This window comes from Lepisosteus platostomus, chromosome 1 (genome assembly GCF_059453375.1).
Source record: "Lepisosteus platostomus isolate fLepPlt1 chromosome 1, fLepPlt1.hap1, whole genome shotgun sequence".
Classification (NCBI taxonomy): Eukaryota; Metazoa; Chordata; class Actinopteri; order Semionotiformes; family Lepisosteidae; genus Lepisosteus; species Lepisosteus platostomus.
The window spans coordinates 23,830,365-24,118,722 of NC_142611.1; the positions used below are offsets into that span (position 1 = coordinate 23,830,365).

Consider the following 288,358-nt stretch of genomic DNA (forward strand, 5'->3'; position numbering starts at 1 on the left):
GTTTTATGAAACGGTACCCAAATATGCGATTGCTGTATAGAATGAATTTTAATTAAAAAAAAATATTTAACACGAACATTAAGCTGTTTACATCTTCCGCCTGAGAACAGTCACCCGTTGCTACCCAACGCAGAATGGTGATTGGCTGACACCATCTGACACCCCTCTGATTGGAGAAAAAAGACGTGCTGGTTTGCTATACCAGGAAGAGGATTTCTTTCAATTCTAAACGTGTATTTTAAAAGTTTAAGAAATAAAAACCTTACAGCGTACACAGATTTCTAAACTGATCAGGATCGTTATCTTTGTCTTATGCATAATAATGTTCACCGCTCTGTCCAGCAAATTAATAATAAACTTTATTTTATATAGCTTTTTAAACGAATAAGTAATTAGATTGCTCATAAACCTAATCACTTGCTTTTTCTTTTTATTTAGGCTCAGATTTCAACTATAGATCGTATTATTAATAACCATAATAACAACCAACCAACAAAAACAACCATATAAACATAATACCAACCAAAAACATAGATAACAACCACAATACAAAATCAAATAATCAAACCATTTTACACTCGCAAGTCCTCCAATTATCATAATCCCGCCCCTTATGCAAAACCAAACCTTCCTCCCATCCCAGTTTATCCTGTTTATCATAAACAAAATCCACCTCAATTTTCAACATAAAGCATTACACAAAATCAATACCTCAACACTCCATACTCAACAACGATAATTCACAAACAGCCAGAACATGTAACTACACATTCCCAAACATACCTACTTTCCATAGCCCCGCCCCTTATGCAAAACCAACATCCCTCCCCTGTTCTCTCTCTCCCCTGGCGGTTGTAATTGTTTTTATTTTCAAATAAATTTTAGCAAAGTCATGTATTTTAAAAATCTTAAGATTTTTCTATATATGTCTTTATTTAGTGGTTTCATTAGTGACAAAGGCTAAACTTTCTTGGAAAAATGTCTTTTATGTAAACTATGTTTGCTATTAATTCATTCAGGGCTAAAATATGTTCATTGTCTTCTAATGAAAGAAGGGTTCCTTTCGCCGTAGTCGGGAGCCTAGCCTTTAACTAGTAAGTACTGTATTTACTGGGTTTTTGAGGGGGGGTGTCTTTCGCTGGAAATCTCGCCTCCTACTTTGAAAATACCCGTGAAACCGGTTCAATTCGTCACAGCCAGCACTCCTGCAGAGAGTTGGGTTGTACTTGCAGTGTATACAGTACACGCGTTATGCTCTTCGTTAATGTCTGTGAAGTTTTATTTAATCTCTGAGCCATACTGATTTTTCTGGAAGCCAGTTTCCGCCAGGGAGTAAAAAAAAAAACACACTATGGTATTCTCTTCAATGCAGTGCAGTTAAAAACATACCTCTGATGCTGCTCCTAAATGAATATCGTTTAGGACCATCAGAAGCTTTATGCTCCTTTTCTTTTTTCCAGTGGATTGAACAGGGAGAGGCATTTCATGATGTACTTTTCACTGATGAAACAACAGTGGCTCTGGAACAGTTTTCAACCATGTCGTTTTATAAAAAGGGGAGATATGTACACGTTACTGAAGCTAAAAGTTTAGCCTTTGTCACTGATGTAACCACTAAATAAAGACATATAGATATCCCTACGTTACAGACTGTATATGGCTGGTATTGGTAGTTTAAAGAAAAAATACACACCAGTATTCCACTTTCTCCCTAAACATTTTAAGCATCAGAGTCTTACATGTGGTTATTTCGGAAACGTTTGTACGTGCTCCTTCTGACCATGTTACTGTTTACTGTTACTGACCATATTAAGTTTAAGTGCCTGTGGGCACTTTTCCTGTCCGTGGGGGGTGGACCGTCTTTCATTAGAAGGTTAGTCTGTTCTACTCTGAGAATGTAGAGGGGGTGGAAAGTGCCCGCTGTCATTTAATTAGTATTAAAATTCGCACTGATTAAGTTTAAGTACGCTGGGCAAACGTTCCGAGGTCAAATTCTTCCAGCACGGTTGTACCTTTAAAGCGGAGACGACGGCACCGAAATTTTTTGGCGCGCCTTCTCTTTAAAGCCCTGGCCAATTTTGAAGACAGTACGTACAGTTATAATTCAAACGGAATTAAAAACTACACATCCCAGTTACCATGGTGGTGCTTGTGATCATTGCGTTTAACCAACGAAACAGGGCGAAAAATCAGTCACATGACTTTGGGGCAGAGTTTCGAAAGCTTAACCTATCAGCAACAAAGCGAAATTTACACGATAGGCTACCTCAAACTGTCAGTTACACGACTGTGTATGTCGCTTAAGCCACTCCTATTTGGCATTTTAGTTATGGAGGCGAGAAGACGCCCCCCCCCCCCTCTGGGTGCCTGATTTGCCGCCATCTTTAACCGCTTCGTGTCCAAATCGCAGTAGCTACGCGTACGAAATAAAGTTCATCCCAGCTACAAAACATATATATTTTTGTGGTAAGAGGGAGCAAAACATCAGTATTTACTGCTATTAATTAGTGTATGATTTATAGTTGAAATCTGAGCCTAAAAATAAAGTTAAAATCTCGACAAAGCAATGTAGGAAATACAGAGAAAATAAATCCTTTCTGACATCTAAAATCAGTTTCGATCAAGGTCTCTAAAACGAACAAGAAAAAGAGGATTTTCGGAGGGCAATTACGCTGTATTTATATAGAATAAGTGATTTATGAGCAATCTAATTTCTTGTTCGTTTAAAACAGTGAAATGTCAGCTGCAAAAGATCGCACCAGAAACAGCACTCTCTCTGCCTGTCATAGACGTTCAGGAAAGGCTGAATGAAGTCATGGTGATCAATAATAACAGTTGTAGGACAAGAAACAAAAGATAGTGAAAACTTAAGATTTTTAAGGCTAAAACTCAAATTCATTCTACAAATTAAGGCAAATGAAAATTCAGGACGTTAAAGTGCTAGAGGTGTAAAAAAATACAAAAATGCACATGAGCAAAACGTTTTAGAAATGGAGCAAACAGAATAAAAGCCATGCCTATAGTGCAGAAGAGGGATGCAGGAACACTTGCTTAGATATACAAAAAAATCACAAAAAGGTCTATGTTACAAAAGAACATGTAAACATGTACATCAATTTCCCTTCGCGATCAATAGTCTTATCTATAAACATGAAACAGAGTGAGGAATCAGAAATTAGCATGCATAAAAAACAGCAATTCTGTCAGTGAGCCCTAAATGAATTAATAGCAACTATGGTTTCATGGAGGGCTTCTCAGATAGTTGGGCATTTAGGTAAACTGCCAGGTGAAAGGACTTGTAAACATATTTTGTTAAAGCAAGTCAGTTTTTTCCGCAACACATAAAAGACATTTTTCCAAGAAAGTTTAGCGTTTGTCACTAATGAAACCACTAAATAAAGACATAAATATAGAAATCTTAAGATTTGTTTTATTTAATGTTGGTAGCAGGATGAACTGTCAGGTTGAGCTAAGTGTATATTTTGTCACAGGGTTGCTGCAAGATGTTAACAGTGAAAAGGGTATTTAGAAATGAGTTATTTCAAGATGAAAATTTTCAGAATAATTGCAAATCTAGCAGGATAGAGAAAGCACAGAAAACTGGCAGTTAGATTGATCAGATTAGTATGAAAAGTCATTTAGCAAAGGGAATGAGAAGAGTGACAAACTAGTATACTTTAGATCTTTTTTTCTGAACCAGGGAAAATCTGATCATGTTTCCCTATAACAATAATAAAAAACTTTATTTTATATATTACCATTAAAGGTGGCATCTTAAAGCAATATGGTAGATGTAAAAACAGATAAAAGGACCATAGATTACAAAGTAAATACATATAAGAAAGACAAGCAGTTAGAGGTGCGACCAAAATTAGAAAATGAAGCAGATACAGACACTAAGTCTTCTGAAAAGAAAGGTTCTGAGGTTAGATTTAAATGCACTCAGGGTACGTGACTGATATCACTGGGAATACAAATTGAGAGCTCTGGGGTGCAGCTGGAGAAGACCCTGTCACCCACAGAATGTAGATGTTCTTGAGGACAGCTAGAAGACCAGAGTCAGACAGACAAAGGTGGGGGAGTAGACGGATAATAAGCCATATACTGTAGGTACAGAATGAGGATGAGGAATTTGAAGTTGACTCGAAACCTGATAGGTAACCAGTGCAAGGACTTGAAAACAGGTGTAATGCATCCCTGATAGGATTCTCGCTGTCATATTCTGAACATATTGAAGATTGCTCAGTGTGGATTTAATTTCCCCAGTGAACAGGATGTGCATTTATTAATTCTAGGAAAAAAAAGCCTTTCTTAATTTCTCTAGTTCTTAGTTTCTCTAGTTCCCTTTAAAATAAACTATTATCCCACAATGCAGAGTATTAAATGGCCAGTATTTACACATGATATTTGTGATTTAAAGAAATGAACACAAGCAGCTTTTGGGGATTTAAGTGTTGGCTGAGTTATTGCAGGATAAAAGACTAGAGATGTTGGTAAGAAAAAGATAATTTTGGGAAAGCTAAGGAATACACTGATAACAAGAACACTTCCTAATGGGGTTAGGCATACTTTTGATGAAGATGATGAAGTTAACAGACTATATGTTTACATAGATACTGAAATGAGGATTGTATTTTAGATTTTGTGCAGTTACTAGTATTTAACTTTGTGTTGGATGCACATGAATTGAAGGAATGGGCAAACATAGCTGATGCGGATCCACAGAGCCAGCATATTAAGATGTTTATAATTAGAGGTAATTTGTTTAAATAACTAGGTATGGATACTGATGTGCAAGAGAGGTGGAAAGGCCAGCACTATAAAATATTTTATTCTCAGTGAGATGCTGCCATTTCATAGTGGGTTTCTAACACTGTGTATAGTCCATCTATTTCTAATCTATTTATCCAGTACTGAGGATTTGGAGCCTATCCCAGTAAGCAACGGACACAAGGCAGAATACACCCTGGACATAGCGCCAGTCCATCACAGGACAGACAGACACAAACACACACACACCAGGGCCAGTTTTCCCATAAACCAATTAACTTACCAGTATGTTTTGGAGTGCGAGAGGGAGTCATATCACACATACGGAGAAAAACCATGTAACCCAGAGAGAACATGCAAACCCCACATACACAGGATGGCAGGAATTGAATCTAGGACCCCAGTGCTCCAAGATAGCAATGCTAACCACTTTGCCACCATTATAAATGGATGGATATCTTAGTTATCTTTCTAGTTCACAGGTTTGCATGCATAATTTAATTTTGAAAGGCGCTGAGACATCAGGTACTACTGTTGTATTTATGAAAAAGAAACAAAACAAAAAACATGCTAACAACTGTGCCATCCTACTCCTTAGTTAATACATTTTATTATTCATAAACAGTTAACATTGTTAGCAAAATATTTTGAATTATATTTAACCCTATTTTTTCTTTAGTTTTGTATTTAACTTATTATATGATAGTCAGACTTAATGTATATTTGAACAATGAAAATATATTTTTACAAGATTTTACATTAAGCACTTAAAATTAATATGGTTAATAATAGTAAACTGTAACATGCTGTAACAAGATCGGTTAAACTGCTAAGAAAATCCTTTCAGAGAAAATGTTTCAGGTGTGAAGAACAAACCTGTTCCCACACACCCTGCCCCCACTACCATTAGAATATACACAAACATTTTAGCGTTTCATTCTGAGCAGAAGACCCTCACACCTGAAGAGTGCTGGCTGTGACGAATTAAACCGGTTTTACAGGTTTCAATCACAGATTGGGAATCAGTAAAGTAACACACAGCGCCACTGGATTTGATAATACTGTACCTAACCAAAATCCGCAATATGGAAACAGAACCTGTGTAATTGTTGATAGATGATGTACTCGTAACATTTTTTCAAGACGAACTACAACATTTAAAAAATGACTTGTATGTACTTGATATCTCTAATCAATCCACGGGTTCCAGCACAAAACGAAACTAAAACGCATACCGTTTCGCGCTTCTTATTAGTTGCTCAAAAGTAATTTGACCGTATGAAATGCATAATATAAACCTAGAAACATATACGTGAGCAGTACTTAAGCACTGTAGTATCGGTGTTAAGACATACCTCTCAAATACTGTAAATCAAGTTAAAAATATCTCAAGACCGATTCTGGTCGTAATGAAACCATGTTTCGTGTATGTTTTCTTTTTCATCTTGAAATAACTCATTTCTAAATACCTTTTTCACTGTTAACATCTTGTTAACGATTCCATATTATATTCCCTTTAAATCAAATTCTAAAAGTATGCTTGTTGACTCCTGTATCACGTTAGTTAAAGACTTCGAAGCTTACAATGTTTAGGGAGAAATGGAATACTGGTGTGTATTTTTTTCTTTTCATGATAGGTGTCGCATTTTAAATCATTTTCGTAGTTAGAAATTATGAAACGCCCTGTTAAAAGCAAGGAAGTTTTTATGCCCGTTGAAGTAAAACGAAATGCCTGACAAAGTATGGCTTGGACAGATTCCAAGTGCTTGTACAAATGTGCTAAAGAAATTATACTTTGAGTATACAGCTTGTCCAAAGTCATCCATTATTAATACAATTAGTAATATCTTCAGTAAAGGCTTTGATGCATAAATATTTCTGATAAAGTTAGGTTGTGTACTTTTGTCCAACTGAGCAATCTTGCTTTCATAAAATATACCAACATTTTAATGACTGATGATTAACATGCTGTAATACACAGTTCAAAATTAAAGGCTCAAATGCTGTACATGAGAGGTTAAGCTCCCCCTGGCGGTTTTACAAGGCGACGCCGGATAGTTAGTCACGTGACACACGTGAACCGCGTGATACCCCGGTGGGCGTGTCGCGGTATGCCGCGAAATACCTCACCCATTTTGAATGGCTGCATCTGTAAGTGTGTTTTCTTCTAAGCACAGTGCTCAACAGAGGCCACTGACACAGTCTAATGGGATAGGGTCGGACACATCAGGCACATCAATTCATTTAGGCCTTCAAACTCTTCTACCCCCCACCGCAGCTCAGAACCCAACTGAGCCCCAGACAACCACCAAACAAGAGCCAGAGCAGGAGAGACCAGGGCCTTCAGGAAAACCTAGAAGTACAGGAAAAAGCCCCAGAAAATGCAAAAGAAGTGTAAGGGAATGGGAGAGTTCTTTATAGAGTATTGCAAGTGGCAAGAGAAGGGACAGGAAAAGGCAGAGAACAGAGATGTAGCCCGACTCCAAAAATCAGAGGAACAAATGGACAGAATGCTGGATCTCTTCGGAAAAAATGGTTGATTAATAACCTACACTTAGCATGGTCATTTTGTAGTCAGGTTTTTGCTTTCAGCGATTGTGTACATAGTTATATCAAGATGTTAATGTGAATTTTTGGTTTCTCAGTGAGTTTTCCAGAATGGCAATGTAAAAGCAAATTTAATTTAATTATTTTGTATCCATTACTTTTTTTACTATATTCAGAAGTTACAATCAGTTTTGATGGCTTGTCATTCTTGCTGGACCAGGATGAAAATAGAAGAAAACATTTATTTCCATCATGTCATGTTGGCTTCTGTGGACTGTCATTGTATGCTCAACTATCGTGTGCTTAAATACACACACATACAAAATTATCGATATAAACATGGGGATTACTGTTCAATGTTTTATAATTTCAAAGTAATACTTGACTTCATCTGATTCTTTTTTGCAGGAACACAGAACACAACTTCACAGAAATCAGTTTTTTTTTTGGTTAAGGGCAGTACAAAGGTGACAAGGGAACAAAGAGAGGTGAAGCCATTATCAAAACTCATCTGTAGTGTAGAACCTAACAGAAAAAATGAACACTAAAAGGATGATAGAGAGTTTTTGATACCTAAAATGTATATACAGATGCAACCATTCAAAGTGCGCGGCACAAACACGTACCGCGTGCATTTGGCTACGTCATCTCGCGTCATACCGCGGTACATGATTGGTTGACCGACAGGGGCACTCGTGGTGCGTTGGTCTGTCGTAGAAAGATTTAAATGTCTTTACTGTGCCCGTTTTAGTATTGAATATTTATATTTAGGAATTTTACCACTGAAGGGAAATCTTAGTAGCTGAGCATGAAAAGAATAGGAGCATAACGCTTGTGAAGGCCATAAACAGTATATGGCCATATTACAGTATATGGCTGGTCTCGGTACTTTAAAGAAAAAATCACACCAGTATTCCATTTCTCCCTAAACATTTTAAGCATCGAAGTCTTTAACTAACATGTGAAATAACGTGTATAAAAAGTGGCAGTTTTAAGCTTTTCTGCGAATATATTATGGAATCGCGTATCTAAAGAAATTAATAACGATATAATTATTTTCATATACTGCAACACAATAGTACACGCTGTACAATGTCTGTTGATACTGTTTGTGTAGGGCTGTTTCACCACTCCTCATGTGACCTTGCGGGTGGTACTGTGGTCTATGTGCCTGACTTCTGAACCAGAGGTTGGGTGTTCAAATCCAGCCAGCACCAAGACTTTTCTTTTAACAAACATTTATTTTTAAAAATAAAATAGCAATATTATGGACAATTAACTGACCTTTTATATTTCTAAATATCACAACATGTTCGAAAGTCATTTTTAATAACAATGAATAGTTACCTTCTTTCTTTCTGACAGTCCCTGCTTCTGCTTCCTGCTTCTATCGTGTGGGGGCGGGGGTGGGATCCCTTTAGATCTCCCTTCAGATTTAAAAGGTTATTAATCATAATTGCATCTTCCCAGTGTAGCTGACCTTTTGCTCCCTTGGTAAACTATCACAAAACTTTAGAGATTTTAACATTTCTATTATCAACAAATTGTAAATACAGTGTTAACATTGGCATTATTAATTTTTCACTTGAGTGTATGGTGGATTGTCAGCTGTCACTGAGAGCAGACCCCCGCTCTTAGGCTGCGCAAACGATCTTTTTTTTATAGAGAAATGGAGGCTGTACAGTATGCGTTACAATATAAACATTTATATTGATTTAAATCGCGTTTTGATTTAAATCGCAAAAGCGTGTTTAATTAAATGTATTTTTTTATTCCCAATCAGACAAATGCAACTTAAATTGTTATATTTGTCTTCTTAGTATCTTAATAAACTTTCAGCATAGCTTTCTCCCCATTTAGATTTATTTTTCTTGGGATTTTGGGATCAAACGTGGAAATGTATTTTTTAAATACATTCTAGAAAAGTGTCATCGATAGTAAAAAGCTGTATTTATTTAATACCACTCGATACTTATATTAATGGAGTTTAGTTAATACTGTTTAAACTTTTAATTATTTTAAATTGTATTACAGCATTGTACACATGCTTAAAAGAGGAGAGAAAACGCAAGCCTTCTTCAGGTGTGAGGGTCTTCTGCTCAGAATGAAACGCTAAAATGGAATGTAGGCTCTGAATGGGTTCAGTTATGATTTGGGCTTGATTAAGGTCGCTGCCTTTCATCTAAAATCCTGCTTGAATCCTTCTAAATTAAAAATTAGACACAAGAAGAGAAGAGGATCTGGTGAAATTTCTCTTTTTTTAATTTCTCTTTTTTTCTTGGAAAAACATCTTACCCACTGCAATCCGGGCACAGAAGGATTAAAAGAAGCCAGACAGGCAGGGGGGAGAGTGAGTTCTAAATAAAGAGGTATCCAGGTAACAGTGAAACGGGCGGACAGACTGGGGAGATCGCCCGTTTTCCATGTAAATAGTTCCCTGGTTCTGCACCCCTTGGTGTTTCTCTCGCTCTCCCTCGGGTCACCTGATCATTAGCTCGAAAGATTTCAGTGCTTTGTGTATATTCTAGTGGCAGTGGGGGCAGGGTGTGTGGGAACAGGTTTGGTTGAAATTGCATTGGAGATCTATGATCTTCACACCTGAAACATTTTCTCTGGAAGCATTTTCTTCCCAGTTTAGTCGATCTTGTTACAGCATGTTACAGTTCACTATTATTAACCATATTAATTTTAAGTGCTTAATGCCATTTTTTGACCACGCACGAATATTCTTATGTCCATATCTTCGCAAGGGAATCAGTGCGAATTGTAATACTAATTAAATGACCGCGGGCACTTTCCACCCCCTCTGACAGCAGGAACATTCCTATTCTTAGCTCAGCAGCTTATTACAATCTAGGGTGTTCAAACCGTTTTTTTACACAGTGACACAGCATTGCGTTGTGAATCTGTTTTTCCATGTTTACAAAGAAAGTGGAATACAGTGATACTACCTGCTATATAGATACATATGTTTAGATATTTAGACCCTTAAATTAATATCATTATTAATAATGTGAAAAGCTCTGATGTCCTTCACATGAATGCCTGAAACATTTTACCGAACCCAGGATTTTACACTATTGTAACGCAACGGGGGCTCAGGCGGGCGCCCTTGCCGCATAAGGTCGGCCCCCCACTGTCGGGGGCTCGAACCCAGGACTCCCGCGTCACTCAGCGGGGACCCAGCCCGGTGAGCTAAAGAGAGATCTCTCTACAGCCCAGTAGCTGTAGTCCTGCTATCACAGGGAAGGGCGGTGATGTCACCTGCTCTGGTACGCCGGCTCTTACACAGTGCCTGTTGGCCGTAAGCGTTACACTATATTCTCCATTATAAAATGGATAATTCTGGTCCTGAAGTCTGATTGCCTGACATACATTCGAAGAAGTCCTATATTTTCTAATATAGGCACATCCCGGAATTTTGACTTCTCTCTAATGAAGAAATTTTAAAGACTGCTTCTTAGCGTAGATAAAAAAGCTTGGATTCCCATGGACAGTATCTTATACACATATCTTTTTCTGTTGTCTTTGTTGATCTCTTGAGGATCTTTGTGATATTTTGAGCTCTCGTTGACTGATAAAAGGGTCGCAGTTTAAATCATTTTCGTTGTTAGAAATTATGAAACGCTCTGTTAAAAGCAAGGGAGTTTTTAAGTCTGTTATAGTAAAAGAAAATGCCTGACGAACTAGGGATTGGACAGTTTTTCAGTGCTTGTACAATCGATGGAAATGTTCAAATAAATGTGCTAAAGAAATAAACAAAAAAAGTAATTTATTCCTTTATCATATTGGCTAGCTAATGTCCTGTCCTTGTTAGTAAGTTAGATCAACGAAATGCTGTGGTGTTAATTTTTGTCAATGAAAAAATAAAGTATTTTCGTTTAAAATTACGGTTACAAAGAATGTGGATCAGCATAATACTTTGAGTTTACAGCTTGTCCAATTCATTATTAATACTATTACTAATATCTTCGGTACCGTTGTACCGTGGCGTACCCCGCACGTTTTGAATGGCTGCATCTGTAAATTAAAATACATACTATATAAAACCTTCATATTAGTATCCAGATATGAGGGTCTGAGATCTGGATTTAACTTTAATTTAACCATTCAACTAATTAAACCAACAATCTACCTCCCTGTGCCTCCTTCTGCTGATGGATTGCATTGTCACCCAAGCATAGTTCATGCTGAAGTTAGACAGAGCATTTTTAATGGACAATTAGAATCAAAAGTTTAAATATTAATGTCAAATGAATTAAGACTTATGTCATTTCAGGATACAGGAAATTACTGAACCACTCAAATGGATTAATTCAGAAGTTTCCATAAAAAGAATACTGCATATACAGTACAATGCTGAAATCACACTTCCCCTTGTTACAATTTTGCATACAGTTATATGTTTCACATTAATGTCAAGTGTGAAGCAATTCATTTGAAATATATTGAAAGCTATCAGTATTAAAAAAATAATAAAATAAATTTAAATATAAAAACTTAAAAAAAGATTAAAAAGAGAGGAAGTGCCATCTTGATTGATTGTTTTCTGGTAGCCAATTTGTTTTAGGTTTTTATCCCACCACCTCCTGAAAGAAGCTAAGCTGTGTTTTTTGACAACATAGCTCTCCAGCTTGTCCATGCACCCTTAGATTAAAACATAGCCTGCTATTCTCAGTTTTAAAGGAAATTTCCAAAAATTTTAGGATGTGAACTTTGGTTCATTTTTCATTGTTGATACTACGAAGTTAATTGGGTTGACGATGCCAGATTTCTTGAGGAATTATGGTATTGTAGTTTTCTCTGTTTGAGATCAAAATCCAGTTCTTTTAGTCTGCCATCCTAAGACATGAACTCTAAGGACTGAAACCAGAATACACATACATTTTGGGTAAATTGGTGACCAAAATCTAAAAATGAAGTCTTATTAATCCATTATAATTTTTAAATAGCATTCTTTAATTTAAATTATACCCTTCTAACTATATAACCTATTGTAGTGGTCCACATTTCCACACACAATATTTGGCAGGGAGACACACTGGGGATAGGACTGTTATATCTTCATGAGGGACAGAGGGAAGCATCAGGTGTCCACAGTGATAGAGGGACACTAAAGGAAGGTAGTGAAAATACCTCCCTATCCCTAAGTTACCAGTTTGGGAGTAGCTTTTTCTGTACATTAAAAGGGCAGTTAAATTTCTATCTTTGTCCATTACAGTATTTGCATTAATCACTCATGCTATGCTGTATTGCCTTTTTAAGCTTTTCTCCTCACATTCTAGAAAACAAAAATCTTATGTCAACACAGAAATCCAAGTTGATATTATAGGAAGGTTCTGCAGGCTTTTGTGTTGCCATTTACAGTATACTTATAGTTCATGATTTTATTACCCACGTGTAACATTGTGCACTTGTCTTTACACACATGTAACTGTCAAAAATTGCATTTAGATCAATTTGAGAATGCAGATGGAATAGTTATTTCAGGTGTACCACATAAGGAGGCAGGGGCAAGCTATATTACAAGCATGGAGAAGGAAAGAAGAATGTCTAATTTTAGATTCAGCTGTGCTTGTTCCACTATATCAAATAATTCTGGAAAATAAAGGAACCAGTGAGGGAAAGATACAAAAAAATAAAATAATTTTAAGTCATGTTGCCTAAGAGGACCTAGCTGTCTGTAGGTATCCACTTTCCTAAACTGTGAAGTCTTCTTTAGGTGTGAGGGTAGGAGTGGATCGCAGCAGGCATAATCAGCAAACCAGGAAAACAAAGAACAGGACAGGTGAGATGTGTATCCAGAAAGCGAGTGATCAGAAAAAGGAAATGCTGTTACGCCCAGGTTTTCGACGCAATTGTTTTAACTTGCTAATGCATCAGACACATTTCCTGGCGTATTGTGTTTTAAATAAAATAGGAGTGTCTTTCCCTGGTATTAGCTCATCGGTATGGTGTAAGTTTTATCTGTACCATACCCTACAGTATATAGGTACAGAATTCAAGCTGCACCACTGTATCGCTTTGGTAAGGGGGACGGACAATGGCCAAAATCACGAAGACTCTCTCACACCAAATAATGAAGATGAAAAGAAACGGGAAGTCAACACGGGACATTGTACAGCATTTGGCTTCAATGAACATCTTTGTTTCTGAAAGCACAGTGAGACGACATTATAAAGGGGAGAGGAGGCAATGAGAATCTAAATCGAGGACGATTCAAAGGTAAATAAATTTCTAAAAATACCTTTCTTGCATGTAAATACAACTACGCACATTATTTTTAAAACTAACTGTTGATCTCTTTTTTTTCAAGTCCTATTGTGTGAGCTATCGACAAACTGACTGATGAAAATGATGAGCTACCGGCGATGCAAGTACAAAGACGGCTATGGGCTGACCTCGGTGCAACCATTAGCCCGACATCAATAAGAAGAGTACGCAGGAGGCATGGATGGAGATACAGAAAACCCAACACACGCCCCATGATAAGGCTAAAAAACAAAGAGGAAAGACTCAAAGAAGCGCTCCAATGGATTGAACAGGGGGAGGCATTTCAGGATGTACTTTTCACCGACAAAACAACAGTGGCTTTGGAACAGTTTTCAACAGTGTCATTTTGCAAAAAGGGGAGATATGTGGACAAGCCAAAGCCGAAACATCCACTGAAGGTTCACGTCCGGGGGGGTATATCTAGAAGAGGCCCGGGACCACTTTCTTATTTTCGAGGAAGTCGTTGTCACACAGCATGCCGCCCCATATATCAGGGAGCAGTTTGGATCAAGGCACCGTCTCTTTCAAGACAACGATCCGAAACACACAGCAGCAAGGGCGAGGCTTGTAGCAGAAGGAGTGAACTGGGTGAAAACTCCAGCCGAATCCCCAGATCTAAATCCGATAGAGATGGTTTGGCATTCGTTGAAAGACTACGTTCGGAAAACTGCTAAGCCCGTCACAAAGCAGGAACTGATCGATGCGAACTATAAATTCTGGGAGCAAGAACTGACCAATTTTATTAACAGGCTGTTTCGTGTTCTTCCTAGGATTGTTGACTGGGGCGGGGGACATTCGGGAATGTGAGTCTGAGAAAGACAGTCTCACGTTTGTGGACAGTCTGTCCACAAACAAAACATTCCTGTTAGACAAAAGGAATGTAAAAAAAACAATTACTTTTTGTCAATGAAAACCTGTGTGTCTCTCTCTCTGCTGGATGTCTCTCTCTCTCTCTGCTGAATGAATAAAAGCATTTTATTAAAAACGCGTTTGCGTTTGTCTGGTATTTACTTTGGTCCCTTTAGCTGTTTTTCCATCTACTGTATTGCTTTGAGATGCCACTTTTAAAGGTGATATGTAAAATAAAGTTTTTTATTATTGTTATAGAGAAACATGATCAGATTTTCCCTGGTTCAGAAAAAAAAATCTAAAGTGCTACACCTAACTTTCTTAATTCGATGTATTTAAAGCAGTGAACTACTGTAGGTGTAACATAACATTCAGAAATACAATCGAGAATAGTTTTGTGGTGTTTGTATAGATGAAACGTTCCTAAAACGTATAACGTAACAAAATTAAAGACGATTAAAATCTGTAATCTTTCCACTTGTACTTTATGTCATCGGAAAATACAAGAAGTTTCTGCTTTGTGTAAGGATGGTATCAAAAAGCAATCTTAAGTGGTGAGAAAGCTGTGCTCAATGTATTTAAGGGACTTAAAAGTAAAAGGAGATGCTTCATATTGCTTGACTAATTTTAAAAACTAAGTTATAAATGCAGACGCTCCCTTGGTGCCGTGCTGGGTGTAAATATCTAAATATACATTCGTCCCGGGCAGAGGCCGAAGAGCGCCCGGCTGGGGTGCGCAGGGAAGAGCAGGACAGAAGTGAAAGTGGTCAGGGCGGGGTTTAGGAAGGCGTACAGTCTGGGCAGGTATAGATTACACTTTTCTAAAATGTATTTGAAAAATAAAAATGATTACAATCTAATCCTTCCACGTTTGATCCCAAAATCCCAAGAAAAATAAATCTAAACGGGAAGAAAGCTATGCTGAAAGTTTATTAAGATACTTAGAAGACAAAGATACTGTATAAATTTATGTTGCATTTGTCTGATTATGATTAAAAAAACACATATAATTAAACACGCGTTTGCGATTTAAATCAAAACACGATTTAAATCAATATAAATGTTTATATTGTAACGCATACTGTCCAGCTTCCATTTCTCTATAAAAAATTACTCTATTACAAATTTACAATTTGTTGATAATAGAAATGTTAGGTTCTCTAAAGCTTTATGATAGTTGACCCACCCAGGCAACAAAAGATCAGCTGCACTGGTAAGATGCGACACCGAAGATATGATTAATAACCTTTATATCTGAAGGGAGATCTGAAGGGATTCCCCCCCACACACACACACACAATAGAAGCAGGAAGCAGAAGCAGGGACCGTTGTCAAAAGGGAAGAAGGTGACTATTCATTGTTATCAAAAATGACTTAGATTCGATCATGTTGTGATATTTTGAAATATAAAAGTCAATTGATTGTCCATAATATTGCTATTCTATTTTTTCGAAAAAAATGTTTGTTAAAAGAAAAGTCACAGCGCCAGCTGGATTTGAACACACAACCCATGAGCTGGTAATCAGGCACATAGACCAGGGGGATACAAGGGAAGTCACATGAAGAGAGAGGTGAAACAGCCCTACACAGCCCTGTCGCAGTACACGAATATAATCATATCGTTATTAATTTCTTTAGATACGCGATTCCATATTATATTAGCAGAAAAGCTTAAAACTACCACTTTTTCACACGCTATTTCACATGTTAGTTAAATACTTCGATGCTTAAAATGTTTAGGGAGACACGGTGTGTATTTTTGCTTTAAAGTACCAATTCCTGGAATCTGACTGGCTGACACCCTTCTGAAGTGGTTCCATAATATCTAGTATACAGAAAAGAAAGTGTTGATAAAAAAACCTGGATACTCATGTATCCGATACAAGTATCTTTTAATACAGTCTTTGCTCTGCTCTTGAGGATCCTTGTGATATTTTGAGCTCTAGTTGAATGATAAGTGTCGCATTTTAAATCATTTTCATAGTTAGAAATTATGAAACGCCCTGGTAAAAGCAAGGGAGTTTTTATGTCCGTTGAAGTAAAAGAAAATGCCTGACAAAGTAGGGCTTGGACAGATTCCAAGTGCTTGTACAAATGTGCTAAAGAAATTATACTTTGAGTATACAGCTTGTCCAAAGTCATTCATTATTAATACTATTAGTAATATCTTTGGTAAAGGCTTTGATGCATAAATATTTCTGATAAAGGTAGGTTGTGTTCTTTTGTCCAACTGAGCAATCTTGCTTTCATAAAATATACCAACATTTTAATGACTGATGATTAACATGCTGTAATACACAGTTCAAATTTAAAAGCTCAAATGCTGTACATGAGAGGTTAAGCTTTATTGGCTCCCCCTGGCGGTTTTACAAGGTGATGCCGGATACTTTCCGTCATGACGTCAAATGACGCGATTAACCCCGTGATACTGCGTGATACTGCGACACGCCCACCGGGGTATACCGCGAAATACCCCACCCATTTTGAATGGCTGCATCTGTAGACCTGGGCAATGTTTGTAATTCTTGCAAGTACATTTTGTATTCAGTTTGCTTTTGCATATGTTGGCATATGGGCATATGTTCGAGGTAAAAATTCATCCACAAGGAGTGTACCTTTAAAGCTGAGAAGACAACACCATATGTTTTCGACTCTGTATGTCGCTCAAGCCATTTCTCTTTGGCACTTTAGTCTTAGAGGTGGGTAAAGCTCCCTCTCTTCTCCCTGCACCGGTGGTACCTTTTCTGATTTTGACTCTAGATCATAGTCAGGAAACTCAGGGGAGGTTCTGTTGAATCACTATAAGCTCCAGGACCAGAGCTAGCCACAACACTCTGGGGTGATACCCACTTCTTTTTAAATTTTCTGCAAATGAGTGAAAAACCCAGTTGGAAATATATATAATCTATATAAATACATTTTTGAAGAAGCCCTTCATCAATCCACTGGTGAAGTACAAAAGAAAATGCATTTAACAGGTGCTAGCTCATTCACTCCCATTCACTTCTTACATGTTCAATTACCGCTCAACAAAAGAAATATGCACTAACATTGAACTTGATTTCACACAATAGTCCACTCTCTTACATATACTGTACAAACCCTCATCTTCAACACCAGAACACTTACTACACAGAACACATACAGGGTAGCTGCTTATTCAGACCACAGACTAACAGAGCCAAGTTCTGTATTTTCAATGAAACTTTTAACTCATTAAAGATGTCTGGGCAGCGGATCTTTGAGAATAAAATTTAAAATGTATGATTTCTAATATTCTTTAATATTTTATACTGTAGTTGATATATTTTAATTCATCTCCTTGTGATCCATGAGTGAACAATCAGACATTTGTATCACCACAGATCACTTCACAAATATATTATCTTATGTTTGTTATGCATATATTGATGTTACAGTATATCAATAAATTGTATATTCAATATTTAGCATCCGTGTGTGTGTACAATATTATCTGTACAGAACACATTTGGTATGCCTGAGGTATATGTTCATCTCAAGAGGCTATCTTCAGTCTTAGTGGTGTGGAGTGTTGTGTGGGTGACTGAACTGGTGCAACATTGGCCTTAATCATGTGTTCGGTGTACAGGACAATTTTACAGCAAATAATAACCCAAATACAAAAAGAGGAAAATCACAATACTCCCGGTTTGGCATGTCTGGACTTGAAAGTACTGTAGTTGGCTCTGTATGAGATATTCTGCAATTCAGTCTCTGCAAACATGTCTCAGATAACCCACTTCCACGGAATGTCTTATAGAGAAACGAATTGTCTTGGAAAAGACAATGTCTCAAATAATGCTTAAGTGCTGTTCATACTTCTAGAATAAAAAGTGTTTTCTCAAGAAATCAAACTGCGTTTACCTTACAATGTTCTCATAATCTAAAATAACAGAGAAATTAATGGACTAACATATTTATTTCAGCATTATAGGTTGTTGATTTAAAAGAATATAATAATAAAAATAAAAAAAGAACATCATTCTTTTATGGTTAACAATAGTATGATATTCTACATAATGGCATGTACGTCTACTGTATATAAAACAAACAGTAGATGCCTGTATATTGGATGGGAGAGGATGCTGCAGCGGTGAACTGCAAACAGCCTGTTATGGACTGTAATGCAAATTGACCGAATCACCATGACAACATCTCAACGCACGTATTTGCATAATGTCTTCTGTAACTCATTACTATGAGCTTTTATTATCATTCCACTGTCTTACATTTTCCCCAGGGAAGAAAATAATGCAGAAGCAGATCGAGATTTACAATTGCAATAATAAAGGGAACCATATTTTCGTCCAATAGAGGAGTTTTTTTTTCATATTTACATTCGTAAGGAAGCCAATATGACTTTTAAACGTTTATTTTATAAAGCGTGATCTGATTAAAAATGCAAGATGTTATGTCGTTTAAATAAATGTTGTAAAATAACCATGGTGTTCCTATTGCTATCGAATATAATTTAATTCTGTATTTTGGTCATTAAGACAGACGCGAAATGCCAAGTAATTCAGTTGCACCTGAAACATGCAATTCAGCTGCGGCTGCGGAATATTGCCACGAGAACCTATGGCACAGCATTGTCCTGATCTTTACCTGCTGAAGCAGCTCAAACAGATGCTGCAAGCTGCCTCTTCTGAAGTGGTAAAGGAAATTTTGACACTCGTCTTACCTTATTGGAGCATAATACTATAATAATAATTCATGCAATAATCTAATAAACTGATTGGTAGACTGAGCCATCAATCTAAGCATCTGTCCGGACCTTTCCTGCTCCCAGCAGAATTGCACTGTAACAGTTGGCGAAGTGGATAAAGGGATATATATATATATTAGTTTAAAAATAAACTTAAAATGAGCTTTTGGAGATTCGGTCTGGAAACCCCACCTTGGTTGCTTCGTCATAGAAGGAAAGTGCCTGTCCTTTGGCTATTAGCTTGGCTTGGAGTCTGGTAAGTTTGCTTAGAAAAAAAAGACAAACGGGATGGGTTTCGACTCTGCGCTGTACGTGGTGTTGGATATGTTCGCTGTATTACTGAGGTTGAGAATAGTTGAGTTTTAAAATATAAAGTAAATGTCAAATACTCGATCCTTAAAGCAGATTGCAGATAACCTAAACGGTGTGTAGATAGAAGCTGTTTTATTATTATTAACACTCTCAACAATGGCATGCATTTTTTATGAAAATAAATAATATTACATTTACAGTTCCAAAACATTTCTCAATCCGTTTTACTTAATATCGCAATACACTAGCTGTCTATTTACAGTCCAATTTCAGGCAGTTGGACAATGTGAACGGGATTATAACATATTGATTTTTAAAATGGTTACTTTCACTGCCGGAACTGAAACCCAATGGCAGTGGGTCAGTTTAATTTTATTTTACTTATATACTTAAAATACTGCCGGGGGAAAAAAAACTGTTTCAAATAAATGATTATCTGTCAATCTAAATAAAACATTACAAATCGTCCACTCGAGTAAAATCCCGTTTTATATTTTATAATGTATTTAGTTTAATCAATTTTATGTAATACGAGTTTGTGTTTTTTGCTTCCCTCAAAAGATCATAGATAATTTAAAAGATAAAACATGGATAGACATGGATAAAAAAATAACGTGACATTGCTGCTAAAAATGGACGAATGCAGAATACTTCAAGCATCTTAACATGCCTTGCGGTAAATTGAGTCATTCTGGGTAGTTTCTTTGGAAATGCGGCAAAAGGGCTCTTCGGTTGAATCCGTCTCCTTGGTAACGACGTGCTAAAAAAGAATGGGAAAGAGGTAGATAATGAAAAATAGTAATTATAGATAAGCTGTTAAATAATTTAAGGAAAAGTATTGTGCTTTTCCTTTCCTCTGGTTTGTGTATAGACAGGACATTTACATTTTTAATATGTAAGGTTACATGATTTAAACTTATTAACAACTATGCAGTATCCGAAATTACTATAATTCAGGCCGCAATGGAAACAAGTCAGAACAGACAATATACACCGATACATTGGTATACTTCAAACGAGAAAGTTTACAGTTTGGATGCAGTATTAAACCATGAACACCACAATAATACAATATAATACCTTACAACAATATATACAGTGTCTTGCAGAATTATTAACTTCCTTCATATGTCTTCTTATGTCCCATTTTGCTGAATTACAAATGATTTATACACATTCTTTAGAGTGAATGTATTAATTCAAACTGTAAATACTGAAACTATATTTTCTTATGTGTGAAAGAGTTTGCATGTCAGTAAAAGATACAAAGATAAATAAAATAATGGAATATTTTAATTACATAGGTGTTCACCCCCTGTGTCAATACTTACAAGTCTTTTCATAGGTTTTGCTACACTGAGATGGTGCACTTTTTGCAAAAGCTCTGTTAGGATGTTGATTATAACTAGTAGATGTTTCATAGACAATTTTCAATTCTTGATAGAGATTTTTTTTTCCAGATTCAAATAAGGACATTAATCTGGCTACTCAAGGGTATTTACTTTCTTCTTGTTATCCCAATCCAGTGTAGTTTTGACCTTGTGCTTTGGGGGTCATTGCCCCGCTGAAAGATGTGGTTTTGACCTAGTTTTTAGTCTTTAGTAATTGAACAGGTTTTCCAAATGGAACCAAACTCAACAAGCTTTCCAGTCCCTGCTGAGTAGAAGTATCTCCATAACTTATTGCTAGCAACAGTAGGGATGGTGTTGTCTGAGTGATGCACTATGGTGGGTGGTGTAATAATGTAATGCTTTGCGTTAAGAACAAAACAAAAATCAATTTTGTCTTGTCTTACCACAAAAGCATTTGCCTTATGTTTGCATTATCACTTAAATGTTTTGCTGCCAACTCCATTCAGGGTTTTAAATGGGGTTTTGACTCTGCTGTACAGGCTAACTTTGTGGAGTGACAAATCTTTTTGACTTATACACACACTCTCAAACCATTGAACTATGTAGTTCATTCAAGGGCATTATATTTGAATCTTGAATTAGTTTTCTCCTTGCTCAGCTGCTCGGTTTGGAGGAGGTGCTTCCCACTTCTTAACTGAACTGAAAATCAAAGAGATTTTACATGTTTTTAATGATCTTGATCTGTGTCTTTATACAACTTTATCCTTGAGCTGTTTTAAAATCTCTTTGATTGAATCTTTCCTTGAAAGACCTTACAATATTAGTCAATATTAGTTCTGTGATTTATATAAAAAAAATGTTTTTAAAGCCAATGGATTGAATATTTATACAGTTATGACTTTCCATTTTTTTCATATTATCTATTTATTTCTGTTTCTGCTTAGATAATGTAGATAATGTATATTGATTATACATTGATTTTTTACTTCATAGTGTCATGACAAACAACAAAATGGGAAAATTGTGCAAGGGTCTAAATAAATTTGCAAAGTCTAAATAAATTTAAAAGACAATCTATGCATCAGTAAAATTGAAAAGAAATTGAGCACTAGAGAGGGCTGAAAATGTTTTCGAGGCACTGTATGTACACTCTGTATTATGAGAAACCTATATAAACATTAGAGACATCCAAGCAAGAAATAAAAACTTGACTTTAAACTTCTAGTTTACTTTTAAAGGCAATATAAAATTGTATATGTTTACTGTTATTTTCATAATTGATTCCTGTGATTTTTTTTTGCCTTTTTAAAAAGAGTGTAAATCTTTGAAAACCTGTGAATGGAATGAGACAGGCAAGCAATGTGAAATTTAGTGACAGACCTGTTACGTTACCCTGTGAGCTTGAAACAGGGCAGAGATCAATAGAATTACTTTTACTGCATGGATATAGATAAAAAGATTGTGCATCCATAACTACAGTTCAGAAGGAAAAATTTTGTCATGTGTATTACAAATATATAATATTTTGCATGATGGCATACTGAACAGGGGCAGTATGGTGGTGTGGCATTTAGTACTAATGCATCATAGGTCTTTGTTTTGGTTTTAATTTACAACTGTGGCACCTTCTTTGTAGTTTTGTATATTCTGTGTTTGCACAGGATCTGGATTCTCTGGTTTCATTCCCCCTTTTAAATACATACAGTAGCTAAGTTAATTGCTGTCTCTAAATTGTCCATTCATGCTTGGGGGTGGGTGTATTCCATCTGGGGTGTATACTGCTCTGCACTCTGTGTTTCTGGGATTAATTCCTGATTGCCATGACCCTTACCTGGAATCGGCCGCTTTCTGTTAAGGGATGGTTGAAGCCTTAACCACAATTAAATGATACAGGACTGTGGTTGCTGTGCAAACAAGCTTGTGAAATGGAAAGAACACCTTATGTAACAGGGAAAACAGACTGTTTAATAATCTAAGATTGCTTCTTTACCAACATGCAGCTCGCTGCTGATATCAATTTCACAAATCTTCCCATTTCAAAGGAAACAGCCATTAGTTCTTGTTGAGAAGCTGAGATGATGGGGAATGTTCCATCACAAAATCTTTCTTCTGAGAAAATATTGTTAATTATTTGTATATTTTCATTTAAATTAGACTTAATACATACTTAAATTTCCAGGTAGAATAACATAATTGGTTAATTATGAACTAAACATTGCAGTTTCTGTCAGAGTCAAAACACAAACAGCCATCTGTTTACCTGCCTCTCACAGAATCCATCACAACTCTCTTTTCTTATAATAGCCAAGCAATGAACAGAACATGGAGAAAAAACTGCAATTAAATTTTAAAATAACACAGACGTAATAATACAAAACATATATTGGAAACTTACAATCACAGCATCACAAATCAGAAGAGTGTATGTGGCCCATCTAACTATATTTTTGGTAACAGCTAGTTCTGAATAAAATGCTCCTTCATAGCAACCAGTCTGTTAGCTTCAATAAAGTGGCATGGCAAGTTTAATGAAAAGTCATTTTTTTATATTGTCATAATGCCTTTAAGGACTTTGAAGACTTAAATCAACTCCCTACATCTGTTTAGGTTTTTAGCCTGTCAGTTTCAGTAACCTTTAAACCCAAGAATCTGTTTGCTCGTTTCTGGGATACCAGAACAGCAATATAGTTTTTGTAACACGGTCATCACAATTATATACAATATACTAAATGATGTCTTACATGTGCAAAATTATCTTAACATCCCTAGATTTATTTATTATTTTAACTATACGTTTTCACATTTTGCTTATCATTTTATTGCTTCTCTGTATTTTGCAGTAGATGAAAATTATGTATCAACAAAAACACCAACAAATATTTTTTCCATACGTTTTTTTCAAGGTCATTGTTTCTCGTTTTATAAAAACAGTTTTGTTTTGATTCCAAAAGTAAAATTCTACACTTATCTATCCATATTCCAGGTATTTGCCTAGTCCTAAATTCAATTTAAATCATTTTTCAATATCATTGAACAGTTTGCTAATCTTCCAATTTTGGTTTGCAGAAACAACTGAAGAAGCCAACACTGAAGTTTACTGCATACAGTGGGGTGGTTGTCAAATCTTAAAAAGTGCAGTGTCAGTTTTATGCAGATCACAAAGATCTGTTAGACAATTCAACTTCGTGGCCCTCTGTCACTTGATGCAAGATGTACTAGTGCATGTAGTCCTTCTCTCAAAGCATTTTCGAAGGGAAGACAGACTTCTCCACAGTCCAGCCTATGGTTCAGTATACTAAAGAGGCACTGAGAGAGGTATTAGTCCATTCTGGTCCCTCAGAGCAAGACTTTTTCAGCTCCTTTGTAGGTGACAACTTTAAAGAAGACATACTGTTTGATTGTCATACACAAAAGCCTACCTTTGACAACATGAAAAACAGATACAGATTCAGCCATTCGAAATGCACAGTACAACTCCATACCGTGCGAAATTACCAACAGTTCACTGCGGTGTACCGCGGTACGTGATTTGGCTGGCATTGGTTGTTAGTGGAATGATTTAATCATTTAATCTCTTTACTGTGCATGATTTAATCTGCTTAGTATTGAATATTTATATGGAATTTTACAACTAAAGGGACATTTTAGTAGTTGAGAATAAAAAGAAGGGGAGCATAAAGCATCTGAAGGTCATAAACAATATTATTTTAGGAACATAAACATATTATATAAACTGTAAATAGCTGGTATTGGTAGTTTAAATAAAAAATACACACCAGTATTCTACCCACTTCCTAAACATTTTAAGCATCAAAGTCCTTCATTCAGTTACATACTTTGGTTATTTTGGAAAAGTCTTATGTGCTCCTTCTGACTACATTAAGTTTATATAAAAGTTATAATGTTTTAAGCATTTCTGTGAACACTTACACTCATTATCACTGTAAAAAAGGGCTTTGGAACAACAGTGAAAGAAACTGGAAAAGGAAGCCCAAAGACTATCAAAAAAGGAACAAAAAATTGGCGTTAAGCTTTCATTACATTCTTTTATTTGTTAAAAAAAAACACTTATAGAGACAGCTGGATTTGAATCCCCGACCTCCAGCACACAAGGCACACGCCTCACCCATTACCCATTTTCCTTGATACGTGATTCCATATTATATTCTGTATTAATCAAATTCTAAAAGTATGATTTTGTTTACTCTGATAGCGAGCATATGCACAGAAAAGGTTAAAATTTCACTTTTCTCACAAAGTATATAAACAATATGGTCAGAAGGAGGATGTAAAAATGTTTCCAAAATAATAATTAAATTCTGAAAAGTATGAGTTTCTTTTACTGTGATAACGAGCGCAAGTATTCCTGGAAAATGGTAATCACTTAACTTTGAGTGTTTTGTGATATTTAGAAAGACCAACAAATTCAATATAGTGTCGATAATATTTATTGTCAGTAATAATATCAGTAGCAGTTTGAAATTATTAGTTGTTATTAATAAATGACTTAGCTTCGAACATGTTGTGATATTTAGAAATATAAAAAATGTCAATATAATGCCAATAATATTTGCTATTTTAGATTTCAAAGAAATGTTTATTTGTTAAAAGAAATCTCATGGCAATAGCTGGATTTAAACACCCAACTTCAGGGTTAGAAGTCAGTCATTTAAGCCATCACACCACTGATGCAGTCATGTAACCACTACTGAAACAGCCATACAGAAACCAATAGAAAGTCTAATACTACTGTTTGTGCTACAGTACATGAATATATGATTATTAATGTCTTTAGATACGCAATTCCATATTATATTTCCTATTAATCAAATTCTAAAAGTATGCTTTTGTTTACTCCGATAACTAACATATTAGCAGACAAGGTTAAAATGATCAATTTTCACAAAGCATATAAACATACAGTAATATGGTCAGAAGGAGCACGTAAAAACATTTCCGAAATAACCACATGTAAGACTTTGATGCTTAAAATATTTAGGGAGAAATGGAATACTGGTGTGTATTATTTCACCCATATACAGTACAGCTTGCATACAGTAATATGTTTATGTTCCTAATTTAATATATTTTATGAGCATGTGAAAGGCATACTTTTTATGATTGAAAACGAATGTGTGATCAACGAAGTGTTGTTACTTTTTGTGAATGAAAAAAATAAAGTATTTTTGTTTACAAAGATGGTTACAAAGAATGTGGACCAGGGTAATACTTTGAATTTACAGCTTGTCCAAGGTCATTCATTATTAATACTATTAGTAATATCTTCGGTAAAGACTTTGATGCATAAGATATTTCTGCATTATTAAAATATTTATGATAAAGGTGGTAGGTTGTGTACTTTTGTCCAACTGAGCAATCTTGCTTTCATAAAACATACCAACTTTTTAATGTATAATGATAACATGCTGAAATACACAATTAACTTTAAAAGTCTAAGGAGCATACAACTTAAATTCTTAATGAATAAAGTTTGCCCCTCAGCAGTATCGGGATTCAAAACCAGGTGTTTTCCGGTGACAGTTCAAATGCTGTACAGGAAAGGTTAAGCTTTATAAGCTCCACCTGGCGGTTTTACAAAGTGATTCCGGATACTATTATCATAATCTATTTTGCATACGGTATATCGTGGTATATTGCGACACTCCCACTGCGTTGTACCACAGTTTTGAATGGCTGCATCTGTAGTACATGTTTATCTGTACCATTTTTCGGGACAGGCAGCTTACTGCACTATAGCTTTGGTAAGGAGACGGACTATGGCCAAAATCAAGAAGACTCACTCACACTAAATAATGAAGATGAAAAGAAATGGGAAGTCAACAAGAGACAGCTTTTTACTTTACAAGTTTTTTACTGTGAAATAAACGTGGGTAATGTCATCCCTATTAAACAATGTGCTTATCGCGCAAATCCTGCTAAACTCAAAATTAGACACAAGAAGAGTATTATTGGACAATGTTGTGAGGCTGTGGTGGAATTTCTCTGTAAACTGAAGAGTAATAGAGGAGACACATTGTGAAAACTGGGTGAAAAATCCAGCTGAATCCCCAGATTTCAATCCAATAGAGTGTTACAGTGATATAGACGTAGGTAATGTCATCCCCATTAACAATGTGCTTATCCTCCAAATCCTGCTAAACTAAAAAATAGACACAAGAAGAGTATTATTATTATTAATGGTGGAATCTCTGTAAACTGAAGAGTTATAGAGGAGACACGTGTATCGCCTCTTTTTACACTTGTAAAAAAGAACATTCCAATGTTAATGGGCCCTTTAACACTGGGGGATCAAACCCAGGCCTTTGGGATCACTCAACAAGGAATCATCCAGTTGAGCTAAATGGAGATCTCCTCGCATCCTGGCGGCTCAGGTCCCTGCTATTCACAGGGAATGGCAGTGACGTCAACACACTGGCAGGCAGGCAAGCCGGCTCGAACAAACCTGTAATTACAATAACCTTTTAAATCTCAAGCTGTTAACTCTACTTCACACTTGCATGTCAAGATCACGGTTTCAAAATTAAAAAAAGCCATCAAACCTTTGATTGGATTAAAACGTCATGATTTTTTCACAAGGATGTGAAACGTGCCAATTTGTTACAGTTACCATCAGGATCACTATTATAGCTTATTGTGAACCTCTTCCTATATTTGTAAAAACATTCCAGTTTAAATGCAATACGGAATATATTATTAATAATATTGAAATGAATTCAGAGCTAGAGAAGGCACAGTGAGTCTTGTCTTTTCAGCTTTGAATTTAACCTTTACAGTGATCCTTTTGGCTATATATTTTTTCATAGCCAGATGATTAAAAATAGTTTGGATTAATAACTGGAGTAGGAAAAGATATTTCACAAATACTTTGAAACATTACACCTCTGGAACAGTGGGTGGCGATATACAGCTGAGGGAGGGTGATATTTTGATTTTCCTGCATGAATTGCATTCACTACAATACCATAATGAGTCCCTGAGGCATACCGTTCAAATTTCCAAATTATAAAAAATAAACCTTTGTTGAGTTTGCATGACAGACAAAGGGTACCTTTTGAGAAGTCATGTACTGCTTGCAAAGTAGAAGATTTTGACAAACAGCTAATTTTGCTTGAAGAATTTAAAATCTGTCTGTACTGTAGCTTTATTTAATTGAGCAGAAAGTCACCTTGCTCTTACAAGCAGCTCTGTTAAGTAGAGTTAACACACCACATCCTTTGAATGAGTTTTAATAAACTTTGTCGATGGGAAAAAAATGACCATGGGTTCTTTTCATCCCCCCCGGTGCGAGGTGACAATGCAAAAAAAATGTTTTTTTATTTTACTGGGAGTGTGAACATGGAGTGAGCACTGGGGTGTTCAGTGAGACTAATACGGTGAGATTAATTAGATGGATTGTTTTAGTAAATATGTTGATAAGATAAAATTGTATCCAGCTGTGAATCAGCTACGTGACCTTGCCCCTGTGAAATTGTGGGAAAGAGGTTTAGTGGGCAGCATTACATACAGTGTAGTGACCATAGAGTTTTTTAATACACTGCACAGTATAAAGCAAGTATGTTTTTGTAATGTATGTAATAAGGAATACAACAATTAAAAAGAGATTTGATTGATCGATAAACACTTCTGTGTTTCCTTTATGTATTTCTGTTGGATTCCTTTTCCCTAGTTTATGGAACCAATACTGTCTGCAGATAAACTTATAGTCCTTCCACTGAATTTTGCTGTATATCATCCTTGGTTTCTTTCAAATCTATCACTACATTTCCTGCTTGCAAAACCTACCACTGTGACATTGTGCATACCATATTATCATCAGACCAGGGTTTGCAAAATGTACATATCCAGTTATCTGAAAAAATAGCCAGGTATCTGAAAGAAAGGCTTCACATATCAAAGCAAGGTTGTTGGTAGGTCAAACGGCGTATCTAGTGTGTAAAACACTTGGTTACAGCATAATGAGTATGGTTGCACAAAAGCTATTGACTTGTGAAGAGCACCCCCCTATCCCCATGTACTACCTTTCAACGGTGCCGTATTAAAAAAATAATTAAAAAAATGTAAAAAGGTTTCACAACCCAAAGCAAGGCTTAGAAAGATCAGAGGACCTGCATAGTTTGTAAAGCTCTTAGTTGCAGCATTGTGGGTGTTTAAATGCTATTGGTTTGTGAACAGCATCTTACTATTCCAGTGCATGGTGCCACATTAAATAAAACCACAAGAAAAAGAGATGTACAATGCAAAGCTGTGTCAGTCTTCTGTGTAAAAAATCGGTTCGAACATCATGGGTGCTGTTTTTAAGACGCTGTTGAGTAAAGAATATGAATTTTCCTGCTGTCAGCAGTATTATGTATATAGTTTACCCTTACCTGAATGAAAACTGGACATAAAGAAAGGGTTTCAGAAATCAAACAAAGCTTTATTCCCATGCTTACACTCTGCGTAATTAGAGACTGTATTGTTCTGCTTCCTATGGCCAAATACGGGTTTTTCGCATGAAACTCTATTGAGCAGTATTTTTCACATTGTGAACGTATGTATTCACTGGTCCCCCAGTGTTCCAGATGGTGCGTAATTCCGCATCAATAAAAACCCTGAGTGTCAGAAAAAACGTCTTACTTCACTGATATGTTTATGTAGAGGTTGTGAAACTTTTCACAAGTCTTGGTCTTTAAATTGCATTTGGTTTCAAGGCTCTGTTTCCCTTGCAAAGATATGGACATAAGAATATGTGGTAAAAAAATGGCATAGAAACGACAAACTGAAGGCTGTGAGAACATTCACACTGTACTTTAAAAATAAAGCACGTGTTCTCTTAACTCTAGGAGGTCTCTTAAAAACGCTACATGCGTGCCAAAATTGTTTACAAACTTCAAGCTAAATTTACCGTGGTTGAAAACCGAAGAAAAAAGTGACTCCGAAAAAGTTACAAGAAGCTTGAAATTATTATTATTAAATCAATACTGTTTATTATGACCAGACACATTATTATTGTTTCAGTGGTATTTTTAATACTGCTTTGTTATTCTTGATTCTAGTTACAATATATATGATTTTATTTTAAGGCTTGAGGCGTCTGTTAAATTGCCCCACTAAATAAAGTGTTTTGAACAGCTGTTAAACATACTGTAGTTTTTCTTAACACAACACGACTTTGTCAGTGAAAAAAACAGCCAGTCCCCCTTCCCCCCATGGACAGACTGACAAAGCACTTGAGAAATGTTAACTATCCAGCCACAAATGAATAATAAAATAAAACTTTTCTTTCTCCTAATGGTAACTGTAACAAATTGTCACGCTTCACACCCTTGCGAACATTGATGAACATGATGTTCTCATCCAAGATTTGATGTTTTTTTTATTTTGAAACCATGATCTTGACATGCAGGTGTGAACTAGAGTTAACAGCTTGAGATTTAAAAGGTTATTGTAATTTCAGGTGGTGCGAGCCAGTTTGCCGGCTTGCCAGCATGGTGACGTCACTGCCATTCCCTGTGAATAGCAGGGACCTGAGCCGCCAGGTTGAGAGGAGATCTCTATTTAGCTCAACTGGCTGATTCCCTGTTGAGTGATCGCAGCAGTGTAAGGCCCATACCCACGTGAGCCCGAAAGCGCTACATTATTAATCATATCTTCTGTGTCGCATTAACATTGGAATGTTCTTTTTTATAAGTGTAAAAAGAGGCGATACACGTGTTTCCTCTATAACTCTTCAGTTTACAGAGATTCCACCATTAATAATAATAATACTCTTCTTGTGTCTATTTTTTAGTTTAGCGGGATTTGCGCAATAAGCACATTGTTAATGGGGATGACATTACCTACGTTTATATCACTGTAACACTCTATTGGATTTAAATCTGGGGATTCAGCCAGTTTTCACAATGTGTCTCCTCTATTACTCTTCAGTTTACAGAGAAATTCCACCAGAGCCTCACAACATTGTCCAATAATACTCTTCTTGTGTCTAATTTTTAGTTTAGCAGGATCTGCGCGATAAGCACATTGTTTAATGGGGATGACATTACCCATGTCTATATCACAGTAAAAAAACTTGTAAAGTAAAAAGCTGTCTCTTGTTGACTTCCCATTTCTTTTCATCTTCATTATTTAGTGTGAGTGAGTCTACTTGATTTTGGCCATAGTCCGTCTCCTTACCAAAGCTGTAGTGCAGTGAGTTGTCTATCCCAACAAATGGTACAGATAAATTTGTATTATACTGAAGAGCTAATATCTGAAGAGGGCTTCACAGCCGAAACTTTGTGTTTTATCTCTTCTTTTTTCAGCATTGAATTAACCTATTACTTGTTCCCTTACTGTAACTACTGGATGATTTCTTTATCCATTTAAGCTAAATGAGGGGAATTAAATCAGTCAGAATCTCTGAGTGCCAATTGTAAAAATAACCCTTCTTCCTTCATTTGTTTAACTTAAAGAATTTCAAGAAGAAAGTTTGTAATGTAGGGCGCTGTGAACGAGTTAGTCAAGATCACAGTTTCAAAATAAATAAAAAAATCAAACCTTAGATTGGATGACAACGTCATGATTGTTTTGCAAGGAGGTGAACTCACAAATTCAATATAGTGTCAATAATATTTATTATCAGTAGTAACGGCAATTGTGGCAGTAATAATAATAATAATAATAATAATAATAATTAATAATAATTGCTTATACGTATATAGCGCTTTTAGGGACACTCCACTCAAAGCAGTTTACAGGTAATGGGGACTCCCCTCCACCACTGTGCAGCATCCACCTGGATGATGCGAAGACAAATATAGTGCCAGAACGCTCACCACACATCAATAGGGAGGAGAACAGCGTAATGAAGCCAATTCATAGATGGGGATTATAAAGAGGCCATGATTGGTAAGAGCCAATGGGAAATTTGGACAGGACGCCGGGGTTACACCAGTACTCTTTTCGAGAAACGCCCTGGGATTTTTAATGACCACAGAGAGTCAGGACCTCGGCTTTACGTCTCATCCGAAGGACGGCGCCTGTTTACAGTATAGTGTCCCCGTCACTATACTGGGGTGTTATACAGCGCCCCCTGCTGGCCCCACTAGCACCTCTTCCAGCAGCAGTACAGTAGCAGTTTGAAATTATTCGTTGTTGTTAATAAATCACTTAGCTTCAAACATGTTGTGATATTTAGAAATATAAAAAATGTCAATACAGTGTTCATAATATTTGCTATTTTAATTTTTCAAAGACATTTTTATTTGTTAAAATATACCTCATGGCAACAGCTGGGTTTGAACCCCCAACCTCCAGCATGCAAGGCACATGCCTAACCCATTACACCTAAACCTTAGTCACGGGGGAATGAGTTAAACTGATGCAGACATTTCCAAAGAAAGTGCACTACTGTGATAATTTGAGCTACAGTATTTGAATATAATTATATTATTATTAATTTCTTTAGATACGTGATTCCATATTATATTCCGTATTAATCAAATTCTAAAAAGTATGTGTTTTTTTACTGTGATAACGACCATTAAGTATTCACAGAAATAGTTAAAACATGGTTAAAACATAACTTTTTACAAATATATAAACTTAATAAAGTCAGAAGGAGCATGTTAAAACATTTCTAAAATAACCACAGTATGTAATCGAATGAAAGACTTTGATGCTTAAAATATTTAGGAAAAAAGTGGAATACTGGTGTGTATTTTTTATTTAAATTACCAATACCAGCCATATGCAGTTTACATAATATGTTTAAAGTATGTTCCTAAATTAATATCTTTATGAGCAATCTCTGGGAAACCATTATAGTCATGGTGATCAGAGATTCTCTAAACTTACTTTGTATGATTGGAAACTAATACCTGATCGGATCAACGAAATGCTGTGGTGTTACTTTTTGTCAATTAAAGGAAAATAACGTATTTTCGTGTCGCAACAGTTAAACTGAAGTAGACGGTTACAAAGAAAGTGGACCACAGTAATACTTTGAGCTTACAGCCTCTCTAAGGTCATTCATTAGTTATACTATTAGTAATATCTTCCGTAAAGACTTTGATGCATTCAATATTTCTGCATAATTGAAATATTTATGATGAATGTGGAAGGTTGTGTACTGCTGTCCAACTGAGCAATCTTGCTTTTATAAAATATACTGAGTTTTTAATGTTTAATGATTAACCTGCTGTAATAGACAGTTTAAAATTATTAAAATTCTAAATAGTAAACAACTTTAATTCTTAATTGGAAAACATTAAGCTTTATAAGCTCCACCTGGCAGTTTTACAAGGTCTTACAAGGTGCTTCCGGATACTATTATCATAATCTAATTTGCATGCGGTATAATGCGGTATGATGCTCTATGCCTACCGTGTTTTATCGCAGCATACTTTGCTCATTTTGAATGGCTAGATCTGTATGTGGTTGCTTGATGAGGAAGAGATAGAAACTATAATTCCTTCTCCTAAGTTATCTTCTTGTACCTTCAATGGAGAGGAGGCTGGCAATAAAAGACAGATTGACAACAAGATAGGACAGTATTTACAATGAATGTTTGAAGTTCATGTGTTGTATTAATTATTTCGATACACTCAATTAATTTGTCTACTATTATTCCCCCCAAGATGCTGAAATTCTCCCATAAGCTTCTTGTAAAAGGCGGATTTCCCCTCATTTCAAAACTGAAATTATATTACATTTATATTATATTACATTTAAATAAATATTTAAAATAAAAATAGCAATAATATGAATGAGCCTGCGTATTGTAGAACAAAGTGACACCCTAAGGGAAGCTTAGTCAGTCAGATGTATTCAAAATAGTTTTTTTATTTTTGTATTGTGAACACAGTGTGATCTTTTCAGGTATCTTTCTAGCTCTCTATTCAGTTAAATTCAACAAGCTTTAATGGCATGATGGATGAATTGCAGTGTTGCTAAAGCACAAGACGGTTTTAGTATTGGAGAGTCTTTATTATCCCAAAGGGACAGGAAGGTGAGAAGATGCTGTATTTATTATGCAGTGTAGTATTCATATTATTTATTATATATATTATTAACATCACACTCCCCAATTTAATTAAATTGTTTTATTGTTTTACAATCTGACTATTTGAAACACAACAAATAATCTTTGGAAGAACACAATAAAGTCTGTTAATAAAATTATTACAAATTTGTTTGGTAAAACTAAACTATAGTCTTTGAGGTGCTAAACCATCTATACTGAATTGAAATTGAGGGCTTCTGCTGGTGTTTTCACTCAGTTTATTCCCTCTGCTTTAAACCTAGACATTGCTGCTGTTTTTTGGATCACTTTCCTGAATAAAAAAGGGTCCAAGATCCAAAATGCTCACTGATGACTATGACTTTTCAAAGACTTCATGATCCACAATTTCTTTGAAAAAAAAAAGTGGCCCTGGGCCACTGGGATGTTTGGGCTTTGGTTTGTTGACATATCTATCCTTTTTATGAAACAACATGGCTGCAAACTGTTCCAAAGCCACTGCTATTTCATTTGTAAAAAGCATGTTATTGAATGCCCTCCCCCTCTTCCAACCATTTACAGTAAGTGCTTGCTGGAACATTGTTTTTCTTTATTTCTTACCCTTATCATGGGGCATGTGTTTGTTTTTTATATCTCTATCCAAGACTTCTGCACACTTTTCTTCCCAATGTTGGACTCAGATTCACACCAAGGTCAGCCCACAGTCATCTTTGGACCTGAGAAGCTGGTCCAAAAATAGAAACTTTCCTTTGTGAGTTTGTCAATGGCTAGCACAGCAGGACTTAAGAAGAAGAAAGATTTACAGTTCATTTATTATAAAAATAATTTGTGTAGTTGTGTTCTCATGTGAAAAATATTTTAAATAATGTTATTTACCTATACAACTTCCATAGTTTTGATTCTCTTTGCATCCTCTCTTTATAATGCCTTCTCACTGTGCTTTCAGAAACAAAGATTTCCACGGAATCCAAATGCTCTACAATGTCTCTTGTTGACTTCCTGTTTGCTTTCATCTTCTATTAAAGGCTATTAAATATATAAATCTTCTATTAGGCTATTAAAAGATTGATCAATCAACAGTCTTGGCCGCCTATCTGTTGCCTAGTTTGGAAGTAGCATGAGGCCGGCAACAGAAACTGGCTTTTATTTTTTTATTATTACCTCTATTGAAATTAAACATTCTACAGCTGCTTTAAGTATCTGGATTATTATTCTTTGTATATATTAAAAATGTGCTGCATGACACAGGGTGGAGGAAAATCCTCATTTAACTGTGAGGAAACCTGGAGTCCACAACTGGCAGCTGCCCACTCCTCCACATACACAAATATGTATCTTCTACAATAGATCTACATATATGCAAATTCCTTAGAAAGTTGAAGATTTTTCAGCTAAGACAATTTTCATTAAATGGATTTTGACTAAATTAAAGACCTGACATACAAGAGGTTATCATCAGTCATTCCATTTTTGATTATTACTGTTGCTTGTAACTGGTTTCCTAATCCCCTTGTATTTTTAGAGATTGGCTAAATATATTTACACAAAACAACATTGCTCAAATTAGCCAGCTACTTTTGTCCAATAGAAATAACTCAGGTCCACATCTTTACAGTGTAATCATCTAATCTGTGATCTTCTATTGTTTAAATGCTTAGTTTAAAATAGCACTTGATTAGGTGGCCTGTTTGACTCTGAGTACGTTTGATTTTAGTTCTACTATGTATAGGTTCTAGGTCTGTTTGTATGTTCACATGGATATTGTCATTGATGCTCTGCAAGCAATGAAATGTCAAATTAAAAAAAAAAACACAGTTGTGACCATTTACTGTTCTTAAGTGCAAAGTATGTCTGTATTAGCCACCTAAACACGAACTACAAAACACTAGAATTGTTGCACCACATGAGAATGTTTCCTCTAACATTCTAATCACATATTTATGATTGTGCGCTGCCAGGACCTGTCAGTTATGATCCCATATGTGTGATCTTATGTGTCAAAGGTTTAATTAATATTTTAAATATCAAATATGGTTTGAGATTGGGGGTTTTTAATTTGCTGTAACAATCAGAAATTGTAACAGTAAATCTTGACAGTACGTGACGACTTTTAGGAACCAATCAACCATAATAATTTACGGTCTCACACAGACTCTAAATATACAATATGCAGTTTATTGACATAATCTAACCAAAACATGCATAACTTAAAAAAACAAAATAGAATATATGATTAAAATGATGTGCTGTGAACATGGAATGCTCTTTCTCTCAGGGATTACGAAGGTCAGAGTTAATAACTTCAGAGTTAAACTATGCATCAACTATAATGTGTTGCAGTATAGCTCATACTGTAGGTTCATTCTTTTACTATTCTAAACTAAATATTAAAATGTCTTTGCAATAACAGTTCATGAAAATTATGTGATTAATGAAGTTATACTTATCAAACCACTGGCCAAATGACCTTGATTACTTTAAACTTTACAGTTGTAAACAGCTGGCTGGGTCTCCGTAGCAGCTTCTTGGTACAGGGAGGGTCCGAGTGCAGAGGAGAGAGAGAAAGAGATTTTGTCTTGCTTTGCTTAGCAGCTTGCATTGGCCTCAGGCAGCTCTGCCAAAGCAATGTTTTTGCTGGCTTTGGGTTTGCATGATGACAGAAAAAAAGTCCAACTGTCTACTTTTATTGATCAGCGGAAAATAACAGCAAGTTCACAAGATTTCTTCCCTTTCTTAGCCTGGTGTATTGGAGAAATGTTTAAGCCCTTATTTGGACTGCTTGCAGTCACGTAGTTGTAAAAGTCAGTTTGCAAGTTTAGACGGAGAGATTAAGAAATCCAGTGATAAACTGGTAAGAAAGAACTAGGTTCCGGTTTTTATGAGGCAACATCACAAGTTGGTGATTAGCTGAGATACCGTAACTTTTGGTTCTGATATCCACCCAACAGATCTCCAATAAGTGGATCTTCTTTTGGACGAAGGATAGTGACCTTTGACCTGTGGTTTTGGGAAGAAACCAGCCTGGAGACTCACTGGAGCCCTTCTGTCCTACAGTATACATAATTAATTATACAGCATCGATACAACTTTATGTTGTCTCTTATCAGGGGGGCCTCTTTAGACACATTCTTCTGCATTTAGAGAGAGGCACCAGCTGCTTTGTCAAAAACATAAAGATTATTAGAAATCTTCAACAACACTCAATTCTAAGTGAAATAATAGGCCTTGTTGCTAATATAATGAAATTAAATATACATTTCAATTTAACTCTCATTCCTTATGAAATGTTATATTTACACAGATATTAGTTTGATTGGCTGAGCTAGTTTCCAACACCCAGCCAATTGCTGTCTAAGATGAACATGAATAACAGTTTGCTATAAATAATATTTATTATTAATAAAGGGTTTTTCTTTAATCAAAGACTGAATCCAGTATTCTTACAAGATTCATAATTACAACCTACAGTATTATGAATTCTGATTTTTACTGTATATGGTCTTATGCAGGAATGTTGCTTAAATACGGTACCTGAGAACAGTAATTTTGTGTGCCACAGTAACTGTAATGCAGTTAAAAATGCAGTTAAGTAAAACTCTAACAGAGCCGCTTGTGAGAGCAAGGTGACTTTCTGCTCAATTACATGAGAGCTACAGTACAGTTGGATAGATTTTAAGTTCTTTAAGCAACACTATCCATTTGTCAAATTCACCTGCTTTGCATAGTCATAATGTTTAAACCATTTCCGCGAATACGATTGTTATCAGAGTAAACAAAAGCATACTTTTAGAATTTGATTAATAGGGAATTTAATGTGGAGTCGCGTATCTAAAGAAATGAATAACCATATAATTATAATCATGTACTGATACACACACTCACACTGGAGTTAATTTTGCCAGAAACAGCCTCCCAGTAAGTCCTTGAACTGTGCAGTACTGTACAGTACAATATATGGTTTAACGATTTAAAGTTAAAGTTAAATTGTTGGCTGATTACTGGCTGCTGAAATTCGGATTAAGGCAAAATATTGATTTTCTCATTTCATATGTAAACCTGAAAGAGGCACATCGCGTTCACAAAACTTATGTGAACTATTTTTATATATTCGGCTATGGAAGAAACAAACCAAAAATAGTACTCTGATCGGGCTTTGAACCTCCTGGGTGCAGCACATTACATTACAGTCCATTGCCCATTCCCACTATAAGGACAATAAAGTTTTTTTTTATATAATTGAATGTGATATTTTAACTGCTTAGTTACATGATTCCATATTAATATTACTTTCAAGTGGTATTAAATCAGTACAATTTTTTTTACAATAACAGCAAGTGGTGTTCTTACTATGTATTCTTAGAAAAGGATAAAACATTATAACTATGCAGTACAGTATAAAAACTTTATAATGTTAGAACAAGCACATTAGAACCATTACCCACTGTAAGTCACCAAGTTAAAGACTTTGGTGCATGAAGTATTTTTGAAGAGGTTGGAATACTGTTGTGTACTTTTTTATATTTAGCTACCACTGCTATCTACTGTGTGTAGATTAGGTATGTATAACATTATACTACTTTTTTTTATTTTTGGCTACCAAAATTTACCTTTAAACTTTCTCTATGTGGATGTAAACCTGAAAGAGGCACATCACATTCACAAGCTACATAATAATGATAAACTCTTTTTTATATATTCAACTGAGCAATCTTGCTTTATAAAATAGACCTATTTTTTAATTAGTTCAATATTTAACCTGCTGTAATAGATGGTTTAAAATTAATAAATGTCTAAACAGTATACAACTTAAATTCTATATCTGGAAAAAGATTTTCCCTCTGCTCTGACCAGGATTTGAAAGCAGGCGTTTTCTGGCGACAGCCCAAATGCTTCACACATGATGTTAAACTTTCACTGCTTCACCTGGTGGTTTTACAAAACAGTGCAACTCCACAACTGTGTATTTTAAAAAAGCTGAGGTCTCCCGCAGAACATGAACTAAAAAGTACTGCTGTATCCCTCGCTCATTCTGAATGGCTGGATCTGTAAAAATCTACCAATCCATCTGTTTTTTAACTGTTTTATCCAGGACAGGTAGGGCTGAGACCTACAGTATTATGTTAAATGTTTTACATTTTTGAGAGACTTCAGATCTTCGACTGATGAGTAAAAAATGTAACAATTTGTGCTGTGGTGAAAAATGAGTTTGTGTTATTCTGCTTTATATGGTCAGCTTTATGCTTTATGTGGTAGCATACATACAAATAGTAATTCTTGCATTATGAATTTGCTTACACCTAGGATCTGCTTTATTCAAAATAAAGTTTCTAAAAATGGAACCAGGAAGATGTTGTTTATATAAATAATGTGAGTCTTTAAATGCCTTAGGTTTGAAGGTTCTGTGTTATTTGTTTGCGAAGTTATTGAGATCTGAAGCATCAAAAAAACAGGCGTGTTATTAAGAAAGTGAGGTTGTGAAAAAAGTGACAAATGTCCATGAAATAAACACAAGCTGTTTGAAATTGTTATTATTAATAAATTAATATTGTTAATAATGATAATATATGTACATTTAACATTGGACCCATTTTAGTAATAATATAATAAAATAGTAATAATATAATCAAAATAATAAAATGTCAATATAATGTACATGGTATTTACTATTTTATTGTTTGTTAAAAGAAAAACTTGTGCCCCGACAAAAGAATCAAACACCGACTTCCGGTTTGATAGATATGCACCAAATCCACTGTAGCAAAGTGCTGCTCAGAAATGGACAGGTCAGTATATTTCCAAAGTAACCACGAGTGAATAAGTCAAAGAAATTAATGCAGATGTTTAAGAAAGTGGATTATGATAGTACTATGAGCTATATAAATATATTATATTTAGATCCCTAAATTAATCTTATTAATTCCTTTAGTTAGACAATTCAAAGCAATTGTCACAAGTAACATCACCACAAGTGCCACCTATCGATCGTCTTTGGCCAGTGAATTACATACTGCTGCACACAGCGTGACTTTTACCGTATTTAGAGGAAATACCGTGTGTTCTGAGTGGCTACATCTGTAAGAAACAGTGCACATCGTATGAGAATATACATAGGCAATAGAGACTATAACAGATTCAACTGCCATCCTAACTACAGCTGGCCTGCTACACACAGGGAACACTATTGTGACAGTGGAACACACCTCCCACTGCACTTCCTCCCCAGTGGCGTGTGGGAATGTGCAGCTTCTACACCTGACGCTAATCAGCGCTGCGATTTAAGATCCCCCACGTGCCCGCAGATGGCGTTCACAGTAGAACCGAATGTGTTCCCCTCACCGGCGACACAAACTAATTTCTCTGATTAGAGAAAGATTTCTGTCCTGTACCAGAGAAGCGATACCTCTGCAGACGACTACACACCAGCACACTGCATGGAAGACAACAAGCGGTCTGCCTGTGCTCAGGCAGCCTCCTAACTCTACTGACACTATCACACTTGACTCCCAACGTGGGGCTGCCTGCTTTTGTAGTCATCATGGCTGATCACCTGACCCTGATGGAAGAGGCAATCCGAGCCCTCACTGCCTCTGTAACGGTACAGCGGGAAACCAATGAGTTACAGCGACAAGCCCAGGGCACTCTCCAGACTCAGATCTCCACCATCCAGGAGTCAGCTTCTGCTTATACCAGATATTTACAGGACCAAGTAACTGCTTTACAGGACCTGTGCCGACAGATGGTAGAGAGAATTCAGATTTCACCCACCTCACCCAAACCCGCATCATCGGCACCGGCTCAGGTCCAGCCCAGTCATGTCCTGCAGAAGATGATGCCTGAAGACGATGTGGAGGCTTACTTGAGAGCCTTCGAGCAGACGGCGGAGCACCTGCAATGGGACCGCAACCTATGGGCCAGCATCGTGACTCCCTTTCTTTGTGGCGGGGCCCAGAAGGCATATTACGATCTGGACAGTGTGTCTGCCTCGGACAATACTGACTATGTGGGTCTCCGCCCGCTCTCAGATGTACAACTTGATATATCTGGCCAAAAAATGGCTCGAGCCAGACACCCTGTTTCTGGGTCAAATAGTCGAGCGGGTTGTCCTTGACGTGTACCTGCAGCCGTTACCCCCCGGGCTGTGACGTTCAGTGGCCCATCACTATGATTGTATTCGCTATTCTTGCAAGTACATTTTGTATTCAGTTTGCTTCCGTGTTTTACCTGTTAGGCAAACGTTCGATGTGAAAATTATTCCACAAGGAGTGTACCTTTAAAGCAGAAACGACCGCACCAAACGTTTTCAGCTCTGTATGTTGCTCAAGCCATTTCTCTTTGACACTTTCTTTAGTCACAGAGGTGGGAAAAAGCCTCCCCTGTTCTCCTTCCCTCTTCCTGCCTCACCTGTTCCCATTCTGTGTCCAAATCACAGTGGGTGAGAGAGATTAGGGAGAGACATATGTTGACATGGGTGAATAGTGTAGATCAAGAAATTCTGCTAATGAAAAACACAAATGTGATCCAATGCCCAGATTTATTAATCTGAATCTGTGCAAGTTAAATAAGAGGAGTCAGGAATTAAATATAAAGTTCATATTATGCACAATCTAAAATAATTGTAAAAAAAAAAAATGCATATTGAGAATTATGAAACAGAATAAAAAAATGTGGTATTATCAATCAATCAAGGTTTATTTATCAATGCACGAACAGTACAGCATATACAGCTGTTGTCCGCAATGAAATGCGTTGTCCGCAAGCTCGTTTAGAGGGATAGAAGGACAGGAATTTATAGGGATTTTCATTAACAAAAAAAAATTGGATACAATAAATTACACAATTGCAATTTACAATACAATTTACAGATTGTGCGAAAATAACAGTAGGATAGGAGGTATTTAGCACTCTTCGTATGTGTCCTGAGAGTGCAAGTGACAGGAGGGTGCCGGTGCCAGTTCAAGGAGGTAATTGCAGGCATCTGCTGTGGTTACTGCCTGGGTGAAGAAGCTGTTACGAAACCTTTTGGTCTTGGTCTGTATCCTTTGGTATCGTTTTCCAGATGGTAGTAGAGAGAGCAAGGTGTGGTTAGGGTGACTGGGGTCCCTCAGGATAGACCTGGCCTTCTTGAGGCATCTAACAGAGAAGATATACTCGATGTTCGGTAGCGCGGAGGCGACAGTGTTTTTTGCTAGTTTCACCACCCTCTGGAGTACCTTGCGCTATCGGGCGGAACAGTTACCATACCAGGAAGTTAGGATCCTTTCAGTAGTGCACCTGTGAAAAATTGTTAGGATGTTTGATGGCATGCCGAACTTCTTTAATCTGCGGAGAAAGCATAGGCGCTGCCTGCTGTCTTGGCTACGAGGTTGGTGTGGTGGGTCCAGGTTAGATCTGTTGAAACTGTTGACTCTCTGCACTGCAGACCCGCTGAGTCAGCTTGTACTTCGCCATTTACCCACGGTTTTTGATTTGGGTATGTGCAGACAGTAATCGTGGGGACATCTTCTATGCATTTGCTGATATAGCAAGTAGCATAGCCCGCGTACAGATTAAGCTTCTCAAAAAATCCACTGGTCAGTGGTGGCAAAGCAGTAACTTAGAATAGAGTTCGATTCCTCTGACCAGCGCTGGGTGGTCCTTCTCCTGCTTGCATTTCTGTCTATAGGCTGTAGATAAAAGGATAGAGGTGTGATCAGATTTGTTAAGTGGAGGTTTGGGGAGGGCTTTGTGGCCATCCCGCAAGGGAGTGTAAACATTGTCCAACGTGTTTGTTCCGCGTGTCAGGCAATTTATATTCTGATATAGGTTTGGCATGATTTTCTTCAGGTTCGTGCCATTGAAGTCCCCCACTGTGATGAATGCGCCCTCAGGATATGAATTTTTGTGTCTCCTAAGGTGTTCGTGTAGTTCGGCGGAATATACACCGCTGTGAGGACCACCAATGCAAATTCCCTCTGTAAATAGAACGGGCGACATTTTATTGTCAGGTGTTCAAGGTGTGGAGAACATGATGATGAAATACTCTCCACAGCTATACACCAGGAGTTATTAACCATGATGCACATCCTTCCGCCCCTGATCTTCCCCGAGTCCATTGTCCTGTTCTAACACCGGACAGAAAAACCTCACGGGAGGATAGCGGTGTTCGGAATAGATACGGATGCAGCCATTCAAAACGTGTTTGGTATGCCACAGCATGTTAATTATCAGTCATTAAAAAGTTGGTATATTTTATGAAAGCAAGATTGCTCAGTTGGGCAAAAGTACACAACCTATCTTTATCATAAACATTTTAATTATGCAGAAATATTTTATGCATCAAAGCCTTTACCAAAGATATTACTAATAGTATTAATAATGAATGACCTTGGACAAGCTCATACAATACACGTAAACTCAAAGTATCACGCTGGTCCACATTCTTTGTAACCGTCATTTTAAACTAAAAGACTTTATTTTTTCATTGACAAAAAGTAACACCACAACAAGGACAGGACATTAGCTAGCCAATATGATAAAGGAATAAATGACTTTTTTTGTTTATTTCTTTAGCACTTGGAAACTGTCCAATCCCTGGGTCGTCAGGCATTTTCTTTTACTATAACAGACGTAAAAGCTCCCTTGCTTTTAACAGAGCGTTTCATAATTATTAACAACGAAAATGATTTCAACTGGGACACTTATCATTCAACCAGAGCTAAAAAAATCACAAGGATCCTCAAGAGCACAACAAAGACAACAGAAAAAGATATGTGTATCAGATACAAGAGAATTCAAGCTTTTTTATATACGCTTTCTTATCTATGCTAAGAAGTAGTCTTTAAAATTTATCGCACAGTAAAAAGTCAAATTTATACCAGAGATTATGGCACCACTTCAGAAGGGTGTCAGCCAGTCAGATTCCAGGACCGGAATTATCTGTTTTATAATCGAGAATATAATATGGAATCACGTATCTAAAGAAATTAATAATGATATTAATTTAAGGATCTAAATATCTAAATCTATGTATCTATATAGCTGGTAGTATTTCACTTTCTTTGTAAACACGTTTTTTAACACCCGAATCGCAGGTGGATTCTGTTTTTTGTTATAGTCTGTAGCTTAAATCCTGCTTAACTAAAAATTAGACACAAGAAGAGTATTATTGGACAATGTTGTGAGGCTCTGGCGGAATTCCTCTGTGAACTGAAGAGTTATAGAGGAGACACGTTGTGTATCGCTTCTTTTTACACTTGTTAAAACAAACAGTCCAATGTTAATGCGACACGGAAGATATTGTGCTGTATTGGTCATTAGTGAAAAGATTTAATCATTTAATCTCTTTACCGTGCACATTGTAATCCGCTTAGTATTGAATATATATATGGAATTTTACCACTAAAGGGAAATTTTAGTAGCTAAGCATAAAAGGCAGAGGAGCATAACAAAGGTCATAAAGGTCATAAACGATATTAATTTAGGAACATAAACATATTATGAAAACTGTATGTTGCTGGTATTGGTATTTTAAAGAAAAAATACACACCAATATTCCATTTCTCCCTAAACATTTTAAGCATCAAAGTCTTACATGTGGTTGATCTTCTGATCATATTACTCTGTATCTGTATTGCTGTTTCAGTGTGTGTCACACGACTTGCCTCGGTGGCGTGACCGCTTAAGTGACCAATTTATAGTATAAATGAGATCGGGTGTTCAAATCCAGCAATCGCTATGAGTTTTCTTTTAACAAAAACATGTCTTTGAAAAACTAAAATTGCAAATATTATGGAAACTACAGTATATTGACATTTTTTATATTTCAAAATAACACAAGTTCCTACTGTATGTACAGTACACAGTGGTACCGCAGGTTGAACTGTAGGGCCCAAATCCACCTGAGCCAAAAAGCCTTACTTAGTACTTAGAGTACTTACTTACAGTAGTACTTCTCACGTTAAGAAAGTTAGGTGTTAGCATAAACTATTAGTAATCAATAATATTAAATTTAGCACTGTAATAAATTGTGCTAATAATAAATTCTATTCTACTCTATTCTATTCTGCCCTCCAGCGGCGAGGTCACTGCTTGGCAGCCTCCGGCTGGCCGTGCACTGCTTGGAGAACTGCCCCGCGGAGCGACCGCGACACCACAAACTGCGACCTGACCTCGCCCCTGGAGGGCACCTGCCACCCCCAGCACAGCACCCCGTACCTCTGCGTACTGCCCCGTCACCATCCTCAGGTGCAGGCTGGTGGTTTCCCATCCTGGGGGTCCGGCAGGACACCATGCCGCAGCAGGGTGATGGTTGAACCGGTGTCGAATCGGTGTCGACGAGAGCCTGGCAGGGTCTGCCCTCAATGAGGCAGGGAAAAAATAAGCCCCGGCTGTGGCCAACCCTTCCCGCGGCAGCAGATGGGGTGAAGCGCTCCTTCTGGCTTTCCGGAGCAGGGGTAGCGTCACTCAAGGGCAGCCTTCCCCCCTTTAGTTTCCCGACGGCCTCCGGAGTCCCCGGGGTTCCAGCGCCCAGGACTCCCGGACGATGTTCCCCCTCTCCCAACTGCGGTAGCAGATGACCCGCCGTTGTCTCTCCCCGGGCGTCGCCGAGCTGGCCGTGTCCTCCTCCCCATCTGATTCCCCGTGTGCCCCTCCGTTGGTGCCCACCGGTCTCCTCGAATCAGCCTGCTCAGCCAGAGCCAGAGCCTGCTCCAAGGGGACCGGCGCGGCCAGCATCACATGGCGATGCACCTCAGTCGGCGCCAGGGCCCGGAGAAACTCCAGGAGAGTAGGGTAACCCTGGCAGGCTAAGTAGACCACGACTGCGGCGACCGGACCCAGTGGCTCTCCCGCTAGAAGACGTCATTGGGCCAACCTGGCCCCCAGCAGTCCCGGCGCCTCCCCTCTCCCGCTGAAATGCCTCCGGTGGGCCGACGCCAACACCGCGTAGTTGTACCACTGGTCCCCGGGTCCATTCAGCAACGCCTGGCAGGCCTTCCCCTCCAGAACCGTGGCTAGGTGGCCCACCATCTCCACCTTAGACCAGCCGTTTGCCTAGGCCGCCATCTGGAACCGGGCCTCAAACATTTGCCAGGGGATCTCTCCATTATAACGGCTCGGCCTCACCGGCGTAGGCTGGTGCAGGGGTGGCGGACTGGACCCTGCTGGTGTGGTGTCTCCTTCCCGCCACACGGCCTGAGGCGACCCGGGAAAGGCCCCCCCCTTCCTGTGAGTAGGTCGCCGTTGGGTAGTCCTGATAAGGGCTGTGGCCACTGGCAGTGCTGAGGGGTCATCCCGGCCCCTGGTGGCTGCTGCTCACCCCCAAAAGGCGCTTTAGGGGGTCACTCGGCTGCTGGGGGAACTGGCGCTTCTATGACTCCGATCCAGTTCACTGTCCATCCTCCCACTGCGCTTTATTTCTTCTCTGTCACCACCCGCCAGCACTCCCACACCCAGACGAGAGAGAGACACAAGACAAGCCTGCCAAGAGAGAGAGAGAGAGAAACACCAAGGGGTGCGGAACCAGGGAACTATTTACATGGAAAACAGGTGATCTCCCCAGACTGTACGCCCGTTTCACGGTTACCTGGATACCTCTTGTCCTCTTGGGGGAAATATCCTCTAAGGGGATAAACAACAAGTGATTATAAGACTGTAGCAGCAATGCTTGTTAATAAGACAGAATTAAGTGTTGCTGTGCTTTCCCAAATGAGGCCCCATCTCTCTGTTCATCTCTGAGGTGCAGCCACAGAGAAACTATTCATGCAGGCTGATTTAAAGATGTTTTCTTTTGATAAGGGACAGCTCCCAAAGCGGGATGCACTTAGCTAAGCCTGGCTATCATGATCAATGGTCATCCATTGGCACCTATCTGTCTAGGGAGTGCCAGATGGTCATCTGGACTGCATTCCTAAGTGTCAGGAGTAAGTGACTCATATCTCACCTTGATCAACCAATCAGGGACTGGTAGGGCCGAGTAACCCACGTGGGACTCTGATGCCCATGGAACTTTCAGCCAATGAACGAGCTGAAGTTCCTCCAGGTAAAAACAGGCAACACAGAGAGCCTGTAGTGGACTTTTCTGAAGGGGAGAATCTCAAAGGAGAATTCCAGGGCAGGACGGCCCAGGAGCAGAAAGGCTCCCAAGGGCAGGACATTCTTGCAGCGCGCCTCCTGACCATCCTGAGACTCAGCCCGGACAACCACGGAACGGCCAGTGTGTCCGAGTGCCAGAACTTTCCTCTGTTCTAAGAGTCTAGAGCGGAGGTTGCCAGAGAGTAACCAGAGGATCCACCCGAGGTTAGCACCAGCAGGAAGCCTCGTGAACAGGTCGGAACTGTGGACAGCTGAATCACTATTCAGAACTAGCGCTTCATCAGGAACGAACTGGTCTTCTTCCTGACCTGCTGGGATCCACAGTCATCTTTTCTCCTGTGCACAAACTTTGCTAGTTAAAGCCAACACTAACTAGCCGGTCAGTGAGCATCAGCAGCGCACCGTCGCAAGCCGCAGAGCACAGCCTGGCACGGAGCCAGAGAGCCCGCAGGAGATCTGAATCCCCAGAGATTGGATGAGTATTCAACTTCAATGCATTACAGCTCGAGAATTCAATTGTTATCCCAACCATTTGATATCAATTTAATTCCTTAGAGTTATGTACTTGTTTTCAGTATCTAATGTAGAAGTTGTAACCAAGTTCATTTACGAAACGGTCTTAATGAATGATATACTGAACGTGTGTCCTCTTGATATATGTAACTCTTTGTAACTGAATGAATATATACCTTTTGTATTCTGATAACCCTCTCGATAAGATCTGTTAGGTTTACATGCATATTCTATGTATTAATAAATGTATCCTCGTGTATTAGTACCTGTGTGTGTGCGTTGTTTGAGTTAAATCGCATGGTTGGATTCTAAAGCCATTAAAAGAATCATTTTGTGATTTACTGCTACAATTAATAATTGTCCCAGTAAATGCCCAAACCCTACAGAACTGGTGCCCTCAGAGAGCACACTACACGACGATCTTTCAAAGTGCAATGAAATACGATATGCTGGACAGTACGCTTCTCAAAGCGCTTTACAGGATAACAACAACAATTTAAAAGTTCTGGGAGGAAGAATCTTATCAATATTAATAATAATAAACTTTATTTTATATAGTGCCTTTAAAGGTGGATTCTCAAAGCGTTTTACCGGATAACAATTGATGAAACAACAGTGGCTGGGGGTTGAAAATACCTGTGAAACCGGTTTGTTTGCAAACAGTGTAGACACAGAGACTCAGATAGTAGCAATAAGTAATAGCAAAATAGCAATATTATGGACACTCAATTGACTTTTTTTTTAAAACTTTTTTTTTGACAGCTGGTTTTTGTTGACAGCTGGTACAACACCCCACCGTGCCCGCGCACCAGCATTATATTCTCATGCATGGGTAGAATGTGTTCATTGTTTTCCAATGAAAGACAGGTTCCTTTCGCCGAAGTCGGGAGACATTAGAAGCTTGCCACACCCGGACTGTTACACCACACATTAGCAAGTTAAAGCAATTCCATTTAGGAGCCGGGGGTGATAATTGTTTCGTTCCATGATTTTCTGATCTGCAAGGCCATTTGGCTGCAGCAAATGTGAATTCTGTCCGGCACTGCCAGATTGTGAAAAAAATAAAAGTATTTTAATCAAGATGGGGGTAAGGGAGTCTTCTTTATGACACTCTCCCTTATAAAATTATCATGAAACAAAACAAAAACTAAAAATAAGATACAATCTACAGACATTCACAACATAGACATATCTTAAAACATTTACATATATTGTTAAATTATTACTTTAAATATATACTTTAAGTTACTGAAACAGCCAGTTAATAAAATTGTTGCAATTTTGTTCTTGTTTGGAGGTCTGTCAAAGTGCAATGAAATACAATATTGTTGTTATTGTTGTTTTTATCCTGTAAAGCGCTTTGAGAAGCCATCTTTAAAGGCGCTATATAAAATAAAGTTTATTATTATTTCTATTATTTGCTGGACAGAGAGGTGAACATTATGCAGATATTATATTTATAATATATTTGATATTATATTATGCAGAAGACAAAGATAAAGATTTACGTTGCATTGTCAGATTGTGAATCAATAAAGACATCTAATTAAACACGGATTTGCGATTTAAATGAAAATGGGGGTGACGGGAACTCTTAATCTAAATAAAAATCAAATTTATAAAAACAGGTTTCAATAGTTTCAAAACATGGGTGATTTTTCTTCCTCCTGATCAGCTTAGAAATCTGTGTACACTGTAAGGTTTTTACTTCTTAATTAAACATTTAAAATACACGTTTTGAATAGAAACAACATATTCTGTTGTCTTCCTGGTATGTAGAACAGATCAACAGGTCTTTTTTCCCCAATCAGAGGGGTGTCAGATGGTGTCAGCCAATCACCATTCTGAAGCTGTGCCATAATCTCTGGTATATGCACACCGCAGAAATTTGACTTTTTACTGTGTGATAAATTTTAAAGACTACTTCATAGATAGGAAAGCGTAAATAAAAAAGCTTGGATTCTCATGTATCTGATTCACGTATCTTTTTCTGCAGTCTTTGCTGTGCTTATGAGGATCCTTGTGATATTTTGAGATCTGGTTGAATGATAAGTGTCGCAGTTTAAATCATTTTAGTTGTTAGTAATTATGAAATGCTCTGTTAATAGCAAGGTAGTTTTTATGTCTGTTATAGTAAAAGATAATGCCTGACGAACTAGGGATTGGACAGTTTCCAAGTGCTTGTACAATCGATGGAAATTTTCAAATAAATGTGCTAAAGAAATAAACAACAATAGTCATTTATTCCTTTGTCATATTGGCTAGCTAATGTCCTCTCTTTGCTAGTTACTTGTGGCTGTGTTTCTGCTTTGCGTAGCAACGAGGGACTATATTCTCAGGTGGAGGAATGTAAACAGCTTAATTTTCATGTTAAATACATTTTTTAAATTAAAATTCATTCTATACAGCAATCGCATATTTGGGGACCGTTTCATAAAACTTTGATGCTTAAAATGTTTAGGGAGAAATGGAAGACTAGTGTGTATTTTTTCTTTAAACTACCAAGACCAGCTATATACAGGAACAACTAATAGGTTTATTCCATTGTAGCGGCAATGCTTGTTAATAAGACAGAATTAAGTGTTGGTATGCTGTCCTAAAGGAGGCCCCATCTCACCCTCCATCTCTGTGGTGCAGCCACAGAGAAAGTATTCATGCAGGCTGATTTAAGATGTTTTCTTTTGATAAGGAACAAGCTCCCAGACGGGGATGCACTTAGCTAAGCCTGGCTATCATTATCAATGGTCATCCATTGGCGCCTATCAGTGTAGGGAGTGCCGAATGGACATCTGGACTGCATTCCTAAGTGTCAAGAGTAAGTGACTTATATCTCACCTTGACCAACCAATCAGGGACTGGCAGGGCGTGGTAATACCACGTGGGTCTCCAATGCCCGCCAAACTCTCAACCAATCGGCACACATCTGGGTCTTGGTCAAAAAGGGAGCGCAAGCTCAGATCGGGGCTCTCCTTGGCCATTTTCGCGCATCCTTAGTGACAATCACTTGACAACTGCTGTTGTCTGCAAAGGGACTTGGACTTTGTTCTAAGCGCGAGGCCGAGGATCCCGTACGTACTCAGAATTCTACCAACTTGAATGCTCCGCTTGATCAACGGCAGCCTACAGTTGGACCCTCGTCGACAACCTGAATAGCTTATTCAGAAGCAGCGCTGGACCGGGAACGAACCAGCTTCTTCCCAGGCAAAAGAGTGACTTGTGAGGACTCGCGGTCACACTCTGTGCATAGAGACTTTCTACTAGCCAGCCGGACTGCTGGTAGATCCCCTCAGAGCAACGACTGCCCTGCGCGCCGCAGTCAGATTCCTCCGCCCGTCCTACGCCGAGCTGCACCTCGACTGGTTGGCTGGTAGCCAGAGGATGCCAGGACAATGCCCATTGGACAACCGCTGGAACAGAGGCTGCAACAGAGCCTGTCAGCTGGTTTAGTGTTCGTGCCGGGAAATTTCAAATCCATACACAGTGGATAAGTAAACCCCATGTTCTACATTGCGTCTCGAATATTCAATTGTACCTCAACACAAGTTGTTATCAATTTAATTTATGAGTAATGTAGTTACTTCTGAGTTTAGAGTAACAGTGGGTAATAACACTGATTAGCGATTTGGTAACCGAACAATATATATTGACATATATTCTCTGTTGTGTATCTCTTTGTGTTTGCATCTCTTCGAGATTATATAACTTGTATATTGATAACCCTCACAGTAAGGTCTGCCGCTCGTATCCAGGCAGACTAGTATATGTTTGGTGCACACTTTATATTAATAAATGTATCTCGTGTATTGAACCCGTGTGTGTGCGTTGTTAGTTGTTCTGACGATTGATTTTCTAAAAGCCCCAACGAACAACCTTGTGATTACTGCTACAATTAATAATTGTCTCAGTAAACCCATCAAACCACTACACCATGCTGAAAAAAAGAAGAAAAAGAACACAACATTGTGTTCTCTTTCTTCTTTTTTTCAGCATGGAATAAACCTATTACTTGTTCCTTTGCAGCCTACGCATGCTGACGCAGCTACCCACCTGAACAGCTATATACAGTACAGTTTACATACAGTAATATGTTTATGTTCCCAAATTAATATCGTTTATGACCTTCAGATGCGTTATGCTCCTATTCTTTTTATGCTCAGCTACTAAAATTTCCCTTTAGTTGTAAAATTCAATATAAATATTCAATACTAAGCGGCTTAAAACGTGCACAGTAAAGACATGAAATGATTAAATCTTTCCATGACTGACCAACGCACCACGAGTGCCCCTGTCAGTCATTTTGGCCAGCCAATCACGTACCTCGCTATGATGCGTTATGACGCGCTATGACATAGGGAAATGCCTGCGGTACGTGTTTGTACCGCGAACTTTGAATGGCTGCATCTGTAAGTCAAGCCAGGTTTTGGTACACGCTACCACATTGCAGTTTATAATGTTCCTTTAGAAAGTAAGCCTTACTCTCAGCTCGATGGGTAATCCATCATTATTTTTGGTGCAAGCCTGATCATGTGCAGGTGCAATACTAATCATTATTCCACTTATGGAGTAAAAGTATTTAATAACTAAAGCTATTACCGGCATGTGGAAAGATTTCTGTTTCAAATAAAAAGACATTTTGGAAACAGTTACTTTATTTGATGATTTGCTGTCTCTTTGATATCCTTTCAGATGAGCTTCATGTTTCGCGATAAACTCATCGTTCATCTTCACATGGTAGTGTGCAAAATATATTAAAAAGATAATGTTTCGGTTATCAGTTAATATTTTATTTGGCTTATCTTGAAAATTCAGTAAGATGTTTGAGAAACTTTCAGTCTTTAATTAAATTGGTAGATAGACTTAAATCACAACAACATAAAAAAGCCAGAGTAATAAATATATATTATGTTTCTAGTAAAACCTTAGGCAGAATATTTCTCAGATTATTGGAAGGACTTTTTATTGGAACAGGTAAAGGTTTATTCCATGCTGAAAGGAAAAGAAAAAGACAAAATTTTGGTTGTGGTGCCTTCTTCAGGTGTGAAGTAGTACTTTTCATTGTCATTTGTTCCTTTGGTTGGTAAGATTATATACAGGAAGTGGCCAATTTGAGTTAAACATATGTACATTTTTTGTCATAAAACTCGAAATTTCTAAATATTGGGCTTAACCTGTGAAAACTTTATTTCAGGTCTTCAGTAGCTAATGAATAAAAGATTAAATTAAATTGAAGATTAAAGAAACTACATTATGGTTTATACAATACATTATTAAGTAATGCAAATTGTACAAATACTGGTCAGTGGCATGGTGGAAATTTACTACCAAGATCTTAACAATTAAGAAGAATGTTTGCAAATTAGAAAGTCAATGTTTTTCACAAAATAATTCTTTTTTTTTTAATATCTGAAGTGCTGCATTTGGACCAAACAAAATGGAAGAAGAAGATTATGAAGATGTACCTATAAACAAGACATGGGTTTTATCACCAAAGGTCTACGAAAGTGATGTCACCTTGATCCTGAATAAGTTGCTACAGGGATATGACAACAAACTCAGACCAGATATTGGAGGCAAGTCTATTTATTTACATGTATAGTGTTTTTAGATTTCAACTGCAGTACACATATACAGTAAAACATAGGAAAGTTTATGTTTTTTTCTCCAATCTTTGACAAGAGCACTTTTTGATAGCAGAGCTCATAGAATTTTGAATCAGATAATCATATGAATGAAAACTTTTATGTGTACAATGTAACACATTTAATGTGTTATTTAATTTCTAGATTATTTTTAGCATTAGAGATTACATTTTTGTTATTTTAAATAACTTTTCCCTAATTACAGTTGGGGAAAGTAGTATTAAAATACCTTGTCAAAACTATTCTTAGCAAACTGGAAATATTTTACAGTGAGGCCGACAGTAATTGAGACTGCCGTGTATGTAAACAGCATTGGACCAGTAGACCCCATCAATATGGTAAGTGCATTTTAATTGTCTTTTGTTAATATCAGTAACAAGATTGTTGTAACTGGTAGTTCATTGTTTAAGCATCTTTGAAGAAGATGCTGTGAAAATTGTGGAAATAGGTGCACAGGTGATCAGGCTGTCTGTCTGATTATGTGTTCGTTGAAACGGGCGTTGACAGCACAATGGAAGAGTGACCAGTTACCATGGTAATGTTAGCGCGTCACACTGAGCTGGAGCAGACATAATAGATTAAGCAAAAAAAAATGAAATAGTCTTTGACTGTTAACATCTTTTATAATGTGCTGCATGGAACTTGATGTGCAAGACCTGTGCAGGATTGAGAGTGTAGACAGACAAGTAGTAAAATTAGACTAAGCCATCAAGATATTAGATGTTCTTGTATTTCATATATAGGTTAACATTGTTGTCACTAAACCTCTTGCTGATTTCAGAAAAGCAGGTTTTCATTATAATAATAAATGTACCTCTTGGTCACAACTGATTATTTTACACATCTAGAATACATACAGTACAAACCTTGTTTTGAAAAATAAACTGTGATTCAAAAACCCGATTCAAAAGTTAATGTACATGTTTTGATCTTATTTTAGGAGTATACCATTGATATATTCTTTGCTCAGACCTGGTATGATAGCAGACTGAAGTTCAATAGCTCTATGAAGCTACTCATGCTTAATAGCAATATGGTGGGCAAGATCTGGATTCCAGACACCTTTTTCAGAAACTCAAGGAAATCTGATGCCCATTGGATCACAACACCAAACCGCCTTCTGAGGCTGTGGAATAATGGAAGGGTCATGTATACATTAAGGTAGGTTTATCTTGTGTTTTGGTGTTGGTGTTAATTTGCCTTTCATTGTTAATGTGTACATTTGTGTTCTGGGTGTTGTGATCCTTTTTACAAAAAGTCCACTGTAATGTACACAACTCTATATGTTAACGAATTAGTTTTGTACATTTTTAACTTTAAACGCTGTCCTTTATTTGTATGTTTAACATAACTTTGCTATTCACTTAAGTTTCTATGCATATGGTTTAATTTATAAATTAAAAAATGTATAATGTTAACATCTGTGATTTTATAGATGTTTATAGCCCATAAGAAAAAAAGTGATGGTGTCACAGAATTTGTGGAACAAGCTTCATGAATATAGGCAATGTTGTCTGTAAGAAAATATTTGCTTTTTTTAGTGTCAAAATGTTTGTATTTATAAAAAGTGTATGAAGCATATAAAACATGCTGTCAGAATATAATGTTTACCTTTCTCCTCTTGCTAATTTACCTAAATAATTTTTGCAGGAACATCCAGCACAAGTGTTGCCTTATATTTTCTTTAACATGATTGTTGATGGTTGTTTCTATATACTGTATATGTTCTATAACACAATAATCAAACCTGCAAATTTGTAAGTATAGGTTTTGGATACAATATTGTGTAAGGATTCTGCACATTGTGAATATTTAATGTGAAACACAAAAACTATGCTATGTTAACTACTTGCATTAGCACTACTTCTTGTTGAAATGCATACTTGAATATAGTGTATCAATGCTGACCATTTTACTGATATCATGTGTGTCATCATGATAAGGTGTGATGGAACATATCATTTTGCTTAGAGCATTTGCTGTTTGATACTTTGTTTAACTGATGGCGTTGACTGCTCATTTTACAAATAGTAAGCAAAGTTCTTGGAAAAAAAGGAATGCAGAGATCTTTAAACTCTAGTCATCTCTAGGTAGATAAGAACTGAACTTCTATTTTTGATTCCAAAGTTGTAAATTTGAATCTGTATTTATAAGCTGATTTTTGTAATATCTGTTCTGTAAAATCTCCTAAAGCAACAGGGAATGCTCTCTGCAAACATTAGGAAGGTTTGATCACAGAAAATTATAAGTAGTGCTGTCCAGGAGATCTGTCTTTTCCTATTTACTGAAGTTTAAGATGAAGACCATGAATTTTAATTGTTTAGCCAGTTGAGGATCCTTGAACTTTTTGCTTTCCTCCAGCATGTGAGCCAGCCAGTACTTCTGATGGAGACAAAAGTGGCAACACTGTTATTGAGATCAGCCCTTTTCATGAAGTTCAATCTTAATCTTATGGTATTACTGAATTCTTTATATTAAGATGGTTTCTACCTGTTAGCACAGATAAGTTAATTGTATTAACATTGTATTTATTCTGGTTGTTTTAACTACTAAAGCCTACATGTATTTTTTGTCTGTTTCTTACATTTATAGCTGAATATACAACATAAAAATCACTTTTTTACTATATTTGAATTTGATAAAATTATTTCACAATTTGCATGTATAACATGTATGCATATCTACTTACAATTATGACTTACAAAGTTTTGAAACTTATACTTTATAATCTAATCCTTAGATTTATCATGTACACCTTGATTACCTGCTAGGTATGTGCAATTTCTATTTTTAACTTCCTGGGTGGGTACCTCTTCTAAGATAAAAAAACTGTATGTTATTAACAGCTAAACCTTGTATTCATTAGTCTCATAATGCAGTTGTTCTGCACCAGAAACAAGCAATGGCCAATAAAGGCCAGTTTCAGAGCTCTGATCAAATCAGCATGAAGTCACTCTGATATTTTAATCTCTTAATAGGTATACTATTACATGTTTAAGACTAAACTTTTAACATTTCTGTTTTTATTAGGTTGACAATTAATGCGGAATGCTACCTTAAACTACATAACTTTCCAATGGATGAGCATTCCTGTCCACTGGAGTTTTCAAGCTGTAGGTGCTAATTCTTATGTAATCCATTGACACACTATTACGCTTGTTCAGTAAAATCAAAATGATTTTCAAGCACAAAAAGTATACGTACAGTTCTGGAATCCAGTCTCAATTTGAAATGACTATCTTAAATAGTTGTTAATTTAAGCTTGAAAACTGTATCTAGAAATCTAGAAAATTAAAAATAATTAAGTATGTATTTTAATAGTTAATAGTCTGTTTGTTCCACATTTGAATAATGTGCAAATATTTTATATTTGTGGTATTTTTCTAAGTGTTAAGACAAAGATGCCTGGGGAATGTCATCGTTAAACTACTCATTTTAGTGTAATATCATCTTTCTTTTTTTTTCTTTTGTGTGTAAGTGACTCAAAGTCATACATTCTTGTGTAGAAATTTGGATAAATTGCACTTAGTATAATACTGCAAATTCGAGAATTTTTTTTTCTCGTAGATGGCTATCCTAAAAATGAAATACTATACAGATGGCAAAGAAGGTCTGTGGAAGTTGCAGATCAAAGATATTGGAGATTATATCAGTTTGCATTCGTTGGGCTGCGGAATACATCTGATGTGGCTCACACTCAATCAGGTAAGACAATTAAAACATTAATGCAACATTTTGCTGCTTTTTTGGATTTCAGGACAAATACAGTTTAATTTGAGATGTGTTGGGTGTTCTGGATACATTGACATACTGTTAAGTTCACAGAATGAGGTAGGGACTGGAATGACAGGACATTTATGTGTATGTATTGTAAAGTTCATGGTTTTGTTTTGTTTAAAGACCCAGTATAGTGTTTTTTCTTTCATTATATATAATATTTTCTGGTAACCTTGGAATACATCAGGAGGTTGTTATGCCCAAATGAGCCAGAGCTTGTAGCCCTTGGTCTCCACAGAAAATGGCCACATTTGCATGAGGAATCAAACACCTTCTGGGGCCGTGATGACTTGCTCGAGTTGCTTGTCCCAATCACCTTCCCCCACTTAACATAATTATTTAATTCCATTTAGTCCAGGGTATTTAAACCCTGATCTGCCTATGGTCCAGTGCTCTTCCATTGAGCCTCCTTCAGATAAAGGAAGAGCTCACAGCACAACAAACCTGATTCAGAGAAGGATAACCTGTTCGAACTCAGCCTCGGTATCTGTTCGGTTCTCGAACCATGTTACCAGTCAGTACCCTGTGTATCATCCATTGCCATTATGCCCTGCTTAACACAGACTAATAGCATTGTGCTGCACCTCTTGCCTACCAAACTTGCTTGGCAACACAGCTTCCCTGCTTTGTTCTGCCCTGTAAGCTCCACCCATCAGATCAGTCAGTCTACTACCGCCTATCCTAGCACCTATCCTATCCTAGGCAGTCTCCATCAGTCCTCGCAGCACAATCCTGCCTGGAAATCTATGCCAGCCTTCGCAGCTCCTATCCTGTTCGGTTATCTCCACCAGCTCTTATAACTCCTCATGTCTTCACTGGGATCAAGCACTTGGATTTATCAGCCAGTCCAGCAGAAGCAGATCTTTCATCTACCCATCGCGTCATAGCAGACTTATTTTGATATATGGCCGAATATGTGGCTATGTCTCTAGTAGAGTGCACTACCAACCACTGTGGGGTGTAACAACGCACAAAAGCAGTGGAAAACCTCAACAATCCAGTGGGAAAAGTCCTGTTTTGACAGATTCTGTTCTAGTTCCATAGCGACAAAAAGCTGGTAAGTATTATATTGCCCATATGAAACTCATATAGGGAATAGCATCTTCTGGCACCAGTACATTTCTGAGACGAAGGAAAAACATAAACTCAAAAACACTGTTTAACATGAAATTCTAATTAGTATAAGAACATAAAAATGGTTACGAATGAGAGGAGTCTATTTGGGCTATCTAGCTAGTTTGGAAGTTGATGTTTCAGCTGTTTCTTCAAAGAAGAAGGGTATCAGCCTCAACAACATGGTTGCATAACTTGTTCCATACTCCCACAATCATTTGGTTATAAAAATGAGTGCTGTTTCCCACAGGTTTTTTACTTGTACCCTCTGGTTCTTGGTTCACCATTTAAACTGAAGAGATCTGCGGGGCTAACCTCCTGTAATAGTCTCTTTTAGCTCAGTGTTTCATATTTTGCATTTAATATCATAATATCATGATAGTTGGTTTTCACTGTCTGCATGCAAAATCCTGTAACTGTTTCCATTTAATATCATGGTCCGGGTGTTTAAACAGTCTTGAATTTGATCTTTTTTAATATAATTTGCTGCTTCATGAGTGTTAGCTAATTCTACTAATTTGGTATGATTTGCAATCTTGAAAGATCTTGCCATCTTAACTAATATACGAATTATACCTGAATCTAGATCTCTGATGTAAATTATGAACAGTGGAGCTAGTAAAGGGATGGCATTGTGGCACAGCAGTTAGTATTGCTGCCTCGCAGTGCTGGGGCCCTAGGTCCAATTCCAGACCTGCGGCACTAATCTAGGTGTACTTTGTATGTTTTCCTGTGTTTGTGTGGGTTTCCTCTATGTGCTGTTTTCTCCCACAGTCCAAAAACATACTTGTAGGTTAATTGGCTTATAGGAAAATTGGCCGTGGTCTGAGTGTGCGTGTGTTTCTACCAGTTTGTGCCCTGTGGTGAACTGGTGTCCCATCCATGGTGTATCCAGCTTTTCGCCTGTTCCTAGCTGGAATAGGCTCCAGCTCCCTCAAAACCCTACACTGGATAAAAGAGGTTAGAAATGGATGGTTAGGCACTAGTAAAGATCCCTTTGGAATTCCTCTGATTACAGTATATCGCCCTAGTTTGAGTATTCACCCCTTACTGATACACTCTGTTATATTTAATAACCAGTTCTCAATCCAAATAGTTGGAAGGGTCATGTGTACATTAAGGTACTGCTTGCAATTTGAGAATTGATCATTCATGAGTAACTTTATCAAAAGTCTTTTGAAAATCCAAATACTTTATATTACATGCCAAGTGTGTATCCATTACTTTTTCTGCTTGTTTAAAAAACCCTGACGTGTTGGTAAGGTAAGACCATCTTTTACAGGTGGATTCTGAATACATCTTTTGGTTCCTATAGTACAATTCATAGGGTACCATCAGCCCTTGGGGATTTATTATTCTTGAGTGTATCGAGTACCCAAAACACTTCTGCCATGCAAATTATATTTAGTACAGAACTGTCCTTTCATGTCCTGAGGATGTACTAGTTTAGTACATCAGACTTCTCCCTTTCATTGTTTCCCATTTTTGTCCTTGGTATATTTTACCTCACGCTTGACAGACATTTTACTGTTGTACTAAGGGAAGAGCTTTTCATTATTTGTTTTAGCCTCCATTACAATATCCCTTTCAATTTTTCTCTGGACTATTTATTTTGATCTGTTATTGTAAATTACAGTATTATGCTATTTGTCTTAAGCATTTAAGTCAAAATGTGTTTTTATGTCCACTTTGGTCCTCCCTTAGTCTTATCCAAGTCCACTACCTTTTGAATTTTTTATGCCTCCTTCCCCACCATCTTTCATTCTAGTTTAAATGTTTCTGTGTTTCCTTTGTGGATTCTTGTTCAAAGGCAACATGTTCCCTTCTCACTTAGATAGTACTAGATGTGATCTGTAGCATCTGTTCAGATGCCCTGTGCCATGGAAAGGTATCCATAGCCCAGAAAGCTGGAGCCTTTTTCTGCACATTATGTCCACATCCATGTATTATTTTAAATGATTTACATTTGTGATTTTTAATGGTTGCCCGATTCTTGGAGGATTCCTGAGACCTCTGATTTGGCCCTGTTCTTCAGTTTCTTGCCAAGTTGTTTAAGTTTGTTTCCTTCTGGAAAGTGGGATGATTGTAATAGAATGACATTATTAATATTGAAATAACCTTAGGAAGGAATACCAGATTGTGGAATAACAATACTCAAAATCTCTCACCAGTCAAATATAGTCATTCCAAAAGGACAAGGAAGACAACAACAAATTTAATGGAGTCAAATGCCAAAGGAACATGATCTACAAGTAATGAATGGGGATCCAGGTTTGACAGTTGATCAACTCCCAATTTAGATGTGAGCTTTTCCATCAGTGACCAGATATCTTTGGGTTGTAAGTGTTCCATCAACCATTTATGGGCAGAATATATCATAGATTAAACTGAGTTGTCAAGTGCTGCAGATGTTTATCCCACATAAAAAAAATCACTCCAAAAACATCCAAAGAGAGGGCATGAGTAAAATCAAGACTTTCCTCCAATGTAAGTGGCAAATACACCTCTAGTACAGTTCATATAATGGGGGAACACGTGTCAGCGCCCCAAGAACAGCTGGATATGGCCTAGTACTCCCTCACAAAATTAAACCAAGTCATGTTGAATGTTTACTTTCCAGATTGGCAATTTGCTTTGCAGGCAGATAAAAGATGCTCTATATGCACCTTGGCAGATATGCAAGAAGCATGAGTGCATTATAAAAATAAAATGTACATGCATGATATAAAAAAAATTAGAAGCTTTAAACAATAGACCACAATTAATAAATAAAACTGTGTTGTTAGCGAGCGAAATAGATGCCTAAGATACCTGATGAAAATAAATTATAACAATACATTTTTGTGCAAACTGAGCAGGTTAATAGTGGTGGGAATAAAACATAATATCTAAATTGATGCCCTGGTGGATTGAGCTAAAAAATATGTCTGCCAGCTGTAGCTGTGTAGCAATATGAACATTGATACCATGCCCATGAGTTGGGCTAAACACTTTCCACAGTGCTTTGCATAGCCAATTAGTGAGCAGCAACAGGAGCATTATTTTAGGAAAGATAGATAGATACTTTATTGATCCCGTGAGGGAAATTGCAGTGCAACAGCAGCTTAACTCAGACAACACAGCCACAGTGTAACGAATGATACAATAATAATAATAGTACAATACATACAATACAATCAGTACAATGAGGGGTGCACTAAAAGAGTTACTCACAGTCCGGACACACAAAGAACAAACTAGAACAGAACAGTACGCAGACAAATCATATCACACATATGAATATAAATATAGATGTAAATATAGATATAGATATAAATATAAATATAAATGTATTGCACAGGTCCCTGGCATATATTGCACAAAAAACAGTTGTAAACGGAAAAAGAAAAGAAAAAGAGAACAGATGTAGCAGTAGATGTGTAGATGCATTCACAATTAAAGGATGGCGTTGTAATGGTGGTGTTGACCCCTCAACCCAATGACATGGGTTGACATAAGTATTTGGCCTAGTACTCCCTGAGAGTCTAGTGTTGCATAAGCGGGCCACAGAGCCTAACCTTCAGGAACTGACTTACCAGTTGCATGTGAATTCAGTGCTGGATGGTGACACAGATGCCACAAGTAGTGTTGTTTTCCTGTTCACAAGTATCATGGTTAGGATCAAGGCATACAGTGCAAGAGTTATGGTCATCTTCTAGGGCAACATCTTGTCATAAATTCCTCTGTGATAGTTAGGCATGATGAACATATTCCACTAGTATTAAGTATCCTCCTCCAGTCCTGTGAGAGGAATTGAGTTTCGTCCTCTAGTCCTAGGTCTTTATAGACCCTGAAGCAATCCTAAATCATTCTTGGTTAAGCAGCCTTCTCTCATCCCGCACCTCTTCCCAAGATAGACACTCGCTTCCAGCTCAGTAGTCAATTCATGTAAGCTGGAACAGGACGTGAACCTATGCCCTGTTCCAGAAATCACTGGTTAAAGCCATTTTGCTTGCTGGCATACTCTCGTGCCCATATTAGTATGGGCAAATCAGTGAGTAAACTGGTTGATGCTTCAAGGAAAGAAATGTTTTCCAAAGTTTACGCCTCTTACAACATTACATTCTCCTTCCCTCTGATTAAACCTATCAGTCAAAGCAACATCAGCAAGTAGGAAGAACATTTGAGACAAACCATTGGCATTACCCTTGTGTTTTCTTGTGTGATTGCCCACTGTGAACTTATAGGGCTGCTGACTTAGGTTCCTGTGTTATGACTGTGTAACTTCAGTCTTTATTCTTCTTCATGCACATCAGGGGAGCATGGTCTGTCAATAGACTGAATTGCCTCCCCAAAAAATAACACTTGATCACTATAGTGCCTACTTGATTGCCAGAGATTCCTTTTCAAAAGTGGGGTAACCTTTTTCTTTGCAGGTTCGATCTTACAGCTAATGTACAGAACGGGATGCTCCTCTTCATCTGCTTCCTAAGATACGATGGCCCCGAATTCAGTTACTTTAGCATCCGTCTGTATAATCACGGGCTTTGGAGTTCAGATATTTCAACAATGGTTTTGAGCATAGGGTGTCTTTGAAAATAAAAAAAACCTCTTCTGCTTCCAGTATCCACTTGATGCAAACAAGGAGAGAAACCCTAGTCAGGTCATGTAGTGGCTCTGCAGTCAAGGGATATTTTGGAATGGATCTTTTATACAGATGCATCCATTCAAAGTACGCGGCACAGACACGTACCACGGGTAATTGGCTACGGCCTCACGCATCGTGACGCAAAATACTGCGGTACGTGATTGGTTGACCGACAGGGGCTCTCGTGGTGCGTTGGTTGGTCGTAGAAAGATTTAAATGTCTTTACTGTGCCCGTTTTAGTATTGAATATTTATATGGAATTTAACCACTGAAGGGAAATCTTAGTAGCTGAGCATAAAAAGAATAGGAGCATACTGTAACCCGTGTGAAGGCCATAAACTATATTAATTTTGGAAAATAAACATACAGTATATGACTGGTCTCGGTACTTTAAAGAAAAAATACACACGAGTATTCCATTTCTCCCTAAACATTTTAAGCATTGAAGTCTTTAACTAACGTGATACCGGAGTCAACAAGCATACTTTTAGAATTTGATTAAAAGGGAATATAATATGGAATCGCGTATCTAAAGAAATTAATAACGATATAATTATATTCATGTACCGCAACACAAGAATAGTACACACTGTACATTGTCTGTTGATAATGTTTCTGTAGGGCTTTTTCAACACTCCTCATGTGACCTTGCCAGTGGCGCTGTGGGTTAGGTTCCCAACTCACACATCATACGTTGGGTGTTTGAATCCAGCTGGACCCATGACTTTTTTTTTAACAAACATTTCTTTGAAGAAATAAAATTTTTCCCTGGGTCAGAGATTAAATAAAACTTCACTCGCACCAAACAAATTTATATTTCTAAATATCACAACATGATCAAATTTAAGTCATTTTAATAACAATGAATAGTCACTTATGCGTTACAATATAAACATTTATATTGATTTAAATCACGTTTTGATTTAAATCGCAAACGTGGGTTTAAATATATGTGTTTTTTGATTCACAATCAGACAAATGCAACATAAATTGATATCTTTGTCTTCTAAGTATCTTAATAAACTTTCAGCATAGCTTTCTCCCCGTTTAGATTTATTTTTCTTGTAATCTTGGGATCAAACGTGGAAAGATTAGATTTATTTTTTAAAAACATTTAAGAAAAGTGTAATCTATACTAAAAAGCTGTACACCACCTGCTATAAAGATACATATTGTAATACTTTCGGGTTCGGATAGGACAGACACAAGAACTCAGACTTGCGGAGTTAAAGCAAGTTAAAGCCTTGATTTTATATGTCACCTTTAAAAGTGGCATCTCAAAGCAATACAGTAGATGTAAAAACAGTTAAAAGGACCACAGATTACAAAGTAAATACCCAACACTGATTGTACCCATCTCTCATGCTAATAAAGCACCTTGAATTGAATTGAATAGAGAGAGAGAGGGGGGAGGGCGAACGAGAGAGCACAGCCAGGACAGGCAAATAAGATACACTCCAAAGACATTCACAACAGCGACATATCATAAAACTTTTGCACATATTGTTAAATTATTACTTGTTTTTCAGGAAGTTGAAGTGAAAACACTTGAATTACTTATCCAGTCTCTAGAAATAAAATTATTTTTCAAGCAATGCAACTAACGTTGGGCAACGTGTTTTTTTTAATTCAACATTGACAGCCACATCTTAAATCTTGTCAGTCAGCTCTTTTTTCTCTATTTGAATTGTGGCGATTCAAACAACTTGGGATAACAAGTGGTCTCAAAGTCAGCGAGCTCACAGAGCTTCAACAACAGATGACAATTTCCTTAGTCCTTCCTTAGTCTTCCTGAAATTGTCAGATTATGAGTGAATAAAAGCATTTTATTAAAAACATGTTTGCATTTGTTTGGGAGCTATATTATGTATTTTTCATATGTAAGATATAATGATGTGTTCCTGCTTACACATCGCACGACTTTAAAAGCTAGAAAAACAGGTTTCGATTCACATTATCTGGCGAGCCTTGTTTTGTCAAAGGACAGCACATACTTTGAAAAGACCGCAAATGTATTAGCAAGGGTTAATTGCACTATGGACCGCACAAAGAAATTTAAAATAGTCTTCTTTAGGTGTGAGGGCAGGAGTGGATCGCAGCAGGTGATCAGAAAAAGGAAACAATTGTTACGCCCGGGTAATAAAAGCATTTTATTAAAAACGTGTTTGCGTTTGTCTGGGTATTTACTTTGTAATCTGTGGTCCTTTTAACTGTTTTTACATCTACTGTATTGCTTTGAGATGCCACTTTTAAAGGTGATATGTAAAATAATGTTTTTTTTTTATTATTGTTATAGAGAAACATGATCAGATTTTCCCTGGTTCAGAAAAAAAGATCTAAAGTATACTAGTTTGTCACTCTTCTCATTCCCTCTTTGCTAAATGGCTTTTGAAGAGAGTCACATGAAGAGAGAGGTGAAACAGCCCTACACAGCCCTGTTGCAGTACACAAATATAATTATATCTTATTAATTTCTTTAGATACGTGATTCTTTTAATACAGTCTTGGCTGTGCTCTTGAGGATCCTTGTGATATTTTGAGCTCTGGTTGAATGATAAGTGTCGCAGTTTAAATAATTTTCGTAGTTAGAAATTATGAAACGCTCTGTTAAAAGCAAGGGAGTTTTTATGTCCGTTGCAGTAAAAGAAAATGCCTGACAAAGTAGGGCTTGGACAGATTCCAAGTGCATTTTTGCAATTTACGTTGCATTTTGCATAGTGCTGCTGTTATACAGTTTAAAATAATTAAACGTCTAAACAATATCAGCTTTATTTATGGATTGCAATTTTAAAAAAAGTCAAAAACTGCACTCAAAATGCAATTTAGAGCTTTCTGGCAAGAGGAGACACCCAAATTAATAATGTTACATGCCACTGTTTGTGCATGAATAAGGTTATACTGCTATTTCCTTAGATACGCGATTAAAAAAAATAATATTTTTTTGAATCCCCGGCAGAACGGGGCATCCATTAGAATCAAGTAATAGGTTTATTCCATGCTGAAAAAAAGAAGAAAGAAAACACATTCTATAAGAATCAGCGCTTTTGAGGTGGCTTCTCAAAACGCTTTACAGGATAAAAACACTTGCCCTCCACCCTGTGTATTGTCTGTTTAGGGCAAGCGAGGGAGAGAGAGAGAGAGAGAGAGAGAGAGAGAGAGAGAGAGAGAGAGAGAGAGAGAGAGAGAGAGAGAGAGAGAGAGCGGGGGGTAGGGCGAGCAAGAGAGAGAGTTTTTTGCCCTTTGTCAAATAACCCCAAATCACTCAGGGCAGAGACTAAATATCGCCGGGTCTAAATATTAAATGCAGATAATTTGCAGAGGCCGATGAGCGCCCGGCTGGGGTGCGCGGGGAAGAGCAGGGAAGAGCAGTGAAAGTGGTCAGGGCGGGGTTTAGGAAGGCCACTGACCAGTGGGGCTGTCCCACAGTGAAGCGGGCGTACAGTCTGGGGAGGTATCCGTTTTCCTTGTAAATAGTTCCCTGCTTCTGCACCCCTGGGTCTTACTCTCTCTCTCTTTTCTCTCTCTCGGGCGCGCGGGTGGTGTGTTGGCTCGCGCTGTTGGAGGGCGGGGGCGTGGGAGAGACGGGCTAGCAGGTAGTGACGGAGAAGAAAAATAAAGGCTTTCACTTCCTTTAACTCCGCAAGTCTGAGTTCTTGTGTCCGTCCTATCCAAACCCGAATTAGTATTACAATATGTATCTATATAGCAGGTGGTGTACAGCTTTTTAGTATAGATTACACTTTTCTAAAACGTATTTAAAAAATAAAAACAATTACAATCTAATCTTTCCACGTTTGATCCCAAAATCCTAAGAAAAATAAATCTAAACGGGGAGAAAGCTATGCTGAAAGTTTATAAAGATACTTAGAAGACAAAGATACTGTAGCAATTTATCAAACACATATAATTAAACACACGTTTGCGATTTAAATCAAAACGCGATTTAAATCAATATAAATGTTTAAATTGTAACGCATACTGTACAGCCTCCTTATCTCTATAAAAATTTAAAAGATCGTGTGCGCAGCCTAAGAGAGGGGTCTACTGTCAGTGACAGCTGACAATCCTCCATACACCCATGTGAAAAATTAAAAATGCCAATGTAAATGTCTTATTTACAATTTGTTGAAGTTCTCTTAAGCTTTGTGATAGTTGACCGAGGCAGCAAAAGATCAGTTGCACTGGTAAGATGCAACACCGAAGATATGATTAATAACCTTTTAAATCTGAAGGGAGATCTAAAGGGATCCCCCCCCCCCCACACACATGCAATAGAAGCAGGAAGCAGAAGCAGGGACCGTTGTCAGAAGGGAAGAAGGTGACTATTCATTGTTATCAAAAATGACTTAAATTCGATCATGTTGTGATATTTAGAAATATAAAAGTCAATTAATTGTCCATAATATTGCTATTCTATTTTTTCAAAGAAATGTTTGTTAAAAGAAAAGTTGCGGCGCTGGCTGGATTTGAACACACAACCTGTAATCAGGCACGTAGACCAGTGGGCTACTGGGGAAGTCACATGAAGAGAGAGGCGAAACAGCCCTACACAGCCCTGTCGCAGTACACGAATATAATCATATCGTTATTAATTTCTTTAGATTGCTTTTCCATATTGTATTTGCAGAAAAGCTTAAAACTACCACTTTTTTACACGCTATTTCACGTTAGTTAAAGACTTCGATGCTTGTATCAGATGCTGATACAAGTATGTTTTAATACAGTCTTTGATGTGCTCTTGAGGATCCTTGTGATATTTTGATATTTTGAGCTCTGGTTGAATGATAAGTGTCATTTAAATAATTTTCGTAGTTTGAAATTATGAAACGCTCTGTTAAAAGCGAGGGAGTTTTTATGTCCGTTGCAGTAAAAGAAAATGCCTGACAAAGTAGGGCTTGGACAGATTCCAAGTGCTTGTACAAATGTCCTAAAGAAATTAGCAAAAAAAGTCATTCCTTTATCCTATTGGCTAGCTAATGTCCTGTCCTCGTTAGTTAGATCAACGAAATGCTGTGGTGTTTGTCACAGAAAAAACTAAAAGTATTTTCGTTTAAAATGACGGTTAGAAAGAATGTGGACCAGCGTAATACTTTGAGTTTACAGCTTGTCCAAAGTAATTCATTATTAATACTATTAGAAATCTATTTGAAATCTTCTTAATTATTGTTGTAGTCTTCTTATATATTATTATTGTCATCCTGTAAAGCGCTTTGAGAAGCCTTTAAAGGCGCTATATAAAATAAAGTTTATTATTATTATTATTATTATTAGTAGTAGTAGTAGTAATATCTTCGGTAAAGGCTTTGATGCATAAAATATTTCTGCATAATTAAAATATTTCTGATAAAGGTAGGTTGTGTACTTTTGAGCAATGTTGCTTTCATAAAATATACCAACTTTTTAATGACTGATGATTAACATGCTGTAATACACAGTTTAAATTTAAAAGCTCAAATGCTGTACATGAGAAGTTAAGCTTTATTGGCTCCTCCTGGCGGTTTTACAAGGTGATTCCGGATACTTTCCGGCATGATGTCAAATGACGCGATATACTGCGTGATACTGCGTTTCCATGCGACACGCCCACCGCGGTATACTGCCAAATACCCCACGCGTTTTGAATGGCTGCATCTGTAATAACCTGCAAGACCTGGAAAAACTCTCAATGTGTTTCTTATTAACTGGCCTTTAAAAAGTTAGCTTTTTATGGTTTCTAGTTTTCTTTTTCTCTTGAGGCATGATCACTCCCCTTCCAACAATATAATCCAAGTCATTAGCTTCACTTAGCCATTTTTTTTATTCACCATAAGACCAGCTTCTCTTAGACTTTTTGTAATTGCTTTAAAATCCTGAAGATGTTCTTGCCAGGAATGGCTATGAATAACCACATTGTCCAAATAGGCAGCCACCAAATTTTGATGAGATCTAAGTACCGTCTCCATGTGGTCTAAATGGTAAAATACAATATTGATACAGCCTGTCAAGTGCAGTGAAAGCAGTCTTCTCTTAAGAGTTGGTTGCCAATGGTACTTGTCAGTATCCCTTCATCAAATCAATTTTGCTAATGACCTGATCTGTGTGATCAGTTTGTCTACCTGTGTCGGGGCCTGTGTCAGGGGGTAAGCATCAATATCCGAGATCTTGTTGTTGATCCATTGGGCTTGGGCACTAATATCATGGAACTGGGCCATTGGAGAATCTTCTATAATGCCCATGTTCAACATATCCTGGATTTCCTCTCAGATGGCCTCTTGATGACCTTTAGGCAATAAGACCTAAAGCAATATTTTTTTAGGATCTCTGACAGGGTTGTGTTGTATAAGGTAGGTTCTTTGCCCTGACTATGGAGAACACATTTTCTTTTAAATTTTTTATAACCAGGAGGGACTTAAGTCTCCTAAGTGTACTTCTTTGCTAATATCTTCCACAATGTGATCCTGAGTAAGGTGGGCCATCAGCACTTTGTGCCATTTCTTTACTAAATTTACATGGTATATTTGTTCTGGATTGCGCCTGCCCCACTGCCTCATTCTAGAATTTACTGGGCTTGTTACACTACTTTATTCAACTCTTTCCACATGGTTCTGTCATTGAACTTGTGGTAGGAACTAAAACCAAGACCGTCTCACCTGGCTGAAGATTCTGTAAAACAACGTCGATATATAACTTACTTTGTTGTTCGTTTGCCTTTCCCTTATATTCTCTCACAGTGGGCTTTACATCTTCCATTCACTCACTGTCCTGTTCCCCGTGTTCAGTCACCATTCAATAAGGACACAATTATTCTTATGATTATTTGGTGATGTCCAGTAGCCCACATGGTTTTCTACAGTAAAATAACTCAAATGGAAAAAAAACAGTGGAAAATTGAAACAGCTGGATAAACGGTTGAGGTCCTAATTTGGTGGACCCTGAATAATTTACATAACTCCCTCTTAGCCTATGATATCAACACTGTCCTTTGGTTAGTGAGAATCTCTTTCAGGATGCCAGTCCTTGTAAAAAGTAAGACAAACTCCCATGCAATAACTTTAGAAATGGCAGTTATTAAAGTTATAGCTTTTGGATATCAGTTAGTGTACTCCATGATCACCAGAATGTACTTATACTGATATCCCTTAGCAGAATCCACAATTCAACTCTCCTGATCCATTCTGACTCATTTAAATGTGGTACTTATTATGGGTAGTGGAACCCCACACCTATGATAATAGGGTTGAGGAGCAGTCTTCTAATGTTCTCCATACCTCATGCAGTATTCCTCAACTCTCTTAATAATTCCAAAACAATAGAACAATTTCAAAATCTTCTCATTTTGAAGCCCTAAAAGAGTGAGGGCAAGATTGAGAACAGTCTCTTGATACGGTTTGGAACTGTTCCATTACGTCCGATTCTATGTAACAGGCTATTTTTACTGATAACTGCAAAATGGAGATATGAGATATTGCTTTCAGTATCACATGATTTACCTTTGATCACCTAATAAGTGCTCCCATGCATGCTTTTGGTTAGGGTCCTCCAACTGGGCTGTTCCCTACTCCTCTCGATGTTCTTTTCTCTGCAAGTCAGGCACCTCTGGTTGGAGTAATGTCTCCTTAGCTTCATGCTCTGGAATTTTTTTTCTAGGCTGCCTCAGCTTCGCCTAAACATGCTATCATGTCTGTCTTAGACTCCACCATGTATTTCCATAGGGCTTGGAAATATGGGCAGTCTTATGTAGGTCCCTTCTGAACCTAGGAATCCTTCTAAAATTCCTTTGGCTGGGAATTACCTATTGGGAAAATACAAACTTCCACTTTTATAGTGATAGGTCTGGCTAACTTTGGCCCTTTGTTCTGTTGTGCCAAACAAAGGGCTTCAGCCAAGAGTTTGTGTGTTGAAAGTCGTCTTTTTGCATATTTCATATGCATATGGAACTCTTGCTTTTGGACACTAGACTTAAAAGACAACGCTTACAGTGCTCTATTATATAGTGAAACAAACAATACAAAATACACTCCCACATGACTTTCTGCTTGCATTGTGGCTATAAATGGTCATTCTAGAAAGCTGACCAGTACATATAGTTTCTTTACTCCCAGCTTGCGTGACAAGCAGCCCCTTCTGCTAAATAGACTATTTGTTCCAGGAAGGTCACTCGGTCATTACCCTGAGAACTATGCCTGCAATGCGTAAAGACACAATGTGGCTATGTTATCTGTTGAGACCAGACAACCAGAGACGGATTTAGTAAAATATAAGTTAAAAGATATGTAGTCAACAAGATATAATACAAACTTTTAGTAAAATCTTTTAATTACCTCAGTTCCAAGAATGAAGGTAGGGTTTTGGTGTCTACTCTGTCACTGCTCCAGTGTTGTGGAATGACCTTCTTCAGAGTTTACCAGAGACATCGTCTTTAACTCCCTTCAAATCTAAACTTAAAACTGACCTTTTTACCAAGTTCTACGTCTGATAGCCTACAGCCAATCTGTAAAAACCTGTAAGATCTTGTTTTTTTTTCTTCATTTATTTTTATAGATTTTTTTTGTCTTTTTCTTTTTTCTTTATTCATGATGTACAGCATCCTTGGGTTTGGGATTTCACTTTATAAAGAAAAGTTTTTTTTTTCTCACAAATAAAAATTATTAAGAAAAAATTAATTGGATAAACAGGAAAATAAAGTATATTTTAACTCCGTGGCACTGTATTTTACTGACCAGTGACAGTATAGATATTAATGGATAATCCAAAAGATAGTACTTTAATTCTACAACTACAGATGAAGCAACTCGGAAAGCTTGGATTTTTTTGCAGCATGCTGCAGAGAGCATGACACCTTACACTGTGTGGTAATGCCCAACATCTTTTTATTTCTTCAAATAATCTGATGCAGTGCTGCACTACTTTGTTAAACCATGAGATGGCACAGTGAATGCTTAATGTGCCATGTGTCAAGCATACTGAAAATATTGTAGGTTTATTAACCAGTTTTACCGATCTAGTCATACAGTACAGTAAAACTAACATTTTTTAAAATTAAATACAGTAAAATATACTATATATAGTGTATTATAAAACATTGTATTTAAACATTGAATGTAAATGTTTGTAATTTGTATACTTTATGACTGTTTTACAAAGCAAGATTACACAACCTAGATGTATAAAAAATAGTTTACTGTTGTAGATCTTTTTAGAACTGTTTGCCTGGCTAGACTGTTGACTTGTAAGGCTCTTAAGATCCCCAACCTTTGGCTACTGCATCCAACTGTCTGGAGTAATATCCTACCAGCCGGAACCTACCTCCATGGTCCTGGGTCAGCACAGCAGTCCAAAACCCGTTGCGTTCACTTACATATAAGTAGAATGGCCTTTCCTGTCAAGGGAAACCCAAAGACTGAGTCTGTAAGAGAGCTTGTTTCAAATCATTAAAGGCCTCTTGTGCTTTGGTAGTTAAAAAGTAGGCTGGGCAAACGATTTTTAATTTTTTTTTAAAATAAATAAAAAATGAGATATAATGATGTGTTCCTGCTTAACTTAGACATTGCATGACTTTAAAACATATAAAAACAGGTTTCGAGAGTTAAAAACCACTTTTTATGCGCGAAAAATGGGTGATTTTTCTTCCTCGTGATCAGCTCAGAATCTTTGTGTACGCTGTAAGGTTTTTACTTCTTAATTAAACGTTTAAAATACAAGAATTTCATAAACACAACACACGTTTCGAAGAGAAAAAATCCCATTCTTTTCTCTTCCTGTTGTGTGAAACTCATCAGCAGGTCTTTTTTTCCCAATCAGAGGCTCTGAAAATAGCGTACCGTCCACTGCGCTCCGTCAGAGAGGGGCGCGGCACCGAGAGAGGGAGGAGGCGCGGAGCTCAGCAGTACAGACCGAACGTTCTTCTGCCTGGAGCGCTTATGGCAGCGATCGCGTCTGCATTTATAACTTAGTTTTTAAAATTAATCAAGCAATATGAAGCATCTCTTTTTACTTTTAAGTCACTTAATTATCATTAAGCACAGCTTTCTCACCACCTAGACTACTTTTTGATACCATCCTTAGACAAAGCAGAAACGTGTTGTTCTGTCTAATGACATTACAAGTGGAAAGATTACAGATTTTAATCGTCTTTAATTTTGTTACGTTATACATTTTAGAAACGTTTCATCCATACAAACACCACAAAACTATTCTCGATTGTATTTCTGAATGGTATGTTACACTTAGTTCACTGTTTTAAATACATCTAATTAAGAAAGTTAGGTGTTAGCATAAACTATTAGCAATAATATTAAATTTAGCACTGTAATAAGTTGTTGCACTTTCCCCCGCATCTTGTAAAAATATATTTTCATTGTTCAAATATACATTAAACTGACTATTATATAATAAGTTAAATTCAAAACTAAAGAAAAAATAGGGTTAAATATAATTCAAAATATTTTGCTAACAATGTTAACTGTTTATAAATAATAAATTGTATTAACTAAAGAGTAGGATGGCACAGTTGTTAGTATGCTTTTTGTTTTGTTTCTTTTTCATAAATACAACAGTAGTACCTGATGTCTCAGTGGCTTTCAAAATTAAATTATGCATGCAAACCTGTGAACTAGAAAGATAACTAAGATATCCATCCATTTATAATGGTGGCAAAGTGGTTAGCATTGCTATCTTGGAGCACTGGGGTCCTAGGTTCAATTCCTGCCATCCTGTGTGTGTGGGGTTTGCATGTTCTCTCTGGGTTACATGGTTTTTCTCCATATGTGTGATATGACTCTCTCACTCCAAAACATACTGGTGTAATCATAGCCGGCCTAGGGTCGCCAAATAGGTAATGTAGATTGCAAAAGATCACAAAACAATCAAGCACTGCTTAAAGAGCAAGGGGAACTTTTTTCCTTTCGGCTTTCAGCACACTGTATTGTTGTGTATGAAACCCGCGGCGTTTTATATTGAATTATTCCGCTTGGTTGACTCATTTCAGTCTTGCCACGCCCACCCAGGGACGCCAAATATGTAATCATAGCCGGCCCAGGGACGCCAAATATGTAATGTTGCCATAGCCAAAATGTAAATGAAGTGGCTCTCTGAAGGCACCAGTTCTGTAGGGTTTGGGCATTTACTGAGACAATTATTAATTGTAGCAGTAAATCACAAAGTTGATTCTTTTGATGGCTTTAGAATCCAACCATGTGACATAACTCAAACAACGCACACACACAGGTACTAATACACGAGGATACATTTATTAATACATAGAATATGCATGTAAACCTAACAGATCTTATCGAGAGGGTTATCAGAATACAAAAGGTATATATTCAGTCAGTTACAAAGAGTTACATATATCAAGAGGACATACGTTCAGTATATCATTCATTAAGACCGTTTCGTAAATGAACTTGGTTACAACTTCTACATTAGATACTCAAAACAAGTACATAACTCTTAGGAATTAAGTTGATATCAACTGGTTGGGATAACAATTGAATTCTCGAGCAGTAATGCAGTGAAGTTGAATACTCATCCAATCTCTGGGGATTCAGATCTCCTGCGGGCACAAAGAAACAGTTGCAGGCTTGTTGCTGTCCAATCCGCGCTCTCTGGCTCGGTGCCAGGCTGTGCTGTGCGGCTTGCAACGGTGCGCTGCTGATGCTCACTGGCCTGCTAGTTAGTGTTGGCTTTAACTAGCAAAGTTTGCACACAGGAGAAAAGATGACTGTGAGTCCCAGCAAGTCAGGAAGAGGACCGGTTCGTTCCTGATGAAGAGCTAGTTCTGAATAGTGATTCAGCTGTCCACAGTTCCGACCTGTTCACGAGGCTTCCTGCTGGTGCTAACCTCGGGTGGATCCTCTGGTTACTCTCTGGCAACCTCCGCTCTAGACTCTTAGAACAAAGGAAAGTTCTGGTACTCGGACACACTGGCCGTTCCGTGGTTGTCCGGGCTGAGTCTCAGGATGGTCAGGAGGCGCGCTGCGAGAATGTCCTGCCCTTGGGAGCCTTCTGCTCCTGGGCCGTCCTGCCCTGGAATTCTCCTTTGAATTCCCTTTAGAAAAGTCCACAGAATTCTCCTGAATCTTACCGAATCTCCCAGGCTCTCTGTGTTGCCTGTTTTTACCTGGAGGAACTTCAGCTCATTCATTGGCTGAAAGTTCCATGGGCATCAGAGTCCCACGTGCGTTACTCGGCCCTACCAGTCCCTGATTGGTTGATCAAGGTGAGATATGAGTCACTTACTCCTGACACTTAGGAATGCAGTCCAGATGTCCATCTGGCACTCCCTAGACAGAGAGGCGCCAATGGAGGACCATTGATCATGATAGCCAGGCTTAGCTAAGTGCATCCCCCTTTGGGAGCTGTCCTTTATCAAAGGAACCTTAAATCAGCCTGCATGAATAGTTTCTCTGTGGCTGCACCACAGAGATGAACAGAGAAATGGGGCCTCATTTGGGAAGGCTCAGAACACTTAATTCTTTCTTATTAATAAGCCTCGCCGCTACACTGGTAAGTTAATTGGTTTATGGGAAAAATGGCCCTGGTGTGTGTGTGTTTGTGTCTGTCTGTCCTGTGATGGACTGGCGCTATGTCCAGGGTGTATTCTGCCTTGTGTCTGTTGCTTACTGGGATAGGCTCCAAATCCTCTGTACTGGATAAAGAGATTAGAAATGGATGGAAGTAAAGGCACTGTGTGGATGGAACTATACACAGTGTTAGAAACCCACTATGAAATGGCAGCATCTCACTGAGAATAAAATATTTGATAGTGCTGGCTTAAGGAAACAGCCTTTCCACCTCTCTTGCACATCAGTATCCATACCTAGTTATTTAAACAAATTGCCTCTAATTATAAACATCTTAATATGCTGGCTCTGTGGATCCGCATCAGCTATGTTTGCCCATTCCTTCAATTCATGTGCATCCAACACACAGTTCAATGCCCAATGCCAGCAACTACACATAATCTAAAATACAATCCTTATTTCAGTATCTATGTAAACATATAGTCTGTTAACTTCATCATCTTCATCAAAAGTATGCCTAACCCCATTAGGAAGTGTTCTTGTTATAAGTGTATTCCTCAGCTTTACCCAAATTATCTTCTTCTTACTGTTGTAACAGAAGAAATAAGGTTCTTGATCCCGAGATGAAGTAAAACACATGAGTTTATTGCATGCAAGGAACAATAAAGCCGAAGTCTTGTTTCCCGCAAGAAACAACAAAAGGAAGTGTTCTTGTTATCAGTGTATTCCTCAGCTATCCCAAAATTATCTTCTTCTTACCAACATCTCTAGTCTTTTATCCTGCAATAATTTAGCCAACACTTAAATCTCCAAAAGCTGCTTGTGTTAATTTCTTGAAATCACAAATATCATGTGTAAATACTGGCCATGTAATACTCTGCATTGTGGAATAATAGTTTATTTTAAAGGGAACTAGAGAAACTAAGAACTAGAGAAATCAAGAAAGGCGTTTTTTTCTAGAATTAATAAATGCACATCCTGTTCACTGGGGAAATTAAATCCACACTGAGCAATCTTCAATATGTTCAGAATATGACAGCGAGAATCCTATCAGGGATGCATTACACCTGTTTTCAAGTCCTTGCATTGGTTATCTATCAGGTTTCGAGTCAACTTCAAAATCCTCATCCTCATTCAGTACCTACAGTATATGGCTTATTATCTGTCTACTCCCCACCTTTGTCCGTCTGACTCTGGTCTTCTAGCTGTCCTCAAGAACATCTACATTCTGTGGGTGACAGGGTCTTCTCTAGCTGCACCCCAGAGCTCTCAATTTGTATTCCCAGTGATATCAGTCACGTACCCTGAGTGCATTTAAATCTAACCTCAGAACCTTTCTTTTCAGAAGACTTAGTGTCTGTATCTGCTTCATTTTCTAATTTTGGTAGCACCTCTAACTGCTTGTCTTTCTTATATGTATTTACTTTGTAATCTGTGGTCCTTTTATCTGTTTTTATATCTACTGTATTGCTTTGAGATGCCACTTTTAAAGGTGATATATAAAATAAAGTTTTTTATTATTGTTATAGAGAAACATGATCAGTTTTCCCTGGTTCAGATAAAAAGATCTAAAGCATACTAGTTTGTCACTCTTCTCATTCCCTTTGCTAAATAACTTTTCATACTAATCTGATCAATCTAACTGCTTGTTTTCTGTGCTTTCTCTATCCTGCTAGATTTGCAATTATTCTGAAAATTTTCTTCTTGAAATAAATCATTTCTAAATACCTTTTTTCACTGTTAACATCTTGCAGCAACTCGGCGACAAAATATACACTTAGCACAGTTCATCCTGCTACCAACATTGAATTAAAAAAATCTTATGATTTCTATATTTATGTCTTTATTTAGTGGTTTCATTAGTGACAAAGGCTAAACTTTCTTGGAAAAATGTATTTTATGTGTTGCGGAAAAAATTGACTTGCTTTAACAAAGTATGTTTACAAATCCTTTCACCTGGCAATCTACCTGAATGCCCAACTATCTGAGAAGCCCTCCATGAAACCATGGTTGCTATTAATTCATATAGGGCTCATTGACAGAATTGCTGTTTTTTATGCATGCTAATTTTCTGATTCCTCACTCTGTTTCATGTTTATAGATAAGACTTTATTGATCGCGAAGGGAAATTGATGTACATGTTCATGTACATGATGAACATGTTTGCATGTTCTTTTGTAACATACACCTTTTTGTGATTTTTTTGTATATCTAAGCAAGTGTTCCTGCATCCCTCTTCTGCACTATAGTCATGGCTTTTTTTCTGTTTGTTTATTTCAAAGCAACACCTGCTCCATTTCTAAAACTTTTTGCCCATGTGCATTTTTGTGCACTTTAACGTCCTGAATTTTCATTTGCATTAATTTGTAGAATGAATTTGAGTTTTAGCCTTAAGTTTTCACTATCTTTTGTTTCTTGTCCTACAACTGTTATTATTGATCACCGAATTATTGTACTTGTCATGACTTCATTCAGCCTTTCCTGAACGTCTATGACAGGCAGAGAGAGTGCTGTTTCTGGTGCGATCTTTTGCAGCTGACATTTCACTGTTTTAAACGAACAAGAAATTAGATTATAAATCAGTTATTCTATATAAACACAGCGTAATTGCCCTCCGAAAATCCTCTTTTTCTTGTTCGTTTTAGAGACCTTGATCGAAACTGATTTTAGATGTCAGAAAGGATTTATTTTCTCTGTATTTCCTACATTGCTTTGTCGATATTTTAACTTTATATCTAACTTTATATCTAGGCTCAGATTTCAACCATAAATCGTACAGTAATTAATAGCAGTAAATACTGATGTTTTGCACCCTCTTACCACAAAAATATGTTTTGTAGTTGGGATGAACTTTATTTCGTACGCGTATCTACTCCGATTCGGACACCGAACAGTTAAAGATGGTGGCAAATCAGACACCCAGAGAGGGGGGGGGCGCGTCTTCTCGCCTCCGTAACTAAAATGCCAAATAGGAGTGGCTTAAGCGACATACACAGTCGTGTAACTGACAGTTTGAGGTAGCCTATCGTGTAAATTTCGCTTTGTTGCTGATAGGTTAAGCTTTCGAAACTCTGCCCCAAAGTCATGTGACTGATTTTTCGCCCTGTTTCGTTGGTTAAACGCAATGATCACAAGCACCACCATGGTAACTGGGATGTGTAGTTTTTAATTCCGTTTGAATTATAACTGTACGTACTGTCTTCATATTTGGCCAGGGCTTTAAAGAGAAGGCGCGCCAAAAAATTTCGGTGCCGTCGTCTCCGCTTTTAAAGGTACCCCCGTGCTGGAAGAATTTGACCTCGGAACGTTTGCCCAGCGTATAAAAAGATGGGGTCATCAGACCATCCCCCACCTTTCAACAGGTCTGTTAGAGCCTGGCAAGTTGCATAGTCCTAGGAAGGGAGCTTGTGTCCCCTGCTGGCCAGATGATCTAGTATGAGTAATAACTCTCGCTTGTGGGTTTTCCTTGTCAAGAGCGGCTACCAAAACATCACCAAAATATTGTATGACTACCGATGAGAGTGGGGGTAGTTCCCTCAAATGCTACCCCAAGGCCATATGGTACTGTTGCTCTGTTATGAAACCCCTGCGGCAGCCGTGTCCAGGTATATTGATCCCCGTCAACCACAAATGTAAACCACTCCTGTACATCTGGGTGCAATGGCACCGACAAAAAGCCATTAGCCATATCTATAACTGAGAACACATTGTGGTCAGGCTGCAGTAACTGGAAAATAGTAGCGGGATCTGCCACCAAGGGTGTCAATTTGTCAATATGTTGGTTTGCCACCTGGAAGTTGACAGTGAATCTCCAAGCCCCGCTTGCCTTTCGAACTGGCCAAATTTGGCTATTACTTTTTACTTTGATAAAAAGTTATTTTACTTTTACTTTTACTGAGTTTTCTTGATGATTCCTTATTCCAGCAAGTTCTGTACCACAGGTCATATGCCCTCCTCCGCCTCAGGACTAATCCTATGTGGTTTCTTATAAGGAGGCTAACTCCCTGTAAACATAATAGGTGGCATAACCAAACGCCCACACTCATCCTTGTCTTTTGACCATATAGCATGCCCTTTATTTCATCTTTTTGCAGAGACCAAATGTTTACCTGTACAGTACTTCCTTGTACAAACAACAAAACTCACTGTTAATATTGAAGGGCGTCCCATCCCAGTAAATCTGGTGTGTCACCCACCCACATGGGCAATTGAAACTGTACATTGTCCCCCATACGAATGGTAACAGGTTGTGTTTCTTTCAGACACACCTTCTGCTTCCCTACCCCAGTAGCCTCCAAACTTTTCACAGAACATTGTATTTGACATTGTTTTGCAATTTTAGTAGATAAGCAGGATATTTGAGCTCCGGTGTCCCATAACACCAATACTGGGACATCATTAACAGTACATTCTAACATTTGTTCCCTTTTCCCTAGGCTCTGTGTCAAACTTAGGGAGGCCACAAGGGGGCTGTCTAGTTTAAATTAAGCACGTCTCTCTTAAAGCCCTTTTTCTGCTTCTGTCATATTTTTCAACTGAGACACCAGCCCCTTCTTTCCTTCCCTATCTGTTGGATTAAAAGCTAGGCCTCTATCTTCTCTCCTGCCGTTTTTATTGGCTTCTGCCCTCATTTTGAGGCAATATCTTGCAATGTAACCCGGTTTATTGCAATAAAAGCATACCATTCCTGTGCCCTCAGGGCCTCCTTTGCCCTTACTTTCAGAAGCTGCACTACTATCTCCCATTTGTATAGCCCTCACTTTGGCAAACATGCTCTACTCTGCAGTCTTCCTTGATAACAATTTTGAATTGTTCATCTCTTTCTTTTATATCGGGTAGCGCAAAATAATGGTTTTAGCTATATCTGGCTTCACACCGCTCAGATAAATCCGTTTTATCACTGATAAGATATCGTTATTCACCTCCCCTTCATCTGCTATCCCTGAATATTCTATCTATAATGTAACGAACCTTTCAGTAAAATCCTTCTGTTGACACCCTAAAACCTTTTTTCCAATCTGTCTGGGGTGAGTAATGTTCCTTCAAGAACACCCGCACGATTTCCCACCCCCTTTTATCACTATGATCCTTGCATGACATTCTTAGCTGTCTTGTCTTTTTCTCTCCTACTTGTCTCAATATCATTGCAGCTTCTATTGCTTTGATACCATATGTGTCTTTCAATTCTTGAAGAGAACTCCATGTCTGCTGCATAGCAGATTTAGGGTGTAGAACCTCTTTAGCCCAACACTCTATCTTCATGCTTAGGTTGATATTCTTTAATGTAAGATCCACCCCGGGGATCTTCCGCCTTAGGCATTTCTGCCTCTCCGTCTGATTTCGGGCCCCCCTTCTTGTTGTCGGGAACAATTTTACACAGGGTGACCACGACCCATCCTGGTCCCTGGTGTACGAGGTATCATCCCAATCTGAACCCCCCTTAAGGATAGGGCCAGTCGGCGTATAATTTAGGTGTTATATTTATGTTGCGGCTTTTTTATACTTCCTTATTGAGCTCATCAACTTCTCCCTAAGCCTTTTCCTTTTATGCAAACAGAATCTCATTTCGTTCCGCCATTGTTTTTAACTTTTCTCTCAGGGACTTCTGTTTTATCCCATTCGGTCTTTTACATAATATTCAGTCTACATCTCAGGTGTTTCCTAATATGAGCCCTGACTTAGTTTGCTTATTCTTATTCCAGTTTTCAAACACTTTTCTACACATTCTCTGTGTACACCGTTGGACAAGCCATATTTCTTTTTCAGTTTTTCTTTACATTCTCCTAGTTTCCTTTTCTCTGACACCCAGTCAAAAACCTCCATTAACTTGTTCTTGCACCAACTCATTTTCTCTCTTTTTTCCTTTTCAACAACCATCAGATTCTACTTAATCTGACAACCACCCCTCCCCTGTCCCGCAATCGCAGGCTAACAGGCGGAGGTCCTCTGTCATGCAATCGCAGGCTAACAGAGCTCTGGCAGACACACCAGTACACTTGAGAAAATCTTCTCCGCCCCCCACTGTCCCGCAATCGCAGGCTAACAGAGGTACCGGTGAGGTAACAGAGGTACAGGCTAACCCAAGTTACGACCCTGGGTTTACCGCACGTCCTGAACGGACCCTACGAAACAGCTCTTCTCGCACAGACACACAGGCTCTTTGTTCTTTACTGTAATCGCTACAGTATTGGGAGAGTACCATTCAGCGCCATGGAGTGGAGAAGGGACTTTTTACAAAGAGGAGTCCTTACCTCATCACAAGTGCGACACCTAACTTTTTCCTCAACCGTCAAACAGAGTCACCTCAGCCAGGAGTACCCTGCTCGCAGTGCCAAAATTGATGTGTCATATAAATGACAGAGTCCTGCTGTCTGTGAAAGAAGAGTTGTTTATTCCATATGCATACGGGAGAGCAGCCTGCATCGGCCAGTCTCTCTGAACATTTATAAAGTTAGTTCTTTTTTATAGTGTAACAGACAAAGTTTGGCGTAGACAACACACAACACAATATCCTTAACAAATGTTAACACACAATGTTCTTGAGCTGTGTTAATGGACAAACACAGCTTCAGGAAAAAGGATATGTGGCCAAAGTTTCATAAGGCGTTGTGCTCATGTGATTCTTAGTCGTGAGCCCAAAGGTGAAAAGTTGAATTCTTTGCGGAGAAGCAAGAAAGATTAAAGAAGAGTGGTTTAACATTTCTTAATTCCTCAAAACTCATCTATCAGTAATTAGCAATCACTCCCCATGTCATTTACTCTCCTAAAACACTATAAATACCTACAGTACATGATCCCTTCTTTCCCTAGTGCACGTCTTTTGCATGAACCTCCTTGCTTCGCTGCCTTGCTGCCTAAACTTTGCAATGGATGACCCCCTTGCAAGCTTCTTTTGCATGGGCCTTAGTACGATACTGTCTTGCAGTCTCGCTCTCCACTTTGCAATCGATATTCTTGTGTGCTGCTCCGATGCATGGTTTAATAATAACAATAATAATAATAATAATAATTGCTTACACTTATATAGCACTTTTCTGGACACTCCACTCAAAGTGCTTTACAGGTAATGGGGACTCCCCTCCACCACCACCAATGTGCAACATCCACCTGAATTATGCGACAGCAGCCATAGTGCGCCAGAACGCTCACCAAACGTCAACGATTAGTGGGGAGGAGAACAGAGCGATGTAGCCAACTTATAGATGGAGATTATTAGGATGCCATGATTGGTAAGGGCCAATGGGAAATTTGGCCAGGACGCCGGGGTTACACCCCTACTCTTTTTCGAGAGTCGCCCTGGGCTTTTTAATGACCACAGAGAGTCGGGACCTCGGTTTTACATCTCATCCAAAGGACGGCTGAGTTTGATCTCAGCCAGGAACCTTGTCATTTAGATCTTGTGTTTCCCTGAAACTGCCTTTCTGTCAATACCTCCAACTGATTTTAAATACTTTTCTATCTGGAGTTGCACCTCACACCCTCAGTTGCTACTGGGCTGCCTTGAAAGGTTTTCAATCCTTACACCTTTCCTCCAAGGTACATTAAGTGTAACTAACTGAATAAGTAAGTAAGTTTAAGTCTTACTCCATCAGCTCGTAAGAACGTCTACTCCATGATTAGCAGAATACAAAAGGTATATATTCAATCACGAAAAGTTACAAATACCAAGAGATACATGCATTCAGTGTACCATTCATTTATACTGTTTTGTTAATGAGCTTTTTGATTACAACTTCTACAGTAGATACTCAAAAGCAAGTATACACTCATATGAATTAAATTGACATCAACTGGGATTGAGGTAACAATTGAATTCTGGAGCTGCAATATAGAATGTTGAATACTCATCAAATTTATGTGGATTCAGATCTCCCGCAGACACAAAGGACCAGTGACAGGCATCCTCTGGCTCAGTGCCAGTCAATTCTGGTGCAGCTGGAGGTGGGAGAAGGAGGGAGAGATTCCCGCTGCAGCGCACTGGCAGTGCCTCTCTGAGGACCTGGCTAGTTAGTCTAGGCTGAACTAGCAGAATTTGTGCACATCAAAAGTGACTGCGGGTCCGAGCAAGTTACACTCTTTAGACGGGAAGAAGACCGGTTCATTCCCGATGTAGCGCTAGTCCCGAATACTGAGATTCAGCTGTCGACAGTTCCGATCGTAGTTCACTCGTTTATCAAGCGAGCACTCACGGGGTGTTACCTTCGGTTCACAAGGCTTGCTGCTGGGCTAACCTTGGGCGGATACTTTGGTTATGCACAGGCGACCTCCAGTCTTGACTCTTAGAAGGTAAAGTCTTGTCACTCAGACACACTGGCCGTCAGATGATTGTCCGAGATGAGTCTGAGAATGTCCTGGAAGGGTATCTTCTGGGTCCTGTCCTGCCTCTTTTATCTGGAGGAACTATGGTCGTTCATTGGTTGAAAGTTTCATGGGCATTCGAGACCCACGTGGGGTTACACCACTCTACCAGTTCCTGATTGGCTGATCAAGGTGGAGGATGAGTAACAATGCTCTCTGACCTTAGGGTTGTAAACAACTTGGGATGAGACTATCCCTGGGAATCTCCCAGACAGAAAGGTGCCAGAGATGACCATTCATTAAGGTGGCTGGAGAATCTCAGCCCTGGGACCTGTTCCTTATCAGAAAACTGTATCAGACAGAAAAATACCTTAAATCTGAACCACATGGAATGGCCTCTCTGTGTCCAGCACCACAGAGATCAGGGAGAGAGAGACTGGCAAAGGGGACAGCAAACTTAATTCCTGTATTATTAATAAGCATTGCCGCTACACTTTAGTGCATTGGTCAACAAAAAAATAGTATTTAAAGAGGAGTGGGACAATGGTGGTTTATTTTGCACTCAAAAATAGAGAGCATGTAAGCTTTCAGGTTATTTTCTTTTCAGAGTGTATGAAATGTGTGAAAAATGCCACAGGTGAATTAAAGAAAACTAGTTATGCTGGTTATACTGACCACCAGAGAGTAAGCCAGCAGCTATAACACTCTTTCTTTTTTTCAGAGTTAAATAAAGACTAACTATTCATTTTCTTTGTTTTAATTGTTTTAATTTGAAGCAGAAAAAAATGCAGGGTAAAAGCCAACAAAAAATTAATTAAGGGAGCAGCCAAAAAATGATGAAACAGATAACTCAATAACTTTACTCAATTTGAAATTACTTTGCTTGAGTAATAATTAATTTAGTAACAGACCTCACTGTTTTTATTTGTTAAATACAGAAACAGAAGTTTTTATTTGTTAAATACTTTTTTGCCACTCTTCAAGTTTAAACTGTGTAAATTTGCAAACGTATACTCATGCTCAAGAATATGATTATCAGGAAAAATCTATCGCAACTCTTGCAGATTAAAATGTGCTATTTTCAAAGACTACATACTGAAAATATAATTGCCAAAACAAAACCTTGATAATATGTTTCGAAACATATGTCAGAACAGAGGTATGCCAAAAAAACTCATTTTGATAATGCATTTTTATTTCATTTGGTTTTGAGACTGCCAGACACATGTAACTAGCGAATTATAGACTATCCACATTTTCAAGCCAGACACGTAGACTGCTTGAGGTGTTTTACTAAGATTCATGTTTCCCACAATTGTGCACATGCCATGTGGGTTGCCTAGCTAACAATATTTAGCAACAATAGCTAAAAATCAGCACTGCCCAGCCAAACAGAAGCATGAAAGTGAATGTACAGTACAAAAGAGTGTTCAGGGATTGGTTTCCTTCTAGTTTCTCCTATATTTAGTTAAATGTGGGTTTTGTAAACTCAACCTATGGCTCTTAGGATTGCTGTCACTCTTCCAGTTACAGCAACAGGAGCTCAGAGGAATTTATTAAAACATACTTGAGGTCAACCATGGCACAAGAGCACTGGTGACCTTTCCATCATGAGCATCAGTCATGCAGTAAGTCTACTACTATCATATGAAGATGTAACTGATGATCCTGCCTTCCGAACATCTAGGTAAATTTTTTAATAGAACTGTTTTATAAAAATTTCCCATCTGCTCAGCTTTACTGATCATCCCTTGTTATTGCATGCACTAATTTCTTACTTACATAATTCTTTCTATGATCCCTTTCTACAAAGGATTCAATGCAGTAATTTGTAAGCTATGATTTGCTATATGTCACGCCCTCCACATCTAGAGGACGCTCCAGCTCTGTCCTGTTCCTAGTTTCCCTGTGCTTTACTTTGTTCTTCCGGTGTGTCTTGTTGTCTGGGTTGTCTTATATTTCCAGGTCTCCCTTTCCTCCTCGCTCAGCAATGGGATAGGTTGTCGAGAGGCTTGCCTCACCAGGTCACCCCACGTCTGCTACCTGAGGGCTTATGTCTTGCTCCACCCGATACCTTGAACCCAGACCTAACCTTCGTGTTTGCTCTGTTCCTGCAGCTTCGCATAGGGTCCTCCCGTCTCGCCGGTCTCTCTCCACAGCAAGCCTCCGGCTTCCGTGACACTAAACAGAGATTTTGTTATGAATGATCCTATTTGTTATTTATAGACACTGCCTACATCCGGCTTTCTCTCCAAATTGAACAGCTGGGCAAGGGCGAAATGGTTTATGTATGCCACACTGAAGCTAACAGGAATTTTGAAATACTTACAGTACTTAACAGCAGATATGGGAAAAAATGTCCACGCATCAGCAATGTGCGACATACAACACAATGGGGGTGTATAGAATGGAAATAAAGCATTTCAACTCCAAATAAGCTAAGTGATACTGAAAACGTGTCAAATGTTTTTGTGGCTAGCCAAGACAAAATTTGAATTTTTTGGTCTTAAACCATTACATCTGACAAAAATCCAACACTGTGGGTCACTCAGACAACTGCATTCCTACCGTCACATATGGTGGAAGCATTACATTATAGTTGTGCTACAGATGCAGCCATTCAAAATGCACGGTACAAACCCGTACCACACGCAACTACGCGTGAGCCACTGCGCCGTACCGCGGTATGTGATTTGCTGGCCAAAATGACTGACAGGGGCACTCGTGGTGCATTGGTCGGTAATGAAAAGATTTAATCATTTTATCTCTTTACTGTGCACATTTTAATCTGCTTAGTATTGAATATTTATATGGAATTTTACCACTTAAGGGAATGTTAAGTAGCTGTGCATAAAAAGAAGAGGAGCATAATGCATCTGAAGGTCACAAACAATATTAATTAAGAAACATAAACATATTATGTAAACTGTATATTGCTGGTATTGGTATTTTAAAGAAAAAATACACACCAGTATTCCATTTCTCCCTAAACATTTTAAGCATCAAAGTCTTACATGTGGTTATTTCGGAAACGTATTTACGTGCTCCTTCTGACCATGTTACTGTACCTTTATATACAGTACTTTGTGAGAAAAGTGATAGTATTAAGCTTTTCTGCAAATACGCTCGATACCGGAGTAAACAAAAGAATACTATAATATACATAATATAATATGGAATCACGTATCTAAAGAAATTAATAATAATTAATAATGATGTTCATGCTGTCAGCATGTGTATACAGTTTTATGTACAGGCTGCAAAAACTTTCACAAGTAGAGGTCTTTAAAATTAGGTTGGGCAAACGATTTTTTTAATTCTTAAAAACGAGATAATGATGTGTTCCTGCTTAGACATTGCATGACTTTAAAAGTTATAAAAACAGGTTTCAATAGTAAAAAACCACTTTTAATGATTTTTCTTTCTCCTGATCATCTTAGAATCTGTGTATATTGTAAGGTTTTTACTTAATTACATGTTTTGAATACACAAATTTAATAAAAACAACGCACGTTTCAAATAGAAAAAATATTCTGTTGTCTTCCTGATATGTAGAACAGATCAGCAGGTCTTTTTTCCCCAATCAGAGGCTCTGAAAACAGCATGCCGCCCATTGTGATGTGTCAGAGGGGGAGGTAGCACCGGGAAGGAGGAATCGCAAAGCTCAGTATTCCACAATGGCTTTAAAGCACCAATTGCATCTGCGTTCATAACTTAAGTGTTTAAAATTAAACAACGTAAATCATTTTCTTTGACTTCTAAGTCCCTTAATTATCATTAAGCACAGGTTTGTTTTTTGATACCATCGTTAGACAAAGCAGGAAATTATTTTACTTTCTAATGACATGACACGTGGAAAGATGACAGATTACAGATTTTAATCGTCTTTAATTTTGTTATACATTTTAGAAAAGTTTCATCTATGCATACACCACAAAACTATTCTTGATTGTATTTCTGAATGCTATGTATAAAACAAAACTTGCAGTTTACTCAACGATTCTAAGATGATCACGAGGAAGTGTATTGCATGTCTAATGGTCTAACCCCATTTTCCCCGTTTTGATTAAAATCGCAAACGCGTGTTTAATTAAATGCCTTTATTGATTCACAATCGTATAAGTAAATCGTTATCTTTGCATTCTAAGTCCCTTAATTCACTTTAAGCATAGCTTTCTCACTATTAAAGTTGATTTTTCATACCATCGTTTTTGCCTAAAAAAATCACGCCCGAGAAAGTGAAGTAGCATTAACTAGCAAAGGTGTTTCGCAGATGTAGGCATAGTACGTAATTCTGGCTTTATGAACTCTAATAATTAATAACCCTAATTAATCGAATCCCAGGTGTTCCCAGAGTTCATAAAGCCCTAATTACGTACTATGCCTACGACTGCGAAACACCTGATCATCTCCTCTAAAGATTTCAATGCTTTGTGTATATTCTAATCGCAGTGGGGGCAGGGTGTGTGGGGACAGGTTTGGTTGAAATTGCATTGGGGATCTGTGTTCATTACACCTGAAAACATTTTCTCTGAAAGCATTTTCTTCCCAGTTTAGCTGATCTTTTGCTGCCTACACATGCTTACACAGCTCCCTAGGTAAATTATCATACTTGACTGAGAAAGCTTTAGAGAACTTAACATTTTTATTATCAACAAATTGTAAATATGACGTTTACATTGGCGTTATTAATTTTTCTCTTGAGTGTATGGAGGAGTGTCAGCTGTCAATGAGAGCAGACCCCCCCTCTTAGGCTGGGCAAACGGTCTTTTTAATTTTTAAAAAAGAAATAAAAAATTAGATATAATGATGTAAACATTTACTGCAATACATTTACTTTGATGGGTAGCCGTGTCAGCCTGCAACGTTTCGGCTGTGAATCCTTCTTCAGGTGTGAGGGTTTTCAGCTCAAAATGAAACGCTTGGAGTATGTAATGTAGGGCGCTCTGAACGAGTTAAACTTTAATGCAGGAAAAATGTATTTCCCAAAAGCTATACTGATTCTTACGGAAGCCCGTTTCCGCCAGAGAGTTAAAAAAAAACATGCTATGGTATTCTCTCCGATGCAGTGCAGTTAAAAAAATATCTCTGATGCTGTTCCTAAATTAATATCGTTTATGACCATCAGATGCTTTATGCTACTTTTCTTTTTTCCAATGGATTGAACAGGGAGAGGTATTTCATGATGTTCTTTTCACTGATGAAACAACAGTGGCTCTGGAACAGTTTTCAACCATGTCGTTTTATAAAAAGGGGAGGTATGTGAACAAGCAAAACCCAAAACATCCACTGAAGGTTCACATCTGCGGGGTATATCTAGAAGAGGTCCGGGACCACTTCTTATTTTCGGAGGAATAATAGATCGTGAATTCTTTTAGGAAGTTGTGGTCAAACAGAATGCCACCCCATACATCAGGGAGCATTTTGGATCAAGGCACCGTTACTTTCAGGACAACGATCCAAAACACACAGAAGCAAAGGCAATGCTTAAAGCAGAGGGAGTGAACTGGGTGAAAACTCCAGCTGAATCCCCAGATTTAAATCCAATAGAGATGGTATGACATTCCCTGAAAGACTATATTCGGAAACCCGAATAGACCCCCTGTGTGTTGCTCTCACTCTCACTCTCTCAATTCAATTCAAGGTACTTTATTAGCATGACCGATGGGTACAATCAGCTTAACTTAGACATTGCATGATTTTAAAAGCTATAAAAGCAGCTTTTGATAGTTAATAACCACTTTAATGCACTAAAAATTGGTGATTTTTCTTCCGTGTCATCAGATCTTTCTTGGAAAAATGTATTTTATGTGTTGCAAAAAACTGACTTGCTTTAACAAAATATATTTACAACTCCTTTTGCCTGGCAATCTACCTGAGTGCCCAACTTTCTGAGAAGCCCTCCATGAAACCATGTTCATTGATATTATTACTGACAATAAATATTAGCAACACTATATTGCCATTACAAACATGTATGCCATACGGCGTATGCGTTACTGAAGCTAAAAGTTTAGCCTTTTTCACTAATGTAACCACTAAATAAAGACATAAATATAGAAATCCCTACGTTACAAACTTTATATGTCTGGTATTGGTATTTTAAAGAAAAAATACACGCCACTTTCTCCCTAAACATTTTAAGCATCAAAGTCTTACATGTGGTTAGTTCTGAAATGTTTTTACGTGCTCCTTCTGACCATATTAAGTTTAAGTGCCTGCGGACACTTTTCCTGTCCATGGGGGTTAGGGTGTCTTTCATTAGAAGGTTAGCCTATTCTACTCTGAGAATGTAGAGGGTGTGGAAAGTGCCCACGGTCATTTAATTAGTATTAAAATTCGCACCCTTGCAAAGATATGGACATACAGATGCAGCCATTCAAAGTGCGCGGCACAGACACGTACCGCGGGTAATTGGCTACGTCCTCACGCATCACCGCGGTACGTGATTGGTTGACCAACAGGGGCACTCGTGGTAAGTTGGTCGATCATAGAAAGATTTAAATGTCTTTACTGTGCCCGTTTTAGTATTGAATATTTATATGGAATTTTACTACTGAAGGGAAATCTTAGTAGCTGAGCATAAAAAGAATAGGAGCATAACGCCTGTGAAGGCCATAAATGATATTAGTTTTGGAACATAAACATACAGTATTACAGTATATGGCTGGTCTCGGTACTTTACAGAAAAAATACACACCAGTATTCCGTTTCTCCCTAAACATTTTAAGCATCGAAGTCTTTAACTAACATGTGAAATAACGTGTATAAAAAGTGGTAGTTTTAAGCCTTTCTGCTAATATAATATGGAATTGCGTATCTAAAGAAATTAATAACGATATAATTATATTCATATGCTGTACAGTAGTACCCGCTGTACAATGTCTGTTGATTCTGTATGTGTAGGGCTGTTTCACCTCTCCTCATGCGACCTTGCGGGTGGTACTGTGGTCTACGTTCACGACTTGTAAACCAGAGATTGTGTGTTCAAGTCCAACCAGTACCACAACTTTTCTTTTAACAAACTTTTCTTTGAAAAAATAGAATAGCAATATTATGGACAATTAATTGACAATAAATATAGAAAAGCACATATTAAATTTGGGAAATAGTTTTAATATGTAAATAGTTCCCTGGTTCTGCACCCCTGGGTGTTTCTCTCTCTCTCTCTCTCGCCCTCCCCCCCCCTCTCTCAATTCAATTCAATTCAAGGTGCTTCATTAGCAGGGCTCGTCGTGTGTCTCTCTCTGGTCGGGGCGCGGGAGAGCTCGCTGGCAGGTGGTGACGGAGAAGAAAATAAAGGCAGCTTTTAACTCTGCAAGTCAAACAACAATACTCCATTTCTCCCTTAACATTTTAAGCACCAAAGTCTTACATGTGGTTTTCATCACTCTCTGTGGGAGTGCTGGCTGTGACGAATTAAACCGGTTTCACAGGTATTTTCAAAATAGAAGGGGTCGAGTCTTCAGCGGGAGGGGAGAACAAGCTGCCCAGCGGTGTGGAATGCTACAGAACCCTAAACAGACAATACACATTAGCCGAATATTTGACCAAGATATCCAGACACAGCTGTATGAGCTCCACCAGTAAAACTCAAAGTATTAAGCTGGTCCACACTATTTGCAACCGTCATTTTAAATGAAAAGACTTTATTTTTTCATCGACAAAAAGTAACACCCACCACAGCATTTCGTTGATCTAACTAACAAGGATGGGACATTAGCTAGCCAATATGATAAAGGAATAAGTTACTTTTTTGTTTATTTCTTTAGCACATTTATTTGAACATTTCCATCGATTGTACAAGCACTGAAAAACTGTTCAATCCCTAGTTCATTGGGCATTTTCTTTTACTATAACAGATATAAAAACTCCCTTGCTTTTAACAGAGCGTTTCCTAATTTCTAAACGAAAATTATTTAAACTGTGACACTTTTATCATTCAACGAGAGCTCAAAATATCACAAGGATCCTCAAGAGATCAACAAAGACAACAGAAAAAGATATGTGTATAAGATACTGTCCATGGGAATCCAAGCTTTTTTATCTATGCTAAGAAGTAGTCTTTAAAATTTCTTCATTACACAGTGAAGTCGAAATTCCGGAATGTGCCTATATTAGTACGCTGGGCAAACGTTCCGAGGTCAAATTCTTCCAGCATGGGGGTACCTTTAAAGTGGAGACGATGGCACAGAAATGTTTTGGCATGCATAAAAAGCAGCAATTCTGTCAGTGAGCCCTAAATGAATTAATAGCAAACATGGTTTACATAAAATACATTTTTCCAAGAAAGTTTAGCCTTTGTCACTAATGAAACCACTAAATAAAGACATAAATATAGAAATCTTAAGATTTTCTTTTTCAATGTTGGTAGCAGGATGAACTGTCAGGTTGAGCTAAGTGTATATTTTGTCGCAGAGTTCCTGCAAGATGTTAACAGTGAAAAAAGGTATTTAGAAATTAGTTATTTAAAGAAGAAAACGTTCAGAATAATTGCAAATCTAGCAGGATAGAGAAAACACAGAAAATAGGCAGTTAGAATGATCAGATTAGTATGAAAAGCCATTTAGCAAAGAGAGAATGAGAAGAGTGACAAACTAGTATACTTTAGATCTTTTTTTTCTGAACCAGGGATAATCTGATAATGTTTCTCTATAACAATAATAAAAAACTTTATTTTATATATCACCTTTAAAAGTGGCATCTCAAAGCAATACAGTAGATGTAAAAACAGTTAAAAGGACCACAGATTACAAAGTTAATACCCAGACAAACCCAAAACGCATTTTTAATAAAATGCTTTTATTCATTCTTAACAGACTCACATTCCCGAATGTCCCCCGCCCCAGTCAACAATCCTAGGAAGAACACGAAACAGCCTGTTAATAAAATGGTTGCAATTTTGTTCGGTCAGTTCTTCCTCCCAGAATTTGTAGATCGCATTGATCAGTTCTTGCTTTGTGCTGGGTTTAGCTCGGTGACATTGGAACACAGCGACTCAGACACCCGTTGAATGGAAAGGGACACTTTAATGTTCTGTACGGCTGGCACAGCATCCCACCGAGCCTACGCGCCAGCAGAGAGAGAGAGACAGACAGGTTTTCATTGTCAAAAAGTAATTGTTTTTTTACATTCCTCTTTTTTAACAGGAATGTTTTGTTTCTGGACAGACTGTTAGACTAGAGGAAAAGAGCGCCTCCTTCTTCGGAGCATTTCGTTGATCCGATCACAAATTATTTTCCAGTCGCACGAAGTAAGTGTTGAGAATCTCCGATTCACCATGCTACTAATGGTTTCTCGGAGATTGCAAGGCAAGGCACTTTTGCCTCTGGACCCATCGAAATTTACAGATGTGGTCCACCCCCAGTAAATTTAAAAAGATTTCAGAACACGAGGGCATCGTAGAGGTTGGCTCTCGCTTTCCCATCTATACCGATGCACTGCAAGTACAACCCCCCCTCCTTCTCTTGAGTGATGGGCAACAGTTGGATATCTGGGAGAATTGTTCGTCCCACTGGCGTCTGTGAATTCCACTCTGTAAATGGTGCTTCCTGTGGGGAGATAGACGGCGGGGACAGCATCAGCCAATTCCTGCGCGATGGTGAGCAGAGAGGCTGGGATGGAGTGTCCTGAGCGGTGTGTGCTCTGTGGGGGGCAGAGCTTCCCCCAGGCATTGCAACCTGCGCGCTGGGGAGAGGCACTTATCGGGAGACAGGTGCTCTACCGTTTGACTGCCGGAACATACTGTCTCCTTCTTCTGCATCTTCAGAAGTGTCTATAACCTCCCAATCCTCCCCAGTAATGTGTCGTACTGCTCCCGCCGCTGCCATAAAGTCTCCATACAGGTGCTGCTTCTACAGGTTGGCACCCTGGCCAGTGGACAATAAAGTCACACAGTAGTATTCATCAGTTGCGGAACAGACGTCAAAATAAACTTTTCTTTTTATCCGTCTTACCGCTTTTTTTTTTACTGTCCTTGTGGTAGATTTCGAAGATCGTTTCGCCCGTGTGGTGTTTTCCTGAAGAACAGGCTGCGAAGAAATATTTATAATTGACTGTATAATTCAAAACAGCAATAATACCTTGTAATATGCGCTATAATCGCGTATTTCAGATGAAGCCTGCTGCCTTTGCTTACCCTTCGCTCTTTGCAAGCTGGGGCGGCAGAAGCACCTCGTCTCTTCCCGTAAAAGGTCTTGGTCTCCATACTGTACTATGGTTGCTGTAGTGCAGGCTCAGTTTTTTTTTGTGATGGGAACTCACCCAATCCCTTGGTGTATTTATGCTGTATTCTCATGTACGGCTAGAATGTGTTCATTGTCTTCCAATGAAAGACAGGTTCCTTTTGCCGAAGTCGGGAGACATTAGAAGCTTGCCACACCCGGACTGTTAAACCAATGCATTAGCACGTCAAAGCCCATTGAGGAGCCGGGCGCAATAAGTTTTGTTCCTTGATTTTCTGATCTACAAGGCCATTTGGCTGCAGTGAATGTGAATTCTGTCTGGCATTGCCAGATTGTGAAAAAATAAAAGTATTTAAATTAAGATGGGGGTTAAGGGAGTCGTATCTATGACACTCTCCCTTATAAAATTAATGTGAAACAAAACAAAAAATAAAAATAAGATACAATCTACAGACACTCACAACATTCACAACATACCTGACTGAGAAACACAGTTTAATATCTATATCAACGAATAAGCAGGAATGTTGGAACAGTCTGCGGCTCCTGGTCTCACACTACACGACACAGAAATCAAGTTCCTGTTCTATGCAGATGACCTGGTCCTGCTGTCGCCCACAGAACAGGGGCTGCAGCAGAACCTGGCACTGCTTGAGCAGCACTGTCAGACCTGGACGCTGACAGTCAATCTGGACAAGACCACAGTTATGGTTTTCCAGAAAAAAGCCAGACCTCAGGGAAACAGATACAAATTCACACTTAACAACAACACATTAACACCTAACAACGGGTGCAGGGCCGAATTAGGCCAGTACCCACTATTGTTAAACATACAGAAAAGAATATTGGGTTTAATATTAGCCATACAGAACATTAAAGTGCCCCTTTCCATTCAACGGGTGTCTGAGTCGCTGTTTCCTATCTTCTGACAGTCGCTGTTGTGAATGTCTGTAGAGTGTATCTTATTTTTAGTACTATATTTTTATATTATATTCCCTATTAATCAAACTCTAAGAGTATGTATCGGCTTGTCCCCCCCTCCCGCCCCTCTCTGTGGACATTAGAGCCTCCTGTCCTGGATGGTGGAGCCCATACAGCTGTGTCTGGTGAGAATCCAGAGTGTCAGCTTCAACCACACGGCTGGGCAGCTTGTTCCCCCCTCCCGCCCCACTCTGTGTACTGTAGAGCCTCCTGTACTGGCTGGACAGGGGAGGGGCGGGAACTGTGTGTGTGTCTCTCTCTCTGCTGGCGTTTGTAATCGTTTTTATTTTTATATACATTTTAGCAAAGTAATGTACCATAAAAGTATTGTGAGACATATTTGGGTTAACATGTTCAGTGTTCAGTGTGTGGTAATTTGTTTGGTGCAAGTGAAGTTTTATTTAATCTCTGACCCAGGGAAAAGTGTGGTGTGGACGGCTGAGGAGAGAATGCAGGCTTGCGCTGTGTCAGTTATTCTTTTTGTCTTCTTCTGGCTTGGTCGGATAGTTTTTGTTTTTGTTTTATTAATAAAGTTTGATAATCGGCCATTTAAAGCTCTGTTGTCCTTCACATGAATGCCTGAAACATTGTACCGGACCCAGGATTTTACAGTATTTTTTCTTTAAAATACCAATAACAGCAATATACAGTTTACATAATATGTTGATGTTCCAAAATTAATATCGTTTATGACCTTTATGACCTTCGTTATGCTCTTCGTTAATGTCTAAGCCGGAACACATCATTATATCTCATTTTGTATTTCTTTTTAAAAAAAAATAAAAATCGTTTGCCTTGCCTAACAGTATAGTTGTTATTGTTTTTATCCTGTAAAGCGCTTTGAGGAGCCACCTTTAAAGGTGCCATATACAATAAAGTTCATTATTATTACTATTGTTAATTTGCTGGACAGAGAGGTGAACATTATTACGCAGAAGACAAAGATAGCGATTTACGTTGCATTGTGCATTGTGCTGCTGTAATACAGTTTTAAATAATTAAAAGTCTAAACAGTATCAGCTTTATTTATGGGTTGTAATTTAAAAAAAGTCAAAAACCACACTCAAAATGCAATTTAGAGCTTTCTGGCAAGAGGAGACACCCAAATTAATAATGTAACATGCCACTGTTTGTGCATGAATAAAGTTATACTGCTATTTCCTTAGATACGTTCCATAAGAATCAGCGCTTTTATATAGCACGTTTAAAGGTGGCTTCTCACAACGCTTTACATGATAAAAACAACAATAACAACAACAACAATATTGTATTTCATTGCACTTTGACAGATCGTCCTTAAATCAATTGTTGATTTAGTTTGACACTAACCCTAACACTAACCCTATTTTATTTTTTCAAAGAAATGTTTGTTAAAAAAAAAGTAATGGCTCCAGCTGAATTCGAACACCCAACGTGTGATGTGTGAGTCAGGAAGCTAACCCACAGCGCCACTGGCAAGGTCGCGTGATGAGTGTTGAAAAAGCCCTACAGAAACATTATCAACAGACAATGTACAGCGTGTAATATTCTTGTGTTGCGGTACATGAATATAATTATATCGTTATTAATTTCTTTAGATACGCGATTCCATATTATATTCCCTTTTAATCAAATTCTAAAAGTATGCTTGTTGACTCTGGTATCACGTTAGTTAAAGACTTCGATGCTTAAAATGTTTAGGGAGAAATGTGTGTACTGGTGTGTATTTTTTCTTTAAAGTACCGAGACCAGCCATATACTGTATGTTTATGTTCCAAAATTAATATCGTTTATGGCCTTCACACGCGTTATAGTATGCTCCTATTCTTTTTATGCTCAGCTACTAAGATTTCCCTTCAGTGGTAAAATTCCATATAAATATTCAATACTTAAACGGGCGCAGTAAAGACATTAAATATACATATACATACTGTATACAGTACAGTTTGCATACAGTAATATGTTTATGTTCCTAAATTAATATCGTTTATGACCTTTATGACCTTCGTTATGCTCCTCTGCGTTTTATGCTTTGCTACTAAAATTTCCCTTTAGTAGTAAAATTCCATATAAATATTCAATACTAAGCGGATTAAAATGTGCACAGAAAAGAGATTAAATGATTACATCTTTTCACTACCGACCAATGCACCACGAGTGCCCCTGTCAGTCATTTTGGCTAGCCAATCACATTTTGTACGTGTTCGTGCATTTTGAATGGCTGCATCTGTATGTCTGTTTAAGGGCAGCTATTGCGTGACATTAAAGGGTGTGTCTGCTCGCCTGCTCACGGTGATGTCACCGTCTTTCTCTCTGAATTTCTAGCAGGGACCTGTACCGTGTGGATCCCTTTAGATCTCCCTTCAGATTTAGAAGGTTATTAATAATATCTTCAGTGTCGCATTAACATTGGAATGTTAGAGAATAGTGATTACAAACATTAAAATCATACTTGCTTTATACTGTCCAACTGAACAATCTTGCTTTTATAAAATATACCGCCTTGTTTAATGTGTACAATGCTACAGCAATAATAATAATTAAAATAATTAAAAGTCTAAACAGTATCAACTTGAATTCTTATCTCTATTAAATAACTATCAAGTGGTATTAAATAAATACAGCTTTTTAGTCTAGATTACACTTTTCTAAAATGTATAAAAAAACGATTACAATCGAATCTTTCCACGTTTGATCCCAAAAGGAAGTACAATACGCTCCTGCTTTGTTTCACAATGGTATGAAAAATAAATCTAGATGGTGAGAAAGCTATGCTGAAAGTTAATAGCTTAACATTGGAATGTTCTTCCAAGTGTAAAAAGAGGCGATACGCAATGTGTCTCCTTCATGCATTTTCAGTTTACAGACCGCAGAAGAAATGTTTTTATGAATAATGTCTTCCGTATCACATTAAAATTGGAACGCTTTTTACAGGTGTAAATCCACCTATTTTCTAACCGGTTCATCCAAGTAATAGTTTCACAAGTCCCCCTCCCCCAGCCTGTCTGACTTTTTAACCCTTCTGTGCCTGAATTGTTTTTCGTGCACAAAAAGTGGTCATTAGCTATCGAAACCTGTTTTTATCGCTTTTAAAGTCATGCAATTTCTAAGCTAAGCAGGAACACATCATTACATCTAATTTTTTATTTTTTTTTAATTAAAAAATTCGATTGCCCAGCCAAAGGAGCGTTTATAATATTGTGGCATTATTATATAGGACGGACACAGGACTTCCGCCAGAAATTCTATATTCTATATTGATATGTGTGTTGCATGTTCAGTGTGCATCACATGACTTGCCTTGGTGGCGTGACAGTTTAAGTCACTGATTTATAACCCTGAGGTCGGGTGTTCAAAGCCAGCTGATTTAATAAATTTCATAAAAACAACATGCATTTCGAATAGAAAAAATCATATTCTCTTGTCTTCCTGGTATGTAGAACAGATCAACAGGTCTTTTTTCCCCAATCAGAGGCTCTGAAAACAGCGTGCTGCCCACTGCGCTGTCAGAGGGGGAGGCCGCACCGAGAGAGGGAGGGAGCTCGGAGCTCAGTAATGCACAATGGCTGTAAAGCACCAATTGCGTTCACAATTTAGTGTTTAAAATTAAACAACGTAAATCATTTTCTTTGAGTTCTGAGTCCCTTAATTATCATTAAGCACAGGTTTGTTTTTTGATACCATCGTTAGACAAAGCAGGAACTTATTGTACATTCTAATGACATGACATGTGGAAAGATTACAGATAACAGATTTTAATCGTCTTTAATTTTGTTATACATTTTAGAAAAGTTTCATCTATGCATACACCACAAAACTATTTTCGATTGTATTTCTGAATGCTATGTATAAAAAAAACTTGCAGCTTACTCAACGATTCTAAGATGATCACGAGGAAGTGTATTGCATGTCTAATGGTCTAACCCCATTTTCCCCATTTTGATTAAAATCGCAAACGCGTTTAATTAAATGCCTTTATTGATTCACAATCTGACAGCGCAATGTAAATCATTATCTTTGCATTCTAAGTCCCTTAATTCACTTTAAGCATAGCTTTCTCACTATTTAGATTTATTTTTCATACCATCATTAAACAAAAGCAGGAGTGTATACTACTTCCTCATGGGATCAAACGTGGAAAGATTGGAGTAATCGTTTTTATTTTTAAAATTAATATTAGAAAAGTGTCATTTATACAAAAACGTTGCATTTAATACCACTCAATAGTTATATTAATAGAGATAAGCTCTCTATGAAAGCTCAGATCAAGGATCACACAGCAATATCTCACATACTGGGACTGATCTGTGATCTGTGATGTGGTTGAGTGTGAATTGTAGACACAGACTCAGACAGTGGAGTGAAATTCGGCATAGCCAACACACCAGGTGGGGGGGTTAGGGAGAGAGAGAGATGCTAAAAATGCGCCGTGCCATGTGAATACACAATATTAATGTACAGATGCAGCCATTCAAAACAAGCAGGCGATACCGCATTATTTTGCGGTGCGCTTGACGCAGCCTACCGTGAGTTACCGTATATTCTCGCATAGTACCTCATAATACCACGTGGTACCGCAAGTAAAATAATAGTATCCGGAATTTCCGCAAGGTGGAGCTAATAAACCTCAACCTCACATGTTTGAGCTATCGCCATCAAAGTCTTTAACGACGATATTACTAATAGTATTAATAATGAATGACCTTAGACAAGCTGTGAACTCAAAGTATTGCCCTAGTCCACATTCTTTTTTTCATTGACCGTCTATGTAAAAGTAACACCACAGCATTTCGCAATCACGCATTTGTTTCCAATCATGCAAAGTACAGTAATTTTTGAGAATCTCCGATTCACCATGCCTTTCACATGCTCATAAAAGAGATTGATTTAGGAACATAAACATATTACTGTATGCAAACTGTAGTGTATACTTTTAGAATTTGATTAAAAGGGAATATAATATGGAATCGCGTATCTAAAAATATAATTATATTCATGTACCGCAACACAAGAATAGTACACACTGTACAATGTCTGTTGATACTGTTTCTGTAGGGCTTTTTCAACACTCATCATGCGACCTTGTCAGTGGTGCTGTGGTCTAGGTTCCCGACTTATACATCACACGTTGGGTGTTCAAATGACTTTTTTTTTACAAACATTTCTTTGAAAAAATAAAATAAGGTTAATGTTAGGGTTACTGTCAAACTTTAAATCAACAATTGATTTAAGGACGATCTGTCAAAGTGCAATGCCCGGACTGTTACACCAACGCATTAGCATGTTAAAGCGATTCCATTGAGGAGCTGGGCACGATAATTGATAAAAGCTCTTTGGCTGCAGCGAATGTGAATTCTGTCTGGCATTGCCAGATTGTGAAAAAATAAAAGTATTTAAATCAGGATGGGGGGTAAGGGAGTCGTCTCTATGACACTCTCCCAAAACAAAAACTATAAGATACAATCTACAGACATTCACAACATAGACATATCTTAAAACATTTACATATATTGTTAAATTAATGGAGTTTTTAATGAAAGTTCTGGAGGAATGAAGGCAGCCGCGCTCATTAGACACAGCTGCTGCAATTCTCACTAATCCTGATGTAAGCAACCGGTCTCCATATATATTTAACGTCACCCTCTCCTCTTCCTCATTCGTTTTCTGCATGGTTCATTTTCGCCTAGCTCGAATCCGTGCTCCCTTCTCATGGATCTACAAATCCGCCGCTCCGATAAAGACCTTTTCTGCAGCGCAGGAGACTCTCCTACCCCTCTCGTCCAGTCCTCCCCCCACTGCTCCCCCCACCTCCGTCTCATCGCCTCCTTCAGCCGCCGTGCCACATCAGCACCACTAATCTCCCAGCCAGTCCTCACAAGATCCAACTCCTCGCCAAAGACTGCGTTCTGCCGTCGTAGTCCCTCTCTCATTACAAACCCAGCCTTCCCGTTCCTCCATGACAAAGTCTCCAAATAACCCCCGCTTCTCTCGAGGATGTCCCTGCTGCCTCGCTTCATGCACATCGGCTCCCCCTTCTCCTGGATCATCTCTCGCAATTTCCAACCGGACCGTAGCAAGCCTCCAGAGGATACTTCGAAAACTTGGCGTCCATTTTAAAAGAAACGCTTCCAGAAAAGCTCTGTTTTCCCTGTACTTAACCGCAGTCTACACAAGGAAACATCAGCTCTACAGCTTCTCCCGGCGCCCCCTGATGACATCACTCATCACTCAAATCTTCTGACCCTCACTCTGCTTCAGTCCTTCGAATTTCCGACTTCTGCTTGGCTTTCAGCATTTTCCGCGACATCACGTGCCCCGCCTTTCCCGAACGTCGTCAGGAACTTGACGATTACATGCACAGCATCCCCGATCTATCTGTCCTTTTCGAGGGCTCCCTGTTCTACGATTAACATAAGCAGTTCTCGGCCGAGGCCACTGCCCGCCTACTCCAACCGAACCAGCGCACCTACTGGTGAGCCCTCGACATTGAGCTTTACTATCGCACTTTCACCGGCGTCCGAGCTCTTTCCTGCGACTTCTGTTCCTCTTGGACACATTAATCAATTATTTGCCCAGATACCGTCCGCAAGCTACACCCTGACTCCATCCCTTCTCCCCCACAGCATCTATTCTCCCGCCAGGTCTTCTTCAAACCTTCCCGGTCCAAAGACGTTCGCAGTCGCCCCATCGTGATGATCAGAGGCCAACAAATTTACAACATCTTCAATTCCTCGACATGTACCTCTCCCCTTCGTCGCTTCCTTCACATTTGCAGCTTCTGCGGCAAAACTCATGCTCGCTCTGCCTGCCCCCGCCGGCCCTTCCATGCTCGCTCCACCTTCAGCATTCCTAAAAAGACTACTGGCTTTTCTGTCTACCCCAATCGACATCCCCGCTCTTGCTTCCACCCTGCTCTGTCACCCTGACCCCTCTTCCACCCACATCTTACTCGACAGCCTTTCCTTCGGATTCTCACCAGGCCCGTGCACACTTCCTTCTTCCTCCGTCTTTTGCAAAAAATTGCAATCTGCCACCGCTGATCCCCAGTCCATTGATTCCTTGCTAGCATCCGAAGTCGAGAATGGTTTCATGATCGGCCCATTTGACTCTCCCCCATTCCCTGCATACCACATCAATCCCATTGGTATAGCGGTCCGTCCGGGTGCCTGGCTCGCTAAGGCCGACATCTCCAGTGCCGTTAAATTATGCCTCCTGACCCAGACTTCTGGCACCTCTTCGGAGTTCATTGGTGGAACAAGTTCTTCGCAGTCCCCCTTACCTTCGGACGTAGGAGTAGCCGAAGCTCTCTGCTGGATCCCCTTGAATAACTATAAGCTTCCTTTTCTCGTCCACCTTCTCGACGATTTCCTTACCATAGACTTTCCTCACACCCCACCTGCAAGAGCCTCCTCCACACTTATTTCCGTTTTTAGGAAACTTTGGCAGCTTCTCTTGGCCAACTGGAATGGCATATCTCTCTTCTATGATGACCTCCTCTCTGACACCGAGGATATCCAGCTTTTCACAGACGCAGCCCCCTCAATCGGTTACGGAGGCTATTACAAAGGCCAATGGTTTGCGGCCCCTTGGCCTCCTGAATTCTCTCCAATCCCTCTCGCCAACCAGTCATCGGCTTTGTTAGGAATATTTCCAATTGTCGTTGCTGCTTCTCTTTGGGGCCCAAAATTGGAAACAAAAATCCGTCCTCATCCATTCAGCCATCTATGCAGTAGTTCATAAAATCAACAAAGGAAGGTCTTCACCCCAATCTATCATGAAATTCCTCTGCCGCCTTAAATGGATTTCTCTCACACATCAATTCATCCTCGTAGCTGCTCACATTCCAGGCCACCTTAATGAGATAGCTGACTCTCTCTCTCGCTTTCAGAAATTCAGGAACTTGGCACCAGATGCAAGACCGAACCCGTGCACAGTACCTCCCTATTCAGAACTCACGTTCCTCTGAATCATCCTTTCCATCACTATCTCCAGCTGGCCCAGCAAACTATCTTCTTAGGGATTGCCCCTCGAACTCTCAATTCTTACTGCACTGCCTTACTTCTTGTTAGCCTTCTTCATCTTCCTAAGGTGCTCTGAAATTACCGCTGCTTCCACATCCTTCGATCCTTCTTCTCAACCCTGCTTATCTGACATCTCCATCTTATCTTCCGAGACACTGACCTTCTATCTCAAGAAAAGAAAAACCGACCAACTCAGATCCGCCACTCTCATCTATTATTTTAAACTCTGTTCCTACATAAGCCCTTCCGAGCCTCTATCCCATTACGCACATCTTCCCACCTCTGCCGGAGCTTTGCTACTGACCCTCTACTCGTAAACGAGAAGGGCCGTATCGTGATACCCTCCTGAACAATTCTCCAGGCACTCCTTTAGATCAGGGGCCGCATCCTCCGCCGCTCGCCAAGGCATACCCGAGTATCTCATCAAGCAACTCGGCCGTTGATCCTCCGAGGCTTACCATGCATACATTAAAACTAACCCCTGTATCCTCAAGCAGGCACTTTCTCTCCTCGGCTGAATTGGTCCAATAATCTTTTGTTTTTGTTTTTCTGCACTGGTGACTGGGGTCCCACTTGGTTCTTTTGGGGGTCCTATCCTCCCCGTCCAACGGCCGGAAGGTTGGCCCTCAGCCAAGCGGGTTACGCAGAATCTCCACATCCCAATAAACTATTCTAATTTCTCCCAAGCTTTCGGCTGCTGTCATTCCCCGTGAAATGGAGTTTTTAATGAAAGTTCGGGAGGAATGAAGGCAGCCGGGCTCATTCGACACAGCTGCTGCAATTTTCATTAATCCTGACGTAAGCAACTGGTCTCCATATATATCAAACGTCACCCTCTCCTCTCCCTCGTTAGTTTTCTGCATCCCTCCTCCACCCCCTCTCCACCTTTGCAGCCACCCAATTGGTCGCATGGGGATCCTATCCTCCCCGTCCAACGGCCGGGAGGTTGGCCCTCAGCCAAGCGGGTTACGCCAAATCTCCACATCCCAATAAACGATTCTAATTTCTCCCAAGCTTTCGGCTGCTGTCATTCCTCGTGAATTACTTTAAATATATACTTTAAGTTACTGAAACAGCCAGTTAATAATATCGTTGCAATTTTGTTCTCGTTTGGAGCTGGGGATATTCTGACAACAATTGATTCAAAGACAATCTGTCAAAGTGCAATGCACTCTGCTCTCGGCCGCTGGCAAGGGTGCCAACCTGTAGAAGCAGCACCTGTATGGAGACTTTTCGGCAGCAGCGGGAGCAGTACGACGCATTACACGGGAGGATTGGGAGGTTAGAGACACTGCTGAAGATGCAGAAGCCAGAGACAGTGTGTACCGGCAGTCAAAAGCTTGAGCAGCTGTCTCCCGATGAGTGCCTCCCTCCACCGCACAGGTTGCAATGACTGGCGGATGCTCTGCCCCCCACAGAGCACACACCGCCTCAGGACACTCCATCCCAGCTTCTCTGCTCACCACCACCCAGGACCTGGCTGACGCTGTCCCCTCCGTCTATCTCCCCTCAGGAAGCACCGTTTACACAGCGGAATTCACAGACGCCAGTGGAACGAACAATTCTCCCAGATATCCAACTGTTGCCCATCACTCAAGAGAAGGAGGGGGGGTTGTACTTGCAGTGCATCAGTATAGATGGGAAAGCCAGAGCCGACCACTACGCCGCCCTCGTGTTTCAAAATCTTGTGACTTTTGAAATTTACTGGGGGTGGACGACATTGGTAAATTTCGATGGGTCCAGAGGCAAAAGTGCCTTGCCTTGCAATCTCCCGGAAACCATTAGTTGCATGGTGAATCGGAGATTCTCAACACTTACTTTGTGCGACTGGAAAAGAATTCGTGATCGGATCAACGAAATGCTTCGAAGTAGGAGGCGCTCTTTTCCTCTAGTTTAACAGACTGTCCAGAAATAAAACATTCCCGTTAAACAAGAGGAATGTAAAAAAAATGTACAAAAGTAAAAAACAATTAATTTTTGACAATGAAAAACTGTGTGTGTGTCTCTCTCTGCTGGCATGCGGGCACGGTGGGGTGCTTATCATTATCAGTACATAACACGGAAGATTAATAAACATAAACATAATCTCATGGTTAAATAGTCAAGTCTAGCCATGTGTGAGTCTAGTCTCACAGAGCTTCAACAACAGATGACAACTTGTGAGTTCGATTAAGAATGAATAAAAGCATTTCATTAATAATGCGTTTGCGTTTGTCTGGGTGGTGACAAAGTAAAAAACACTTACTTTTTGACAATGAAGAACTGTGTGTGTCTCTCTCTCTCTGCTGGCGTTTGTAATCGTTTTTATTTTTAAATACATTTTAGCAAAGTAATGTACCATAAAAGTATTGTGAGACATATTTGGGTTAACATGTTCAGTGTTCAGTGTGTGGTAATTTGGTGAGAGTGAAGTTTTATTTAATCTCTGACCCAGGGAAAAGTGTGGTGTGGTGTGGACAACTGAGGAGAGAATGCAGGCTCGCGCTGTGTCCATTATTCTTGATTCTTTTTTTTAACAAGTATTTGTTACTTTTATAAAAAGTTATAAAGTTTAGTTATGGTTTTATTTACTTATAGGAATGTTACTTAGAAACGTGGACACAAAGTGTTTCAGTGGTTTCATGTTGGTTAATGATCTTACATCTAATACTTGTTTGTTCTAGTATTTGTTACTTGTTATAAAGTTTAGTTATGGTTTTATTTACTTATAGGAATGTTACTTAGAAATGTGGACGTTTCTTTTTCCACGGTGGTTCTAATGTTTGACATATTTGGGTTAACATGTTTAGTGTTTAGTGTGTGGTAATTTGTTTTTTGCGAGTGAAGTTTTATTTAATCTCTGACGCAGGGAAAAGTGTGGTGTGGACAGTTGAGGAGAGAATGCAGGCTCGCGCTGTGTCCGTTATTCTTGATGTTTGGTCAGATAGTTTTTGTTACTGTTTTATCAATAAAGTTTGATAATAGGCCAGTGAAAGCTCTGTTGTCCTTCACATGAATGCCTGAAACATTTTACCGAACCCAGGATTTTACAGTATTTTTTCTTTAAAATACCAATAACAGCAACATACAGTTTACATAATATTAAAATTAATATCGTTTATGACCTTTATGACCTTCGTTATGCTCTTCATTAATGTCTAAGCCGGAACACATCATTATATCTCATTTTTTATTTCTTTTTAAAAAAAATTAAAAATCATTTGCACAGCCTAACAGTATTGTTGTTATTGTTTTTATCCTGTAAAGTGCTTTGAGGAGCCACCTTTAAAGGTGCTATATACAATAAAGTTTATTATTATTACTATTGTTAATTTGCTGGACAGAGGTGAACATTATTACGCAGAAGACAAAGATAGCAATTTACGTTGCATTGTGCATTGTGCTGCTGTAATACAGTTTAAAATAATTAAAAGTCTAAACAGTATCACCTTTATTTATGGGTTGTAATTTAAAAAAAGTCAAAAACCGCACTCAAAATGCAATTTAGAGCTTTCTGGCAAGAGGAGACACCCAAATTAATAATGTAACATGCTACTGTTTGTGCATGAATATAGTTATACTGCTATTTCCTTAGATACGCAATTCCATGTTTTTTTTTAATCCCCGGCGGAACCGGGCATCCATAAGAATCAAGTAATAGGTTTATTCCACGCTGAAAAAAAGAAGAAAGACATTCCATAAAATCAGCGCTTTTATATAGCGCCTTTAAAGGTGGCTTCTCAAAGTGCTTTACAGGATAAAAACAACAATAACAACAACAACAATATTGTATTTCATTGCACTTTGACAGATCGTCTGAAGTGGAAGAAGTAAATTGATTCTTAAAATGTAGAGAGCTTTGCAAAAAATATATTGGTGCTTTTAGATAATATATTTCAAGGATGTAATTGCTGTGCTACAGTACGTGCAGAATTTTAGAAAACAGTGCGTCAACAAAGTACACTGTTTAGGTTACTTTAGAAGACAATGTACCAAAACAATATATGCTGTCTGGGTCGTTAGAATTAGCCGAAAGTAACTGATAAGCTTTGAATAACAAATCTAGTGCTTCTTCTCTCGCTCTATGATGTAATCTGCTTTGTCTTAGGGAAAGGGGAAGTTTTAGAAGGGACAAAGCGCTGAGCTTTTTTACAGCGCAACGTCTTATAAAAACCCTGTACTGCTTGTAACAAATTGAGTCTCTGGTTGCACTTTGCGAAGTGGCAGCAGGGCTCCCAATATTGCAATATTGAAATAAAGACCTTACTCAGGTGAGAACTCTCTCTTGTGGCTTCCTTGATAGTTATATTTCCATGACAATTTGGGGGCTCGTCCGGGATCACAAACCTGAACACGAACGGCTGCTGAAACTCCATCCGGACCCGGACAATTTTAGCAAATTGGACAAACCTCGGAGGATAAACTGTTTATCCTTCCAGAGACGCGTCTGGAGAATTGGCAGCTGTCTGACGTCAGTAAGTGATCCTTAAAAATTAATAGTTTGAGAAGCGAGCCAAAGGGGTGTTCTCACGCGGGTTTGATGAGTCTGGGACTCATATAAAGAACTTATCTTAACACAGACGTGTGGTTTTTGCTCTGCGGAGTAGTTAATGTGATAAGGTTCTAAGTAAGGCACCGATCGGTAAAAATGGGAAATTAAAATTCAAAGACGAAAATGGGACCGAGCAGTCCAGCAAAAGTACATGTACGACAAGCAGCAATTGTTGATTTAAAGTTTGACAGTAACCCTAACACTAACCCTATTTTATTTTTTCAAAGAAATGTTTCTTAAAAAAAAAGTCATGGCTCTGGCTGGATTCGAACACCCAACATGTGATGTATAAGTCGGGAATCTAGACCACAGTGCCACTGGCAAGGTCACATGATGAGTGTTGAAAAAGCCCTACAGAAACAGTATCAACAGACATTGTACAGCATGTACTATTCTTGTGTTGTGGTACATGAATATACAGTGCCTTGCGAAAGTATTCGGCCCCCTTGAACTTTTCAACCTTTTGCCACATTTCAGGCTTCAAACATAAAGATATAAATTTTTTATTTTATGTGAAGAATCACCAACAAGTGGGACACAATTGTGAAGTGGAACGAAATCTATTGGATTTTTGAAACTTTTTTAACTAATAAAAAAATGAAAAGTGGGGCGTGCAAAATTATTCGGCCCCCTTGCGTTAATACTTTGTAGAGCCACCTTTTGCTGCGATTACAGCTGCAAGTCGCTTGGGGTATGTCTCTATCAGTTTTGCACATCGAGAGACTGAAATTCTTGCCCATTCTTCCTTGCAAAACAGCTCGAGCTCAGTGAGGTTGGATGAAGAGCTTTGTGAACAGCAGTTTTCAGCTCTTTCCACAGATTCTCGATTGGATTCAGGTCTGGACTTTGACTTGGCCATTCAAACACCTGGATACGTTTATTTGTGAACCATTCCTTTGTAGATTTTGCTGTATGTTTGGGATCATTGTCTTGTTGGAAGATAAATCTCCGTCCCAGTTTCAGGTCTTTTGCAGACTCCAACAGGTTTTCATCCAGAATGGTCCTGTATTTGGCTGCATCCATCTTCCCCTCAATTTTAACCATCTTCCCTGTCCCTGCTGAAGAAAAGCAGGCCCAAACCATGATGCTGCCACCACCATGTTTGACAGTGGGGATGGTGTGTTGAGGGTGATGAGCTGTGTTGCTTTTACGCCAAACATATCGTTTTGCATTGTGGCCAAAAAGTTCGATTTTGGTTTCATCTGACCAGAGCACCTTCTTCCACATGTTTGGGGTGTCTCCCAGGTGGCTTGTGGCAAACTTTAGACGAGACTTTTTATGGATATCTTTGAGAAATGGCTTTCTTCTTGCCACTCTTCCATAAAGGCCAGATTTGTGCAGTGTAAGACTGATTGTTGTCCTATGGACAGACTCTCCCACCTCAGCTGTAGTTCTCTGCAGTTCATCCAGAGTGATCATGGGCCTCTTGGCTGCATCTCTGATCAGTCTTCTCCTTGTCTGAGCTGAAAGTTTAGAGGGACGGCCAGGTCTTGGTAGATTTGCAGTGGTCTGATACTCCTTCCATTTCAAGATGATCGCTTGCACAGTGCTCCTTGGGATGTTTGAAGCTTGGGAAATCTTTTTGTATCCAAATCCGGCTTTAAACTTCTCCACAACAGTATTACGGACCTGCCTGGTGTGTTCCTTGGTCTTCATGATGCTCTCTGCGCTTTCAACAGAACCTTGAGACTATCACAGAGCAGGTGCATTTATACAGAGACTTGATTACACACAGGTGGATTCTATTTATCACCATCAGTCATTTAGGACAACATTGGATCATTCAGAGATCCTCGCTGAACTTCTGGAGTGAGTTTGCTGCACTGAAAGTAAAGGGGCCGAATAATTTTGCACGCCCCACTTTTCATTTTTTTATTAGTTAAAAAAGTTTCAAAAATCCAATAGATTTCGTTCCACTTCACAATTGTGTCCCACTTGTTGGTGATTCTTCACATAAAATAAAAAAATTATATCTTTATGTTTGAAGCCTGAAATGTGGCAAAAGGTTGAAAAGTTCAAGGGGCCCGAATACTTTCGCAAGGCACTGTAATTATATTGTTATTAATTTCTTTAGATACGCGATTCCATATTATATTCCCTTTTTAATCAAATTCTAAAAGTATGCTTGTTGACTCCGGTATCACGTTAGTTAAAGACTTAGATGCTTAAAATGTTTAGGGAGAAATGGAATACTGGTGTATATTTTTTCTTTAAAGTACCAAGACCAGCCATATACTGTATGTTTATGTTCCAAAATTAATATCGTTTATGGCCTTCACACGTGTTACAGTATGCTCCTATTCTTTTTATGCTCAGCTACTAAGATTTCCCTTCAGTGGTAAAATTCCATATAAATATTCAATACTAAAACGGTCACAGTAAAGACATTTAAATCTTTCTACGACCGACCAATGCACCACGAGTGCCCCTGTCGGTCAACCAATCACGTACCACGGTATTTTGCATCATCGCCCGTCACTATGCGCGAGGCCATAGCCAATTACCTGCAGTACGTGTCTGTGCCGTGTACTTTGAATGGCTGCATCTGTAGGGCTTTCGGGCACACGTGAATTTGCGCCTTACACCCTGTGGTACCACTGTGTACTTACAGTACGAACATGTTGTGATATTTAGAAATATAAAAAATGTCAATATAATGCCAATAATATTTGCTATTTTAGTTTTTCAACTAAATGTTTATTTGTTAAAAGAAAACTCATGGTGACAGCTTATAAGTCGGGCACTTAAACCATCACACCACTGATACGGTCACATGACAAGCAGTAAAACAGCCCTACACATATCTATTGTGTGTTTTCTCAAGACTCATCCATTGAAAAGATTTCTTACTATGGCACACCCCAGGTGTCTTACAGTGTTATGTTGACCACATGTTAAGCCTTCTCTATTTTATATTTTCTATACAAAACAACTCTGCAATTGTTTCACAATACTTTCTTTTTTAATGTGGGAATAATATCTTGCACTGACCTCCTGTACCTACAGTATGCAATGCACTGGACTACCATATCTTTGAATCTCAACCCAATTGACATTGTACAAAATACATAATTTATTTCAATCTGTACCATATTGTTTGCATGAATTGTTGCAAATATTGAATTTATTTATTTATTGTTTATTTGTTAAAAGAAAACTCATTGCAATAGCTGGATCTGAACACCCGACCTCAGGGTTATAAGTCAGCTACATAAGTCATCATGCCACTGACGCAGTCACATGACAAGCAGTGAAACAGCCATTCACATATCAATAGAAAGTCTTATACTACTGTTTGTGCTACAGTACATGAATATAATTATATCGTTATTAATTTCTTTAGATACACGATTCAATATTATATTTCCTATTAATCAAATTCTAAAAGTATGTTTCTGTTTACTCCGGTATCGAGCGTATTCGCAGAAAAGCCTAAAACTATCACTTTTCTCACAAAGTACTGTATAATAATAATAACAACAACATTACTTTATTAACCCTTTACAATTTCTTGCATTAGGAATGATCTTTTTGCATACCCCAGCTAACTCTCCATGAGACACACAGATAGAGAGAGAGCCTGGGGTCAGAGTGCAGGGTCTGCCATTTTACAGCACCCCTGGAGCAGTTGGGGTTAAGGGCCTTGCTCAGGAGCCCAACAGAGTAGGATTTCTCTGCCAGCTGTGGGATTTGAACTGGCAACCTTCCAGCCACAGGCGCAGATCCTTAGCTACAGAGCTACCACTCCGCCCCATATATATATATATATGTATACTGTATAAACCTACAGTAACATGGTCAGAATTAGCAAGGAGCACGTAAAAACATTTCCAAAATAACCTATGTAAGACTTTGGTGCTTAAATGGAATGGAATACTGGTGTGTATTTTTTCTTTAAAATACCAAGACCAGCCATATACAGTACAGTTTACATACAGTAATATGTTTATGTTCCTAAATTAATATCTTTTATGAGCATGTGAAAGGCATGGTGAATCGAAGATTCTCAAGAATTACTTTGTATGATTGGAAACAAATGCGTGATCAGATCAACGAAATGCTGTGGTGTTAATTTTTGTCAATGAAAATATAAAGTATTTTCGTTTACAAAGACGGTTACAAAGAATGTGGACCAGGGTAATACTTTGAATTTACAGCTTGTCCAAGGTCATTCATTATTAATACTATTAGTAATATCTTCAGTGAAGACTTTGATGCATAAGATATTTCTGCATAATTAAAATATTTATGATAAAGGTGGTAGGTAGTGTACTTTTGTCCACCTGAGCAATCTTGCTTTCATAAAATATACCAATTTTAATATATAATGAATAACATTAAATTTAAAAGTCTAAAGAGTATACAACTTAAATTCTTAATTGAATAAAGATTGTCCCTTAGCAGTGATCGGGAGTCGAAACCGGGTTTTTTCTGGTGACAGCTCAAACGCTGTACATCAGAGGTTGAGCTTTATTAGCTCCACCTGGCGGTAATTCCAGATACTATTATCTTACTTGCTGTATTATACGGTATGACGAGTTATGACTTGTTATACCGCGACACGCCCACCACGTTTTACCGTGGCATACCCCGCTTGTTTTGAATGGCTGCATCTGAAACTGAGATTATTAAGTATATATTTGTATTTTAAAGCCACTATGTAATACATTTATTATAACTATAATCTAAAATATTTTAATACATACTTGATAATTTTTTAACTTTTTATTCTTAGAAATTGATTGTGGTACATCGCATATGTGTTTTGGTAGCAGCTAGTGACAGCTGTGTGAAGTCATAGGGGTCCTCGTTAACACAGCATAATCAATTAAACCCACTGCATTTGTTAGTGCTCCATTTGTGCTGGATTTAGCCATTGAATGTAGCATTTGTACTGCTTTCGTTCCTAAGAATTCTGTGCCTTATTTTTCAGGTTATCACATGACAGTCGAAAAGGAACTTTACCATTAGCAAAAAACTCTGGATAACGAATCTATCTGGATGTGAGAATAATAAGTACTGCAATTTGGCTTTTCAGTCTACCTGGGAGAGTGGGGGTAGGGTGGTTGTGTTGCATTAGAATAATAGTATTTTCTATGTGTTAGTGTGAATAGTAAAATTAAATTGGATTCACCTGCATTTTCTATAAAAAGATGTAACTAGCATGTCATAATACTTCTTAGCTGTGTTTTTTTTATTCATTCTATCTAATTCTATCCTTTTGCATGTTTAAATTAGGTGGGGGGACACTTAGTTTTTCTTTGAAAAACTAAAAAAATAGGTGCCCAGCATTATCTCTGACATGGGATTTTGCGCCCTGAATTTTAAAATGTGCATTTACTTACAAATTCACTCATCTCTGTGCCAGTTCCTGGAAAATGTTTGAATGTGAATGTCCCATTCAAAGAATAAACCACTCTTCAAATATTTGGGAAAAATGGGAAGATTGGGGATAGGGGAACACAGTCCCCCTAAAGTCCCCTAATTGTGTACTTAGCGCTACAAAACCTGAACAGAGATGTGAGAAAAATGCTGGATCTTGAGTGTGGTCAGGCAGCACAAGTGCAGTGTTAACAATCTTGGTTAAAAATTGTTTAAGTTAAAGCATGTGTATGGTGATAGGGTGAAAAGCTGCCTCACAAACTGTTTGCTAGAATGAACCTTGGTAGTTTGCATTAACATATAAGGAAACAAAAACCCTTCCTGCATCCCATTTACAGATCCAGCCCTTCAAAATGTGTGAAGTATGCTACGTCAAAACGCAGTAGGCATGGCGCATCATACCGCATGTTATGATAATAGTATCTGGAAGCACTTTATAAAACTGCCAGGTAGAGCTAATAAAGCTTAACCTCTCATGAATAGCATTTGAGCTGTCGCCAGAAAGTGCATGGTTTCAAATCCCGGTCACTACTGAGGGACAATCTATTTCCGATTAAGAATTTAAGTTGTATAGTCTTTAGACTTTTAATAATTTAAAACTGTGTATTACAGCATTTTAATCATTAAACATTAAAAAGTCAGTATATTTTATAAAAGCAAGATGGCTCAGTTGGACAAAAGTACACAACCTACCACCTTTATCATAAATATTTTAATTATGCAGAAATATTTTATGCATCAAACTCTATACTGAAGGTATTATTAATAATATCAACAATGAATGACCTTGGACAGGCTGTAAGCTCAAAGTGTTACTGTAGTCCACTTTCTTTGTAACTGTCTGCATCAGTTTAACTGTTGCAACACAAAAATACTTTATTTTTTAATTGACAAAAAGTAACACCACACTCTCTTGTTTAATCAGATTGTGTTGTTGCTGCACAGACCATTGGAAAAGAGTGCCTCTTTCTTCGAAGCATTTCATTGATCCGATCACGTATCCGTTTCCAATCATACAAAGTAAGTTTTGAAAATCACTGATTCACCATGCCTATAATGGTGTCCCGGAGATTGCTCATAAATTATAATAATGTAGAAACATAAATATATTATGTAAACTACTATGGCTGGTATTGGTAGTTTAAATAAAAAATGGTGTGAGAAAGAGAGGGCAGAAAGCAAAGGTATTGTAGCTGGAGAACAAAAGCTGGGAGAGAGGAGCGAGGGGTAGAAGCAGGGGACAGAAAGAGAGACCAATCAGGAGAAGTGAAGTCAGAATAGGTGAAAAGAGGTGTGAAATGAAACCTACAATGAATAAAGAGAATTTAGAAGAAAAGTAGTCTGTAGTTAAGAGAAGGGGGAAGGTTTGATCCTAGTTGTAGGATAATTTTGGTTTCTGTAGTCTTTCTGATGTATGAGTTCAGAAAACCGTCTTTGAGGACACAGATGGAGAGATTAGAGTGGTAATGGCCATCAGAGGTGAAATGAGAAATAATGGGCTTGGAGAGATCTTTGATCTTCACAGCCCTAACATGTTCTCTGAAGCAGTCTGCGAGTCTCCTTTCTGTTTCTCCAATGTAGATGCAAGAGATAGAGTAAATAAGGTTGCTAGAGGTACAATCTGGGTGATCCTGAATTGTCATGAGAGGCTTTAAATGAGCGTGGTGTTAGGTGTGTACAAATGCAGCCATTCAAAGTGAGCGGTACAGACACGTACCGGAGGTAATTGGCTGCGGCGTCGCGCATCATGACGCAAGATGACGCGGGGTACCGCGGTACGTGATTGGTTGACCGACAGGGGCACTCGTGGTCCGTTGGTCTGTCGTAGAAAGATTTACAGTACAGTAAACGTCTTTACTGTGCGCGTTGTAGATATTGAATTTTACCACTGAAGGGAAATCTTAGTAGCTGAGCATAAAAAGAATAGGAGCATACTGTAAGGCGTGTGAAGGCCATAAACGATATTAATTTTGGAACATAACCATACAGTACTGTATATGGCTGGTCTTGGTACTTTAAAGTAAAAAATACACACCAGTATTCCATTTCTCCCTAAACATTTTAAGCATCGAAGTCTTTAACTAAAGAGATACCGGAGTCAACAAGCATACTTTTAGAATTTGAGTAATAGGGAATATAATATGGAATCGCGTATCTAAAGAATTTAATAACGATATGATTATATTCGTGTACTGCGACAGGGCTGTGTAGGGCTGTTTCGCCTCCCTCTTCATGCGACTTCCCCTGTAGCCTACTGGTCTATGTGCCCGACTACCAACTCACGGGTTGTGTGTTCAAATCCAGCTGGTGCTGGACTTTTCTTTTAACAAACATTTCTTCGAAAAAATAGAATTGCGATATTATGGACAATCAATTGACTTTTATATTTCAAAATATCACAACATGATCGATTCTAAGTCATTTTTGGTAACAATGAATAGACACCTTCTTCCCTTCTGACAACGGTCCCTGCTTCTGCTTCCTGCTTTTATTGTGTGTGTGTGTGCAATAGAGTATACTGCGTGACACCGCGTGATACCGCGACACGCCCACCGGGGTATGCCGCGAAATACCCCACCCATTTTGAATGGCTGCATCTGTACTTGCAGGTGATACAGCTAGCTCTGTTGCAAGGGAAAGTGCCTGGTGTGGATGGTTGCTGAGGGAGGTCAAGGGAGCTGTGAACAAGAAGGTTATGTAGATTAGTTGGTCGGCGATATGAGATGGTGGGGCGGTTAGAAAAGAGGGCCCCAATGAAGGGATCATCCTGTAGGATGTGAAAGTTGTCGTTAATAGTCCTGGGGATAGGAAGTGTATTTGGGTGTTAGGGAAGCACCAAAGGTATGTGGTTGTTACGGCGGGAATTCCTGATGGTCCGAGGGTTGTTTTTAACACTGCTAGGGTATCCTCTGTTGATGAAAAATGATTACATTTTGAGGGCTTGGTTCTGGAAATCGATGTCGTCGCTACATAATTATCGTGGTCAAAGGAACTGTGAAAAAGGGGGAGAGTTTTTAGTGTGTTTGGGGTGAAATGAGCTATACAGTAGATAGCTGTGTGAATCCGTGGGTTTGTAATAGACCGAAGTAGAGAGCCAGGGGTAGTTAATGGAGAAGTTGATGTCTAGAAATGGAAAAGTAGCTGAAGATATGTTAACTGTATATTTGAGGGATGGGTGGAAGTTGGTGAAATGATGCATAAAGTGCTCAAGCTGGTCATTAGAGCATGTGGCGGCACTGACGCAGTCATCAATGTATCGCTTGTAGAGGTCAGGGACATAGCCATTGTAGGAAGCAAAGAAGTGTTCTTCTACCCAGCTGACAAAAATATTGGCATAGCTGGGTCCCATTCTTGTGCCCATGGCAACTCCACTAACCTGTTGGTAAAAAAGGTTATTAAATGAGAATGCATTCAGTGTGAGAACCAATTCTGCAAGGAGTACCAGGGTGTGGGTGGGTGGATCAAGCACTGTGCGTTTGTCCAGCATGTGCTTGAGGACTGTAAGGCCGTCATTATGGGGAATGACGGTGTAAAGAGATGTGATTCAGGGACCTGAAATTGGAAATCATTAAAAAGTTGGAGTGTGTGGTTGGTGTCCTTGATGTATGAGGGAAGACATTCAACCAGCGGTCTCATGAGGCTGTCAAGAAAGGCAGAGATGTGAGTAGTCAGACAGTTGCATGCTGATACGATGTGGCGTCCAGGGGTGTCCAGTTTATGGATTTTGGGGAGGAGGTAAAATTGAGATACCTGCAGATGTTCAATGATGAGCCGGTCGAATCCTGGGGGAGCTCCTTACTGCTGATAAGAAGGGAGATAGTAGATACCACTTCCTTTTGGTAGTCAGTGTTAGGGTCCTGTTGGAGAGGGAGGTTGGCAGAAGTGTCAGTTAGTTGTCTAGAGGCTTCAAAGATATATAGGTCCTTATGCCACACCACAACAGCGCCTCCTTTGTCCGCTAGTTTGATGATGATATCATCTCTGTTGCGGAATTTATCCTTGGGTGAGGTTGGACATGTGTTTACTGGGTATAGAGAGTGTCTTGGGAGCTTGATTGTTGCATTGGTTAATGAAATAATCGGCTGGTGGAAAATGGCCTAACCCTCTGGCATCTCTGACACCTGCCTTCTTGGGGCAGTTAGGGTGAGAGTGCCAGTAGCAAACAAACCTACCAAAAATAGCAAACGCACAACAGTGGCGTCAGCAATCAGTCCCCCCAAAAGTCTTTTAGGGTGGCTGATCCCAGTCATCTCCTCCTGAGCTGGCGAAGCATGTACATGATTTCTTTCTCAGTATGCCATGTGGTATCCTGTGCAACAATGTCCTGGAAATCTGGGGAGATCTGACGCAGCTGCTGATGCTGCTCCTCCATTTTCAGGGCATCTGCTTTTCTGATCTGTTCATGCCTGTGCTCTAGGAAACCCGCTGGCGGTGGTGTGGTGGTGGAGCCTGCCTGACCCTCGGCTGATTGGTCATCTGGAGCACCTGAGAGAACTGGGATTGTTACCCTGTTCTCACTGTTCAGGTCCACCCTGCACACCTCCTGATTGAGGAATCCCTCTATCCGCATGTTTACAATCATTCGCTGGGGGTGGGGGGAGCTGCCCCAGCACTGGGATAGCTAGTTCACAGTCTTTGAACTCACTATCACTCACCAGGCCAATATCAGTGCGGGCGGGGATTCTGACACCCCCCTTTGCCATGTTCTGCACTAACAGGCGGGTGGCTTGACCAAGTCTGGGTGAACCACTGTTGGAAACCCTGCCATCGAGGCAGGAACATTCAGGTCAGTCTCACTCACTACCTGGCAGGTCTGAGAAATAATGTTACCTAACTGCACGTTCTCTGGGTCACAGCAAAGGGGATTGGCATCTGGAATCAGGTATGTTCACAGCACAGTAGTCCCATTGTCCAGCTGGGCCCCCTGTCTAACCTGTGAATGTTGCACCGGGGGCACCTGGCGGTGGCCCTGTGACAGCTGCTCAAGCAGATCCTCACTAATAGAGGACCTCTCAGGGCTAAGGGTGAGGGCTACATCACCAACCTGCTCTCCTGCCATCTGGATCCCTTCCACCACTGCGGGGTGGGGGTCCTGACCCCAATTGGGTGCCAGGGTGTACAGGGAAAACTCCTTTTCATCACCAGGTGGGGAGATCCGCTCCTCTTTAGGGATGTAAATGGGGTGTGCTTTACCTGGCGGATCAGGTGGCTGCTAGGAGCACCGCTCCTGTGGCAGGGAGGCTATTGGGACCTTGGCCGGGGCTGGACTTCCCTGTATATCCAGGAAACAAGAAAATATTTGTATTTCTTGTCCAGAGGGAACAGAAGGAATCTCCGCATGGGCTACTGTATTTGGTGGGTACTGTGTGAGTCTAGTATGCCTCTTGACCCCCCTCTCACTTAGCCTTTTTGCTAGGTTTGTCTAGCCCTTTCCCTCCCCCGGCGTTCTCATGGCCTTAAGGCCAGGTGCTCCTGGTTGCCTGCTTTGCACCGGGGCTTAGCTTTTCTCACCAACATATCTTTCTCTTGTTCTGTCGCTTCTGGCATACACTGCAGTGTATATTTCAGCTCATCGATATAGGTCTCAACATTATTCCCTGATGCTGTCGGGTCACATCTCTCTATATGTTTCGCTAGCTGTCTCAGGGAGTGTAGCTTAATTTTCACGGCTCCTCCGTTGGCAGGGAGACGGCCAAGATTGGGCCCGGGGGGTCTATGCCTGGATTGAATCGCCCTAGAGTCTTGCACAGAGCTCGGCGATTTACCCCACGCCGACCCAGCTGTAGACCCTGACCGGGAGAACCTTTGGCTATGGGCTGATTGAGCGCTCTGGGCCACCTTGCGGCGAGGCACGCCTTCTCTGCTTGAGATTGTTTACTCCCCGCAGTGCAGCAGCTAATTCATGCTCAAGCAGTTCTTTTTCACCACTCAAGCGACACAAATCTTTGCGTATTTTCTGGCTACGCTCGTGTAAACTCTCAAGTTCATTTTCCTTTTCATGCAGGCTAGCCTCTAGTTCTCTGTTAGTTTCCTCAGCAGCAGTTTCTTTTGCAGACAGGTCCTCCAATTTCACTAAAACCTCTTTGAGTCTGTCTTCACTTTTTTCATTTTCCGCTTTCTTGTCCTTGATTATCTCTAATATATCAACTCGCTTGGTTTTATACTTCTCTAACTTGCCTTGAAGCTTTTGAAACTTTGTCAACTTTGAAGAAGACAATTCCAGTTGTCTAGCGAGGTTTAAGGCTAAACTAGATAGGACTTGAACTGCATTCACAGAAACTCCTGTATTAAGCTGGTTCTCTACCTTAGCTACCAGGTCCATCTGGAGCTTTTCAACTTCATCAAAGGTCAATTTCTCAATACCGTCCCGGTAGCCAGGATTGTGGTCGCTAGAGAGAATACTTATAATCGACACCATTGTTATTATTCAGGAAAAAATTTGAGTATTACGTTTAACCACAAAACAGTTCTATCACCACAAAATACCACAGATGGATCACACATCAGCACACTCTACACTACACATTAAAGAGGAGGGGGATTTTTTTCCAGCACACTATTCTTGTGTATAGAAATTGGGTGCGAGCTGCACGATTTCACTGAAATCACAATTATTCCGCTCGATTGATTCTCATTTCAATCTGAACCATCCTCACACAGGGCATATAGGGGTTTTGTGAATTTACTGTGACTATTAATTGTAGCAGCTATCACTAGGTGGTACGTTATGGCTTTTAGAAAATCAATAGATCAGTAAGGGTTATCAAATTGCAAGGTATATAATCATGAAGAGATGCAAAACACAAAGAGATACAAAGAATATGCTTCAGTTTACCGTTCAGCTATACTATCGTTAATCAGTCTACATTAGCTACTCAATAGCAAATACATTACTCATGTGAATTGAATTGATATCAACTTGTGTTGGGGTAACAATTGAATTCTCGAGATGCAATGTAGAACATTGGATTCGTATTTCCTGGCATAGGCACCAAAAGACCAGCTAGCAGCTGTGTCCAATCGCTGCGGGGTTTGATAGGCATCATCCCGGTGTCCTCTGGCTCCTTGCCAACCAGTCAAGGTGCAGCTTGGAGTTGGACGAATTAGGTGGAGAGATTTCTTCTGTGGCGACACGCCGACAGTGTCTCTCTTAGGAACCTAGTAGTAGTCCGGCTGACTAGTAGAAAGTCTCTATGCACAGAGGGTGACCGCGGGTCCGGTCACTCTTTAGGTGAACAAACATGTCAGTGTGACAAACATGCAAAAAAATAAGAAATCAGGAAGGGGGCAAACACTTTTTCACACCACTGTATAACAATTGGATGATTTCTTTATCCGATTCAGCTAATGAGGGGAATTAAATAACTAAGAATCTCAGACTGCCAATTGTAAAAATAACCCTTCTTCCCTCCTTTGTTTACCTTAAAGACTTTTGCGAAGAAATCCTTAATCCAGAAAACATCACTTAATTTATCTAGATAAATTCAGGCCAGAGCCAACAACAAGCTGTAATATAGCTATTTTTATCTATTCACTATATAAGAAACAAACCGAAAGTAATACTCTGATTGTGCTTTGAATCATTGTGTGCAGTGCTTTGTCCATTACCACTACAAGGACAATAAAAGTTTTTTTTAAAAGAAATGGATGTCAAAATGTTTTCGAAATGTCCACCTGTGATATTTTAGCTGCTTAGTTACACGATTCCATATTCATATAACTGTCAAGTGATGTTAAATCACTACACCATTTATCTTTTTACAATAACAGCAAGTGGTATTATTACTACGTATTCTTAGAAAAGGATAAAACATTATAACTTTTTATGAAGTACAGAATATAAGCTTAGATAATAATGTTAGAACAAGCACGTTAAAAACAGAACTCACTGTAAGTTACCAAGTTAAAGTAACTTAAAAAACTTTGATGCATAAAATATTTATGAATAATTATTTTTTTATAATGAAGGTGGAAGGTTGTGTACTTTTGTCCACTGTCTGACTGGTGCAGCTTGAATAGTAGAGGATCTACCCTGTGTCCACAGATGGCAGATTGTGAACAAGAATTTCCTGCTGTTCTGGTCAGGTTACTGAAAGCTACAGTCCATTTCCCCAGAGGTTTCTGGGTAATGTGGTCCTGACAGGGCTGCTCTCTCACAAGATATATTCAGAAGTGTAGAGTTCAAATCAAGGTACAGTATGTCATGCTAGTGTAATGTAGTGTGCTCTCTGAAGGCACCAGTTCTGTAGGGTTTGGGCATTTACTGGGACAATTATTAATTGTAGCAGTAAATCACAAAATTGATTCTTTTGATGGCTTTAGAATCCAACCATGCGACATAACTCAAACAACGCACGCACACAGGTACTAATACACGAGGATACATTTATTAATACATAGAATATGCATATAAACCTAACAGATCTTATCGAGAGGGTTATCAGAATACAAAAGGTATATATTCAGTCAGTTACAAAGAGTTACATATATCAAGAGGACATCCGTTCAGTATATCATTCATTTAGATCGTTTCGTAAATGAACTTGGTTATAACTTCTACATTAGATACTCAAAACAAGTACATAACTCTTAGGAATTAAATTGATATCAACTGGTTGGGATAACAATTGAATTCTCGAGCAGTAATGCATTGAAGTTGAATACTCATCCAATCTCTGGGGATTCAGATCTCCTGCGGGCACAAAGAAACAGTTGCAGGCTGTTGCTGTCCAGTCCGCGCTCTCTGGCTCGGTGCCAGGCTGTGCTGTGCGGTTTGCGACGGTGCGCTGCAGATGCTCACTGACCGGCTAGTTAGTGTTGGCTTTAACTAGCAAAGTTTGTGCACAGGAGAAAAGATGACTGTGGGTCCCAGCAAGTCAGGAAGAGGACCAGTTGCCTGTTTTTACCTGGAGGAACTTCAGCTCGTTGATTGGCTGAAGGTTCCATGGGCATCAGAGTCCCACGTGGGTTACTCGGCCCTACCAGTCCCTGATTGGTTGATCAAGGTGAGATATGAGTCACTTACTCCTGACACTTAGGAATGCAGTCCAGATGTCCATCTGGCACTCCCTAGACAGATAGGCGCCGATGGATGACCATTGATCATGATAGCCAGGCTTAGCTAAGTGCATCCCCCTTTGGGAGCTGTCCTAGGAAACCTTATCAAAGGAAACCTTAAATCACCCTGCATGAATAGTTTCTATGTGGCTGCACCACAGAGATGAACAGAGAGATGAGGCCTAATTTGGGAAAGCTCAGAAACACTTAATTCTTTCTTATTAATAAGCCTCGCCGCTACACTAGGATTGTATAATCCACCAGTATGGCCACATTACAATTTCTGCTCCATATTTAATTTAATGAAGAGACACCATTTGTATTCTGGGATTCAATAAATTCTTCATTGACAAGCTGAAAGAAGTGAACATTTTAAGTGAGCAGAGAAGACAGATGCAAGTATTCAGTATTCTCAAAGGTGTTAACAGAAGTAAATTCAGTGGACCATTTCAAAATGAACAGTGGAACAAAAAGTGGAAACTACATGAAAGTGCATTTAAAAGTGCAATTGGGGCCTCTTCTTTACTCAAGGTTTTCTTGCAGGATGGGACTTTGTCTTTATTCAGGAAATGGCTGAATGAGAATGTGGATTAATTAAGTATTAACAGCCAAACAGGTTAAATTGGGAAAAAAAATGGTTTCTTCTCATTTGTAACCAGTTTTTATTTTGTAATGATTTCTATTTTAAATGTGATGTTGAGATTTTCTTTTCATATAGATGTATAAGAAGCCTTTTAAAAATGCTATGCTTATGTTTTACTGTTTCAGTTTGAGGCTTGTGGAAATAAGTATGCAGTCTGTTCCAGCCATTTCACTCTTTGAATTAAACACTTATTTAAAAAGAGCTAAAGCAGCCTAAGGGATTGGCCAGAGGCATGAATGACAAAGAATATTTGCCATAACATTTCATTTAAACTAGTAGCCTCCAAACAGTGCACATTTGTCAAGAAAGTCCATTTTTCTGAAATACTTTCTTTAACCATTAAAATCTTCTTGAAATTACTTTAGACAAGGTTTATTACAAGCATGCTAGTCATATGTATATAACATCATAATTGTTTTTTTTATCATACATTTATTTTCTGATTATCTAAATGAACTTATTTGTCATTCCCAATTGTTGTTGTTTTTTTCCTTTTCAGGAAGGTAAACTTTACCATTATTGGAGGTATCATGGCTAATCTATAAATATGAATTGAAGATTTGTTAAGACAATGTGATTTTGAGAAAAATCTGGTCAAAAGTATGGTTCTGAAAATGCAAAAATATAAAGGTCATTTAGAAAATTGAATGTTTACGATTTTGATGCAATGTTGAACAATTTAGGGAGCCATCTTGTTAGTGGATTTATCACATATCTCTGTAAACAAATTAGAGAAGATGTTGCTATTTATACTGATTCAAAACTATGTTTATTTTGTTTTTCAGGAGAATATGTGATCATGACAATATTTTTTGATCTGAGTCGTCGGATGGGCTACTTTACCATTCAGACATACATTCCTTGCATACTGATTGTTGTGCTTTCATGGGTGTCATTCTGGATTAATAAAGATGCAGTGCCAGCCAGGACATCATTAGGTATGGTCTATTTTTAGATACATATTTGCAGTGAAGTAGGCATAATACATTAAAATACTTTGAAATAAACTTAAACCATACTCATTATGTCACTACTGCGCTGCTTCATCAGTGATATTGTTGCATTGATAAATTATACTTTAAGGCTTCAGACTTTGTATTTAATCGTGGTATTTAATAGGTTTATGGAAGGGGCATTATTTTAGTAATGCTGACTTTTTTCACTAAATTTAATTAATACTCCAAGCCTGATTTTCTATTACCAGATAACACTGAAAATACAGTAACCCCCTCATCCTCATTCCTCATTTACAGGTATTACTACAGTGTTGACCATGACTACTCTTAGCACAATTTCCAGGAAGTCTTTGCCAAAGGTATCATATGTGACAGCCATGGATCTCTTTGTATCTGTGTGCTTCATCTTTACCTTTGCTGCACTGATGGAGTATGGAACCTTGCATTATTTCACTAGCAACAGGAAAGCAAAGAAAACAAAAGCAAATAATGCACCAGTAAGTTTTTTACTTAATTTATTCTAATAATTAGTAATTATAAAATGGTTACAAGTTTAGATGAAAAGGCCATTCAGATACCATTGCAAATAGTGTATTGCCTAAATTGTATTATGTAAGCCTGCAGCTTATTACAATTATTTATGTTTGTAATTTAAAACTGTCTTGAAAATGATAAGGTGGACAAACTCATTTTTAAATGTAGAAAATCATATGCATTGAGAAAATCATTTAAGAAAGGAAGAATCAGTATACACTGTTGAAAAATGAAAACATTTTTTCTCAAAAGAAATACAACAGTACAGTTGTACATGATACAGTACATATCATGTCAAAATGCAGATGATACAGACAGATGTCAAAAAAGATGGAATTTAATTTAAATAAGGCTCCTACTTTTCATAACGTACAGAGAGCTGATACTGTAGGTTCACAGGCAGAGCTTCCCGAAGAAGAAAATTGTTCTCTTTTGACTGGAGAAATGGCTGTTATAGGTGGTTAACCAATTAAGCAATATAGATGTATCAGGTCATAACTAAATGTACACTTAAGATATCTATGCAGTGACTTGCAAAAGTACTCAGACCCTACCTATAGTCTCCCATTTTGTGAAATTACAAAATGATGTAAGGTATACACAAGTTTTAAACTTAATAGTTTATTCAAAACCTGAATCTGATATTCACAGATCACAACTTAACAGCATGTCAACATGTCACCCTAAAAAGTTTCATGATTTATTGACCTGTTACTGAGTCTTATGGACAGATCCCTTCTGGGCTCCTAGATGTTCCAGTGGTCCCCTTTCAGAGGAGTCTGCACTGTCCACTGTTCAGTTGTTCTTCTCATAGAGATTTTCAGTAGTAAAGTCACTATAATTGTTCTCCCACTCTTCAGATTAACTTTTTCTTCATCAGTCAATCTTAGACCAGAATGGGAACATGTTTTCTCAGTTACAAAAAGTACTAACTTATCACTGTTATACAAAGAAACTGGGGCTACACCCAGTTTTCCAACTTTCATTTAATCAGCACTAATCACTTTCCATAATTAGACACTGGAAATTTCTAAACAAATACCAGAATATTTTACCCAAATAACTCAGAGCAGCAAAATTATGAGTCTTTCACAAATCAAATTTTGATCATCATAATCGTTCTACAAAGGAGACCATACATTTAATAACCAAATAATCCATCCATTTTGTCTAGACTCTAACTCATGCATTTTTTTATTTTACAAATCCTAACAAACATCATAAACAGTTACAAATTATAAAATATTTCTTAAATACCATAACAATTGATACAATTAAAAGTTTAAACATCAGTTTTAAAACAGTTTAAATCACTAATTAAAAAAATAAAACTTAAATATATAGACCATCCACCTACTGTAAAACAAAAACATCATGAACCTTACTGGCAACAGGTGTCCTACTTACTGGCCAGCAAACCAGCGTTCATCTTCTTCAGATTGAAGACCAACCTATTCTTCTATATACAGAAACAGAACAAAACTAAATACAAAATTTAAAAAAATAGATTCTCACTATAACAGACCACTTCTTTTCTCCTACCAACCAACTCAAATAAATTATTATTCAAGACATTACAACTCTCCACAAAGGCTGTAGGCAAAAAAACAGACTGCACCTTTCCCTATGGCTTATATACACCAGCTCACTAATCCACTGAGACAATTGCACACAGAACCTGTCCAAATGTAGTCAAATCTAATATGGATACAACTAAGTTATTCACTTGCATGAAAAATTGTTTACATTCACAAAATAAAGTCATTACAGACAATATGTTTTATTGTCATTTTGCTGCAGACATTTTAACAGAAAAATACACAACTGTCAGCAAACATATTGTTAAACATATATATAGGAAAACAGAAATATAATATAAGTTTATTACATGCTGAAAAGAGAAAAATAAATCATAACAAATAAACCTGTTACTTGTTCCTTTGCAGCTACCCACCTAAGATATATAATATGACTGGTTTATTCCATGCTGAAAAAAGAAGAAAAGAAACAGTGTTTCGGTTATGTTTCTTTTCTTCTCTTTTCAGCATGGAATAAACCTTTACTTGTTCCTTTGAAGCCTATGCATGCTGATACAGCTACCCACTTGAACATTGTTATATGTCTTTTGCTTTATACTTACCTGTATTGAACTAATCAGTTCAATTAAAGAGGGCATTGAATGGCATTACAAATCTATAAACTGAGTATAAAACATACTTCAAAGTTCTTGACCTGTGTGTGTTAATCAGTGATCACAGCTGTATTATGAAGTGCACCTGTTATTGTCTGAATTATGAGTGCATCTGGAGTCAGATATAGATAGAAATCTGAAGTTATAACTCAAGAAAACAAGCTACTAGAAAATCTTCGTAAGGTAGGAGTTAAGTGGGCATGTAAAAGCAACGTAAATGAAACACAGCTTAATGAACATTATTGTTGATAGAACATATTTCATTTTGAAGGTGTAAGTTATAAATGAAGTTTATTTGGGGATGAGAAACCACCACATGGAAAATGGTGAGCAGAAAGCTTCAAAATAATCATGTAGAAACATACATTTTTTGTCTAAATGTAGTTCTAAGACTCAATCATATCACTACAAAATTGCTTTAACTAGGATTATAAAAATGATCATATCATTAATGTAAATGTGGCTTATTTGAAGGCAGATTTGTGTAATGTTCAATCACAATGCACCAAAACTAATTAAAGATCAATTAAAGCTTTCGTTTGTACTACTAGCAATCCAATAGCATGTTTTAAGGACCTTTATGAAGAAATTTAAAAAAAAATCTTTTTCCAATAGAAATCTACTGTAGTAAACATTCGACCAGGAACTTCCCTAATTCAAATGAACAACATTGCCTCCTACCAAGAAGAGGATGATTATGCATACGAGTGTCTCGATGGGAAAGACTGTGCAAGTTTCTTCTGTTGTTTTGAAGACTGTCGTACAGGAGCTTGGAGAGAAGGACGAATGCATGTTCGGGTTTCAAAAATTGACTCCTATTCCCGAATATTCTTTCCTACAGCATTTGGTTTGTTTAATCTTGTTTATTGGGTTGGGTATTTGTACTTATAAATTTAGGAGGTATGATGCAAAAGATTACAATATCATTAGAAAATCAAAACCATAAAGATACACCTTCACATATTCATGAAATTGTAGGCATTTTATCTAGCATTTGACACAGATTATTATATTTAGTATTACAGAGAACAAAAACTACAATTCATTCATTTGTAAAACCGTTTCTTCACATATTAATTATTTAATCTGTTTGTTTTTTTTTACATTTCCTAAAATAAATATGGCCACCCAAAATGAAGTATGGAGATTCAGCCAAATCTCTGGAATTTTTTGGGAATTTGTCTCTGGAGTTTTTTAACCATACTAAATTACTCCTCATATTCCCATTAAATGCAGCTTAGGCAACATTGCTGCCAAAGGAACATTTTTACTACAGAAACTTTGGAAAAGAGCAAAGGTCCGCTGTGCAATTCTAAAGCAAGAATGCACAAAGCCATTTTAATAGATATTGATGTGCTTTGCTAGTAATGCAAAAATAGATCAGTAACCTGCTGACATATATAGAACTTTAAGGTGTAAATGTGAAAAGAATTTGCCTTAAATGAAGCTACATGGTGAATGAAGCTAATTCACAGTGAGCCTAGTTACAACCCTAAGCATATCTATTGTCTGAGTTATTTAATATTATATGATTTTGACTTCTTGGCACCTTTCATATAATAATAAGAATAATGCAATGTATAGTGAGAAACATGCAAGATCAGTACTAGGAATATCATGAAGGCAAGATAATTTTACAGTGTATTAAAAATAACTCATTCAATTTTCTAACAGCATTGTGCTTCTCTGTGTATCTGGTTGATCAGCTCGTAGTAGAATTAAAATATATCATTAGGCATTATAGAATCTTTTCTGAAATTTCATTTTATACATATCTCGATTGACATAATACGTCATGATAAAGAAGAGTACAAGAGCTACCTATTACTTAGTATTACTTATGTGTTATTTGCATGACAACCATAAGCTCTGCTATGTATTTTGATTATATTTTAAAACTGGAGCAATATAAAGTATGGATCTCTAGGCACTGCGTTCACATTGAACAGAAAGAAAGTTCATTTGATACTTTGTAAGTATGAAACACATAATCCAAATCCTTTTGTAAGCAAGATATAGATAGTAAAATACTATATACATAAAGTAAACAAATAAAGAATTACAAGCAAAAGATGTATATTAAACTGTATATATCAAAACCCAGGCAGCTGATTGAGGCATATTGTAAAAATAACGGAAAAGCAGCTATGCATGTGACGATGCATGTCATTCACTTATGAGATAGGAGGAGGGATTTTATTGTCATGAATTCACTGATATGTTCTAAGAGTCTAATTAAATTGTCAGCTGGTTCATTAAAAAGCTATTAAGAGACATATGGTTAGTAATGTTGAAACTAGATTGATTCCTGCATTTTGTTTAGAGAGAGAAAACTATGTTAGGTAACTTTTGACAAGGACAGTACTTATGCTTTTATGCATAATCCATTAAGAGACATTGGAAATAAACATATTAGGTATAAAGGAAGGCAAAGGCTTTGAAAATAAGTCTTTATATCTCATAGTTTACCTTAAGGTCAAGACCTGATGATTTAGCACAAATTAAGTTTTAAGGTGTTTAAATCACATAGAAGCTCACATTTACTATTATGAAATCTTTGTTCAGTCTCTGCAAGGTATGTGTTATAGTAGCCGGTTCTGACTCCCATGAAATGCATAGTTAAAGACCCTATGCGAGATGGTATAATCCGGAAGTGACTGGAGTAGGACATCAGGGAAGACTCAGCAGGATCAGGTCAGGTAGAAACACAGGGGGCAGTGACGGCAGTGATCTGGTGCATGGGGGGAGCTTGGTGAACGAGTCCAAAAGGAAGTCCAATAGGGGAAATCAGGGCGTAGTCCAAGGTCAAGGTGCCGGGAGATCCATCCATGACGAACACAGGGAACAGGGAACTAGGAATATGGATAGTTAAAACCTTGACGGGACAAGGCACTCCGAGCCCCGGACTCAGTAGGTCACCGTGATGAATCCTATGCCCTCGGGCCACTCCTGTGTAATTTGTTAGAAGTTCAGGAAGGGATGGGAGAAGCACATTCTAGAGGATTATAAATATTCTTACATTTTTAGAATATAATTATTTATCTTAAATTGTTTTATTCATTTAAAACACATTTAAATCATTTAGAGAATGAGTAAAAATTAAAACATTTAGAAAAGTGGAAAATCAATGTGCAATGGTTAGTGCACAAAAATCCAATAAATATATACGCCTAATAAAAAAGTTAGAATCTGTTAAAATAGAAATCTATTGTTTTCTGAGGACCTATACAGCTACAGTAATAACACAGTTGGTCTTATCATCAGTTGTAGACTACGATTGATGGCTACAACATTATTAGGTGAATATTACATATTAGGTGAATAACATTACTTGCAGGACATTTAAAGTTTCACATTGATACCAGGGTTAACATAATTAAAAGAACAATAACAGTAAAGCTATCATTAAAATGAGGTAATTCAGATTGAATGAATTTATATAACTAAAACTGTCTGGTCTGGTTCTGGAGAGTTGCAGTCCTACAGTTTTTTTATGTACCTTTACAAAGTGTTACTTTAACAGTTAAGTCATTATGATCCTAAAGGAATGATATTGTGTGAACTTGTCCTTAATTTATTATACAAACTCATGAATTTATTTATCATGTATTTTAACACTTTCATCATGTTATTACCTTTTCTAATAGTAATAGTAGTAGTAATGTACTTTGCTGTACTACAAAGCAGAAAACATGTTTCTTAAGAGAATGCAACTAAACTAATCAATGGTTTATTCTTGGCCTTGTTATAGTAAAGTACAGGGCATGTTAAAACCATAATAAAACATGTACAGTACATGATTTCCACACCTTCAATACTTGACAGTGTAGAATTTTCCCACAACTCAGTCTTTTTGCATAGCAGATATTGCCATTTTCTAGGGAGTGGTACTGTGTGTGCATGTCACGTTAATTTATTTAATAATATCTAATTAATTATTATATATTATATGATGCCTTAATAATTATTATTTACTAGTTTTATGATTGGTTGATGTGTTATACCCCTCCCCTACATAGAATACACTAAATCTCTAAAAATTATTAAGTACATTTGTAGATATTAAAGTTAAAAAAATACAATTTAGTTTTTCTTTTTTTATATTTGTTTCACATCTTAACTATAATTTTAAAAAGTGATATAATTAAAATCACATCTTTATTATATGTAGTGAATACACACAATATTTTTACTCACTCTGCTTTTCACTTTCCAAGCACAAGTGTTTATTTTATGAAAAAAAATGTTTACCTACACTGATTGCAACTAACCAACTAAACAAACTCTGGCATTCTGATAAAGATTACATTTGGGTAATGGTGTGGGGGTGTACTTTAAAAAAATGTTTATATTTTGCATGCCACCACATATTGGCAATTAACTGATGTCCCTTTGGACTTTTTTTAATGTATCTCTTTTTGATTTCAGAAGCAGTCTCAGTCTTTTGTTATTGACAGTTACAGTAATCCATAACAAAACAAAAGGACTGTTTATAAATACTTTTACATCACATTTTTCATCAAGTTAAGATACTGTAAATCACCTTAAACCAAAGAGAAGGTATACAAAATATCATACCATTATCTGGCATTTGCATAAACACAAGGTTTATTTGAGAAATGTAAGACATTTACTGCCTTAAACAACTGTACCACTCTTTCATTCAATTTTGCTATATCGCTCTTTTCATATACTGTCAGTATAAGAAAATGTGCCAAAAAGCCAAAATATGTTTTCATTATCACTGGAACATTAAAACGCTTGTCCATATTTTAGATCAGATTAAATTATTAAGCATATTTAAAGTAATTGGTTTTACTTGGAAACCTCAGGCTTTGATTATTCTATTGAATCTCTGATAGGAAGTCCAGACTTTGTTAAAAGTGTAAGTAGTGAATTTATATTTCTATTTATAGGTATTTATACACAGTATATAGGGGAGGACTAATTTCTTCAAACATTTATGTACAAAAAACTTTAACAGTACAACAATTAAAATGTTTAATTAAAGAATTGAATTTAATTTAGAATTACTCCTAATTAGGAGTAGCCTAATTAGAATTTTTGTAAATTAATCTCAATTCATTTGTTTGAAATTCCAACGTATTTAATTTTTTCCCCAAAAAAACATAATTCTGCCTATTTTTATCTTTTATGTAAAAACCTAACTTGCCATACAGCTATATAAATCTCTGTTTTAAATACATTGTATTACTGCTGCTAAAAAGGATTGAGAGAAGGGAGTGTTTGATCAAAGTTCGATGCACCTTCTTCCATTATATTGGCCATGGCTGTGCAATAGATAACATCTGATTAAATACAGTTTTGCAACTGTGGTCATCAATGTAGCCATACCAGCTGCCTTTTATGCCTTTTATCCAAAGTAATGTGAACATAAAACCTATGATTGCCTTGAAATGTACCATTTATAAGACTAGCCGAAGGCTGCTTCAGTATATGCAGTTTGAAATTATGTACCACTAAATTGAAAAGAAAAACACTTGTTAGTGGTTTCAGAGAATCTGCTAATGAAATATTTAAAATGCTTTGATGTAAATACAATATTAGGTGCACATTTATGCATAAAGCCAGTTTCAGACAGAGCTTTGATTAAGTTATATAAATGTATTAATTCTGTATCCACATTCACTTTTAATAAATTCTTACTAAAGCATACTGTGAATTTTAAAATTACAATTAAACTCAATCCACAGGCTTGATGATTTATTTAATTCTACTTTCACATATTTAGCAAACCTGTCAGAATGTGAAATGTGGCAAACAGAAGAGTTGCTTATTTTATCATGTCTAAACACCAAATACTAAAGAAATCTTTAATTCCTGTATGTACCAGCTGTGTTTTTTGTGGGTAAACTATACCAGCTTAGTTAAATTTAGAATAAAATACCAGTATGTCACATTTTCTGTGCGATTTACAAACATTTTGAATACTAATGTTTATGAGAAATAGTATGTAAAGTCTGAATTGTGTGCATTCATTTGATTCATTTGTAAATTAATGTAAATGACCATTTGTGCTGGAAACCATGCTTTTTGGTGATTTGTTGTTTGACACAATGATGTCTATTACCTGAATATTTAAAAAACATTTGTTCTAATGCATGTCTTTTAATGTTAATTACAGTATATTAGATGAAAATTATTTACTTTTTAAAATGAATTTGCAATAACTGATATTCAATGAATATATAATCTTTGACCTGAAAGGAAGGACTTTGATGATTGACATACTGTATTTACCTTTATATTAAGAAGGTAACCTATTTGGCAGTCCTGAATATTCATGTCATAGTACTGTCTGTGAATATTTCTGTGTTTAACTGTCTTTCTCCTCAAAAATGTTTACAGTATATCTGTGTGGTTATGTGCTATGTAACTGAATACACTGTGAACAAATAAAACAGTGCCTGCAAAGTGAATAAACAGATTATTTTGTCAAGTCTTAAAATAAAAAGCTCCTATTCTTTAGCAATTTAGTGTTTCTAAAAGAAGAGATTACATTGTGGAGTGACAATGTTGTTGAGAATATATTTAAATATTAACATATTTTCATTATTTGTATTTTTTCATAATACGTTTCATTTTAATAGTGTAGGCAAATGAGAGCATTTAGGAATTATTTACTATCACCACATCCACCTGTGCATATCTACCCAGCCTACCTGTGCCTCTCTGTCAGAGCAGGACAGGAGTAATCTCTCTCTTCAAGAGCGCCAAGCAGCCATACACATAGGCTGATACAGTGCCACGTCTAGCCAGAGAACAATAGAAGCTTGGACTTCGCCTAGATGCAACTTCAGGGTTCAAGTTCAGATCTAGGCAGACTCACTCTGCTTTTAACCCGAACTCTACATACAGTAGCCTACCACCTTGCTCTCAAACTCAAGCCGGTAACAGTCTCAGGAACACCTAGTTATTTTTTATTTAAGTTGTCTCTTAGACAGGTGATTGATTAGTATTGTGATTAATAATGAATAATAATTAAAACAGCATAGTACCATATTTACCGCTGCTGCTTTTTGCTTCTTGATGCCTGGTTGATATTATTTGGACCATTGCAGTCACTGATCTTATTCTATTGATTTTACAGAAAACTGTATATTCTCTCATAAACTGAAATCAGGTCTCAGTGGGGAGATAAAATGAATCCATGTTTCCCAGTATTTCTTAAACCTCCCTGCCTGTCACCTGAGGGAAAAAAGTTATTTTTTCCATTATGAAGATTTCAGTCACAATATTAAACCATTGTTCATGTGTTGGGGATTCTTTTATAAGCCATTTTCTTGTGATTGCTTTTTTACTAGCTGCTAGAAGAATCCCCAATATGCATCTACCCTTTACTTCAATATTATCAAAATTACCCAAATACATAACAGAAAATTCAAATGGTATGTTCACATTTACTATATTGTTAAGGGTTGTATGTATAGATGTCCATTATTGTTGTATTTTTGGGCATGAGCAGAATATGTGTGTGTGAGCCACAACTTGCTCTCCACAAAACCTCCAAACACTGTGAACTGCTGCCTTTTTGTTTGGCTTGAATTTTGGGGCCGATAAAAAAAAAACAGGTCAGATTTTTCCAACAGAAGTCTCTCCAAGTCTGTGAACTTGTAGAGCCTTGTTGAAATCTACATATGAAATTCCACTGATCTACAGAAAAGTAATTTATTTATTATTTTAATATATTCTGTTGAGTCTTTTTCATATATTCGATACTATTGTACAGCTTTGATATTATTTTTCTGAAGTTACCCTGTTGATAAGCAACTATAAAATTATCAAGCAGTTTATTGCCTTCCTTTATATGTAGTTGCTTTCTTTTTTTTTTCTTTTTTATTTATGCTTAACAAAAGAACAAAAATTACAATACAAACGAGTACATATAACAATTCAAAACAAAAATATTGTCAGGGGTACATACTACTATATAAAATTCAAGTTATGAAAAAAGATTAAACAAATTAAATAAAAATAATGTCCGCACCGCTTTCATATTTTTGCACTTCGAAATAGTCTGCAAATACCCCTTTACTTCCATTTTAAAATACTCAAACAGAGGGTACCTCCCAGACCACTTCATTTTATGTATGTGATAACGTGCCAGTATAATAATTAAATTTATTACAAACAATTTTTTTTTATTGTTTTCACTGGGGCTGAAACTTAACATAATATCTTTTTCAACAAAACAAATATTAATATTGGTCTCTTTTTTAATATAATTCTGCAACTTAGTCCAGAACATTTTTACCCTGGGACATAACCAAAACAAATGCTGAATAGTTTCAGGGCTATTGTCACAAAAAACACATTTGTCATCTATATTAATTTTAAATCGTTGGGTATTGTAGTCGCAAGTAAATTATCATTTTTTAACAGGGATCTCAAAAATAGGTTATTACATCCAGAACTCACAATATCCTTTCCTTGTAGTCTAATATGAGCTGTAAATTCTTCCAATGTTTCTAAAGGACTACTATTACAACACCTTAAAAGAGTTAATATTTCCCCAGAAATCACATTACAGTAAAATACTGATCCAAAGTTATAGAAATATTGTATCTATTAACAAACTCGGTGTAACTATATATTTCACCATCTGTCTTGATTAATTGTTTAATCCAAATTATACCATTCTTGACCCAGTTTAAAATAAAAGGTTTTATTTCTAATTTTTATATATTTGTTGTTCCAGATAGTAAATCTATGTGGGGAAAAGTTATGTTTATACATAAGTGACCACATCAGAAGTTACTGTTTATGAAAACTGGCAAGTTTCAAGGGGATTTTTCCAATGTCAAAGTTACACTTTAGTTAAAACTCTAGACCCCCTACTTCTTGAAATATCAAATCGGGGATTATATGCCATATACTTTGCTTATTTTTTAAATAGTTTTGTATCCATTTAATCTTAAAAATAGCATTAGATGTCCTAAAGTCTAAAGCATTTAAGCCCCCTTCTGCCTGTGGACAACAAATAATTTATCTTTTAAGATAATGGGGTTTATTCCTCCAGATACATTTGAAAAGTTTGCAATCAATTTTCCTAATAGTTGCAGGTGGTACATCCAGAACCAGTGAAGCATAAACTAATCTAGATAAACCCTCAGATTTAGACAAAAGTATTCGACCATTTAAAGAAAGGTCTCTTAACAACCATAAGTCAAGTTTTTTTTTTAAATGAATGCATAATTGGAGAAAAGTTTAGATCATTTCTAATTTTTGGATTTTTGGAAATCTTAATACCTAGATATTTAACTACATCTTTTACAGGAATATTACATATGGATGAAACATCACAGTTCCCAAGAGCCATCAGTTCACATTTTTTTTAAATTAAAAGAAAGACCAGAAACAGAGGAAAAAACATTTATACACTTAATTGCCTTCTCAATCTCTGTGTGGTTTCTTAAAAATAGTGTTGTGTCATCAGCTAATTGGGAACACTTAATCTCTCTATCCTGTATTTGAATACCCTGAAACACATTTTTTTTATATGAATAGCCATAACTTGTGTGACCAGCAGGAATAAGAATGGGCTTATGGGACATCCTTGTCGAATTCCCCTACCAATCCTAATCTATGAGAGGTTCCATGAGCCAATTTAACAGAGCTATTACATTGATTGTACAAGGTTCTAATTACCTTTTGAAAATACTCACCAAAGCCAAAAAAATTGAGTTTCAAAAATAATTGAATAAATGTTCAATTGTGTCAAAATCCTTATAAAAGTATATAGATGTTTATATACTGTTTAATTTGAACATCTCTGTAAAAATCATTTTTTCCAGATTGTATTGTTGTTATAGATCTTCAAAGTTTTTCAAATGATTCTGTTTCATCATAGTACACATTGCTGTAATCCCGTTCGTAGCCCAAATCCTAAATTATGTGAAAGTGGCAGTAAACTCCTGCCAGCCAGGTCATATTTTATTTTACATATTAAAAGCCTGAAATTTAAATTAAATAATTTTGATAAATCTTTTGCTAAACATACTCACAAATATGTAATAGATGATGATATCCAATTTAACTATTTTTTTTTACTTCATTTGCGGAACTATAATAATAGCATAAAACATCTGTTTTTTCTATATAGAATTTGTACTCTGATACCTGATCAAATTGTTCCAAAAGATCCATTACTGCATACAACGCGATCTTAAAGATGCAGCCATTCAAAATGCACGGTACAAACCCATACCGGACGCAACTACCCACAAGCCACCGCGTTGTACCGCAGTACGTGATTGGCTGGCCAAAATGACCGACAGGGGCACCCGTGGTGCATTGGTCAGTAGTGAAAAGATTAAATCATTTAATATCTTTACTGTGCACGTTTTAATCTGCTTAGTATTGAATATTTATATGGAATTTTACCACAAAAGGGAAATTTTAGTAGCCGAGCATAAAAAGAAGAGGAGCATAACGCATCTGAAGGTCATAAACGATATTAATTTAGGAACATAAACATATTACTGTATGTAAACTGTATTGTATATGGCTGGTCTTGGTAGTTTAAAGAAAAAATAGACACCAGTCTTCCATTTCTCCCTTAACATATTGAGCATCAAAGTTTTATGAAACGATCCCCAAATATGCGATTGCTGTATAGATTGAATTTCAAATTAAAAAAATTATTTAACACGAAAATTAAGATGTTTGCGTTCCTCCGCCTGAGAATATAGTCACTCGTTGCTACGCAACGCAGAAACACAGCCACAGGTAACTAGCAAAGGGAGGACATTAGCTAGCGAATATGATAAAGGAATACATTTTATTTCTTTTGCACATTTATTCGAACATTTCCATCGATTGTACAAGCACTTGGAAACTGTCCAATCCCCAGTTCATCAGGCATTTTCTTTTACGCTGCGGGCATTCTCCCGGTCTGGCGCCGTTCTGTGTCTTCTAGGATATAATGCCAACGATTTTTTGTTAAATTTGGGTTTTCAATAACGCCGCAGCAAACTCTTGTTTTTATGTCCACTATAACAGACAATCTCCTTTGCTTTTAACCAAGCGTTTAATAATTTCCTAAAATGAAAATGATTTACTTTATTTCCCTCATGGGATCAATAAAAGTATCTATCATCTATCTAAACTATGGGACAGAATTCTGGGGTCTCCCTATACCAGAGATTACGGTAGGGCTTCAGAATGGTGATTGGCTGACACCATCTGACACCATCTGATTGGGGAAAAAAGACGTGCTGATCAGGAAGAGGATTTCTTTCTATTCGAAACGTGTATTTTAAAAGTTTAATTAGGAAGTAAAAACATTACAGCGTACACAGATTTCTAAACTGATCAGGAGGAAGAAAAATCACCCGTGTTTCGTACATAAAAAGGGTAATTAACTATCGAAACCTGTTTTATTTATTTTATTTTTATTTAGATTAAGAGTTCCCGTCACCCCCATTTCCATTTAAATCGCAAACCCGTGTTTAATTTAATATTTTTATTGATTCACTATCTGGCAATGCAATGTAAATCATTATCTTTGTCTCTGCATAATAATGTTCACCTCTCTGTCCAGCAAATTAATAATAAACTTTATTTTCGTCGTCTCCAGTTTAAAGGTACCCCTGTACTATTGTATTTCATTGCACTTTGACAGATTGTCTTTAAATCAATTGTTGTCAGAATATTCCCACCTCCAAACAAGAACAAAATTGCAACGATTTTATTAACTGGCTGTTTCAGTAATTTAAAGTATATATTTAAAGTAATAATTTGACAATATATGTAAATGTTTTAATATATGTTTATGTTGTGAATGTCTATAGATTGTATCTTATTTTTAGTTTTTGTTTTGTTTCACGTTAATTTTATAGGGGAATCTTGATTAAAAATACTTTTATTTTTTCAGACAAATTCACATTTGCTGCAGCCAAATGGCCTTGCAGATCAGATATCAAGGAACAAAACAATTATCACGCCCGGCTCCTCAATGGAATCGCTTTAACATGCTAATGCATTGGTGTAACACTCTGTGTCTACAGTACATTGTAAACAAACCAGTTTCACAGGTATTTTCAACCCTCAGCCACTGTTGTTTCATCAGTTGTTATCCTGTAAAGCGCTTTGAGGAGCCACCTTTAAAGGTGCTATATAAAATAAAGTTTATTATTATTATTTTTATTAATATTGATAATATTTTTCCTCCCAGAACTTGTAAATTGTTGTTGTTATCCTGTAAAGCGCTTTGAGAAGCATACTGTCCAGCTTGTCAGGTGCATTCTCTTGTAAAATAATAAGTAGAGCTTTGGGCTTATTAGTGCTCCACTTACAGCAACCCAATGTAAATACATTTTGTCTCCAAATCCACCACCACTTGTATGAATCATAGCCCTGCCAAACGATGCAAATTCTGTGCAGGAATTATTCAGTATGAATTTTTTTTTACAAAAAGCCACCTTTAAAGGCGATATATAAAATCAAGTTTATTATTATTAATATTGATGATATTCTTCCTCCCAGGACTTGTAAAATTGTTGTTGTTATTGTAGTTATCCCGTAAAGCACTTTGAGAAGCATACTGTCCAGCATATTGTATTTCATTGCACTTTGACAGATCGTCTTATAATCACTTGCTGTTAGAATATCCCCCAAGAGGATATTCCCCCCAAGAGGATATAGAGGATATCCACCAAGAGATATCCAGGTAACAGTGAAACGGGCGTACAGTCTGGGGAGACCACCGTTTTCCATGTAAATAGTTCCCTGGTTCCGCACCCCTTGGTGTCTCTCTCTCTCTCTCTCTCTGTCTCTCTCTGTCTCTCTCTCTCTGGCCCGCGCTCTTGGCGGGCTCGTCTTGTGTCTCTCTCTTGTCTGGGTGCGGGAGTGCTGCTGGTGGGTGGTGACGGAGAAGAAATAAAGCGCAGTTTTTGTTTTCGTCCTCAACGAACCCAAATTCATTACATTGGTGTCAGAAGCGGGAGGATGGACAGTGAACGGCCGATGATGTCAGACTCAGAGAAGCGCCGGTTCCCCCAGCAGCCGAGTGACCCCCTTAAGCGCCTTTTGGGGGTGAGCAGCAGCCACCAGGGGCCGGTACGACCCCTCAGCACCGCCAGTGGCCACAGCCCTTATCAGGGCTACCCCACGGTGACCTACTCAATGGAAGGGGGGCCTTTCCCCGGGTTGCCACAGGCCGTGTGGCAGGAAGGAGACTCCAGCCCGCCACCCCTGCTCCAGCCTGCACCGGTGAGACCGAGCCGTTATAATGGGGAGATCCCATGGCGGATGTTTGAGGCCCAGTTCCAGATGGCGGACTGGGCAAACGGCTGGTCTCAGGTGGAGATGGTGGGCCACCTCGCCGCCGTCCTGGAGGGGAAGGCCTGCCAGGCATTGCTGGATGTACCTGGGGACCAGCGGTAAACCTACGCGGTGTTGGCGTCGGCCATCCGGAGGCGTTTTGGCAGGAGAGGGGAGGTGCTGGGACTGCTGTGGGCAAGGTTGGCCCAACGCTGCTGAGTAGCGGTAGAGCCACTGGGTCCAGTCGCCGCAGACTTGGCCTACTTAGCCCGACAGGGTTACCCTACTCTCCCAGAGCAGGCCCTGGCTCTGGCTGAGCAGGCTGATGCTGTATTCGAGGAGACTTGTGGGCACCAACGGAGGGGCGCACCGGGAATCAGATGGGGAGGAGGAGACGGCCAGTGCGGCAACACGGGGGGGGGGGGGTGACGACGGCGGGTCATCTGCCACTGTTGTGGGGAGAGTGGGCACATCGCCCGGGAGTGCCAGGCGCCGGAGCCCTGGGTACTCTGGAGGCCGTCGGGAAATGGGAGCGGGGCAGCCTAAAGGAGGGAAGGCCGCCCTTGAGCAACGCTACCCCCGCTCCGGAAAGCCTGAAAGAGCACTTTACCCTGCCTGCTGTGGGAAGGGTTGGCCACAGCCAGGGCTTATTTCTTCCCTGCCTCATCGAGGGTAGACCCTGCCAGGCCCTCGTCGACACTGGTTCGACCATCACCCTGCTGCAGCCTGGTGTCCTGCCGGGGACTGAGGCAGGACATTATAAGACGATCTGTCAAAGTGCAATGAAATACAATATGCAAGACAGTATGCTTCTCAAAGTGCTTTACGGGATAACAACAATAACAACAACAATTTTACAAGTTCTGGGAGGAAGAATAACATCAATATTAATAATAATAAACTTTATTTTATATAGCGCCTTTAAAGGTGGCTTTAAAAAAAAAAACTTTTTTTTAAATGCCTTTGCATTTGCACACAGAGCTGTGTTTACTTGAACATGGAGATGCCATACTGAATAATTCCTGCACACAACCATTGCAGCGGAATTTGCATCGTTTGGCAGGGCTATGATTCATACAAGTGGTTGTGGATTTGGAGACAAAATGTATTTACATTACACAGAGACTCAGTAGCAATAGCAATTAGCAATATCAAAATAGCAATATTATGGACACACAATTGACTTTAAAAAAAAAGTCAATTTTTTTGACAGCTGGTTCTTGTTGACAGCTTGACACAAGTTTATCAGTGAAAAGACCACGGGCATTCTTCCTCCACCCTACATTCTCAGAGTAGAATAGAATGTATTATTAGCACAATTTATTACAGTGCTAAATTTAATATTATTGATTACTTATAGTTTATGCTAACACATAGCTTTCTTAACGCGAGAAGTACTACCGTAAGTAAGTATTGTACAGTAAGTACAGTAAGCCAGCAGCCATATCACCCTGCAACTCACAGCTGGCAACCCACTGAAGCTAAGCAGGTGTGAGCCTGCTCAGTACCTGGATGGGAGATCTCCTGGGAAAAACTAAGGTTGGTGCTGGAAGAGGTGTTAGTGGGGCCAGCAGGGGGCGCTCACCCCGTGGTCCATGTGGGTCCTAATGCCCCAATATAGTGATGGGGACGCTATACTGTAAATAAGCGCCATCCTTCGGATGAGATGTAAAACCGAGGTCCTGACTCTCTGCGGTCATAAAAAATCCTAGGGTGTTTCTCGAAAAGAGTAGGGGTGTAACCCCAATGGCCCTTACCAATCATGGCCTCCTAATAATCCCCATCTATGAATTGGCTTCATTACTCTGCTCTCCTCCTTCGTTGGTGAGCGTTCTGGCGCACTATAGCTGCCGTCGCAACATCCAGGTGGATGCTGCACATTGGTGGTGATGGAGGGGAGTCCCCATTACCTGTAAAGCGCTTTGAGTGGAGTGTCCAGAAAAGCTCTATATAAGTGTAAGCAATTATTAATTAAATTATAATTACTTACTGTACTGTACTTAAGAACTACTATTGTAAGCAAAAAAAAAAAGGGGTTTTGGAGGGGGGGAGGTGTCTTTCGCTGGAAGACTCGCCTCCTTCTACTTTGAAAATACCTGTGAAATTCGTTATTTAATGGTTAAATAATGGTTTAATTCGTCACAGCCAGCACTCCTGCAGAGAGTGATGAAAACCGTGCAGCGCCAGGCGAATGCACATTAATATGTTGGGCTTTTGGGTTCGGGTGGATTTGCGCCCTACAGTTCAACCTGCACGAATGTGTTATTTTGAAATATAAAAAATGTCAATATACTGTAGGATAAATTGAGTATTGGTGTGTATTTGTTCTTTAAAATACCAATAACAGCAACATACAGTTTACATACTATGTTTACGTTCCTAAATTAATATCGTTTATGACCTTTATGACCTTCGTTATGCTCCTCTGCGTTTTATGCTTAACTGCTAAAATTTCCCTTTAGTGGTAAAATTCCATATAAATATTCAATACTTAGCTGATTAAAATGTTATACATATATATAGATATTTAGATCCTTAAATTAATTTTATTATTAATTTCTTTAGATACGTGATTACATATTCTCGATTATAAAACAGATAATTCCGGTCCTGGAATCTGACTAGCTGACACCCTTGTGAAGCGGTACCATAATCTCTGGTATACGGACGCCCCAGAAATTTGACTTTTTACTGTGTGATAAATTTTAAAGATTAATTCTTAGTGTAGATAAGAAAGCGTAGATAAAAAAGGTTGGATTCTAATGTATCTGATACAAGTATCTTTTAATACAGTCTTTGTTGATCTCTTGAGGATCCTTGTGATGTTTTGAGCTCTGGTTGAATGATAAGTGTCGCAGTTTAAATAATTTTCGTTGTTAGAAATTATGAAACGCTCTGTTAAAAGCAAGGGAGTTTTAATGTCTGTTATACTAAAAGAAAATTCCCGACAAACTAGGGATTGGACAGTTTTTCAGTGCTTGTACAATCGATGGAAATGTTCAAATAAATGTGCTAAAGAAATAAACAAAAAAAGTCATTTATTCCTTTTTTCCTATTAGCTAGCTAATGTCCCGTCCTTGTAAGTTAGATCAACGAAATGCTGTGGTGTTACTTTTTGTCGTGGTGTTACATAGTCTTTTCATTTAAAATGACGGTTACAAATAATGTGGAAAAGCGTAATGCTTGTCCAAGGTCATTCATTATTAATACTATTAGTAATATCTTCGGTAAAGGCTTTGATGCATAAAATATTTCTGCATAATTTAAATATTTATGATAAAGGTAGTTTGTGCAGTTTTGCCCAACTGAGCAATCTTGCTTTCATAAAATATACTGTAGCGTTTGCAGGTTCTTTTCAGAACAAAGGACGAGTGGAGATGCGATTAACAAACAAGCATTAGCTTTATTCATTAACAACCACACAAAACCAAACACAGGATATACACGCACATGAGGAGACTGACAGAACACGTACACATCGTTAGGGTGGTAATTAACTAACAACACACTATACTTTTACAAGACTACACAGGGCACTCGAACTACTAGGACATTATTTACACAGGTAGGGTCAGCCGCTGGTCTTCGTGCTGACCCTCGGACTCTCCCCGGCTACCACTCCCAGCATGCCCAGCGGTACTACGAGCACTTAGGGGTGCTTCCTCCTCACCACCAGGCGAGGGCGTTACAATACCAACTTCTTAATGATTGATGATTAACATGCTGTAATACACAGTTTAAATTTTAAAGCTCAAATGCTGTACATGAGAGGTTAAGCTTCATTGGCTCCTCCTGGCGGTTTTACAAGGTGATTCCAGATACTTTCCGATATGACGTGATATGACGCGTGATACTGCATCATGCCGCTTTAGGATGCGACATGCCCACTGCATGGTACCGCGGTGTACCTCACGCGTTTTGAATGGCTGCATCTGTATGTTCTTGTCCTTTAATTTCTATTCCTTTAATTTTTAGTCTTGTCTAATCCATTCTGCTAACGGTTCTATATACAGAGAAAACAGAAGAGGTGATGAGACACCCCTGTCTTGTACCTATTTTCAAATAAAATCTATTAGAGAGATGTCCATTGATCTTAATTCGTGCTGTAGGATTTAGGTAAATTGTTTTTATTATATTGATAAATTCATCAGCAAATCCCAATCTCTCTAATGTCCATTATAAACAATTCCCTTTTGACCTGGTCAAAGGCTTTTTCTGCATCTAGACTGACATTTTCTGCATCGCCTTCTTCTTTGATCATCAGTATGCTTCATAATATGAAGGGTGCATCTAATATTGTCTTGTGTTTGTCTGTTCTGAATAAAACTGGTTTGATCTAAATTTATTATCTGACATAATATTTTCTTTAATCTTTTGGCCATTATTGAAGCATAACTCTTGTAATCTACATTAAGTATGGCGATTGGTGTAAAGACCCACATTTAGTTTGATCTTTTCCTTCTTTTGGGATAACAGAAATGATAGCTTCATTCCAAGAGGGTGGTAAATCTCCTCCACCTCTTTTCCAGTTGCAAGTGGACAGGAGCGGGGTAGCCAACTGTTTTTGAATGTCATATAAAATTCACTTGGAACCATCTTTCCCTGGTGCTTTATTAGATTTAAGATCTGAAATAATATTATTCATTTCGTGGGTATGCAGCTAAAGTGTCACTGTTTAAACGACTAAGAAATTAGATTGCTCATAAGTCTAATTACTTACTCTACATAAACACAATGTAATTGCTCTCTGAAAATGCTCTTTTTCCTGTTCGTTTAAAGTTATACTGGGCAGTGGTGGATGGTGTCCTATTTAGTCAGCAACCTGCTAATCTGCTTAACACCTGTAGAAAACATGATTTTATTTCTGTACGGAATGTGTGTTGCATTTATAAAATTAAAGTGTTTCAAATGTTTAATTAATAAGTAAAATAACTTACATCTTACACAAAGACTCAAACTACAGCATGTAAAAAACGATTGTTAAAAAAAAACAGTACATTTGATTGCTGGTTACCTTATATTTATTTTAAAAAATGCTTTTATTTATTTACAATCTGACAATGCAAGACAGAACAAAAGCACCTGTGAAATCACATTCCCGAATGTCCCCCACTGCGCTCAAAAATCTTAGGAAGAACACGGAACAGCCTGTTAACAGCCTGTTTTTTGCCTAATCTGTCTGCTGCTAAAAATACACGCCTGACAAAGTGAAGGCTGTGAAAACATTTATCAGTCTGTCCGTGGGGGGAAGGGGGACTGTCTTTCATTGGAAGGTTCGCCTATTCTACTCTGAGAATGTAGGGGGGGGAGGAAAAGTGCCCACGGTCATTTTTTTCACTGACAAAGTTGTGTTGTGTTCACAAAAATGACAGCATGCTTAACAGCTGTTCAACAGCTGTTTAATTCAAAACACCTTATTCAGTGGGGCAATTTAACAGATGCCTCAAGTCTTAAAATTAAATTATATATATTGTAATTAGACTCGGGAATAACAAATTGGTATTAAAAATACCACTGAAACAATAATAATGTGTCTAGTCATTATTAACAATATTAATTTAATAATAATAATTTCAAGCTTCTTGTAACTTTTTCAGAGTCATTTTTTTATTTTTCAACTGTGGTAAAAAGTTGAAGTTCGAAAACGATTTTGGCACACCTGTAGCGTTTTCACAAGACTTCCTAGAGTTAGGAGACCACTTGCTTTATGTTCATATAGATTGCCAAGCGACAGGATTTGTGCTCTCTCTCTTGCTCTCTCTGGCACTCACTCATTCTCTCTCTCTCAATTCAAATCGATTCAAGTTGCTTTATTAGCATGACCGATGGGTACAATTAGTGTTGCCAATGCAAATAAAAATAATAAAATTAACATGACACAAAACAAAAATTAAAAAAAAATCAACAGACATATTACAGACTTTTACAACAAAGACATATCATAAAATATTTACATATACTGTAAACTTATTGAGCATTATTTGGAGACAGATTCACTGGGGGAATGGGGGACAATGGGGGACATTCGGGAATGTAATTTCATAGATGCTTTTGTTCTGTCTTGCATTGTCAGATTGTGAATAAATAAAAGCATTTAATTAAAAACGCGTTTGCAATTTTAATCAAAATGGGGGTAATGGGGACTCTCTATTATATTATAAATCCCAATTCACAGTAATAAATAACATGTTCTACATTGACCTTTTTATTAAACGATAGACAAAAAGCAGGGCAACGACTTTCTCTGCAAGCTTGTCGAAGAAGTAAGTAGGCGACTCAAAGCTCGAAGCCCAGCGGCAACAATAATTTAAACAGTGTGTATTCCCCTGTCACGGTATAAAATAGAACAAGTATGTAGTGCAGAGTACGTAACGTGGTTATGTATCGGGAATGTTTGCAAATGTTATGATAATTGTGCAGTACATGCTTTTGAGAACGCATTTGTTTTCGAGCAGTCTTCTGCTGCCGTAGAGTGTTTTGGAATCTGGTGGTGACGTCATTGCCTTTCATATGTAGTTGTAATTGTACTCACTGTAGTTCGAGTGGCTGCTTCCCTGTTGAGTGATGCCAGAGGCCTGGCTTCCATTCCCCAGCTGGTAGGGCGCATACCCACGTGTGCCCAAAGGTGCTACATTAGTAATAATATCTTCCATGTCTCATTAACATTGGAATTTTCTTTTTTACAAGTGTTAAAAGAGGCGATACACAATGCGTCTCCTCTTTAACTTCAGTTTACAGAGGAATTCCACCAGAGCCTCACAACATTGTCCAATAATACTCTTCATGTGTCTAATTTTTAGTTTAGCAGGATTTGAGCTACAGTATATGAATATAATTATATTGTTATTAATTTCTTTAGATACTCGATTCCATATTAAATTCCGTATTAATCAAATTAAAAACAAATGTCAATATAGTGTCCATAATATTTGCTACTTAGTTTTTCAAATAATTTTTTGTTGAAAGAAAACACATGGTGAAAGCTGGGCTTGAACATCCAACCTATAGCTAGGAAAGTACACACCTAACCCATTACGCCACAGACATAATCATGTGGGAAGGAGTGAAACTGAAGCAGACATATCCAAAGAAAGTGTACTACTGTGATAATTTGAGCTACAGTACATGAATATAATTATATCGTTATTAATTTCTTTAGATCCGTGATACCATATTATATTCTCTTAATCAAATTCTAAAAGTATGCTTTGTTTAGGAAGAAAGTGGAATACTGGTTTTTATTTTTTATTTAAACTGCCAATACCAGCCATATACAGTTTAAATGATATGTTTATATTCCTAAATTAATATTTATGACCTTCAAACGCATTACGCTCCTCTTCTATTGATGTTCAGCTACTAAAATTTCTCTTTAGTTGTAAAATTCCATATAAATATTCAATATTACACGGATTAAAACATACACAGTAAAGAGATTAAATGATTCAATTGTTTCACTAACAACCAATGCACCACGAGTGCCACTGTTGGTCATTTGGGCCAGCCAATCACGTACTGCGATACAATGAGGTGAACTGTAGATAATTTCACGCTGTATGTACCGTGCATTTGAATGGCTGCATCTGTAAATTGAATACAAAAAACCTGCTGATAAATCTGTGCAATTATCTATCCATCTAGTAACAACAACTAACCCAATCCACATGTGGATTTATGACACATTACTGGAAAAAGGTCGAGATCATCTTTCAGTTATTCCATTGGTTTTTGTATTGGCTTGGTCAAAGCTTGAGTACTTTAGCAATGGTAATTAAGGGACAGGGCCCTAGATGGGTCAATTACAATTTTCCCATTGTTGTGGCTTACAGCATATTGTGCTCAAAACAGAGAGTGTGAAATCTATCAGGTTCAATGTTTTAAACCGTGTTAAAACTGCCTTAGGGGATTTAAAGAAAACTAGATGCAATAGTCATTTGACCACTAGGGATTAAGCCAGCTACTGTATTACCCTTTTGACACCCCACTGGCAGCCCACTGAAGCTAAGTAAGTATAAGCCTGCCCAGTACCTGGGTGGGGGATCACTGCTCTCGCTGAATATTGCACTGCAGGAAAGAACTCAGAGAAGGTGTACCATGTGATCCATTTTCTAATTGTTTATTCAATACAGGATTACAGTAGCATTGTGATCCACACACCCACATGCTCATAACAACTTACTATGTACAGGAGCCAGCAGTAAAGGGGTTGACATGCTGCTCCCACATTCTACAAAATTGATCAAAGCATTATAAGGTTTTTCACCTTCTGTACATGAAGTTTATTTTGTAAAAAAAAGCAAAAAAAAAAGGAAACTAGAAACTATAGATTGTTTAAGTCATGGATTTGTGAAATGCACTCAGTAACATATATCACTCAAAGAGAAAACACCTCACTAATCTAAAATAAGATGCTGCATTGAGATTTGAAACTTCAGCCTATTTGTTCCAACGTTGGGTGTTAAGTGTCATAAAATCTGTATGAATAGAAAATGAGTTATTTACAGTAAGTCTTGTTAATGCATTTTGGTAAAAAATGACATCTCAGTCTCCAAAGTCACATGGAGTATGAAATTTGAGACTTTTTTTACATCAATAATGTATGGAAAGTTACGGTACTAATTCTACTTCTGAAGTAGCATTGTCAGGTTTGGCAATATTTTCACTTTGATTAAGGAACTTGAAAACGAAACCACTTTTATTAACACTTTATTCTTTACCTGATTCTTTTACCATAAAATGTTTCCTTAATGTTGGTGGTTGCTGTGCTTAAAGCTGTGGGTGGACATTTGTAAAACTTTCCCATTCAACATGGGAGACATTCTCTTCAAATGTTGTTTAATTAAGAGTGTTTTACACCAGGTTTCCCTCCCCCCACTGCAAGGACATAGGTGCTAAGTGAGAAAGCTTACTGTACAGTATGTGAAGCCAAGTGATTAGAAGTTGATTACAAATGATATACAATTAGTATATTGTTTGAAGAATTTAAAAACAGTCTGCGAGACTGTTTTGTAACTTATCTGAAGGAGCAGAAAGAGCATTTTGAAGTTCATTTAAGCTCAAGTCTCCTGCCGTTGGTTGTTTTACTGATAACCTTCCTATAGACTTTTCTTTATTGTATATATTATCATAATCAAGAACTGATGTGCTGATTACGTATGTTACAGAGTTACTCCCTGGAAATTAGAAGGGCACGGAGAATGTTGTAGCTGATCATATGTTTAGCTTTTGGGAATTTTTTCCATGAACTGTAGAGTTATAGTGGATTTTTTTCTTGTAAAACTGCCTTCTTCATTTTAACAAACACTGTTTGTTACAAAGGGTGAGATTGTTACTTCCCATTATGTTTGTTAATTAGAATAAGCACGCTTTTTTGGGTTGTGGGTATTTTTGTTTTGTAGGATTGTGTGGGACATGTGTGTTGACTGGCTGGCAAATCGCTTGATTATGTAATTGATCTGTAACTTGTCAGCAGTTTGTTTAAAGGATGCTGCTAGACACCTGAAAAGAGGAGGGGTGGAACTCACCTCTTTAGTTATGGGAGATGCAAACACATTTTTAATTTGGTTTCATAATACCACTAATCTTAAGTGTTTGTTGTTTGTGTTTTTAATGTTGTTTGCGCTGAAACGTCATGGCATTAATGATCATATAAAGTACAGTGATATAAATATAATAAATATATCCAAATACGATATATATATTATTTGATTTAAATATTAAAGAAAGTATTTATTTCTTAAAAGTAGAACTAGCACATTGGTTAGGAAGCAAACGCAACACTTTCTAGCTCATAGGCAATAATACTACCACTGAACCAAACTGTCACTCAGGCTGAATGATATTTTTGAGCAAGCTTTTCTTTTTCCATTGCAACAATCACGACAGGAAATGTAGTTAAAATAAGCACATCAAATTGTTTCCAAAATAACCGCAGGTGACCAAGTTAGTTAGATTAGCAGTTGTTTATGAAGAAAACTGAATACTCTATCACAACCAACTAAATAAATACATTTATTTAACGTTCAACATTCAGAAACTTATTTAATTGAGCTTTCATCTTTTTTCGAAAACGTCCCTTTAGTTACATGGTTCCATATTAATATTAATGTAAGAAATTTTGGTAGCTGAAAATAAAATAGTTTCTGAATATTATTAACAATGTTAATTTATCTACCACTTACATTCTCTCCCTTTTTACTTCTTCAAGGCTTCAGTCCTTGATTTTGTTTCCTATGTATTATGTCTCTGTGAAGGAGTGAGAGGTGGCACATCAGGGAAGGGGCAAAATGAATATGCTTTGAGTGGAACTGGTCACTCCCCTGGACTAATGGGAAGGTGTATACTGTATGAACAGCCTGTAGAAATTCTGTCTAGACACCAGTCTGGGTGGAATCTTGTAATGATTTAGAACAATAATTTGTTTGAGCTCATACTTTAGGATTGTAGGAAAAAATAAACAGTGTGGCATAGGGTGTTTTAAAGAGGAAAGATTTTTGTTCTGTTTCTTTAGTTGGGTATATAGAAATAGAGTGAAAGGAAGGGGTGCTTTTTTTCTTAGTAGTGCCCTGTGGGGTAGTGGTTTCTTTTTCATTGTGAATTAAGGTTGTTTAAAATTCAGCAATTCATCCATAGTGGGAGTTATAAGGCAAAACTGAGTACACTCCACAATAAAGGGTAATGAAGCCCAGGAGGTGAGATTGCATAGATTGGATATTTTCAAATAAAATATTGCAAAAGGAATTGGAATTAAAGTAGCAAATGTAAGCGATTTAATCGTGCTATTTCATAATGGGAAAGAGTCAAATGTAAATTTCAGATTGGAATACCTGACAGAGTATAGTTTGAAAAATATCCAGGAATAAACACAAAATTAGATTTTAATTACATTTGTGGCGCAATCTTTGCCGGATTAATGCTGGATTGTACAATTCGAAAAGTTGTAGTTAAAATGTCCTTTTGTACCACTGTTTCATTAGACATTATTGTTTGGTTAAGGGGATATTGTGCTATATAAATGGTTCCAGTTAAAATAATGGATGATGAAAGAGATATGGACCCTGGCGAGATCTGGTTAAATTAAATAGAGATCTTGAGATATAAAGGACATCTTCCTTCACAAATTGCATTAGGAGGTAGTAAAGGACTCATTATGAAGCCAAAGGTGTGTAGGAAATGTGGAGAACTAGGGCATCTTATAGTTTTGTATACACAACAGAGTTTTAGAAAATGTATGGAAGTTGAGCAAGAATTTGAAAACTGCACAAATAAAAAATTATAACCTTTGTGGAGAGGATTTGCATTTACTGTATATAGAAATCCCAACCAATCCTTCGCTAATTGACTAAAATAATGTGAAAAAGAAGAAGAGTCTAATAGTCTAAAAACAGATAGAAAAAGAAATTCATAGACAAACAAGTAATGGTAAATTTAAGTGATGTATCAGTGATGTATCCTCTTTCCCCTGTAGATGGTGTAAGTCATCCTATTAGATGTTAGGGTATGTTTGTATTGAGGTATGCTAACCAATAAGTCAGCATGCCTGCATCTTTGAATAATGGAAGATTTGTTATTCCCTGTGGCTCCATCAAGGCTACAAGAACTGTGAACCACTCTCTCAAGGAGAGATACTGTCACGCTCTTTGCAGCCATAGGGTGCTCCTACTCTGTCCTTTCCCTAGTTTCCTGTGCTTTGCTGTCCTTCCGGTGTCTCTCTGTCTAGGGCTATATATTTCTGGGTCACTCATTCCTCTTCACTCAGCATTGACGTTCGGATGTCCTGAGACCCACCAAGTTCCAGGTCGCCCCACGTCCTCTGCCTGAGGGCATAGGTTTCTATACGACTCCTGAACTGCTGAGCCCAGGCTAACCCCTATCCCGCCGCTATGCATAGGGTCTTTTTCCACTCTCTTGCCATTCCACGGTTCGTCCCTTCCGACATCCATAACAGAATGCTGAGCCACCTACTGACCCGCTTTTTTTTTTCTCTGAGCTTCTCTTTTTCAGTTCTCCAATTCTAATCGCGGGATGCTTCTCCTGACATCCATGCCTGTGAGTGGGTCTAGTGCCTGGCTTTCCTCAGGTTGTCATTCAGGCATCCGTGACTGAATGTTGAGGTGGCTGTCCTATCCTCATTGCTGGATATCACTCTGGTCATCTGTGCCTGTGAGCGGGCTTTGTTCCTGGCTTTCCTGGGGTTGTCCACTCCGATATCACGATAGGGTGTTGAGCTTCTTTGCTCTCCCATTCTCATTGCTGGATATCTCTTCCGGACATCTGTGCTTGTGAGTGGGTCTAGTGCCTGGCTTTCCTCAGGTTGTCTTCTGCCGATATCAGCGATAGATTGGTGAGCCTTTTTGGCGTTCTTCTATCCTAATTGCTGGATATCACTCCGGTCATCCGTGCCTGTGAGCGGGCTTTGTGCGTGGCTTTCCTGGGGTTGTCCACTCCGATATCACGGTAGGGTGTTGAGCTTTTTTACTCTCCCATTCTCATTGCTGGATACCTCTTCCTGACATCTGTGCCTATGAGTGGGTCTAGTGCCTGGCTTTCCTCGGATTGTCTTCTGCCGATATCAGCGATAGATTGGTGAGCCTTTTTGGCGTTCTTCTATTCTTATTGCTCGATATCACTCCGAACATCCGCACCTGTGAGTGGGTCTAGTGCCTGGCTTTCCTTGGGTTGTCCACTCTGATATCAGTGATGGGTTTTAGTGTTATTTATTTGCTTGGTGTGTTGGTTTTTCACTTCCTGGTTTCCACTTCTCTCTGGTCCGCCTTACCCCTGTGTTTCGGAATTCTTGGTTCCTATCTGTTTTGTGTGGTTTGTTACCCTGGTGTCTCCCAGGTTTATTTTTGTTGTTTGTGCTTGTGTACGAGTGATTTTTTGTTTTAAGTCTCCGGAGCTCTACCCCGCCCCCCCCCCTCCTCTACCCAATAAAGGTTTCTACCCTGGAGGAGGGGGCAACTCTAAGCTGTGGACTCCTGGAGGTTTCCTTTCAGTTAAATTCATTTTTTTCTCCCCCCAGTGCTGTGCAGCTCATTTATTTGATAGGCGTCAGGAGACCCTGGCAGACAAGAGATTGGAATGCCTTTGTCTGAGGATAATTAATAGGGCAAGCCAAGAACCACACCTTGGAAGTTAGGCCCATGAGGTCCGGGAAGTTAGGTGAGGACGGGTCGTCAAGACCCAAGAAAGCCAGCACATGAAGAAAAAGTAGCAAAGTGCTCAAAGGGACCAGGGAAGCAAAGTCTGATATGTTGTTCCATCCTCTCCACCCGGCAGCCCATCTATTTGCACTCCACATCAACGATGAATTGGCTCCTGAGCTCGGTCACAGAAGTCCTCGCCTACCAAATCTCCCTTGATCAGGTGATGCCTACTTCCTTCCTATTCAGAATATAAGCAATAGGAACATATCAAGCTCTCTCATTCATAAACCTCTTAAAGGAATAGATGGCATTCACCTTGTGTTTGGGTTCAGTGCTTGATAGTGTAAAATAGTTATGTTAATGAGAACTTAATGTACCTTCATGCCTTTTACCTTGAATAGAATTTGTTCATTAACATTCTTTTATATCTTAGCAACCTTTTCTTTTTCTAACTTTTCTATTTATTTTAATCTTTTTCCTCATCTCTTTCCATAAGCCTTTGCTTGTATTAATGTTAATTTCTCATAAACTAATCTAATTTAATAAACCGAAGCAGTCCTGATTTGAATTCACACAGATCAATCTCACCTCTATCTTGAATTCAGGTTGTTAAGCATTGTGTTATAATGTGTTAATCATAGTATCACCGTTTTTTCAGAGGATATGGTCATATAAGGGTTGGTGTGGTGATTATCGCTAGATCACGAGGCCTGTTTTATACCTGCTCTTGTTCTCCCCCACCACAATGACATGGGTCTCACCGCCAGCCATGGGAGACTTGAAGGTGGCCCGAACCTGAGATACAGATAACGGGGTGCAAGGTTGTTCCCAGCAACCTAAGGCTGTCTGGGTTCATACAGATGCAGCCATTCAAAATGCACGGTACAAACCCATGGTACGGGAAACTACCCACAACCCACCACGGGGCACCGCGGTAAGTGATTGGCTGGCCAAAATGACCGACAGGGGCACTCGTGGTGCATTGGTCGGTAGTGAAAAGATTTAATCATTTAATCTCTTTATTGTGCACATTTTAATCCGCTTAGTATTGAATATTTATATGAAATTTTACCACTAAAGGGAAATTTTAGTAGCTGAGCATAAAAAGAGGTGCATAATGCATCTGAAGGTCATAAATGGTATTAATTTAGGAACATAAACATCACTGTATGTAAACTGTACTGTGTATGGCTGGTCTTGGTAGTTTAAAGAAAAAATACACACCAGTCTTTCATTTCTCCCTAAACATTTTAAGCATGAAAGTTTTATGAAACGGTACCCAAATATGCGATTGCTGTATAGAATGAATTTTAATTTAAAAAAAATATTTAACACGAAAATTAAGCTGTTTACATCTTCTGCCTGAGAACATAGTCACCCGTTGCTACCCAACACAGAAACACAGCCACTAACTAGAAAACAGAGGACAAAAGCTAGCCAATATGATAAAGAAATAAATGATTATTTTGTTTATTTCTTTTGCACATTTATTTGAACATTTCCATCGATTGTACAAGCACTTGGAAACTGTCCAATCCCTAGTTCATCAGACATTTTCTTTTACGCTGCGGGCATTCTCCCGATCTGGCACCGGTCTGTGTCTTCTAGGATATAATGCCAGCGATTTTTTGTTAAATTCGGGTTTCCAATAATGCCGCAGCAAACTCTTGTTTTTATGTCCACTATAACAGACAATCTCCTTTGCTTTTAACCGAGCGTTTAATAATTTCCTAAAATGAAAATGATTTACTTTATTTCCCTCACAAGATCAATAAAAGTATCTATCATCTATCTAAACTATGGGACAGAATTCTGGGGTCTCCCTATACCAGAGATTACGGTAGGGCCTCTGATTTTGGAAAAAAGACGTGCTGATCAGGAAGGGGATTTCTTTCTATCCGAAACGTGTATTTTAAAAGTTTAATTAGGAAGTAAAAACCTTACAGCGTACACAGATTTCTAAACTGATCAGGAGAAAGAAAAATCACCTGTGTTTTGTGCATAAAAAGTGGTTATTAACTATCGAAACCTGTTTTATTTATTTTATTTTTATTTAGATTAAGAGTTCCTGTCACCCGCATTCCCATTTAAATCACAAACCCGTGTTTAATTAAATGTCTTTTAACGTAAATCGTTATCTTTGTCAACTGCATAATAATGTTCACCACTCTGTCCAGCAAATTACTAATAAACTTTATTTTATATAGCGTTTTAATACTTAATAATAATTCGTTTTAAACAAATAAGTAATTAGATTGCTCATAAACCTAATCACTTATTCTACATAAACACAGCGTAATTGCTCTCTGAAAATGCTTTTTCTTTTTATTTAGGCTCAGATTTAAACTATAGATCGTACACTAATTACTAGCAGTAAATACTGATGTTTTGCTCCCTCTTGCCACAAAAATATTAAAAATAATGTATCGTAGCTGGGATGAACTTTTTTTCGAACGTGTCTCTACCTGCTGCGACTCAGACACGGAATGGTTAAAGATGGCAACAACTCAGGCACCCAGAGAGGGGGGGGGGGCGTCTTTCCGCCTCCATAACTAAAATGCCAAATAGGAGTAGTTTTTAATTCAGTTTGAATTATAACTGTACGTACTGTCTTCGTATTTGGCCAGGGCTTTAAAGAGAGGGCGCGCCAAAATTTTTCGGTGCCGTCGTATGTGCTTTAAAGGTACCCCTGTCGCGGAAGAATTTGACCTCGGAAAGTTCACCCCGCGTAATTATTGTTTCATTGCACTTTGACAGATTGTCTTTAAATCAATTGTTGTCAGAATATCCCCACCTCCAAACAAGAACAAAATTGCAACGATTTTATTAACTTGCTGTTTCAGTAACCTAAAGTATATATTTAAAGTAATAATTTAACAATATATGTAAATGTTTTAATATATGTTTATGTTGTGAATGTCTGTAGATTGCATCACGTGGCGCTGCACCTCAGTCGGCACCAGGGCCCAGAGGAACGCCTGGAGTGCTATCTCCTGGTGGGCCTCTTCCGGGAGAGTAGGGTATCCCTGGCGGGCTAAGTAGGCCACGTCTGCGGCGATTGGACCCAGTGTCTCTCCCGCTAGGCAGCAGCGCTGGGCCAACCTTGCCCGCAGCAGTCCCAGTGCCTCTGGAGGGCCTACGCCAACGCCGCGTAGTTGTACCCCTGGTCCCCGGGTACATCCAGCAACGCCTGGCAGGCCTTCCCCTCCAGGACGGCGGCGAGGTGACCACCATCTCCACCTGAGACCAGCCGTTTGCCCAGGCTGCCATCTGGAACTGGGCCCCAAATATCTGCCATGGGATCTCCCCATTATAACGGCTCGGTCTCACCAGCGCAGGCTGGAGCAGGGGTTGCGGGCTGGACCCCGCTGGTCTGGCGTCTCCTTCCTGCCACATGGGCTGAGGCGACCCGGGAAAGGGCCCCCTTCCACTGAGTAGGTCACCGTGGGGTAGCCCTAATAAGGGCTGTGGCCACTGGCGGTGCTGAGGGGTCGTCCCGGCCCCTGGTGGCTGCTGCTCACCCCCAAAAGGCGCTTTAGGGGGTCACTCGGCTGCTGGGGGAACCGGCGCTTCTCTGAGTCTGACATCATCGTCCGTTCACTGTCCATCCTCCCGCTTCTGACACCAATGTAATGAATTTGGGTTCGTCGAGGATGTCACCACCCACCAGCAGCACTCCCGCACCCAGACGAGAGAGAAACACAAGACAAGCCTGCCAAGAGCGCGGGCCCGGGAGAGAGAGAGAGACAGAGAGAGACAAACACCAAGGGGTGTAGAACCAGGGAACTATTTACATAGAAAACGGGCGATCTCCCCAGGCTGTACGGCCGTTTCACTGTTACCTGGATACCTCTTGGGGGATATCCTCTATATGCCCTTGGGGGGAATATCCTCTTCTAACAAGTGATTATAAGACGATCTGTCAAAGTGCAATGAAATACAATATGCTGGACAGTATGCTTTACAGGATAACAACAATTTTACAAGTCCTGGGAGGAAGAATATAATCAATATTAATAATAATAATAAACTTTATTTTATAAAGCGCCTTAAAAGGTGGCTTTTTAAAAAAAAACTTTTTTTAAAAGCATTTGCATTTGCACACAGAGCAGTGTTTACTTGAACATAGAGATGCCATACTGAAAAATTCCTGCACACAACCATTGCAGCGGAACTTGCACCATTTGGCAGGGCTATGATTCATACAAGTGGTGGTGGATTTGGAGACAAAATGTATTTACAGATGCAGCCATTCAAAGTGCGCGGTACAGACACGTACCGGAGGTAATTGGCTACGGCGTCGCACATCGTGACGCAAGATGATGCGGGGTACCGCGGTACGTGATTGGTTGACCGACAGGGGCACTCGTGGTCCGTTGGTCTGTCGTAGAAAGATTTACAGTAAACGTCTTTACTGTGCCCTTTGTAGTATTGAATATTCATATGGAATTTTACCACTGAAGGGAAATCTTAGTAGCTGAGCATAAAAAGAATAGGAGCATACTGCAACGCGTGTGAAGGCCATAAAGGTATAGGCTTACTTGTAAAATGTATACTGTTGGATTGCAGTTAGTAAATGTAGTTAGTCCATAGTCAGCAATCTTAACTTTATTGTTTAGCTTTAATGATTGATGTTGTACCAGTAACCTTTAGAAATACTATAGTACTTCACAAATGCTTTGTGTGTTTTGGAAATCTTTTGAGTATAAGCCTTATAAAAATAGGTTTAGTTTTTACAGGAGATCACAAAGAAATAGGATGGTATAATTCTTATAATTGCTTAGTGATTGTATTTGGAAGATTATGGACTAAACAGACTTCAGGGATGCCAGTGGATCATTGTGCTATTTGGAATTATTCCAAAAATCAAGTGACCTCTTTGCTGTAGTATTTCTAGTATTATTTATTTAGTATTAATAAAGAATAGATTTATTAAAGTCGTGCGATGTGTAAGCGGGATATGTAAAATAATGTAAAATAAAGTTTTTTATTATTGTTATAGAGAAACATGATCAGATTTTCCCTGGTTCAGAAAAAAGACGATTAAAATCTGTAATCTTTCCACTTGTACTGTATGTCATCGGACATTAACGAGTAAAACCCCCTCTCTGCGGGAGTGCTGGCTGTGACGAATTAAACCGGTTTCACAGGTATTTTCAAAGTAGGAAGTACAGTGTTAACTAGTTAAGAAAGCTAGGCTCCTCAATGAAATCGCTTTAACATGCTAATGCGTTGGTGTTACAGTCCGGGCGTGGCAAGCTTCCAATGTCAACTCGACTCGATTGGAAGACAATGAACGTATTCTAGCCCTTAATGAATTAAAAGCAAACATGGTTTACATAAAAGACATTTTTCCAAGAAAGTTTATAATAATACGATCTATAGTTGAAATCTGAGCCTAAATATAAAGAAAAAGCATTTTCAGAGAGCAATCATGCTGTGTTTATGTAGAAAAAGCGATTAGGTTTATGAGCAATCTAATTACCTATTCGCTTAAAACGCTATATAAAATAAAGTTTATTTAAAGATGAATGATAAGTGTCGCAGCTTAAATAATTATTGTAGTAGGGCTTGGACAGATTCCAAGTGCATTTTTGCAATTTACGTTGCATTGTCCAATGTGCTGTTGTCATACAGTTTAGAATACAGTAAGTCTAAACTGTATCAGCTTTATTTATGGGTTGCAATTTAGAAAAAGTCAAAAACTGCACTCAAAATGCAATTTAGAGCTTTCTGGCAAGAGGAGACACCCAAATTATAATGTAACATGCCACTGTTTGTGCATGAACAAAGTTATACTGCAATTTTCCTTAGATACGCGATTAAAAAAAATAAATGTTTTGAATCCCTGGCGGAACACATTCCATAAGAATCAGCGCTTTTATACAGTATATCGCCTTTAAACACATATATTTAAACATGCATTTACGATTTAAATCAAAACGCGATTCAAATCAATATAAATGTTTATTTTGTAACGCATAGGTGACTATTCATTGTTATTAAATGACTTAAATTCGATCATGTTGTGATATTTAGAAATATAAATTTGTTTGGTGCGAGTGAGGTTTTATTTAATCTCTGACCCAGGGAAAAGTTTTATTTTTTCAAAGAAATGTTTGTTAAAAAATAAAGTCATAGTTCCATGGGATTCAATCACAGACCGTGTGACATGGGAGTCAGGAACCTACAGTGCCACCGGCGCGGTCACATGCTGAGTGCTAAAAAAGCACTACAGAAACATTATCGACAGACAATGTACAGATTTGATAAAGCTATAAAATAATGTAATTAGGCACAGAACAAGTTTACAGCACAGTACAATAATAAATGCTGACCATGACTTTAGAAGCATAAATTACCTTACACTCAATTTAAACACAAGCTGTCTTTAGCCCTCTAAGCTGGTTCATACAGAAATGTAGAGAACCAGGCTCAGAACACACAGCTTCATTAGCGAATACATATGCAGGACAACTGGAGAAGACGTTTTACAGTGGATGGGTTTTTAGAAACATCCCATCAGTGACATCACTGAAGTCAACTCCTAGGTAACTGTCGTGTGGATAGTTTCACAAGAATCAGACAAAGGTTTAAGCATCGCTTGTTCTAGATAAAACTGCAAAAAAAACAACAACCCATAATGTACTTCTTTGCAGCTCTGTTCGCCCAAATCATATATTCACAATGTGAAATTAGAAAATAATATTACGTAACCAAAATCCGCAATATGGAAACAGAACCTGTGTAATTGTTGACAGATGATGTACTCGTAACATTTTTACAAGACGAACTAAAACATTTAAAAAATGACTTGTATGTACTTGATATCTCTAATCAATCCACTGCACTGCATTAAAACAAAACGAAAACTAAAACGCCCTGGGCATACCATTTCGCGCTTCTTATCAGTTGCTCAAAAGTAATTTGACCATATGAAATGCATAATATAAACCTAGAAACATATACGTGAGCAGTATTTACATAGTATCGGTGTCAAGACATACCTCTCAAATACTGTAAATCAAGTTAAAAATATCTCAAGACCGATTCTGGTCATAATGAAACCATGTTTCGTGTATGTTTTCTTTAAAGTACCGAGACCAGCCATATACTGTATTTTTATGTTCCAAAATTAATATCGTTTATGGCCTTCACACGCGTTGCAGTATGCTCCTATTCTTTTTATGCTCAGGCACTAAGATTTCCCTTCAGTGGTAAAATTCCATATAAATATTCAATACTTAAATGGGCACAGTTAAGACATTAAATATACATATACATACTGTATACAGTACAGTTTGCATATGGTAATATGTTTATGTTCCTAAATCAATCTCTTTTCTGAGCATGTGAAAGGCATGGTGAATCGATTCTCAAAAATTACTGTACTTTGCATGATTGGAAACAAATGCGTGATTGTGAAATGCTGTGGTGTTACTTTTACAAAGACGGTCAATGAAAAAAAGAATGTGGACCAGGACAATACTTTGAGTTTACACTTACAGCTTGTCCAAGGTCATTCATTATTAATACTATTAGTAATATCTTCGTTAAAGACTTTGATGGTGATAGCTCAAACAGGAGAGGTTGAGCTTTATTAGCTCCACCTTGCGGAAATTCCGGATACTATTATTTTGCTAGCGGTATTTACCGGTAACTCGCGGTATTTACCAGTAACTCGCGGTATTTCCCGGTAACTCGCGGTAGACTGCGTACAGCGTACCGGAAAATAATGCGGTATCGCCCGCGCATTTTGAGTGGCTGCATCTGTACATTGGTTTGCTGTAAGTGGAGCACTAATAAGCCCAAAGCTCTACTTATTATTTTACAAGAGAATGCACCTGACAAGCTGGACAGTATGCTTATCAAAGCACTTTACAGGATAACAACAACAATATTATCAATATTAATAATAATAATAATAATAATAATAAACTTTATTTTATATAGCGCCTTTAAAGGTGGCTCTTCAAAGCGCTTTACAGGATAACAACCGATGAAACAACATTGGTTGGAGGTTGAAAATACCTGTGAAACTGGTTTGTTCACAATGTACTGTAGACACAGAGTGTTACACCAAAGCATTAGCATGTTAAAGCGATTCCATTGATCAGCCGGGCGCGATAATTGTTTTGTTCCTTGATACAGTATCTGATCTACAAGGCCACTTGGCAGCAGCGAATGTGAATTCTGTCTGGCATTACCAGATTGTGAAAAAATAAAAGTATTTTAATCAATTAACGTGAAACAAAACAAAAACTAAAAATAAGATACAATCTACAGACATTCACAACATAAACATATGTTAAAACATTTACATATATTGTTAAATTATTACTTTAAATATATTCTTTAGGTTACTGAAACAGCCAGTTAATAAAATCATTGCACTTTTGCTCTTGTTTGGAGGTGGGGATATTCTGACAACAATTGATTTAAAGACAATCTGTCAAAGTGCAATGAAACAATAATTTCGCTGGGTGAACGTTCCGAGGTCAAATTCTTCCGCGACAGGGGTACCTTTAAAGCACAGACAGCGGCACCGAAAAATTTTGGCGCGCCCTCTCTTTAAAGCCCTGTCCAAATACGAAGACAGTAAGTACAGTTATAATTCAAACTGAATTAAAAACTACTCCCGCAGAGAGTGATGAAAACCACGGAGCGTCAGGCGAATGCACATTAATATGTTGGACTTTTGGGTTCGGGTGGATTTGTGCCCTACAGTTCAGCCTGCGGTACCGCTGTGTACTGCACATACAGTAAGAACGTGTTATTTTGAAATATAAAAAATGTCAATAAACTGTAGGAGAAATTGAGTATTGGTGTGTATTTTTTCTTTAAAATACCAATAACAGCAACATACAGTTTAAATAATATGTTTATGTTCCTAAATTAATATCGTTTATGACCTTTATGACCTTTGTTATGCTCCTCTGCGTTTTATGCTTAGCTACTAAAATTTCCCTTTAGTGGTAAAACTCCATATAAATATTCAATACTAAGTGGATTAAAATGTGCACAGTAAAGAGATTAAATGATTAAATCTTTTCACTAATGACCAATACACCACATCATCTTCCGTTTCGCATTAACATTGGAATGTTTTTTTTACAAGTATCAAAAGAAGCGATACACAACCTGTCTCCTCTATAACTCTTCAGTTTACAGAGAAATTCCACCAGAGTCTCACAACATTGTCCAATAATACTCTTCTTGTGTCTAATTTTTAGTTAAGCAGGATTTGAGCTACAGACCATAACAGACCAAAAAACAGATTCCACCTGCGATTCGGGTGTTAACAAAACGTGTTTACAAAGAAAGTGAAATACAGTAATACTACCAGCTATATAGATACATAGATTTAGAAATTTAGATCCTTAAATTAATATCATGATTAATTTATTTAGATAAGTGCTTACATATTCTTGATTATAAAACAGATAATTCCGGTCCTGGAATCTGACTGGCTGACACCCTTCTGAAGCGGTACCATAATCTCTGGTATACGGACGCCCCTGAAATTTGACTTGTTACTGTGTGATACATTATAAAGACGTAGATAAAAAAGTTTGGATTCTCATGTATCTGGTACAAGTATCTTTTAAAACAGTCTTTGTTGTGCTCTTGAGGATCCTTGTGATATTTTGAGCTCTGGTTGAATGATAAGTGTCGCAGTTTAAATAATTTTCGTTGTTAGAAATTATGAAACGCTCTGTTAAAAGCAAGGGAGTTTTTATGTCTGTTATACTAAAAGAAAATGCCCGACGAACTAGGGATTGGACAGTTTTTCAGTGCTTGTACAATCAATGGAACTGTTCAAATAAATGTGCTAAAGAAATAAACAAAAAAAGTAATTTATTCCTTTATCATATTGGCTAGCTAATGTCCCGTCCTTGTTAGTTAGATCAACGAAATGCTGTTGTTACTTTTTGTCGATGAAAAAATAAAGTAAAATGAAGGTTACAAATGATGTGGACCAGCATAATACTTTGAGTTTACAGCTTGTCCAAGGTCATTCATTATTAATAATATGAGTAATATCTTCGGTAAAGGCTGTGATGCATAAAATATTTCTGCATAATTAAAATATTTATGATAAAGGTAGGTTGTTTACTTTTGCCCAACTGAGCAATCTTGCTTTCATAAAATATACCAACTTTTTAATGACTGATGATTAACATGCTGTAATACACAGTTTAAATTTAAAAGCTCAAATGCTGTACATGAGAGGTTAAGCTTTATTGGCTCCTCCTGGCGGTTTTACAAGGTGATTCTGGATACTTTCTGGTATGACGTCAAACACCACGTGATACTGCGTGATACTGCGTTTTGATGCGACACGCCCACCGGGGTATTCCTGCGAAATACCCCATCCATTTTCAATGGCTGCATCTGTAGGAGATACAGAGGAGGTCTGGTATACAATGAAGGCAAGTGCTTATCTGTAGTGCACTCCTCCAAGGAATAATAGAAGGAGGACATATCAGGGCCTACACCATCGCCCTTGGACAGACACTTGGCAGGAGAGAGCTTCTCTGGATCACAGGGCACCTTCTGTGTTTGAAAATCCTGTAGTCCTTTATTGGATTTAGATTGCAATAAGAACAAGGTGCCTTAATTTGGTGACATATGCCACCTTCATAGTGTAGTGCTTCATCACAAGCCAAAAGTAAGAAGGAGTATGGACAATAATCAGAGTATTTAGCTGCCTATCGTCTTCCTTCGCATAGGCACTGGGCTAGACATTTTCATCTACTGAATGTTGACTTTCAGTGGATCCCTGAAGTTGGTCTCCTGCAGACTGCTAGCAGGGAGCGTCACAGTAATACACACATCACTTCAAGCTATTGACAGGTGCTGGAGGGCCTCATGGTCAGGGAGTATTACTGCCACTGCTTCTGGTTGCAACCCCGAGTAGGAAGCTACCATGGTCAGCCAAGTCTTTTTTCGTTTTTAAAAAATCGGATAGCTTTGCTATCCCATCCGTGGGCAGTCATTGACCCAAAGGTGAAGTGGTTAAGAAATCTTAATACAACTTATTGTAACACTTATGCAAATTCAACAAGAAAAAATACTTGACAGACAAATAGGATAAAAAAAATTCAAAATAATGACAGGACGGGACAGGACAAATTATAAATGGGAGGTAAAAAAGGGAACTTTATGGTTACATTTAGTACAACTTACTTATCACATGTAAAGGAGGGATAATCAGGTCAGATGAGAGTGGGGGTCGGGGGGGGGATGGTGCTATAATTCAGCGAATTAGAGTAGGAGTAAACATGTACAATGAGTCAAGTCCTTATATAGTTAATAATTGTTGTATTTGGAAGTTTGACAATGAACTGCAGTCTGCTTCTAGATACTGTATATCAGCAGTGTTTTCATGTTTCAGTCCATGAAAATGTTTACTGTACAATTATTGTGAATCACACCCTTGAGTTGATCTTGGCAGTAAGCATACTGTAGGAGGGACAGGTTCATCTGCATTCATATGTCTAGTTGATTCAGTTTTTGTCGGGTTAATTATTACAGTAATATTAATAATGTGGCTCAAGTCATGATAGTCCATAAAATGCAGTTTATTTGCTAATTTCAGCTGGTGTGTGGGTGAGTGTGACCCCTTAAAATTGCAATGCATCATCATAAATCTGGGGCACAAAAAAAGGAAAGAAATTGCTGCAAGGGAACAAAACTCACTCTGTGGTCCATGTGGGTCCTAATGCCCCAGTATAGTGACGGGGACACTATACTGTAAACAGGCGCCGTCCTTCGGATGAGATGTAAAACCGAGGTCCTGACTCTCTGTGGTCATTAAAAATCCCAGGGCATTTCTCAAAAAGAGTAGGGGTGTAATCCTGGTGTCCTGGACAAATTTCCCATTGGCCCTTACCAATAATGGCCTCCTAATAATCCTCCTCTATGAATTGGCTACATAACTCTGCTCTCCTCCCCACTGATAGCTGATGTGTGGTGAGCGTTCTGGTGCACTATGGCTGCCTTCGCATCATCCAGGTGGATGCTGCACATTGGTGGTGGTGACTGTAAAGTGCTTTGAGTGGAGTGACCAGAAAAGCGCTATATAAGTGTAAGCAATTATTATTATTTTTATTTTTATATGCACAATGCGAACATGACATGTTCATGTAGTTTACAAATTACATTATAGTTTTTTTTTCTTTTTTCAATTGCATATACTATACTGAGTGCTATTTACTATAATATTCTGGCTTTTTTACTGTCATAGGCCTACTTTATAAATTTCTGATGGCGTTAACTGTGATGTTTAGATTGTGTGCCGTCATTGTATTCACAATAACACGATTAACACGGTCATTTACTTCATTTTGACATTTATTACACTGGTACAACCAATTTTAAAATCAATTTTCAAACAATGCAGGGGACCCAGAAAGGTTGTCTTCCCTGGGGCCTATGCTGACTCTCAGCGCCCCTGGGGATAATATGGGATGATAGGTATGATAACAGCCACTTAAGAAAAAAAGAGGAAAATGTGCCATATGATGGTGATACACGTTGCATACTTTGAAAGTCTACATGCATTGTTTGTGTATATGTCACTTCATCTGTATACAGTATATGCAAGTGTGCACAATGGATTTACATTATATAGTGCTAATGGACTCTATTGAGTTTTTACTCTGTATATCCCCAAGATAAACGTTCAGTAGTCACTATTCACATCAAAGGCACACATCAAAGGCAGATTCACTAATGAGGGACCCACAGGGCAGGTGCAAGATGCTTTAAAACAACCTCAACCACTCACCAGCTGCCATGATGCACTTTAAAAAGTTTAATTATTTAAGTCAACATGATAGTCATAAATGGTCATGAATCATAAAGTCTTCTAACCATCTTCTTCCATCTGATTAGTTGGTTAGTCGGGGCATGACTTCAGGTCATGCCCCATTGTACTCTGAAGAATGTGGTTCAGACAAGATACTTGTTCAGACAAGGATCTCTATCTGAAAATAAAATCTCACCTCTTCACATGCTTCTGAAGCTCCATCTTTTTGTATGGTTCTACTCCATCTCACTGTACTTAACTGACTTACTGAATTGGTATTACATATGAAACTCACTTTCTGTTTGTTGCACCCAATTCTCATTTTTTCTCTTTATTCTCTGTCATTTACTCCTTAATATGTAACTGCCTCACTGGGCATTGTGTACACTGATACACTTTATAATACTTTTATAGGGTCTGTGCACAATTACCCAGTCCATTTTTTTAGGTTTTCATTTCATTTACTTTGCAGAGTATTTGAGCATTTTTTTTCACTTGGAGGTTGTGTATTTCAATCTGTAAATAAAGTAATTAGAATAAATTCTCATTTAATGTGTCTTGATTTAAATCTGTTAGGTCACAAATGTGTTACTTTGGAAATAGTGTGTAGACTTTCTGTAAGCACTAAAGCTTTCTAATAACTGGAGCCCAAATTTCTTCAAAATGTGTAATTTCTTTTTTAACAGAGACTTTCATTTTCTCCTCTATAAGCTTTCTATAAGAGCCATTGTGTGACATTAAGTGTATTTCTGGTTTTCCAGTTACAGAAAATAACTTTCTTGGTGTCACAAACAGTTCTTTCTTAGCCCTACGCGGACGACACGATCCGGAATTGTGAAGATACAATAGGGAAAATATCATGCAGGAGAGGGTCTGGAGACAGGGGGCCATGTCCAAGGTGAGCACGTGCCCAGGGGAAGTGAGTCCGGGACGAACAATCCAAGCGTATATCCAAAGGGGAAATTCAATACGGGACGCAGAGTCCAAGACCAGGGGATCCATCCAAAGGAACTAAAAACATAAACCGGGTCGGAACCGGCTGGGCTGGGAATCAGGAACAGGAAACTAAAACCGTGACGGAGCCAGACGTGGCAGGACCCCGGGCTCTCACGAAACGGGATTCAATGAGAAGCCTCGGGCAAACGCCTGCGTCTGGCTTTAAAGGTGGAACTAAAGAGGGCCCGGAATAAGAACATAGTCATTGAAAAGGTGTTCTTACAGATATGTGTGAAGTCAGTAATTGGACTGAATAATAGGTCTTATTCCCACTTTACAATTGGTAGGGATATTGTTGAGTCAACAAGTTTGTAAAAATTAAAGGAGATCTTTTTAAAGAGGTGATATTTTATTCATTTTCTCTTTTAACAAAGACAGCTGTAAATTGTTATGTGTTATATTCATTTTTTTATTTAATCACTGATTTCAGCTGGTGGTATTGAAGATATTGTTCTCTCCCAATTTTGTACTTCTGGACCCAGTCCTTTCATGTTCCAGTGGACTGACAATTTTGTTGATTTTCCACCAAGCTGTCAGGGTTGTTGAAATGATATTGTTCTTAAAACAACAGTGATGTTTAATAGTGATATTAAGAAATGGCAAGTTGGAGAGTGAAAGTTCCTTGCATTCTAACTGTTCTATTTCTCTCCAAAGATTGTCTTCTTGGTTAGGATGGAGCCATTTAATTATATATTGTATATATATATATTGTTGGTTTGCCAAATAGTAATTGCAAAAATGAGGTTCTTGAGTTACTTAACAATATTACCATCGGAAAGGACAAATAAAATACTCGTCATTGCATGTTTAATGCCCCAATTTGACAGCCAGCCAAATTCCATTCATAAATTATGTCAGAGTCAGGAATCCAAGCTTCAGTGTTTTATTGAAACAAACATCAAGTATGTAACTTTGCATAAGGAGTAAAAGACAATGTTTTCACCAGCAGGAATAAAGTAGATTGTAGCAGATTGATACACTGGCAGCTGATTGCTGACAATGTGTTTCAGTAATAACATATCTCCTGTTTCCTGGTACAAAGTTACATGAGTTTTGATTTTTGTCTATCGTTAACTACATACAAATGGCCAGCAGGGGGAGCAAAATTATGAAAACTAAAAACTGAAGGCACTATATACTGGTGTATTATTAATAACTAGCCCTTTTTTACGCAAGTTGAAAGACTACCATAGTGTAAGAATAGTCTAAGAGCTAATAGTGTCATGTAAGTATCATGAAGAAGGCTTCACAGCCAAAACGTTGTGTTTTCTTTTTTCTCTTTTCAGCATGGAATAAAACTATTGTTAGTATCATGTTGACAAAGTGACAGCCCTGTACTTCAGGTATGTCACAGTGCTTTTACTCCACAAACATTCTACTGATAATAAATAAGGTCTGCATGCGCTATAAGATGTTGGTGCTGTCAGTTGGCACTGATAATATTTTCTCAGCTCAACACCCAAGCACATAAACAAACTGCATGTAATTAAAAAACGTTTTATTCTGATTGCTATTAAATGTTGTGAAATATACAGTACACAAAAAGCATTTTACAGACTCACTTTAACATTCGGAAAATATTAACAAAAGTTACACTTCTGACAGAACACCATTACAAAGCTGAAAATTTCAATGCAGCACACATAGTGTGATCGACCAACTCTCACATTTTAAAAGAGCAAGTAAAGGTTTATTCCATGCTGAAAAGAGAAGAAAAGAAACACAACATTTTAGCTGTGGAGTAACTTTCTTGTACATTGATCTCTAGCCAAGATGAAAAAATAATATCCTAATACTCATAACTCTTTTCCACATGGAATAAAGCTATTATTTGTTCCTTTGCAGCCTATGCATGCTGAGACACCTACCCACCTGATTTAAATAAGGTTACTACATTATTTAAGTTCATAGTTAGGTGTTAAAACAGATACACCTCTTTTATGACCATTTTGAAATGAGCTATAGAATGTATGTCTATATCCATACTTTTCCAGCTTCTCGTGTTCAGCACTTGATAGGTGCGTTGCTTGTAAGAATATAATATGTACTTTCTTACATTTAATTTTGGCTACTACCTTACTCCTCTTAACCAGGTTATTAAGTCCATTAATATTTAAAGTCGCTACTTTAAAATTTCCATACATAACCGGCACATAAAGATGTAGATGCTGGCAACTTGAGCATATAAATCTGAACAACATGAACAGAAAACAAAGAACAATTTCAAAATAAATGACCTCCATTGATGGGGTCCAACGATGACCCACTTGCTTCCCACGTCCTGCTGGGGCCCCTCGCTAACACAAGCAGGTGAATTATCTCCCCCATTCCATCTAGCTCTGCGAAAAATCAAATTCCACCTTCCCAGTCAGTTTGCAAAGTCACTGTCTTACAGCAGGTCTTTATATATCATGTTTTAACTGAGCAAAAATATTGTTTGTAATCATATTAAATGTATTATCTATTTTTAAAAATATGATTGTTATTCAAACAAAAAGGAAATGAACATCCTTTTATAATTTGCTAATTATTTATCTTAAATATATAACATTTCATTTGTTTTACACTAACGGTAGGTCCTTTTCCATTACTAAAAAAGAAAAATGCATTTAGCCTCATGTTATAAAACAACTCATGTATTCAGCGATTTAAAAATAGCTCTTTATATTCGCTACCGTTTAAATTCTCTGAGCTTTGCCCACACCCATTCATTTTTATCCCCTCCGACCGTCTGCGAGTGTGGAGCTTGAGTGAGCTTCTTCTCCCAAGAGGGGACACTGACACCCTGGAGTTCTTCCATGTTATATCCTCTTTTTTTCAGGTCCTCTGCTGTCTCCTTGGCATTATAATAAATCCCATCTTCCAGTGGATTCGCATATGGTGTTTGGTAGTGGATTTTGTTAGCTTTAAGAATCTTTTTGATCTTCTTGTACTCCTTGAGCTTCACAATTGCCTCTGTTTGATAGTTTTGTGCTAAAGAAACCACCTTGTTCTTGTAGGTAATTTCTTTAGCCCATGCCGTCTTCAGGATGAGTTTTTTTCATGCTGTATCATTGAAAATTAACCACAATGGACCTCAGCGTTTCATTGCCCTGAGGTTTTGGTGCTCTTTGAATCAGTAAATCAATGCCCTCTTGCAACGAGAGCTCAGTCTTCAGAAAGTTTTCTATAAAACTGTACCTTCTGAGGTTCCATTAAAGCTCTGCTTTAATGTCTGTTTTGAATTGGTCTTTGAACTCCTTTAGTTCCTTTTTCATCTCTGTCTTTAGATAATTTCTTTCTTTCCCAAAAGCGTAAATCACCCGTAAGGCTTCACTCGTGTTTTTGACGACATCATGTTCTCTCTCTGGGGGCTGTGGTCATCTTCATCTGTTCTCACTTCAGGAAATTCTTCTGCTTTTTGTTTCAGTAGACCTTTCTTGGACTTTGCCTCACTCATATTTGGATTATTTGGATTATAAATTGATTAAGTTTCTTTTTTAATTGTTGAATTTCATGGTGTTTTACTCTCAATGACCAGAAACTAAAATGTTATGCTGCCATCTTTATTACTACATCACCAGAAGTTCTCAAGGCTTATTATTTCACTTGGAAATAAATTATATTAAGTATTGCTAAAAATCTTTGTGTGCCTGGTCCAAACATCCTGTTGCCTGTCACAGGAATGTAGCAAATGAGATCCCTCTCTGTGGTCAGCCACAGGTTGACCAGGGACGTAGTAATGCTTGGCCTTACTGGAGCTCAAGCTCAGAGCACCCAGGCTTTGAGGGAGGGTAAATTTGGCACCTAGGTATAATTAGGAGATGGCAATAGAATACTGCAATTAATCCACGATTATGAAGTACCAGTACCGTAAATATCTCTCAATAAAATATTTCGTTGGGTCATTTCCCTGCCTACCTCCATTTTGCAAAAAAAAAACTATTGATCGAAAACTTTTTGTGTCATGTGTTTTGTCATCCAATGAATAAAATGATGATCTTCAAACTTTTGAAATGCATGCATTGATAGGCTCATTGTTATGATACATCCTTCTTCATAGTCACTCTATAACATAAATGTCTGTTCTGGTAATCACACCAGTACCAGTGCTAAAGATTTTTTCTATTGTTATTTGTATTCATCACTGGTCAAAATGATTACATTGTCTTGACTAGATTTATCAGCTGGGTTACCAGCCATGGTTCTGAATGTCACTCCCACTGCAGAGGAGTAAAACACCTATTTTAGATGATTTTGTGTGATTTGTGTTACTGTATTTAGCTGCATTCTTTGTAATGGTGCTTGTGTTTTTGAGCGGGCAGTGGTTGAATATGTTGTTCTGGGAATGAGTTTGTTGAGAAGACTGTTTGTGGCGGGGTTAAAAGTGTTTTTGAAGCGTCTGAAATTTGTATGTCAGCCAGTATGCAGGAAAACTATACTTATAGTAGCCTATAATATTGTGCTATTAAGAAATTATATTAATTTGTCTTAAGTTTTGTTTTTGTACAATGTTTTTGTCACGGATGTCGGAAGGGACGAACTGTGGAATGGCAGGAGAGCGAAAAAGACCCTATGCGTAGCGACGAGACAGGGGTTAACCCGGGCTCAACTGTTCAGGAAATGCTGTACAGAAACCGACGCCCTCAGGCCAATGATAGGAGCGTCCTGGTGCTAGACGGGTCTCAGGACATCTGAACCTCAATGCTGAGTGAGGAGCAGAGCAGAAACAGGAAGTAAATAGGCTACACAACAAGACACACCAGAAAGTCATGAATAATTACAGGGAACTGGGAACAGGACAGAAGTAGAGCGCCCTCTAGGTGTACTGGCCGTGACAGTTTTGAACAAGATTTCAACTTTAAATGTAATGACAAGTAGGGCACCGTTGTGTTTGTTGGTTGGGAGTGGTGTGTTATTGTTGAGTGGGGGGCTCCCTGAAAATCTATCGCCCCGAGGCCTATGATAGTCTTAATGCGGCCCTGAAGATGACCTAGTGGTCATTGGGTGTGAGACATTGAGGGAGATCTCTCTGGAACTAGCAGGTCAGAAATGTGATCTAGACACTGCATTCTGGCTCCTGTTTCATGTTGATCATGAGTTACATTAACAGGTTAAGGTGGTGCACTTACCAGGCAGTTAATTTTCACCTGTCCTAACTGAGGGTCGTCCACCTTTTCTGTTTCAATCAATGGTAAACAATCTGGATTGATCACTTTAGTGAGCTCTTGATCTGGACAGATCAGTGGCCAGAGTGACATTGGCACCTACTTATTCAATTGTTGATACCCAATTGTCAACCTGTTGGGTTTCAGCACTGAACAGAATGGGAAATTACAAATGTTGTCACACTCACTCATTATTTGCTGTTTTAGGTGAGAATACACTGTGCTTGTGACTGGCTCATTGCATAGTAAAAGGAATTCTCTGCTGCTTCACAACTGCCAGCTGGGAGCCAAGAGCTGTGGTGCTGTACATACAGTAGGATGAAATTCAGTGAGGCTGCAATCACAAGCATCCCTTGTGAAAACATCTTGGAAACATTGGAAGTTTAGATGCAATTGGAGTTGTTGCACTTCCATTTCCCAAGCATCAACTTTGTGTAGCTATTGGTTTATTTGCTCTTCACACCCGTCTGGAGGTTATGTAGCTATTGCTGGGTCTACCCTGCTGTCTAGGGATTTTCCTGTGCACCTAGGTGACCTGAACTCTTATTGCTTAGGTCTACTTTGCCTACCCAAGGATTGAAGAAACACTTTACCCGCAGAATAGTGGTCATACACTTGGGATCACCTGTTTGCTCCCCCGTTTCCCCACCAGGGGACTAGGAAGCTGTTCCAAGGCTGGAGTAACAAGTTAAAGGTTAGAGAACTTGCTATCCATTGGCAGGCCTACATCTATGTTAGAGATCCTGGCACCCCCTTTTCATTCTACAGGACTTGATCCTGCTGTTCACAGCTAAGGGTGCTGCAGACCATCAGGCTCATGTTGCATCCTGTTTTGAGGGCTGGGAAATTGTCTGTTTTGCCTGCACACTCTATCCCTTGATCTCTAAAGTTGAGAGAGACATTGGCAGTTAATGTGGGGATCCTCAGGTCACCCTCCTTTACTACCTGGCAGGTCTGAGGAACAGTTTGACCTAAATGATGATCGTCTAGGTCATCATCCAGTAGATTTTCACCTGGGTTCACATGTGTCTGTAACATGTTGGTTAAGGTATCCTTCTGGACAGCAGGTCTCACTACCAGGTCATCTAGACAAGCTGAGTGATAAGGCTTAGGGGCTAACTGACTCTCACTGTTATGGCTGGAAGCAGAAAAGGTTCCATTGATTACCATTGGATCATAGAAGGGGCTGCTCACAATGTGTGTGACTGTTGCACCAGATCCACTGGATCATTACTTCGGGACAGGTGTCCAATAAATTCTCCACTAATGTCTGATTTTTCAAGACTTTCAGTGAGCATTGCATTGTCAGGCTGTACTCCTTCCATCTAAACTTCACCTACTACTTGGGGGCAGTAGTCCTGGTCCTCTTGAGGTGCCAGAGGACCTGGAAAGGATTCTCTCTGATAATGAGAAGAAGAAGGGCCCAACTCCTCACTGATGATGGAGAATGGGTGTGCATTACCTGGTTGGTTAAAACCTGGTTACACTCTGCAGAGGGGGGCATGTCTGCCTTTCCTGAAAGAAAAAGCCTGAGCTCATTCATGCTTTGAGCACCCTAAGGAGAAGGTGATCTGTGTTCTAACCTTTCAATAGCCTGTTTGATCCTGGCAAGGTGAGTGGCTGTCAAGTCTTCTCACTTGCCTTTCTGGTTAGTATTACCCTACCATTTTGCACCCCCATTTTCCTCACAGCAACTAGGGTGCTTAGTGCAATCCCATCAACCTGATTTGCATCAGGGCTTAGTTGGCTCTGGAGCTTCTGCTCCTTCCAGCTGGAGATATTTGTCAGCTAGATTGGCTTGTGGCTAAAACACAGACAGCCTAGCAGCCTTTGCTCTCCAATACTGTGGGCCTTACTCTCCCAGGCTTTCTGTGCCAGTTTCCTTATGAGGCAATACCCCTCCCTGAGACACATGCTCTACTTGAGATCTATGATTTCTTACAGTGCAGGGTCTATTTTGTCTTTAAACACATCTCTTTTTTTCAGTTGGATATCTCACACCCCTTCAAGATTTCTGATTATGCTCAAATAAACTCTTCAGTTCTCTTTCCTTTTCATGCAGGCTAGCCTGTAACTTGTCCATGGCATCCTCAGTGACAGTTTTCTCCACAGACAGGTCTTTCAGTTTCGCTAATGCCTCTTTAGTTGCTTCTCACTCTTTATTTTCCAATTTATTTTTGTTGATTATACCCAATAGTTCAACCTCCTCACTTTTATATTTCTGGAGCTTCTGAGCTTTTGACACCTCGGCCAGTGTCAATTCAAGTTTTCCAGTGAGGTTCAACGCAAAACTGGATAAGACCTGGAAGGAATTAATAAGAATAATTCCTTACATTTATATAGTGCTTTTCTGATGCTATGATAAGGTAATGATTCTAGTGAACATCCTGGAGAAGGAAAAATGGCAAGCTCATTGATGATCTACAAATACAGTTGCATTTGTCAGGGAGGGTGAGAAGTGGACAAAGGCAAGGAAAAGTGCCGCATAAGAAGATGTGGTTGTTTTGGTGGGTGTAGGATGCAGAGGATTCCCTGCACAATCATTATGAAGAATATTAACAGATGTTAGCCTCATGCTGGCTATGGAACAGGAGAGAAGAGTTAAGCTAGAGGCCAGGAGGAGATGACTGGTTATCACTGTTGACCCGCCTATGGGCATTGTACTGTAGATAAGGATTGAAATGCCTGATGAAAGCTGGGTTCCATCTGATGACATCAATTCCTGGTCAACAGCAATAGTCAATACAACTATTATCTAAGGAAAGCATCAGTAGTAGCAGACATCTTTGTAGTGCTTGTAGTGTAAGTCATACTGTCTGATATTTGGGATATGTGTGGTGCTCATTGCTTGCTACTAGGTAAGTCTGCATACTTGCATCTCTGAATAATGGGGGATTTGTTCTTCCTTGTGGGTCCTCAAAGGCTAGAAGAACGGTCTCTCTCAAGGAGATATAAAAGTTGCACAGACATGGCATTATAGGAACAAAATAGGCCTGGTGATTCCCAAGTCAAGAGAAGAGACTCCATGCTCCATAGATAAGATCATAAATTTGGGGTCATTACTTAGTGTTTTAAGAAACTGAACAAATATACCTGAAAATCATCCATATATACTGTATATATACCCTATGTACCTATGTATTTATGTATTAAATTAAGAAACCACATGGTTATACTCAAAAGAAACATATCTAGCTGCGTTAAACCTCAAGAAACAAGGGATACCACGTGTTTTGTCTTAAATTAAAGAGCAATTTATGATAAAACAAATGAAACAGTTAGAATTCTGATTGCAACAAAGAATATTGAAAGGATTTAGAAAACTGATTATTATTTATCCTTGGTTAAGGGCTCAGGTTTGGAAAACTGAGTAACCCTCTAGTGGCAAAATGAGGTACAACCGCCTCCCATTGCATGTACAGATGCAGCCATTCAAAATGCGCGGTAAAAACCCGCGGTACGGTAACCTACCCACAAGCCACCGCGGGGCACCAGAGCATACCGCAGGGCAAGTGATTGGCTGGCCAAAATGACCGACAGGGGCACTCGTGGTGCATTGGTTGGTAGTGCAAAGATTGAATCATTTAATGTCTTTACTGTGCACATTTTAATCCGCTTAGTTTTTAATATTTATATGGATTTTACCACTAAAGGGAAATTTTAGTAGCTGAGCATAAAAAGAAGAGGAGCATAACGCATCTGAAGGTCATAAACGATATTAATTTAAAACATTACTGTATGTATGTAAACTGTACTGTGTATGGCTGGTCTTGGTAGTTTAAAGAAAAAATACACACTAGTCTTCCATTTCTCCCTAAACATTTTAAGCATGAAAGTTTTATGAAACGGTACCCAAATATGCGATTGCTGTATAGAATGAATTTTAATTAAAAAAAAATATTTAACACGAACATTAAGCTGTTTACATGTTCCGCCTGAGAACAGTCACCCGTTGCTACCCAACGCAGAATGGTGATTGGCTGACACCATCTAACACCCCTCTGATTGGAGAAAAAAGACGTGCTGGTTTGCTATACCAGGAAGAGGATTTCTTTCAATTCTAAACGTGTATTTTAAAAGTTTAAGAAATAAAAACCTTACAGCGTACACAGATTTCTAAACTGATCAGGATCGTTATCTTTGTCTTATGCATAATAATGTTCACCGCTCTGTCCAGCAAATTAATAATAAACTTTATTTTATATAGCTTTTTAAACGAATAAGTAATTAGAATGCTCATAAACCTAATCACTTGCTTTTTCTTTTTATTTAGGCTCAGATTTCAACTATAGATCGTATTATTAATAACCATAATAACGACCAACCAACAAAAACAACCATATAAACATAATACCAACCAAAAACATAGATAACAACCACAATACAAAATCAAATAATCAAACCATTTTACACTCGCAAGTCCTCCAATTATCATAATCCCGCCCCTTATGCAAAACCAAACCTTCCTCCCATCCCAGTTTATCCTGTTTATCATAAACAAAATCCACCTCAATTTTCAACATAAAGCATTACACAAAATCAATACCTCAACACTCCATACTCAACAACGATAATTCACAAACAGCCAGAACATGTAACTACACATTCCCAAACATACCTACTTTCCATAGCCCCGCCCCTTATGCAAAACCAACATCCCTCCCCTGTTCTCTCTCTCCCCTGGCGGTTGTAATTGTTTTTATTTTCAAATAAATTTTAGCAAAGTCATGTATTTTAAAAATCTTAAGATTTTTCTATATATGTCTTTATTTAGTGGTTTCATTAGTGACAAAGGCTAAACTTTCTTGGAAAAATGTCTTTTATGTAAACTATGTTTGCTATTAATTCATTCAGGGCTAAAATATGTTCATTGTCTTCTAATGAAAGAAGGGTTCCTTTCGCCGTAGTCGGGAGCCTAGCCTTTAACTAGTAAGTACTGTATTTACTGGGTTTTTGAGGGGGGGTGTCTTTCGCTGGAAATCTCGCCTCCTACTTTGAAAATACCCGTGAAACCGGTTCAATTCGTCACAGCCAGCACTCCTGCAGAGAGTTGGGTTGTACTTGCAGTGTATACAGTACACGCGTTATGCTCTTCGTTAATGTCTGTGAAGTTTTATTTAATCTCTGAGCCATACTGATTCTTCTGGAAGCCAGTTTCCGCCAGGGAGTAAAAAAAAAAACACACTATGGTATTCTCTCCAATGCAGTGCAGTTAAAAACATACCTCTGATGCTGCTCCTAAATGAATATCGTTTATGACCATCAGAAGCTTTATGCTCCTTTTCTTTTTCCAGTGGATTGAACAGGGAGAGGCATTTCATGATGTACTTTTCACTGATGAAACAACAGTGGCTCTGGAACAGTTTTCAACCAAGTCGTTTTATAAAAAGGGGAGATATGTACACGTTACTGAAGCTAAAAGTTTAGCCTTTGTCGCTAATGTAAACACTAAATAAAGACATATAGAAATCCCTACGTTACAGACTGTATATGGCTGGTATTGGTAGTTTAAAGAAAAAATACACACCAGTATTCCACTTTCTCCCTAAACATTTTTAGGATCAGAGTCTTACATGTGGTTATTTCGAAAACGTTTGTACGTGCTCCTTCTTACCATGTTACTGTTTACCGTTACTGACCATATTAAGTTTAAGTACGCTGGGCAAACGTTCCGAGGTCAAATTCTTCCAGCACGGGGGTACCTTTAAAGCGGAGACGACGGCACCGAAATTTTTTGGCGCGCCTTCTCTTTAAAGCCCTGGCCAAATATGAAGACAGTATGTACAGTTATAATTCAAACTGAATTAAAAACTACACATCCCAGTTACCATGGTGGTGCTTGTGATCATTGCGTTTAACCAACGAAACAGGGCGAAAAATCAGTCACATGACTTTGGGGCAGAGTTTCGAAAGCTTAACCTATCAGCAACAAAGCGAAATTTACACGATAGGCTACCTCAAACTGTCAGTTACACGACTGTGTATGTCGCTTAAGCCACTCCTATTTGGCATTTTAGTTATGGAGGCGAGAAGACGCCCCCCCCCCCCCCTCTGGGTGCCTGATTTGCCGCCATCTTTAACCGCTTCGTGTCCAAATCGCAGTAGCTACGCGTACGAAATAAAGTTCATCCCAGCTACAAAACATATATATTTTTGTGGTAAGAGGGTGCAAAACATCAGTATTTACTGCTATTAATTAGTGTATGATTTATAGTTGAAATCTGAGCCTAAAAATAAAGTTAAAATCTCGACAAAGCAATGTAGGAAATACAGAGAAAATAAATCCTTTCTGACATCTAAAATCAGTTTCGATCAAGGTCTCTAAAACGAACAAGAAAAAGAGGATTTTCGGAGGGCAATTACGCTGTATTTATATAGAATAAGTGATTTATGAGCAATCTAATTTCTTGTTCGTTTAAAACAGTGAAATGTCAGCTGCAAAAGATCGCACCAGAAACAGCACTCTCTCTGCCTGTCATAGACGTTCAGGAAAGGCTGAATGAAGTCATGGTGATCAATAATAACAGTTGTAGGACAAGAAACAAAAGATAGTGAAAACTTAAGATTTTTAAGGCTAAAACTCAAATTCATTCTACAAATTAAGGCAAATGAAAATTCAGGACGTTAAAGTGCTAGAGGTGTAAAAAAATACAAAAATGCACATGAGCAAAACGTTTTAGAAATGGAGCAAACAGAATAAAAGCCATGCCTATAGTGCAGAAGAGGGATGCAGGAACACTTGCTTAGATATACAAAAAAATCACAAAAAGGTCTATGTTACAAAAGAACATGTAAACATGTACATCAATTTCCCTTCGCGATCAATAGTCTTATCTATAAACATGAAACAGAGTGAGGAATCAGAAATTAGCATGCATAAAAAACAGCAATTCTGTCAGTGAGCCCTAAATGAATTAATAGCAACTATGGTTTCATGGAGGGCTTCTCAGATAGTTGGGCATTTAGGTAAACTGCCAGGTGAAAGGACTTGTAAACATATTTTGTTAAAGCAAGTCAGTTTTTTCCGCAACACATAAAATACATTTTTCCAAGAAAGTTTAGCCTTTGTCACTAATGAAACCACTAAATAAAGACATAAATATAGAAATCTTAAGATTTGTTTTATTTAATGTTGGTAGCAGGATGAACTGTCAGGTTGAGCTAAGTGTATATTTTGTCGCAGGGTTGCTGCAAGATGTTAACAGTGAAAATGGTATTTAGAAATGAGTTATTTCAAGATAAAAATTTTCAGAATAATTGCAAATCTAGCAGGATAGAGAAAGCACAGAAAACTGGCAGTTAGATTGATCAGATTAGTATGAAAAGTCATTTAGCAAAGGGAATGAGAAGAGTGACAAACTAGTATGCTTTAAATCTTTTTATCTGAACCAGGGAAAACTGATCATGTTTCTCTATAACAATAATAAAAAACTTTATTTTATATATTACCATTAAAGGTGGCATCTCAAAGCAATATGGTAGATGTAAAAACAGATAAAAGGACCACAGATTACAAAGTAAATACATATAAGAAAGACAAGCAGTTAGAGGTGCGACCAAAATTAGAAAATGAACAGACACTAAGTCTTCTGAAAAGAAAGGTTCTGAGGTTAGATTTAAATGCACTCAGGGTACGTGACTGATATCACTGGGAATACAAATTGAGAGCTCTGGGGTGCAGCTGGAGAAGACCCTGTCACCCACAGAATGTAGATGTTCTTGAGGACAGCTAGAAGACCAGAGTCAGACGGACAAAGGTGGGGGAGTAGACAGATAATAAGCCATATACTGTAGGTACTGAATGAGGATGAGGATTTTGAAGTTGACTCGAAACCTGATAGATAACCAATGCAAGGACTTGAAAACAAGTGTAATGCATCCCTGATAGGATTCTCGCTGTCATATTCTGAACATATTGAAGATTGCTCAGTGTGGATTTAATTTCCCCAGTGAACAGGATGTGCATTTATTAGTTCTAGAAAAAAAAAGCCTTTCTTAATTTCTCTAGTTCTTAGTTTCTCTAGTTCCCTTTAAAATAAACTATTATCCCACAATGCAGAGTATTAAATGGCCAGTATTTACACATGATATTTGTGATTTAAAGAAATTAACACAAGCAGCTTTTGGGGATTTAAGTGTTGGCTGAGTTATTGCAGGATAAAAGACTAAAGATGTTGGTAAGAAGAAGATAATTTTGGGAAAGCTAAGGAATACACTGATAACAAGAACACTTCCTAATGGGGTTAGGCATACTTTTGATGAAGATGATGAAGTTAACAGACTATATGTTTACATAGATACTGAAATGAGGATTGTATTTTAGATTTTGTGCAGTTACTAGTATTGAACTTTGTGTTGGATGCATATGAATTGAAGGAATGGGCAAACATAGCTGATGCGGATCCACAGAGCCAGCATATTAAGATGTTTATAATTAGAGGTAATTTGTTTAAATAACTAGGTATGGATACTGATGTGCAAGAGAGGTGGAAAGGCCAGCACTATAAAATATTTTATTCTCAGTGAGATGCTGCCATTTCATAGTGGGTTTCTAACACTGTGTATAGTCCATCTATTTCTAATCTCTTTATCCAGTACTGAGGATTTGGAGCCTATCCCAGTAAGCAACGGACACAAGGCAGAATACACCCTGGACATAGCGCCAGTCCATCACAGGACAGACAGACACAAACACACACACACCAGGGCCAGTTTTCCCATAAACCAATTAACTTACTACTATGTTTTGGAGTGCGAGAGGGAGTCATATCACACATACGGAGAAAAACCATGTAACCCAGAGAGAACATGCAAACCCCACACACACAGGATGGCAGGAATTGAATCTAGGACCCCAGTGCTCCAAGATAGCAATGCTAACCACTTTGCCACCATTATAAATGGATGGATATCTTAGTTATCTTTCTAGTTCACAGGTTTGCATGCATAATTTAATTTTGAAAGGCGCTGAGACATCAGGTACTACTGTTGTATTTATGAAAAAGAAACAAAACAAAAAACATGCTAACAACTGTGCCATCCTACTCCTTAGTTGATACATTTTATTATTCATAAACAGTTAACATTGTTAGCAAAATATTTTGAATTATATTTAACCCTATTTTTTCTTTAGTTTTGTATTTAACTTATTATATGATAGTCAGACTTAATGTATATTTGAACAATGAAAATATATTTTTACAAGATTTTACATTAAGCACTTAAAATTAATATGGTTAATAATAGTAAACTGTAACATGCTGTAACAAGATCGGTTAAACTGCTAAGAAAATCCTTTCAGAGAAAATGTTTCAGGTGTGAAGAACAAACCTGTTCCCACACACCCTGCCCCCACTACCATTAGAATATACACAAACATTTTAGCGTTTCATTCTGAGCAGAAGACCCTCACACCTGAAGAGTGCTGGCTGTGACGAATTAAACCGGTTTTACAGGTTTCAATCACAGATTGGGAATCAGTAAAGTAACACACAGCGCCACTGGATTTGATAATACTGTACCTAACCAAAATCCGCAATATGGAAACAGAACCTGTGTAATTGTTGATAGATGATGTACTCGTAACATTTTTTCAAGACGAACTACAACATTTAAAAAATGACTTGTATGTACTTGATATCTCTAATCAATCCACGGGTTCCAGCACAAAACGAAACTAAAACGCATACCGTTTCGCGCTTCTTATTAGTTGCTCAAAAGTAATTTGACCGTATGAAATGCATAATATAAACCTAGAAACATATACGTGAGCAGTACTTAAGCACTGTAGTATCGGTGTTAAGACATACCTCTCAAATACTGTAAATCAAGTTAAAAATATCTCAAGACCGATTCTGGTCGTAATGAAACCATGTTTCGTGTATGTTTTCTTTTTCATCTTGAAATAACTCATTTCTAAATACCTTTTTCACTGTTAACATCTTGTAGCAACTTTGCGACAAAATATACACTCTGACAGTTCATCCTGCTACCAACATTAAATAAAACAAATCTTAAGATTTCTATATTTATGTCTTTATTTAGTGGTTTCATTCGAAGCTTACAATGTTTAGGGAGAAATGGAATACTGGTGTGTATTTTTTTCTTTAAAGTACCGAGACCAGCCATATACTGTATGTTTATGTTAAGATTTCCCTTCAGTGGTAAAATTAGATATGAATATTCAATACTTAAACGGGCACAGTTAAGACATTAAATATACATATACATATTGTATACAGTACAGTTTGCATACGGTAATATGTTTATGTTACGCGATTAAAAAATAAATAAATAAAACTGAAAGGTCCAGCACCAGCTGGATTCGAACACACAACCTGCCAGTTGGTAGTCACGCAACTAGACCAGTAGGCTACAAGACAGCTCGCATAAGCAGGCAGGCGTAACAGCCCTCCCGCAGTACACGGATATAATCATACCGTTATTAAATTCTTGAGATACGCGATTCCATATTATATTCCCTTTAAATCAAATTCTAAAAGTATGCTTGTTGACTCCGGTATCACGTTAGTTAAAGACTTCGAAGCTTACAATGTTTAGGGAGAAATGGAATACTGGTGTGTATTTTTTTCTTTTCATGATAGGTGTCGCATTTTAAATCATTTTCGTAGTTAGAAATTATGAAACGCCCTGTTAAAAGCAAGGAAGTTTTTATGCCCGTTGAAGTAAAACGAAATGCCTGACAAAGTATGGCTTGGACAGATTCCAAGTGCTTGTACAAATGTGCTAAAGAAATTATACTTTGAGTATACAGCTTGTCCAAAGTCATCCATTATTAATACAATTAGTAATATCTTCAGTAAAGGCTTTGATGCATAAATATTTCTGATAAAGTTAGGTTGTGTACTTTTGTCCAACTGAGCAATCTTGCTTTCATAAAATATACCAACATTTTAATGACTGATGATTAACATGCTGTAATACACAGTTCAAAATTAAAGCCTCAAATGCTGTACATAAGAGGTTAAGCTCCCCCTGGCGGTTTTACAAGGCGACGCCGGATAGTTAGTCACGTGACACACGTGAACCGCGTGATACCCCGGTGGGCGTGTCGCGGTATGCCGCGAAATACCTCACCCATTTTGAATGGCTGCATCTGTATAGCAAATTCGAATTTTGATCCAATAAAGTAGTCTTTTATTCTTTTTTGGTAAAAGACTCCATTGGTAAAAGTACTGGTTGTGATGCTATACTTCCTTCTCTTACAAAAGGATAAACTCAATTTATTTATTTAAAATACAATTTAAGGCACCATAATTATTTCAGGAAGAAGTGGGCTGTACTTGTTTGGCATCAAATGAATAGGCAAAACATGAAAATTTCAGAAATCTAAACATCTACAGATCCAGCCACTCAAAAAAAATCACGAGGTACGCTGCATTAAAATGCGGTGGGCGTGGCACAATATACCGCCATCCTAATGCATTTATATTGAAATAGGATAATAGTATCTGGAAGCACCTTGTTAAACCACCAGCTGGAGCTAATAAAGCTTAACGTATCATGTACAGCATTTGAGCTGTTGCCAGAAATTACCTGGTCTTCGAATCCCTGTCACTGCTGAGGGACAATCTTTTTCCAATCAAGAATTTAATGTTAATCATTAAACATTAAAAAGTCGGTATATTTTATAAAAGCAAGATTGCTCAGTTGGACAAAAACACACAACCTTCTAGCTTCATCATAAATATTTTAATTATGCATAAATATTTTATGCATCAAGGTCTTTAACTTGGTAACTTACATCGGTTCTGGTTTTAACGTGCTTGTTCTAACATTATTAAGCTCATATACTTCATTAAAAAGTTACAACATTTTATTATTTTCTAAGAATACGTTGTAAGAACACCACTTGCTGTTATTCCAGGTGGATGCTGCACATTGGTGGTGGTGGAGGGGAGTCCCCATTACCTGTAAAGCGCTATATAAGTGTAAGCAATTATTAATTATTATTATTATTGTAAAAAGATATGTTGAAGGGATTTAATATCGCTTGATAGTTATATTAATATCGAATCATGTTGCTAAGCAGCTAAAGTATCACATTTGGACATTTTGGAAAGATTTTGACATTTGTTTATAAAATGTTTAGAAAAAAAACTTTTATTGTCCTTGTAGTGTTAATGAGCACTGTAATGTAGCGAGCTGCACACAGGCGGTTGAAAGCACAATCAGTGCATTACTTTTGGTTTGCTTCTCATAGAGTCGAATGCATAAAAATAGTCTACTATTATAGTTTGTTGTGAACATCATGTGTCTCTTTCAGGTTTACACCCGAGTTCAGAAAAACTATATTTTGTCTTAATCCAAATGTCAGCAGCCAGTAATCAGCCAACAATTGGACTTGGATTTTTTTTTTAAATGTTTAAACTGTACTATATAATACACTGCCTGGAATTGAACCTGGTCCATCAGCATAATTCAACAGGGAACCAGCTGGATGAATTATTCGATGTGATGGTTTTGTGTTTCAGGATTTCTTCACAGAAATCTTTAAATTAAACAAGGGAGGGGGGAAGGACTGTTTTTTCAAATTGCCAGTAATCAGGGAACAGCTTATCAACACGATGGGCAAAATATTTTTTTATTTTTAAAACTGAAATAAAAAATAAGATACAATGACGTGTTCCTGCCTAACTCAAACATTGTGTGACTTTAAAAGCTGTAAAAAAATGGTTTAGATAGTTAAAAACTATCTAACACTAACACTTTTAATGCGTGACAAACAGGTGATTTTCCTCATGATCAGCTTAGAATCTATGTGTATGCTGTAAGATATTTACTTTTTAATTAAATGTTTAAAATACTTGAATTTAATAAAAGGTGTACTGATTTAATACCTCTTGATAATAATATTAATATGGAGTCGTTTAACTAAGCAGCTAAAATATCACAAGGGGACAATTGAAGAGTTAGACACGTTGAGTCTTGTCTTTTCAGCTTGGAATTTAGCCTTTACATTGATCCTTTTGGCTATATTTTTTACATAGCCGGATGAGTAAAAATAGATTGGATTAATAACTGGTATAACTGGTACAGGGCTGTGTAGGGCTGTTTTCGCCTCCCTCTTCGTGCGAGTTCCCCTGTAGCCTACTGGTCTACGTGCCCGACTACCAACTCACTGGTTGTGTGTTCGAATCCAGCTGGTGCCGGACTTTTCTTTTAACAAACATTTCTTCGAAAAAATAGAATAGCGATATTATGGACAATCAATTGACTTTTATATTTCAAAATATCACAACATGATCTATTCTAAGTCATTTTTGATAACAATGAATAGTCACCTTCTTCCCTTCTGACAATGGTCCCTGCTTCTGCTTCCTGCTTCTATTGTGTGTGTGTGTGTGCAATAGAGTAAATTTTTATAGAGAAATGGAGGCTGGACAGTATGCGTTACAATATAAACATTTATATTGATTTAAATCGTGTTCTGATTTAAATTGCAAACGCGTGTTTAATTATATGTGTTTTTTAATCATAATCAGGCTAATGCAACATAAATTGATACAGTATCTTTGTCTTCTAAGTATCTTAATAAACTTTCAGCATAGCTTTCTACCCGTTAAGATTTATATTTCTTGGGATTTTGGGATCAAACGTGGAAGGATTAGATTGTAATCGTTTTTATTTGTCAAATACGTGATTGTATTTCTGAATGTTATGAGCTTAAAACTACCACTTTTTCACACGCTATTTCACGTGCTAGTTAAATACTTCAATGCTTAAAATCGTTAGAGAGAAATGGAATACCGGTGTGTATTTTTCCTTTAAAGTACCGATTCCTGGAATCTGACTGGCTGACACCCTTCTGAAGTGGTTCCATAAAATCTGGAATACGGAAAAGAAAGCGTTGATACATACAAGTATCTTTTAATACAGTCTTTGCTGTGCTCTTGAGGATCCTTGTGATATTTTGAGCTCTAGTTGAATGATAAGTGTCGCATTTTAAATCATTTTCGTAGTTAGAAATTATGAAACGCCCTGTTAAAAGCAAGGAAGTTTTTATGCCTGTTGAAGTAAAACAAAATGCCTGACAAAGTATGGCTTGGACAGATTCCAAGTGCTTGTACAAATTTGCTAAAGAAATTATACTTTGAGTATACAGCTTGTCCAAAGTCATCCATTATTAATACTATTAGTAATATCTTCGGTAAAGGCTTTGATGCATAAATATTTCTGATAAAGGTAGGTTGTGTACTTTTGTCCAACTGAGCAATCTTGCTTTCATAAAATATTCCAACATTTTAATGACTGATGATTAACATGCTGTAATACACAGTTCAAAATTAAAAGCTCAAATGCTGTACATGAGAGGTTAAGCTCCCCCTGGCGGTTTTACAAGGTGACGCCGGATAGTTTCAGGCATGACGTCAAATGACGCGCGATTAACCACGTGATACTGCGTGACACCGCGTGATACCGCGACACAACTACCGGGGTATGCCGCGAAATACCCCACCCATTTTGAATGGCTGTATCTGTATCACCATAGGATGCATTACAGAGCAGTCTCCCATTACCCAGACTGTAAGCAGGGGAATAAAGCTTTGTTTGATTTCTGAAACCCTTTCTTTTTGTCCTGTTTTCATTCAGGTAAGGGTCAACTATATACATAATACTGCTGACAGCAGGAAAATTCATATTCTTTACTCAGACACTTATTAAAAACAGCTCCCATGATGTTCAAACCGATTTTTTACTCAGAAAACTGACACAGCTTTGTGTTGTGAATGTCTTTTTCTCGTGCTTTTATTTAATGTGGCATAATGCACTGGGATAGGGGTATGCTGTCCAAGAGCCAATAGCATTTAAACCACAGCACCCACAATGCTGCAAGTAAGTGTTTTAAACACTAAGCAGGTCCTCTGACCTTTCCAAGCCTTGCTTTGGCTTGTGAAAGCTCTTTTATTTTTTTATGATTTTTTCAATATGGCATCATTAGACAGGTAATTCACTGGGATTGGGGGGGGGTCTTCTTCATTACTCAATAGCTTTTTAAGCACAGCATTCACAATGCTACAACCAAGTGTTTTACACACCAGACAGCCACCCTCACCTCATATAACCTTGCTTTGGGCTGTGAAACCTTTTTTTAATTTTTTTCAATATGGCACCATTAGACAGGTAATACACTGGGATGAGGGGGGTCTTCTTCATGATTCAATAGCTTTTTAAGCACAACATTCACTATGCTGCAACTAAGTGTTTTACACACCAGGCAGCCCCCCTCACCTCATACAATCTTGCTTTGGGTTGTGAAACTGTTCCTTATTTTTTTATGATTTTTTGAAGATAACACTACAGGTAATACACTGGGATATGGGGGTCTTCTTCATGACTCAATAGCTTTTTAAGCTCAACATTCACAATGCTGCAACCAAGTGTCTTACACACCAGACATCCCCCCTCACCTTATACAACCTTGCTTTGGGTTTGGGTTATAAAAAACGAATTATATTTTTTTTTACTGTAGTCAAGTGTTGTGCACACTAGTGTAGCAGCAATGCTTGTTAATAAGACAGAATTAAGTGTTGCTGTGCTTTCCCAAATGAGGCCCCATCTCTCTGTTCATCTTTGTGGTGCAGCCACAGAGAAACTATTCATGCAGGCTGATTTAAAGATGTTTTCCTTTGATAAGGGACAGCTCCCAAATGGGGATGCACTTAGCTAAGCCTGGCTATCATGATCAATGGTCATCCATTGGCGCCTATCTGTCTAGGGAGTGCCAGATGGACATCTGGACTGCATTCCTAGGTGTCAGGAGTAAGTGACTCATATCTCACCTTGATCAACCAATCAGGGACTGGTAGGGCCGAGTAACCCACGTGGGACTCTGATGCCCAGGAAACTTTCAGCCAATGAACGAGCTGAAGTTCCTCATGGTAAAAACAGGCAACACAGAGAGCCTGGAGGAAGAGATTATTCGAACAATTCTAAGGACTATTTTAAGGAGAATTCTAAGGAGAATTCCAGGGGTGCGAGACAATTCCAGGGCAGGACGGCCCAGGAGTAGAAAGGCTCCCAAGGGCAGGACATTCTCGCAGCGCGCCTCCTGACCATCCTGAGACTCAGCCCGGACAACCATGGAACGGCCAATGTGTCCGAGTGCCAGAACTTTGCTTTGTTCTAAGAGTCGAGAGCGGAGGTCGCCACGAGAAACCAGAGGATCCAACCGAGGTTAGCATCAGCAGCAACCCTCGTGAACAGGTTGGAACTGTGGACAGCTGAATCACTATTCAGAACTAGCGCTTCCTCAGGAACGAACTGGTCTTCTTCCTGACCTGCTGGGACCCACAGTTATCTTTTCTCCTGTGCACAAACTGTGCTAGTTAAAGCCAACACTAACTAGCCGGTCAGTGAGCATCAGCAGCGCACCGTCGCAAGCCGCACAGCACAGCCTGGCACGGAGCCAGAGAGCCCACAGGAGATCTGAATCCCCAGAGATTGGATGAGGATTCAACTTCAATGCATTAAAGCTCGAGAATTCAATTGTTATCCCAACCAGTTGATATCAATTTAACTCCTAAGAGTTGTGTACTTGTTTTGAGTATCCAATGTAGAAGTTATAACCAAGTTCACTTATGAAACGGTCTAAATGAATGATATACTGAACGGATGTCCTCTTGATATATGTAACTCTTTGTAACTGACTGAATATATACCTTTTGTATTCTGATAACCCTCTCGATAAGATCTGTTAGGTTTATATGCATATTTTATGTATTAATAAATGTATTCTTGTGTATTAGTACTTGTGTGTGTGCGTTGTTTGAGTTATATTGCATGGTTGGATTCTAAAGCCATTAAAAGAATCAATTTCGTGATTTACGGCTACAATTAATAATTGTCCCCATAAATGCCCAAACCCTACAGAACTGGTACCTTCAGAGAGCACACTACACTAGGCAGGCCTCCTGACCTTTCACAGTCATGCTTTGTTGTGTGAAACTTTTCATTCTCTTTTTAGGATTTTTTTATCAACTTCCAACGAGATGGGTGGGTGGTTGGTGCTCTTTAATAGCTTTTTCATCGATACACACAAACAGATGTAACCAAGACACTCAGAACCAACAGAATCAACCTGAACCCATAGAAAAACAAGAATGCCCCCGAGACACCTGCACCCCCCTCCTGGTATCAACAGCCCCAAACCAATCCATACCAGCTAACAAAACTCAGAATCAGTGCAACCCTCCAACCTGGACCAACAGCAGGATGGGACAAAAACCTGCACCACACTACGTACCCCTCATCCAGACCAGCAGGACAGCTGGACCACAGACAGCACCATCATGTAACCCCCCTGTTCACTCCAACAGAAAAGCTGAACTGACCCCCACCAGCATGGCTATGCTGCAGCTCTGATCACACCAGCAGGCCCAATGGGCTCGGAGCTGGGGGACAAACGGCACCTCATTGAGCCTTATCTACACCAAGCCCACGAGCTGAACCAACAGTTGTTTACAACACACGTTTGTATTTTTTGGCTGAAGATGAAAATGTCTAACATAAATTAGTTTTGGTTCTGGCAAACAATAATAATTGTTGTTAAAATCCAGACACACATAATGAGATCACTCTCTGTCAGTATGTGTAACATTCTGGGCCTGGGCTCCTCTGTATTTGCGCTGAAAAGAGTTCAACAACATTATTAAATGGACTGACATCATAATCTGACAAGATACATTGTTTAGGGGAGACTTGACCACCCACTGTCCCCCTGGTAATGCGAAGAGCATTACCAAAACCAGAATCACTTGGGGCTCTGGGGGGATCGGTGTATGGAACAAAAGCTTAAAAACTGAACATTTTTGAATTGTCTATAAAAAACAACCAACATCCCTGGGATTTCCCAAACACAAAGTTGGAACAAGTATACTAACCCCATACCCTCAAACTACAAAAGGCCTGCGGCCTAGACAGGGTAAACAACAGCATCATGTTACATAGCAGCTCGGAGGTGTGACAAGCCCAGTTTAAATTAACCCCATCCTGAAGTAAGATGTTTCCCTTTGGCCTGGAATCTAGGACTGATCACATCCCTCTATAAGGGTACAGAGACACCTGACCCTAACAACTGCCAGGGCATTTGTGTGAACAGTAACCTGGGCAAGCTATTCACCAGTATCTTCAATACCCTATTACTGGCGCACCTTACCAAACTAAGTGTCCTGAATAGGAGTCAGATCGACTTCATATGAAGCTGGCACATATCTGACCACATATGCACTAAACACACATTTTTAAACAAACATGTCTGTGAAAACAGAAAAATTGTGACCTGTGCCTTTGATTTCTAAAAATCAATAGGCTCTATTTTGAACAAATGATTAATATAAAAACTTTCAAAGTGGGGTAAGAGGTACAGTCCACAAATGATTTTTTTAGTGTACTCGGAAAGTACAAGCGGTTTGAAAATATTTACATAAATCATTTTAGAAAGACGGTGTTTGTTTTTGTATCGTTTGGGTTTGTGTTGACTCTTATTGAGATCTCCAGTCATCTGCCATTATAGATGTCTCTTTTGCTTATGTGTTGTTAGAAATTGAGCTCACCTGTGTGCATTACTAGGGTTTTTTAGGGAAAAAAATAATAGGTTGGTTTTCTATTTGTTTTGTTCCCTTACCCAGTAACAGTCTACTATATGGGGGATTCTGGGTCCTCTCTCCATACAGTATGTCTCCTTTTGCATTGTTTCCAGACCTGGGGTAATTTGAGTTCTTCATTGTACTGGATTACAAGGGCAGGACTGACAGAAGTCTGCCCAGGCAGAAAGGTAGATACAGTATATAAACAGGTTCTAGCATTAATGTTTTGAATACAATCACCCTTTACAATAGGTGAGATAGCCAGAGAAAACAGGACACATTCTTTCTAGGGACTTTTTTTTCCTACAGTATTTATGGTTACGATGGGTTTTAACGTCTTTGTGGAGATAAGCTATTTTTCTCTTCTTTTCTTTTGTGTAGGTTCATGAATGTATGGGCTTTCTTTTCTTCCATGTCTTGTTCCTTTGTTCAGTTGTTTTGTTTTCTTTGCTTTTCCCTTTTGCTCTTTGATTTCATTTTTTCCTGTCACCCATTTTTCTTTATTTATCTCAATGTGATATTTTGCCCTTCTCCTCAGCTGTTGAGTCTCTTGCACTTTCATCTCTGGTATTAGTATTTTCTGATGTTGGATTGCATTTTAAGTTCCTTTTTTTATTTTAGCAATCCTGTTATTTTTTCCATTTTTACTTTATTCTCCTCTTTTATTGTACTATTGCTGTTATTGCAGTCTTCCCTATTTTATTCTTAAACAACATACTAAATAATATAAGAATACATGTTGTGCTCTTCTCTGTCCTGCCACTTGCACTCCTGATACTGTCTTCGAAATAATTCTAATATTTTAGAGTTCTATATATTCAAGCCTAAAAAGTCTAAACGGTTGTTTTTTAGCCAGCAGCCATATCACCCTGCAACTCACAATTGGCATCCCACTGAAGCTAAGTGGGTGTGAGCTTGGTTAGTACCTGGATGGGAGACCTCCTGGGGAAAAACTAAGGTTGCTGCTGGAAGAGGTGTTAGTGGGGCCAGCAGGGGGTGCTTACCCTGTGGTCCATGTGGGTCCTAATTGAGCAGTGATGGGGACACTACACTGTAAACAGGTGCAGTCCTTCGGATGAGATGTAAAACCGAGGTCGACTCTCTGTGGTCATTAAAAATCCCAAGGCGTTTCTCGAAAAGAGTAGGGGTGTAACCCCCTGTCCTGGCCAAATTTCCAATTTGTCCTTACCAATCATGGCCTCCTAATAATCCCCATCTATGAATTGGCTTCATTACTCTCTGCTCTCCTCCCCACTGATAGCTGATGTGTGGTGAGCATTCTGGCGCACTATGGCTGCCATCGCATCATCCAGGTGGATGCTGCACATTGGTGGTGGTGGAGGGGAGTCCCCATTACCTGTAAAGCGATTTGAGTGGAGTGTCCAGAAAAGTGCTAAGTGTAAGCAATTAATAATTATAATTATTAAAGTCTTTGAATGTGGTGTACTAACTACTGTCTACGATAACAATAACAATAACATACATAAAATACTAATAACATGTCTATAAAAAATAGCCTAGAAATCAAGTATTAAGTAAGGAAATGGCTGCAGCTATGAATCAGAATTTTAATCTATTGGTTTTGGAGTTGGGGGGTTGCACTTGGATCGTTACAGATGGATTTTGCTGTACACAAAACAGGTGAAATAGATGGACAGAATTTCACAAGACTGCCCAAGTTGTTCTTGCCCTTGCCAAACCAGCATATCAGAGTGAAAATTAAAACACATTGATAATAATAATAATAATAATAATAAGGAAGGACCGATAGGAGAAGATCAACAATGAATCATTAACATTACAATGCTTAAGTTGCCTTTATAATAAAGACAATTTTGTCCTTTTGTGAGGATCGTATCCACATTGGACCTGTTTTTGAAGTTGTTTTGAAATTTCTTACTATTTTTTTTTCTACCACCTTAGCTGAATCTCCCCCCATTTATTGTGGTGGTATGGGTTTTTTCCAGAAATATGTTATCATTTCTGTGATGTTGGGCACATTTGTCTTCAGAAAGTTTTATTTACACCTCCTATCATACTCATCTGACATGTCCATTGCTACACTCATTTACTTGCAGCAGACAGACAATGACAGAGTCATCTGCAAATTTTATTAAGTGTCTGGAGTGGTGAGAGCTCTTGAAGGTGTTTGTGTATAGGACAAGGAGTAAAGGAGACAATATGCATCCTTGGGGGACCCAGAAGAACAATACTTGTTGTTGGATAACACATTGTTGACTCTAACACTCTAAGTCTGTTAGGAAATCAGTAACCCCTCTGATGACATTATGATCAAAACCAAAGTTTGATAATAGCTTTGCTGCCTGTACTTGAGGTGGAATGCAATTGATACAGAGGAGGAAGTACAGCACAACAAAAAGAACACAATTCTAAATCTACCACATCAAAAAAAAAACAATGAAAATCACTAAAACCACAGGAGTACACAAACACAACACAAACTAGAACGCCATACAGACAATAACCTGTAGCAGAATATCTGCTTACGTTGTATTTGCTTTGTGAATGTTTTTGGATGTTGTATAGGCCTTGGCAACTCTTGTGGTTTAACAGTCATTGTAATAAAGCAGTTTCAATCTCTATGTGAGTGGAACCTGTTGAATATTTGTTCAGATGGGTAGCTGCATCAGCATGCGTAGGCTGCAAAGGTTCAAGTAATAGGTTTATTCCATGCTGAATAGAGAAGAAAGAACACACATTTTGGCTGTGGAGCCTTCTTCAAGTGTCATAGCTGAAGAAGGCTCCACGTCCGAAACGTTGTGTTTTCTTTTTCTCTTTTCAGCATGGAATAAACCTATTACCTGTGTTGTAACAGAAAGAATAAGGTTCTGGATCCCGAGATGAAGTTAAACAGATGAGTTTATTGCATGCAAGGAACAATAAAGCCGAAGTTTTGTTTCCCGCAAGAAACAACAAAACCGAAATATTGTTAAAAGTGCTGGTACAAACTTTAGGTTTATATATCCTTTCCTTTCTTCTTCTGACGTCACTCGTTATTATGGTAAAAGGGGGGAGGTCATGTGTTTGGCCAGCTTACAACTTTTTGGCCAAATGGTCAGGGATTAAGTCCCCAGGGGGTTCCCTAGCTCTCCTAGCTCGCATCTGGGATCCTTATCAGTTCTCCCTTTCCTGCCATAAACTCCTGTTGCTTAGAAGTTTAATATTCAAGCAGAGAGGACTTAATTTAACCCCCATCTTTACTTTTACTTCACCTGCTAAATATTAGTTACACTTGGATTTCGCAATATAATACAACCAAGAGGTATTGTTATTTTTTTATTTTTTTTGTAAAAACAGCAGTCAAGCTGGCATATTCTGATATCTGAGACACAGTTTAATACAAAATTTTTCTCTTGAACTTTCAATGTGTCATGAACCAGTTCCATCTATTTTTACCTCTCTACAAATCAGCCTTCAAAAGCTTAACTCATGTAGCTGTAATGTACAACTGTACCTGTGTGGCAGGTAGAGTGCTGAGAGCACATGCTCCAAGCAGCTTGCTCCTGTAAGGAATTAACAACTTAAAAATCAAATTGAATGTTAAATAGGCCTCACACAGTACATAGGGAGTTATGGGACATGTTGTGTTTAGAAAGGATTTAAAAGTAAAAAGTAAAGCCTGAAATAAACAAACTGCGCCATGCGAGACCAAGGTAAGGCATGTTTGTTACTGTTTGTTTTGTCTGGTTATTTAAACCATTCCGTCTATTTCACACTTAACCAACTTTGGATTAGAAAGACTACAAACTGTGAAAACTTCCAAATCTGTAACATCATTTCAAGGGTGTATAATAGATCATTCACAAGATCACACGGCTGTTTGTTATTATTGTAAGAACTGTAGTTCACTACTGTTCTTTTGACTCTTGAGCTTACATCATACAGTCGTTGGAGTGCATTTCAAACCTAATACAGATGCAGCCATTCAAAGTGCGCGGTACAGACACGTACCGCAGGTAATTGGCTGCGGTATCGCGTATCATGACGCAATATGACGCGGTGCGTGATTGGTTGACCGACAGGGGCACTCGTGGTCCGTTGGTCTGTCGTAGAAAGACTTACTGTAAACGTCTTTACTGTTGTAGATATTGAATTTTACCACTGAAGGGAAATCTTAGTAGCTGAGCATAAAAATAATAGGAACATACTGTAACGCATGAGGCCATAAACAATATTAATTTTGGAACATAAACATAGAGTATAGAGCTGGTCTTGGTACTTTAAAGAAAAAAATACACACCAGTATTCCATTTCTCCCTAAACATTTTAAGCTTCGAAGTCTTTAACTAACGTGATACCGGAGTCAACAAGCATACTTTTAGAATTTTATTAAAAGGGAATATAATATGGAATCGCGTATCTAAAGAATTTAATAACGGTATGATTATATTCGTGTACTGCGACAGGGCTGTGTAAGGCTGTTTCGCCTCCCTGTTCATGCGAGTTGTCTTGTAGCCTACTGGTCTAGGTGCGTTACTAACAACGCACAGGTTGTGTGTTCGAATCCAGCTGGTGCTGGAATTTTCTTTTAACAAACATTTCTTCGAAAAAATAGAATAGCGATATTATGGACAATCAATTGACTTTTATATTTCAAAATATCGCAACATGATCGATATTTGCGAGATTTTGAACATATCTTCCCTTCTGACAGCGGTTCCTGCTTCTATTGTGTGTGTGTGTGCAACAGAGTAAATTTTTCTCCATTGTTCAGCCTTTTAGACATACTTGGAAAGTTTTAGGCACAGACAATCTTTCTTAATCCCCTTTTATCTTGAGGTGACATCCCAGACAAGCTTTCCACCTGGGAATATTCACTGTGCTCTTCAGGCTTTTTTTCTGATTCTACACAAATTTTTTCTCCTTCAAATATGTCACCACTGTCTGTGCTGCCCATGCATCTTCTGCATCTTCCGATGAACTTTTGAGCTCTGTGTTGCCTTCCAAACTATGTCCCGCACTTTGACTTGAAATATTGACTATAGATTGTGTACTGTCATCTGGTTTGGAATCCTTACCAATACTCTCCTCCTTCTGCGCCCTAAGCGCTTGGGTTCTTACTTTTTTCCTATCTTTATGCCAAATCACTGATAACCATTTCCTGTTGCTGGGGTAATCCTCTCCAAGAACTCTGTTTGACAGTGTTGACCAAATATTGTCATGCCACCTCATTTTTTTTTCTAGCTTAGAAAACTTCAGAACTTCTTTGATCACATTCCCTACTCCACCAGCCCTTGACCACAGGTCTGGCCTCCCACTCCTCTGTCCTCCTTTAACATGTGGCATTGCCAACAATCTGAAAAATTGAGAACACATTTGAATGAAGTGGAAACATAATTGAAATTCAATGCCCAATGAAGGTTGATAGTGTAAGAGTGCAACAGATGTACAAGTCCATTAAATGTTTTTATTTCTGTGTTTAATTTTTGAGGGACCTTATATTTTGATATAGCATCAATCACAAAACAGCATTCTGTCACCACATAAAAAACCTAGAAAAGAAGTATGTGTTTCTTTAAAAAAATACCCCCACATTTTTTTTAAATGTCAACATATCGAGGTTGTCTTTGCAAGATTTGCACAGTTTGTGTGTGTATGATTTTAAAAGAATAAAATCATAACTGAAGAAGGCTCCATGGCCAAAACATTGTGTTTTCTTTCTTCTCTTTTCAGCATGGAATAAACCTATTACTTGTTCCTTGGAGATTACCATGTGCCAATAAGATAAGATATGATCATTTTATTGACCATATACAATTTCTTGCATTAGGAATTTATATTTTGCATACCCCAGCTTGCTCTCCATGAGACACACACACAGGGAGAGGAGCTTGGAGTCAGAACACAGGGTCAGCCATTTATACGGCACCCCTGGAGCAGCTGGGGTTAGGGGTCTTGCTCAGGAGCCCAACAGAGTAGGATTCCTCTGCTGACCATGGGATTTGAGCCAGCAACCTTCCAGCCACACGGGCAGATCCTTAGCCACAGAGCCACCGCTCCGCCTGATGTGCTAAGTCTTTAATATTAGTCCAAAAAGCTGCAATTTTTTTTAAAATAGCTGTTGTAAATAACATCAATGGCTATTGAAAAGTATATACAAAAACAGAGACAAGTTAATGAACTTTGAATGACTACTTACAGCTCTGGAAAGACTGAAGATAGTGTTTCTGGTTGTTGTTTAATTGATCCACCACCAAAACAATCCTCGACAGTCAAACAAGTCCATGTGATGAAAACCCTTATGCTCTTTAATGTTTTTTTTGTGGATTGTGCATCTGTACTAAAATTATTTTCCACTCATCAGCTTTTGGATGAGAGATTCTGACCACTGTATAAGATCAGAAGCAGTAGACGAAACAGGCTTCTTTTCTGCTTTTTTTACACACTCCTAATGCAAACAACACATTACGAATACAATGGAAAGGTTGCACCCAATGGGATCAAGCAACTTAAAACATATGTTCAGGGGACAGGAAAGTTGTTATAGAGATGAATGGTATTCATGAAACAAATAATTTTGCAAAAAACTTTGCCAAAAAGTCAAAACCAGTTTAACATTTGTCAGACAGGTTGAATCAGTTGGATATCTACAGATGCAGCCATTCAAAATGGGTGAGGTATTTCGCGGCATACCCCGGTGGGCGTGTCGCGGTATCACGCGGTGTCACGCGGTTAATCGCGCGTCATTTGAGGCTCTGCCGGAAACTATCCGGCATCGCCTTGTAAAACCGCCAGGGGGAGCTTAACCTCTCATGTACAGCATTTGAGCCTTTAATTTTGAACTGTGTATTACAGCATGTTAATCATCAGTCATTAAAATGTTGGTATATTTTATGAAAGCAAGATTGCTCAGTTGGACAAAAGTACACAACCTACCTTTATCAGAAATATTTATGCATCAAAGCCTTTACTGAAGATATTACTAATAGTATTAATAATGGATGACTTTGGACAAGCTGTATACTCAAAGTATAATTTCTTAAGCACATTTGTACAAGCACTTGGAATCTGTCCAAGCCATACTTTGTCAGGCATTTTGTCTTACTTCAACGGGCATAAAAACTTCCTTGCTTTTAACAGGGCGTTTCATAATTTCTAACTACGAAAATGATTTAAAATGCGACACTTATCATTCAACTAGAGCTTAAAATATCACAAGGATCCTCAAGAGCACAGCAAAGAGTGTATTAAAAGACACTTGTATGTATCAACGCTTTCTTTTCTGTATACCAGATTTTATGGAACCACTTCAGAGGGGTGTCAGCCAGTCAGATTCCAGGAATCGGCACTTTAAAGGAAAAATACACATCGGTATTCCATTTCTCCCTAACGATTTTAAGCATCGAAGTATTTAACTAGCATGTGAAATAGCGTGTGAAAAAGTGGTCGTTTTAGGCTTTTCTGCTAATATAATATGGAATCGCGTATCTAAAGAATTTAATAACGGTATGATTATATTCGTGTGCTGCGACAGGGCTGTGTAAGGCTGTTTCGCCTGCCTGTTCATGCGAGCTGTCTTGTAGCCTACTGGTCTACGTGTGTGACTACCAACTTGCAGGTTGTGTGTTCGAATCCAGCTGGTGCTGGACTTTTCTTTTAACAAACATTTCTTCGAAAAAATTGAATAGCGATATTATGGACAATCAATTGACTTTTATATTTCAAAATATCGCAACATGATCGATTCTAAGTCATTTTTGACAACGGTCCCTGCTTCTGCTTCCTGCTTCTATTGTGTGTGTGTGCAACAGAGTAAATTTTTATAGAGAAATGGAGGCTGGACAGTATGCGTTACAATATAAACATTTATATTGATTTAAATCGTGTTCTGATTTAAATCGCAAACGCGTGTTTAATTATATGTGTTTTTTAATCATAATCAGGCTAATGCAACATAAATTGATACAGTATCTTTGTCTTCTAAGTATCTTAATAAACTTTCAGCATAGCTTTCTACCCGTCAAGATTTATATTTCTTGGGATTTTGGGATCAAACGTGGAAGGATTAGATTATAATCGTTTTTATTTGTCAAATACGTGATTGTATTTCTGAATGTTATGTGACACCTACAGTAGTTCACTGCTTTAAATACATCGAATTAAGAAAGTTATGTGTAGCACTTTAGATCTTTTTTCTGATCATGTTTCTCTATAACAATAATAAAAAACTTTATTTTACATATCGCCTTTAAAAGTGGCATCTCAAAGCAATACAGTAGATCAAAAAACAGTTAAAAGGGACCAAATTAAATACCAGACAATCGCAAACACGTTTTCAATAAAATTAGTTTATTCATTCAGCAGTTTGTGAGAGGGACATCCAGCAGAAAGAGACACACACACCGGTTTTCATTGACAAAATTGTTTTTTTTTTCAATTCCTCTTGTCTAACAGGAATGTTTTGTTTGTGGACAGACTGTTAGACTAGAGGAAAAGACCGCCTCCTCCTATGAAGCATTAATCGCGTATCTAAGGAAAATTGCAGTATACCTTTGTTCATGCACATCATTATACAGTATCTCATTTTGTATTTCGATAAAAAAAATAGTTTGCCCAGCCACTACTGTTGTTATTGTTTTTATCCTGTAAAGCGTTTCCTTTTTCTGCGTTTTCCATTTCCTTTTTCTGATCACTCGCTTTCTGGATACACATCTCACCTGTCCTGTTTTTTGTTTTCCTGGTTTGCTGATTATGCCTGCTGCGGTCCACTCCTACCCTCACACCTAAAGAATACTATTTTAAATTTCTTGGTGCAGTTCATTAACCCTTGTATGTGCTGTCCGCGCCCAAAATGCAATTTAAAAAAAGTCAAAAACTGCGCTCAAAATGCAATTTAGAGCTTAATAAGATACACTCCACAGGCAAAATTAAAGACAAAATTAAAGATGATTAAAATCTGTAATCTTTCCACTTGTACTGTGAGTCATCGGAAAGTTTCTGCTTTGTGTAAGGATGGTATCGAAAAGCAATCTTAAGTGGTGAGAAAGCTGTGCTCAATGTATTTAAGGGGCTTAAAAGTAAAAGGAGATGCTTCATATTGCTTGACTAATTTTAAAAACTAAGTTATAAATGCAGACGCTCCCTCGGTGCGCTGCTCTGGTGCGCCGGCTCTTACACAGTGCCTGTCTGTCGTAAGCGTTACAATATACATACCCAACACTGCTTGTACCCATCTGTCATGCAAATAAAACACCTTGAATTGAATTGAATTGAGGGAAGAGGGGGGGAATACTAAAGCCAATACTGGCTCAATACCCTCAATGGGCTTTGACGTGCTAATGCGTTGGTTTAACAGTCCGGGTGTGGCAGGCTTCCAATGTCAACTCGACTCGATTGGAAGACAATGAACGTATTTTAGCCCTAAATGAATTAATAGCAAACATGGTTTACATAAAATACATTTTTCCAAGAAAGTTTATAATAATACGATCTATAGTTGAAATCTGAGCCTACTGTAAAAATAAAGGAAAAGCATTTTCAGAGAGCAATCACGCTGTGTTTATGTAGAAAAAGCGATTAGGTTTATGAGCAATCTAATTACCTATTCGCTTAAAACGCTATATAAAATAAAGTTTATTTAGAGATGAATGATCAGTGTCGCAGTTTAAATAATTTTTGTAGGAGGGCTTGGACAGATTCCAAGTGCATTTTTGCAATTTACATTGCATTGTCCAATGTTCTGTTGTAATACAGGCTAGAATACAGTTACAGTAGTCTAAGCTTTATCAGCCTATTTAAATTTTTTTTGAATCCCCGGCGGAACACACTCCATAGGAATCAGCGGTTTTATACAGTATATCACCTTTAAACACATATATTTAAACACGCGTTTACGATTTAAATCAAAACGCGATTCAAATCAATATAAATGTATATTTTGTAACGCATAGGTGACTATTCATTGTTATTAAAAAGACTTAAATTCGATCATGTCGTGATATTTAGAAATATAAATTTGTTTGGTGCGAGGGAGGTTTTATTTAATCTCTGACCAAGGGAAACGTTTCATTTTTTCAAAGAAATGTTTGTTAAAAAATAAAGTCATAGTTCCATGGGATTCAATCACAGACCATGTGACATGGGAGTCAGGAAACTAACACACAGCGCCACCGGATTTAATTACGCAATAAAAACGCTATAAAATAATGTGACTAGGCACAGAAAAAGTTTACAGCACAGTACAATAATAAATGCTGACCATGACTCTAGAAGCATAAATTACCTAACACTCAATTTAAACACAAGCTGTCTTTCTGTATGAACCTCTAAGCTGGTTCATACAGAAAATGAAGAAATGCATTAGCCTGATTATGATTAAAAAACACATAATTAAACACGCGTTTGCGATTTAAATCAGAACACGATTTAAATCAATATAAATGTTTATATTGTAACGCATACTGTCCAGCCTCCATTTCTCTATAAAAATTTACTCTGTTGCACACACACACAATAGAAGCAGGAAGCAGAAGCAGGGACCGTTGTCAAAAATGACTTAGAATCGATCATGTTGCGATATCTTGAAATATAAAAGTCAATTGATTGTCCATAATATCGCTATTCAATTTTTTCGAAGAAATGTTTGTTAAAAGAAAAGTCCAGCACCAGCTGGATTCGAACACACAACCTGCGAGTTGGTAGTCACACACGTAGACCAGTAGGCTACAAGACAGCTCGCATGAACAGGCAGGCGAAACAGCCTTACACAGCCCTGTCGCAGCACACGAATATAATCATACCGTTATTAAATTCTTTAGATACGCGATTCCATATTATATTAGCAGAAAAGCTTAAAACGACCACTTTTTCACAAGCTATTTCACATGCTAGTTAAATACTTCGATGCTTAAAATCGTTAGGGAGAAATGGAATACCGGTGTGTATTTTTCCTTTAAAGTGCCGATTCCTGGAATTTGACTGGCTGACACCCCTCTGAAGTGGTTCCATAAAATCTGGTATACAGAAAAGAAAGCGTTGATACATACAAGTGTCTTTTAATACACTCTTTGCTGTGCTCTTGAGGATCCTTGTGATATTTTAAGTTCTAGTTGAATGATAAGTGTCGCATTTTAAATCATTTTCGTAGTTAGAAATTATGAAACGCCCTGTTAAAAGCAAGGACGTTTTTATGCCCGTTGAAGTAAAACAAAATGCCTGACAAAGTATGGCTTGGACAGATTCCAAGTGCTTGTACAAATGTGCTTAAGAAATTATACTTTGAGTATACAGCTTGTCCAAAGTCATCCATTATTAATACTATTAGTAATATCTTCAGTAAAGGCTTTAATGCTTAAATATTTCTGATAAAGGTAGGTTGTGTACTTTTGTCCAACTGAGCAATCTTGCTTTCATAAAATATACCAACATTTTAATGACTGATGATTAACATGCTGTAATACACAGTTCAAAATTAAAGGCTCAAATGCTGTACATGAGAGGTTAAGCTCCCCCTGGCGGTTTTACAAGGCGACGCCGGATAGTTTCCGGCAGAGCTTCAAATGACGCGCGATTAACCGCGTGACACCGCGTGATACCGCGACACGCCCACCGGGGTATGCCGCGAAATGCCTCACCCATTTTGAATGGCTGCATCTGTAGATATCCAACTGATTCAACCTGTCTGACAAATGTTAAACTGGTTTTGACTTTTTGGCAAAGTTTTTTGCAAAATTATTTGTTTCATGAATACCATTCATCTCTATAACAACTTTCCTGTCCCCTGAACATATGTTTTAAGTTGCTTGATCCCATTGGGTGCAACCTTTCCATTGTATTCGTAATGTGTTGTTTGCATTAGGAGTGTGTAAAATAAGCAGAAAAGAAGCCTGTTTCTTCTACTGCTTCTGATCTTATACAGTGGTCAGAATCTCTCATCCAAAAGCTGATGAGTGGAAAATAATTTTAGTACAGATGCACAATCCACAAAAAAAACATTAAAGAGCATAAGGGTTTTCATCACATGGACTTGTTTGACTGTCGAGGATTGTTTTGGTGGTGGATCAATTAAACAACAACCGGAAACACTATCTTCAGTCTTTCCAGAGCTGTAAGTAGTCATTCAAAGTTCATTAACTTGTCTTTTTGGACTAATATTAAAGACTTAGCACATCAGGCGGAGCGGTGGCTCTGTGGCTAAGGATCTGCCCGTGTGGCTGGAAGGTTGCTGGCTCAAATCCCATGGTCAGCAGAGGAATCCTACTCTGTTGGGCTCCTGAGCAAGACCCTTAACCCCAGCTGCTCCAGGAGTGCCGTATAAATGGCTGACCCTGTGTTCTGACCCCAAGCTCCTCTCCCTGTGTGTGTGTCTCATGGAGAGCAAGCTGGGGTATGCAAAATATAAATTCCTAATGCAAGAAATTGTATATGGTCAATAAAATGATCATATCTTATCTTATTGGCACATGGTAATCTCCAAGGAACAAGTAATAGGTTTATTCCATGCTGAAAAGAGAAGAAAGAAAACACAATGTTTTGGCCATGGAGCCTTCTTCAATTATGATTTTATTCTTTTAAAATCATACACACACAAACTGTGCAAATCTTGCAAAGACAACCTCGATATGTTGACATTTAAAAAAAAATGTGGGGGTATTTTTTTAAAGAAACACATACTTCTTTTCTAGGTTTTTTATGTGGTGACAGAATGCTGTTTTGTGATTGATGCTATATCAAAATATAAGGTCCCTCAAAAATTAAACACAGAAATAAAAACATTTAATGGACTTGTACATCTGTTGCACTCTTACACTATCAACCTTCATTGGGCATTGAATTTCAATTATGTTTCCACTTCATTCAAATGTGTTCTCAATTTTTCAGATTGTTGGCAATGCCACATGTTAAAGGAGGACAGAGGAGTGGGAGGCCAGACCTGTGGTCAAGGGCTGGTGGAGTAGGGAATGTGATCAAAGAAGTTCTGAAGTTTTCTAAGCTAGAAAAAAAAATGAGGTGGCATCTGTGACAATTAAGCAATATCCTTTCTCTATCCTTTAGATCACTAATCTGTGCGTTATAACAGAGTACAGATATATACTGTATAATATAATATGTAGTTGTAAGGACAATTAAACAATTTTCACATTTTCTTAGAAACACCAAAGAATACACAAGATAGATACATAGAGTTAGAACAGTTGATCGTTGTATATGGAGAGGAGCAGATGAGAAAGAAAAGCAGTGGCTTCCAGAGTTAAGACAACTTGAGCAGCAGCCAGCTTACTATTATCCTTCTTGCACTTCCTGCCACCCGACCCAATCTGCATTCCTCTCAACTGTACATAAGGCTGAATCTCTTTTTCAGTCAAGGTGGGTCCCAAGCTTCCCCGTCAATTACTTTCCCCCATTTATGTTGAGGGTAATAAATATACTTTTGATCTTTTGGAATTAGTGTTTCAATGTGCCAGTGGCGTTTTAGGTTGAACCTATTTAGGTTTAATTTTCTTATGGATTTTGCATTTAAGACAAAGGCTTTCTCTAATATTATAATTAAGTTTCCAGTATCATCTGAATTATTTCTTAAGTCTCCCAAAAGTACATTTACAAGATTTACTTGAAAGGCAACACTGTATGGAGAAATCAATTTCTCGGTCTGAGTCCAAAATAAAGCCTCTTTTGGACAAAAACAAAATAGGTGAGTTACATCTTCTTCCTCTATATGGCAAATCCTACACATAGGGGAGTTTTCTAAAACCCCATAGATATAGCATTTTTCTAGTAACTAATATTTTGTGTAATAATTTAAATTGAATAATCATAATAGAGACATCTATGGTAGTTCTATATCAAGTTAAAAACTTGATTCCATGTATTTGGCATATGTAACATGTATTCCCAACTATTTTGTATCTTTATTTGACTAGACTTTAACCTTTTACTCTCCATAAAACAGGTGTGGATCTTTTTATTTTTTATATTTTTCAACCACATGTGATTTTTTATATATGGAATGGGTATATATAGTATAGTAAGGACCTATACTATATACTATACTAAGGACCTTCAACTAACCTTAAGAGAAATCAGACTTCACACACAGGACTGCTAAAGAAAACATTTCAGGATTTAGGAATTATAGATGTCTGGCAGTACTCTCATCCTTTAGAGAGGGGCTACACTTACTACTCTGTCCCACACTCAGCGTACTCCAGAATAGATTACTTTTTCATGTTTAATAGAGATAGACATAAGGTGAAAGAATGTACAATTGGAAATACTGATGTGTCAGATCTCTCAGCTGTGTACACATACATATGCAATACATATAATGTAACTACTTCAGGTGGGTAGCTGCGTCAGCATGCGTAGTCTGCAAAGGAACGAGTAATAGGTTTATTCCATGCTGAAAAGAGAAGAGAGAAAACACTTTGTTTCGGCTGTGAAGCCTTCTTCAGGTGTGAGGGTCTTCAGCTCACACCTGAAGAAGGCTTCACAGCCGAAACGTTATTGTGTTTGTGTTATTGTGCCATATGTTGTTTTACCATCAACATACTGTTTGGTGTAAGGGGAGGTATCTAAATAGTGTCCTATTCTTTGGAGTTATTGACCAACCGTCCCTGATGATGGTCACAAAACCAAGTGCAATTTCAATTACTTTTATTCTTATTGAGGTGAATAAAGCAAGCATTCTTGGGAATGTTTCAGAGGAAAAGTCAGCCTCTAGGTAGAACAGAGAGAAAGAACAGAGACAGAAGAAGGAGAAGAACAGAACTGTGATAGGGCCCCTATTTACAGGCCAGACTTTAGAGAATGTTCAGGTAATTTGAGCACTTGATGAGAGTAGTTTAGGAGTTAGTAGGTGATCGCTGGCTAATAATATTTTGTTGATATTTATCTCCTATTTGTGGCATCCAACAGGCTAGAGAAATTTTGATTAGTGATAAATGTTCTCATTCCCAGCATCCATTTTAGAGAGTGATTTAGACTGGAATAGGGTCTATTATTTTATAAGAAACAGGTTCCCACCTTTCCAGATGGTATTTGTTCCTTGTTTGTAGGGCTGATTTCTGTTTCCAAAGGTCCTGTAGAAGGCAGAGCCCTTGCATTCATTGTCTTGCAATTATCTGTATGTAACAGCAGTAAACTGTATACTGTATGTTTGTGCAAAAACTTGTAAATAGTAAACATTTTTTGTTTGTTTGTTTGTTTGTTTGTTTGTTTGTTTGTTAAGTTTACTGCCTGGTTTATTACTTTATATCTCACTGTGCTGAAGAACAAAGGAAACGTGCCTTTAAGTATTCTACTTGGTATTCACTGACAACAAAGAGAATGCAAATGTTATCTTTGTGACAGAGTCTAATGATTTCATAATTTTAATCCTTATCCCTTTGTTCACACCTTAGATTTTTACAATGGGTTGAAACAATTAATTTCACATATGAGATAATAAGCAGCTCTTTCTGGCATTTTGTGTTTCCATGTTTCTTCAGTATATCCTAATGGCCCTCTCAAATATATTGCATACAGTACAATAATACACAGGACAATAAACCTGTCAGTATTTGATGAGCTTCTCAACATCCAAACAATAAGAATGATAAATGCATGTTCCAATCGTTTCCGTTTTCAATTATGAATCTTTGCACCATTCTCTTCAGTGAGACGTAAGCAGGTTTGCTTAAAGCATTCTACTATTACATAGTTTTCTGTTTATTAGTCCCTAAACTGCTATATATTTGCTTTAGCAACGTACTAAAGGCCTAGAATCTACTCCTTGGTCACCAATCCTACCTCTAATTAGATTATCTAATGCCTTCACAACTGTTTTGCTTCATCTCTTTGACATACTGTAATCATTTAAGTTTAAAATGACCGCATTTCCTAAACTACTCTGAGTTAATAACATTGATTATTTGCAGCAGTACTGGCATAATTGGTTATGTTTTGACACCAACAGTAATCTGTCACTCAGAACTGGTTTTACAGTAATAGACCATGTCATTATACAAACCTGGAAAATCAGATAATATCTTTATTTTTTATGTCTTATATCTACCCAAGTGAACTGCTAAAGATTGTCATCCCTTTATGATGACAGGAATGTTTTCTATTCTTTATTTATCATTCATAGATCATCATTTTCAATAGGTGGAAATTCCTCAGCAGGAAGAATAAGTACATTGTTTACCTTTCAATAAAACACGTTGCTTAGACTTGTATCTGGTCACTGTTTGATAATCCACATCCCTACAGGGATCAATGCAACTTCAACCTTTTTATTATCTCCCTCCTGAAACACTGAAACAGTTACAACTTTAGTCTTACTGTCAAGTCAACCTTTTCATCCTTGGCCATTAAATTCACAATATCCTTTCCTCTGAGTTAAACAGCGTAGACTTGCTTTTTAAGAAAAATGATTTGCTCAGCCCGCAGACCACCTGGCGCACACTACTGGGCCACTGGTGGTCCACAGACCACTCTTTGAGAACCACTGCACTAGACAACAAGCATCATTCCATTCACTGACAGACCCTGGAAGCTTCCTCTTCCTGCATCTTAAAAACATCACCTAACCAATTGGCTTTAGACAACAGCTTTGGTGAGAGAGCAGCAGTTCATTCCCCCAGAGGAATCTGGGGGATGTGGTCCCTACTGGGGTGGGGCTCTCACACAATATAAACCTTTCAGCTGCGAAAATCTTGAAAGCTAAAAGTTTGGCGAAAGAAAGGAACAACAGGTGTTCCAAAGAAACCTCCTATTCTTTTTTTGAAGCATGAAATGGCTCGACCATGAATGGTTGCCTTTGGAACTGCTCACTTTTCATTTTTATAACAAATTATGACAAGAGTACAGTTCAAAACGATAATTTGCAGAAATATTTTATATGTTTGTGTAGAAAAATGTCTTATAAAAGTATTGGGCAGTGATACATTATGCACCATGATGTAGGGGTTTTGTGATTTTACTGAGCCAATTATTAATTGAAGCAGTAATCACGAGGTGGTTCGTTATGGTGTTTAGACAATCAATCGTCAGAACAACTAACAATACACACACACGGATTCAATAGACTAGATACATTTATTAACCATAAATTGTGCACCAAACATATACCAGTCTGCCTGGATACAGGCGGCAGACCTTACTGTGAGGGTTACCAAAATACAAGGTATATAATTTCGAAGAGATACAAACACAAAGAGATACACAACAGAGAGTATACTTCAATATACAGTTCGGCTATACCAAATCGCTAATCAGTGTTATTACCCACTGTTACACTAGACTCGGAAGTAAATACATTACTCATGAATTAAATCATGATTAATTCATGATTTAATTCATGCTTCTGAATAAGCTATTCAGGTTGTCGACGACGGTCCAACTGTAGGCTGCCGTTGATCAAGCGGAGCATTCACGTTGGTTGTTGCAGAATTCTGAGTACGTTCGGAATCCTCGGCCTCGCGCTTAGAACAAAGTCCAAGTCCCAGCGCAGACAACACCGCTTGTCACGTAATTGTCTCTGAGGGTGCGCGAAAATGGCCAAGGAGCTTGTGCTACCTTTTTGACCAAGACACAGATGTGTGATAATTGGTTGAGAGTTTCGTGGGCATTGGAGACCTACATGGTGTTACCACGCCCTGCCAGTCCCTGATTGGTTGACCAAGGTGAGATATGAGTCACTTATTCCTAACACCTAGGAATGCAGTCCAGATGTCCTCTGGCACTTTCTAGACAGATAGGCACCAGGGATGACCATTGGTCATGATAGCCAGGCTTAGCTAAGTGCATCCCCATTTGGGAGTTGTACCTTATCAAAAGAAAACACCTTAAATCAGCCTGCAAGAATAGCATGAAGAGAGAGATGGGGCCTCATTTAGGAAAGCACAGCAATGCTTAATTCTGTCTTATTAACAAGCATTGCCACTACAATGACAATGATCCAAAACACACAACCAAATATATTCCTGAGTTCATCAGGAAAAAAAAGGTAACCAAATCAATTCAACTCCAGAATTAGATCCAAATGTGTGAAAGAGCATTTACTCCAAGTGTTAATAGAACAAGCTTGCAAGGCATCTAAGCTGAAGTAAAGTAAATGTTTGCACATAGGTTGGGGAGTTCAATGGGTCACTGCCTTCATGCTGATACGTAATGTTGTCCCAGTTGTGCTGTTTTTAAGAGGTGGAGCCTTTGTTATAGAGACACTTTGGAGCACAAATGAAAAGAGTAGGGGATTTAATTATTTTAAGCTGACAGTGTACTTATATGAACATGTTGAGCACCTCCCAGAGTAGAGATCAAGCCAGGATGTCAGTCCTGTGATGATGTATGATTTCTTCTCCCATAAACTGAGGCTCGGTAAAGTGAGGACTAGGCTGAAGTAAGGCAAGCAGTGGAAGCAAAATGCTATTAGGCTCTGAGTGTAAGGTGAAAATAAGGATGCCAGGGTCACCCCTACTCCTTTTGAGAAACGCCCTTACATTTTTAATGACCACAGAGAGTTAGGACCTCGATTTTAGATCTCATCTGAAGCCTGGCCCCTTTTTTATATCACAGTGTCCCTGCCACTATTAGCATTAGGATCCACACAGACCACAGGGTGAGCGCCCCCTACTGGCCCCACTAAGACCGTTTCCAGCATTTTTCCCAGAAGGTCTTCCATCATGGTATTGTCCAGGCTCACACCTGCTTTTCTTCAGTGGGTTACCAGTTGTGAGTTGCAGAGTGATAGGGATGCTGACAAACTGAGGTTTAGAACACAAGAGAAACCCGAATAAGGGAGTGAATGGAGAACAACATTTCCGGGGGGAGCTGTGTATAGTGAAGGAGAAAAACAATTAAAAAGATCCATGTTAAAAAGCCAGCAGCCTGTTATAGTGTGTCCGGAGAGTCTACTGTAGGTGAGTTTATATGAAGTGTAGTGAGATAGAGTCTGTGCAAAAACATTAGGTGAGGTAGGGGGACTCTTTCCCATGTGATTCGGGTATCAGGGGAAAGAATAGGGTCTATCTAGCTACCAACCTCTAAAGAGTGTTGCCTAATCACTGGTGGCTGGCACCAGCTGCATGAATGTAAAAAGGCAACGATAGACAGGTAAGAGTGAACATGTGTCATCAGCTGTTTGTTCACAGCCTGTGAAAGTGAGGTGTCAGGGAGGCTCTTAAGGTGAGAGTGCGATGAGTTTGAATGTGAAAGAAAAAGGAGGAAAATGGTGCAAAAAAGTTTCCCAACAGGATGTGAGGGGAGTGTCTGGAGCAAAGGACACGTCTGTTCGTACTCACAGTGGTGTCCATAACCCTTATGGCATCACAGTACCTAAATACTGAATTTAGTGTTTAATTTGTAAGTTAAATGTATTCTTAAATATCTTTATATCAATTGATGGAACACAATGTTTTTGTTCTAATATGATCGTAAGTATATGATCGTAAGTATGCATGGAATTACTAAATAGTAAAACATACACTATTTTGTTTTTATCACTCTTATTAATAATTGCATGATCATAAACACAAATCATTTGATTCTTAAGCAAAAATAACTATTGCTCTCCCAATGATTTTAAGAATATCATTCTTCTTTTACTACTTTTCAACTAGTCCATGTTTTTCCTGTAAAATTTGTCCTGTTGGGATGGCATGGTGTTGCAGTGGTTAACATTGTTTCCTCACAGCACTGGGTTCAATTCCTTGGGTGCTATCTACATGAGGTTTGCATGTTCTCCTTCAGTGTGCATGGGTTTCCTCTTGGTGCTCTGTTTTCTTCCCACAGTCCAAAGACATAATAGTAGGTTAATTTGGTTCTGTGGAAAATGTCCCTGGTGTATGTGTATGTTTGTGTCTCTGTGTGTCCTGCCATAGAATGTGTGTCCCATCCAGGATTTACAGATGTAGCCATTCAAAATGTGCGGTTAAACCCCGTACTGCAGGATATGAGCAACAGGCGGCTGCAGTACATGATTCTCTGACCAATGATCGACATGTGGCACTTGTGGTACATTAGTTGTTAGTGAAACAATTGCTTAATTTAATCTCACTACATTTTTAAATCCATTAAATATGGAATATTAATATAGACTTTTACAACTAAAGGGAAATTGTGGTAGCTAAGCATAAAAATAATAGGAACATAATGTCTCATAACATCATATCCTCAAACTATATTAATTTAGGAATATAAATATATTATACATACTGTATATGGCTTAAATAAAAAGTACACAACAATCATAAACATTTTTTGCATCAAAGTCTTTAATTCAGTCACTGTGGTTATTTTGGAAAAGTTTGACATGTTTGTTCTTACTATATTAAGTTTATATACTTTGTAAAAAGCTATAATATTTTAACCTTTTCTATGAATACTTGCTGTCATTATTTCAGTAAAAAACGTGTACTTTTTAGAATCCTCTTAATAGGGAATATAATATGGAATCGTGTAACTAATTAATGAACTATATTAATTTAAGGATCTAAAGATAATATATTTATATAACTGGTAGTATTACTGTAGTCCACTTTCTTTCTAACCGTTTAATTTTTTCTTTGACTCATTCACCATGATTAGTATTCAAACATTTTAAGCTCTTCGTTTCAGCTGTGTTTTCAAGTGGCCCTTGGTGCAGTGACTTTGTCTCATCTAGGATATCAAAGTTCTATTCCCGCTTAGGGCACAAGATGTTCTTCTAACAAAAAAAGTTTTTAAAAACTTTAAAAAATAAAAATAAAAATAAATATTATGTTCACTATATTAACACGTTTCTTGTTTTTTTATATATCACAACGTTTTCAATGTGAAATGATATTAAGAATGAAATAAGCAAATATGAATACTGTCAACAGTGGGGATAAAATCCAGTTCAACTGGTTTAATTCAATTCAATTTGGAACCCTTTATTCATCCCAGTGGGGCAATTTAACACAAGCCTTTACAACAAGCCATAAAATGAAATTGTATATATTATAATTATAATAGAGAATAACAAGGTGGTATTAAAAAAACACTGAAACTACAATAATGTATCTGATCATTATTCACAGTACTAATTTATTAATAGATTATAATTTCAAACATATCTTTTTCAGAGTAATTTGTTTTCTCTGGTTTTCATAACCTTCGCTTTCTATTTATGAGACATTGTTGTTGAAAAATGAAATTCACACCTCAGGTATTTTAAATTCACAGATTTTATTTAAACAATATCTAGTACCTGGTTGCATATTTAGAAACCTTAGTTTGAATAAAGCAGATTCCAGATGTAAGAAAGTTCATACTTTAAGAATACATTATGCTACATTTTTTATGCACTGGTAGAAGCGTTCTGAAGTCTCTCAAAAACCTAGAAAATGTAAAATAATATTGTATGGCACGATGGACTTCTGATACTTTTAATTTTTAAAGAAAATCAAAAATAAGAAACACATTTCACTGCCTAAATTAGACATTTCATGACTTTAAAAACAATACAAAAACAGGTTTATATAGTTAAAAACACCTTTAATGCATGAAAAACAGGTGATTTTTCTTCTGCGTGATCAGATTAGAATATTTGTGTAAACTATAGCTTTTTGTTTACTTTTTAATTGAACGTTTAAAACACTTTAATTTTGTAAATGTAACACACGTTTCATACACAAAAAAGTCACATTCTCCCTTCTCCCTCTCATGTGAAGCAGATCAGAAGGTCTTTTAGTAATAAAATGAATGAAAGATCCTTCAGACCATCTCCAGGATTCTCGAAAAGTAGGGATTGTTTCATGCCAGCCAGCTAGCGCATTGTCACCTTGCAGTAGGGGAAGGGAAGTGGGCTTTAATTTCACTCTCCATCAATACACATTCCCAGTAGTCACTGATGCAGCTTTAGCCAAGTAATTCCTGGTTTAAATTCCTGGTTTTAAGAGAAGAATGTGATTTTTTTGTGTATCTTTGATTTGTTTTTTGCAGCTGATATTTTTTCCTTGGTTCACACATGCTGTACTTGGAGTTGTTTTAGGTTGTTGTGGTTCTTTGTATTACACGTATTACAGTACAACAGTTTGTATTACGGGTAATTGTGGTGCCCATCGTGGCTTTTGGTTTAGAGGATTTTACTCTGCGCCCGACTTTGGAGTAGTCTGAGAAATGTTGCAAGGGAGATGATTTATCAATAGCATGTTTTAGTCTCTCGTTTTATTGGGGATGTATCAGATGTTAAACTGAGGAAGGGATACAACACCCACGTCCCAAACAGACAAAGGTGATAAATATGACAAATATCCATTCAAAAGGGTGCAGTGTGTTAACACAAACTCTAACAGCCATTTCTAAGAGCAAGGTGACTTTCTGCTCAATTACATGTGAGCTACAACGTCAGTCAGATAGATTTTAAATTCTTTAGGAACATTAACTGTTTGTCAAATTCACCTACTTTGGTTTCAAAGCCACCAGAGTACTTTATGTGTGAAATAGTAATTTAAGGATCTAAATATAATAAATGTATATGGCTGGTAGTATTACCGTAGTCCTCAGTATACTACCAGTCCAAATATTTTTCTTAATCAAAATTTAAAGTTAAGTTTCTAGTTGCTGAAATTTGTATTAAGAAAAAGCTATAATAACAATCTATTTTTATACATCCTGCTATTTAAAAAAAAATAAAGCCAAAAGGATCGGTCTAAAGGTTAATTGAAAAGATCTGAAAATCTGAAAAGACAAGACTCAACATGTTTTTTCTGTAACTCTTCAGTTTACAGCCATGGTCGTTCATTATTAATAATATATTCCATATTGCATTTAAATTGGGTATGTTTTTACAAATATAAAAAGAGGCGATACATTATGTGTCTCCTCTGTAACTCTTCAGTTTACAGAATAATTTCTGCAGAGACGCACAACATTGTCACATCAGAGTAAACAACAGTCACTGGCTCACTTAAAGGTGTAACATGTCTGTCTTCACTGTCATAGTATGGTTTCATCATATTGATAAGCTGTTCTCCTGTAACTGGCAAATGTAAAAATAAGTCTGTAATCTGTAAAGAACTGCGATGTCTCACCAATGTTTGGTACCAATAAACAAAGGGACTTCAGAGACCACCTTCTTTGAACTAAACTGCGCTCCAGTAAATAATGTACTGTACAGCATATCACCTTCTGCAATGCTTCTAGTTTAGCAGGATTTGCGCGATAAGCAGATTGTTTAATTGGGGTGATATAACTCACATCTATATCACTGTACGACACAGGTTTGAGTCAGAGTGTCTGTTAATAATACAGAGCATCCTTCTCTAAATTTACCTACTGCATGTTTTCGTTTTCTGTTTCAGCTAAATGAGAGGAATACAAAGACAAATCAATATCTCTAAGTTTAATAATCGAGCGCTTTGGTCTAAAATATTGCACTTCACCATCTAGACAGTGTACATTTGTAAACAGAGTCACTGGCTTAGTTAAAGGTGTTACACGTCTGTCTTCATTGTTATGGTGAGGTTTCAACATATGGATAAGCTGCACTCCGGTTACTGACAATTGTCAAAATAACCCTTCTTCCCTCCTTTATTTAACTTAAAGAAGTCCATGAAGAAATCCTTAATCAAGAAACCATCACTGAAAATAATTAATCCAGATACACACACTCATGCCAGAGCCAACTGTGCTAGAAACAACCTCCCAGTAAGTCTTTGGATTGTGCAGTACTGTACAGTAAAATATACGGTGAAATGCTTTAAATTTAAATTTAAATTGTTGGCTGATTACTGGTTGTTGAAATTTGGATTAAGACAAAATATAGATTTTCTCGATTCAGATGTAAACCTGAAAAAGGCACATTCACAACAAGCAAGAATAGTGGACTATTTTTATATTTTTGGCTATGTAAGAAACAAACCAAAAGTAATTCTCTGATCTGGCTTTGAGCCACCTGGGTGCAGCACATTACATTACAGTCATGACCGTTCCATTTCCCATTACCACTATTAGGACAATTAACGTTTTTTTAAAAAAATTAATGTCAAAATGTTTCCAAAACATCCACTTGTGATATTTTAGCTGCTTAGCTACACTATTCCATATTAATATTATCTATCAATTGGTATTAAATCAGTACAACTTTTTCTTACAATAACAGCAAGTGGTGTTCTTACTACGTATCCTTAGAAAAGGATAAAACGTTATAACATTTTATGAACTACAGTATATTAACTTTATAATGTTAGAACAAGCATGTTAAAACCATAACCCACTGTAAGTCACCATGTTAAAGACTTTGATGCATAAAATATTTATGAAGAAGGTGGAATACTGTTGTGTACATTTTTATATTTAGCTACCACTACAATCTACTGTGTGTACATTAGGTATGAATTATGTTATACTACTATTTTTATTTTCAGCTATCAAAATTTACCTTTAAATTTCCTGTATAAAGATGTAAATCTGAAAGAGGCACATCATGTTCAAAAGCTACAGTATAATAATAAACTCTTTTTTATATATCCAACTGAGCAATCTTGCTTTTATAGAATTTACCAACTTATTAATTAGTTTAATGTTTAACATTCTGTAATATGCAGGTTAAAATTAATAAAATTCTAAACAGTATACAACTTAAGTTCTATGATTGGAAAAGGATTGTCCCTCAGCATTGACCGGGATTTGAAACCAGGCGTTTTCTGGCGTCTAATAAGATGGCTCTGACATGGAAGAGTGCCGTCCTGCGAGCTCCAATTCGTCCTTATCTGTTGCTTTATTTTTTGTTGTTTTTCATACTGCTAACTGCACATACTGTTTACTCGGTGATTAGATATGACCGACAAACACTTCTAGACATAAGATCGAATATTGGCACAGGTAAATCTACACCAATAATTACTGCCGACTTTCTGGACTGTTGTGTCTGCCCTGTACCTGTACTGGGAAGAAGACAGTGTCGTAGGAAGAGGGGTAAACGGGCAGGCGTTCTGGTAAGATTGAGGCAGCGCAGCAATCGTGCCCCGTTCCTGAGTATAATAATAATAATAATAATAATAAACTTTATTTTATATAGCGCCTTTAAAGGTGGCTTCTCAAAGCGCTTTACAGGATGACAATAACAATAAATAAGAAGACTACAACAATAAATAAGAAAATTTCACAAGACAGGACACAATTATAATTACAACAATACAACAATAACAATAGAGGAGACCGTGGAAGATGGTATTAAGAAGAGCAGAGGGGTGAAGAATGGAACCAGTTAAGTAAAGGCTTTTCTGAAAAGGAGGGTTTTGAGTCTGGATTTGAAGGAGTTTAGAGAAGGTGACTCTCTAATATCCTTGGGCAAGGAGTTCCAGAGCTTGGGGGCATAGCAGGAGAAGGCCCTGTCGCCCATACAATGTAGACGGGCTTGGGGGACAGTAAGGAGGGCAGAATTTGAAGAGCGGAGGTTGCGAGGTGGGGAGTAGGGCGATAAAAGTTCAGACAGGTATTGAGGTGCCAAGCCATGTAAAGCCTTGTAGGTGAGCATGAGGATTTTAAAGTCTACGCGGAATTTGACCGGAAGCCAGTGCAAGGACTCCAGGATAGGAGTAATGTGAACACTTGCACTAGATCTGGTCAGGATTCTGGCTGCTGAATTTTGGACATACTGCAGCTTGTTCAGAGTAGATTTAGATACCCCAGGGAGCAGAGCATTGCAGTAGTCAATTCGAGAGAATACAAATATGTTGATCAGCTTTTCAGCCACAGTTAATGATAGCATAGGGCGTAGTCTTGCGATATTTCTAAGGTGAAAAAAAGATGTTTTGACAGTATGCTGTACATGTGGGTCGAATGTTAAGCCAGAATCGAATATAACCCCAAGGTTTTTCAATTTTGATTGGAGCTCAAGTACAGAGCCATCTACAGACAGGGTTACAGGACTGGCTTTACGAAGTTGATGGGGGGTACCAATAAGCATGACTTCAGTCTTGTCACAGTTAAGATGAAGGAAGTTTTGAGTCATCCAAATTTTTATGTCAGAGATGCAATTAGATAGAATAGAGACAGCCACATCAGTGTCGGGTTTGGTATACTTCTTGCTAATGTTCAGTCACTGGACAATAAACTGGATGAACTGAGCGCAAGGCTTGCTTTCCAACGGGACATCAAGAACTGCAATGTGCTGGCGTTCACTGAAACCTGACTTGACCCGTCTGTTCTGGACTCTGCTATCCTCCCGGGAGGATTTTCTATTCACCGTCAGGACAAGACAACGGATTCGGCGGGGTATGCTTCATGGTAAACGATTCCTGGTGCACAGACGTGGATATTATTTCAACATCATGCTCTACACGTCTTGAACATTTGATAATAAAATGTCGCCCTTTCTATCTCCCGAGGGAGTTCACATCGGTAGTTCTCACAGTGGTGTATATTCCGCCACAGGCAAATTACACAAAAGCACTAGATGAACTACACTCTCACCTTAGCAGACATGAGAATACACATCCCGAGGGGGCATTCATCATAGCGGGTGATTTCAACGGTGCGAACTTGAAGAAAACAATGCCTTATCTACATCAACACATCGACTGCCTGACGCGCGGAACAAACACGTTGGACAATGTTTACGCTCCCTTCCGGGATGGTTACAAAGTCCTCCCCCGACCTCCTTTAGGCAAATCCAATCACGCCTCCATTCTGCTACTTCCCGTTTACAAGCAGAAGCTTAAACAGGAGAGACAAACGTTAAGAACCATTCAAAGTTGGTCGGATGAATCAGATTTTATACTAAATCACTGTTTTGCTACCACTGACTGGCAGATCTCCCGCGAAGCTGCTGAAAATAATATCAATCTGTATACGGACTATGTTACTGGCTACATCAATAAATGCATTGAAGACGTGGTTCCCAGGATTACTGTTCGCACATATCCAAAATCAGAAACCGTGGGTAAATGGCGAGATACGCGCCAAACTGAAAGCTGGGACAGGTGCTTTTAATTCTGATGATATGGATAAATACAAAAAAATCCAGATACGACCTCAGGAAAGTTATCAAAATAGCTAAATACAACTACAGAGTAAAATTAGATTCATATTATCACGGCTGCAACACATGGACCATGTGGAGTGGTATACGCACCATTACAGACTACAAAGCGCAACCCAGCTATGTCGCACAACAGTCTGCCTCTCTTCCTGATTACCTTAATTCATTCTATGCTCGGTTTGAGGTCAGTGCGTAGATCCAGTCAGGAAGATTCCAGAAATCCAAGACAGAAACCCACCGATCATATGCAGCTGGCAGATGTCTTCTCGGACATATTCAATCTCTCGCTAGCTCAGTCTATAGTTCCTTCCTGCTTTAAGAAAACCACAATTGTCCCCGTTCCTAAGAAACCCAGAGTCAGCTGCCTAAATGACTGCCGCCCTGCTGCACTCACATCAGTTAGCATGAAGTGCTTCGAGCGGCTGGTCAAAGCATACATTACCTCCTCACTGCCTGACACCCTAGACCCACTGCAATTTGCGTATCGCCAGAACAGGTCAACAGAAGATGCTATTGCCACTGCCCTCCATACTGCCCTCTCACACCTGGATAAGAAAGGAACAAATGTGAGAATGCTGTTTGTTGATTACAGCTCAGCATTCAATACTATAGTGCCCTCAAAGCTTGTCATCAAGCTCCAGGACCTGGGACTGAACACCTCCCTCTGTAACTGGATCCTGGACTTCTTGATAGAACGTCCACAGGTGGTGAGGGTGGGCACCAACATATCCTCTACCCTGACTCTAAACACTGGAGCCCCCCAAGGCTGTGTGCTTAGCCCTGTCCTCTACTCCTTATTTACTCATGATTGTGTTGCCAGGCATAACTCAAACTCCATCATTAAGTTTGTGGACGATACAACAGTCATTGGCCTGATCACAGATGGTGAAGAGTCTGCGTACAGGGAGGAGGTTGAAACCCTGGCAGAATGGTGCCAGGAGAACAACCTCTCTCTGAACATCAGTAAGACTAAGGAGATGATTGTGGACTCCATAAAACACCAGGGAGGAGATCACACACCTATCTACATCAGTGGGACTGCAGTGGAGAGGGTCAGCAGTTTTAAGTTCCTGGGAGTTAAGATCTCAGAAGACTTAACCTGGACCCACCACATCAGCACAGTGGTCAAAACAGCACGGCAGCGCCTATTCTTTCTCCGTAGGCTAAAGAGGTTTGGCATGCCATCACATATTCAGGCCAACTTCTACAGGTGCACTATTGAGAGCATCAAGACTGGTTGCATCACTGCCTGGTATGGGAACTGCTCCGCCCGGGATCCCAAAGTACTGCAGAGGGTGATGAAGTCAGCGCAGCTCATTACCGGCTGTGAGCTACCAAACATCCAGGATATCTACTCAGCTAGATGTCTGAAGAAGGCCAGGTCCATTCTCAAGGACCCCAGTCATCCCAGTCACAAACTGTTTTCCCTCCTACGGTCCGGTAAACGGTACCAAAGCATTCGGTCCAAGTCCAACAGACTACGGAACAGCTTCTACCTCCAGGCAATAAGACTGCTAAATAGCCAACCTGCAGCTCCTTTAGCAAACCACCTGTAATGGCTACACGGACACAGTTTTCACTGTATTCAGCATAACCGCACTACTTGTATATATTGCATACACCATGGAGACATAGCAACTCTATTCATATTTAGTTTTATTCTGTTTCTATTACATCTATTATTATGTAACCTTATTTGCTTAACCTCAATTTTGTGATTTTTGTATTTTTGTGATTTTTGTGATTTCTGTGATTCGCAGAAAAGACATTTCATTGCCAGCAACTACTGCTGCATGCTGTATTGTTGTGCATTTGATAAATAAACTTTGATTTGATTTGATTTGTTAAGCTTTCACTGTTCCACCTAGAGGTTTTACAAAGTAGTCCAGCCCCAGCTGCGGTACCCCGAAACCCCTGAACCGCAGGCTACTGCAGTATCCCCTGCACATTCTGAATGTCTGGATCTGTATCCTACCTTGCACCTATTGCTTGTCGGGATAAGCTCCAGCTCCCCTGCGACTATGTTTTGGACAAAGTAGTTAGAAAATGCATGTATAGACCTTGTTGTATTATACTTCTCATAATAATGTCCTTAACATACCAATATAGATGACAGATTGTCAGGATCTTTTTTGATATTTGTAAGAAGCACTAATGAAAACATGATCACAAAGAGTGTTACAGTACTGCTGCAACATAGTCACCAAAAAAAACTGAAACTTGCCATTCGTGATGGCATAAAAAACATGCCTTTATTGACCCTTTCTGCAGTCACTAGAAGAATATTATTGTTAACATTCTTAAGGCTTAGGCAGAGAATAATTCAAAGTAATCTTTAACAACTAATTAAATTCTGATCAATTAAATAAAATGTGTTGATGTGATGTGATGTGCCTCTTTCAGGTTCAGTGTCAGTGGGTATGCTTACTGTACTCTAATACAGGTGGTATAAGCCCTTCCATACATATACAGTACATGTCACTAATTCATGATAGGGAGAGAATTATGGGATGGAATGTACGTAGATAGGCACTGCACAAAAACACTGACCTAGTACATTTTGGAGGATGTATCTTACAAAATGATTCTTCCAAAGATAGTGTGACTTTAAAGAGGCATTTTATGGGTTTACCAACAACACCTACTGAGCTCATACTTTCCTTACTTCCCATGTGAATAATAATAATTGCTTACACTTATATAGAGCTTTTCTGGACACTCCACTCAAAGCGATTTACAGGTAATGGGGACTCCCCTCCACCACCACCAACGTGCAGCATCCACCTGGATGATGCAACGGCAGCCATAATGCACCAGAAAGCTCACCACACATCAGCTATCAGTGGGGAGGAGAGCAGAGTAATGAAGCCAATTCATAGATGGGGATTATTAGTAGGTAAGGGCCAATGGGAAATTTGGCCAGGACATTGGGGTTACACTCTTTTCAAGAAATGCCCTGGGATTTTTAATGACCACAGAAAGTCAGGACCTCGATTTTACATCTCATCCGAAGGACGGCGCCTGTTTACAGTGTAGTGTCCCCGTCGCTATACTGGGGCACTGGGACCCACATAGGCCGCAGGGTGAGTGCCCCCTCCTGGCCCCACTAACACCTCTTCCAGCAGCAACCTTAGTTTTTCCCAGGAAGTCTCCCATCCAGGTACTGACCAGGCTCACACCTGCTTAACTTCAGTGGGTTGCCAGTTATGAGTTGCAGGGTGATATGGCTGCTGGCTGTAAGGAAAGTCGTGGTAAGTGAAAAAGGATCAGGGTTTGAACCCACAATCTTCAGTTTACAAGACCAAAGCCTTACCACTTGGCCATTGCGTCTACTTTATTTCCAGTAGCCTTTAACAATTCTAACAATGTGAAAATATTGAAGTTATTTAACTTCTCTTTAAATACTCCAGAAGTTAGCCATGAATCTAACTGGAGACAAATGACAACATTGACCTCCAGGTGACAGAAACCTACCTACATTAAAATTAATGCAATTTTTAATACACACATATTAGGGAACATGGACACAACCTGTGAGGTATATGATTTTGAGGACACAAATCGTGTTTTCACATTCTTGAAAGAAGATCCTATTGTATATGTGCAAAGCAGAATTCTTTGGGTTGATTAATCAATGTTTTAGATACGTTTCTCATTATAACTAACAATGGAATTGTTAAAGGCTACAGGAAATAAAGAATAAAGGTAGATCAAGAGAGTTTCACACAAAGCAAAAAGGAAAAGCATAAAATACCTTTAAAAAGCTTCAAAAATCAAAATAAGAAAGCAAAAAAGAAAACGTATAATAGTGCTATGTCAGCTAAAAATTTTGTTACTAATGTATTTTTATTTTTGCTGTCATATTTCCTGCTTCCCTTAACACTTCCTAATGATTATCTTTTGAAAACTCCTGAGAAGCTTCAGAAGAAGTTACAGTTAAATAGAGTCACAATTTAGGTTGAATAATGTAAAAATGACCAATTTAAGAGTGGTAACAAGAGAAACATAAGACAATAATAATTAGTTCTTAATTAATCAGAAATAATATTAACCTAAAAAAATAATTGACTTCTTAAATGTTTCCAAATAAATCAAAGAGTGATAACACAAAAACAACACTCATTTAGAAAGTAATCAGCAGTGCATAATTAGAAAAGACAAAATGGAACATCAGCACAAATGAAACTAAAATTCAGCAGAATATAAAGTACATTAAGACAAAAAAGATGCTGGGGTCACCATTTCCTATAAGATTGTTTCATTTATTGAAGTAGCTACTTTCTGATAAAATTGCAGTAAAAAATTAAAAGTGAAATGTAAAAACCTTTTGAAACAGCCCTAAAGCCATACATTAAAAACAAATAAGCTTACCCAGTCATCTTTTTTCTCTTTCAAATTGATTTTGAGAACAAACATACATTTTCCCCTTATGTATTATTGAGTGCATCTTGTCTTGCTTTTAAAATAATAAATGTTATATCATGTTTTGCAACATTTAATGCACAGAGATTATTCTTATCAGGTTTAACACTGTGGCATGTTTACATGATTCACTAACTGAGTTTCCTACTAAAATGGTGAAGAGACCCTACAGAATTATTTATGCAGTTCAATTTTGTATGATCTTTGCATCCAAAAATAATAATTTCCTTTCCTTTCAGAACTGGCACCACAAAATCACAGCAAGTAATGTTTCAAGCTGAGAAAAATATTTCTATGAACTTAGTCTTAGTGGCTTCTTATATCACTTGTTAAAGAATTGTGTTGACCAAAAATTTTATTTGTAAACAATTTTGTGATAATTGATCTTAAAGAAGGAGTGACTGAGACATGACATCAGTGGTCTGGCTGGTTTGATGAGTTATACAGATGCAGCCATTCAAAATGCGCGGGCAATACCGCATTATTTTGCTGTGCGCTTTACACAGTCTACCGCGAGTTACCGTAAATTCTCCTATAATACCGCAAGTAAAATAATAGTATCCAGAATTTCCGCAAGGTGGAGCTAATAAAGCTCAACCTCTCATGTTTGAGCTGTCGCCATCAAAGTCTTTAACGAAGATATTACTAACAGTATTAATAATGAATGACCTTGGACAAGCTGTAAACTCAAAGTATTGCCCTGGTCCACATTCCTTTTTCATTGACCGTCTTTGTAAAAGTAACACAACTGCACAAATGCAATCACGCATTTGTTTCCAATCATGCAAAGTACAGTAATTTTTGAGAATCGATTCACCATGCCTTTCACATGCTCATAAAACATATTACATAAACATATTACCGTATGAAAACTGTACTGTATACGGTATGTATATGTATATTTAATGTCTTAACTGTGCCCGTTTAAGTATTGAATATTTATATGGAATTTTACCACTGAAGGGAAATCTTAGTAGCTGAGCATAAAAAGAATAGGAGCATACTGTAACGCGTGTGAAGGCCATAAACGATATTAATTTTGGAACTTAAACATACAGTATATGGCTGGTCTCGGTACTTTAAAGAAAACATACACACCAGTATTCCATTTCTCCCTAAACATTTTAAGCATCGAAGTCTTTAACTAACGTGATACCGGAGTCAGCAAGCATACTTTTAGAATTTGATTAAAAGGGAATATAATATGGAATTGCGTATCTAAAGAAATTAATAACGATATAATTATATTCCTGTTGCAAAAGAACTGCAACGGACATAAAAACTCCCTTGCTTTTAACAGAGCGTTCCATAATTTCTAACTACGAAAATGCCAGGTGAAAGGATTTGTAAACATATTTTGTTAAAGCAAGTCAGTTTTTTCCGCAACACATAAAATACATTTTCCCAAGAAAGTTTAGCCTTTGTCACTAATGAAACCACTAAATAAAGACATAAATATAGAAATCTTAAGATTTGTTTTATTTAATGTTGGTAGCAGGATGAACTGTCAGAGTGTATATTTTGTCGCAGAGTTGCTGCAAGATGTTAACAGTGAAAAAGGTATTTAGAAATGAGTTATTTCAAGATGAAAATTTTCAGAATAATTGCAAATCTAGCAGGATAGAGAAAGCACAGAAAACTGGCAGTTAGATTGATCAAATTAGTATGAAAAGTCATTTAGCAAAGGGAATGAGAAGAGTGACAAACTAGTATACTTTAGATCTTTTTTTCTGAACCAGGGAAAATCTGATCATGTTTCCCTATAACAATAATAAAAAACTTTATTTGATATATCACCATTAAATGTGGCATCTCAAAGCAATACAGTAGATGTAAAAACAGATAAAAGGACCACAGATTACAAAGTAAATGCATATAAGAAAGACAAGCAGTTAGAGGTGCTACCAAAATTAGAAAATGAAGCAGATACAGACACTAAGTCTTCTGAAAAGAAAGGTTCTGAGGTTAGATTTAAACTGGCCCTGGTGTGTGTGTGTTTGTGTCTGTCTGTCCTGTGATGGACTGGCGCTATGTCCAGGGTGTATTCTGCCTTGTGTCCGTCGCTTACTGGGATAGGCTCCAAATCCTCTGTACTGGATAAAGAGATTAGAAATGGATGGAAGTAAAGGCACTGTGTGGATGGAACTATACACAGTGTTAGAAACCCACTATGAAATGGCAGCATCTCACTGAGAATAAAACATTTCTAATCTCTTTATCCAGTACAGAGGATTTGGAGCCTATCCCAGTAAGCAACGGACACAAGGCAGAATACACCCTAGACATAGCGCCAGTCCATCACAGGACAGACAGACACACACACACACACACCAGGGCCAGTTTTCCCATAAACCAATTAACTTACCAGTATGTTTTGGAGTGCGAGAGGGAGTCATATCACACATATGGAGAAAAACCATGTAACCCAGAGAGAACATGTAAACCCCACACACACAGGATGGCAGGAATTGAACCTAGGACCCCACTGCTGCAAGATAGCAATGCTAACCACTTCGCCACCATCATAAATGGATGGATATCTTAGTTATCTTTCTAGTTCACAGGTTTGCATGCACAATTTAATTTTGAAAGCCACTGAGACATCAGGTACTACTGTTGTATTTATGAAAAAGAAACAAAACAAAAAACATACTAACAACTGTGCCATCCTACTCCTTAGTTAATACATTTTAATATTCATAAACAGTTAACATTGTTAGCAAAATATTTTGAATTATATTTAACCCTATTTTTTCTTTAGTTTTGTATTTAACTCATTATATGATAGTCAGACTTAATGTATATTTGAACAATGAAAATATATTTTTACAAGATTTTACATTAAGCACTTAAAATTAATATGGTTAATAATAGTAAACTGTAACATGCTGTAACAAGATCGGTTAAACTGCGAAGAAAATGCTTTCAGAGAAAATGTTTCAGGTGTGAAGAACATAGATCTCCAATGCAATTTCAACCAAACCTGTTCCCACACACCCTGCCCCCACTACCATTAGAATATACACAAAACACTGAAATCTTTCGAGCTAATGATCAGGTGACCCGAGAGAGAGCGAGAGAAACACCAAGGGGTGCGGAACCAGGGAACTATTTACATGGAAAACGGGCGATCTCGAAAGACTGTCCGCCCGTTTCACTGTTACCTGGATACCTCTTTATTTAGAACTCACTAACACTGATTTTTAGTTTAGAAGGATTCAAGTAGGGTTTTAGATGAAAGGCAGCGACCTTAATCAAGCCCAAATCATAATTGAACCCATTCAGAGCCTACATTACATTTTAGCGTTTCATTCTGAGCAGAAGACCCTCACACCTGAAGAAGGGGGGAGTGTCTTTCGCTGGAAATCTCGCCTGCTTCTACTTTACAAGTACAACCCACTCTCTGCTGGAGTGCTGGCTGTGACGAATTAAACCGGTTTCACAGGTTTCAATCACAGACCATGTGACATGGGAGTCAGGAAACTAACACACAGCGCCACCGGATTTGATAACGCTATAAAATAATGTGACTAGGCACAGAACAAGTTTACAGCACAGTACAATAATAAATGCTGACCATGACTTTAGAAGCATAAATTGCCTTACACTCAATTTAAACACAAGCTGTCTTTAGCCCTCTAAGCTGGTTCATACAGAAATGTAGAGATCCAGGCTCAGAACACACAGCTTCATTAGCGAATACATATGCAGGACAACTAGAGAAGACGTTTTACAGAGGATGGATTTTTAGAAACATCCCATCAGTGACATCACTGAAGTCAACTCCTAGGTACTGTAACTGTCGTGTGGATAGTTTCACAAGAATCAGACAAAGGTTTAAGCATCGCTTGTTCTAGATAAAACTGCAAAAAAAAACAACAACCCATAATGTACTTCTTTGCGGCTCTGTTTGCCCAAATCATATATTCACAACGTGAAATCTAGAAAATAATATTACGTAACCAAAATCCGCAATATGGAAACATAACCTGTGTAATTGTTGATAGATGATGTACTCGTAACATTTTTTCAAGACGAACTACAACATTTAAAAAATGACTTGTATGTACTTGATATCTCTAATCAATCCACGGGTCCCAGCACAAAACGAAACTAAAACGCATACCGTTTCGCGCTTCTTATTAGTTGCTCAAAAGTAATTTGACCGTATGAAATGCATAATATAAACCTAGAAACATATACGTGAGCAGTACTTAAGCACTGTAGTATCGGTGTTAAGACATACCTCTCAAATACTGTAAATCAAGTTAAAAATATCTCAAGACCGACTCTGGTCATAATGAAACCATGTTTTGTGTATGTTTTCTTTAAAGTACCGAGACCAGCCATATACTGTATGTTTATGTTCCAAAATTAATATCGTTTATGGCCTTCACACGCGTTGCAGTATGCTCCTATTCTTTTTATGCTCAGCTACTAAGATTTCCCTTCAGTGGTAAAATTAGATATGAATATTCAATACTTAAACGGGCACAGTTAAGACATTAAATATACATATACATACTGTATACAGTACAGTTTTCATACGGTAATATGTTTATGTTCCTAAATCAATATCTTTTATGAGCATGTGAAAGGCATGGTGAATCGATTCTCAAAAATTACTGTACTTTGCATGATTGGAAACAAATGCTTGATTGCGAAATGCTGTGGTGTTACTTTTACAAAGACGGTCAATGAAAAAAAGAATGTTGACCAGGGCAATACTTTGAGTTTACACTTACAGCTTGTCCAAGGTCATTCATTATTAATACTATTAGTAATATCTTCGTTATTAGCTCCACTTTGCGGAAATTCCGGATACTATTATTTTGCTTGTCGTATTATAGGAGAATTTACGGTAACTCGCAGTATTTACCGGTAGCTTGCGGTAGACTGCGTACAGCGTACCGCAAAATAATGCGAAATCGCCAGCGCATTTTGAATGGCTGCATCTGTATGTCGTTTTTAAGCCATTTTTTTTACCTGTTAGGAATCCCTGGTGGGAAGATACAGATGCAGCCATTCAAAATGGGTGAGGTATTTCACGGCATACCGCGACACGCCCACTGGGGTATCACGCGGTATCACGTGTGTCACGTGACTAGCTATCCGGCGTCGCCTTGTAAAACCGCCAGGGGGAGCTTAACCTCTCATGTACAGCATTCGAGCCTTTAATTTTGAACTGTGTATTACAGCATGTTAATCATCAGTCATTCAAATGTTGGTATATTTAATGAAAGCAAGATTGCTCAGTTGGACAAAACTACACAACCTACCTTTATCAGAAATATTTATGCATCAAAGCCTTTACTGAAGATATTACTAATAGTATTAATAATGGATGACTTTGGACAAGCTGTATACTCAAAGTATAATTTCTTTAGCACATTTGTACAAGCACTTGGAATCTGTCCAAGCCATACTTTGTCAGGCATTTTGTTTTACTTCAACGGGCATAAAAACTTCCTTGCTTTTAACAGGGCGTTTCATAATTTCTAACTACGAAAATGATTTAAAATGCGACACCTATCATGAAAAGAAAAAAATACACACCAGTATTCCATTTCTCCCTAAACATTGTAAGCTTCGAAGTCTTTAACTAACGTGATACCGGAGTCAACAAGCATACTTTTAGAATTTGATTTAAAGGGAATATAATATGGAATCGCGTATCTCAAGAATTTAATAACGGTATGATTATATCCGTGTACTGCGGGAGGGCTGTTTCGCCTGCCTGCTTATGCGAGCTGTCTTGTAGCCTACTGGTCTAGTTGCGTGACTACCAACTGGCAGGTTGTGTGTTCGAATCCAGCTGGTGCTGGACCTTTCAGTTTTATTTATTTATTTTTTAATCGCGTAACATAAACATATTACCGTATGCAAACTGTACTGTATACAATATGTATATGTATATTTAATGTCTTAACTGTGCCCGTTTAAGTATTGAATATTCATATCTAATTTTACCACTGAAGGGAAATCTTAACATAAACATACAGTATATGGCTGGTCTCGGTACTTTAAAGAAAAAAATACACACCAGTATTCCATTTCTCCCTAAACATTGTAAGCTTCGAATGAAACCACTAAATAAAGACATAAATATAGAAATCTTAAGATTTGTTTTATTTAATGTTGGTAGCAGGATGAACTGTCAGAGTGTATATTTTGTCGCAAAGTTGCTACAAGATGTTAACAGTGAAAAAGGTATTTAGAAATGAGTTATTTCAAGATGAAAAAGAAAACATACACGAAACATGGTTTCATTACGACCAGAATCGGTCTTGAGATATTTTTAACTTGATTTACAGTATTTGAGAGGTATGTCTTAACACCGATACTACAGTGCTTAAGTACTGCTCACGTATATGTTTCTAGGTTTATATTATGCATTTCATACGGTCAAATTACTTTTGAGCAACTAATAAGAAGCACTAAACGGTATGCGTTTTAGTTTCGTTTTGTGCTGGAACCCGTGGATTGATTAGAGATATCAAGTACATACAGGTCATTTTTTAAATGTTGTAGTTCGTCTTGAAAAAATGTTACGAGTACATCATCTATCAACAATTACACAGGTTCTGTTTCCATATTGCGGATTTTGGTTAGGTACAGTATTATCAAATCCAGTGGCGCTGTGTGTTACTTTACTGAGTCCCAATCTGTGATTGAAACCTGTAAAACCGGTTTAATTCGTCACAGCCAGCACTCTTCAGGTGTGAGGGTCTTCTGCTCAGAATGAAACGCTAAAATGTTTGTGTATATTCTAATGGTAGTGGGGGCAGGGTGTGTGGGAACAGGTTTGTTCTTCACACCTGAAACATTTTCTCTGAAAGGATTTTCTTCGGAGTTTAACCGATCTTGTTACAGCATGTTACAGTTTACTATTATTAACCATATTAATTTTAAGTGCTTAATGTAAAATCTTGTAAAAATATATTTTCATTGTTCAAATATACATTAATATACATTAAGTCTGACTATCATATAATAAGTTAAATACAAAACTAAAGAAAAAATAGGGTTAAATATAATTCAAAATATTTTGCTAACAATGTTAACTGTTTATGAATAATAAAATGTATTAACTAAGGAGTAGGATGGCACAGTTGTTAGTATGTTTTTTGTTTTGTTTCTTTTTCATAAATACAACAGTAGTACCTGATGTCTCAGTGGCTTTCAAAATTAAATTATGCATGCAAACCTGTGAACTAGAAAGATAACTAAGATTTTAATACTAATTAAATGACCGCGGGCACTTCCCACCCCCCCTACATTCTCAGAGTAGAACAGACTAACCTTCTAATGAAAGACAGTCCACCCCCCACGGACAGGAAAAGTGCCCACAGGCACTTAAACTTAATATGGTCAGTAACTGTAAACAGTAACATGGTAAGAAGGAGCAAGTACAAACGTTTTCGAAATAACCACATGTAAGACTCTGATCCTAAAAATGTTTAGGGAGAAAGTGGAATACTGGTGTGTATTTTTTCTTTAAACTACGAATACCAGCCATATACAGTCTGTAACGTAGGGATTTCTATATGTCTTTATTTAGTGTTTACATTAGCGACAAAGGCTAAACTTTTAGCTTCAGTAACGTGTACATATCTCCCCTTTTTATAAAACGACTTGGTTGAAAACTGTTCCAGAGCCACTGTTGTTTCATCAGTGAAAAGTACATCATGAAATGCCTCTCCCTGTTCAATCCACTGGAAAAAAGAAAAGGAGCATAAAGCTTCTGATGGTCATAAACGATATTCATTTAGGAGCAGCATCAGAGGTATGTTTTTAACTGCACTGCATTGGAGAGAATACCATAGTGTGTTTTTTTTTTACTCCCTGGCGGAAACTGGCTTCCAGAAGAATCAGTATGGCTCAGAGATTAAATAAAACTTCACAGACATTAACGAAGAGCATAACGCGTGTACTGTATACACTGCAAGTACAACCCAACTCTCTGCAGGAGTGCTGGCTGTGACGAATTGAACCGGTTTCACGGGTATTTTCAAAGTAGGAGGCGAGATTTCCAGCGAAAGACACCCCCCCTCAAAAACCCAGTAAATACAGTACTTACAAGTTAAAGGCTAGGCTCCCGACTACGGCGAAAGGAACCCTTCTTTCATTAGAAGACAATGAACATATTTTAGCCCTGAATGAATTAATAGCAAACATAGTTTACATAAAAGACATTTTTCCAAGAAAGTTTAGCCTTTGTCACTAATGAAACCACTAAATAAAGACATATATAGAAAAATCTTAAGATTTTTAAAATACACGACTTTGCTAAAATTTATTTGAAAATAAAAACAATTACAACCGCCAGGGGAGAGAGAGAACAGGGGAGGGATGTTGGTTTTGCATAAGGGGCGGGGCTATGGAAAGTAGGTATGTTTGGGAATGTGTAGTTACATGTTCTGGCTGTTTGTGAATTATCGTTGTTGAGTATGGAGTGTTGAGGTATTGATTTTGTGTAATGCTTTATGTTGAAAATTGAGGTGGATTTTGTTTATGATAAACAGGATAAACTGGGATGGGAGGAAGGTTTGGTTTTGCATAAGGGGCGGGATTATGATAATTGGAGGACTTGCGAGTGTAAAATGGTTTGATTATTTGATTTTGTATTGTGGTTGTTATCTATGTTTTTGGTTGGTATTATGTTTATATGGTTGTTTTTGTTGGTTGGTTGGTTGTTATTATGGTTATTAATAATACGATCTATAGTTGAAATCTGAGCCTAAATAAAAAGAAAAAGCAAGTGATTAGGTTTATGAGCAATCTAATTACTTATTCGTTTAAAAAGCTATATAAAATAAAGTTTATTATTAATTTGCTGGACAGAGCGGTGAACATTATTATGCATAAGACAAAGATAACGATCCTGATCAGTTTAGAAATCTGTGTACGCTGTAAGGTTTTTACTTCTTAAACTTTTAAAATACACGTTTTGAATCGAAAGAAATCCTCTTCCTGGTATAGCAAACCAGCACGTCTTTTTTCTCCAATCAGAGGGGTGTCAGATGGTGTCAGCCAATCACCATTCTGCGTTGGGTAGCAACGGGTGACTGTTCTCAGGCGGAAGATGTAAACAGCTTAATGTTCGTGTTAAATATTTTTTTTTAATTAAAATTCATTCTATACAGCAATCGCATATTTGGGTACCGTTTCATAAAACTTTCATGCTTAAAATGTTTAGGGAGAAATGGAAGACTGGTGTGTATTTTTTCTTTAAACTACCAAGACCAGCCATACACAGTACAGTTTACATACATACAGTAATGTTTTAAATTAATATCGTTTATGACCTTCAGATGCGTTATGCTCCTCTTCTTTTTATGCTCAGCTACTAAAATTTCCCTTTAGTGGTAAAATCCATATAAATATTCAAAACTAAGCGGATTAAAATGTGCACAGTAAAGACATTAAATGATTAAATCTTTGCACTACCAACCAATGCACCACGAGTGCCCCTGTCGGTCATTTTGGCCAGCCAATCACTTGCCCTGCGGTACCCTCCGGTGCCCCGCGGTACGGTAACCTACCCACAAGGTACCGCGGGTTTTTACCGCGCATTTTGAATGGCTGCATCTGTACAAGGATCCTGTGCAGACGCAGGCACGGGTAATAGATGAGGCAGGCGAACAAACCAAAACGAGAGGCAAGGTCGTAGTCAAAAGGTGAAAGACAAATCGTAATCCAGGAAGATCTCCGGTAGCAAACAGTCCGAGGCGAGAGGCGAGGTGCAAAGTCGAAAAGGCAGAAGGGGAATCCAAAATCCAGAATAAACGAGGTACGGGGAAAAACGCCAGGTAGAGCTCTCAAGGAGTAGACTCAATACCGAGCAGCGGGGAGCAGGTGAAGATGGTATAAATAGCAGTGCACGGTGAGTGTGCTTAGGTGGTTTAACTCGTGCGGCGGCGTTTGTTAATAATCACCCGCTTCTGGGGCTGATTAGCTCGCTTACGAGTTGGTCTTGCCTGCCTGCTGGTCGTGACATTACCACGCTTGAATATTCTTCTGTCTAAATCTTTGGAAGGGAAACACAGAAAGCCTTCAAACCAAATGCATTTTAAAGACCATGACTTGTGAAAATCTTCACAGCCTCCACATAAAACTATCAGTGAGCTATTTCTCTTTTTTGAAACCTCTGGTTTTTCATCGATGCCTAATTATGCACTAACTGGAACCCAGGGGGACCGCTGTGTACACATGTTCACAACGCGAGAAATACTGTTCAATATGGCTTCTTGTGAAAAATCTGTATATCACCATAGGAAGCAGAACAGCGCAGCCTGAAACGGTCGAAACATTGTATTGTATTTCTTCTCTTTTCAGCATGGAATAACCTATTACTTGTTCCTTTGCCGCCTACGCATGCTGTACGTGGCTACCGATCCATATTAAACCTACTTCACTCAGTAGTTTAAAATAAGTGTAAAGTGCTATGAGGAAAAAAAGTATCCGCGGGAACACATCTGCAATAGAAAGCAACCGGTTTGACATGTACAGTAAAATGTGACATCTCTGGAGCGTCAAGTATATATCCAACAGTGTGAACTCATTTGCAAGGCTATAAAGGTTGATTGAGTTACTGTAACAGTCCGGATGTGGCGAGTTTCTACTGTCCCCTGACTGGCTTGGGCAAAAGGAACCTGTCTTTCATTAAAAGACAGTGAACCTATTCTACTCGTACATGAGAATATAATATAAATACAGTAAGGGATTGGGCTGAGTTCACATTACGAAAAAGTATGCTAGCCTGCACTACAGCAGCTATAGTATGGAGACAAAAACCTTTTATGGGAAGAGATGTGGTGCTTCAGCTGACTGTGTGCGTTAAATAAGAGAGTGTGGCATTACTTTTTGTTAATGAGAAAGTGTGTGTGTGTGTGTGTGTCTGTACTCAGCTGTACTGAAAAATAAAGCACCGTTTTTCATTCAACGGGTGCCTGAGTCATTGTGTCTGTCCTATATAATAGTGCCACAATATTATAAACGCTTAGGCTGGGCAATCGAATTTTTTAATTTAAAAAAAGAAAAAAAACTGAGATGTAATGATGTGTTCCTGCTTAACTTAGAAATTACATGACTTTAAAAGCGATAAAAACAGGTTTCGATAGTTAATAACTACTTTTTGTGCACGAAAAATGGGTAATTTTTCTTCCTCGTCATCAGATCTTTATTGGAAAATGTCTTTCTTACCCGCTGCGATTTGGGCACAGAAGGGTTAAAAAGAAAGTCAGACAGGCAGGGAGAAGGGTGAGTTGTGAAACTGTTACCTGTCCTGAATAACACGGTTAGAAAATAGGATGATTTACACCTGTGAAAAGTGTTCCAATTTTAATGCGATACAGAAGACATTACTCATAAATGATCTTGTACGGTCTGTAAACTGAAAATTTACACTTGGAAGAACATTCCAATGTTAATGCGACACTGAAGATATTATTAATAACCTTTTTAATCTGAAGGGAGATCTAAAGGGATCCACACGGTACAGGTTCCTGCTAGCTATTCAGAGGGAAAGACTGTGATGTCACCTTGCAGGCGAGCAGACACAACCTCTAATGTCAGACGTATGCGTTAAATATATTTAGATCTTTGAATTAATATCGTTATTGATTTTTAAGCCTCACAACATTGTCCAATAATACTCTTCTTGTGTCCAATTTTTAGTTAAGCAGGATTTGAGCTACAGACCATAAAAAACAGGATTCACTTTTTTCACATATTGATGATAATGATATCAGTAGTAGTTTGAAACTATTTGTTGTTATTAATAAATGACTTAAATTCGAACGTGTTGTGATATTTAGAAATATTGCTATTTTGCTATTGCTATTTAGTTTTTCAAAGAAATGTTTATTTGTTAAAAGAAAACGCATGGCAATAGATGGGTTTGAACACCCAACCTCACACATATAAGTTGGGCACTTAAGCCATCATGCCACTGATGCACTCACATGACAATCATCATTAATTTCTTTAGATACACGATTCCATATTATATTTCCTATTCAAATTCTAAAAGTATGCTTTTGTTTACATAATATGTTTATGTTCCTAAATTAATATCATTTATGAACTTTTAAATTTTCCTTTAGTTGTAAAATTCCATATATTCAATACTAAGCAGATTAAAATGTGCACAGTAAAGAGATTAAATGATTAAATCTTTTCACTACCAACCAATGCACCACGAGTGCCCATGTCAGTCATTTTGGCCAGCCATTCACGTACCACGGTACGGCGTGGTGGTTAGTGCATAGATGTATGCTGGACGGGTTTGTACCATGAACTTTGAATGGTTGCATCTGTATGAGAAGCAGCTTGTGTATTGCTGCAGTGCCTGGGATGCTTTTTGTCTGTGAATGCTATGGAGGCAGAAATATATCCATTATTCAATAACATCCATCAGGGCTGTGGGAAGGCTGGGACCACAGATGTGTTGTCAGCAATAGGCTGGTGACTGCATTGAGCTTGAAATGTGGCAGGGCTGGATAGCAGGGTACTGGGCCATACAGACCTGTAGGAATGTGTGGCATGCTGGAAGACAGCAGGATGAGGAGACCACACTCTTCTCCAGAAGGGAATTACAATACTATCTAGGAGCCCTGAGGGGTTCCATCTGTTAGCATATAACTCATATAACTCCACAGATGTTCTGGACTGCCTTGATGGAACAGGACTGTCAGAACAGTGGTTCTAAATATATCAAGTTTATATATTTTATATAAAGCTATAATGTTTTTACTTTTTATGAACTTTTTTACTGACATATCATATGTATTGCACGGTACTGTTGTTAAAAAGCCTGCACTTTTTAAAATCCACTTAATAGGTAATGTTAATATGGAATCATGGATCTAAAGACATTTGGTTAGATTAAAATAAAAAAAAGTTTCTGATATTAAATTATAGATCTAAAGATAATATATTTTATAGCTGGAAGAAGTACCGTATTCCATTTTCTTCATAAACATCTCCATCAATTTCTTTGACTTGTTCACTTGTGGTTATTTTGGAAACATTTTGACATGTCTATTTCAGCTATGTTCTGTTGTCATTATTGTTGTAATGTTGTATACTGCGTGATACTGGGTGTTGTATACTGATCTGTATTTTGGTACAGTTATAGAGTGCTTGCTTATCACCAAGAATGTCCCAGGTTCAATTTCCGGTCAAGGCACAAACTTATTTTTAACAAATAAAGACTCCTTCTCTAAAAATAGAATAGTAAATACTATTTACACTTTATTGACATTATTTTTATATCTCGCAGCATGTTAAATATTTAAAAAATGCTACTAAATTAATAACACAAATTAACATGAATAAGTTAGCAAAGGTGAATACTATCAATACTGGGAGTAAAAACCAATTCTACTGGTTTACAACAAGCCTTAAAACTAAATGGTATATTTATATAAAAAAGCACAAGCCTTGATTGTGTTGTTTCTGTTTCTGCTGTCTAATATACAAAACACTTGTAGAAGCAATGCTTATTAATAAAACAGAATTAAGTGTTGCTGTGCTTTGCTAAATGAGACCTCATTTATCTTCCTCATCTCTGTGGTGCTGGCCCAAGGAGGCATTCATGCTAGAATGTTTCTATACTGATAAGGAGCAGCTCCCAGATGGGGATGCACTCAGCCAGACCTGGCTATCATGATCAATGGCCATTCCTGGTGCCTAATCTGTCTATGATATTCTTGGGAACATCTGGATTGCAGTCCTAGATGTCAGGGATCATTGCTACTCATCTCTCACTCAACTAATCAAGAACCTGCAGGACATGGTAACCCCACGTGGGTCTCAAATGCCCACCAAACTCATCCGTTGGTCACTGGATAAAAAGACACTGCAGGGTTCAGAACTTTGCTTCTCCGGCCATTTCCGCACCACCTCAGAGACAAATACTTGGTGGACAGTGTTGTTGGTATAGGGACTGGAACCTTGGAAGCCCGGGGAATGCCCATACATATGAATTCAAATTGCTAGCTGCCAACGTGCACACTTCGCTTGATCACCGAAGTATATGTTTGGATTCTTGTTGACAATCTGAATAAGTTTTTATTCAGCAGTAGTGCCACGCCGGAAGCAAACCAAGTTTTCTCCACCCTAAAGAGTGACTTGCTCGGACCTTTAACAAATAAACATTTCTTTTAAAAAACAAAAATAGTAAATATTATGGACCTGATATTGAATTTTTTGGTATTTCAAAATATCACAACATGTTCAAGGTAAATGATTTATTAATAACAACTAATAATTTCAAACTGCTTGTATTTTTAAATGGTATTTAATTTGCTGTGATTTGTCAATGTTTTCACAACCTTCTTACATCTTATTTGTCACAAAGGCTAGTATTACACCCGGTTGTGTTTGTTATGTAGAATAGATAGTTTTGCTTAGGAGATGGGGATGGAAAACATTCATGCTCTCATAGCAGTGTACTCGGGACCTCACCCTGGATAGACAAAGGTGATAAAGGTGTTAAAAATTCAAAGAGGGTGCCTGTGGCAGAGTTCAGCACGTTTTAAATTACTGAGAGGCTATGAACAGCAGCAGCACCTGTGTTGATGTTAGTGGTTTTATAAAAAAAAATAATCACAAGCGCAAAAACATTTTGCATAACAAAACCGTGAAAGAAGCAGACGTTAAATTTAGATCAGGTTTCTCTGTAGGTGTCCGAACAGATCAATGAAATAAACTTCAATACAGTCAGGCAGACAGATTCTTCAAGCAAATTAATCTATTCAAGGTTTGTCAAAATCAGATTCTTTGCAATCAGTACACGACTTCTCAAAAGAAACCTTGGATGGTATGCCTCAGGGATTCATAGTGTAATCCAAACAAAAGAGCTACTGATCATGACATGGAGGTGTGAAGTAAAATTAACAGCTTCTGTTTTAAAAGATTTTGGATTTGTGTTTAGATTTGTGTCGTTTTGAACTGGAAATACAATGGTGAATATAATTGAGGTTCTACTGCTTAAGGTTTAAGCTTTTAAAGACATGCAATGTCTAAGTTAGGCAGGAACATGCCATTGTTTCTTATTTTTGATTTTCTTTAAAAAAATGTTTAAAAAAATCAGCTTCCCACTTTCACCTTGCTGTAACTATAGTTAACTTTAACTTTTTTTCTCCTGATCATAATTGTTACGGGTTGTCATGTTTAACTTCCTTGTGTCACAATCATAACATTCTCATCCAAACAAAGTTTTTTTTTAAACCCTGGCTGGTATGACTCACGGACTCATTCATAGAGTAATTCATTCACAAAAGAGATGCTGGGTACACCGTGGTTTTGACATGCAGGTGTGAAGAAGAGTTAACAGCTTCAGTTTTAAAAGGTTATTAATAATATCTTATGTATCACATTAACATTGGAACGTTCTTACAAGTGTAAAAAGACGATACACAATGTCTCCTCTATAACTCTTCCATTTACAAGAAAATTCCCCCAGAGCCACTCAACATTATCCAACACTGCCTTTCTTATGTCTCATTTCCAGGGAATAACCCTGTTACAAAAGGGAACAGCACATCAGTCCTTCATTGTGGCTAAACAGTACACAAATGTATGGTTTAGTTTCTGAGTTCACTTTCCTGTAATCTGTAAAGAACTGTGACTTCTCACCAATGTTTGGTACCAATAAGCAAAGGGGCTTCATGGACTACCTTCTTTGAACTGAACTGCACTCCAGTAAATAATGTACAGTACAGAATATCACCTTCTGCAATGCTTCTAGTTTAGCAGGATTTGCGCGATAGACAGATTGTTTAATGGAGGTGACATTACCCACGTCTATATCACCGTACTACACAGGTTTGAGTCAGAGTGTCTGTAAATAATACAGAGCATCCTTCTTTAAATTTACCTACTGCATGTTTTCGTTTCTGCAAAATGAGGTTGAATACAAAGACAAATCGGGATCTCTAAGTTTAATAAGCGAGCGCTTTGGTCTAAAATATTGCACGTCAGCATCTAGACAGTGTACATTAGTAAACAATAGAGTCACTGGCTTAGCTAAAGGTGTTACACATCTGTCTTCATTGTTATGGTGAGGTTTCAACATATGGATAAGCTGCTCTCCAGTTACTGGCAATTGTAAAAATAACCCTTCTTCCCTCCTTTGTTTAACTTAAAGAATTCTGTGAAAAAATCCTTAATCAAAAAACCATCATGTATAGTCATTCATCCAGACACACACACTCATGCAGGAGACAATATTGGCAGAAACAACCTTCCAGAGTAAATCTCTAGAATGCGCAGTACTGAACAGTACAATTTACGGTTTAAAGTTTTAAATTTAAAATTAAATTGTTGGCTATTGGCTATTGGCTGCTGAAATTTTGATTAAGACAAAATATAGATTTTCCCAATTCAGGTGTTAACATGAAAGAGACACATTGTGTTCACAATAAGCTATACAAGTGAACTATTTTTATTTATTCGGCTTAGGAAGAAACAAATTGAAAGTGATTCTTTGATCGGGCTTTGAACTGCCTGGGTACAGCGCACTACATGACAGTCCATTTCCTATTATCACCATAAAAACACAATTTGTTTTTTAAAAACGAACGTCAAAATGTTTCCAAAATGTCCACTTGAGCTCAAATGCTATTTGAGCTGCTTAGTTACATGAAGCCATATTAATATTACTATCAAGTGGTATTAAATCAGTACAACTTTTTTTTTTTACAATAACAGCAAGTGGTGTTCTTACTGTGTATTCTTAGAAAAGGATAAAACCTTATAACTTCTTATTAAATACAGTATGTACAGTAAGCTTTATAGTGTTAGAACATGAACGTTAAAACCACAAACACTGTAAGTTATTTTGATGCAAAAAATATGTATGCATAATTAAAATATTTACAGTATGAAGGTTGTGTACTTTTGTCCAGCTGAGCAATCTTGCTTTCATAAAATGTACCTACTTTTTAAAATCAGTTTAATTTTTAACATGCTGTAATACACAGTCTAAAAATTACGTTATAATGCGTTATAATGCGGTGCTCTTGTCGCAGTATAACTGAAGTTACCTTATAATACCGTATTAATACTGTATATTCTCGCATATTACCGCATGGTACCGCAAATAAAATAATAGTATCCGGAATTTCCACAAGGTCGAGCTAATAAAGCTCAACCTCTCATGATGATGTTATGGTGATGTTGATGTTGAGCTGTCGCCATCAAAGTCTTTACCAAAGATATTACTAATAGTATTAATAATGAATGACCTTGGACAAGCCGTAAATTCAAAGTATTGCCGTGGTCCACATTCTTTGTAACCGTCTTTGTAAACTAAAATATTTTATTTTTACATTGGCCGTCTTTGTAAACGAAAAGACTTATTTTTTCATTAACAAAAAGTAACACCACAGCATTTCGTTGATCCAATCATGCATTTGTTTCCAATCATGCAAAGTACAGTAATTTTTGAGAATCTCCGATTCACCATACCTTTCACATGCTCATAAAAGATTGATTTAGGAACATAAACATATTACTGTATGCAAACTGTACTGTATACAGTACGTATATGTATATTTAATGTCTTTACTGTGCCCGTTTTAGCATTGAATATTTATATGGAATTTTAACACTGAAGGGAAATTTTAGTAGCTGAGCATAAAAAGAATAGGAGCATAACGCGTGTGAAGGTCATGAACGATATTAATTTTGGAACATAAATATACAGTATTACAGTATGTAAACTGTATATGGCTGGTCTTGGTACTTTAAAGAAAAAATACACACCAGTATTCCATTTCTCCCTAAACATTTTAAGCATCGAAGTCTTTAACTAACGTGAAGTAACGTGTATAAAAAGTGGTAGTTTTAAGCTTTTCTGCGAATAAGCTCGATACCGGAGTAAACAAGCATACTTTTAGAAATTGATTAATAGGGAATATAATATGGAATCGCATATCTAAAGAAATTAATAACGATATAATTATATTCATGTACTGCAACACAAACAATAGTATACACTGTACAATGTCTATTGATACTGTATGTGTAGGGCTGTTTCACCCCTCATCATGTGACTGTGCGAGTGGTGCGATGGTCTAAGTGCCCGCCTTCTAAGCGAGAGGTCGGCTGTTTAAATCCAGCTAGTGCCATGAATTTTCTTTTAACAAACATTTCTTTGAAAAAAATAAAATAGCAATATTATGGACAATTAATTGACTTTTTATATTTGTAAATATTACAACATGTTAAAATCTTAGTCATTTTTTATTAACAACGAATAGTCACCATCTTTTCTCTGACAACGGTTCCTGCTTCTGCTTCTGCTTCTGCTTCCTGCTTTTATCGTGTGGGGATCCCTTTAGATCTCCCTTCAGATTTAAAAGGTTATTAATAATATCTTCGGTGTTGCATCTTCCCAGTTTAGCTGATCTTTTGCTGCCTACGCATGCTTACACAGCTCCCTGGGTAAATTATCATACTTGACTGAGAAAGCTTTAGAGAACTTAACATTTTTATTCTCAACAAATTGGAAATACAACATTTACATTGGTGATATTAATTTTTCACTTGACTGTATAGAGGAGTGTCAGCTGTCAATGAGAGCAGACCCCTCTTAGGCTGCACGAACAATTTTTTAATTTTTTATAAAGAAATGGAGGCTGTATGCGTTACAATATAAACATTTACTGTCAAACTTTAAATCAACAATTGATTTAATGATGATCTGTCGAACTGCAATGAAATACAATATTGTTGTTGATATTGTTGTTTTTATCCTTTAAAGCGCTTTGAGAAGCCAATTTTAAAGGCGCTATTTAAAGGCGCTATATAAAGGTGCTGATTCTTATGGACTGTGTTTTCTTTCTCCTTCGGCATGGAATAAACCTATTACTTGATTCTTATGGATGCATTGTTCCGCCAGGGATTAAAAAAAAAAACACACAATCTCGTGTTTCAAGCACCACGTCTCTTCCCGTTAAAAAGAGGAAACACTTTACACTTTAACTCATCAGTTCACAGCGAATTTTCACCAGAGCCACTCACTAGTAGTTTATGCTAACACCTAACTTTCTTAACACACAGCTCCCCCCACCCGGGTTCCAGTTAGTGCGTGATTACAGTATGCATCAACGAAAAACCGGAGGTTTAAAAAAAGAGAATTAGCTCACTGGAGGCTGTGAACATTTTCACAAGTCGTGGTCTTCAAAGTGCATTTGGTTTCAAGGCTTTCTGTGTTCCCCTTCCAAAGATATTGACAGAAGAATATTCGAGCTTGGTAAAAAAACATAGTGAAGGCTGTGAAAACAGTCATAATGTGACACACAAAGCAAGTGTTTTCGTAACTAGGAGGTTTCGCGAAAAAGCTTCAGGCGTGCCAATTATAATCGTTTTTATTTTTAAATACATTTTAGCAAAGTCATCTATACAAAAATTTTACATTTAATGCCACTCGACAGCTGGCTGGCTGTGCCGAAAAAATAGATAAAAACCGGTTTAACAACTCTATTGTTTTTATCCCGTAAAGTGTTTTGAGAAGCCACCTTTAAAGGCGCTATATTAAGGTGTGTATGGCTGGTCTTGGTACTGTATTTTAAAGAAAAAATACATACCAGTATTCCATTTCTCCCTTAACATTTCTTACATGTCTTACATGTGGTTATTTCGGAAATGTTTTTACGTGCCCCTTGCTCCTTCTGACCGTGTCACTGCGCATTTAAAAGCATACTTTTAGAGTTTGATTAATAGGGAATATAATGTAAAAATATAGTACTAAATATAAGATACACTCTACAGACATTCACAACAGCTACTGTCAGAAGATAGGACACAGCGACTCAGACACCCGTTGAATGTAAAAGGGCACTTTTAATTTTCTGTACAGCTGGTACAGCAGCCCACCATGCCCGCGTGCCAGCAGAGAGAGAGACACACACACACACACTTTTTCATTGTCAAAAAGTAATTGTTTTTTACTTTTGTACAAAATTTGTTACATTCCTCTTGTTTAACAGGAATGTTTTGTTTCTGGACAGACTGTTAAACTAGAGGAAAAGAGCGCCTCCTTCTTTGAAGCATTTCGTTGATCCGATCACAAATTATTTTCCAGTCGCACAAAGTAAGTGTTGAGAATCTCCAAATCACCATGCTACTAATTGTTTACCGGAGATTGCAAGGCAAGGCACTTTTGCCTCTGGACCCTTTGAAATTTACCGACGTGGTCCACCCCCAGTAAATTTCAAAAGTCACAAGATTTCGAAACACGAGGGTGGCGTAGCGGTCGGCTCTCGCTTTCCCATCTATACCGATGCACTGCAAGTACAATCCCCCCTCTTTCTCTTGACTGATGGGCAACAGTTGGATATCTGGGAGAATTGTTCGTTCCACTGGCATCTGTGAATTCCGCTGTGTAAACGGTGCTTCCTGAGGGGAGATAGACGGCAGGGACAGCATCAGCCAAGTCCTGGCCGGTCATGAGCAGAGAGGCCGGGATGGAGTGTCCTGAGGCAGTGTGTGCTCTGTGGGAGGCAGAGCTTTCGCCAGGCATTGCAACCTGTGCTGCAGGGAGAGGCATTTATCAGGAGATAACTGCTCTAGCGTTTGACTGCCGCTACATACTGTCTCCGGCTTCTGCATCTTCAGGAGTGTCTCTTACCTCCCAATCCTCCCCAGTAATGCGTCGTACTACTCCCGCTGCTGCCGAAAAGTCTCCATACAGGTGCTGCTTCTACAGGTTGGCACCCTGGCCAGTGGCTGAGAGCAGAGACCCACAGCCTGTAGCAAAATAACATAATTAATGTAAGAAATAAAGTCACACAGTAGTATTCATCAGTTGTGGAACAGACGTCAAAATAAACTTTTCTTTTCATCCATCTTACCTCTTTCTTTTTTACTGTCCTGGTGGTAGATTTCGAAGATCGTTTCGCCCATGCGGTATTTTCCTGAAGAACAGGCTGCGAAGAAATATTTATAATAGAATGTATAATTCAATACAGCAATAATACCTTGTAATATGCGATATAATCGCATATTTCAGATGAAACCTGCTGTATTTGCTTACTCTTCGCACTTTGCAAACCGGGGCAGCAGAAGCACCTCGTCTCTTCCCGTAAAAGGTCTTAGTCTCCATACTATGGATTTTTTTGTGATGGGAACTCAACCCAATCCCTTCGTGCATTAATATTATATTCTCATGTATGGGTAGAATGTGTTCATTGTCTTCCAATGAAAGACGGGTTTCTTTCGCCGGAGTCGGGAGACATTAGAAGCTTGCCACACCCGGACTGTTAATACTAACGCAATAAGCAAGTTAAAGCGTTTCCGTTGAGGAGCTGGGCGAGATAATTGTTTCATTCCTTGATATTCTGATCTGCAAGGCCCTTTGGCTACAAAACTAAAAATAAGATAAACTCTACAGACATTCACAACAGCGACATATCATAAAACATTTCCATATATTGTAAAATTATTAGTATTTATAATTTAAATAAATACTTGAATTTACTGAAACAGCCCGTTAATAAAATTGTCCCAGTTTTGTTCTTGTTTGGGGGCAGGGATATTCTGACAACAATTGATTTAAAGACAATCTGTCAAAGTGCAATGAAATACAATATTGTTGTTGTTGTTATTCTTGTTTTTATCCTGTAAAGCGTTTTGAGAAGCCACTTTTAAAGGTGCTATATAAAGGCACTATATAAAAGCTCTGATTCTTATGGAATGTGTTTTCTTTCTTCTTTTTTTCAGCATTGAATAAACCTATTACTTGATTCTTATGGAAGCCCGTTTCCGCCAGGGATTAAAAAATACACACACTATCTTGTTTCAAGCACCACGTCTCTTCCCGTTAAAAAGAGAAAACACTTTACACTTTAACTCTTCAGTTCACAGCAAAATTTCACCAGAGCCACTCACTAATAGTTTATGCTAACACCTAACTTTCTTAACACACAGTGGTTCCCCTGTGTTCCAGTTAGTGCGTGATTACGCATCAATGAAAAACTGGAAGAATTGGCCATCCAAAATGGAACAATATTGCAAACATACTTTGAAAATCTCTATCAAAAGCTCCCAAATACAGATCAATCAGACCAAAACACCATTTATGAAAAACTCAAAATTTTGGAATTGGCTATCAAAGACAACCAAAACCTCTTTGACTCCCCAATCACTGGGCAGGAGCTACTGGACAAACTCCAGGCCCTCAGACCATGCAAAGCTTGTGGCCAAGATGGAGTCATAAATGAGATGCTGAGACACAGCAGCCCAAAGTTGCAACTAGCCTTGCTCAAACTCCTCAATCTCATCATGACAGCCGGATTTTTCCCTGAGGCCTGGAACCAAGGACTGATCACGCCCATCTATAAGAGTGGAGACAGACTTGATCCCAACAAATACCGGGGCATCTGTGTGAACAGTTACCTGAGGAACGTATTCTGCAGTATCCTAAATACAGGTATACTGGCCTTCCTAACTGAACACAATGTCCTGAGTAAAAGTCAGATTGGCTTCTTACCAGATCACCGCACATCTGATCACATTTACACCCTACACACATTGATAGACAAACACCTCCACCAAAAACACAAAGGAAAAATTTTTGCCTGCTTTGTCGATTTCAAAAAAGCATTTGACTCAATTTGGCATGAAAGAGTGTTTTACAAACTACTCCAAAGTGGGATAGGGGGCAAAGTGAATGACATAATTAAATCAATGTATTCAGAGAGCAAATGTTCAGTGAAAATTGGAAACAAAAGGACCACATTCTTCACCCAAGGCCGTGGAGTGAGACAGGGCTGCAGCCTGAGCCCAACACTGTTTAATATCTATATTAACGAATTAGCAGGAATGTTGGAACAGTCTACAGCTCCTGGTCTCACACTACACGACACAGAAATCAAGTTCCTGCTCTATGCAGATGACCTGGTCCTGCTGTTGCCCACAGAACTGGGGCTGCAGCAGAACCTGGCACTGCTGGAGCAGGACTGTCAGACCTGGGCATTGACAGTCAATCTGGACCAGAGTTATGGTTTTCCAGAAAAAAGCAAGATTTCAGGGAAACAGGTACAAATTCATACTTAACAACAACACATTGGAGCACTCATCCAGCTACACATATCACATATCACATACTGTATACCATCAGCTCATCTGGAAGTTTTGACCTGGCAGTGAAGGCACTCAGGGCTTTCTACACAACAAGAATCTGGCTCCAAATATTTGAAAGTGTAATCCAACCCATTGCCCTATACGGCAGTGAAGTGTAGGGTCCCCTCACAGACAAGGATTACACTCAATGGGACAAACACCCCACAGAAACTCTGCACATAGAGATCTGTAGAAACATTCTCCATGTGCAGAGAAAAACACCTAACAACGGGTGCAGGGCCGAATTAGGCCAGTACCCACTATTGATAAACATACAGAAAAGAATATTAAAGTATTGGCTACACCCAAAAAACAGCGACCAAAATTCCTACCACCACAAAGCCCTGCTGAGCCAAGAGCTGAGCCCAAAAGAGAGCCCCCTGAGCCAGCTGGTCCTGAGGCTCACTCACCTGAGCCACACCGACACTAACAAGCATCAGGACAGCACTGCTACAGCACCACAACTCAGACTCAAGCACATCACAGCACAGATCAAACAGCAAAATCTCACACACCAGGACACACACACACAAACACAACATAAACTGGAATGCTACAGAACCCTAAACAGACAATACACACTAGCTGAATAATTGACCAAGATAAGAAACAACAAAAAGAAACAGACCTTGACAAAGTACAGGCTCAGTGACCACAGCCTTGCCTTTGAAACTGGGCGACACAGGCAGACCTGGCTGCCCAAAGAGGATAGGCTGTGCTCCCACTGCCAGCAGGGAGAAATAGAGACAGAGGTGCATTTCCTACTGCACTGTGACAGATACTCTGGGATTAGAGAAACATTTTCCCTAAATTCAGAAATCTAATCCCAGAGTTCCCACACCTGCCAGAATCACAACAGATCTCAATCCTACTGGGAGAGGGAGGAGGGAACTCAGTGGAACTGGCAGCCCAGTATGCCATCTCCTGTCACAGCCTGAGGAACAGTGAGTCTGTCTCCCAATAACGCTCCTTCTGTCTACATTATATGTAAATATTTTATGCCTTTGTTGTAAATGTCTGTAATATGTCTGTCAATTTTATTTTATTTTTATTTTTTATGTGAAATTCATGTGAATTTCATTATTTTATTTCTTTGGCAACACTGATTGTACCCATCGGTCATGCTTGAATTGAATTGAATTGAATTGAAAAGCCCACGGGCATTCTCAGAGCCCTCGTTAGTCTGGAGGCATGGAAATTCTGACAACAATTGATATGAAGACGATCTGTCAAAGTGCAGTGAAATACAATATTGTTGTTGTTATTGTTGTTTTTATCCTGTAAAGCAGGAATACGGGATATCCCGTAAATGGAATAGATGAAAGGTGGACGCTGTTCTGTATTCTCATGTTGCAGTGGTTCATCAGTATCTTTTATTCTAAATTTTTATGTACATAAGAGGTGGTAAATGAGAGGCGGCTATTAGGCTCACTTGGTAGTTAGTAGTTACTTAAAATACAAGATTCACATACATTTCTAGTGCCTTTAACATACTATATACTATATATAAAAAAAAAAACATTTTTAGACTCACTGATTTAATTCACTCTTGACAAATTTGCTTGTTATAGCAATGCTCACATTGGCTTAATATGGAATGTATAGTCTAAATGAAATGTATTCTTTGATTAAATAGACTGTACAACAAAACTGTGGGATAAAGCACAATAGCAATGATTTTTTAAAGCAAACCCTACTGTGAAGCTTTTGTATAGACACTGACTAAAGAAAATGCAGAATGACCATAGTAGTATAAAGCCACACCTTTCATCAAACTTTTGACATGCCTCCTTTTTTCAGCCAATGGGAGTCCACGGTGGGTGGATGTCCCGCCCCCTTGCCGGCCAATGGCGGGTTGTTATGGGTGCATGTCCCCCCCCCCCAGGAGCCAATGGTGTGTTGTTAAGGGCCTTCCCCCCTGCCGGTCGGGCCGGAGCCTTAGGGTCCAAAAGCCCCAGCGGCCGCATCCCTTGCTTTAGGTGTGTGAAAGCGTGTATTGGTTTGGAAGGGGGACATGAATGCGCTCTATTATAACCCTAGGGAATCGGGTAGGTACGGCGGCGTGGGGAGTCTGGTGAGGGCCGCGAGATCCTGGGGTGTGAGAGGCGCCAGCTGCGGCCGGGTGGCCGAGTGGTTGTCCTGCCAGGCTGCTTATACGCTGCACAAGCCAGTGCGCGTACGTTTTAAGAGTAACAGGACGTTGGTGTCCGAAATGGACTGGCAGTGGCAGGCCGACTTGGTGGACATGAGAGAACAACGTGAGTTCAACGACGGTTTCTGTTACATCTTAACATGTATAGACATGCTGTCTAAATATGCTTGGGCCGTGCCGCTGAAAACGAAGTCTGGAGGGGCCGTGACAGGCACCTTCCGAAATATACTGCAAGAGGGGCGTGCTCCTAAAAAGCTACAAACGGATGAGGGTAAAGATTGCTGAACAGGACCTTCCAAAATTTTCTCAAACGTGAGAATATTGAACATTTCGTTACGGCCAGCAATGTGAAGGCTAGCGTGGTCGAGATGTTTAACAGAACTATTAAAACAAAAATGTGGAGGTACCTGACACACAAAAACACCTTTCGATATATCGACATCCTATCAGATCTTATTTACGCTTATAACCATAGTTACCACACGACTATTAAACGAACCCCAGCTTCTGTTACGTCCGACAACTCCCTTGAGGTGTGGAGAACGGTCTATGACGAACACTTTAAGAGAAAACCGTCAAAGTTTTCATTTAATGTGGGTGATCGAGTGCTGGTGTCCAAAATAAAGGGAATGTTTGAGAAGGGATATGAACAGACCTTCACAGATGAAATTTTCATTGTCAAAGAGCGGACCTCGGCTCTGAGACCCTATTAGAAACTGCAGGACTATGCAGGCGACAACATTTAGGGGTTCTTCTATGCAGAAGAGCTACAGAAGGTAAACCCCGATGTTGAGAACGTCTACCGCATCCAAAAGCTTTTAGCAGCCAGGGGTCGTGGCAAAAACAAACAGCTTTTGGTAAAGTGGCACAGTTGGAGCGATAAATTAAATAGTTGGGTAAAGGCTTCAGAGGTCAGCGACATATAGAGGTGGTGAAAAATGAACCCCAATGGTTTCTATGTTACGCTGGCCAGTAATTCATCCTCAAAGATGTTTCCAAAGAACACCAATGCGTGCTTCACAGAGCATCTGGCAAAGGTGATTGACCTGGACGGGAGCTGGGAAGTGGGTCTGGTCGAGCTGCACTATCCGCACACGCCAAACACGTTTGATGAAGACAACGTTTTTCTGTTCGTCAGCAATGAGCTCAAGACTATATGGACATGTACCTTACCGAGAGGGTACTACAGCAACATCGAGCAGGTCTTGCATGAAATGAAACAGGCTGCGGAAAAATCCAAGTCTTAAATACTACCCCATTAGCCGGTTGGTAAGGATTGTTAGTGATAAACGGTTTGTTATACAGGTGCATAACCGTCTAGCGAGGATGTTGGGTTTCAAAGCGGGTGTCGGAAGTGTAAAATCACCGCACCCCGTCTATATGACTGGTGGATTTAACACCATGTATATATACACCGATATCAAAGAACACCAGTTAACAGGCGACGTCTACGCACCGCTTTTGCGTTGTGTGCCATTCAGAGGCGTGGATGGTGAATTCATCACAGTATTGTACAACAAACCCCATTATGTGCCGGTGAGCATCGATCATTTTAACAACATCTCTATTGAAATTAAGAAGGATCAAACCGAGCATGTGTCATTTGCATTAGGAAAGGTCATTGTCAAGCTGCATTTCAGACCTGTGAAAGCGACAAACATCTAAAAGGATGACGGTCATCAAGAGCTACGGGGATCCTTCTTTGTATACACACTGCTACAAACAACAGGCTGGTTATGGATTACCAGAATTTTCAGGGCTACCGGTTCAGTACGGCGCGGGTATCGGGGGTATTTTCAGAGCGCTATTTAGAAAAGCTGTGCCGAGGGTTTGAAATAGCTAAGCTGCACATGGCATTGGCGGCTAAAAACATCGCAAAAGACGTGGTTAGCAATGTTACAAGCGCGGTCATGTCTAAGCTGGCTGCACATCAGCAGGAAGGTTCAGGTCTAGCATACATCCGCAGGGGTGTCAAGAGAAAAAGACAGATGTCATCATCTCACCATCGTGGGGCCTCCGAAACCCGATAAAAGAACGGCTAGGCGAAGACAGTCAACTCATAAAAGCTTCAGGTCGACCAAGAAGAGGGCCGTGACACACCGCAATCAACGAGATATTAAACGAGATGTATTTTAAATATGGCTTTTGTTCACGGCGGGTCTGCAGAATGCGCCAAGTCGAAGCTGGACATATTTCAATTAGCGCCTACCAAACAAGCATCGAGAAAAGCTTTTACATAGAAGTTCCACCCCTCATGGCCCTAAAAGAAAACGTACCTCTGGAGTTCTACATCGCAGGCAACGGAGAAGATTATTTAGATTTAAACAACACGCTGCTCTATTTGACCTGTAAAATAACGGAAGCAGACGGTCGGGACATTGATGCGGCAGCCCGTGTGAGTCTGGTGAATTACCCCATCGCTGCCATCTTCAGCCAGGTTGGCATCACCGTAGGAGACCGATTGATCAGCCAGAGCAACAACTGTTATCCTTACAGAGCCTATATAGAGTCTGTCCTGAACTACAGTGAAGAGACGCTGAAGACGCAGTATTCAACAGGGCTCTTTTACAAAGACACAGCCGGGCAACACGAGTCCACAATTTTGGATGTTCCAGAAAGGTTCCAAAAAAGAGCATCATACACGATGCAAAGTCGAAAACTGGAGCTCCTGGGTCACATTCACACAGACCTGTTTTTTCAGGACAAACTACTACTGAATGGCGTTGACCGGAAAATAAAACTTACGCGCAACAGAGATGCTTTCTGCTTAATGAACAACGTCAGAGAACACAAACTGAGCATACTCTCTGCATCTTTGTTTGTGAAAAGAGTCAGAGTGTCACCAGGGGTCAGACTGGGACATGCCGAAGCACTCCTGATGGCCAACGCTAAATACCCCATAGACCATGTACAGATGAAAGTCTTCAGTCTGCCTGCAGGGAGCCATGTGTGCAGTTTTTAAACACTACAACGTTAACTTTCTGGCTCTCTACGCTAACGGTGAACAAATCCCAACTAAACCACTCCAACCAGACTTCCAGAATGGCCATTGCGTCCGTGAATATTTTAATCTGGTGGAAACATCCGGGAAGCGTCTGAAAGATAAACCACTTTTGGTGGACCGCAAGGAGTATGCGCGCGGTTACACATTGTTCGCTTTCAATCTAAGCCCTGACGACGAGTGCACAGGTCATTATTCACTTATCAAAACGGGTAATCTGAGAGGTGAAATACGCTTCGCACAACTGCTACCCACTACAGTTAACATGGTTGTGTATGCGCTGTTCGACAACGTGATAGAGCTTGATATGAGACGTCAAGTCATTTACGACTTCAGCTTAAAAGCACGGGAGGCCACACAACCTGCCATAAAGATGAACACCAAACAGCTGGAAGACATTCTAACCCAAGATCGCTACACCCGGGACAGTTTTCTAGGCGTGTTCCCCAGTGATGGCCTACCGAGTGAGTTTAATAGTTAATACTCACCCACACGACCACCCCGGTGAACACTGGCTTGCTATTTACTTACCCAATGACAAGGGAGCAGAATTTTTTCACCCAAAGCCTTTTTCTTTCCCAAGAACATTATTGATTTCTTAAACAGAAATGCCAATTCCATATTTTACAACAACAGACAATTGCAAGATTCTTTTGCGGTGACCTGCGGACTACATTGCGTCTTTTTTCTATACCATAGATGTAAAGGCTTATCTTTTAGAAACATTTTAGAACTTTATTCTACGAATGCAATCCAGAATGACCGCATGGTGGAAATGTTTCTGAAAAATCGATGCTGTGTGAGACGGCGACCCCTGTACCCTTTTAAGCCATTTGAAAATATGAATGTTCAATTATGTGGGTGTTTACAACAATTTAAAACATGTCATAAATGTTAATCGACCGTCTTAAATAAAAATGAAATCGAACCATTTCATTGTCTGTGTGGTTATTATTTTAAAAAGAACACAAAATATTAATTAAAATCAATACAATATTTTTATTATACATTTGCGGTTATAGCACTCAAGCTTTTTTTCATACATGTTACATCCAAGCCATTTTATTACAAACATTTTTAACTATATTGCTCACGCTTTTTAATATACATTTCAAGTCATTTATCACATATCCAGAGAAAAAATGTTACAAAGACAACCATGTGGGTCTAGGTATTAATGATCGTCTCCTTTCTACGGTTATCTTAGAGACCGGGTCGGGCGTCGACAACTCTACCGGTTGTTTTAAAGTTTTGACCGACACTGTACACCCCAGTGGGGCAGCCTTGAGTTTTTCAAGTAGCTCTCGGGTACCAGCATTAGGTAGCAAGGTGCCCACACGTTGATTTCGGCCATAGCCTCCATGAACACATCCCAACCTTTTGGCTTCTTACCGACCGCAACTGCTTGCTGCTGCGTGAGAGCCCTGACAAGATCAATCATGTGAGAGCCCTCAACGGGTGTCCCCTTGTACACAAATTCCCCTTTTTCATTCTATGGTCTTTAACAATATCTCGGCATTTCTCCGGGACCACTGAGACACACTGTCCAAAATATATCCAAAGTCAGCGGCGCTCAATGACGGATGTTGTGCTAACGTGCGTGATAGCTCGGCGGGTGCATTTTCTGGGAGGACAACAGGTAAGTCCCCTTTTCAGAAGTCTCCTGGCGTACTAATGTCAAATACCGTTGTAACACCTAACTGTACAATTTCACTTTTTCATATTCGGCCAGATGTGAGTTCTGAAGAATGTCTCTCATTTCATCATCCAACCAGTGGGTTGTTATTTTTCTTACATCGCTTTCGAGGCCAGACCACTCTCGGAGTCGATCGAGCTGTTTCTGAGGTAGAGGTACATTTTTTCAACATGCTCCATTGTAGAAGCCCCGTAATCAATGGTACTGCAATACTCAACAGGGTCCCGATAAAACCGCCGGACTGGTTCACCAAGAGTCTCTTTCTTTTAAGAGAAAGACCCTTTCGACTCAAAGTCTTTATAAGCTTACACTTTCTCTTCAGGGTCCCAAACTGCTTAGCAGATAACAGTATGTTCCCTTTCAAGGTATTCAAGGCAATTTCAACTATGGCCTGTACAAGATCATTTGTAGCCCCACAGAGAAAAGCTTTCCGCTGATTGGGGGCGGCTTTTACCAGAAAATGTAAGAAAGTCAGGTTTCTCCGAACGCGTGAAGACATGATGACGGTCCGAACGTGTTTTTCGACTGAGTCTATGGTTGCGAGATCACTGACTTTTAGATTTTTTAAATACATAAGCCATGGGTACATCTGGGGGGAAAAGACCTGTTCGCAAGCGATAGTCATCTGGGGTGTCGGCATTTAAATCCACCAACAAGTAACCGAAAGGTTTTTTAGTAGCGTCATCGAACGCTTCCAAAACAAATTGGGGGTACATCTGCCGGAACAGGGTTGTAATCTGTAGTTTATCTCTACGGTTTTTAAACAGCACCATGTTCTTTGTATTTAACGCTATGGTTCTACTTTTCTGGCCTTGACAAAACACATTTTGGATGATATACACGATGCTGAGGTTTCGGTGGTGTACGTATTTGGTAAAAGCTTTTTCTATCTCATTATTTTCACACACAGACTCCATCATATCATCCACTATAATCAAATTTACTCTACCCGGTGGCAGTAGTTGATCATCGGAAAACGACGTCGGTAGTCCTTCTATAAACTGAATGTATGGAAATTTCACAAGCACCTCAGCGTATAGAGGTTGCCAGCAGCTGTAACACCAGACTATGTTTTCGGGTTTACGAGTCATAACAGTATAACCGTTCTCCAAGAGTTGTTTTATAAAATAACTTTTACCGCAATTCGAGGGTCCGGACAAAATGCATGAAAAAGGGTGTTTTAACCTGACATCCATCGTGTTAATATCCGTAGGGCAAAGATGTCAAATTTTCTTGCAGCACCCGCTTGTCGTACACCACCTTCTGGGTTATCTTTAAGGTCCTTGTCTCAGTGTGCCAATCCTTTTTAACAAGCATGATCATCGGCTGTTGAATAGAAATGTGTTTAAATTCCCGGCACTCTGCATAAGGGTTAACGCCACAGTCAAAAACCAAGTCCCACAGACTGTAAAAGTTAACTTTTTCACGATTGTTCACATTGAGCGTAATACCTTTCACCTTTAAACAGGCTTTCCCACCAGACAGCTTGTACCCGTACGACTTGGGTCCTGTTGATACAAACTCGGTGATGTGTTGTCCAGATAAGATAACGGAATCTGTGTCGTGGTACAGACAGCGGCCTTGCAAAGCATTTAGCAGGTTGTATAACTCCAAGCGGGCATAGGCGGTTGTAAAGCTAGCTATCAAAATGTTAGTGTTTGAATGGCATGTATAGTGGTGTTTAGTGTGTTTCCACGAAACACAGGCTGTGTTTTCATCGATAAACCCGCAGGCTGACACCTCATGATATGGCGTAAATAAGTACCTGAACAATTCATCGGGGTTTCTCACAATGGTGGTCTGTGGTAAATTGTCTCTTTGCCCATACTTGCCCCACAAACTGTTCAAGGCAATTTTTGAAAGCTGTCTTTTGGCTGGATTCTTTTTAATGTTGCCGGGGTCCAGCCGGACACCCTCTTTTTCATAATATTTGCTGATATATCTTTGTTGTTTCACGACATCCGTACACAACTCTGGAAACTCCGAAGCTTCCTGTTTCCCTTTCAGATGCAGTTTGATGTAGTCGGAAAAAAGATCGTGTGAGGCCTTTTCGCGATCTCCATCACTGTGCTCGCAGGGAGTGGTCTGTTTTGTTTAAGCACACGTACGACACAGTGTGAAAAACATTTTTTTGTCAATTTTGATTGGAAGAACTGGAAAGTACAAATATCTGGGTGGGTAAACTTTCACCTTCGCTAAACCGAAATACCATTTTAAATCTCTAAAGTTGTTATAAATTATTCGGGGTGCCCCAGTGGGTATTTTTAAGTTTTGTTCAGATACAGATACAGACTGGTGAAATCATAGTAATTAAATTTTTCACTGGGCTGCGCTGTGTAATGCAAACAAATAGCATTTGTTCTCACCTCCAAAAAGCGAATCGCGCAGTTGCAGAGGCTCTGGTAATTGTGCCGCTGTTAGAAATTTACCCAAGTCTCAATTTTCAACAAGCATGTCTCTGAACTCATGCTCACACAAAACATGCACGTTAAAACCTCTCATTTTGAGAAAATTAATTTTCACCATCGTCTTTCTCTACAACCAACCAAAAGTAGTGTTTGTCAGCGGATTAAAATCGTTTTCACAATAACAAACGCTACAACCATAAAAAAAAGCAACTGTTGAACTCAAAGGCTGTCTGCACTCCGTTAATTACAGCATAACCTTCCAGAAAATATGCTCCAACCTTGAACTCACCGGCCGTGGTTAACGCGTGTTGGATTTTAACGTGCTCTGTGTGTTCAATGTACATAAGCCACTGAATGCTGGGTGTAGAAAATCGTTTTTTGCTGGCGGTGGTAATTGTCATGGGGTAGCAACGCTATCGTCTCTTCCTGTAAAAACATAAGTCTGAACATGGCCATGCAGACACTAGCGATGGTCACAAACTGAAAGGAGTCGATGCACACAATGCAGGCTGCCCCTGACTCAGTCAAGCGTGTCTGTCTGGTCACAGTCATGACCTCGTCCCAGAACCTGACACAGCCTTCTCTTAGAATTGCCACATCCATCTGGCAGTAGCGTTTCAACTCTCTCTGTAAGTTAAACACACTTCCCTATCATTCTTCATACCAAACCAAAAAATTTGGCTTTCTCGCTCGGTAGCATATAGTTAACGCCGTAAAGTTCTGGCGGCAGCATCGGACCGACATAATTTTGGTTTTCTGAAGTGTTCATCAAGTGTGGAAAATGACCCTTACCCCCGGGGAACCCCATGGCTGATGGCAGTTTGCTTAATTTCATAGGGAGAAAGTTTAGAGAATCGATAAATCTGATGTTCAGAGCTTTTACGGTCATACACATTATCTTACCACCCTGATTAATTAGTTCAACGTCCATCTTTTCATCTAACAACTGTCTGATTACTAGGTAATTGTCATATCCCTTGTCATTGTGCAATATGAAAGTATGGTTTTTGAAAGGTCTATCGATAAATTTACACACAAAATCCTTTAGACAAGTTTCACCATAAAATTCCCAGCTTCGTTTATTGTTAATATGAAGGGCGTGGATGTAATTTGGTATGTGTGTCCCTGTTTCTTGCATGCATTCAAAGTCGAAAAAAATGTACTTGTTTGAAATTTTGGGGTTGTCCAAAGGCAGTATGTAGCACAAATGTGTGTCGAGGGTGTCGATCACGTTGTTACAACGCGAGCACAGTTTCTCTTTTTATTTGTGACTTGTGAGGTTTAAACCCCACATTTCTCACAAAAGACCCTGCGCTCGCACTTACTAACACCCGTCGCCGCATTCTGAAAGTGTCTCGCCAAACACTGAGAGCTATGACAAAAGACCTTACAGGCCAGGCAATTCTGAATTTTTGCATCAATTTCGCAATACTGGGGATCTAAACAGGTTTTACAAGCTTTAAAACAGGAGTGCATTCTTGCGGATATTCACCGCATGGCAGTTAGTACAAAAACAAACGCTTGATGTTGGCAAGCGGTCGGTCTTTTAAACACTTTTTTGACCGCATGCTTAGTCATTTATCACTGGAGATCTGCACCAATGAAGCAGGAAATATCATCATCAGGTTCTGAAATCCTGAGCTTAGAGCTGCATCCTCTGTAGAAATTATATCTAAGAGGTTAGCGGTGAAAGCCTGGATCGGTTTTGGAAACAAGGCCTGTACATCGGCTACAGCCGCTCTTAGACGCTCTAAAGCTCGTTTTTTAGATACCTCATGAACAAAAGAAGTAACAGTTGCAGTAAGTGGCTCATAACACATCTTGACCATGCTTAAATGATATTAACCTTTGTTTGTTGATTTGAGACGTTTTGAGTTCATTGATCCCGTTAACGTCTTAGCGTTGCGTCACAGTTTATTTTTGAAGGTTCGGGTTTTGCACGGAGAGGGAAAATACCATTGGTGAAAGAACTCAACACTGCAAATTACCAAAAAATAGAAAAACGGTGGGAATTTTTATTATAGACACATTTAAATGTGCATGCCAAAATAATGTTTTATAACACGACGCAGACAATCCTTAATACCGACGTCTTCTCCCAGGCGATCTGATAATATGCTCCGCACCCTCTGGTATAACGTGAACATCTGCATGTGTCTCCACAAGGTTTTGCGGGGGTATTTTAAACCCCAAACGAGTTTTTTTAAACATGAATCGACTTGTCCCTTTGCCCGCATCTGTGAAATAGACACAAACAGATGCAGCCATTCAAAATGCACGGTACAAACCCGTCCAGCATACATCTATGCACGAACCACCACGCCATACCGCGGTATGTGAATGGCTGGCCAAAATGACCGACAGGGGCACTTGTGGTGCATTGGTTGGTAGTGAAAAGATTTAATCATTTAATCTCTTTACTGTGCACATTTTAACCTGCTTAGTTTTGAATATTTATATGGAATTTTACCACTAAAGGGAAATTTTAGTAGCTGAGCATAAAAAGAAGAGGAGCATAACGCATCTGAAGGTCATAAACGATATTAATTTAGGAACATAAACATTACTGTATGTACGTAAACTGTACTGTGTATGGCTGGTCTTGGTAGTTTAAAGAAAAAATACACACCAGTCTTCCATTTCTCCCTAAACATTTTAAGCATGAAAGTTTTATGAAACGGTACCCAAATATGCGATTGCTGTATAGAATTAATTTCAATTAAAAAAAATTATTTAACACGAAAATTAAGCTGTTTAGGGAGAAATGGAATACTGGTGTGTATTTTTTCTTTAAACTACCAAGACCAGCAATATACAGTACAATTTACATACAGTAATATGTTTATGTTCCTAAAATAGTTTATGAGTATGTGAAAGGCATGGTGAGTCGGAGATTCTCAAGAATTACTTTGTATGATTGGAAACAAATGTGTGATCGGATCAACTAAAGAACTGCCTGGTATTAGTGATGATACCTCGCTACAAATAGTAAATATTAACGAAAAACTGTAGCTCAAAAGAGGCATTAAATGCTAGATATTTTAGGTACAGAACATGTCTATTTATTTTGTTAAGCCTTCCTTTTCTTTTTCCTTTAATAGAATAAAGAGGAGGTCGACGCATCAATCTTCAAACTACCATCGCAACTGAATGTTTTGTGTCTATGCTTGTGTGTTCGGCCAAATGTTAATAAAGCTGATGCCCAACCAGGTTTAGCTAACTATGCCCCTAATGAGCCCAATGTTATGGCCCAGATTGTGAAAGCAGTAGTTTATTGCATCTTCAAACACTGTTTAAAGGGGGTTCTGATTGATGACTGCTCGGGCTGTTTGATTGACCACCCCGGTCAGCGGGGTCACACATGCCTGTTTGCCACTTTAGAAATTTATAAGTCTCTCAGTTTAGCCCGAATTTTATCGGTTGTTCTCTACATCGCCAGGTGTCTGGGTTCGTACACCATTACAAATGACACTTAGCAGGGCATAAAACAGTTGCTGAAAAACATTATTGACGACCACTCACCATATGCGCATGCACACACCATACGCCATACTTGAACAGCTGGATGAAAAATTAGTAGACGTGACTTTTGATGCGTTGCAAAAGAAACATTATTCTTACTTTTACAGATGCAAAAAAAAACATCTATGTAAAATGTGAATACAGCTTTCACTCTGTTTTACAGACCCGGGTGTGCCATTGTCTGAAGAATGAAGAATTTTGAATGTATACGTCTGAATTCTTACTAAGAGTGCTTTACACACTTCTCTCTACAAAGCTTGATATGAAAAACAAAGAGTCGAATGCTAATGTCCTTAAATTTGTTAAAGAGATAGAACATGAGGGAAATTATTGCGGTTCTGATGTTTTCAGATCAGAAACGGATGTCTGGGGGGTTCTGCAGTGTGTATTTCAAAATACAGCGTGTTTTGCACAGAACCTGTGGTAATACCATCCCGCTGATTACGCAGGCAATTTTTTTTGCTCTGCTAGATTGGATCACACAGTGTGGTTCACATGGTTTTAGACATGGGGAGGGGAAGGGGATTATGAACGCTTTTTCAGATGCCTCAAAGTTTCTCAGCAATGTTGTGGTGGTGGTTACGTGTACCTAACTAATTTTCCGCACCAACATTTAATTGTTAAATGCAAACAGGAGCCGGTAACGTGTGTGTACTGTGATGTTTCTGTGTTTGAAACCCCACTGTTGAAATAAAGTGGTTCACATTTCACATACTTGCAAACAGGAGTCTGTAACTTGTGTGAAAAGTGTGTTCTGCGATGTTTCTGTTTGAAAACCCACTACTGAAATAAAGCGGTTCACATTTCACATACTTGCAAACTGGAGTCAGTAACTTGTGTGAAAAGTGTGTACTGCGCTGATTCTGTGTTTGAAAACCCACTGTTGAAATAAAGCGGTTCACATTTCACATGGTGTTTGTCCTGCGAGTTCTTTCCGTGAGACTTTACGCAGTCTGTGTGTGTGTGCATGTGTGTCTGTGTGTGTGACTCCTTTTGGCTGAAAAAGGGGGCGTGGTACCTGTCAAAAGTTTGACGAAAGGTGTCACTTCATACTACTACTGACCATATTCTTGTTGCCTTAGATACAAGCCATTCACAATACCTCACATTTTAAATTCTTTACTTGGTACAGTAATAAGTCTTTTTCTGGGGTTTATCTATGCTTATGCATATAAATCATTTGGTTACAATAACATGAATATCAGGAGTGCTTATGTGTCTAATGAATTATATCCCTTTTCACATTTCTTCCTTTCATTCTATATACATTGTATGTGTAATATTTCATCATCAAAAAGATGAAAGAGCGAATTTATTTCATCCATTCACATGACATGCAAATAGCAACAGGAGACTGTTAAAGTCCATATTGCCATCTTTTGGAAAACCTCCCAATTATCTCAAATGCAAGTGTGTCATCCCCCAGGGAAAAAGTCTGCCAACTCCCCTTTGCGTCAGCATTCAGTTTGGCAGAGTGCCAGCATGCCAGCTGAATATTATATGATTTGACAGAAGTTTTAACACCCAATGATTTAAAAAGGTAGCTATTTCTAAACTCATTTCCATTGCTTTCCAACAGGCCACTAATCTAAATAACACCTGAGCCTGCTGACATAAAAAGTATTGTTTTTAAAGTGGTGAACCCCCCCAATGGTTTATGCTAACACCTAACTTTCTTAATGTGAGAAGTACTACTGCAAGCAAAAAAAGGGGGTTTTGGAGGGGGGGCAGTATTTCTTGCGTTGTACAGCTTTTCAGCTAAATATATTTAATGCTTACGCCTGACATTGGAGGTGCCCACCTGCGCGGTGACATCACCGCATTTCCCTCTGAATAGCTACTGAATAGGCAGTGAAAACATTTGTCTGTCTTTCTGTGGGGGGAAGGGGGACTGTCTTTGATTGGACAGCATGACTATTCTACTCTGAGAATGCCCATTGTCTTTTCACTGATAAACTTGTGTTAACAAAAACCACAGTATGCTTAAGTATGCTTAAGAGTTGTTAAACCGGTTTTTATTTATTTTTCGGCAAAGCCAGCCAGCTGTCGAGTGGTCACTTCTCAGGAGGGCATCTCAAATGTCAAGCGTAACTGTTAAATATATTTAGACCTTTGAATTAATATCGTTATTGATTTCTTTAGCGTCACAACATTGTCCAATAATACTCTTCTTGTGTCTAATTTTTAATTAAGCAGGATTTGAGCTACAGACCATAAAAACCACGCTTTTTGACCACGCTCAAATATTCTTCTGTCCATATCTTTGGAAGGGAAACACAGAAAGCATTCAAACCTGTTAAGTTCTCTAAAGCTTTCTTAGTCAAGTATGATAGTTTACCCAGAGAGCTGTGTAAGAATGTGTAGGCAGCAAAAGATCAGCTAAGCTAGGAAGATGCGACACCGAAGATATTATTAATTACCTTTTAAATCTGAAGGGAGATCTAAAGGGATCTTAATACCCTTAATACCCTTTATTAATAGGGATCACGTGAATTTGCGCCCTACCGCTGTGTACATACAGTACGAACATGTTGTATTTAGAAATATAAAAAATGTCAATATAATGCCAATAATAATAGCTATTTTAGTTTTTCAAAGAAATTTTTATTTGTTAAAAGAAAACTGATGGTGATAGCTGGGTTTGAACACTCAACCTCAGGTGTACAACTCAGTTACTTAAGCAATCATGCCACGAAGGCAGTCATGTGACATGTGCATGTATATAGTTACACTGTTATTTCTTTAGATGCGTGATTCCATATTATATTCCCTATTAATCAAATTCTAAAAGTATGCTTTTAAACGCACAGTGACATGGTCAGAAGAAGCAAAGAGCACGTAAAAACGTTTCCGAAATAACCACATGTAAAACTTTGATGCTTAAAATGTTTAGGGAGAAAAGGAATACTGGTGTGTTTTTTTTCTAGAGTTTATATAATATGTTTATGTTCCTAAATAAATATTGTTTATGACCTTTAGATGTGTTATGCTCCTGTTCTTTTTATGCGCAGCTACTAAAATTTCCCTTAAGTAGTAAAATTTAATATAAATATTCAATACTAAAACATGCACAGTAAAGACATTACAGTAAATAATTAAATCCTTCCATGACCGACCAATGCACCACAAGTGCCCCTGTCGGTCATTTTGGCCAACCAATCAACAACAATAACAGAGAAAAAAATAAAAATAAAAAAATCACAAGAAAAGCCCTATGTCTCTTTAACAGATTATACACGTGTCCCTCTAATCACCAAACTTGGAAAGGATATAAAAAGTATGATACTCTGTGGATGTCTATTAAATACTATGCGACCATTCAATAACAAAACATTTTATAATAGTGCACACGGAACACAGCCACATCATAAAAATCTAGCCTTAATCAAATTTACCTCAATAAGATCAAGATTCACACCCTTACATTTCACATCACTAGAATTATATATCATTATCCCTTTTTAAGTAGTCCTTCACGTTCTGCCACATTTTTACAAAGGTGACAAGTTTATCTGACATTATATATCTCAACTCTCCTAAGTACAATAGATTACTAAATTCTCTGAACCAAATCTCAAATGAAAGCACTGTATCTAGCTTCCACCTTTGCAATATCACCCTTCTAGCTATTATCATACAAAGTAGAACTGCTTGTGCCTGATATTTTTCACATAAATCTTCAATTACCCCCAGAATACCTACGAGAAGGGTTTGGCTCGCATTTGATGGAAAACACCCTTGAGATGAAGTCAAATATGCAGCCAAAATGTTTTATGTTTAGCCCACTATAATAGCTTATTGTGAACATGATGTGAGTCTTTTAGGTTTACATCCGAATTGAGAAAATCTATATTTTGTCTTAATCCAAATGTCAGCAGCCAGTAATCAGACAACAATTTAACTTGGAATTTAAAAAAAGTTTAAACTGTACTATATAGTACACTGCCTCGAATTGAACCTGGCCCGTCAGCATCATTCACCAGGGAACCAGCTGGATGAATTATTATAAGTGTAGCGGCAATGCTTGTTAATAAGACAGAATTAAGTGTTGCTGTGCTTTCCCAAATGAGGCCCCATCTCCCTCTTCATCTCTGTGGTGCAGCCACAGAGAAGCTATTCAAGCAGGCTGATTTAAAGATGTTTTCTTTTGATAAGGTACAGCTCCCAAATGGGGATGCACTTAGCTAAGCCTGGCTATCATGATCAATGGTCATCCATTGGCGTCTATCTGTCTAGGGAGTGCCAGATGGACATCTGGACTGCATTCCTAAGTGTCAGGAGTAAATGACTCATATCTCACCTTGATCAACCAATCAGGGACTGGTAGGGCTGAGTAACCCACGTGGGTCTCTGATGCCCATGAAACTTTCAGCCAATGAACAACCTGCAGTTCCTCCAGGTAAAAACAGGCAACAAGGAGATTTTCTAAGGAGAATTCCAGGGGTGCGAGACTATTCTAAAGAATTCCAGGGCAGGACGGCCCAGGAGCAGAAAGGCTCCCAAGGGCAGGACATTCTCGCAGCGCGTCTCCTGAACATCCTGAGACTCAGCCTGGACAACCACGTAACGGCCAGTGTGTCCGAGTGCCAGAACTTTCCTCTGTTCTAAGAGTCTAGAGCGGAGGTTGCCAGAGAGTAACCAAAGGATCCACCCGAGGTTAACACCAGCAGCAAGCCTCGTGAAAAGGTTGGAACTGTGGACAGCTGAATCACTATTCAGAACTAGCTCTTCATCAGGAACGAACCGGTCCTCTTCCTGACTTGCTGGGACCCACAGTCATCTTTTGTCCTGTGCACAAACTCTTGGTAGTTTCAGCCAAAACTAACTAGCCGGTCTTCAGAGAGCATCAGCAGCGTACCGTCGCAAGCCACACAGCACAGCCTGGCACCGAGCCAGAGAGCGCGGATTGGACAGCAACAAGCCTGCAACTGTTTCTTTGTGCCCACAGGAGATCTGAATCCCCAGAGATTGGATGAGTATTCAACTTCACTGCATTACAGCTTGAGAATTCAATTGTTATCCCAACCAGTTGATATCAATTTAATTCCTAAGAGTTATGTACTTGTTTTGAGTATCTAATGTAGAAGTTATAACCAAGTTCATTTACGAAACGGTCTAAATGAATGATATACTGAACGTATGTCCTCTTTGTAACTGAATGAATATATATCTTTTGTATTCTGATAACCCTCATGATAAGATCTGTTAGGTTTATATGCATATTCTATGTATTAATAAATGTATCCTTGTGTATTAGTACCCGTGTGTGTGCGTTGTTTGAGTTATATCGCATGGTTGGATTCTAAAGCCATTAAAAGAATCAATTTTGTGATTTACTGCTACAATTAATTATTGTCCCAGTAAATGCCCAAACCCCTACAGAACTGGTGCCTCGTGAGAGCACACTACATAACTGATGGTTTTGTGTTTAAGGATTTCTTCACAGAAATCTTTAAATTAAACGAGGGAGGGGGGATGGATTATTTTTTACAACTGCCAGTAATCTGGGAACAGTTTATCAACACGATCGGCAAATGATTTTTTAATTTAAAAAAAATCAAAAATAAGATACAATGATGTGTTCCTGCCTAACTCAACAATTGCATGACTTGAAAAGCTGTAAAAACTGGTTTAGATAGTTAAAAAACACTTTTTATGTGAGACAAATGGGTGATTTTTCTTCCTCGTGATCAGCTTAGAATTTTGTGTACGCTGTAAGATTTTTACTTTTTAATTAAACGTTTAAAATACATTAATTTCATAAAAGGTGTACTGATTTAATACCTCTTGATAGTGAAGAAAGATGTGAAGACGGGGGTTTGAATTTAATCTTTTCTGTAGGGGGTTTAGACTTCTAAGTCACAAGCTGGGGTTTATGGCAGGAAAGGGGGTTAACTGATAAGGATTGCAGATGCAAGCTAGGAACCCCCCTGGGTGTAATGTTAAACTGACCATTTGTCCAGAACATCGTAAACTGGCCAAATACCATGAACCCCCCTCTTTACCATCAGACCGAGTGACGTCAGAAACGGAGAAGAAAACACTATATAACCCAAAAGTTTGTAACAGTACGTGGAACAATACTTCAGTTTTGTTGTTTCTTGCTGGAAACAAGACTTCGGCTTTATTGTTCCTTGCATGCAATAAACTCATCTGTTTTACTTCATCTCGGGATCAAGAACCTTATTTCTTCTGTTACAACAAATTTGGCGTAGTCGGCGGATGCTCCAGAAGGCGCAGAACTTCCCATCGGCAGGAGAGACGGTCATCGCGCACATAACTAAGAGGTAAGGACTCCTCTTTTATTTAAAAGTCCCAACTCTCTCTGACCGATTGGGAAATCTCTGCTCTCTGTGAGAATCGCCCGAGATGATGGAGTAAACGTGAGTTTCTGAATTCCTTTGGCCCGGGGAAGGCACCGGTGTATGTAATGGGTTGTTTGCTGTAAGCCCAGAATTTGGTCTGGCAGGGGTTCCGCGGTATTGTGTACAGGCGTTCGAAGCTGGTGTATGCCTTAATTGCGCGTGGAGTTTTGAACGGGTTTTGGACCCTTACCGTGAAGTTCAGGACTGGTGTGGGCCTTAATTGCGCCCGGAGTTCTGAAGGTCAGAACTGGTTTGGGCCTTAATTGCGCCCGGAGTTCTGAGGCTCAGAATCGGTGTGGGCCTTAATTGCGCCCGGGGTTCTAGAGCAAGTGGTGCATTAAATGCACGTAGTTCAGGACTGGTGTGGGCCTTAATTGCGCCCGGAGTTCTGAAGGTCAGAACTGGTGTGGGCCTTAATTGCGCCCGGAGTTCTGTGGCTCGGGATCGGTGTGGGCCTTAATTGCGCCCGGGGTTCTGGAGCTGAGTGGTGCATTAAATGCACGTATAATCCAGGATTGGTGTGGGCCTTAATTGCGCCCGGGGTCCTGAGATTAGCTACGCCTTGATCGTGCACAGATTGGCGTGGCGTGGTTTTTTTTGTTTTAAAGGAAACAGGAGTAGAAGAGATATATATATGTATGTATGTTTTTGGTGTTTTCCTTGTTTGTGAAATACATATACACACGCACGACACTAACATAAACACACCTCATAATAAAAGAGCAAAGCATTAAGTAGCAGGATTTAAAGGACGTTGAGACCCGAGAATCGCCCTGATTGAGCTCAGTGCGTAAGTCCACCCCGGGGCAAAAGCAGTGATGCTGGCGTTCTGGGGATGGTGAATTACTGATCAAGAAAGGGGGTTTTCGAGGTCTCGTTTCTTACCTGTGAACAGTGCGGTGTAAGTCCTCTCTAAAGTCTCGGAGAGGCATTTAGATCTGGAGGTAACAGACGCCCTTAGCTGAATGAATGCAGTAATGCACAGGTTTTTCCAAGTGAAAACATCCCCCTACTGAATGAGCTGTTACCTCACACACGACAAAAGTAAATCTTAAAGAAACCAAACATGTGTGCTAATTGGGTGTTTGAGAAAGTGGTGGAAGTATCTGATTACATATCGGAAAAGTGTAAATTGACTGAAAGGGAAGAGAAATATAGGAAGAAGCTGAGTCTGTCAGAAGGAGTTTGGGGCGAAGATGCCTGTAAAAAAGCGTATGAACATTGGAACAAAAACAAAGATTTAGCTGCAGCCCTGGTGATCGGCCGACACCTGAGGTGGCAGATTAGCATGAAGGAGAAATCAGAATGGGATAAAAAAGAGAAGGAGTTCACAGAAAAAATAAAAGCGTTAAATGAGAGAAAAGATAATTTATTTGCGGCAAAAGAGGTACTAGAAGAAAAGCTAAAAGAGGCAGTACAGGAGAATGAGAAACTAAAGAAGGAATTAACTCCTGGTCACGCTGCACTGGTTAATGTGCTACAGCCGGCGACTAGGTTATATCCTGCTCTCCCACAGGGGAACAAACAGGCAGGAAACGAAAATAATTGGGATCAATTCCCACAGTGGCCATATGGAGATGGGGGGTCTGATTGGGATAACACTTGGTATGAGTGTGATAAAGACGGATCAGGGTCTCCCCTATTAGAGGGAGGGCGTCCGCAGGTCTGTACTCTCACTCGAAGTGGGAAAGGACTTGATGTAGCAGGGGCTGGCGCCGTTGATGACAGCGCCACTCTAACTCCGTCTCGCACCCCGCCGAGGGGGTCCATTCTCGCACCTACCTTCCCTGAACCCCCAATACGATCAAATCCAAAACCGGAGGATATTGACCGGTGGGCTAGAGAAGTACCGCACCCAAAATTAGGGATGCAGCGAACCTGGAGTGCGCTTCAGGAATTAAAAGATACTTATGGTATCTCCCCCCTGACTGCCGCTATGATCCTCAGAAGGACAGGGGAAAAGCGTGTCGGAGAACTTAAACAATTGTGTGAGGATAACGGCAGGGGAGGGCGATGGGAATGGGTTTGGCGATGGCTTAAACAAAATTATCCACCAAAGACAGATTGGAACAAGATATCTGCGTGTCAGCAAAAAGAAAGCGAGGATGTGACTGACTTCACTGACCGCTTCGTCACACTCTGGCTGGAATGCTCAGGACTAAGTGACGATGATGTGAATAGCGACGCCTCTGCTGTGATTAAACAAATTTATTTGGGTGGTCTTAAGCCTGATATAGCCAAAGCCCTTCAGTTAAAAGAGCCCGAAATAGGGCAAGATACGACTAAACAATTTGAGGAAATAGTTAAAATGGCACGGCAAATCGAGAGAAATATGTATGCTAAGGTGCGGGCAATACAAACAGGGTGGACACCCCCCATACTGAAGGGTGGAGCTGGCCCTGACACCCGACTAAATCCAAAAGGCGAAATTACAACTCGGTGCCATTATTGTAAAAATTTCGGACATTGGCAAAAGAATTGCAAAAAGCGATTAGCCAGTGAGGGCAGGATTGGAAGATACCGAGATCCCCCTTTCAATCCCTCGAATCAAGAGGGGCAAAAAAACCTGTTGTCACAATTACAGGATTTGAGCGAAGCAGACAAACGCGCTATCAGGGAGCTTTTAAACTAGGACTCCCCCTAGTGGCCTCCCTACGCCTATCTCAGGAACTGAGTGAAAAAGAGCTCAAATTACAATGCACGATTAATGGGATTCAAATGTCACTTTTATGGGACACTGGGGCTCAATTATCGTGTTTATCTGAACAGTCAGCCAAACGGTGTGGTGTCATGTTCACAAGGAGGGAGCTGGAGGCCACTGGTGTAGGGGGTAATCGAATAACACTCAGAGAAACTCAAAAACTCAAGATTAGACTAAGAGATGGGGAGGTAACATTTAATGCTGTCATGTGGGTAGGATCTACCCCAGATCTGTTGGGATGGGATGCTCTGAAATACCTACAAGGGGTTACATTAACCGTACATGAGGAGAGGGTGGAGGTAAACATCTGGTCCCTCCAAAAAGACGAACTAAAAGGGCATTCAATTTGGACTATGGATAAGGACGAATGCGGGCTTCTGGATATGGAACCCGCCACATTTACTGGGAAATCCCCGCCATACACAAAGCCATATAAAATCAACAAAGAGGCGGAGGAAGGGGTTCGACCAGTAATACAAAAACTATTGACTCAAGGCATTGTACGAAAAACACATAGTACAAGCAACAGTCCAATATGGCCCGTAAAGAAAGCCAGTGGAGCATGGTGATTCACAGTTGATTACTCAAAAGCTAATCAACACATCAACCGTCTCACCCCCTTAGTAGCAGACCCCTCTGCTATTTTTCAACTACTGACCCCTGAGCACCAGGTGTTTTCAGTAATTGACATGGCTAATGGGTTCTGGTCTGTTCCTCTACACCCAGAGGTACAAGATTGGTTCGCTTTTGTTGTAGATGGAGAACAATATACTTGGACCAGGTTACCACAGGGGTTTCATAACAGCCCCACCGTGTATCACATGGCACTTCGGAGGCATCTCCGGGAGCTGTCTCAAGTGTCCTCCGTCGTTATCCAATTTGTGGATGATATTTTAATCGCGTCTCCTGACGAGGAAACCCACAAGAAGGTCCTCCAAATTATTCTCAACCATTTGGTTAAAAAAGGACACAAGGCTAGTTATAGCAAAGCACAGTTATGCCTAGACACCGTAATTTACTTGGGACAAAAGATTAGTCAGGGAAAAAGGGAATTGACAGAAGATCGGGCCCAGGCAATCTGAACACACCCTAGTCCCAATACGGTGAGAGAGCTCCGATCATTTCTGGGTCTGTGCAATTTCAATAGAAATTGGGTTGATGCTTTTTCTGAAAGGGCCAAACCACTTACAGACCTATTAAAGGGGGGAGGGAGGTCCCTTGATCCTATTGCTTGGAGTCCTGAAGCTGAACATGCTTTTAATGATTTAAAACAAGCTCTGTTACAGGCTCCTGCATTGGGGTTTCCTCAGACAGATCAACCATTCTACCTCTACGTAAGTGAAAAGAATGGATTTTGGACAGCTGTACTAACACAGGAACATGGGGGTAGGTACCGCCCGGTAGGGTATTACTCTGGATCCTTGGACGAGGTAGCCAGGGGCTGGGGACCATGTCTACGAGCCGTTCAGGCCGTCTGTCTAGCAGTACAGGCAGTCAATAACATAGTGCTAGATCAACAACTGATTGTTCGATGCCCACATGCGGTACACACCCTCATGTCCCTGAATCGGGTCAGTCAGGTTAATGCGATACGATGGAGCAAGTGGCAGGTCTTGTTAGAGGCTCCAAATATTACCATTGAACGTGAAGGAGCTCTAAATCCAGCCACATTGTTACCTGACCCATCAGAAGCCTACATGTTAGAACACAGCTGTGATGTTTGGGCAATGGGAGAAGATGAGGGCATCAAAATAGCCGAGCAACCACTCCTCTTCACTGATGGAACTTCATTCATAAATTCTAGTGGGGAGAGGAAAGCGGGTTGGGCTGTGACTACAGAACATGATATCCAATGTGGGGGAAGATTTGAGGTACCCACGTCAGCACAGCGAGCTGAACTGAAAGCTTTGGTGGAAGCCTGTAAATTAGCAAAAGGCAAGACCACCACAATATACACAGACTCACGATACGCATTTGGAGTATGCCATGACTTTGGAAGGTTATGGAGTAATAGGGATTTTTTAACCTCTGCTGGCACTCCGGTAAAGAATGCAGATCTGGTGTCTGAGCTGCTTGCGGCTCTCCAACTCCCAAAGCAGGTAGCTGTAGTCAAATGTAAGGGCCACAGCAGAGAGGACACTCCCGAGGCCAGGGGCAATAAGCTGGCAGACTGGACAGCACGTCAAGCTGCCCTGGGGCAATGGGAGGAGTGGGCTATAGAAAAACCTCTTCAGATTATTTCAGTTTGCACAGTGAACATACAGGCACTCCGGACGGAACAGCTCAGCGAGCTCCAGGCCCAGGCTCCAAGGATTGAGAAATGGACCTGGATGGAACGCAATGTGGGGCTGCAGAAGGATGGGACCTGGAGGTGCCAGCGTACAGGCAGACCCGCCTGTCCCAAGCAACTAATGCCCTACCTGGCACAGCAAATACACTCCACAGGGCACCCAGGTGTTAGCCAAATGACTCGACACTTTGCTCAGAGCTGGGTGGGCACAGGCTTCACACCCTTCGCAGCTGATGTGGTACAACGCTGTGGAGAGTGCCAAAAAGCCTCTGAAGCACCGCCGGTTCGGGCTCCTAATCTTCGACGTCCTGCACCCGAGGGGCCCTTTAGACACTGGCAAATAGACTATTGTTCACTGCCACCCTGTAAAGGGAAGACAGGCCTCCTAGTGATGGTGGACCAGTTTTCTAGATGGGTGGAGGCTGTCCCTGTCAAACGAGAGACTGCGCAGACAACTGCCAAATATCTCGTGACAGAAGTAATTCCCCGATGGGGACTCCCGTGTCGCATAGACTCAGACCAGGGCACACATTTTACTGGAAAAGTGTGTCAGGTGGTGGCAGACCTACTAGGGATCAAATGGGACCTGCATTGCCCTCATCACCCGCAGTCCTCCGGCATGGTGGAACGGGTGAACCGGACTTTGAAAGCTAAATTGACAAAGTACCACCTGGGAGGGATCCCCTGGGTGGATGCATTGCCCGCTGTACTGTGCAGCATCCGGGCTGGGACAAATCGAATAGTGGGGCTGAGCCCGTTTGAGGTGATCACGGGGCGTCCCATGAGACTGAGTGACTCTCCAGGACATGACAGAGTAGACTTGAGTATACTAACTGATTCTCTGTTACAGTATTGCAAGTTGCTGACAGAGGCCACCCAAGGAGCCCGCGAGCAGGTCCTGGAGGTGTGGGGACCACCACCTGAAGGAGGGCACGACCTCATCCCAGGAGAGTGGGTGTGGATCAGGAAATTTCCTTCACAGGTTCTCCAGCCCAGGTGGGACGGACCCTACCAGATCCTGTTGACAACCGAGTCTGCGGTTCGAGTGGAAGGAAAAGATCGCTGGATCCACGCGTCACACTGCCGACGAGCCTCATCCCCAGACCCAGAATGAAATCATTTCTGTCAATAATGATAATTGTTGCTGTAGGACTATGTTCCACAGGGATTAATGATCATCTCTCCCACAAAGGAGAACATGGAATTAATTCCTTTTTAGGCCTCTCCTATCTGACAGCTAAGAAAACCAACCAAAGTGCCTGCTGGGTGTGTGCCGCATTACCCAAATATGTACAGGGAGGACTTCCTATGGGGGCCATTCCTTGGCGTCTCGAGGAAGTCATAGGCATGATCATTTGGAGGGATAATTTAGGAGATTTTAATATGACAAACTATGGGGGTTGCCATAACACGACTTTAACCTGCACAACATTACAATATCTACAGGAGCGAGGCTTAGAGCCCACGAGTTTCACAGGCTCTTACGCTCCTAAATATAACAGAAGCCATACACCACCATACCTGACTCTAAATAAGGAACGTGAGGGAAACATATGTTTTCAGCACACTAATGGTCTGCACTTGGTTGGATGGAGTCGTTGCAACCTTACCATCGCTGCAAATATATCCACCTCTACCTTCCAAATTCCAGGATGGGATCGGCACACCCCACAATTCGGTATAAGTTTCTTATTTTCAGAGGCATGGGGAGCGCCAAACGGAACATATTTCATTTGTGGAAAACGAGCCTACCCATGGTTGCCAGCCCAGTGGTCTGGCTCATGTTATTTAGGATATGTGGTTCCTCATATCCGTGTTCAAACCCACAGCCCCTTCGGACCTAACCACAGACCACATAGAAAATTGTCTGATTGGGAATATTATTTAGGTATAATATTTCCACAAGCAGGCATGAACTTTCTGAGTCGAGAGTTAATTCAAATGGCCTCGACTTTAGAAGAATTCGCAAATTCTACCTCATCTAGTCTGAAGGCTGTTAATGATGAGATGGTAGCCCTCAGAACAGTGGCCATGCAGAACCGACTAGCTTTAGATTATGTACTGGCGGCCCAAGGAGGAACTTGTGCAGTAATTGGCACTGAATGCTGCACATATATCCCTGATAATTCTGAGCACATCTCAGATCTGGCCCAACACATTTACAATGAGGGACAGAAATATCAGGACTATTATACTGAAAATTGGGGAATTGGATCTTGGGTAAAGTCTGTGTTTGGGGCCTGGGGCGGAACTTTTTTACAGTGTTTATTTGTAGGAATAGTATTGTTTATATGTATAATTGTAATCATCACGTGCACAAAAACATGTATCACATCTTGCTATAACCGTGGAACGTACAATGTCATGGCAATACATACCTGTTCGCCAAGAAAGGAAAGATCTGCCCTGACATTGTATGTATAAAAATAGGCTACACTGACGTATGCCATATTTTATAAGGGGGGAATGAAGAAAGATGTGAAGACGGGGGTTTGAATTTAATCTTTTCTGTAGGGGGTTTAGACTTCTAAGTCACAAGCTGGGGTTTATGGCAGGAAAGGGGGTTAACTGATAAGGATTGCAGATGCAAGCTAGGAACCCCCCTGGGTGTAATGTTAAACTGACCATTTGTCCAGAACATCGTAAACTGGCCAAATACCATGAACCCCCCTCTTTACCATCAGACCGAGTGACGTCAGAAACGGAGAAGAAAACACTTTATAACCCAAAAGTTTGTAACAGTACGTGGAACAATACTTCGGTTTTGTTGTTTCTTGCGGGAAACAAGACTTCGGCTTTATTGTTCCTTGCATGCAATAAACTCATCTGTTTTACTTCATCTCGGGATCAAGAACCTTATTTCTTCTGTTACAACAATAGTATTATTAATATGGAGTCATGTAACTAAGCAGCTCAAATATCACAAGGGGACATTTGACGTTCATTTAAAAAAAAAATATTGTCCTTATAATGGTAATAGGCAATGGACTGTCATGTAGTGTGCTGCACCCAGGCGGTTCAAAGCCCGATCAGAGAATTACTTTGTTTCTTACATAGCCGAATATATAAAAATAGTCCACTATTAATAATAGTATTACAGCTTGTTGTTGGCTACGGTGTGAGTATGTGTATCTGGATGAATTATTATAAGTGATGGTTTTGTGATTTGGGATTTCTTCACGGAATTCTTTAAGTTAAAGGAGGGAAAAGGGTTATGTTAACACGTTGTGTATCACCTCTTCTTATATTTGTAAAAACATTCCAATTTAAATACAATATGGAACATATTATTAATAATATTGTAACAAATTCAGGTTCTTGGGCTTAAGCTGTCACTACTTCTGTCTCTATTCACCACATGGGCTCGAACACTCGTCTCCTGCATTGCTCAACAGAGGTTTTGCAGGCTGAGCTACAGAAGACCTTCTTCAGCCTATGCAGCCAACATCCCTGTTATGATCAGGGGCTGTACTGTCACCGCGCTGTAACCGGCTTGTACCATCTGTATGCCTGCCGTTTGTTACAATATTAATAATGAATGACCATGGACAAGCTGTAAAATGAAGAGTTGGAGAAGACACGTTGAGTCCTGTCTTTTCAGCTTGGAATTAAACCTTTAAAGTGATCCTTTTGGCTATATTTTTTACAAAGCCAGATGAGTTAAAATAAATTTGATTAATAACTGGAATAAGAATGATATTTCACACATGCTTTGAAACCATACAGCTTTGGAACAGCAGGAGGCGAGACCCGGCTGGGATGGGGGATGGTATATTGATTTTCCTGTGTGAACTGTATTCATTTAAAAGAGAAACAGCACTTTTATTTTTCGGATACGCATCCGGCACAGCAAGCACAATCACAGCGCCAGCATGTGAGAGAGCGAGCACAATACACTGGGGTCTATTTGGTTAGTGTTACACAGGTATAGGGTAGCAGTTGAGTTCAAGTATAAAAGCGGTGCGAAACCAGGGAACTGTTTACATGAGTGGATCTCACCTCTCTGTACACCCATTTTACAATGGTCAGCCGCACTGGCCAGTGGCTTTCCTAGTCCCCACCCTGGCTACTACTACTCCTGTCCTGCTTCTCGCCGTGTACCCCAGCTCTTGGGCCGCAGCACCAGGCGAAGGCACTACAATACCAGTCGAAGGTGCTACAATACTTAATGAGTCCCTGCGGCATATCATTCAAATTTTGGAATTCTAAAAAATAAACCTTTGTGTGTTTGCACGAGAGACAAAAGGTACCTTTTGAGAAGTTGCGTACTCCTTGCAAAGTAGCTGATTATGACAAACGGCTAATTTTGCATGAAGAATTTAAAGTCTGTCTGTACTGTAGCTTTATTTAATTGAGCAGAAAGTCACCTTGCTCTTACAAGAGGCTCTGTTAAGCAGTTTGTGTTAACACACCACACCCTCTTGAATGAGTTTTAATCAACTTTGTCTGTCCAGGGGGGATGGGCAGAGTGCTGGAGAGTAAAATAAATGACCGCCGACACTTTTGCTTCCACCCTTGTGTGAGGTCATAATGCGGAAAACAGTTTTTTTATTTTACTGGGTGTGTGAGATTTCTGACATGGATAGTTTTAGTAAATATATTGACAAATATCTGACTTTTTGCTTTCACGTGGCAAGATAAAATTTTATCCAGCTGTGAATCAGCTATGTGATCTTGCCCCCGTGAAATTTGTGGGAAACAGGTTTAGTGGGCAGGGTTACTCACAGTGTAGTGCCCATAGAGTGTTAGTTTTAATACACTGTACACTATAAAGCAAGTATGTTTTTTATGTTGGTAATCACTATTCTTGCAAGTACATTTTGTATTCAGTTTGCTTCTGTGTGTTAGCTTAAGATTAATTTTTATTAATTTTAGATCCTTAAATTAATATAATTATTAATTTATTTAGATAAGCGAATTCATATTATATTCTAAAAAGTATGAGGTTTTTTACTGTGATAACTAGTACAAGTGTTCTCAGAAAAGGTTAAAACATGGAATACAGAGGGAGTTTCGGAAATTAAACAGAGGTCTGGAACACCTTGTCTCAAAAATAGACTTTAATTAATTGAAGTTTGTGAAAACAGTGACAAATCACCCCGAACCAAATACAATTTTAAAATACAAGCTGTTTGAAATTATTAGTTGTTATTAATAAATCACTTTGAAAGTGTTGTGATATTTAGAAATACCAACAAATTCAATATAGTGTCGATAATATTTACTTTTTTAGTTTTTCAAATAAATATTTATTTGTTAAAAGAAAAACCCATGGCAAGAGCTGGGTTCCAACCCACAACTTCCAGCATGCAAGTCACATGCCAAAGCCATTACACCAACACGCCACTTGACATCTTAAGCTATAGCTGAAAAGGGCAAATATTTTCCAAGTAATCACAGGTAAATGAGTAAAATTGAGGCAGATGTTTACAAAGAAAGTCTACTACTGCAGTAATTTGAGTAATATGAATATAATTATATTGTTATTAATTTCCTTAGAATGTGATTCCATATTATATTCCCTATTAATCAAATTCTAAAAAGTATGCGTTTTTTTACTGCGATAATGAGCACAAGTAGTCATAGAAAAGGTTAAAACATTATAACTTTTATGAAGTATATAAACTTAATATAGTCAGATGGAGCACGTAAAACCTTTTCCAGTATGTAACCAAATCAAAGACTTTGATGCTTAAAATGTCTACGAAGAAAGTGAAATACTGGTGTGTATTTTTCATTTAAACTACCATTTAAACAACTCTCTTATCAGAGAACCTCTGTTTATGAATAAAAGGTAAGTTTTTTTTTAAGGTGATGATAATAACTCACCTTGCCTTAGTTATGAAGTTTGATTGGTACACCTGAGCTACCGATGAAGGCTTAAGATTAGTCTTTCTCGTTTGTTTAATGTGGGTCTCCTGAAAAAATAAAATTTCCACATGCAATCTCTTGAGGTGCATAAAAGCTTTACCTCTCTTCACTGCGTTCATTCCGTGCACACTCCAACTTAATATCCCAATTGAGCTGTTACCGTGTGCTTGCTCTAGACTATACGCTGTTTATATACAGAAAAAACAAGTAAGAATGTCTAACAATCAGAAACAATTTGCAACAATTGAGCCTTTCCATAACACTAAAATAAAACTGCTTTTCCCTATACCACAAACAAATAAACTCTACAACCCCTCCACTCTTTGTCTAACCCGAACGCAACGCATTTCCGACTGAAGCACTCTCTGAACCATATATATGCTAACATCAAACTCACCGCTAATGCTATGTTGCATTCCGTGATCCACACTCAGAAACACCGGCTCCCATCCTCTGCATTTAAACAAAATTAAAGCTTAGAACATGACCACTGTTTACAGCAAAAGTGAAACCCAGTTCAAGGGTGAAAACTTTTATCCAAATTAATTCTGTCCCCTTTATCCCAGTGACCAGTTTTGCATATCCTCCGCAAGGTATGCCTCTACTTTTTCAGACCTGTCAAACATCTCTTCTCCCATGGTCCCGATGAATTTGGCAGGAAAACAAAATCCACATCTCACATTGTGCACTCTACATTTCCTCCTAATGGGGTCATACTGCTGCTGTTGTTTCAAGATGTCTGTGATGAGATTGATGAAGATGTACACCTTTTCCCCTTTGGTCTTCTGTCTTGCCAATTGTAGGATCTGTTCCTTAACCTGAAAGTGGTGAACTCAACTATTGCTCTGTATGCATGATTGATTTGAATGGGTTTGTCAAAATTCTCATCACCCATAAGCTTTGGGAGCAAGTTGGCAATGAAATCAGTGGGTCTACCCCGTCTTGAACGTGATTCCAGGTCGCATGTCTGGTCACGGAGATGTGCACATTCCGACTCCAGCTCAGTGCATCGCTTTTCCAATATGGCAATTAGGGATTCATGGCTCTAAGTAGCCCCTTCCACAGTAGACACTCTATCCGTGATTTTGGTCAATGACACTTGCACTTTTGTGTGATAACATCAAACTTAGTGTCCACACACCTGTTCAGTTTGGTTATTGCCTCCATAATATCTGTAGTTGTCAGTTTGGCTGGTCTCAGAAGTGCTCATGCTTGCCGCACCATGTTCACTGTCTCTTTTGTTAATTTTCTCTCCCTTTATTGGCTTAGTTGAGGTGTTTCACATGTTTTCAGAATAAACACTCCTGTGTCTGGGAGCTTGCCCACTTATAGTAAGTGCATTTCCAAGGAAATACTATACCATGAAGACCAAGGAACATTCCAAACAGATCCGAGACAAGGTTCTTGAAAAATACCAGTCAGGGCAAGGATATAAGAAAAGTTCCAAGGCATTGAATATACCTCAAAGCACAGTGAAGTCCATCATTAAAAAGATGAGAAAATATAGAACAACTGTGAATCTGCCCAGAACTGACCATCCTCCAAAACTGAGTGTCTGGACAAGAAGAGCTGTAGTAAGCGAGACCACCAAGAGGCCTACAGTAACTCTTAAGGAGTTACAGTCCCCCATGACAGAGATGGCAGAAACTGTGCATGAGACAACAATAGTATGCATAAATCTGGCTTGTACAGAAGGGTGGCAAGAAGAAAGCCTTTCCTGAAAAAACTCATATCACATCTTGCCTTGAATTTACCCAAAGGCATTTGAGAGACCCAATAGTTTGGAGGAAGATACTGTGGTCTGATAAGACCAAAACTGAACCTTGTGTTTGGCGCAAATCTAACACAGCACATCACACTGAGAACACCATCCCTAAAGTAAAGCATGGTGGTGGCAGCATCATGCTTTGGGCATGCTTCTTTGTGGACTTGAAAACTTATAAAGATAGAAGTAAATAGATTTAGCTAAGTACAGAAAAATCCTGGAGGAAAACGTGCTGCATTCTGCAAGAGCACTGGGAGCACTGGGACAAAGACCCAAAATATACAGCAAAAGCCACACTGGTGTGGCTTAAAACCAAAAAGGTTGATGTCCTGGAGTGGCCCAATCAAGGCCCAGACCTCAGTCCAATTGAGCATTTGTGGAATGACTTCAAAATTGCTGTTCACAAATGGTCCCCATGAAACTTGATGGAGCTTGAGCAATTTTGCCAACTCTGCAAAATCTCTGCAAAACCTCTGGGGGGATGAATAATTAATTATACATTCAATTATTTCCGTTTTTTTATTTTAATTAATTAAGTAAAATGTCTGGATTTTTTTTCACTTTGACATTATACAGTACTTTGTGTTGATAAGTGGCAAAATTTCTCAGTTAATCACAGCAACAAAACATCCCGCAGTAAAGTGCAGCCCCTGTGATGTGTTATGGGGTTTTAATGCACATTCTGAATAGCTTCATTTAGCCTGTTTGATTTCTTGGTTTAATAATAATCTTTCTTGAAAATACAAAATACAATGCCTGGCGGAAGCTCTGCCCCCAGCAGAGCACACACTGCCTCAGGACACTCCATCCCGGCCTCTCTGCTCACCACCGCCCAGGACTTGGCTGATGCTGTCCATTCGTCTATCTCCCCTCAGGAAGCACCGTTTACACAGCAGAATTCACAGATGCCAGTGGAATGAACAGTTCTCCCAGATATCCAACTGTTGCCCATCACTCAAGAGAAGGAGGGGGGGTTGTACTTGCAGTGCATCGGTATAGATGGGAAAGCGAGAGCCGACCGCTACGCCGCCCTCGTGTTTCGAAATTGTGACTTTTGAAATTTACTGGGGGTGGACCACATCGGTAAATTTCGAAGGGTCCAGAGGCAAAAGTGCCTTGCCTTGCAATGAGAAACCATTAGTAGCATGGTGAATCGGAGATTCTCAACACTTACGTTGTGCGACTGGAAAAGAATTCATGATCGGATTAACGAAATGCTTCAAAGAAGGAGGCGCTCTTTTCCTCTAGTTTAACAGTCTGTCCAGAAACAAAACATTCCTGTTAAACAAGAGAAATGTAAAAAAAATTGTACAAAAGTAAAAAACAATTACTTTTTGACAATGAAAAACTGTGTGTGTGTCTCTTTCTCTCTGCTGGCGCATGGAAGCGGTGGGGTGCTGTACCAGCTGTACAGAACAGTGCCCCTTTCCATTCAACGGGTGTCTGAGTCACTGTGTCCTATCTTCTGACAGTCACTGTTGTGAATGTCTATAGAGTGTCTTATTTTTAGTACTATATTTTTATATTATACTCCCTATTAGTCAAACTCTAAAAGTATGCTTTTAAATGCGTAGTGACATGGTTGGAAGGAGCAAGGGGCACATAAAACTTTCCGAAATAACCACATATAAGACATGTAAGAAATGTTTAGGGAGAAATGGAATACAGGTGTGTATTTTTTCTTTAAAATACAGTACCAAGACCAGCCATGCATGCCTTTATATGGCGCCTTTAAAGGTGGCTTCTCAAAGCACTTTACCGGATAAAAACAACAGAGCTGTTAAACCGTTTTTTGTCTATTTTTCGGCACAGCCAGCCGGCTGTCGAGTGGTATTAAATGCAACTTTTTTGTATAGATGACTTTGCTAAAATGTATTTAAAAATAAAAACGATGACAATTGGCATGCCTGTAGCTTTTTCACGAAACCTCCTAGAGTAACAAAATTTCTTGCATTGTACAGCTTTTCAGCTAAATATATTTATCGCTTACGCCTCACCACATTTCCCTCTGAATAGTGACTGAATAGGCAGTGAAAACATTTGTCTGTCTTTCCATGGGGGGAAGGGGGACTGTCTTTGATTGGAAAGCACGACTGTTCTGCTCTGAGAATGCCCGTTGTCTTTTCACTGATAAACTTTTGTTAACAAAAACCCGATACGCTTAAGTATGCTTAAGAGTTGTCAAACCGGTTTTTATTTATTTTTTGGCACAGCCAGCCAGCTGGCATGATAAATATATTTAGCTGAAAAGCTGTACAACGCAAGAAATTTTGTTACTTCTTTTGATACGCAATTCCATGTACTGGTGGAACCGGGCTTCCATAAGAATCAACTAATAGGTTTATTCCATGCTGAAAAAAAGATGAAAGAAAACACATTCCATAAGAATCAGTCCCTTTATATAGCGCCTTTAAAGGTGGCTTCTCAAAGCCCTTTACAGGATAAAAACAACAATAACAATAACAACAACATTGTATTTCATTGCACTTTGACAGATTGTCTTTAAATTAATTGCTGATTTAAAGTTTGACAGTAAATGTTTATATTGTAACGCATACAGCCTCCATTTCTTTATAAAAATTTTAAAAATCATTTGTGCAGCCTAAGAGGGGGGGTCTGCTCTCATTGACAGCCGACAATCTTCCATACACTCAAGTGAAAAAGTAATAACGCCAATGTAAATGTCGTATTTACATTTTTTTTATAATAAAAATGTTTAGTTCTCTAAAGCTTTGTGACAAGGAAGTAGTGGTCAAACAGCATGCCGCCCCATATATCAGGGAGCACTTTGGATCAAGGCACCGTCTCTTTCAAGACAACGATCCGAAACACACAGCAGCAAGGGCGAGGCTTATAGCAGAAGGAGTGAACTGGGTGAAAACTCCAGCCGAATCCCCAGATTTAAATCCAATAGAGATGGTATGGCATTCCCTGAAAGACTATGTTCGGAAAACTGCTAAACCCAGCACAAAGCAAGAACTTATCACTGTCAATATAATGGCAATAATATTAGCTATTTTAGTTTTTTGAAGAAATTTTTATTTGTTAAAAGAAAACTGATGGCACTAGTTGGATTTGAACAGCCGACCTTTCGCTTAGAAGTCGGCACTTAGACCACCTCGCCATTCGCACAGTCACATGATGAATGGTGTAACAGCCCTACACATACAGTATCAACAGACATTGTACAGCATATACTATTCTTGTGTTGCAGTACATGAATATAATTATATCGTTATTAATTTCTTTAGATATGTGATTCCATATTATATTCCCTATTAATCAAATTCTAAAAGTATGCTTGTTTATTCCGGTATCGATAGTATTCGCAGAAAAGCTTAAAACTACCACTTTTTATACACGTTATTTCACGTTAGTTAAAGATGCTTTAAATGTTTAGGGAGAAATGGAATACTGGTGTGTATTTTTTCTTTAAAGTACCGAAACCAGCCATATACAGTTTACATACTGTAATACTGTATATTTATGTTCCAAAATTAATATCTTTCATGGCCTTCACACGCGTTATGCTCCTATTCTTTTTATGCTCAGCTACTAAAATTTCCCATCAGCGGTAAAATTCCATATAAATATTCAATACTAAAACGGGCACAGTAAAGACATTAAATATACATATACATACTGTAAACAGTACAGTTTGCATACAGTAATATGTTTATGTTCCTGAATCAATATCTTTTATGAGCATGTGAAAGGCATGGTGAATCGGAGATTTTCAAAAATTACTGTACTTTGCATGATTGGAAACAAATGCGTGATTGGATCAACAAAATGCTGTGGTGTTACTTTTACAAAGATGGTCAATGAAAAAATAAAATGTTTTAGTTTACAAAGATGGTTACAAAGAATGTGGACCAGGGCAATACTTTGAGTTTACAGCTTGTCCAAGGTCATTCATTATTAATACTATTAGTAATATCTTCGGTAAAGACTTTGATGGTGACAGCTCAAACATGAGAGGTTGAGCTTAGTTAGCTACACCTTGTGGAAATTCCGGATACTATTATTTTACTTGCGGTAGTATGCGAGAATATATGGTATTAATACGGTAACTTGTGTTACACCGCGACAAGCGCATGGCTTTATAGTGCGGTATCGCCTGCTTGTTTTGAATGGCTGCATCTGTAGTAAATTACATTGAGAAACTTTTTTATTTTAATGTACCAACATTTCCCTTTAGTTATATAATTCCATATTAATATTTCATATTAAGTGGATTTAAAAAAGTCATGTCATGTCATTTGCCAAACCGCTTTATACCATACGGTGTCGTGGTAAGCCGGAGCCTACCCGGCAAGCAACAAGCACAAGGCAGGGTACACCCTGGACAGGGTGCCAGTCCATCGCAGGGCAAGTGCTAGCCAATCATACTTGACGACAATTTGAAGGACACGGTAAAGGCCGATGGGGGAATCTGGCCAGGATGCCGGCATAACTCCCTACTCTTATCGAGAAATGCCCAGGGATCTTTAATGACCACTGAGAGTCAGGATCTCAGTTTAACATCTCATCCAAAAGACGGCGCCGCTACAATATAGTGTCCCCACCACTATACCGGGCCATTTAAAAAAGTACAACCACCAATTTAATGTTAAGCTAATGTTTTCACTAACATTTATCGAACCACCTGCAGATCTTATTTGGACAGTATAACATTTTATGTTATGCTGAATAAAGCCATTAAAAAAATAAATCATTTTGATGCCATAATGAATTTTACATGCAATCTTCAAGGCTACAATCTGTAAAAAGAAATAATTATTCAGTTTTTATGTGGATAATTGTTATTTTTATTAAAGCAAAAAGTAAAATGATGAATAAAATATACATTACTATACTGTATATATTAAATAATCTACATAAAATGGTTTAAGTGGCTAAATTTGTATGTTGTTTTAATTGGAGGATTTTAAGACATCACTATTCTACAGAAAAATATTTTGATATGGTGAAAGTTAAAAAGGATTACAGTAGAGTGGATTAGAGTGGCACAATGGATTAATTTTATGATGAAATAATCTATATTCATAGTATAATATGGTCAAATTAGATTATCTAACTCATTCTCAGTTTAATATCTGGTACATCCCTAAAACATTTTTTTTTGGTGAAAAATGTCTGTAGTTTTTTTTAGCAAAGACATAATATTAAAATTCTAGTCATGAATATTTTGCTTATTCCAACTACACCCACGCTCAGTAATTGTAATGCAGAAATGTACTGATATACTGATATACTGTACCCCAAGGGGAAAATGAAAAACAGCGTTTTCTGTGCTCTTTGAAAGTTTTTTTGTTTATTTTTAGAACTTACCATCAAGTATATTTTGTATTTTCATGGTGGCTATACTGTACAATGCCTTGCAAAAATATTGAAACTTGCACAGTTTTCACATTGTTGCTTTAAAGCTTGCAGTCATGACACTTTTATACACACATATTCCACATATTCAAAGCAAACAAAAAAAATTAATGAATTGATGTTAATTAATTTTAATTCATATGAATTAAAAAGAAAAGTAATTAGTCAAACATTTTGCTGTTGCAATCCTAAATTAATTTAGGTGCACACAAGTATCTTAATTAGCCACAGTTCTGTATGAAACAATACATGTTCACATGACTTGAGAATACTGTATATACACAAAATAACATTACGCAGCCCAGAAATGATTATCAAGCAAATATTCAATCATGAAAGCCATTTTGCTTTAAAAAAATTCAGGGATAAAGTAGTATCAAGATACAGGTCAGGCGAAGGTTACTTAAACATTTGAAAAACACTTAACATATCTTTGATCATGGAGAAGTCAATCATTAAGAAATGAAAGGAGGTAACTAGTGGAGAGTGCACTGTGAAGCCAGTGGTGACTTTGAAAGAGTTATAGAGTTAAGTGGCTGAGATAGAAGTATAATGTCTATGGGTCAATAAGACTGCAGTCAATGAAAAATGGCTTCTATGGAACTGAAAAAAAATACTCACTTAAATGAGTACTTGTAAATAGAATGTTAAAGAGGAACAGTTGTACTGGAACAAAAAAAAATCACCATTTCAATGCTACACTGAAGTATCTTAAGAATAACAAAGGTAAATTCCTTGAATGGCCCAGTTAAAGGCCTAGAAACTAGAAACTTGTTGTCATCCCGATGCAACATTGGAGAAAACATAAATGGAAAAAAAACTGCAACTGGTATGCAAAGCTGGTAGAGACCTGCCCAGAAAGACATGAAGCTATACATTCAGTCACAGGTCTGAATACTTATGCAATCAACACATTTCAGTTTTCCTTTTATTTTTTTTTGCCAGTGTTATCTTACCATTATAAATCTTCATCTTGAGCATTCAGGTGGTAAATAAATGTACATTTTTAAAAAATGTTTATGTATCATTTTGTAATAGAACAAAATAAGACACCCTAGGAGAGGTGTGAATATCAAAGGCATTATACATCAGTTCTAAAAATAAACAGAAATCTATTAGGAAAATATTGGAGATTTTTATTATTGTTTTAATAATTACATTTGCTATTAATGTAATAATTTATTAATTAAAATATTTAATTGGAGATCCAGCTTGTATAGACAACACACACAGTCATGACATGCCCTATCATTTCTCAAGAATATATATTTTTAAAATTAGAGTTTTTTATTTGTAAACATAATTTTGACTGCATGAGGTACAGAAGAAGGTTTAGGTTTCTCTTAATAACCTATATTTAAATAATCAGAGTATTTAGAAACAAAATGCATAAGAGAAAAGCTACTGCATTGACTGGCAATCATGACGCTACTGGAATCAAATAAACATGACTAACCCCATAGAAGGTGATGAAAATGGATGAATAATTTGTGGATACACACTCTTTTGGAGAGACAGGAATACCATATAATACCGCAGTTATGATAACAGTCTCCGGAATCACCGCCAGGTGGAGCTAATAAAGCTTAGCCTCTCATGAACAGCATTTGAGCTGTCGCCAGAAAACACATGGTTTCAAATCCTGGTCACTGCTGAAGGACAATCTTTTTCCAATTAAAAATTTAAGTTGTATACTCTTTAGACTTTTAATAATTTTAAACTGTGTATTACAGCATGTTCATCATTAAACATTAAAAAGTCGGTATATTTTATAAAAGCAAGATTGCTCAGTTGGACAAAAGTACACAACCTACCACCTTTATCATAAATATTTTAATTATGTAGAAATATTTTATATATCAGAGTCTTTACGGAAGATATTACTAATAGTATTAATAATGAATTACCTTGGACAGGCTGTAAGCTCAAAGTATTACCGTGGTCCACTTTCTTTGTAACAGTTTTTGTAACGAAAAGACTTCATTGACAAAAAGTTGCACCGCCATAAACGATATTAATTTAGGAACATAAACATATTATGGAAACTGTATATGGCTGGAATTGCTGTTCTTTAGTTTCAAGACTAGTCTTTTTTGAAGCTTCCCATCATTTCTGTGATTCCTCTTTCCCTGACATAAGTTTTCCAATTCACTTTCTTTCCTTTCTTCTCCTTCTCTTCTAAGTTTCCCCTTCTTTAGGAAACTTCTTTTTCCTAATTCCACTTTGCTCTGTCCATTCTGACCACTTACAAAGATCCTTCATAGTTATGGGCCCCTAATTATCATATATAAATTATGTGCAAATTCCCTTACACCTATTACCCTAGCTTTACAGTTCATGAACATAAAACATAACCCGGGGTTAGTGGGACTCTAACCCAGCTACTCCTGCTCTTTATTTTTCTCTGAATTTGTTGTACATGTACTTTGCTGGACCGCCCAGCCCAGCTTTGCCTTTAGAGCTCTCGTTACCCATTGTCGACAATGCCTTACTGTTTCTAGAACACTAGAACACATTAACTACTCCGCAGAGCAAAAACCACACGTCTGTGTTAAGATATGTTCATTTCACGAGTCCCAGACTCGCCAGGTCCCAGACCCGTTATAAGTCCCTGACTTATCGAAGAGAACACCCCTGTGGCTCGCTTTTCAAACTATTAATTTTTTAAGGCTCACTTACAGACGTCAGACAGCTGCCAATTCTCCAGACGCGTCTCTGGGAGGATAAATCCTCTAATCATCTAATGCTTTAGATGTTCCATAATGTTCTAATTTTTCAATGGTCTGATAAGACCATATAACTTTTCGCCATGTATGCAGTACCACTTAAATGCTTTATTGAAAATTCAATGCAAAATGTGATATTTCTCAGTAATGATTTACTTCTTGCCACAGACTAACACTGTGAAGTGGCCAAGGAATTTTAAACTCAAGAACATTTTCTTCTGTCTCTGCCAGGAGAACTCTGAACTTTTTAGTACATTCAAAGTTGACTTTACACATTATGAATGACACATTAAAGGAGATGAATACTTATACAATCAGCATATTTCAAATGTATTTTTCTTGTGTTTTACTAACATTTTACTTTTTCCACCCACAAAATTGTCCAGTCTGAGCATTCAAGTATTAAGTTTATATACTTCATAAAAAGTTATAATGTTTTAACCTTTTGAATGAATTATTGCTCATTATTGCAGTAAAAAATGCATACTTTTTAGAATTTGATTAATCCGAAATATAATATGGAATTGCCTCTTTATCTAATTAATAACAATATAATTATATTCATATAGCTCATTATCACAGTAGTACACTTTCTTTGTAAACATCTGCATCAGTTTAACTCATTCACCCATGATTACATGAAAACATTTTACCTGCCCTTTACAGCTTTAACTTAAGTTGTTAAGTGGCGCATTGGTGTAATGGGTTACATGTGCCTTGCATTACATTACAGGGGTTCAAACCCAACTGTCACTATGAGTTTTCTTTAAACAAATAAATATTTCTTTGAAAAACTAAAAAGGTAAATTCTATCAACACTATATTGAATTTGTTGGTATTTCTAAATATCACAACATGTTCAAAGTTAAGTGATTAACTTTTTCTATGAATACTTGTGCTTGTTTTTTGCAGTAAAAGAAATCTATACTTTTTAGAATTTGATAAAAGGGAATATAATATGGAATCAAGTATCTAACGAAAATATTAACAATATTAATTTAGGTATCTAAATATATGTATTTATATAGTTGGTAGTATTAGATAGATCGATAAGACTTTATTGATCCCGAAGGGAAACTGAGGTATTATAGCAGCCCAGCCCAAGACAAGCAAAGACAGACATCAGAATAGATGAAAATTGACAGCAATACAAAAGAATTATAAAAAAAATGCCCATGGTCATTTATTCACTGACATACAAAGTTAATTAAAATTCATTCAAAGGGGGTCTTGTGTTAACACAAACTCTGTTATAACAGAGCCGTTTGTAAGAGCAAGGTGACTTTCTGCTATGTGAACTATTTTTTACAGCTTTTAAAGTCATGCAACGTTTGAGTAAGGCAGGAGCACGTCATTGTATCTTTTTTATTTAATTTTTCATAATAAATATAAGGCAACCTGCAATCAAATGTCCTGTTTTTTCTCAACAATCGTTTTTCCATACTGTAGTGTGAGTCTTTCTGTAAGCTGTAGGTTCTTTTTACTTCTTAATTAACAATTGAAACACTTTAATTTTGTAAATGCAACACACATTCTGTACAGAAATAAAATAATGTTTCCTACAGGTGTTAAGCAGATTAGCAGGTTGCTGACAAAATAGCGCACCATTCACTAACCATCCACCACTGCCCAGTTATATACATTTAATATAAACAAGATCTAGTACCTGGTGCAGGTTTTTTTTTTAAACTTTTGAATTAATTGAAACCCAGGTGTGAGTTCATAATGCCAGAATAACGTACTATCCCTACATCTGTGAAACACCTGATTATCTACTGTAAAGCTTTCAGTGCTTTGTGTATATTCCAATCACAGCAGGGGCAGGGTGTGTGGGGAAAATGTATGCTGAAATTGAATTGGGGATCTGTATTCTTCACACCTGAAACATTGTTTTCTCTGAAAGCGTTTTCTTTCTTCTTTAGCCAATCGTTTGCTTCCTACACATGCTTAGACAGCTCCCTACATGAATTCTCGTTCTTGACTGAGAAAGCTTTAAGAAACTTTACATTTTTATTTAAAAAAAATGTAAATATGACATTTACATTGGCGTTTTTATTAATTTTTCACTTAAGCGTATGGAGGAGTGTCAGCTGTCAAGGAGAGCTCCCCCCTTCCCCCTAGGGAAGACTGATAAATATCAGAGACTGATAAAGCAATTTTGAAGTGTTAACTAAATGTATACCCTCTGAATTCCCACTTCTTTTTTCTGTATTTGTTTCTATTGTATTCTGCAATCTATTCAACATTATGTTATAACACAGCTTGCTGAAGAAGACAGCCATGTCTTGCTGACAGGCTGGGAATGCAAGAGTAAAGAGCCCAATGTGGTTCAGTGTAAATTGTAGGCTGGTAGAGAGTGCAATTATTAACATTGCAATTTCTTTTTTTAAGGTTCACTTCCACATTAGATTTAAATTTATATTTTGCGTTAATGCAAATTTCAGCAACACATAAATTGTGATTATAAAAATATGTTTCATATATTGTATTGTAGTGGCTTTAAAACCATACAGCATCATACTGTATACACAGTATAGTTATATAGTATAGATCACACTATAGATCATTGACCTGTGTACTGTTTCGGTCTACTGTATCTGTGGATATGACTTAATGTGATTTGTGTGTGTGCCACTTTGGGAGATGAGAAAGCAGTGCTTAAAAAATACTGATTGGGAGAAAAAAGTCCTGTGTACGATTTTTTTTCTCATTGCTGTATATAGCCTAATAATGTGATTTAACAATATGTAATACAAACTATTCCACGAATAAAAAAGGACGTTTAATTTATTGTAACCCCATAAACCACAACACACAACACGCATGTATAATAATTGCAATTCTAAAAGTACACTGTTATTAATTGCAATAATGACTGCAAGTATTCATAGAAAATATTAAAATATAATAGCTTTTTATAAAGTATATAAACTCAATATAGTAAGCACAAGCACGTAAAAAATGTTCAAAATAACCACAGTAAGTGAACTAGTTAAAGACTTTGAAGAAGGTGGAATACTGTTATGTTTCTTTTAAATTAGTCAATAAATAGTAGAGCCTCAATTATATTCACCATTGTATCAACAGTTATAACAGATACAGATCTTAACACAAATCCAAAACCTTTAAAAACAGAAGCTGTTTACTATAATTCACACCTGCATGTCAAGGTCACAGTGTGCCCAATGGCTGTTTTGTTTGGATTATACCATGAATCAGTTCCTGAGGCGTACCATTCAAGGTTTCAAAATTATTTAAAACATCAAACCTTTGTTTGGATGAGAGAAATGGTTCCTTTTAAAAAGTCGTGTACTGCTTGCAAAGTATCTGATTCTGACAAACTTTAAAGAGCTAATTTTGCTTGAAGAATTTAAAATCTGTCTGTCTGACTGCATTGCAGATTACTTCATTGAGCTGTTTGGACACCTAAGGAGATAACCGATCTAAACTTAAAGGCTGCTTCTTTCACAGCTTTGTTAAGTGAAATGTTTATGACCCTTGTTATACTCCGAGATTCTGATTGATTTGATTTTCTATAGCAAGCAGCCATATCACTCTGCATCTCACAACTGGCAACCCACTGAAGCAATGCAGCTGTGAGCCTGGTCAGTACGTGGATGGGAGACCTCCTGGGAAAAATTATTATTATTAAAATGAAAAAAGGTTGCTGCTGGAAGAGGTGTTGGTGGGGCCAGCACAGGGCTCTCACCCTGCAGTCCATGTGGGTCCTAATGCCCCAGTATAGAGATGGGGACACTATACTGTAAACAGCCGCTGTCCTTCGGATGAGATGTAAAACCGAGGTCCTGACTCACTGTGGTCATTAAAAATCCCAGGGTGCTTCTCGAAAAGAGTAGGGGTGTAACCCCGGCGTCCTGGCCAAATTTCCTGTTGGCCTTTACCAATCATGGCCTCCTAATAATCCCCATCTATGAATTGGCTTCATTACTCTGCTCTAATCCCCACTGATAGCTGATGTGTGGTGAACGCTCTGGTGCATTATGGCTGCCATCGCATCATCCAGGTGGATGCTGCACACTGGTGGTGGTGGAGGGGAGTCCCCATTACCTGTAAAGCACTATATAAAGTGCTATATAAGTGTAAGCAATTATTATTATTATTCTATTTTTCCTATATACAGTAGC

At 38.4% G+C, this 288,358-nt stretch overlaps 1 protein-coding gene and 2 pseudogenes across 2 annotated transcripts; 2 read left to right on the forward strand and 1 right to left on the reverse strand.

Annotated features, from left to right (window-relative positions):
• The first annotated feature begins 19,015 nt into the window (after positions 1-19,015).
• On the forward strand, positions 19,016-132,276 carry gabrg1 (gamma-aminobutyric acid type A receptor subunit gamma1). Of its 2 annotated transcripts, none has more exons than XM_088627442.1 (9): positions 19,016-19,113; positions 52,826-52,990; positions 53,330-53,393; positions 53,996-54,216; positions 56,086-56,168; positions 56,623-56,760; positions 122,937-123,089; positions 123,405-123,604; positions 126,448-132,276. In XM_088627442.1, exons 2-9 carry the CDS (start codon positions 52,848-52,850, stop codon positions 126,721-126,723), a joined length of 1,278 nt encoding a protein of 425 aa, XP_088483568.1. In that variant the 5' UTR covers positions 19,016-19,113; positions 52,826-52,847; the 3' UTR covers positions 126,724-132,276. The 2 variants fall into 2 exon arrangements, with proteins under 2 accessions (XP_088483568.1, XP_088483561.1); XM_088627435.1 differs by lacking the exon at positions 19,016-19,113 and adding an exon at positions 19,126-19,421.
• LOC148677864 (uncharacterized) lies at positions 103,282-104,436 on the forward strand (annotated as a pseudogene).
• A 108,950-nt stretch (positions 132,277-241,226) lies between the features above and the next one.
• LOC148677865 (uncharacterized) lies at positions 241,227-241,901 on the reverse strand (annotated as a pseudogene).
• Between the last annotated feature and the right edge of the window lie 46,457 nt (positions 241,902-288,358).

Bases quoted from the DNA above. Each gene is read 5' to 3' on its own strand.
- gabrg1 (XM_088627435.1), top strand. From the start codon at position 19,324: ATGAGCTTTTGGAGATTCGGTCTGGAAACCCCACCTTGGTTGCTTCGT. The intron at 56,169-56,622 runs GTAGGTGCTAAT...TTTTTCTCGTAG, and splicing joins TCCACTGGAGTTTTCAAGCT to ATGGCTATCCTAAAAATGAA. The intron at 123,090-123,404 runs GTATGGTCTATT...CCTCATTTACAG, and splicing joins GCCAGCCAGGACATCATTAG to GTATTACTACAGTGTTGACC.